The sequence below is a fragment of the Heloderma suspectum genome, chromosome 6, assembly GCF_057233095.1.
Source record: "Heloderma suspectum isolate Gila_16-S chromosome 6, 16-S_ref, whole genome shotgun sequence".
Classification (NCBI taxonomy): domain Eukaryota; kingdom Metazoa; phylum Chordata; class Lepidosauria; order Squamata; family Helodermatidae; genus Heloderma; species Heloderma suspectum.
In genome coordinates this window covers 23,549,353-23,782,720 of record NC_139463.1, presented here as the reverse complement: position 1 = coordinate 23,782,720, position 233,368 = coordinate 23,549,353, and the positions used below count along the sequence as shown (strand labels likewise).

General features: G+C 45.9%; 3 protein-coding genes across 5 annotated transcripts; all 3 read left to right on the top strand.

Moving 5' to 3' along the window:
- Positions 1–42,717: 42,717 nt before the first annotated feature.
- On the top strand, positions 42,718–62,644 carry MSANTD2 (Myb/SANT DNA binding domain containing 2). The gene is made up of 4 exons (XM_084803799.1): positions 42,718–43,270; positions 56,733–56,991; positions 58,597–58,657; positions 59,908–62,644. Exons 1-4 carry the CDS (start codon positions 42,752–42,754, stop codon positions 60,758–60,760), a joined length of 1,692 nt encoding a protein of 563 aa, XP_084659925.1. The 5' UTR covers positions 42,718–42,751; the 3' UTR covers positions 60,761–62,644.
- A 17,240-nt stretch (positions 62,645–79,884) lies between these two features.
- Positions 79,885–199,869, top strand: ESAM (endothelial cell adhesion molecule). Of its 3 annotated transcripts, XM_084803802.1 has the most exons (8): positions 80,093–80,175; positions 154,641–155,618; positions 166,316–166,476; positions 177,890–178,103; positions 180,403–180,558; positions 187,710–187,832; positions 189,005–189,143; positions 192,107–199,869. In XM_084803802.1, the coding sequence occupies exons 4-8, from the start codon at positions 177,902–177,904 to the stop codon at positions 192,570–192,572; spliced, it is 1,086 nt and encodes a 361-aa protein (XP_084659928.1). In that variant the 5' UTR covers positions 80,093–80,175; positions 154,641–155,618; positions 166,316–166,476; positions 177,890–177,901; the 3' UTR covers positions 192,573–199,869. The 3 variants fall into 3 exon arrangements, with proteins under 3 accessions (XP_084659926.1, XP_084659928.1, XP_084659927.1); XM_084803800.1 differs by lacking the exon at positions 154,641–155,618 and having other exon boundaries at positions 79,885–80,175; XM_084803801.1 differs by lacking the exons at positions 80,093–80,175; positions 154,641–155,618 and adding an exon at positions 164,137–164,538.
- Positions 199,870–203,894: 4,025 nt separating this feature from the next.
- On the top strand, positions 203,895–233,155 carry VSIG2 (V-set and immunoglobulin domain containing 2). The gene is made up of 7 exons (XM_084803798.1): positions 203,895–204,010; positions 208,749–208,912; positions 212,204–212,411; positions 213,861–214,019; positions 216,852–216,971; positions 228,556–228,709; positions 231,587–233,155. Exons 1-7 carry the CDS (start codon positions 203,944–203,946, stop codon positions 231,729–231,731), a joined length of 1,017 nt encoding a protein of 338 aa, XP_084659924.1. The 5' UTR covers positions 203,895–203,943; the 3' UTR covers positions 231,732–233,155.
- The last annotated feature ends 213 nt before the right edge of the window (positions 233,156–233,368 follow it).

Below are 233,368 nucleotides of genomic sequence, written 5' to 3'. Positions count from 1 at the left end.
GTCTGAACTGGTGGTTTGTTAACCATGCAGTGTGGCTTGTTAACCACCCTGAACAATCCAAGAACAAACCATGGGTTTTCAAGGTGGCTTGTTCAAGAAAATAAGCCACACTGCATGGTTAACAACCCACCCTGGCTGCGTTCAGACAACACGCTAACCCATGGCTCAACGAACAATCCACACGATTCAAAACAACCCGAGAGAGAGAAAGAGAGAGAGAGAGAGAGAGAGAGAGGAGGAGAAGGAGAAGGAGAAGGAGATATGGCAAATGTGCAGTTTGGGAAAGAGAGAAAGAACTGTGAGTTTGCTGAAGTCTCTTTGAGGTGCAGAGTCTCTCTCTCTCTAGGTAACTAATGTGCATTTGCAGATTTTGAGTTAGTGAGTTTTGCAAGTATATTTGTAAATAAATGACCTATTAAAAAGACAACTTAAAACAGGGGTGCAGAGCCTCCAGCCTATGGGCCTAATCCAGTCTGCAAAAGCTCCATATCCAGCCCACAGAGGCTTTTGACACATCTGTGGAGGAGCAAAGGGGATTTTGCCATCTCGGCTTCACTGCATGTGGGACTTCCTTAACTGGGAATGCCTGTGCACAGCAAAACCAAGTCCCTGGGCCAAGCACAAGGTGGAAGATCCACCCAACACTTCAGCCAGGGAGCAAATGACATCAGGGGGTGTGGCCATGCATGCTCATAAGAACATCAGAAGAGCCCTGCTGGATCAGACCAAGGGTCCACCTAGTCCAGCATTCTGTTCACGCAGTGCCCAAGAAGCTGCCCACAGGGACCCACAAGCAGGAAGCAAGTCCATGTCCACCTCACATCATACAGTCTGTGGAGGGCTGGGTGGGTGTGTCATCCCCCCCCCCAATTTTGGTTCTGCACCACAAATTAAAACCTCCAGTACTCTCCTTAAGCTGCACAGCAAAGTACACACATAAGATTTGGTGATTTCTTGACATTTTAAATGTTTTGATTGATTATACTTGCTAGCAACAAGTGAGATCAATGTCTTAGGCACTTCCAGACATCAGCTTCCCCACCAATCGCAGCCACAAACCTGAAAGTAAAACTATGTCATAAAACAAGTATAAAACTTTGTTTTATAAAACCTGTCATCACAAGTATTTGGCACTGCTGTGTTACTGGTTTTGCATAACTGATGTTGCACTGACTGTTCCTCTAATGCTGGCTGTGCTTGGACTAGCCATGACTGGAACGCGGACTGGCACAGCTGTCTTGTAGCTGTCTGGCATGCCGCCATGCCAGTCACTTACCAAAGTACTACAATCCTGGAGAAAGCAAAATCTGGAAGCACATTTAGAACTTCTTTTTTTGTGAGCCTGCCATTCTATTGAATTCAGTGAGAATTCAGTGAGAACAAGACTGTGCCAGACTATTAGTGTCACCTGGAATCTCAGTAGTTTGGATAGCCAAGCAGTATATACAAGGTAGCTACATATAGCAGATTTAGAAAGCCATTAGCTGATTCTTGCCTTGTAATGGCCATGATGTGGGCATTTTTGGTTTACACATACATGTACGGTTTCAGTTTGTGCAATTAGCCCACAAAACGATACACAGTTTAGAGCCACTTCACGTCTGTGGATCAATGTTGCCAGCTTTGACAAAAATTCACCTCATCCTTACAGTTCTCAGAACCTGAATTTGTTTTCAAAGTCCCTGAGACTTGCAGTTCACACACGATTGTCCTTGCTTGCAGTGAGCTGGGCACAGCTTCACACTTATGTGAGTTATTATTACAGGGAACATCAGAGACTCCTATGATTTAATACATGCCAAAGAATCACAACTGCCTGTCTCTGTGGATTTATTTGGGATAGTGTTTGTCCTGGGCTATGCACAGTCCCTGAGGGGGCAAAGAAGATGGCCTGATTCCTATTTCCTAGTGCCTACTTGTTTAAAGTGGAGAAACCATGAATGATTCAGCAGGAAAAGGGAAAATGAAAGCAGTTCCTTCCTTCCAGATCAGGTCTTAGAGAACTACAGTCCTGCAGGCACCAGAAACCTATGCAGTTTTCCTCTATATCCCTGATAAAGCTTGAAATAGTGGAAAAGGAAACTGGTTGAGAAGAGTGTGGGACAACTGGAAAAATGGGAAAGCTCTGCCTCACCTCCACACATTGGATGTAAAGTAACTACATTTATTTTTTCTTCAACCTAATGATGCACAAGCCTTACTGATCAAAATCAGTGGTACCTATCAGTTACATTATACGTGTGGAGAATACGCAGGCCTGCAGATGGGAAAGGTGCCATCCTGTTGCCCCACTATACTTTGATTATAGCCACTTTGGTGTATCAGTACTATTTACACATCAAGTACTCAGTGATATGAAATTGCCAGAACCTAACACCAGCCAATGTAGCCTAGTCATGGTCAGAGATATTTCAAATTCCTAGAAGACAGCATCAACATTTTAGATGCCAGCCCTACAAAGGGCCTGGGAGTGGCGGGAGTTAACATCCTTAGATGCAGAGATCAAATTTTAAGCATCCAAATCACCTAGCAATTACACTTTTTTTCAACTTCTGACCTTTAGCCTCAGTGGAGATGCATTTTGAGTAGAAATCATAGGTTTTGTACTATTTCCTGTTCATTAACAATAGTTCAGAATTTTGAATCGGGGACTTTCAGCTCCAAAGCACAACCCAGAAGTCTTATCAGTTATACATGCATGTATTTCTAAAGTGAACATTGTCATTGTCTGTGAGCCCTTCTTGCAACTGGATATGCAAGCCAAGTGTAATTTATGTTACCAGGGCAAGATACTAAGGTTCAGGGATGCTGAATTGTGCCTAGTCCTGCTACATCCTAGTACACTGACATGATTCTGAAAGTCACTGTGACACAGATAAGAGGCTATCACTTTAGAGAGTAGCTCATCTCAACTTTAGCTAATTAACTTCATGTGACTACTTTATTTATACAGCTCACAAAAGATATTCATCTTCTGCTAGGTGGGTGTAGGAAGACTTGACTGTTAAATAAAGACTAAAAAATAATGGAAATATTAACCAGTGGAAAACAGGGAGGGGTTATGTTTGTTCTCACAACAATAGATATTAATATTTAATGATTAATATTTAATGCTAACGAAGAGTCGGACACGACTGAATGACTGAACAACAACAACAACATTTAATGCTAACATAGGTATCAGGAACAGACTAGAAGAATCTTGGGGCATCGTAAAGATTAACAAATTTATCATGGCATAAGATTTCATCGACTAGAGTCCACATAACACATTATGCATCTGATGAAGTGGTCTCTATTGTCATGTTCTTTCGTCCTCCCCCTTCACAATCGACACACTCCAAGATCCAGGCTTCAGGCTCACTGCTTTATTACTTAACGACCTGGTTCCTTATGAATGCAAATTCTAGGAAACCCTCAGGCTACAAAGGAAACAGCTACTCCACACTATTACGAATACCAATAGAGGAGCCAAAGTGGAAGTTAGAGAAGTTGCAGGCAGTTTGAACAAGAACTTCCCTGGCAAGACTTGCTTAGGGGATGCCCCTCCCTTACAGTCACTCCCTTCTACGTAGGCTATCACACATAGCCAACCTGGTGGAGAGTCTGAGCTCTGCCTCTAACTTTTCCCACTTTGCTCCCTAGCGTTCCTCAAATCACGCCCCTCACTCTCCTCCTCCCCCAAGACCTGGGTTCTCATGGAGGAGGAAAGAGGGGGCCCTTCAGGCCTAGCCATCTGTGTGCCAAGGTCTTGAGAAGAAGGCCTTGCCATATCTGAGCTCACTAGGGAGGGAGCCTTCCCCTGTTCTGGCTGTTCCCATTCTGAATCTGAGCTGCAAGCTACCGCCACACACTCAGATTCATTTCTGACATCTATTCCCCAAAAGCTTATGCCATAATAAATGTATTAGTCTTTAAAGTGCCACAAGACTCTTGTTTTGCTGCAACAGACTAACACAGATACCATTCTGAAAGGTTATGTTACTGTTGTTAGCCTACAGCAGGGGTTCCTAATGCAGCAACCCTGGGCACCTCCAATGGCACCTATGAATGGGCCCCAAATGTGGTCCCCGCAGGCACACAAAAAGTTTTTGAATTTTTCCCCCATTTTTAAAATATACATACATGGGTTTGTATGAAATGCATACAACTTTCTAGCAATTATACATAAGTTTGAACAAAAGTGGACCAAATATCCAAACAAGTATCCATTTGAAGTTGGTGTCTATATGCCACCCGTTCCAATACTGAAAGCATTGTAAGGTCCTCGATCCATTGCATTGTAGGAGGTGAGTGTTTATCTTTCCAATGTTGTAATATCAGTCTTTTAGCTGTCAAAAAGGTGCAAAGAATCCATTTACGCTGACCATTTGTTAATTTCCATGAAGCAGGTAAATAATGCAAGAGTGTGTACATCACTGCATATTAAAGACTGTTCCAGTACAAACTTTATATGTGTAATCACCTCCTCCCAAAAAGAAGCAACTACTGGACATTGCCAAAACATATGTTTAAAAGAAGCATTAGCTGTATTGCTGTACCAGCAATTAGCCAAATTAGACCATCCCTTATTAAAGAAACGTTGCAGTGTCCAGTAGACATGAAACAAAAAAATTTGCTGAATAAAACGCAGACTAAAATCCAGGTAGATTTAGATGCGACAGGTAGATGCGAAAGCAGCAATCCACTGAATAAGCATTTTGTGGTGGTACCCACAGCATGGTCTCAATTTCCCAAATGTGCCCCCAAAAATGTTAGGGACCCCTGGTCTACGGGTTCGTTTTTTACTCTCTAGCTCAGTAACATTATGGCTATACATACCATCAAAGCATATTCTGTACCACAAAAAGAAAAATCCTGCTATGTGCAAATATTGAGCAAAGTCGCATTTGTTTCATTATTTCTAATTTTATTTTGGGGGTTAAGAGTGGAGAGGGAAGGAACTATATAGGACACTGAAGCTCCATCCTCTATCCTCTTGAAATCCTGTTCAGCCCTTCTCCTGGTTGCTTAGATTTCACCATGCAGTGGTCCCCAGGTTTCAAAGCCTATCTTTGCAGTTCTCCTTTTTCAGCAAACCCTGAGGTTCTTAGTATGCTGAATTCCAAACTTTATACCAAATTCCACCTGGGCACTGGGTGATCGTATTCCTCAGTTCTATGCACAGTCTGAGTCTCAGTCTTCACAAAGAGCAAGGCATCCTTGGCTTGCTTTGCTTTCCAGCAAGCATTTAATCTATTCTAATGCCCGCAGCTCATGCAATTTGTAATGCCACGATCTGTGTAATCCCTGTAATTAGAATTGTATAATTATGAATCTGATTGCTCCCATCCTGGTGTCCTGACAGCTGTGATTGCTTAGACCTCCATATTACTTTTTGGAGGATTTTTTCCCCCTCAGACCCTTCCCCACCCAGCTGAGGAAATGAGTTCTGCTGGAAGAATCTTGCTTTCTCCAAACACTGATTTGTTTAACCAACACTGGTGCAAATGACTCCGTAATTAAAGCATTTTGGTTAATGTGAGGAGTGGAATACCCATAACAAAGGCAACTGGAATTAAGCAGGCAAGAACAAACACAGAGCTTTCCCAACCATGAACCACAATTAACCAGGGGCTAAAAAGCAGTTGGTTTAGACTTAGGTCCATTTAGCATCAGCTTTCCTCTTCAAATATATGAATACCTCCCAAATGATACTCTTCCATTCCATCCTAATTCTCCAATAAAATGGTGCAATCAGCACAGCATTCATGAGCTGATAGTTTTCCTTTTCAGTACATGGCACACTCACACTCTGCAACTTGTTTACTTCTGGACACAGCTGCACACATACTTCAAAACAGAGACATGCACAAATTAAAGGAAGTTGTGTTAAGACCTGGTCATCTTGTTCATCACAAAGAACTACAACAGGAATTGATCGCAAGCTGAATGGATGGAAGTATATTAGAAAAATGCAAAATTAGTAGAATATAATATAAACTGCAGGTGACAAATTTTGCAAGTTTTGTGGAGATACGTGTTATGAAAAACTAATGGGTTAGGTAAGGTCTTAGGATATACTCAGTATGATTGTTAGGTAATCAAGATCTTAGCTTCCTGAACCCGAAGAGGCTCATAACACATGACCTTTTTTTTCTCTCCATATAACAAAGAAAAATACAAAAAGGACCACACTCATTTATGGAGAATGCATGTGCAGTGGGAAATAGCTATTGGTAGCTGCTTCTTACTATGGGGCTGTTCATACAACATACTAACCCACACTCAATGGTTGAGTGCAGCCCTGTTCACATGTAACACTAAGCCATGATGGTTAGGGAATTTACACAAACCATGGTGGCTTAGCATGTCATGTGTGGGGAGAAAAACTTGCTAACCATGGTTCCAAAACCATCCTGGCTTACCACCCCCTTGCACCAGGGTTAAGGGACCCCAGGGTGGCTTACTGTTACATGTGTCATGCTCCTTGGTGGTTAAAAGGGGGTCTGGGTGGTGTACAGGCTTCAACCATAGGGATGGTGGCTTAGAGCGTCCCGCATGTCCAGTGATGCTCTAGCTGGCATGGACTTTCTCTATGTTCGCCATTTTCATGGCACAAGGGCTGCTGGGATCACCGGCGATGGTGATGGGAGGATGGTTAGGATAACGGGGGGTGGGGTGTTATGGGAACCATGCAACACCATGTGGTTCCTGGCTATGTGGTGGGCATACACACTGTGGTTATGCTACCCTCCTCCATAGTTACCCTAACCACCACCCCCGTGCATGTCTGAACAAGCCCTGTGGGTTGATGTTGAATCATGGGTTGTTCATTGAACCATGGGTGAGGTTGTTGTCTGAACTCAGGACATTTTTCACAGGGTGGCTTGTTAATCATATAGTGTGGCTTGTTAACCATCCTGAACAACCTGTCAACAAACCATGGATTCTCAAAGGTAGCTTGTTCAGAAAAATAAACCACACTGCATGGTTAACAAGCCACCCTGCAGAAAACATTCTGGGTTCAGACCACACATTAACACATGGTTCAACAGCAACCCACACTCAACCACTGAATGTAGGTTAGTGTGTTGTGTGAACCCAGTCACTGTGTGCATCTTCCACATACATATAATTCACAAATTATGTACATACTTTGTAAATCCTGCCCTCCAATACAGGATACCTATAAAAGAAAAATGCCATGTATGATGTACCCTTAAAAATGGCATAATATCTTAAATGTTAAAATTGAGAACTAAAACTTCAATTTGCTGAACACATTTCACCCACACAAAAAACTCTTCAGTGGATTAGAGATATTGGATGCTCACCCAGATGCAGATAAATTGGACCAGGCTTTAGTAATTCAGATTTGCAGAGAGCAAACCTGCTTATCGGGATCTGTATGATCTGAACAAATGTGGGCTGCATATAATACAATACAGGTTTTAAAGTTTACCAACTATTTATTTAGTTATTTATTTAAAAGTCTTTTAAGCTGCTTTCCACAGTGCACTGCCATCACAAGGCAGTTTACAATATTAGGAAACGTATTAACATACAATTACAATTAAACATACACCAGTTGGCATGTCACACTTCAATTCCTGGGTTATTCATTCCAGGAATTGCCAAGGACAAGCGAAGCAGTGGAAACGATGAGCACTCAGGAGGCATAGCGTTCATCTCTTCACTCGTCCCCAGCGATACTTGGGTGAAACAAACCAGGAATTGCAGGGTGACCTGCAAACCAGGTCACACACACAGCATCCATTTACTAGGTTTACTGAGTTAGAGTACCTGACAGTCTATCATCAACAAGTCAATAAAACATAGCTGATGGGCTGAGTTAAGACTTGTTTGTTAAATTTGTCTCTTGCCTCTCTACCAAATGGTGCTCAAAGCAGCTAGCAGCAATAAAAGACAAATGCAATAAAATGCAATGAAACAGCAAGAAAATACAGAGAATTTGAAAATACAGAGGGAAGACATAAAAACAAAGTAGTAAAAATACAACAGTAACATCAATAAACTGGATAATAATGAACTAAACTAATCGCACCATATTTACAACAGCCATAGCAAGTCGGCTTATGGGCCAATGCCTGAACAAAACATCTTTATTTGCTTGCAGAAGGTAATCTTTTATTTATTTATTTATTTATTTATTTATTAAATTTATTAATTGCCCATCTGGCTGGTCACCCAGCCACTCTGGGCGATGTACAACAATAAAAACAATTCAAAACAATAAACAAAAAACAGTTCAACATTAAAAACATCACATTTCTAGAATTACCCTAACCCACCCCAAATGCCTGCCTGAACAACCACATTTTTAATGCATGGCGGAAGCTCATTAAAGAGGGGGCATGGCAGAGTTCCCTAGGGAGGGAGTTCCACAGAGTGGGGGCCACCACAGAGAAGGCCCTCTCCCTCATCCTCACCAGCCTAGCTGTCCTGGCTGATGGGACAGAGAGAAGGCCATCCAAGGCTGATCTTGTTAAGCAGCCTGTCTGGTGTTGCTGGACGCACTCCTTGAGACAGATTGGGCCGGAACCATATAGGGTTTTAAAGGTCAAAACCAACACCTTGAATTTGGCCCGGAAAACAACTGGTAACCGGTGCAGCTCCTTCAGCACTGGAGTGGTGTGATCTTGCCGGCAGCTGCCTTTAATCAGGCGAGCCACCACGTCCTGCACCAGCTGCAGCTTCTGAACCATCTTCAAGGGTAACCCCATGTAGAGTGCATTACAGTAGTCTAAACGAGAGGAGACCAGGGCATGTACTACCGATGGGAGCAGATGGTCAGGAAGGTAGGGGCACAGCTGCCGTAGCAGATGGAATTGGTACAACGCTGTCCGGCTCACAGCTGACACCTGAGCCTCCATGGATAGCTGGGAGTCTAAGATGACCCCCAAGCTGCAGACCTGGTCTTTAAAGGGTAGCCGTACTCCATTCAACACCAGGTTAACATCCCCCAACCTCCTCTTGTCTCCCACCAAAAGTACCTCAGTCTTCAGGGTTCAGCTTCAGCTTATTCCTCCCCATCCAGCTACTCACCATCTCCAGACATTTGGACAGGGATTCTACAGCCAACCTTGGTGAAGATTTGAATGAGAGGTAGAGCTGTGTGTCATCTGCATACTGATGACACCGCACCCCAAACCTCCTGATGATAGCCCCCAGCAGCTTCACATAGATGTTAAATAGCATCGGGGAGAGGATGGAACCCTGTGACACCCCACAAGTGAGCGGTCAAAGGTCCAAAACCTCCTCTCCCAGTGCTACCCTCTGGTACCTGCCAGAAAGGAAGGACCAGAACCACCACAATACGGTGTCTCCAATGCCCAACCCCTCCAGGCGGTCCAGGTGGATATCATGGTCAATGGTATCAAAAGCCACTGAGAGGTCAAGGAGAACAAGGAAGGAGCATTCGCCCCTATCCAGAGCCCTCCTTGCCACCAAGGCAACCAAGGCCATTTCTGTCCCATGCCTAGGCCTGAAGCCCAACTGAAATGGATCTAGATAATCGGCTTCTTCCAAATCTGCCTTCAACTGTATCGCCACCACCTGCTCAGTCACCTTGCCCAAAAAATGGCAGATTCGAAACTGGGCAAAAGTTGTTCAGAACTTGAGGATCCAAGGAGGGCTTTTTTAAAAGCAGTCTTATCACTGCCTCCTTGAGGGCTGATGGCATCACTCCCTCCTCAAGGGAGGCATTCACCACCGCCCTGATCCCCTCACCCAATCTCTCTCTGCAGCCCATAATGAGCCAAGATGGGCAAGGATCAAGTAAGCAGGTGGTCGGCCGTACAGATGAAAGCACCTTGTCCACTTCATCAGAAGGAAGAAGCTGGAACTGATCCCACAAAACCAGTTTGCCACAGACCGCCTCTTGCTCACAAACTGTATCCACAGCGCACAGAATAACACTCCTAATCTGATCAATTTTATCTGCAAAGTGCCTTGCCAAGGCCTCACAGGAGGCCTTAGAATGCTCCAGTGGTTCTGGAGCAACTGGACAGACCAGGCTCCGGACCACTTGGAACAGCCTCCTGGGACAGCACTCTGCAGATGTGATAGAGGCAGCATAATATTCCTTTTTCGCTGCCTTCACCACCATGTGATAGGCTGAAGATACAGCTCTAGCCTGTGTCTGATCGTCTTTGGAGTGAGACTTCCGCCACCGGCGCTCTAGCCGTCTCACCTCCTGTTTCAGAGCTCGTAACTGCAGATTGAACCATGGTGCAGTCCGAGCCCTGTTCAGGGGAAGAGGGCATTTCGGAGCCACCCAATCTAATGCCCCAGTGATTGCAGCATTTGGGCCACCCACCAGGGTCTCAACCAAGTGGCCATTGGCATGCCCCAGAGAATCCCCAAGAGTGTTCAGGAATCCATTCGGATCCATAAGATGCCTGGGACGGACCATTTTAATGGGTCCTCCACCCCTGCGGAGGGGTTGTGGAACTGAGAAGTCTAACATCACCAGATAGTGATCTGACCATAACAAGGGGGTGGTGGATATACCCCCAACTTCCAGATCACTCCTGGCTTCTCCAGAAACAAACACAAGGTCTACTGCATGACCAGCTACATGGGTGGGCCCAGTTGGAATATGGTGCAGCTCCCAGGAAGCCATGGTCTCCATGAAGTCCCAAGGTGCTCCTGTGAGGACAGCCTCTGAATGTACACTGAAGTCCCCCAACACCAGTAAGTTAGGGGACTGCACACGCACATCAGAGATCACCTCAGGCACCTTGGCCAGGGAGTCAGCCATGCAGCGGGTTGGATGGTACATGAGCAGAATCCCCAGACTGCCCTTTGGACCCAACCTCCAGAACATGCACTCAGCAACCTTGGTCTCCCAGAGAGGGGGTCTGGTGAAGACCAAGGACTCTCGGTAGGTAACAGCCACTCCCCCTCCCCAATCCCCAGCCCTCGGCTGCTGTGCATACAAAAATCCAAATGGCCGCAAGAGTTGGAGCAGCGGCCTCAGCCAGCCAGGTCTCCATAATACATGCCAGGTCTGCACCCTCATCCAGGATCATGTCATGGATGAGGGATATTTTATGGGTAACAGACCTGGCATTGCAGAGCAGCAAACGAAGGCCAGAAGATGGAGTCATGCCTCTTCCAGCCATCCTTTGGCTCTGGACAGGCCCGGAACAGGGGACAGATATTACACATCTCCCCCTTGTTCCCCATGGCCTGCCCCTAGCGCTCCGCCAGCACCTGCCACCTAGCCTTGGTATGTTCTGGTCCCCAACACTCCCCCCCACTGCCTCCATCAGGTGGACACATGCCCCCTTGCTTCCACCTATCAGGCAGGCTACCCACCCCTAAAAATCTGAACCAAGGACAGACCTCCCTCGGCAAGGAGTGCTAGTGCCTGGGAGAAGGCAATTAGAAGTCCCAGATTCCCACCAAATACGCTTCAGACCCTGGTGGGACAGAAAGAAGCACCTATCCCAAAGATCTTAAAACCTACGTATATGGGAAAATACGATCTTTCAGATAACCTGGCCCCAGGTCATGTGGGGCTTTGCATATCATAACCAGCACAGAAATGGACTGGCAACCAGTGAAACTGTTGTATCATGGGAGTCACATGATCCCATTAAGCTGTCCCGGTCAATAGTCTGGCTGCAGTATTATGAGCCAGCTGAACTTTCCAAGTACTCTACAAATGCAGCCCCACATAGAGGGTGTTACAGAAGTCCAAACAGGGTATAATTAAGGCATGTGTCAGTGTTGTCAGAGCTGACATTTCCCAGAATGGATACAGTTGGTACGCTAGCCTTAGCTTTTCAACATTACTGAAATCTTAGGACATGTATATTTAGACCAAAAGAAAGCAACTCTAATTGAAAGAACTCACTCTCCAATCTAGGCCTGAGTAGCAGAATAGACAAAACCCATAGTATTTCTTTTTAAGTAGAAGCCAGGGTTATTGAGTGGAATATTGGATGTGTTTTGGCATTATTCTTATTTTTATAACAATTACATCCAATAGCTATCAGAATGCATTACGTTTTAACCAATATATTCCAGGATTCTATTTCATGCTGACCTTTGGGATCCAGGTAACATTTCTAGCCTTCTGGAAAAGTCCAGATGGCATTTGAGTCTTGTGAAGTATCAAGTTTAGTTTGTTTGCCCTTTTTTGTTCATCTTAAATCTCTTTTACAAAACCATCCTATTAACAGTCTTGTTTGTAAATCCTGTTGCTTCTGAAGCTACGCTAGACACCATAATTGCTGAGATAAGACATTCCAAACTCCCTGGAACCCCAAAACTATCCCCCGCCCACCCTTCCTGTAAGTTATCCTGAAATTTGTTCTTGGAATGAGTCAAACACCCTAAGGATTTGATTTCACACTCACTGTGAGAGGCTCTATTTCTTAATCTAGCTCCTCAGAGGGATTTTAGCAGCTAAACTCTTTGTGATGATAGGCTATTTGAATTACAGCTTTCCTAAATGCTTAAGCTATGCAGATTTTGCACTTATAAAATTGTTCCTGGTTTTAAACTGTCACTATTATACCGGCCAGAAAATTACCATCTTTCAGCTAATGTGTTGTAACACATATTAAAAACACTGAGTTACAACAACTTTGCAAATGCAGATCCCAACTTTGTAGAACTCCCTTTGTTTACAAACCACCAGGCTTCAAGAACAGCTGCCCTGCAGCTGGAGGGAAAGGGGATGGCTTCTCTTCCTCCACCTTGCTCCCTTTTTTCCATACAATGATGTCCCTCCAAATAGGTTCCTCTCCCTTTGCAATTTACATTCTATTACCTCACAAGTGCTAATGAGGGGAAGCCCACATGCTTATGCCCCAGATAAGAGGTACAAAATAAGTCACACTGCCAGCACCTTCTGCTTGCACAGGAAGTTACCTTATACCAGGGCACACTATTTGTCCATCTAGCCCAGTACTGTTTACTCTGAGCGGCAACAGCTCTCCAGGGTCTCAAAGAGAGGTCTTTCCCATTACCTCCTGCATGATCTTTTTAAAGGTGGAGATGCTAGGGACTGAACATGGGACTTCCTGTATGCAAAGCATGTGCTTTACTTCTGAGCTATGGTCCACCTAGGAGGAAGTGCCAGGTCCTCTCCCAGCTCTGGGTGGCCAGGATGGGACTCAGACCCACAGCCTTGGCATCACTAGCAACATGCTCAGACCAAATGAGCTAGATGACACCCATGTAACTTTTTATGTACTTGAGAAATGTATATCTCACAATCTGCATTTAAGGGAAATAGGGGGACATAGGGAGGGAGTAACAGCTACAATGTATTTAAAAGGTTTCCATCCCCAATCAACAGCAGCTCTTAGGTTTCAAAACATTTCAGCAGAAACTGCTCACATTTTCAGGCATTTGTTTGCAATCATTATGGTCACTCATCTGCTTCTTTTAAGTGAAAACTAGAATTACCAGAATTCTGCAGACATTACTGGATTGTACTTCACACCCAATGACCATGCACATTCTTTGACCCATTGGTTAAACTCACACAGGCATATAGATTAACAGAGAGAGAAAAGAGATAGAAAGTAAGGATATAGAGCTTCATGGAGAGTCTCTCTCTGGCCTGTCTCACACATAACAAGAAGTCAACATGGGTAAATTTCCCCATGGAGTTTATCATCACAGCAGCCACCATTATGAATATTCAAGCCACAGGGGTGGGGGGCACCTTAGTTTGCCATTACATGCAAACCCGGCAACGGTGGGTTGTTGACATGGTTGACAAAATGGCAGCTACCCCAACAAGAAACCCCACAGGGAAATTCACCCATGGTGACTTCTCGTTATGTGCAAACCAGTTCACTCCCTCTCTCTCTCTCTCTCTCTCACACACACACACACACACACACACAACACATGACACACAACAATGGGCAAAATCCATTGGGCTAGTTTTTCCTCCAAATTTCACAATTAGATGCACTAGACATAAATTTTAAGACATGAATCTTTAGATACAAATATTTCTTGAAATTTAACTTAATGTTTACTCTTATGGATACTTGAAAAGAAATACACACATTAAAGATGCATTTTAAGAATATATTTATTGTGTTTTAATGATTCAGGATTCTAACAAAAATCCTTGGTTAGTAAATAATATAGAAAAAAGAAAGAAAAGGAGATTTGATAACTTGCTGAAAGCCAGCCTGAATACTGGGAATTACTAAAAGATTAACAGCAGTATTTTAACTATGGTACCATTCTATTCCATGTCCCTTACTGAAGAATTGCTCTGTAGATCTAGGGCAATGTCCCTTCATTTTCTTTCTCCCCCTCTTTTTAAGGTTTGCTCTTAAGGGTGAGGAAGACCTGCAGTGATAGATCAGGCAAGTTCTCCCTTGGGCAGCTCTTTGAAGGCTGGAGCTAAAAAGGGCTTCTGACATTTTTTTATCTACACAAGGGAAAAGGGCAGTTTTATGTACAGGCAGTGCAGCCCCTAAGGGAACCAAGCACAATGTTAAAACTGCTTCACGCTAGCCTGATGTGGTCAAGGAGCTCCCACTGGCTCTTCCAGCTACAAACCCAGAGAGGTTAGTCAGTTGTGTCCGTGCCCAGAGGAACAGGAGAAATACCATCGGAGATAATTCTCTGTATAAATGATCGAAGCAGATAGGGACAGCACCTGGTCCCCCAAACCCTATCGCTGGATCATTGTTGCTGCCCATAACCCTTAGCAAGTTCCCAAGAGAAAGGAGATGTAACAGCCTGGGCTACTCACTCTTTTAAACCCTCTGTTCATTAACTCCACCCAACCTCATTAATCAAAGCTGGAGTAAAATGAGCCCCAGAGAATGAAGACTTTCCCCCTCTGTTTCCAAGTGCCTTTAATTACATTCTCAGTGGGAGGGTTTCTTACACACACATGCACACACACAGGCTCACCACAGGCCCCTTGCCTTACGGGGATTTGGAGACACTGGCCACAGAGGCTCAGGTCATGACCTGGCCATAGTAAAATAGACATCTTGACCTCTTTTTTGTGTCCACTTGACAAGGACATGTGCCTTTTCATAGCTCTGAAGTACCCAGGCTGACAGAGGGAAGAGAGAGCCAATTAGTTATTTCATATCTGCTGCCATCTTCCCATGCAATGCATTCTGGAGACCAATACAAAGCAGCAGACTGCACCCAACAGCAACCCAACAAAGTCAGATGGAATAAATTCACTTTTGAAAACAGCTGTTGTATTAGCCATGAAGGGTGAAGTCTGTATTAATAGATATGCAATTAATGATACATGATTTCCAGATCGCTTGGGGTAACTAACGTGGCGTATGTATTTGAAATGGGGATATATATAAAAGGCAAAGCAACTCCTCTGATCAACTTAAAGGGTTTGAATTTCAAGATTCACAACAGTCTTCTTCAGATTGAGCTCTGTGACATTCTAAATATAACACAGGAACTGGCAAAATTGACCCATGTTAGAAATTATGAAAAAGATTTTCTCATTTGCTGAAACCAGGACAGTAACATTTTATAACAATTTAGTTAATATGAAGTACATAATTCAGCTAACAATTATAAAGCAATGTCTTTTAGAAAACATGCATAGCTCTTGATATTAGACTGCATAGAAATATACATAAGTTGAATGGTAGGGCCACTGTGAAAATACATTCATTGACCTGGTTTGAAAGACACAACAGTCCACTGTGGGTTAATTAACCCTTGGAGTGTCGCAGAACATGCCACCGCCATTATGAATATGCAAAGCAAAGTGGGCCAGTTCACACAACACGGCAGTTCATCATGGGTTGATTTACCTATGAGGAGCTATGGTGTCTGCTGGCTGCCATTACGAATATGCAAGCCCCAGCTGGGGGTTGCTGGGGGTTGTTGTGTAGTGCGAACCTGGGTGGCAGGGGTTATTTGAGGGTTAAACAACCCTCACATAACCCATGGTCTCTTTTAGGGTTATGCAAGGGTTGTGTCATGTTCCTTCATCCTCTCCCTTCGCAATCAACACATTCCAGGAAACAAGGCTTCAGGCTAACACTACTTTATTAGTTAACGACTAGCTTCTTTACAAATGCAGATTCTAAGAAACTCTCAGACTGCAGTGAAATGGCTAATCCACACATCTATGAATATCAATAGTGGAGATGAAGTGGAAGTTAGAGAAGTTGCCAGCAGTCTGGGCATGAACTTCTCTCAACCAGATTTGTTTTGCAGGGATGCCCCTCCCTTCGGGTGGCTTCCCCCTATGTTGGCTTCCACAAGTGGCCAACCTGATGGAAAGTCTGAGCCCTGCCCCTAACTTTTCCCGCTTCACTCTGCAACAGACCCTAGCATCCCTCAAGTCATGCCCCTCACTCTCCTCCTCCTCCTCCCCCAAGCCCTGGGTTCTCATGATGGAGGAATGGGAGAGCCGTTCAGGCTGGGTGATCTGTGTGTCAAGATCTTGGGAAGGAAGTCTCACCATATCTGGGCTCACTAGGGAGGGTGCCTTCTGGCTGTTCCTGTTCTGATTCTGAGATCTCCACATGCTCAGATTCATTCCTGACAGGTTGCTTAACCTTCAAGTAACTCCCACCAGCCAGATTCTCACAACATGACATGCCATGGCAACTCCTGGCTTTCTGCCCAATTAATTTGCCAGGGATTTCCTTCCACTCAAATAATATTTGTTCATTTAGCAAATTATACAAAAAATGTTTCTGTAAATCTTTTGGATTTCATATTATTCTACAAGAGATGCCAAGCCTCAGCAGGCAGTCAGGTCTCGGTGCCGGAGGCCAAGACACAGGGAAGTGGACATATCTCTGAAATGGTATGCAGGAAACAGGGGTGTGGTCAGGGCTAGTTCAAAGGTCAAGTTCTGGGGAAGGCAGATCAGGATCCAAAGGGCCAAAGGCAAGGGAAGTTAGAACAGGCTGAACATTGAGTCCAGAAAAGACAGGAGATAAGATGCACCAGGTATCTGTACTGCTAATCTGTGACAAATTGCAAAGACTCTATAGCTGATTTGGAGGCCCAAGCATTATAGGGCCTGGTCAAACTAGTTTGCCTGTGGGGGTCAGCTGATAAAATCCAGTCTGGCTGGTACTGCAGCCTGGATAGCATCGTGACCCTCAGAGCTTAGTTTGCTGATCTTGCTGAAGTATTAGAGTGCTGATGGTGCCGGGGCTGTTCACAGAACATGCTAACTAACACTCAGTGGTTGAGTGTGGTTTGTTGTTGAATGGTGGGTTAGTGTGTTGTCTGAACCTAGGACATTTTCCACAGGGTGGCTTGTTAACGATGCAGTGTGGTTTATTTTTCTCAAACAAGCCACCTTGGTTTGTTGTTGGGTTGTTCAGGGTGGTTAATAGGCCACACTGCATAGTTAACAAGCCACCTTGTGGAAAATGTCCTGGGCTCAGACAACATGCTAACCCACAGTTCAACAAACAAGCTTCAAGAACAACCCACACTCAAACACTGAGTGTGGGTTAACATGCTCTGTGAACAGCCCCTAAGGCTCCAAACCTGGTAACTGGAGGCCTTGGTTTGATACATCCTCTCCTCAGTGCCTTACAATTAAATACACTTGTTCCATAGGCTCTACCAAGATGTTGTTCAACACCTAAAGCTGTATGAAGAAAATGGTTTCCTAAGCTTCCGGGATATACTCCAACAAGCAGCTCCCCTGACTCAGAAGGAGATCAGAGGTCAGAGAGAAGGAGCTGATGGGGTTAGTGAATCACTGCAGGCCAAACCACCCATGATGTGGGAAACATGTGACTAACTCTCCCAACATCTTTTTTAAAACTTCAGTACAACCATGAGGGCTGATTGGATGAAGGCAGCAGTGCTGTCAGAGAGAATATTTAACTCATTTCTCCTTTTCTTTTTTCCCTAATTAAAGTCACAGTCTCTTTCTCTCTCTCTCTCTCTCTCACACACACACACACACACCACTGAAAAGAAAAGACAGATACTTGTAATGAGCCTATCTTCCCCCCTTCCCAGCAAGGCCATTAGCAGTTTCAATGGGGTGATTTGGGTCAGGAAAATGGCATTAGGGGTGGGAGAGAGATGAAACCCCCTTCTAGTGTTACTGTGCCAAGCCAATTCACACATACACCAGCTGCTTTCAAAACAATTGTTTAGTTTTATATATATATATATATTTAAAAATCCTGAATTACATGTAATTTCACCCTAACTTATTATAAACAAATTGTTAAAGCCTGATAAATGCACAAAAGGTGTGGGGTCTTGGTTTGGGGGAAGGAAGATGCTTAACTTAGGGGTGCCCTCTAAAGCTTTATTGTAGTCATATATTACACAGTTGAGTGCTTTCACTGGGGTTGTGAGCAGGAAAGGAAAACTAGAGCACAAGAATGGAAGTTAAGAGCTGCCTGCTTCTCTCCCTAATAGACCTAACATTACTTTGAATTTCTCAGCAAATCTTCTTTGCAAGGTTTCCCCTGATAGAGGGCAGGGCAGACACAGGCTGAAGGTTACCAGAAGCAGAAAAATATATGATCAAGTGCAGATAAATTCTCCTCTATTGAGGCATCAGTAGGCAGCCAGCCAGCTATTCTTCAAATGCGAACAAGAAAGAAAAGTGTTGCTAGAGGATACAAAAAATACTGATGCGATCTCAAAATAAGCTGTTCCCGATCCCGCCCCGCCACTTTTCCCCTGCTGGAGGTCTTAACAGGCAGAAATTTACAAGCAGGAGAGTTGCAGCCTCTCCAATGTGCACATTCATTCTACTGCAACAAATTAGCACTGCGGTCAAAGGATGCGCATTCCAGAGTGATTGCTATGCAAGATTGTAGCTGTCAGCAGCAGAGGAGTAAAAAAGAGAAAAGTCTCCTTAATTGTAGTACTTCTCCATTCCCTGGCTGGTTTTTCTTTTTGCTACTGAAACTCTCTCTGCTCATAAAGATATTCTGAGCATCTCATCTTTTCTTTCCCTGTGTTCTTGCATCCTACTGCAAATTGATGTGAAGACAAAAGTCTGAGAAACTTCCTTAGAAAAAACAAGTGGACCTGCAACAAACTGTGTGCGCGCGCGCGCACGCACGCACAAACACTCCTCTTCAGTATTTCAGGCAGCCAGCCAGCCTGCTTCCAAGATACTCCATTTCATCCCCCTTCAGTTTTCCATTCCTCCCGCACAACACACACTCAATATTCTGCAGCTACTGACCATGCTCAGACTTGATTGGGTTTGTTTTTTTGTTTTGTTTTTTTCCCGGGCAGGGGGGAGGAGGTTGCCTCCTTCGTGGGTTTTTCCTAAAGAGAGAGAGAGAGAAGTTCTGCAAACCTTGGAATCCCCACCACCACCAGGCTGGTATCTCCCTCTTGTTTCTCAGTGATCTTGTTTCACTGCAATCCGCTCAGCACTCATCCACTGAGTATGCTATTAGACAGAGTGAACTACAGCAGATAGAAAAGGAAAAAGGTTGGGGAGAGGGTCTGGATATCAAAATCTTGTAGTTTGAGAACTTGCAATAAAGGGCTGGCCCACTTTATGGTTGTATTGAGCTGGGTGCAGTTTCTTCAATCATGATTTGTGGGGTGGGTCTGTAGCTTAGTGGGTAGAGCACATGCTTGGCATGCAGAAGGTACCAGGTTCAATCCCTGGCATCTCCAGGTAGGGCTGGAAAAACTCCTGCCTGAAACCCTGAAAAGCTGCTGCCAGTCAGTGTCAACAATAGTGGGCTAGATGGATAAGGCAGCTTCCTATGTTCCAACAGCTTGAAATGAGCTTCAAACCCCTGGTCAAGGGGGATTCACAGTTAGTCTTTACTGCAGTTAACATTAGTGCCAATATAATGCTGAGCCACAGTTAAGGCCAGTGAGTGAATGGTGGGGAAACTTTATGCCAAAAATAAGAGAGGCCAGAGAGTGTCCAATGCCATGGTCTGCTCCTGATCAGGATGGGATCCCCACCATTATGGGCTTCTCCACATGGGGCTTTTACCCTGCAATCAAGATTGGTTACTCACGGAAGTTTGTGGGTCCTTTATATGATGTCATCTCCCTCCAGGACCTCTCCCATGATTTCCAACCATTTCTGTGGCTTTATTTGAAATGGAAATAATGAGCTAATAAAAAAAACACAGTATGAATTTCTCTGTGTAAAGAAGGAGTTGCGCTATAACAACAGCACCATCTAGTGCCTGTATAATGAAACACAGAGAACTTGCAGATAAAGGCAATCCCTGGGGGGGAAAGAGGAAGCGCATGTGAAGGAGCCAATCTTAATCCTGCAAAGAATTGGGAAGCAGAAGCCTTGGTAAAGTTGCAGGATAAAAAGCCTTATGTGGAGAAGCCCTGTGTCTCAAGTGCTTGGGATTGCAGCAATAGTCGTTGTTTATATCTTGTGTCAAGCTGCATTAGGGTATTTACAAATTAACGACATATAAGATGGCTTTTTAACAAATAAGACAGCATATAAATGTTAATAATAAATAAAACATGAGTTGTTCATTATCTCAAAATATGGATTGTTTGCTTTCCTCTCTCTGTATTCATGTAAGAACAGTGAGAAAGAATTTCTTATACACCAAGCATCCATAACATTATAAAAACAAGGATTCATACATACATACTAGGTAGTTATGTGTGTTTCTTCATGAGATCATATGCAAATCTGGTTAAAAGTCATTTGTTGTTTATTCGGTCAGTCGCTTCCGATTCTTCGTGACTTCATGGACCAGCCCATGCCAGAGCTTCCTGTCAGCTGTCACCACCCCCAGCTCCCCCAAGGTCAAGTCTGTCACCTCCAGAATATCATCCATCCATCTTGCCCTTGGTCGGCCCCTCTTTCTTTTGCCTTCCACTTTCCCTAGCATCAGCATCTTCTCCAGGGTATCCTGTCTTCTCATGATGTGGCCAAAGTACTTCAGTTCTGCCTTTAATATCATTCTCTCTAGTGAGCAGTCTGGCTTTATTTCCTGGAGTATGGACTGGTTTGATCTTCTTGCAGTCCAAGGCACTCTCAGAATTTTCCTCCAGCACCACAGTTCAAAAGCATCATTCTTCCTTCGCTCAGCCTTCCTTATGGTCCAGCTCTCACAGCCATAGGTTACTACGGGGAATACCATTGCTTTAACTATGCGGACCTTTGTTGTCAGTGTGCTGTCTCTGCTCTTCACTATTTTATCCAGATTTGTCATTGCTGTCCTCCCAAGAAGTAAATGTCTTCTGATTTCCTGGCTGCAGTCAGCATCTGCAGAAATCTTTGCGCCTAGAAAGACAAAGTCTGTCACTGCCTCCACGTTTCCTCCCTCTATTTGCCAGTTATCAATCAAGCTGGTTGCCATAATCTTGGTTTTTTTGAGGTTTAACTGCAATCCAGCTTTTGCACTTTCTTCTTTCACCTTCATCATGAGGTTCCTCAGCTCCTCCTTGCTTTCAGCCATCAAAGTGGTATCATCTGCATATCTGAGATTGTTAATGTTTCTTCCAGTGATTTTAACTCCAGCCTTGGCTGCATCAAGCCCAGCACATCGCATGATGTGTTCTGCATACAGGTTGAATAGGTAGGGTGAGAGTATATAGCCCTGCCATACTCCTTTCCCAATCTTAAATTAGTCCGTTGTTCCATGGTCTGTTCTTACCGTTGCTACTTGGTTGTTATACAGATTCCTCAGGAGGCAGACAAGATGACTTGGTATCCCCAGACCACCAAGAACTTGCCACAATTGGTTATGATCCACACAGTCAAAGGCTTTAGAATAGTCAATAAAACAGAAATAGATGTTTTTCTGAAACTCCCTGGCTTTCTCCATTATCCAGCAGTTATTGGCCATTTGGTCTCTAGTTCCTCTGCCTTTTCTAAACCCAGCTTGTACATCTGGCAATTCTCATTCCATGAATTGCTGGAGTCTACCTTGCAAGATCTTGAGCATTACCTTACTGGCATGTGAAATAAGTGCCACTGTTCGATAGTTTGAACATTCTTTGGTGCTTCCCTTTTTTGGTATGGGGATATAAGTTGATTTTTTTCCAATCTGGTTGCCATTCTTGTGTTTTCCAAATTTGCTGGCATATGGCATGCATCACCTTGACAGCATCATCTTGCAAGATTTTAAACAGTTCAGCTGGGATACCGTCATCTCCTGCTGCCTTGTTATTAGCAATGCTTCTTAAGGCCCATTCAACCTCACTCTTCAGGATGTCTGGCTCTAGCTCACTGACCACACCATCAAATCTATCCCCATTATTATTATCCTTCCTATACAGATCTTCCGTATATTCTTGCCACCTTTTCTTGATCTCTTCTGCTTCTGTGAGGTCCTTGCCATCTTTGTTTTTGATCATACCCATTTTTGCCTGGAATTTACCTCCAATGTTTCTAATTTTCTGGAAGAGGTCTCTTGTCCTTCCTATTCTATTATCTTCTTCTGCTTCCGTGCATTGCTTGTTTAAAAATAATTCCTTATCTCTTGTGGCTAACCTCTGGAATTTTGCATTTAATTGGGCATATCTCCCCCTATCACTGTTGCCTTTTGCTTTCCTTCTTTCTTGGGCTGCTTCCAGTGTCTCAGCAGACAGCCATCTTGCCTCCTTGGTTTTCTTTTTCTTTGGGATGTTTTTTCTTGCCGCCTCCTGAACAATGTTGCGAACTTCTGTCCATAGTTCTTCCGGGACCCTATCTACTAAATCTAGTCCCTTAAATCTATTAAAAGTCATACATATTCATAATTTGAAAACTGAGCAATTTGGAGAGCTAAGGTAGTTAGAGGGCATGGAATGGGAGGAAAGAGCACCTAGGTGGCCTCAGCAAATGATGGTTTCAAGCAAGGGCTTGATTGCAATGCCTGTAGTTTGCCCCATTGCTAAGCCCATGACAAAATAAATCTGAAGGAGTATTCCATCTCATGTCTTTCCCCACATAACCAGTCTTCCCCTACCTGATGCCCACCAGATGTTTTGGACTTCAACTCCCATCAGCCTCAGCTAGCATGGCTATTATCAGTTGCACCCTCGGTGATCATAAGCCCCTGAACGCAGAGGCTTACTATCATCCTATGCAGGGCAGGAGTGGCAGAGGCAATTTTCACTTCTCTGTCCTCCTGCCCTGCATTTTATGCTAGATGGGCTTTTTTGCCCATCTAGTGAAGACGTCTCAGAGGGGGAGGGAAGGAGGCTGTAAGATGCTCTGGATAGCTCATATCCTGGCCTCCTCCCCTCCCCACCCACCAAAACACTTCCTTTTCCTCCTCTCTGAGATCAAGTTCTCAACCTTGGAGGCCAGCCAGCACAGTTCTTTCCACGGCAGCTGGGGGGGGGGGGAGATTTCTGACTCCCTCCTCCAAGGGGAGAGTGCTGTCCCTGACCTCCAAGGGGGGACTCTAAACAACCCTATAGCCCCCAAATGCTGTCTAGGGTCCATAGGATTTTTCCTTAGTGTGGTGTGCATTTGGCATTCAATAAGCCTGTCATAAGGTTTTGAAGCTAACTCATCCTCACTTTTCCTATACTATCCTCTCCCACAAGTACAACATAAAGCTTCTGACTACCCTTCATGGAACAATAATAATGGAATTAAAGGAAATTAAAATAGCTCAAAACAGTTGTGGGTGAGCAAATGTGAAAGGCTAAAGCTGCATAATACTACATGGAAATCATCCTGCAGTTCATCAGAGAGTTACTCAGAGTACTTTTGGAGGATTACATTATCTGAGATGGGGGCTAGATGGAAAAGAGATACAGAAAAGGGTAGCACAGATCCAGGCCGGTTGAGCCAAGGAGCACAAAGGAGAAGATATGATCTGGTAATGACAAGGAGAAGGATGGAAATTTTCCTCAGTGCTGTTTTCTTAGGAAATTTTATTTGTATCATAGCATTCATTCATTCATTCATTCATTATTGCATTTATATCCCGCCTTTTTTCCTCTTGCAAGGAACCCAAGGCAGCTTACATTCTCCTCCTCCTCCTCTCCATTTTATCCTCACAACAACAACCCTGTGAGGTAGGTTGGACTGAGAGTCTGTGACTGGCCCAAAGTCACCCAGTGAGCTTCCATGGCTGAGTGGGGACTAGAACCCAGATCTCCCAACTCCCAGTCCAGCACTCTCACCACTACACCACGCTGGCTCTTCATTCAATGTCCTACAGCTACATCACCATATTGCTACAAAATCATGTTTGCTTTTAAGAGGTGGATATATGAATCAAAGGCTCTCAGTTTGTGAGTGGAGTTGCCTAAGGGGAGGCCACAACAATTCCCAGTTCAAAACCCATAGTAATCTTTTGCCAGCTCCTTCTGCCAGCAATTATAAAGATCTGATCTCAAGGTAAAGGAATCAACATTTGTTTCAGGGGATAGATTTATAGTAAGTGCTTACCATGTTGTGTTTCATATAAGTAGCTGTCGGGGTAAACACACAGTGTATTTCAAGTGCATTGCATTTAATAAAAGACTTTTCTGGATCCAGTTCAGATTTGGTATTGATCTAGGAGACAAAAAGAGAAAATCTGGAAGAACCCCTGGGAAGTTTGGAAGGGACACATTTCAGTCCATAAAAAACTGAGAAAACACGGAGTTAGTCTTTGAAACACTTCTGTTATGCAGTGTGTGATTCTGGCTCATGACTGTCCAGCCACCTCCAATATTAACGTTATTAGTGTAGAGATCTTTTGTTGCAGGCACCACAAACCCCTCATTACAATTACCCCAAAGACATCAAGCTAATGAGAGGCTGTGTAATGGGAAAGCTGCGTGTGGCACCCTGCATGCCCATGTGTGTGTTCAGGGATGTGGTAGAGAATTACTCCACTATCTATTGCCCGCTTAGCACCTGCTCTTCTGTCCTTTGGGGCAGGCTGGCCTAAGGTGTTACTGAGGCCTCTGGGAGAAGGCTCAGCTGGGGCTGCAGTTGGTAAAAAGGTCTGCAGAGAAGAGAAGCAAGAACCGGAATCTGTTACACTGAAGCATGACAACAGAGAACGATAAATTTGAAACAGATGCTCTTCAAATGAACTGCCTGCCAGCAAAGTGACTGCTGAGAGACTCAGCTCTGTCTGGCCTCAACCAGGAGGAACTCTTGGAGGATCTATCCAAGTTTAATGAGTTTATCATTACAGTCCATGCTATTCAGGTTGCAATCAGTACAGCTCTCTACCTGGCCTCCTCTGAGTGACCAAAGCCATGACAATTAAAATAAGGAAAAGGCCTGCCAGGCAGATCACACAGCACCTACATATGAAGGGGGAGCTGAAAAACTGCAGCATTGCTGAACTTGATCTATCAGCCAGTCCAATAATCTTTTTTGTTATGAAGTGTTGTTGCCGAAGAATGAAAATGGAAAACAATTATAGTGCCATTTGGTGGTCCTGAATCGGACCATAAAATTCAGTTGATCCTAAGATTTAGAAACATTTCAGAAATGGAAACTGTTTATAACTCTAAACATTGTGTCTTTACCAGCAACTCTCCCAAATCTATATATATCACCACAAAAAAAAAAACAAGAAAACCCTTAGCAGTTCTTGGCAGTACTCTGTCCCTCAGTTTGTTGCACACCCTTTGTCTTCCAGAATCCACAGAAGGCCTACATAACCTCATTCATAGAGAAAAAAGATGTGTGGGCACAGCTGAGAAGCAGAAAGACTGCTGCCAAGAATAACAGGTGACTCCAATGTAGCAGTGGCCATGTTGCAAGCATAGTTATGAAAGTGCATCTGTTGACCATTTGTGTCAATGGGCTTCCAATATCATGAGTAAAGTGCGGGTGAGAGTAATAAGAAAGTGGTAGTAACTGAGAAGGAGGCATAGAAAGGAGAAGATGCATCAGATGAGGAAAGGTAAAAGATAGCAGAGATAATGCTGAGTGAGCTTGGAAGGAGAAAACTGTATTAACAGAAGATTTAAAACATAAAGAAATCAATAAAGGAAAGTTACAGAAAAAGAGGAGAGCCTCTAAAACCTAGTGTATTTACTCATTGCCTTTGGCTAAGGGGTTCAAGGTGCACACCATGTAAGAATATATGAGAGTTGCCAATTCTTGAAAGGAGGTGCAGTCACAGTTGTTATATCACTGCAGTGTGGGAACTAAGACCCTCCACAATAGCTACAAGGTGCCATTTTCTTGTTCACTGACTTTTGCCAGAAGTGTTTTCAACAGAACTTACCACCTGCGTCCTTCATAGAGGATAGAGAATAAACTTCCAACACCAACTTAGCTGACCAACCTACATTTCAAGATCAAGCACCCTGTGGCTGCAACTCTCAATGAACTACAGATTAGGTCACCTTAGGTCTCAAGCTGCAGCCTCTCTCTCCTCAAGGTACACATTTAAAAAAAAAAAAATACTGCTATACTTTGGGCTCTGCTTTGTGTTCAAGGCATTCTCTGGCACAATATGCCTTCCTTGCTCAGTCTTCCTATGGCACACTAATCTGCAATATTTGATTGACTGATATTTCTTTTAAATCTTTCCTCTCATCTAAGTTTCTTGAGATGGCTAACAGCTTAAAAAAGACATGATAAAATCGCAAAAAACAACATAAACCAATAAAAGATTAAACCAGATTCAATCAGCAAACAGTAATAACTCATCATTAAAATAAAATACCATAACAAGTTAGAAAAAGAAAATGTCTTTACTTATTTTTATTTACAATACTTATATACCCCTCCATGTCTAGACAGATTCCAGAGCAGTGAACCATAAAAGATACAAAAAAGAATAAAACACCATGTTAAAATTATTACTACTTATCCTGAGAATCCTGATAAAACCGTGGCGGGTCAGTCAAGGAAGGCTTCCTGAAATAAAGATGTTTTCAGAGGCACCAGAAACAGCACAATGTTGGCATCTGCCTGACCTCCAAAGGCAGGGAGTTCTATAGGAAGGGGGCCACCACACTGAAGGCCTTCTCCAGGTGGACTCCACATGGACCTATGGCCTCATTGGAGTAGCCTAAACACACACAGATGGGGTGCCTGATGGATTGACAGGGGTAGGCAAAGGTAGGATGCTACAACTGAAAAAGCCCTATTACACACTGTATCTCAGAAAGTAAAGGCACTCTGAGCAACTAATCCATGCGTAATTTATGAAGGATCTTGCCACAGCACATGGAATTATAGATGATCTTAAGGTAGTTCCAAATCTATTACAAAGCTATGTGATTTGGTTCTTTGTACAGGTTCCCCCTTTAGGACTCTGAGGTCTTGAAGTCATGTAGTATCAGCAACAAAATGTTTAGGTGACATAGCAAGAGGAAATATAGGGCCAGTTGGCATCCCATGAATGAGACTTGGGCTCATTCACTCCCTCCTCTTTCACAGCAAACCACAGTTTTCTGTTACATTCAAACTGGCAAACTATGATTTTCACTTGCCCTACAAACCAGAATTGCAAAACTTAGTTCCAGCTCTTTCTGAGCCCTGTCTTAGACAGTGACTGGGTTTGCATGACACGCCATGTCTGGTCGTGGCTTATTTAAGCCACAAGCCACAGTGCCCTCAGGCACCATCCTGAATATTCAACCCCCGATCGTGGGTTGTTGTGCCGTGTGAACCCAGCCTGTTCTAGGGCTATGTGAGGGTTGCTTAACCTCACATAACCCCCTCCAGCTGGGTTTGCACAACGCGACAACCCACGATCGGGGGTTAAATATTCAGGCTTAAATAAGCCACGACAAGCCATAGGGTGTCATGCGAACAGCCCCAGTGGCTCGGTTCATGTGTAATGCCAAACTATGGCTTACTGTGAAAGGGAGGAATCTGAGTGCATGGGGGGACAAATGCAAGCATAAGCAAAAAGCTCACTTATGTATTGCCAAAGGATGGCTTAGTTTTGTGAGACATGTGATCCAAGCTGCTGTTCAAGACAGAGCTCTGGAGGAGCTGGAATCTTGTACTGTTGTCATACAGACACATGGCATTTTACTTCAGCCTTTAGAGTTCTTATGTGAAAGAACTCTAAGAAAATTTACAAGGCAGGGCTGGGAGCTCATAATGTAATCTGAAGTTAGGGCACCTTGTAAATGCAGCATACATTAAACATAGATTATGTGCACCAAGCCCTGCAGGTCCTGCGGCAAGGCTGAGCTCCACTATGCTATAACACTGAGCTCCAGGACTATTCAGTAACCTTTAATTTCAACAGAATCATTCGAACCACTGCAGTGCAGAGAGGAACTCCCTAACCTATGCACTCCAGTCCAAGGAAAGAAAGAGTAAATGGGAACTGGCTGCAAGATATTAAATTAAAACTGAAACAGCCAGGACAAGTGAAAATCATCCAATATGTGGCTGCAGTGGTGAAATGCTTCACATATTGAGATGTGTAGTGTTGGCAGGGGTGGGGGGAGTGAACCTCAAAACACATTCTATGTACCAACTTTGGCTATTAGCATAAGGAAAGAGTGTTTTTAGACAAAATTATACCAATAAAAATAAAATGTATACAAAAATATTCTAACATACCCTGCTTAAAAGCAATATTTTTGCTATAAAATATAAAAAAAATGCCGCATAAAAAATTGTGTCAATGGGTGTGGGGTTTTTTTTTCCTTTTTTTAAAATTGTGAGTAAAAGTTTGGTTATGCCAAAACCAGTATTCACATTTTTTTTTCCAGGAACAGATCCATTAACAGGATCAAAACCAACAGAAATGGAGGATTCTGTTCATAGATGTAACCCCAGAAAATGTACATGGGTTGTCAATTCTTCTGAAGCAGCCATTCTACATGTATGTAGGTAGAGGATCAGGATCGCATTATAGTGAATGCCTGTGCACATACGTAAATCAGACCTAATTTCAGATAGGACAGAGACTTAATGGAAAACATTCCTTTAAAATGCTCTGTAATTTCAATGAAGTCAACCCTGAAGGAGTATAATACTGAAAGTCCAGTCCCACTACCTAAGTTATAAAGCTGTCATTTTTATAGGGAGTAAGCGCTCTCTCTAGTGCTCAGATGTGGGATAGCAACCAAGCTATGTGCACCATGATTTGGGAAGTGCTGGGATGCTCCATTTGCACGCGTGCACACACACACTTTAAAGATCAAAAGGGAGAAAGCAAAATAATCTTTAAAAAGTCTGCTCACTTCTACCAAGGGATAAGTTGAATTTGAGCATCTGCAGAAATGCTATTTAGTGCTTAGATAGGATGGAATGCTAGCACTCTGCACAGCCTCAACTGGATTCAGTTTTAGGCCCAGTATTGATGGGGAAGTTGGAGCCCTGAAAGATCAAGAGACAGGAGTAAATTCCATTATAGAAAAGGTTAGAAATCTTCCAGAACATAATAGGCCATACAAGAGGAATTAGAAACCAGTGAGCTCTCACACTTTTCACAGAGATTCTCCCTCCCTCCAATAGTGAACTCAGACAGTTGAGTGCTGATGGAAATAGAATTGAGAAACAAGAGGGAGATATTGGCATGCTCAGGGAAACCTTAAGGTCTGCAGAACTATGAAAAAGAAATACAAAGGAGCAACCCTCCTCACCGAGAGAGAGAGGGAGAGAGAGAGAGAGAGAGAGAGAGAGAGAGAGAGAGAGAGAGAGAGAGAAGCCCTCTGCAGACTGAGCATTATCAGTTAATCACCAGGAGTCACAGAATGCTGGAAGACAACTGGAAAGGAAAAGGAGAAAACCAAGAGGGGAAAGTGAATTGGCTTGATTGAGCCCCTAAATGCTTATAGTATCTGGGAAGAAGGCAAAGCTGGCTGGCACCCTGAACACAAGTACTCCTATTACAGGGTGAGGATATACTGTATTATTTTGTTGCATGTCCCACTTGTTTCAATTAATGGTGACTTAAATAGTGCCTGATTTGACACACAGAATAGCAGGACTGATAAAGGGGAAAATAGTCTGTAAGAGAAGGGGGTCCCTCACTGTGTATAGATTTAGGTTAAAAAAACAGCAGCTTGAATTGGGTCCAGAAAGGCACTGGCGGCCAGTGCAATTGACAAAGCAAAGGCTGGGCACACTCCTATCTCTTGACATTTAACAGGAGACAGACTGCAGGAATTTGCACCAGCCACCAGCTGAGCTTCTGAATCATCTTTGAAGGAGGCCCCAAATAGACAAACTTGGAAATTTCAGAAGTGTGTGTCAATGTGTTGAGGTCCCTCTCCTCCAACCGAGCATGAGGTCTTGCTCTAAATGTAACTGACAGCTGCTCTAGAGATCACAGCAACCTGCTAATCATAAAGCAAAGCAGGGTCAGTATGACACCAAAACTGCAAACCTATGCTGATCAGGTAATAATCACCCCATCAATGATGGACATATTTATCTCCATCAAGGCACAAGGATTTCCTACCAGCATTTCCTTTGTATTGTCTGGATTCAGTTTCAGTCTGTTTGGTCTCATTTATTTGACAACTGCTTCCAAATACTGATTAAGGACAAATACAGCAACTCCTGGATGCTTAGCTGGTGAAATATAGAGCTGAATGTCACCAGTCTACTGATGATGCCACACTCCAAAGCTCCAGATGAACTATCTCAACAGCTTCATATAAATATTAAACAGCATTGGTGAGAATACATAGAACTCCACATGACAACTTCTATGGGGCCAAACTCACATCTCCCATGGTCTACCCTCTGAGTATGATCAGACAAAAAGGAATGAAACTCCTAGAGAAAAAGTCCTGACACCCTGACCTGATATCCCAAATAGTGTAGGACAATGGTGTAGTCCACAGACATCAACAAAAGCCCTTTAGAGGTCCTACATGATGAGCAGCGTAGTCTTCCTCATTTTTTATCTCTGCACACAGTTAAAAACCAGAACAGCTTCTTTGGATTTAGATGGAAAGGAGAGACAGAGTTGGGTGTCATCAGCATACTGGTGACACTGAACCCCCAAACTCCAGACAATATCTCCCAGTGGGCCCACTGAAAGGTCCAGCGGAACTAACAGGGGCACACACCCTGTCCAGTTCGCAGCATAGATCATCCACCAAGGCAACCAAAGCAGTCTCTGTCCCATAACCAGGCCTGAAGCCAGATTGAAATGGATTTAGATAATCCATCTCTTTCAGAAATCCCTGGAGCTGAGAAGCCATCACACACTCCAGCACCCTGCCCAAGAATTTTGGAGACTGGCTGGAAATTATCCAACACACTGGGGTTCAGGGAGGGTTTTTTGTTTTAAACAAGGTCTTACCACCACCTCCTTTAGGCGAGACAGAATCACACCTTGCCATTAAGAGATGTTCACCGCTGCCCTTACCCACTCAGCCAATTCCTCCCTGACTGCTTTTATAAGCCAGGGAGAGCAAAAGTCCAGCACACAAGTGGTAAGCCTCACTTCTTCAAGGATCCTGTCCACATCCTTGGGCTGTACAATTTGAAAAGTATCCATTGTAATTGGACAAGCAGGAGCCAAAGTTACATCCACCAGACCTGTATCAACTATGGCATCCAAGTTGGCACAGATACGATCGATTTTATCTGTGAAGTGTTGTGCAAATTGATCACAGAGGTCTAGAGAGTGGTCCACCTCTTCTTGTGGGTCAAAGTGTAACAGGCCTCTGACCACCCGAAAAAGTTTCACTGGGCAACTCTGAGCAGTCGCAATGGTGGTGAAATACAATTTCTTCACTGCCCACATTGCCATGGAGTAGGCTCTAAGTATTATTTAAGAGTGTCAATAAACACGTAGACAGACGGGAGTGATCCGGCAGACATTATTTACTTGGACTTCAAAGGGCTTTTGACAAAGTCCCTCACCAAAGACTCCTGAGCAAACTTAGCAGTCATGGAATAAGAGGACAGGTTCTCTTATGGATCAGTAACTGGTTAAAGAACACAAAGCAGAGAGTAGGAATAAATGGTAAATTTTCCCAATGGAGGGAAGTAAATAGTGGGGTCCCACAGGGACCTGTATTAGGACCAATGTTTTTCAACCTGCTCATAAATGATCTGGACTTAGGAGTGAGCAGTGAAGTGGCCAAATTTGTGGATGACGCCAAATTGTTTAGGGTGATTAAAACAAAAAGGGATTGTGAGGAGCTCCAAAAGGTTCTCTCCAAACTGGGAAAATGGGCATCTAAATAGTGAATGTGGTTCAACATAAGCAAGTGTAAAGTGATGCACACTGGGGCAAAAAATCCCAACTTCAAGTATAGCCTGATGGGATCTGAGCTAGCAGTGACTAACCAAGAAAGATCTTGGGGTTGTGGTGGACACCTCAATGAAAATGTCAACCCAGTGGGCAGCTGCTGTAAAAAAAGTCAAACTCCATGTTAGGCATAAGTAGAAAAGGAACTGAGAATAAAACTGCCAATATCACACTGCCTTTATACAAGTTTATGTTGCAACCACACTTAGAATACTGTGTACGGTTCTGGTCACCATACCTAAAAAAAAGATATTGTAGAGCTGGAAAAAGTGCAGAAAAGGGCAACAGCTGGGATTGTTTAGCTTGGAAAAAAGGAGGGTAAGTGGAGACATGATAGAGATCTACAAACTTATGCATGGGGTGGAGAATGTGGATAGGGAGACATTTTTCCCCCTGTCTCAAAACACTAGAACCTGGTTGGTGAAGCTGATTGGTGGGAGATTCAGGACAGATAAAAGGAAGTACTTCTTCACACAGCGCATACAGTATTTAAACTATGGAATTCGTTACCACAGGATGTAGTGATGGCCACCAATTTGGATGGCTTTAAAAGGGGGTTAGGCCTTTTTCTCCTGTAGGAGAAGGCTATCAGTGGCTACTGGTCCTGATGGCTGTGTGCTACCTCCAGTACCAGAGGTGGTGGGCCTGCGTACACCAGTTGCTGGGGAACATGCGCAGGACGGTGCTGTTGCATTCGTGTCCTGCTTGTGGGTTTCCCACAGGCAGCTGGTTAGCCACTGTGTGAACAGAATGCTGGACTGGATGGACCCTTGGTCTGATCCAGCAGGGCTCTTCTTGTGTTCTTATTTTCTTAAATGATCTCCAGACTGTGTTCAATCAGATTCATTCAGAGTTTTCCGCCAACGTTGCTCTAGTCAATGTCCCATTCTGCAGCACCCTGGAAAATCAGGGGGCTCATTAGGCTCCATTCCATGGGAGTGGATGCTCAGGAGCAATCATGTCAACCCCCCAGGCCATTTATCTGTTCCATAGATCAACCAGGGCATCAACAGAAGCGCCTGCTGAGGTGACAGGAAAATCCCCAAGAGCCATCAGAAAGCCATCCAGATCCATCAATCTCTTGGGGCAGACCATTTTAATCAGACCCAGCAGAGACTTTGAATCCCAGCAAGTCTAGTGATCTGTCCATGACAATGGAACAATAGAAAGTTCCTCCACCCCCAAATCACCATCATCCCACCTTGCACAGAAAACCAAATCCAAAGTGTGCCATACTGAATGAGTGAGGCCAGATACTAATTGGGACAGACCCATGGTTGCCATGGAGGTCACAAAGTCCTGAACCACACCAGACAAGGTGGCCTCAGCATGTATATTGAAGTCCCCTAGTTCAACAAGCCACAGAGATTCCAGCACCAACCCCAAGACCATCTCAGCTAGCTCAGAAAGGAAGATTGTTGAGTAGCGGGATGGGTGGTACACCAAAAGAATCCCTATTCTGTCCCGAACACCCAATTTCAGATACATACACTCAAAAGTGGAAGACTGAAACAAAATATTTATGTTTTCTCTAAAGAGGGGCTGCTTTTACTTTTCTATTTTTTGTGTTAAGCAGGTATAATTGAGCTTGAGGAACAAAGACTAATAGCAAAAATAAGAGAGAATCTCAGTCTCTCAGATGGAGTGAAAAACAGGGGTCAAGCTGGAGATGGGACAGGTTCAATTATCATTTAAATGCCCCCTTTCTGAACACAATTGACCATATTCATTTTACTCTCTTTTAAATATGAACTCCTGAATATATGTGAGGGGAAAAGAAAAGAAGATACTCCTACCCATAATGTTGCTCATTTATTATCCTACCTTAGTATTACTATGCTCAAGGTGGCTAACAAATGTAGTACATTAAAGCAATAGTTTTTATATTGTCTTCTGGAGAATCCTAGGGTTCCTTAATGAGAATGTCAGTAATGACAATAGACAAACTTCCCTGAATGACAGCTTGTCCACCCCTTCTAATATTGTCTTGCAATGCACAATGGCAGGGGAGGGATGGGTGCGTGTTAAAGGACATCCCCTCAGTGCATATGGGACAAAGATAAGGCTCCACAGGCTTGGCAAAGGTCAAAAATGACCTGTGTGCAGCCAGGAATATCCCCTAGAAACCTCTGCAATGAAGTTCCTTGGCAGACAAGTTGATACGCAAAGATTTCTTTTTAGATTTCGTTTTAGAAATAACATTTGAAAGCCATTGGAATAATTACATTTACTCAAAGTAGAGTTGACACTGAATTCTGTTTAAGTTCAAGATCTGGAGGGTCCTACTTAAGTGTAACTTGCAAAAAACAATGCAGATCAACAGAAGGACTGTTTCTATCGATTAACATCTTTACTGCTCCTTCCACTCCCTTCCTCTGGATAGAAGAGACTAATACTATTACACTAGGTAAGGGATAGACAACCTTTTCGGCCGTGGGCACATCTGGCAATTTAAGAAATTGTCCTGGGCACCACCACAAAATGGCTGCCACAGGAGTCGTGGCAAAGGACAAGTAACTTGCCCAAAAGACTGAGTACAAGGCAGAGGTGGTATCTGAGCCCCAACACACTTAACAATTCCTTTAACCCCCAGTTTTCAGCACCATCAGATACATATGTCACAGCAATCCCAGGTGCTGGTAAGAGAATGTTTTTTGTTTGTTTGTTTGTTTGTGTTTTTTTAAGTGGGTGGAATAGAACACCTTAGCAGGAGCCAAGACAGGTGTCTGGGGGCATATTGGTGCCCACAGGCATCACACTGCCTACCCCTGCACTAGGTCATCAACTGCCAGGAGCCAGAAGAGATAGCAATGTATGCCCATGCATCTATAATATCTTTGTGTTGGATTTTAATTACTAAAAGCCACTTTGGTAGCCAATGCTGGCTGAACAGCAGAGTATAAATCCAGGCCTTCCACACAGACAGCTGTTAACACTACCAATCAAAAGGTATTATGTAGCTAATCCATCTTTCCCTCCTTAACCGATTTTTTTTTTTTTTTTAAATAGATGGAAGAAGCAGTGGGAAAACACGGGATGGTTACAAATCAACAATGACTGTGTCTGGATGCACACACCCTCCCTGCACCCACACACAAAGTTCTGTACTGCACGTAGAAGTCTTGCCAGGAAACACTCATAGTAAAATATATAAATGTGGAAGGGGAACCAACAGAAATTTCAAGGAGAATAAATTTGGAGGGTGGGGGTGGCAGGATAGGGAGAGAAATCAGAGTTGGCCCAAGACATTTAGGGCACAATCCTGTGCATGTTTAGACAGAAAAAATTCCTACAAATCCCAGCATTCCCCAGCCAGATCTGCAAAACAGAAAATCCAAATGATATCTCCCACCACCAACACACATACACGTGGAGTGAAAAACATAATGTTTAATTAAAGAATGGATACTTCATTTACTTTTTTATAACCAGCTTTTCGTCCATCAGGTTCTCAAAGGTGTTTACAACGTTTTAAAAATCGCATGTTTACTTTTTCCTAACCCACTAACTCACCCAATCTGGGGACCATAGCTCTCACTGTGGCACTCGGTTGTTCTAAACCAGGGGTGAGAACTTCTTTCACTCAGAGGGCTGAATTCAGTTTTGGAGAAACTCAGTTTTGGCAAGGCTGAAGTCAAAAGGTGCGGGGCCCAATTTTTAAACAAATGCCATCATATTCTAGCTTAAAGCTGCCAGTAACTAAGCTTTCGGGGAGGCATTTCAACTTTTGAGAATTGGGGGAGGGAGGGAATGTGCAAAAGCTAGGAAACCACCAAACAGCTGGCTGGTGGAGAAAAAAGGGCGGGGCATGGCCATCTGGGGAACTCCAGGCAATGAGATTAGGGTACCAAGAGGGCTGGATTTGGTCCCCAGGCATGAGGTTCTGCACCCGTTATATACCATCCCTCCCAGACATCTTATAAACTACCCCTCTCCCATGTTTTTGCAACCAATTAAAAAAACCCACTCCAATATTCTCTATGTACCAAAACACTATTCCCACATATAGCTGTGCCCCCCGCCCCAAAGAGTCAGTACTCTTAGGCATTGTCCTTTGACAGCATTGCCCTTTGGGCTGCTGTCCTAACCCCCGTAAGGCTTAGAGAGGTCTTTTAAGGGAGCAGCCAGGCATTTCCTTGCTTCAGGTTCCTTAGTGGGTTCAGCATGGCTGACATGCTTGAACAACATGCTTGAACAATGCTGTCTTGCCTCCCAGGACGAGAGATCTTTTAAGGTCCCCTTAGCCAAAACAGAAGGAGTAGTGGGGAGAGATTACATGAATATCCCACTTTTCCTCCAAGGAACTAAAGGCAGAGAACATAGTTCGGTTCTGCCTTATTTTATCCTCTCAACAGCCCTGTGAAGTAGGTTAGACTGAGTGAGTAGTTGGCCCAAGAGCACTCAGTGAGCTTCATCGATTTGAATCTGGGTATCCTCAGTCCTTGACTGGTGCAGTGGTTCACCACATTGGCTCTTATTGCCAATGTGGTGTAGCAGTTAGTGTCAGGAGTGTTTCTGAGCTCAGGGAGTGGGATAGTAGTTCAGATTCTGAAGGCGAACCGCCAGGCATGGGGGAGGTATTTTCCCAGTCTAGTCCAGACATGGCTAGGCAGGCTCCTCAGGTTTCAAAGGTCCAGCTGGAGGAGGGGGGTCCCTCTTCACACACCCACACCCATGAGAGATAGCAAACAGGGAGAGGCGGGGTTTGGGGAGTCTGAATTAATAGATGCCAGGCGCAGACGCAGAGCCAAGAGAGAGAAGGCCGGAGAGGAACTTAGACGGTTACCTGACTGGCCCTGCATGAACAGCTGTGCCTAAAAACCTCACGGGAGAGATAGAGACTCCCCTCCCCTTAAGTTAGGCTAGTGAGACCGCCTTTCTTACAAACCGTGGGCAATTTTCGTAGCTACCTTTTGAACCCCCTGAAGGCATTTCCTTGTAGACTGAGACTGAGAATTTGCATCTGTATGACCCTTTGAAGTAATGGATTAAAAGCTGTAGATTGAAGCCTCTTGTCTGTGTTTGATTTGGCGTTTGAAGTTCAGTGGGGGCAAAAGGAATCCTGACAGTTAGAATGGGGAACCCTCAGGTTCAAATCCCCGCTTAGACATAAAGCTCAATAGGCTAGTCACTCATAGAATCATAGGGTTGGAAGGAACCTCAGAGTCATTGTGACGTATCACCCTTCCCCCAGCTGTGATTATTATAATATCACCACTCCTCATAAATATTTTTACACCACTGCGTACTGATTCTAGCTCCAGAATTTCAGTACCTCTATGATCTCTCAACCCCTTCCTTGAGGTAATACCTTAGAGCGACTGTGTGCAGAAGGAGTACATCAAGTGTAACCTAAACAACCATTTTATTAGGATGCTACCACCACCCTCCCCCTCACAAGCAGAGAACCTTCAATTTCTGGATGTGGGTGATTCATAGACCATGGCTTACTTCTTTCGTAGATTCATCTAATCTTTTTACTGGTAACAAATGAAACTGTGAATGGCGTGGTTTGAAAGAACAAATTAAAAATGAAATTTTATTTACATGGTATAAGATGTTTCAATGCGGTTTGAGTTTTATGTGGTAAAAAATTGTTGTTTCAAGTTTTTATTAATTCCTTACCTACTCTACCCTTTCAAATAATAATACATCAAAATAATAAATATACGTCCCAGGGGAATCTATCCACCCCCAAAGCTAGAGCCCAGTGCCCTAATCCTACCCCTCAGAAAGCCAATCCCTATCTCCATCTCTGAAGAAAACCAAGTGCCTCTTATTCCCTCTCTCATCCAACTGAAAAAGCAACAGCCAATCAGGAGACACCATTTAAATCTGAACATTCGAAGTCCCCCCTACTTTGTTGTTGTTGTTGTTGTTGTTGTTGTTGTTCAATCGTTAAGTCATGTCCGACTCTTCATGACCCCATGGACCACAGCACACCAGGCCCTCCTGTACTCCGCTCTTTCCCGGAGTGTGCTCAAGTTCATATTCATTGCCTCGGTGATGCTATCTAGCCATCTCATCCTCTGCCATCCCCTTCTCCTTTTGCCTTCAGTCTTTCCCAGCATCAGGGTCTTTTCCAGGGAGTTTTCTCTTCGCATTAGGTGGCCAAAATATTTGAGCTTCAGTTTCAGTATCTGTCCTTCCAATAAGCAGTCAGGCTTGATTTCCTTTAGGATAGACTGATTTGACCTCCTTGCAGTCCAGGGGACTCGTAAGAGCCTTCTCCAGCACCACAGTTCGAAAGCATCAATTCTTCGGCGCTCAGCCTTCCTTATAGTCCAGCTCTCACAGCCATACATTACTATTGGGAAAACCATAGCTTTGATTATACAGACCTTTGTCGGCAAGGTGATGTCTCTGCTTCTTACTATGCTGTCTAGGTTTGCCATAGCTTTCCTTCCAAGGAGCAAGCGTCTTTTAATTTCATGGCTACAGTCACCGTCTGCAGTGATCTTGAAGCCCAAGAAAATAAAATCTGTCACTGCTTCCATTTCTTCCCCTTCTATAAGCCAGGAAGTGATGGGGCCAGATGCCATGATCTTCGTTTTTTTAATGTTGAGTTTCAAACAAGCTTTTGCACTCTCCACTTTCACCCTCAACAAGAGGCTCTTTAGATCTTCTTCGCTTTCTGCCATTAGGGTGGTATCGTCTGCATATCTGAGGTTGTTGATAATTCTCCCAGCAATCTTAATTCCGACCCGTGATTCATCCAACCCGGCGTTTCTCATGATGTACTCTGCATATAAGTTAAATAAGCAGGGTGACAATATGCAGCCTTGTCGTACTCCTTTCCCAATTTTGAACCAATCGGTGGTTCCATGTCCGGTTCTTACTGTTGCTTCTTGACCCTCGTACAGGTTTCTCAGGAGACAGGTAAGGTGGTCTGGTACTCCCATCACTTTCAGAATTTGCCAGAGTTTGTTGTGATCCACACAATCAAAGGCTTTAGTGTAGTCAATGAAGCAGAAATAGATGTTTTTCTGGAATTCTCTTGCTTTCTCCATGATCCAGTGAATGTTGGCGATTTGATCTCTAGTTCCTCTGCCTCTTCGAAACCCAGCTTGTACTTCCGGTAGTTCTTGGTTCACATGCTGCTGAAACCTAGCTTGTAGGATTTTGAGCATAACCTTGCTGGCATGTGAAATGAGTGCAATTGTACAGTAGGTTGAACTCTCTTTGGCGTTGCCCTTCTTCGGAATTGCAATGTAAACTGATCTTTTCCAGTCTTGTGGCCACTGTTGAGTGTTCCAGATTTGTTGGCATATTGAGTGCATCATCTTTTAGGATTTTAAATAGTTCAGATGGAATACTGTCATCTCCGCTAGCTTTGTTAGTAATGCTTCCTAAGGCCCACTTGACTTCACTCTCGAGGATGTCCAGCTCAAGTTCAGTGACCACACTATCATGGCTATTGGGGACTTAAGATCTTTCCTGTATAGTTCTTCTGTGTATTCTTTCCACCTCTTCTTAATCTCATCTGCTTCTGTTAGGTCCCTGCCTTTTTTGTCCTTTATCATGCCCATCTTTGCACAAAACGTTCCCTTGAGATCTCTGATTTTCTTGAAGAGATCTCTAGTCTTTCCCATTCTGTTTTCCTCGATTTCTTTGCATTGTTCATTTAAGAAGGCCTTCTTGTCTCTCCTTGCTATTCTCTGGAACTCTGCATTCAGTTGGATATATCTTCCCCTTTCTCCCTTGCTTTTCGCTTCCCTTCTTTCCTCAGCTACTTGTAAAGCCTCATCAGACAGCCACTTTGCTTTTTTGCATTTCTTTTTCTTTGGGATGGATTGAGTTGCTGCCTCCTGAACAATGTTACGGACCTCCGTCCAGAGTTCCTCAGGCACTCTGTCTATCAGGTCTAATCCCTGAAATCTATTCCTCACCTCCACTGTGTATTCATAAGGGATATGATTTAGGTCATACCTGAATGGTTTAGTGGTTTTCCCTACGTTCTTCAATTTAAGCCAAAATTTTGCAACAAGAAGCTCATGATCTGAGCCACAGTCAGCTCCAGGTCTTGTTTTTACTGACTATATGGAGCTTCTCCATCTTTGGCTGCAAAGTACATAATCAATCTGATTTCGATATTGACCATCTGGTGATGTCCATGTGTAGAGTCGCCTCTTGTGCTGTTGGACCCCCCTACTTACCATACCCTTTAGGAGAAATGATATGCTAGAACACATCAATTAAGCAAATACCAAGATATACAATTAAACAACAACAACAAAATACCATTTCATCACAGGCATCTAGTCCAACACCCTCCCGGTGCAGGAAATCCCACTGCCACAGCATCCCTGTTAGGCAGCCATCAAGCTTAGAAACCTCTAACGAAGGAGAGCCCACCAGCTTCCAAAGCAGCCTGTTCCACTATAGGACAGCTCCTAAAATCGAGAAGTTCTTTCTAAGATTTTGTAAGAGTGCAATCCTATGCATGTTTAGACAGAAAAAAAAGTCCTACATTCCCAGAATTCCCCAGCCAGTATGGCTGGCTGGGCAATGCTGGCTGGGGAATGCTGGGAGTTGTAGGACTTTTTCCTGCCTTAAACATGCATAAGATTGCACCCTAAGTCAGCCTTCCCCAATCTGGACCCCTCCACATGTGTTGGACTACACCTTCTATCATTCACAGCCAGCATGATGATGGGAACATTGAGAGTTGAGGTCCAACACATCTGGAGGGCACCAGGTTGAGGAAAACAGGTCTAAATAACACCAGGCAGCTGTGTCTAGTCCAGCCTTCCCCAACCTGGTACCCTCCAGATGTTTTGAGCTACAACCCCCAAGATTATTAACTATTGGCCATGCTGGCTGGGGTTGATGGGATCTGCCGTCCCAAACATCTGGAGGACACCAGGTTGGGGGAAGGGTGGTCTAAATCCTCAGCCTAACCTACCTCACAGGGTTGCTGTAGGGTGAAAGGCAGCAGTGGGGAACTTTATATTGCACACCGCTCTGCGTTCGTTGAAGGAAGAGTAGAATAAAAAAATGTAAGGACCGAATAAAGGCAGTCAGCACAGGAGCACAACACGGCCCTTCTTCAACTGGCACACACCACCACCACCAAAAAACAAAACAACAAAAACCTGCTTCTTTAAAGCAGCCTACATTGGTCCTGGAAAAGACCCTGATGCTGGGAAAGACTGAAGGCAAAAGGAGAAGGGGATGACAGAGGATGAGATGGCTAGGTAGCATCACCGATGCAATGAATATGAACTTGAGCACACTCCGGGAGAGAGCGGCGGACAGGAAGGCCTGGCGTGCTATGGTCCATGGGGTCACGAAGCGTCGGACACAACTGAACGACTGAACAACAACAACAACAAATTGGTCCTCGGTGCCTGTTTCTACTGGCCAAGACAGTTGTTTTTATCGTGCTGCGGCATGGAGGCCTGTATCCTTAAGCCTTGAGCAGTACCTTGACTGTTAAGAGTGGGTTTCAGTTATTCCCTTTTAAATAATATCCCTCTGGCTGTATTCAAGAGGTGGTAATGGGTGCCACAGGCTTATGGGCTTTCTATTAATTAGGCAGGTACTTGCTTCTCCATGGGCCTGGTTACATAGATGGGGGTTGCTTGGATTCAAGGCTGCTCTTCATATAAACATCTGGGAGGCCTGTGTTGGAATTGTCTGTGCCAAGGTTAGAGTACACCACTAAATTCCTCAGTGGCTTTGTTTTATTGCTTGCTTTGTTTTCCCTCTCTCCCTTTTGGTGTCTCTTGTTTTATTTGTAATACATAAATACATCTGCCCAGACCCTAAAATCGTCTTTTAACAGTCCTTCTCTGGGCATCTCCGCTAAAGGAAGTGAGATGGGTGGCTACTAAGGAGAGGGCCTTTTCTGCTGTGGCACCCCAGTTGTGGAATGAGCTTCCCAGACTGGCTTGCCTGGCACTGACGTTGTGGTCTTTTCGGTGCCAGGTTAAGACCTTATTTCCCCAGCCATTTTTGTCTTTGAATTTCTGTTTTAAATCTGGTACTGTATTTTAAACCTTTCCACTGCTGCTAGGTCTTATTTTGGTTTTTATTTTTATGTTAGACTGAAGTTTTAAACTTTAATAATGTATTTTATCCTGTTGCATTTTAGAGTTTTAATTGTTGCTGTAGACTGCCCAGAGAGCTTTGGCTATTGGGCAGTACAGACATGCAATCTACCGGTTAATTAAACTGTAACAAAGTTTTGAGGCGCTTTCCTCGCCAAACTCGGGGGAGGGGGAGTACTAACCCCCCCCCCCCAACAACCGTCACAGGTCCTGACTTTTTTCCCCTGTCAAAGGGTCGTATGCAATGTTACTCCTGCTCAGAGTAAACCCACTGAAATGAATGGGACTTAAGCTAGTCGTGACTACCTTAAATCCCGTTCATTGCAATGGGTCTACTCTAAGTAGGACTAACACTGCCTACGACCGTGACCTCAGCACGGTGCCTGAGCGAGCGCCTCAGGCGGCGACGCGAAGGTGCTCGAGAGAGCCGCTAACGGTCCCCTGGCGGCCGTTGGGATCCCCCTCCCGCGCGTGCGCCCTCGGCTGCGGCACACACGCCAACGCTCCCCCTCCCCTTTTTTCCTTCTGTTCTCCCGCTTTCCATTCAGACCGTCGTCGCCTGGCGGAAGCCCCGCCCGCTGGGCTCCCTCCGTCACTTCCGCCCGCTCGGCTCGCAGCTCCAATATGGCTGCGCCCTGTGGCTCCTCACAGTTCCCCGCCGCCGAGCCGCCGCTGAAGATCCCCAAGATGGAGGTGCTGTCTCCCGGCTCGCCCGGGGCGCTCAGCGACGGCAACCCCAGCCTCTCCGACCCTTCCACGCCCAGCGGCGCCTCCCCGCTAGGCGCCACCGGGCCAGGCTCCGTAGCCGCGGCGACCTCGGCGGGGGCTGGGGCCGGCTCGGGAGGCGGCGGTGGCGGTGCCGGGGGCCGTGGCGGGGCCTCCCCCTCCGTCTCCTTCTCGCCCGGAGGCACCGCCACGGCGGCCGCCTGCCGAGGCATGTCGTGGACGCCGGCGGAGACCAACGCGCTCATCGCCGTGTGGGGCAACGAGCGGCTCGTGGAGGCGCGGTACCAGCAATTGGAGGGCGCCGGCACCGTGTTCGGTAGCAAGGCCCCCGGGCCTGCCATGTATGAGCGCGTCTCCCGGGCCCTGGCCGAGCTGGGCTACGAGCGGACGCCGTCGCAGTGTCGGGAGCGCATCAAGGTACGGAGCGCAGCCGCTGCCCAGCGAGTGATGCTCGAGAGAGGCGGAGGTGGTGGTGATGCCCGGGCGCTCTCTGAAAGGATGGCTAATAAGTCAGTTGGGGGCTTCTCTGGGGGGATGGTTGCGTCCTCGTCAGACTCAGCGCCCTAGTCTTCAGCCCAGGAAAAATTGCGCTTCCCTTCTTTGGGCTCCCTTTGAAAGCCTCCGGATGATTCTCCAGGGATCTTGTGGCAGCCAGCAAACCCATCCTCTTACATTCCTTAGTGTCTCTTTTCTTTTTCTTTTGTATGTATGCCTTTTTTGGTCCTTTGTGACCAATTGAAATAGCTTGATTGTGGGGACATTCAGTTTATTTGCTGCTTGACCTTGTTTTGGGTCAAGAACTTGCCTTGCAATCCGCTCTTTTTAAAAGCAAGAAATAACAACAATAGAGCAGTCCATTCCAGTCGTGTTCACAGTTGAAAATTTTCTGGGCTCTTCCTGATGGCCTTGTAAGTTTAGCAGGCAATAAACTACCATGCTGGTGTCTTGTTTTCTTCGAGGACCAGGATGCTGCCTTTACCAAAGCATTGATGTGCAAAAACATAGTTATGTGACACAAGGGAGCAAGGTTGTAATGAATCATAGTGAACAACTCTAGGGATGAGAAGCAGGGGTTTGAGTTCTGCCAGAGAATAAGGTCCCGCAGCTTGATTAATATTAGGAACTTTTTCAGTTTAGATTCCTGCTTTTTCTTTCTAATCCAGTTGGACAAGATCAAGAGGCTATATGGACAATTCTGAGTCCTAATTGTGAAGAGTCACATTTAGCAATACCAAGTACAGTAAAGTTAGAAAGAGATGTGATGGCCAATGCGGTAATGAATTTTAGCTGTAGGGAAATGAGTGGGCAGACTCATGTGGAGTGAAACTAGTCCTCAAAGCTTTGAAAACATCCCTCAGTATGTGAACTTTCTGATATTTCATGAATGAAAAACTTAATATGAGTTAGTCATCTGCTTTAATTTTCTGCCAGATCACAAGGACATTGAATAGTTCCAAAAAGGCACAGATCACTTTTTAAATTCTGTGTTGGACAGAGTAAACATTTGATGGACTTCTTAGCTGAATGAATACATTCCTCTTTGAGATAGTAGTGTCTTGTGGAGTAAATGTAGTTGTTTTCTCCATGCTGATTTTCTTTCAGGGAATGTCATAACAGATAAAACAATGTTATTCAGCACAAGAGGCACTTAGTTTTCCTCATTTTTCTATGTGGTTCTGAAGAGTGATCAAATTAGTCACTGAAGTGAAACTTGTTTGTTTCAGTTAGTTTTCCAATGTGGATAGGAAAGAATAGAAGTGATTTGTATAATATCAAATGAAGTTTATAAACGTTGCTCATACACTCAAGTTCCCTTACTTTCCCTTTCACTCTTCCTAATATAGAAGTTGATGGCAACTTAACCAACTTACTCTCTAAAGAGTAACATCCGGGCATGCTGTTTTACTTCTGTACTTTGGTTGTTAAAGTCAGTGCTGGTGAAAGCAAACTCGCTTTACTTTTAATAAGTTAATATTAATACTAAGATGGGGCAGAGTATGCTTGGATAAAATGCTTGGTCCCTGCTTCCCTCTAGTTTAGTGTGTAAGCTTTCCCTTAAAGAGTTAACCTGAAGCATGTTTTTCTAAGCTTCTGTCAAGCATCACAAAGTTACCTACCCTCCTGCATGGTATCTAGATGCTCTGATAATTTCATGGTATCCGTTTAAAACCAGTAACCAGTGTGTGTGGTGGTTCAACTGGTTCAAAGCCAGTTGAACCACCACACCATAGCTATCTCCTGTCTTGCAAGGAGGAAGTGCTTTCAAACATAAGTGTTTGTTCAGAGCAGCTATAGCAAGTTGTAACAATTATGAGATAGAACCATGTGCTATTAAAATGGTCTTAGGAATCCATGCTTACAGGTCATTTTAGAAATGACTTTGTTTCCCAAACTGATTGGTAGCATCTTCACAGAAGAATAAAGGTGTCTGTCTTCAATCTATACAAATCTATATTTATTTAAAATATTTATACCTTGCCTCTCATATAGCTCAAGGCAGCATACAAGAATAATAAAATATGATAAAAACAGTAATAGACAAAAAGAATGACAATAAGAGCCAGCAACTGGAACAGCTGAAAAACAACTGCAATAAAAACACCATGAAATATAATCAAACCCATAGTTTAAAAAACAGAAGGGCTGTATGAGTGTAGTAAGCAAATAATAACATCCAGCCTTTTAAAGGCTAAAGGCTTTCCTATGTAGGAAGGAATTCATGCTGTGGCAAAAAGCCAACAAGGAAGGGACAAGATGAACTTCCCTCGGGGAGGGTGTTCCAAAGTCTGGGTGCAGCAAGAAAGAACGACCTCTCTGTTGTCCCAACCAAATCGGTTCGGTTCGGAATTGACAAGAGGGCCTCCATATGTTATCTTAATAAGTGGGCTGACTCATATGGGAGTAAGTGATCTGTTAGATACTGTGGTTCTAAACTTTATAGAGCTATGGGTCTAGAACATTGGGTGTTATTGGCTTTCCTTCTCTTAGGTCTAAGGTTGTGATCAGCTTCTATGGCTTTGTAGACAAGGCAGGAGTTTTAAGACTGTCAGTTTGAAGTGATTGTCTTGCTGTAGCTTCATCACTACATCTGTGTATCCACACTAATGATCACTTTGAGTCCTTGGCTAATATGAAGAGTGTGAGTTGAATGGATTATTCTTTTTTGGCTGGGCATATTCCATACCCTTATTTATTTATTGGATTTATATCCTGCCTTTTTTCCTCTTGCAAGGAACCCAAGGTTACATTGTCCTCTCCATTTTATTCTCACAACAACAACCCTGTGAGGTAGGCTGGGCTGAGAGTCTGTGACTGGTCCAAAATCACCCAGTGAGCTTCCATGGCCAATTGGGAGATCCGGGTTCTAGTCCCCATCTCCCAGTCCAACACTCTCACCACTACACCACACTGGCTCTCCTACTATTGATCCTGTTGGTGGTATTGATAAGCAACACTGCTTTAAGAATAGTTCTTAACTATTGAAATGAAATACAGCCAGTCATAAATGCTGTTAGTTTTATGTTTTAAATATCATTTTAGTCCCACCAAGATTCAATGATTCACCATCTTGGGTATTTCCTAGACAGTTTGCTTTTAGGTTGCATCCCATTCCAGTTCACTTTAGGTTATTAACAGTGCAATCTTATACATGTTAACTCAGAAGAAGCCCCACTGAGTTCAGTGGGACTCCCAGGTAAGTGTGTATAGGATTTTAGCCTCAGAGTGGTATAGCAAGAATGAACCACTTGGAAGACCTAGCTTCATATCCAAGCTCAGGCATGGATTTACTGGATATGTTTGGGCAAGTCCTGAGGACAAGCAAATACTCTGTAAATCCCTTTCTGCTACAGTTGCTTCATTAATGATGTTGCTTCTTTCATTTGTGCCCATTCAGACAGTTTTGGTCCTGTGGGCTTAACGTGAGATGTTATGGTTTCAGTTCAGGGAGAAGTCATAGAATCATAGAACAGTAGGGTTGTAATGGGCCTACAAGACCATCGAGTCCAATCCCCTGCTCAATGCAGGAATCCAGGTCAGAGCATCCCCGACAGATGGCTGTCCGGTCTTGTCTTGAATGCCTCTAGTGTGGGAGAGCCCATCACTTCTCTAGGTAACTGGTTCCATTGTCGTATTGCTCTAACCGTCAGGACGTTTTTCCTGATATTCAGTCAGAATCTGGCTTCCTGTCACTTGAGCCTATTGTTCCGTGTCCTGCACTCTGGGATGATCGAGAAGAGATCATCTTCCTCTCTATGGCAACGCTATCATATCTCCCCTCAGTCTTCTCTTCTGAAGGCTAAACAGGCCCACTTCTTTCAGTATCTCCTCATAGGGCTTTGTTTCCGGTCCCCTGATCATCTTCATTGCCCTCCTCTGAACCCTCTCCAGTTTGACTGCATCCTTCTTAAAGTGTGGTGCCCAGAACTGGACACAGTACTCAAAAAGAGGCCTAACCAGTGCTGAGTAGAGGGGAACTGGTACTTCACAGGATTTGGAAGCTATACTTGTATTAATTTAGCCCAAAAGAGCATTTGCCTTTTTTTGCAGCCACATCACATTGTTGGCTCATATTCAACTTGCAGTCTACAACAATTCCAAGATCCTTCTCTCTTGTAGTGTTGTTGAGCCAAGTATCGCCCATCTTGTAACTGTGCATTTGGTTTCTTTTTCCTAGGTGCAGACCTGGCATTTATCCCTGTTGAATTTCATTCTGTCATTTTCTGCCCAGCGCTCCAGTCTATCAAGATCACTTTGAATTTTGTTTGTCTTCCAAGTATTAGCTATCCCGCCCAATTTTGTGTCATCTGCATATCTGATAAGCGGTCCCTGCACCTCCTCCTCCAAGTCATTAATAAAAATGTTGAGGAGCACTGGACTGAGCTCTGTGGTACCCTGCTCGTTACCTCCCCCCAGTTTGAGAAGATCCCATTGATAAGCCCTTCTTGAGTTGGATTCTGTAGCCAGCTGTGGATCCACTGGATCGTTGTTTCATCTAGCCCACTTTGAGCTAGTTTGCTCATCAGGAGATCATGGGGCACTTTGTCAAAAGCTTTGCTGAAGTTGAGGTATGTTATGTCCACAGCATTCCCACAGTCCACAAGGGAGGTGACCTGATCCAAAAATGAGATCAGATTCGTCTGGCAGGATTTGTTCTTGACAAAACCATGTTGGCTTCGAGTAATCACTGCGTTGTTTTCAAGATGCTTACAGATGGATTGCTTTATCATCTGTTGCAGAATTTTCCCAGGGATTGATTTCAGACTGACTGGTCTGTAGTTCCCAGATTCCTCCTTTTTGCCCATTTTGAAGAGAGGGACAACATTAGCCCTCCTCCAGTCATCTGGCATTTCACCCGTCCTCCCTGATTTCTCAAAGAGAATAGACAGTGGTTCTGAGAGTTCTTCTGCTAGTTCCTTTATTACTCTAGGATGCAGTTCATCTGGCCCTGGAGACTTGAACTCATTCAAAGTAATTAGGTGTTCCTTGGCCTATCGATCTCAAGCTGCAATCCTGCCCCTTCAGCCTGTACTTCGCCTTTGCCAGGAGGGTCGTGGACCCTCTTTTGGGAGAAGACTGAGCCAAAGTAGGAATTGGGCACTTCTGCCTTTTCTTTATCATCTGTTATCATTTTGCCATCCTTATTTAATAGTTGAACCACCATTTCTTTCCTCTCTTTTACTTTTACGTAGCTGAAGAAAACCTTCGTCGAAGTCTACCACCATGTTCCTTTTATTCTTTTCTTAATTTATTTTAACCCAGATGCTCTCGATGGGGCTACCAAGCTCATCCTCCTGTATTTCTGTGCAGAGATATGTATTTTTAACATATAGTGCAACTCCACCTCTCTTTCTGTTCCTTCTGTTCTTTTTGAACAAGTTATATCCTTCAATTGCTGTATTCCAGTCATGGGAGTCATCCCACCAAGTTTCAGTTACACCTATTAAGTCATAATTTCCCCCTCATGTTAAGTCCTGCAAAAGTGTTTGATAGAGCTGCATGCTTTAAAATCTCTGTAATCACATGCATTTTAAAATATTATTTTAAATGTTTTATTTTTTTCCCTTAAGGAGCTTAGAAACTGATTCCCTAATGCATAAATGCTGTATTCTATGTTAAACCACCAGTAGTCCAATATTATGCATTTATAAAGTTCCAGGTTTCAGTGCTTCTGTGTAATCTGTTATTGCCACACAAATATGAGCCCAGTAATGCCAACAGATGATGGCTGAAGACTATGTTCTATACAGAAAGAACTGTAATTTGCTGTATCACTGATACCCATTATAATATATTTGAAGGTTAATTAACTTGGATGACTTGCTGTGTTAGCCAGCTCACAATCTACAGCATGGAAAGTGTTTGTATAAAGTCATTCATCTTCCTTGCCCCAACAGAATTTTATGGGTGTCACATATTTAATCGTTTTTCTCTCGCTGCAGATATCTTGCTCAGTTGTGAATATTTTAAAGCCCTTTATATATTAATTGTTTGTGCTTAATGTCAAGGCATATGCTTCAACAGAAGAGAAATTCAGAAGATTTTACTTAAAATAGGCAATTGAAAGGAAGGATGAATGCTCATACATATATATAATAAGTCTTAGAGCACAATTCTATGCGTGTCTACTCAGAAGTAAGTCCCATTGAATTCAGTGAAGCTTATTTCACAAATAAGTATGCATACTGTTGTAGTCTTAGGCAGCAATCCTAGACACTGCTACCTGAGAGTAGGTACTATTGCACTCTTGTGAGACGTATAGGATTGCACTGAAAATCAGTAGTTCTCTTCAGGCTGTGTTGTGTAGTCCATCAGCTCTTGTGTGAGAATTCAGTCCTAAGGAAGTTTGAAAATGTGGTGGCCAAACTTTTAGTGTCAAGGAAATTCTTATCCTTGATCTAAATAATTTCAACAATAACTTCAAATTGGGTTATCAGATTATTCCTAATTGCATATCTTGAAAAGTTTTGAGATTCTGGGAGTCAGTGCTACATTTATCAACTGAAATACCTAGGAGGCTAATGACTTAGATCAGGGACATGGCTTTGCCTCTTATATTGTAAATTTGTGTCTCTACTCTTTTAATGGAGACGGTGCTAAAAAGTTTTTTAAAAATCCAGTTTGATGCTCCAAAGCAAGAATAAGCAGATCATGAGCAACAGAATGAAGTGAAGCTTTTAGAAAAATGAGTTGATTTGCATCAATATACTGGCAAGGAAGGGCTCTGAATTTTACGTCTCTTTTTCTTGAGTGGAAGATGCCATGACAAAACCAAAGGAAGCTAAAGATGGACAAGCGCAGATGAAGAATAAGGATCAACTTTGTTTTAAAAGCTGTGGACCCTTGATCACTTTCAGTCTTCAAGGCAATAGAACTTACTAGAAATATGTTTTAATCAAGCCACTTGCTGCATAGTAAGTAGTGAAAATGTATTAGCCCAGGCTGCATAGGAAGTCAAAGCAGTGGTCAAGTTTGTTCTTAGTGTATTAATTTTAAGTCTGGGGACATCTTGTTCCTTTTGAATATAGCATTATCTAGTGGAATCATGCCATATATATTGGACAGCTTTTTGTTGTTGTTCAGTCATGTCTGACTCTTCGTGACCCCATGGACCATAGCACTCCAGGCCTTCCTGTCCTCCGCTCTCTCCCGGAATGTGCTCAAGTCCATATTCATTGCATCGGTGATGCTATCTAGCCATCTCATCCTCTGCCGTCCCCTTCTCCTTTTGCCTTCAATCTTTCCCAGCATCAGGGTCTTTTCCAGGGATTTTTCTCTTCACATTAGGTGGCCAAAATATTTGAGCTTCAGCTTCAGTATCTGTCCTTCCAATGAGCACTCAGGGTCGATTTCCTTTAGGATGGACTGATTTGACCTCCTTGCAGTCCAGGGGACTCATAAGAGTCTTCTCCAGCACCACAATTCGAAAGCATCGATTCTTCGGCGCTCAGCCTTCCTTATAGTCCAGCTCTCACAGCCATACGTTGCTACTGGGGAAACCATAGCTTTGATTATACGAACCTTTGTCGGCAAGGTGATGTCTCTACTTCTTACTATGTTGTCTAGGTTTGCCGTAGCTTTCCTCCCAAGGAGCAACCGTCTTTTAATTTCCTGACAAATATTCAGTCATCTGTGAAGACTGGACAGCATTACTCTAGGTCTAAGACAGCTTCCTTGATGAGTCTTTGAAATGTCTGAAATATGAAAATATGCTGCTTGGCTCCTCAGCACAATAATGTGTTAAGCTGATCTCCTTATCTGATACTTGATTTAGTTCAGATAATTTAATTAATGTTTATAATTTGCCTTCCTGGGTGTAACTTCCTTCTGTTGCCTTGGAGAGTTAAAGTGATTAATTTTCAAAGAAGCCAGTAGTTAGGTACACAAATGAGGGCATTCTGCATACATCAGAGTGCTTCAGGGCATGTGATTTCAGTTTGATCTGTCTTGATTCAGAGCATATGCAGATTCACTCTCCAGAACTGCCAAATCCCTACCAAGAATTATTCTTGGGTAAGCAGGAGATCACATGAGAACTGATCAGAACAGGTATCAAACATACTTGAGCCAGTTTTCTACTTTATTCCCTTTTCTTGGGGAGTCGTTATTGAAGGGCTTACAAGACGAAGGGCAATGAAAGGGTGAGTGCAGCCTGCTCCCTCATTATTTGCTATGTGGAACCCAGCAAGGAGGAAGCTGGTGGTTCAGTTTGCTATATGTGTGCAGATGGAAAACATATAGAACCATTTAAACACTTCTAAAGGATTGTGTTGGGTAGTAGGCAGCGTCTTGTTCTGTAGGCTGGATCTTGGGGGTTGGAGTATTGGTTATCAAGACTGGAGCCTAAGGTTCAGTTCTCTAGGGACTTTGTAACGAATACCCTCACCCCCAAAACCAATGGAACTTATTTCCAGGTAATTATTTATTCTTTTGGAAAAGCTGAACACACCGGTAGCAACCAGAGATACTTAGGAGGGAAGAAGAATAGAGAGGGGTGTGGGAGTGTAAAAGCTAACATAAAATTTATTTCCAACAGGACACTAAGAAGAGTGTTGCATTTTTTACAGTTAATAGGAAGGTTCAGACAAAATGGTGGTGATGGTCAGCAATTAACTTCTTTTGAAGACTGCATACATCAACAGATATTAGCTAGATGCATTCATGATAGCCGGTGTTTTTATAAGAACTCTGATCTAATAGAATTGGTGCCTGTTTGCTTTTTTAAAATCTTCCTCCCTTTGCCTTTTGTGCCATATCATCTAGATTGTAAGCCTGTGGGCAGAACTGTCTTGTTTTATTGATTTAACATATACCACAGTGTGTTTATACTGCTCTGTTTGGCTGAAGATCAGTATAAAATGCTTTAAATAAAGGGTGGGCAATCTGTGGCCCTCCAGGTGTGTTTGCCTACAACTCCCTTCATCCCTGATCTTTGGCTATGCTGGCTAGGGCTGATGGGAGTTATAGGCCAAAACATCTGCAAGGCCACAAGTTGCCCACTCCTGCTTTAAATAAATTAAATATATATTTGAAGATACGCTTTTCAATGCTGAGGGTGCCCCTAGAGTATCAGAAGGTGAGCGACAGGAAATAGTGTATCATTAGTACCTAATGTGAGGGATTTCCAGTCTGTGAGATGGGACCCAGTAGGAGAGGCACAGGAAACTTGTAGAGGAGGTTGTAATAGTTGTCCTAGGCCCTTCTTTTTGTGTCTGTCTGTCTGTCTCCCTCTCTCTGTCTTAATTTGGCCAGGTACCTAAGTGTTGTCCCTTTCTCCCACCCCATAAGTATAATGTAGAAGGCTATGTTTGCCACTGTGTGTATTGATCCTTAATGCTTTGGGATGGAGGCACTGGCAGAAAATGCCTATATTTTGCAGCTTTTGTGCTTCTTTAAAATCCTTCCCACACTCATGTTGAGGCAGTGATTCTTAAACTATGACCCCCCCCCCCTTGGGGAGCACAGGGTAACTGAAGGGAATGAAGTTCAGGGAACGATTGTATCCTCATGCAGGTGGAACCTTCTTTCACCCCACCAGCCAAAATATGTGTGGGTTCAAACCCCCCTGACAAGCGTTCCTCATTCACGGGCACTGAATTTGTCTAAGTGATTGTATTGCCACTGTCTCATCATCCTAATGAAGGAGGAGAGACCAGGAAGAGCTGCTCCTTTGTTCTGATTTTTCCCTGTGATTGTATGGAGGAGCAGGATGTTCAGTTCTTTTCCTTTTCTAATGCCAATGTTGGATTAGTAACCCAATCCCCAAAACCTCACATACCATACCAGACAGTACATCTCTGCACACTCACCTGCAGAACACTGCTGGGTTGGATTGAGAGGAGGGAAGCGCACAGTAGAGTAAGCTCAGAAGTTGTGGCGGGGCAGTGGAGAGTTCAGAAAGTCTGAAACACTGCCTTAAGGTTTAATGTTGACTTGTGGCTTTGCACTCTGCTGTCTTTTGTTTTCTCCATCACCTCAGCCAAGGACCAGAATGAGTAGTGGCAGGCAAATGGGTTTTGCTTTGTCTCCATTATAATTACATATGGAACATGTGAAGCTGATTTAACACTGAGTTAAACCATTGGTCCATCTAGCCCAGTATTGTCTACTTTTGACTAGCAGCAGCTCTTTTTCACTTCTGCTACCTGAGATGCTTTTAACTGAATTTGGGATCTTTTGTGTGCAACCTGTGTGATCCATCACTGAGTTTTTACCTCTCCAGGGTCTGACAGCTTTCTTGGACTACACATGCTTATAATGACAAAGTTAGACAACATTTGCCCTGAATGCCTAGCTAATCTAAGTGTCAGATAATTTCCCAGCTTTGCTTAAGAGAAGGGGCTTCCTCCAGATGCAATATTTGGCTGCTTTTTACTTCTGTGCTTTGCAACAGTTGAGAAAAGATGTTGTGTCTCTTGAGCAGGGTGTTGTGTATTGTCCATGACAGGCGGTCTTGTGGGCTGTGGAATGAGAGAGAGCACCACTGTAGCTTCCCCTGTACAGAGAAGTAGCTTCACACAACATAAGCAGAATTTTCTGATGTCTGTCTGTCTGTCTGACATAGCTGTCCATTGGCAATATGTGTGAGGCCTTTCACTGAATGAAGCAGTCACATCACGTGACTGATCTGTGGTGTGCCCACCTGTAGTACTTCTGCTTCCTTTTCCTTCGTTCTTTGCAGGTAGGTTGGAACAATCTTTTTGAAGTCTGTGTTGCTCATTTTAAAATTGTTCTGAATGTTCAGTAGGATTGCTGCTAGTCAGATTGCTTCCTTAGTATTGAAACAGGCTGTCAGAAAAGACTTTGAAATGCTAAATTGAGCCTCAAGTGTTTCAGGCCATGTTTGTGGATGTTGGGACTCCCAAAAGACTTCATCAGAGCATATGAAGACTTCCTGGCTAATTGTGCTAGAGACACTGTTTATTTTAGCTTGGCTGTTAATAAAAGCATTTATTACCTCTAATGAATCCACATTAGTGTCTCCTGTAATACTCTGTTGCTTAGTTAGATAATCAACTCTCTGAAACAACACTAATCAGAAGTATCTGGATTTTAGTGGATTTAGTTCTGTTGACCTCCCAGTGGGACCAAGTCTTGAAACAAAATTCTTGGTTGTAAGTGGATTGTGAAGCTTGCTGGAAAATATCAAAGTGTGTTCAGAGGCTTAAAATCTGTTCTTTACTGATGGCTTTTTGAATGTGTTTAGCTTACCTCCACCCCCCAACACAGGAAAACCATAATACAGCAACATAAGCTGTTTGAGTTTAGAGTACTGAAAGGGTCCAAATAAGAATATCCCAGTTAAATCCAGAACATACTAAAGTATATTAGGTTTTTTGGTCTTTATCCTTGGGGTGGACTTGGATTTATTTTTTCTTCTTACTAAACATATTGTGATGCTTTAAGGAGGTGGGAAATGTGTTCATGTTGTCTCTAGTATTCCATAAGCATGGAAACTGAATGGAGGAACCAGGGCTATGGTCAAGGGTCTTGATAGCAGTTTTACTTTGGAGACTGATAGCAGAGGCCTGGCCTGCCACACTCCACCCCTCCCCTTCAAATTGGCTAAATGCAATTAGTAAAACTAGTTCCTAGCCACCATTCTGGGGAGAACACTCATTCATCTACAAGTTGTTGTCATCATCCTGTCACCCTTCCTCTAAGGAGCTCAGGGCTCACAACAACCCTATCCAAAAGTGACTGACCCAAGTCACCCAGTAAAATGTGTCTGTTAGTGGGATTTCAACCTGGGTCTCCTCATTCTAGGTACAGTACTCTAGCCATGCCATTACACTGATTGTGTTCTCAAGCATTATCCTTGTAGCACTTCTGCCATGCATTCCAAGTTCCCTTGTTGCAACTAAGATGGGTTTAGGGAGAAGCAGCTTATACTGATGAAACTTGCAGGTCTACCAAAGCACAATGTTAGTGTTTAATCAGCAAATGATTCCTTTCCCCCCATTTTTGTTCTGCTGTCTCCACATCTCCAGAGCAGCAGCATGAAATTAACCACTCAATTCCAACTCCTGGGAGTCCAAATATCCAGAAAGGGGACTGGATAATTCTTATGCAACTGCATGGTGAAGAAATGAGCAGCAGCAGAGTCACTGGGGCAGTGAGGAAGCTGGCAAAATTACAGTAGTTCCAAAGTGTAACTCTGGACTTCAGTTCCCTACACATCAGTTCCAAACTGCTAAAGTGGCTTGGAGATAGCAAGGTCTTATACCAGATTTATTTGGCTTCTTCAATCTTTTGTCTGAAAAGAAAGGGGCTTCTTAATTTATTTTCCTTAATACCACTCAACATTTCCAAGTTATCTCCATCCCTTTTCTGTCAGTGAAACATACTTGCTTTTGATAAGAGATCAAACAGGGTGCCCTGTCAATTATCGGTCTATATCCTACTCCTTACATCAAGCTACATTAAGAAATATAGATTAAGGGTTTTTTTCTAAGAACAGGTGTTGTGTGTATTTGGAAACTGGAAAAGAGAGGGCTAGAAGGAAGTATTTGCAAAGCTTTACATTCACTGCTATGCAATGCAGGCTGCTTGCAGCCAAGTGAGGCATCAGAAAAAGAATTAAAGTGGCTAAAACCTGATTGAGGCTTGGTGTATAAGTTACTTCAGAATCTAGGCTGGACTGTTGAGTTTAATGTATTATGATTGGACCTGACCATCTTAGTACTGTGTGTTTGATATTTGAGCATGGGAATTCAGAGCATTATTGATTTCACCTCTTTTAAATTTCAGCAGCTTCCCAAGAGACAGAGTGAGTTAGTAAGGATGCAAAATATGTAAGTAATATATTTTACTAGCTAAAGAGTTTAGGCCAACATTTTTTTAACTTCTGAAATGTTTTCTTTTTGGAGTAAGGGATGATCCAGCTGTCTGCTTTTGGTGACTCCTGTTTTTCTCTTTCCCTCCCTCTTTCTCCTTTCCCTTAATCTTCTTCTCCAAACTATGGGCACAACAGTAGCTGTTCTTTCTCCTCCCTTTGTAAAGGTGTACATCTTATGGGCTTGTTGGTATCTGACTGGGATTTAGTTCTGCATAATAGAGCAAGTTTGGGGACTGAGATGGGCAAGCCCTTGGCAGTAGAGAAGAACAAATAAACATTGATATTCTTAAATGATGCTGATCAACTAGATGCGTTGTCCTCTTGTGGCAAATATACTAATGAAAGTGCTGTTGTATGTTGGGAACTAAGTGGCTGTGAAAGTTCAACCTGGCTTTAAGGCTATTTGATAGTGTCCTGTTTTCATTAAAACAATCAATTATGTGTGGCAGAGCTTTGCTCAGCCAGAGTTAGCAATGAATGAAAATTGTGTAGCATATTTAGAATTAAGCCAGTATAAACTAACGCATCCCGTTTCTGTTTTAGACCCTTCGCAGGTGTTACAGCCGTGTGAAAGAGCATGGTGTTGGGAAAAGGAAAAGCAGTTACACATTTGAACAGTTGGAGCAGGTGTTTGGTCAAGGAGGATGGGACTCTCAACCCTGCCAACCGGTGCTTATCAACAGCAGTGGCTTGTACCAAGAACTGGAGTCGGATGGCAGCACAATGGAGGAATACTCGCAGGATGAATGGGGGAACCATAGTCAGGATCTTCATTGTTACCAATCAGGAGACCAAGAGTTGGGTAAGAAGTGCCGAACCTTGCCCATATTCCGGCATTTTGCTTGCTTTTTTCCCCATTGCTAATACTATAATGTTGCTACTCCTATATCTGCTGCCTGACACAGTACATGGAGTAATCTTACTGAACTCTGCATGCTGCCATTGTGTACTCTGATGTTGAAGTTCAGGTTTTTCATCTCAATTTAAGAAAGGGGGCACTACAGAGAAGAACTGCTGTACTTTGCTAGCCAATTTGGTACTCTCTCTGTTTCCATGTTTGTAATGGCTGTACCATGTTTCCCTACTGCCTGGTGCACCCAAAAGCTCTCAGGATTATTGTGAAGATTTCCAAAGCTACACATAGGCTTACTAATGGCCAGTTTTAACCTTTTATTTTTTGAGGTAGTAAAGTCCTCTCATACTGACTCATATTCTCATTCATTCTCCCCCCCCTCTCTCTCTCTCTCACACACACACACACACACACACAGAGAGAGAGAGAGAGAGGGGGGGGGAGAGAGAGAGAGAGAGAGATTGTTGTGTAAATTACCTCCTACCTGGAAAATGAAAGTTGCAGAATGGGAGAGTTTCAGATATTTCATTTGGATATTGAGAGTTTTGCTCTATATTGGATGTTCTTCCTTATACTCAAAGTTGTTACAATAACAACTGTGACTACAAGGAAGAAGCTGGGTGCATATAGAGATATGCTTTTGTATTTGATATTACTTGAAACAGGAATTGGTACATAGGAAATCTAAATCAGATACAAATACATTTGTTATGTGATCTTCAAATAAGTTGAAGGCAGAGTGGCCTCTATGTAGAAATATAATTTGTTGAAGTGACCCTCTGGCCTAATAGTATTGTTCTTAAGAGGAATCTGACTCTAATCCTCTAAACCATATACCTTCAAAATACTGAAGAAATCTAGCTTTTACTGTATTAGGCGCTACTGTAATGTGTGTGTCTGGGCAATATTCTCTTTGATTTGGGGACATTGTTATAGATAACATATAGTTGCATTTTTAAAGTAGCAAGGTTTAGTCATTTATTTATTTATTACATTTCTATACCGCTGAGTAGGTGAAGTTCTCCGGGCAGTTCACAACAATTAAAACCACAAAATATATAATAAAATACAACATAAAACGTAAAAGTTTAAAACTACAGTATAAAACTACAAAACAAAATAAAACCTAGCAGCAGTGCAGAGGGTTAAAATACAATAACAGATTTAAAACAACAGAGCTAAAAGACTAAAGTACGTGGGATAATAAAAAGGTCTTCACCTGGTGCCGAAAAGAGCACAGCATAATCACCAGGCAAGCCTCTCTGGGAGCACAGCAGAAAAGGCCCTCTTCTTGGTAGCCACGTGCCTCACTTCCTTTGTCAGGGGTTCCTGGAGAAGGACCGCTGAAGATGATCTTAGGGTCCAGGCACATATGTATGGGAGGAGGTGATGCTTCAGATAACCTGGCCCCAAGCCATTTAGGGCTTTGAATATTAATACCAGCGCCTTGAATTGGGCCTAGAGATGGACTGGCAGCTAGCACAGATGGAAAAGTACTGGCCTAATATGATCATGTTGGCCAGTTTAACAATTATTTCTAACCTTGCCTTTTAGATGAAATGCCTGCTACGAAGAAATCATTGAAGATAAAGCAGGAATCTTCTGAAGAATCACAGTAAGTAGTTTATTTGTGTCCTACCCATGAATCAAGATTCTTACAGGTGTTCATTTCAGAAGAAAAGCTTGTGACATTTCCAACAGTAATTATAAAGTTCTTCAAACTGTCCTTAATCAAAAATTTAAAACTTGCTCTAATAAAACACGGCTCTAATCTCTGTAACGCAGGTTGTCCAGCAGCTGTGTGTCTGTTGCGAACCCAAATCTAGACACTGATTTGTTTGTAATCTTTGTTTTTAAAGTTTATCTGTCACTGCATTTCATTCAAGTTCAGGAAGCTGGTGGCGAGCCAGGTTGGTCCCCGCCAGATTATTTGTTCGCAAAGAACATTTATATCCTGTCTTCCTGGTTCAAGACTTGAACCACCCATCGTGGCTAACATAGGGAGTTAAAAATGCAATAACAGCAATTTTTTTTAAAGAGCAAACAGACTGCAGATTTTTTAAAAACCCAAGAATTATAACAGAAGAAGAAAGGCAACAGAATCAATCAACATTCAGGTCAAAGTTCTGGTGAAACAAAAACATTTTCTGATGGTGGTGCAATGCCACGACAGAGGGTAGGCCAAACAGAAGTCCCGAGGCAGGGAATTCCAAAGGCTGGGTGCCTCAACTCAGAGAGGTGTCATGCATTCCCACCAACAGCACCCTGGAAGAGGGTGGATAATGCAAGAGGCCCTGTCCTGATAACCTCAGTGGACGGGCAGGATTGTACAAGAGGAAGCGATCTTTTTGGAATCCTAGTCTCAGACCACTGGTCCATTTAGCTCAGTATTGTCTACACTCTGCACTGACAGTGGCTTTCTATGGTTTTAGGCATGAGCCTTTCACTACCCTACCCGGAGATGCCCAGAATTGAACCTGGGATCTTTTGTATGCAAAGCATGTGTCTGCTACTGAGCTACAGCCTTTCTTTATATTGTGCTAAATAGTGTTATGATCATTTAATGGTGTATTTCATATCAATGTGGTGCTTTAGACACACTACCACTGTTCTGTGTAGCAGGTGAAGTTAACTGGTTGGAACATGGCTGTAGAACTAGTCAGTAGGATTATGTTCTGTCAGATTAAGTTCAGGAAGGTCCGAGAGGCGTTAGTTTCTCCACCTGCTATCTGTCTTCATAGTATCTGGTGCTCCTGCTTGTGCAAGTTGGTGTTTGAGGCTTACGCTGTTTCTTGTGTTCTTCTAAACGCTTAGTTGCTTGCCTTAAACCTTACAGTTTGTTCTTTTGTGTGTGTTTTTTAAAAGGAAACGAGATACGATGCAGAATATTGTACAGATCTTGGAATCCGTCCAGTTAAAATGGGAGTTATTTCAGAGCTGGACAGACTTCTCTAGGCTACATCTTTCCAACAAACTGGCTATATTTGGCATTGGCTATAACACACGGTGGAAGGAGGATATCCGTTATCACTATGCAGAGATCAGTTCCCAGGTTCCCCTCGGCAAGCGGCTCCGGGAATATTTCAATTCTGAGAAGCCGGAGGGCAGGATCATCATGACCAGGGTGCAGAAAATGAACTGGAAGAACGTTTACTACAAATTCCTAGAGATCACTATCAGCGAAGCCCGGTGCCTGGAACTGCACATGGAGATTGACTGGATACCTATTGCTCACTCCAAGCCAACTGGTGGAAACATTGTCCAGTATTTATTACCTGGGGGCATTCCTAAGAGCCCGGGTCTGTATGCCATCGGTTATGAAGATTGCCATGAGAAACCACAGTCCCCTGACCATGAGGGCATCAGCCAGAACCCTGAAAACGAGACTCTGGGGGAAGCAGAAATGCCCTTGTCACAGGCCTCCCTCAAAGTGGAGATGGAGTCCACCCGAATCATATATTGTTACCTTGGCATTGCTGAGGTCAGAACTCTCCAGCAGTGTTTGTTCTTACATTTTCAGGCAAACACCAAAACCTTCAGCAAAGAGTGGGTTGGGATCAATGGATTTTTATCTCAAAACTGTATTGTGGACCCAGGGATTTCTCCCAAGTCCATTTACATAAAATTTGTGGAAGTGGAGAGGGACTTCCTTTCTGCTGGCTCTTTGGTAGAGTGCCTGGAAAAAGCCATTGGATATCCCTTGAAATTTAACAATTGAATCTCATCCTTCATAAGGATCAGGGCTTTGTCTCCTCTGTGGCATTTGGGCATCTTAACAGTACAAGACCAGGCAAAAGAAGCCTTTCTGAATGAACTTGAACAACCACAAAGACACATGCAAGTGATTTTACAAAAAAAAGCATATCCCAAGTCAGTAAAATATACAGCTTACTTGTTTGGGCCAAATAGCTGGTTTTGTAAAGAGAAGACTCTGAAAGGGAGCCCTGTAAATACAATGACTGTTGGTACATTCCACGTTGGACGAGCGTACACTTTACGTTTCATATGAAAAGGCTGTTTTCCACAATGTCTCATTTTTACACATCTGTCTCTCTAAGTGTTATTACAGTTATGTAATAAATAAGCAATAGATAATGGCAAGTTTAAACTTGGAGTCACATGAGACTGTTTTTCAGTGCCACCCTTAGCTCCTCCTGTATATAATTTAGCATTTCACAGTTTTTCACCCATCAAGTGTTTTTACTATTTCCAACCAGTGTTGCCTGCAAAAACTTCTGTTTCTGTGATGTATCCCACTTTACTAGTAGTGTTGCCATATCAGCTTTTTGTTTGTTTTTGTTTTGTTTTTACATTAAAGTAATCCCTGGCCTTTTTTAAAAGTTTAGTTAGCCTCTTTGTGTGGCAGTGAAAGTAACCCACCCACTGGGAAGCATTTCGTCAAACCATGCTTTTATCAAATACAATCAAAGCTGTGAGAAGGGTTGGGGTTGGGTGGGGACGGGGAAGTTATGGACCACAAGAATTAAGCATTTCTAATGCCTCATCAAAATGTTACTACATAAGCCCTATTACGCTGCTGGCAAGTTCCAGCTTTTAAAAAAGTTTTTTTTTAAAACCTCATTGATCGGTGGAAGTTGTGACATACAATGAATGTGTCAGTCCAAATAAAAACAAACAAACATGTGGATTTTCAGAAATGTGTTTCTTACTCAATGGTATCTCCCTGGGTGTAGAAGTGATCTTCACTGGTATTTATTTAAAAAGACGGTTATTTTTAATTATATTTTAATAGTTTTGAAATGTATACATCCCACCCCTGACTTGGTAATATCACAATGTTCTGGATTTTAAAAAAAAATCCATATGCTCACTAAAATCAAAGGATGGTCAGTACTTTCCCAAAGGCCATAACTGAGCAAGCCTATGGTGCTTCATTTGGGAGGGACTTCCGTAAAGCATGTGCCACTACCAAAAAGCCTCTGCCTCTTGTCCCGGTTGATGTAGCCTCAGACAATGACTGTGTTCACACTAAACGACAAATCAGAATTCTGGAGTATCCTGGCTTATCATTCACTATCAAGCATGCTGCTGTACACTGCCCTATCGCTCCTATTTGGCTCCTCCTGCCAGCAGGAGCAGCTAGCTTCAGTAATTGAACTCACCAACAAGAAAAGGGTTAGCATTGGATCCAAACCTAACTCCTGGCTTGTTGCTCCCAAACAAGCCAGGAATTGTAAGCCAATTTCAAATACTGGCTTGTTAGGGAAGCAACAAACCAGGAATCCCACTTTGGATGGAACACTCAGCTTTTTCTCTTTTGTGAGGGTTACTGAAGCTCCTCCTCCTGGTGTAAGCAGCTAAGCTGGAGTGATCAGGCATGTCCACCAGCATGCTTGCTCATGAACGGTACTTCAGAATTCTCCGAAGTTCTGATATAGTGTTTTGTGTGAAAGCGGCCAATATTGGCACATGAACAGGATCCCATGTTGGCACACAAGGAAGCTTGTTTGGGAGGAGATGTCCACCGAGATAATCTGGACCTAAAGCACTCCCTTATTCCTGTAGGGAATCAGCATCCAGCCTTTTATTCCACAAGCAGAGCAGCTTTCCACTTGCGGCGAGGGCTGGTAAAGCAAGAGTTCCTGCGCATTCAAAAGACAGGGATGTGTCTTTGGGTTTGAGGTATAGTTGCTGCATTTCAAATTTCTTAAGGTTACTTAACATTAGACATTGCGTCAGAATTGCCATTCATCCTTAAATAGTGGGTCACTGGGGAGACCTTGCTGTAAAGCTTCAAGTGCTGGTTGATATTGTGAAATTCTGCTTTAACAAAAGTGTATGTGGGCAGTTAACCCATGATGTTTTGTAGTACTCCATGATATTACCACTGAGTGTGAAAACGGACATGTTTCTGATGTTATGGGTAGCTGGAGGGTCCAATCTGAGTATCTGCATATAATCTACCTGCATGTAGCAAAGTGAGAAGTGGTGCTACATCACCTCTCCCTTAATATGAAGATAAGTTGTTTTATGTGTCATTCTCCCTCTGCCCCCCAACTGAGATATGTGATACCTGAGCACTCCAGACCTGGAAAGAGCTCCACTTCTTCCATCACTGGAAGTGAAAACACATCTTGAGTTCCCCACTGCTTTAGGTGTCTACCTAACAGGCTCGAGAAATAAATTTGCAGGGAGGTTCTCCTGTTGTGGATAAATGTAATTGGGAGAAAATCCAATGTTTCTCCCATCTTTCAAAGATACATCTTTAAAATTGTGTTTGAGCAGTTGTCTTTGGGCTGAATTCCCACAAATTGAATCTTTAATTGTAGCTTTAATTCACGGGTCAAACATTATGATGCTGTACTGTTTGTGTGTGGGGGGGAGGTCTCTCCACAGCTTTCCATATGGTTGACCAATCATGGCAATAAGAGGTAAGTGAACAAAACCTGAAAAGGTTGCTTCATCTATATAGATGTTTCCAAGAGCTTTTACTTGCTGCATCACATTATCGGAAGATTTGAACAGCAATATTCCTGTATTCCCAAAGATCAGCATTCCTAGTTAGAAGTACCTTCAAATGTGTATTTGACTGGAAGCACCTCAAATGTACAGTATATTTAACTGGATTTTTAAAAATAACTTTTTATAGAATATAACAGGGATGGGGGATGTGTGGCCTTTGAGATGTTGTTCGGCTCCCATCATCCGTCACCGTTGTCTCTGCTGGCTGTAGTTCATGGGAACTGGAGTCCAACAGCACCTGAAGGATCACATGTTTCTCCATCTTTGTAATATATCCTCCAACAGAGTATCTCTTTGGAATTGCTTTTCTGAAACTGGATTGCAACTGAAACCTTGGTTTGCATGTTCAGCTGATGATGCTATTACAGACTTTTGTTAGAATATCTTTCTCTTTTATAGCAAATTGGCCAGGTTGTATATGGATGTGATGTGAATGCATTTACCATGGTTTGCACAGTCTTAGTTAAGACTTAAGTTAATTAGTCTTAGTTAAGACCTGCATATGACATTGATGTATAATGAAAAAAACAAGATCGTGAGCAGTTGTTAGGGGAAATGCATGGGAAGGACCCCATTTAAAATCTTTTAAAGAACCTTTCCATAGTTTAAGCTGTCCAAAATTTGGTTATAGTAAGTCCATTTATGCAAAAGTACTCTTGCTCTGATTTTTCATAACCGCTTCTCTGTTGATGGACCGCAGTAATGCCCCATCTCTTTGTGTGAAGTGATGAATAGCACAAGCCATTAAGGTGTCTTTAAACAAATTCATAGTTGGCAGGGTAGTTCTGATATGATTCTACCCCAGTTGTTTTCATACTTTTCAGATCTGGGCCCAAGTTTAGCCCAAATGTACATATGGAAACCAACTTCTTTTTAAACCATCTGGGAGTGTAGAGGCAGTGCCACCAGTGCAACCCACATAAGATCAGGCTGGGACCCACCTGTTGGTTCTGATCCCCCAGGTAGAGACCAGTGGTACACCTCACTTGCATGGAGAATGGTAGGTGTGCAAATAAATCATGGTCTTAACGAGATAAAGCCGTTTCTGGCAATTCTTCTCTGAGTCCATATCTTGCAAGGAAATTTGAGGTGCTCCCTATGGTAACCTGACAGTCCCGCTAGCCAGTGTGTGTGTGCGCGTGAGCACGCGCGCTATCCCACCATTCCTTCAGCGAGTTCAAGGTGGCATACATGGTCCTCCCCTAGCTCCCACTTTATCCTCACAACCACCCTGTGAGGTAGGTTAGGCTGAGAGATAGTGACTGCCTAAAGGTCCCCCAGTGAGTTTCAGGGCTGCATGGGGATTTAAACTTAGTTCTAGTTTAACACTCTAACCTGGGGTAGGTAATCCGATGCCCTCCAGATGTTTTGGACTACAGCTCCTATCCTTTACCATTGGCCATGCTTGTGGACCTGATGGGAGTTGTAGTCGAAAACATCTGGAGCATACTAGGTTGCCTACACTTGCTCTAGCTACTATAATTGGATCTTCCAGTGACTTAGCCACCTTGTGCATCAGCTCTGTGAGATCACATTCATTCATTCTCTCTGTCTCACACGTACACACCCCTGCCCATTTATTCAGGTCCCCCATCCAAAATCACCAGTTCTTTGCAATTATATCTATTTGAATGTGACTAGATTTTTGTATTAACCAAATGAAACATGAAGCTGCCTTATGCTGAGTCAAATCACTGGTGTTCCTAGTCCTGTATTGTTTTCTGCTGAATGGCACAGCTCGAAGACCTTAAGGCTTTAAGCCCAGGTCTTCTGGGGATTGAACCTGTGACCTAACGCATGCAAAGCACATTCTCCTGTGCAAACTAATAAAATACAAAGCACCAAAAAATGAAGAGCATCTTCATATGAGAGATAAATGCATTTAGATTTCTCTTACCCTTTTGGGTGTCACTTCCGAATGCCCTTTTCAATGCAAGAGAATAATCAAATGTATAGCACAGCCTTCCCCAACCTGGTGCCCTTCAGGTGTGTTCGACTGCAATTCCCAGCATCCCCCCAGCCAGCATGGGGGTTACAATCCAACACATCCACAGGGCACCAGTTTGGGGAAGGCTGCTATACTGCAAGCAATGCAGGTTTTTACAACATTTCCATTGGGAACTAATTTAAAACAACACAATTTTCATCCTCCATGAAAACACCTGCTGTGTTTGTCCATCCACCCCCAACATGCAGAGGGCAAATCCCATTGAAACACACAAAAACAACACCAGCTGAAAGTCTAATTAAATACAAGCCCTTCCCTTTTGCAAATTTAGCAGAAATTTAGAATTTTGGGATATTCGTGTAGTGAGTTTGAAAAGAAAAAAAAATGCCTAGCTCCTTTCCATTTTGAAAGCTTCACTAATGCAGTTTGCACACTGGTCATTGAAAGTTCGTAGTCCAGTAATGCTCATCGGTTACCAACAATGTGCAAGTACCAATGGAAATTTTTGAAAAAAAACAGTTTAGAACTAAATACTCCTGGAGATCTCTTAAATCTCCAACATCCAGCAATTATCATTCCTGCTTAAGCCAGCAGAGGGAGCCCTGCTGTAAAGAATTGAAGGGTTCTTCCAAGTTTCAGTGGCCTTTAAGAAATCTACAGGAACTCTTTAAGACCATTTTCATCCCCCGCAATAGCAAACCTGGGTAGCTGTCATGCCTATCAATTTGGAAGAATTAAATAGTTAATGATTTCTACATACTTGAGAGACTCCACAACACAGTAAACAGAAATACAGAAGTTTATAAATTAAAGGATTGTTGTTGTTGTTCAGTCCTTCAGTCGTGTCCGACTCTTCGTGACCCCATGGACCATAGCACGCCAGGCATTCCTGTCCTGCGCTCTCTCCCGGAGCGTGCTCAAGTTCATATTCATTGCATCCGTGATGCTATCTAGCCATCTCTTCCTCTGCCGTCCCCTTCTCCTTTTGCCTTCAGTCTTTCCCAGCATCAGGGTCTTTTCCAGGGAGTTTTCTCTTCGCATTAGGTGGCCAAAATATTGGAGCTTCAGCTTCAGTATCTGTCCTTCCAATGGGCACTCAGGGTTGATTTCCTTTAGGATGGACTGATTTGACCTCCTTGCAGTCCAGGGGACTCGTAAGAGTCTTCTCCAGCACCGCAGTTCGAAAGCATCAATTCTTCGGCGCTCAGCCTTCCTTATAGTCCAGCTCTCACAGCCATACATTACTACTGGGAAAACCATAGCTTTGATTAGACGGACCTTTGTCGGCAAGGTGATGTCTCTGCTTCTTACTATGCTGTCTAGGTTGGCCATAGCTTTCCTCAGGCACTCTGTCTATCAGGTCTAATCCCTGAAATCTATTCGTCACCTCCACTGTATATTCATCAGGGATATGATTTAGGTCATACCTGAACGGTTTAGTGGTTTTCCCGACGTTCTTCAATTTAAGCCGAAATTTTGCAAGAAGCAGCTCATGATCTGAGCCACAGTCAGCTCCAGGTCTTGTTTTTACTGACTGTATGGAGCTTCTCCATCTTTGGTTGCAAAGGACATAATCAATCTGATTTCGATATTGACCATCTGGTGACATCCATGTGTAGAGTCACCTCTTGTGCTGTTGGAAAAGAGTGTTTGCTATGATCAGCATGTTCTCTTGGCAAAACTCTATTAGCTTTTGTCCTGCTTCATTTTGTACACCAAGGCCATGCCTGCCTGTTATCCCGGTGATTTCTTGACTTCCTACTTTAGCATTCCAATCCCCTATGATGAAGAGGACATCTTTTTTTGGTGTTAGTTCTAGAAGATGTTGTAGGTCTTCATAGAACCGATCAACCTCAGCTTCTTCGGCCTCAGTGGTTGGGGCATAGACTTGAATTACTGTGATGTTGAATGGTTTGCCTTGGATTCATACTGAGATCATTCTATCATTTTTAAGATTGTACCCCAGTACTGCTTTTCCCACCCTTTTGTTGACTATGAGTGCTACTCCATTTTTTCTAAGGGATTCTTGCCCACAATAGTAGATATAATGGTCACCTGAATTAAATTCGCCCATGCCTGTCCATTTTAGTTCGCTGATTCCCAAGATGTCGATGTTCAATCTTGCCATCTCATGTTTGACCACCTCCAGCTTACCTTGATTCATTGATCTGACATTCCAGGTTCCTAAACAATATTGTTCTTTACAGCATCGGATTTTCTTTTCACCACCAGACACATCCACAGCTGAGTGTCCTTTCGGGTTTGGCCCAGCCGCTTCACTCTTTCTGGCGCTACTTGGAAATACCCTCTGCTCTTCCCCAGTAGCATATTGGACACCTTCCGACCTGAGGGGCTCATCTTCCGGCGTCATCTCTTTTAGCCTTGTGATACGTTCCATGGGGTTTTCTTGGCAAGAATACTGGAGTGGGTTGCCATTTCCTTCTCCAGTGGACCACATTTTGTCAGAACTCTCTGCCATGACCTGTCCGTCTTGGGTGGCCCTGCACGGCATAGCTTATGGCTTCACTGAGTTACGCAAGCCCCTTCGCCACAACAAGGCAGTGATCCATGAAGGGGAAATTAAAGGATACTTTTTATATATATATATAAACTATCCAACTTCCTTTACTAGAACTTTGATTTCACAGAATGCAGATGGCAGTTGAAGGTAATAGTAACTTGGTGCTCTTCAAGTACTTTGGACTATAACTCAGAATCCCTGACCATTGGCCAGTCTGACTAGAGTCGATGGGAGTTGTAGTCCAAAACATCTGGAGGGCATCAGACGAAAACTGCTAGAACTGGTTTGTTGATGTAGAAGTATACAGCTGCCTGCATTTTGGGAATCTCCTTGGGGGCGTAGCTATGCAGACATGATGAGCACCTGCAGTTCAACATTTAATGCTCCATCACTGCTTCCATTTTTTGCTTGCTACAGAAAATTCATTAAGAAGGAAAAAAATGGAATAGCTGCACAGTGTTGTCTAACTGATAGCACTAGGAGCCTTTTCTCTGGAAGTACCCTGAGATACAGCAGTGGGAGATGGTAGTAATACAACAGGAATCTAGATGGGCTTCATGTATTAATGTTTACAAGCCAAGTACTATGCAGCCAACTATCTGATGCGCCTGTCTCTGAGTTGTTGATTTATGTAAGAACATAAGAGCCATATTGGGTCAGACCAAGGGTCCATCTAGTCCAGCATTCTGTTCACACAGAGGCCAACCAGCTGCCCAAGGAAAACCCACAAGCAGGACATGAGTGCAACAGCACCCTCCCATCTATGTTCCTCTGCAACTGGGGTACATAGGCATGCTGCCTCTGATACTGGAGGTAGCATATACAGTCTTCTATTTTGGAGTTCCCTATATAATATTTTTTCCATATTTCAGTGTTCAAACACTGAATGAAGGCACATTGCCCCTGATTATTGCTGTACCAATGCTGCCTGAATGCAGGAAGGGGGAGAACCATGCTCTACAGCAGGGATGGTGGACGCTTGTGGGTCCCCAGGTGTTGTTGGACTGCACCTTCCATCAGCCCTAGCCAACATTGCCCTGGGCTTCACATAGAGATGAAGAACTGTAGCTCAGTGGTAGAGCACATGCTTGGCATGCAAATGGCCCCTCGTTCAACATCTGACATCTCCAGTTAGGATTGGGAAAGACCCCTGTCTGAAAATCAGGAGAGCCACTGCCAGTCACTACAGACCAGCCCTCTCCAACCTGGTACCATCCGGATAAGTTGGACTTAGGAATGTCAGAGAAACCTGCAACGCAATCAAATGATTTTGAATTTTTATGAATCTGGCCTGCAGATTCTGCAGCAGCCAGGTGGATTTCACGGACTTGCAGACTTATTATTCTAACTTTCCTGAATTTTACACAAATTTAGTTATAGGAAAAATATGTAGAATAAAAAAAATCCAAAAATACACATTTTCCCCCATAGGCTAAAGCGTGAAAATGTACATAGGGGGATTTGCACATTTTTGCAAGCACGAATTTGCACACATGCAAAAACTCAAAAACAATCTGATTCTGTCAGTGACTGGACAATGGAACGAAAGGCACCTGACAGTGAAATGCAGACAGAACGGATTTTATGCACTACGTACATCCTTAGTTAGACTACAACTCCCAACCAATACTAAGAGGGATGGACCAATTGCCTGATTGTATAAGGCAGCTTCCTAAGTCTGTATGGTGGGCTGGGCGTAACAAGGTAATGTCAGGCAGCTTATTAGCATCCTCGTTTTCATTGTGTCTCATTTCTTCAGTCTGGGGACTCTTGACACTGATAGTTCAAAATGATGGATTTCTCCTGGAGTAGAAAATAACATGCAGCTGGGCTGTGCAAATCTAAACTGTTCATATTTAGAGATGTGGTTAAATCCTGATTTGATTTAAGAACATGTTAAAGTTGTTACTCTCCCATCTAAATCTGACTAAGTATCAAGCGAACATTGGTCATGTTCATTTCGAGGTTCATTTCTCTAGCTCATAATTATCTCTGTGCAGGAGGAGTCCATGGGTCTATTACTTTTCTCAGTACTTGGGGGCAAATTGCTAAATTAAGTGTTCAGTCTTCCTGGGGCCATGTCACATGAAGAGAAATCTAGGCATCAGAGTGCTTCGGTTGTTTCTTTCCTCCATTTATTTTTTTATGGTGTCCTCCAAAGTTGGTGAATGAATATGATCTACCCAAAGCAATACCTTTTTGTACCTCAAAAGGGATATTGTAGAGCTGGAAAAGGTGCAATCCAACCGATGAAGGGGCTAGGGCAACTCCCCTATGATGAAAGGTTACAACGTTGGAGGCTTTTTAGCTTAGAAAAAAGACAAATGAGGGAGAACAGGACAGAGGTGTTTACATGGTGTGGAGGAAGTGGATAAGGAGAAGTTTTTCTCCCTGTCTTATAATACAAGAGTCTGGGGTCATCCCATGAAGCCAAATCATGGGAGATTCAGGCACGGCCAGCCCAGGACATTTTGCTGCCTGAGGTGAAGAATAAGATGGTGCTCCCTCCCATTCCATGTATGAAAGCCGACTGGCCTGGCAGTTGAATCTTACTTCAATACTGGGGATGGGACAGTGTCCTCCACAGCACCTGAAGGCAGCTTAGGGAGTGCAGGGCAGGCCTCATGGCACACAGCTCTCTCTTCCAGCACCTTGCTGCCCCCTCCCATCATCTGCCACCTGAGGTGATTGCCTCACTCTGACTAATGGTAGGGCCAGCCCTGGATTCAGGACAAATCAAAGCAAGTTAATTCGCAACCACAAGGCGTATCATCTCCATACATACAAAAGGTCTAGAGCAGGGGCACTGAACGTCTTTCAGCCGGAGGGCTGAGTTCAATTTTGGGGAAGTTCTCAGCAGCTGCATTCCAGCGGTGGGTGGGTCCAAAGTTAAAGGATAAAACACCAGCCTGTTTTATCTTAGAAGCTCTTGCTGCCAGTAACTAAGCCTTAACTAAGTCGCGGTAGCTTAGTGGTTAAGACGCTGAACTGCAGACCGGAAGGTCGGCAGGACAGGAGTTCGAGACCCAAGTGCCGCATGACGGAGCGAGCTCCCGTCTTCAGTCCCAGCTCCTGCCAACCTAGCAGTTCGAAAGCAAGAAATTGCAAGTAGATAAATAGGTGCCGCTTCGGCAGGAAAGGTAACAGCGTTCCGTGCACCGCGGTGTTCAGTCAGGCCGCCCACATGGCCACGGAAGCGTCTTCGGACAGCGCTGGCTCTTCGGCTTAGAAATGGAGATGAGCACCGCACCCTGGAGTTGGACACGACTGGCTGGGGACACCTTTACCTTTAAGCCTTATTAGAGGTTTTCAACCTTTTACATTGGGGGGGGGACTGCACAAAAAACAGGAAACCATCAGCTGTCAGGGAAAAGCTGATATAAAACCTCTCCATTGGTAGAGGCGTTCAGAGCACCGTCTGGTCCAGTTTTATTGGATGAGTTTCAGTTACTGAGGCCTGAGGATGCGGACAAGGTGCTTGGCCAAGTCCGATCGACCACTTGTGTGCTTGACCCTTGCCCTTCATGGCTTATTAAATCAAACAAGGAGGGGTTGTCCGGCTGGGTCCAGGAGGTTGTAAATTCCTCCTTGAGAGAGGGAGTGGTGCCTGCTGCTTTAAAAGAGGCAGTAATTAGACCACTCCTGAAAAAGCCTAACCTGGACCCAGAGGATGTTAACAATTATAGGCCAGTGGCCAACATCCCCTTCCTGGGCAAGGTGCTTGAGCGGGTGGTTGTAGGACAGCTCCAGGCACGCTTGAATGAAACGGATTATCTAGATCCATTTCAATCGGGCTTCAGGCCTGGTTTTGGAACGGAAACTGCCTTGGTCGCCCTGTGGGATGACCTCTGCCGGGAGAGGGACAGGGGGAGTGCGACCCTGTTGATTCTCCTGGACCTCTCAGCGGCTTTCGATACCATCGACCATGGTATCCTTCTGGATAGGTTGTCTGGTTGGGAGTTGGAGGCACTGCACTACAGTGGTTCCGCTCCTACTTGGATGGCCGATTCCAGAAGGTGGTGCTGGGGGATTATTGCTCTGTGCCATGGCAATTGTGCCATGGGGTTCCACAGGGCTCTATTTTATCCCCCATGCTGTTTAACATCTACATGAAACCACTGGGGGAGGTTATCCGGAGGTGTGGGCTGAGGTGCCATCAATATGCGGATGACACCCAGCTCTACCTCTCTTTCTCATCAAAACCAGGTGAGGCAGTGGCTGTTCTGAACCAGTGCCTGGGCACGGTAATGGACTGGATGAGGGCCAATAAACTGAAACTCAATCCAGACAAGACGGAGGTACTGTTAGTGGGTGGTTCGTCTGCCCGGCTAGGTGATAATCAACCTGTTCTGGAGGGGGTTGCACTCCCCCTAAAGGATCAGGTTCGTAGTTTGGGGGTGCTCTTGGATCCAGAACTGTCACTTGAGGCACAGGTGAACTCAGTGGCACGGAGCACTTTTTATCAGCTTAGGCTGGTATACCAACTACGCCCTTATCTGGACAGAGATAGCCTAGCTACAGTTATCCATGCTCTGATAACTTCTCGTCTGGATTACTGCAATGCGTTATACGTGGGGCTGCCTTTGAAAACGGTCCGGAAACTTCAGCTGGTCCAAAATAGGGCAGCAAGATTGTTAACAGGGACTGGCCTGCGAGCTCATATTACGCCAGTACTTTTCCAGCTGCACTGGCTGCCAGTCCATTTCCGGGCCCGATTCAAAGTGCTGGTGTTAACATTCAAAGCCCTTAACGGCTTGGGGCCAGGTTACCTGAAGGATCGCCTCCTCCCATATGTGCCTGCCCGGACCTTAAGATCATCATCAGCGGCCCTTCTCCGTGAGCCCCTGCCAAAGGAAGTGAGGCGGGTGGCTACTAGGAGGAGGGCTTTTTCTGTTGTGGCACCCCGGCTCTGGAATGAGCTCCCTAGTGAGGTTCACCTGGCGCCTACATTGTACTCCTTTCGGCGCCAGGTGAAGACCTTTTTATTTTCCCAGGCATTTTAGCTTTCTAAATTTTTATCTTTGCTGTTTTAAATCTGTATTTTAAACTCCTGTACTGCTGCTAGGTTTTATTGTGGTTGTATTGTTATATTGTGGTTTTAATGTTCTATATATTTTAAATTGTTTTATTGTGTGTTGTTTGGTTTTAGTTTTTGTGAACCGCCCAGAGAGCTTCAGCTATTGGGCGGTATAGAAATGAAATAAAATAAATAAATAAATAAATAAATGGGGATGGTGCCAGAGGAAAGGGGCCTGGTCATTTGGGAAGCTCGGGGAGGCCATATTCAGGTCCTGGGCCTGAGTTCTGGATCCCTGGTCTAGACAGTTACTTCTTAACAATGAAAGCTCAGAATTCAGGGAGGGCCAAGATTGTCCCTGAATGGACTGGTCCCTGAAAGCCCCCCTCACTGTGGACATAGCCCTGAAATGGACCAATGGTCAGACTAGGACAGCTCCTTATATCCGTATGGAATTTTTGGAGTGTGCATGCTTCCTCTCCATATCTGCATACCATTCAAGGTGTTGGTGCTTCCTTTCCAAGACCTATACCAGCCTTCCCCAATCTGCCTTCCAGATGTTTTGGAATACAGCTCCCATCATCCCCAACTATAGGCCATGTTGGCTGGGGCAGGTGGGAATTACAGTCCAAAATATCTGCAGGGCCAGGTTGAGAAGTCTGCCATACAAAAATTGGGAGCTGGATGCTTGATGGCACATCTATTTACATGTCCAGCTTGCTGTGCACTGTGTTCACTTTGAGATGCCCTTCTGTAGGTGGCACAACTATCTGAGGTGTGGTGGGCAGCAACCAGGGAAAGGGACTTCTCTGTTGTGGCTAGGAACGGACGAACCTGTCAATTTCTCATTTTCCTCCAATCTTAAATTTGGTTCATCCTGAATTTTGAGGAATTTTTCCCCCATCTTAAGTTCTCACAAAGCTTTGTTTTGCATTTTTGTGTACACTTCTCCTAATATATGCACTTTGGTACGCAATGTTGCCTAATACACCCATTTTGCCTAATATACAAATTTTTGCAAGTAATTTTCCTAATATGCATTTTTGAATGTCAGTTTCACTAATATACACATTTTTGTGTGCACTTTCCCCAAATGTACACATTTTGGTCCACATTTTTTTTGAATGAAGAATTCCATTGCAAAATTCAAGGAAGTGCAAATTTCTAAGGTTAACTTAGGGCACAATCCCACAGCCAGCATGGAAGCCTGGGGCATGCTGGGAATTGTGTGTGTGGGGGGTGTTTCCTGTCTAAATGTGCATAGGATTGTGCCTTTGTTTCAGTTCATGTAGTGGTTCAAAATTGCAAATTAAAGGGTGTTATAAACAATACAAATAATCCCAATTATAAAATAATAATTTGGGCCTGGATCCAGATTAAAATCAATGGGACTTAAATTAGCAATTAGTCATACAACCCTGCATTTAAAACAGGGCTTTCTGCTTCCGTTTTAAGTGCAGGATCACGACGACTCCCTTTTTCACGTGCTTCCCCGCCCCCATCTGAATTTTTCATTATCTTTCATTGATCTCGCTCCTCTTCTTGCCGTTTTGAAACTGAAGCAGAACACAAAGGGGTAATTTGACAGCTCATTATCTGCGACCCATTTAAAAATGAAACAAAGGGCATTTAGTGCAGGAGATGCCTGGGATGATCACTGTGTCATGTAAAGAGCCTGCAAACTTCTGTGAAGGAGCAATCTCAATCGCTGGATAAAAGCCCGGTGTGAAGGAGTCCATTCTCAGCATACAATCCTTTTTGTGCACTGTGCCTCTCCCCTTCCACTTTGTGAAGGGGCTGCTCCACCCAGAGATCTGCTTTACACCGTCTCTTCCTCCCTTGCTTGCTTTATGTATCTGTTTGATTGGTTTTGGGTGGGGGAAAGTCCAACCCTCTGATCTCTGCATGGATGGGCTTCGATGTGAAGTGCCCACCACACAAGTTACCTGGAACCAAGAACTGGACTTGCTCCCCCACCATGGGAAGAGGATTGGCATCTGGGAGGAGTATGTGAATGGGTTCTGCATCTCGTCCAGTTGCAGATGTAAACAATCCTTCCAGTGCCAAGCGTAACATTCCACAATGTTCTACGTTGCACTCTTATGAAGGCATTTCTCTATCCATCCAACCTGGGCAATTTCCCAGGAAGATGTGTGACTCAGGCTCCCAATGACATGACTTATATGCCCCCTCTTGCTGCGTCCACACTCTGCCTGCCCATAAATAATTGCCAGGAGTTTATTTTTATGCTAACTGAGGCTCAAGGCCCTGCCAGAAATAGACAGTTACAATTCTTTTTCCACGGAAGTTTTAGGGACAACACCAGCAGAGCTAGCATTTCTGTGTGCATGCTGGATAACAGCCTGTCTGTTCCAGCACAAGGGGGCTTGGACCTGGACTCTGTTTCTTGCTCAGCTACAAAATCACTTGGGGCAAGTCATGCTTGGACTCAATTCTTCACCTGCAAAATGGGAATAATGATGCAACACGTCTAGGAGCTCCAGTGTCATGCATGTGGACATCTCTCTTGGCACCTGCAAGGCTTCCTGCCCCTACTGATTTTTATTTTATTTCTTAAGATTTTAAAAAAAAAATTAAAATGGGAGGCTGGCAGCTGCAAAGTGAATTGCTGTCTTCTAACACCACCATTATTGGGTTCCAAGGAATAATTTTGTGTTTTGAAGCGCAGACCCCACCTCTGCCTTATCCCTACGTTCTTGGGTGGGTTACTTTTAGTTTCACCAGTTTGCATTCTGGGAAATGGGTGTTTTGTGACTGGCTATATCCACTATGACATCCATGTTATGAATGGGGGCACCCCCTGCCCCACTTGTCAGCCATTTTGTGAGAGTACCTACAGAGCTCTCTCAAAATTCCAAATGTGCCCACTGAGACATTTTGGGGATAGAGTTTAGCACCTTGGACAGCACCTTTACAGTCCTGGCTGTTTCTGGCTAAAACCCAGAATGGAATCACTGCCCCTCCAAAACTGGAGCCACCGGCCTCCACTGCCTGATGCCTATATGCTACTCCAGTATCAGAGGCACTATGCCGATGTACTCCAGTTGCTGTGGAACATGGGCAGGAAGGTGTGTTGCACTCATGCCCTGCTTGTGGGTTCCTCGTTGACTGCTGGTTGGCCACTGTGTGAACAGAATGCTGGACTAGATGGACCCTTGGTCTGATCCAGCAGGGCTCTTCCGATGTTCTTAGGTTCTTAACTGCTACGAAGTGTGGTGTTATTTCAGTGTTTCATGTTCACTCATCTTTCTTTCTTTTTAAAGAACTGGTTTAATTCTTTTGCGGCCCTGTACATTTATGAAGGAAAATGAAGGGCCAATATACTTAATATCAAAATGCTATCAGTTCCTGAATATAAGAACCACAGCCCTATTGCACAGTGTCCATTTGGACTTTGCATCCAAGTATGTGTGAGTGTTTCCATGTCTCTAATACTGGAGTGACACTTCTCGGTGTCCTTATTTTAGCCTGAAACTTGCCAGACTGAGAACACAGCTCCATGAAGCAACTCTTGGGAGTGGGGGAGAGGAGGGAGCTGTGTGTGAGCTGAAGTGGCTTTCACTTTCTGGTCTTATTCTAGAGCACCCTTCCCCACCTTGGTGCCCTTCAGATGTTTTGGACTACAGTTCTCATCAGTCCCAGCAAGCATGGGCAACGGTTGGGGATTATGGGGGTAGTAGTGCAACATATTTAGAGGGCACCAGGTTAGGGAAGATTGCTCAAGAGCAGGGGTGACCTTAGGCCAATGGTGTAGTGGTAGACTTTGACGTGCAGGTGCTCATCATCACATTCCTCATAGCACCCCCAAGGAGAGTCCAAAAAGGCCAGCAGCAGTCTTGATCCATATCAACGAAACGGTTCTAGCAGTTTTTTCTCCCCGCCTGGAGCAGGTCTCCTGTAAAGCGAAGGGGTCTCGACTGTCCCTTCAAGACCAAGCCAGCCAAAATACTTTGCATTACAACAAGGAACAATATATTGTTGTTGGGGAAATTCACCCCCACTCCCAGCTACTGTGTGGACTGGAGATAACTCAGAGGGAACAGGGAGTTCTGAGGAGGGTGGCAGATGACCTCGGAGTCCCTGGTAACAACAACAAAACAACAGCAACAACTACTCCTGGGAATGTATCCCTGTGGGCCCTGGCTCCACTACGCCACTGCCTTAGGCCCAGGGGCCAAATCTTCCCCTCCTGGGGTGCCAGTTTGACTCTCCAGGGTTCCCCAGATGGCCATGCCCCTCTCCTTGGCCCCTCCACCTCCCCTGGCCCTGCCCCTGCCCCCTCTTCCCCAACCACCAAATATTTGGTGGTTCCCCACCTTTTGTGCAGTTTTTTCCCGATTCTTAAAAGGTTGAAATGCCTCTCCTGAGGCTTTGTTCCTGGAAGGAAAAGCTTTGGGGTGCAATCCGATGCATATTTAGACAGAAAGAAAGACCTACAACTCCCAACATTCCCCAGCCAGCATGACTGGCTAAGGAACGCTGGGAGTCGTAGGAGTTCTTTTCTGTCTAAACATGGATCGGATTGCGCTCTTAAGCTACAATATGCTGGGTGGTGGTGGTGGTTTTGTATTTTACTCCCACCCTTTTGCCCTTGGCCCTGCCCCCTCAGCCTTCAGCCCGGCCTACCACTGGAATATGGAATATGCCCCCCCGCCGCACCTGAGCTTCTCCAAAATAGAATTTGGCCCTCAGGCTCTAGCTGGTTACCAATTTCTGGATGGGTAGCTATGCTAGGCTGTCACAGCCAAAACAAACACACCCAAAAATCTTGTAGTGCCTTAAAGGCTAGTAGATGTATTGTGGCATAAGCCTTTAGAGTCCACTTCATCACGTCCATGAATTGTTATCCTCAGCTGGCAGGTATATATATACATGGGTGTAGATACGTGTGTGTTTGTTTTAATGAAAATGGTCAGGACAAATGGCAATGAAAGGCAACATGTACATTCTGTGATAATTTCATTAAAGTTGCAGCTGCACTGAGATCTCATTGTGCCATGCACAGACTAACCTACTTACATCTGCAGAATGTTGCATCCATTCCAGCACAGTGTAGGGTTTGTCAGTTAGGATGATTCAGGTTCAAATTCCCTCTCACATATAAAACACACTGGATCTCTCTGGGGACAGTCACTACCTCTCAGCCAAATCTACCTCGCAGGGTTGTTCTGAGGGTAAAAAAAAATGGGGGGGGGGAGAACTATGTATCCTCCCTTAATCTCCCTTGGAAAAAGGTGGGGTATAAATAAAATAATAAACTAAATAAAATTCCCTCCTAAACTATTACCAACTCAGACTTTTTCAGCAGGTCCAACAGCATCTATTTCTCCCCCCGCCCCATTTTTGTTTGCTTGTTATGTAGCATCCAGTCCAGTGAAGAGTTTTGATGGAATGGAAAGCTTGCTGATTTCTTTGTGGCTTTTTAAGTGTCCCTGTTCTTTCTTTTTTAATCATTTTTTTATTGTGAGTTTCAACAAAATAAAACAAACAAAAACATAACAAAACCAAAAAATTGAAAATATAACAACATATACTAAAGTCCTCAGTTTCAAATATTACAACATTCTAGGAGGTGGGGGGAGAGACTAGATTACACATTGTTGTTGTTCAGTTGTGTCCGACTCTTCGTGACCTCATGGACCATAGCACGCCAGGCCTTCCTGTCCTGTGCTCTCTCCCGGAGTGTGCTCAAGTTAGATTACACATAAACTTCAGTAAAAGCAGACCGGGTATCTAAATAGAAGTCCATTTGCAAGTGACGCCTGTATACCACTCTTTCAGATGTTGCTAGTGTTAAGTCTTCAATCCATTACATTATAGGCGGTGAGCTTTTATCATTCCAGTATTGTAGTATCCATCTTTTAGCAGCGGCGGGGAAGGGGGGAATCCATTTAGACTGACGTTACATTCCAAAAACCACGTAAGATAGTTTAAGAGAACACGTACATCATTAAATATTAAAGAGCTTTCCAATTCAAAGCTTATCCATGTAACTTCCAAAAGGAGGCAACTATTGGGCATTTCCGAAACACGAGTAAAAGAAGCGTTAACTGCATCACACCTCCAACAATTTGTCAAGTGTCTCTGTTGGATTGCTGCTGTTTCTTTTTTCCCTGGCAAGCTGCGGAATTGATGCTTTCGAACTGTGGTGCTAGAGAAGACCCTTACGAGTCCCCTGGACTGCAAGGAGGTCAAATCAGTCAGTCCTAAAGGAAATCAACCCTGAGTGCTCATTGGAAGGACAGATACTGAAGCTGAAGCTGAAATATTTTGGCCACCTCATGCGAAGAGAAAACTCTCTGGGAAAGACCCTGATGCTGGGAAAGACTGAAGGCAAAAGGAGAAGGGGACGGCAGAGGATGAGATGGCTGGATAGCATCACCGATGCAATGACTATGGACTTGAGCACGCTCCGGGAGAGAGCGCAGGACAGGAAGGCCTGGCGTGCTGTGGTCCATGGGGTCACGAAGAGTCGGACACGACTGAACGACTGAACAACAACAACAACTCTATTCCAAGCCAAGCGCGCTCTGCACTTGGCCGTATCTAGCGGCTGCAGCGGCAGACCCGCGAACCTCTTGACGCTTCAGGCTGTGCACACGCAACCGCTGCATGTCCAATCCAGAGAGGCAGAAGAAAAAAAGTGGCCGTTGAAAACTTAAGACAGCCTTCCCCAACCGGGTGCCCTCCAGATGTGTTAGACGACAACTCCCATGCTGGCTGGGGATGATGGAAGTTGTAGTCCAACACACCCGGAGGGCGCCACCTCGGGGAAGGGTAATCCAAGTAGGCTTCCTTTTCAAGTAGAACTTCGTAAAAACAACAATTCTGCTTTGCTCCCCGCCCCTCCGGTCTCCGCCCCCCACCTGCGCGCACCGCCCCCTTTCCACCTGATAGGTCTCTTCCCCTTCCCTGGGGCTCCGCCCCTTGCCCTCCCCCCACCTGCTAGACACGCCCCACCTGGAGCGGCTCCTCCCCGCCCCCTCCCTCCCGCGGGCTTGGGCTCTTCCACCTGCTGCTCTCGCTTTTCTCTCTCCGGAGTAGGGCGAGCGCAGCCGGTCCGGGCGTCTCCGTGGGGAATCGGCGCGATGGAGCCGCTGCCGCTGGCACTGGCACTGGCACTGGCACTGGCGGCGATGCTGGGTGAGTGGGACGATCCTCTGGCGGCGGCGGCGGCGCCCCGACCCTTCACCCCACCGACCCTGAACGAGCAGACGGACGCGAGCGAAGTCTCCCTCTCCTTCTCCGCAACTTGGAGCGTCCCCGAACGCGCTGTCCTCCTGCGCCCCTTCTCGTGCCCTGCGCTGCTCTCTCCCTCCCTCGAGGCTCCTGCGATCCTCCTCTGCGCGCTTTACCCGGGAGTAAGCCCCACTGAACACGGTGGGATTTGTTTCTGAGTGAACATGGCTAGGATTGCTTGCGAGGCTCCAGCCGGGGAGCCGGAGTTGGGGCGCCGGGGCCCGGCCGCAGTGCACGGAGAACTTCTGCTCGGGTTGGATTAGTTGCCCCCGTAAGCAACCGGGTAATCGTCGTGTTAGGGGGGCATGGGGGGGTGCTGAAAGGTGGGGTTTGTGTCTGTTTTGGTTTTCTCGGTGCTGTTGACGGAGGAAGTGGCGATTCTCTCTAATCCTCCTCGTTAGTGATGGTCAGCAGGGAAAGAACCCGACAGCGTGGGTTATTCCGGATTAACGAAGCGGACGAGTCTGTGGTCTTGTGCCTGCGAATTACGGTCGCTGGGATGGGATGGCTTTGGGGGAAGCGCTGGTTTTCCATGAGAATGAATGGCGCGACCCCGAGGCGCTTTTACTCGAAAGGAAGCCCCGTTGTGCTCAGCGGGGCTTACTCCCGGGTAAATGGGCATAAAGATCGCACCCGGAGCCTGTCGTGGCAGAGCTATCGCATAGACACATACCTGGTTCTGATGTTGCACTGGGCTGTGTCTTGCGTTTATTTGCCACGCGGAGGTGGACTGGTTAAACAAAAATTGTCCGGAAGCCCCACTTTTCTGGTGCAGGTCCAAACGTGGCCAGATATAGTGTCGTGTAGCGGTAAGTGTTGGACTTAGATGGCAGGAGAGTGGGGTTCATTTAATTCCCAGTTCAGTAATGAAGCGCTCGTGGATCTCTCTTTCTTTCTCTGCCTAAACTACCCTGGCAGGGTTGTTGTGAGGATAAGGGGGCGGGAGATCCTGAGCTCTTGGAAGAAGAGAGGGATGAAAATCAAATAAATAGGACCATCTTGTTTCATTTCTATCCCTGTGCCCTTCCCATTCCCTCTCAGGATCTATTCTGTTCCTTCTATTTCGTTTTTGTAGCTTGCATTGATTTCAAAGGAGCCCAGTTCAGCTGGCATGGTCAGCACCCACCCATTAATTCCTATGGGCCTTCAGGAGAGCTCCCATTATTCCAGTGGGCATTCATGTCATTTGTTTAAGCACATCCCTTCTCAGCTCCAGTTTCATTCCTAGCCTGCCTCCTCCCCAATAGTTATGAGGGGAGTGGGAAGGTCCTGTTAGGGAGCAATCCTTATGCTTGTTTAGGCAGGGGGGAAAAATGCACGCATAGGATCGCACCCTTAACTGCTCTACAGATTCAAGAAGCTTGAGAAAGAGAGAGAAAAGAGAGAGGACAGAGAGATAGTATGAGGGTCACTAGAATGTGGGGTAAAGTGCTCATTAAAACTCAAATCTAGAGTACAAGGGTTTTGCTTTTCCTTTTTCCACGGTTTTTCTTTTGCTGCCTGGTTACAAGAAACCACCTGCAGGTAAACTCTCCAGTCAAGTTCTACTCCCCATGGTTTTCCCTAAGCCATTCCAAGGGTGGAGAGGCACACTTGTTTATTTTAATCTTCCTAGTACATTTGTCAGCCACTTTTCCTGTATAGCTCAAGGCGGTTTTCAGGCATTGCAAAATGCACCCTGTTAAAATATTAAAATGAGATAAAATATTCTCTCTCTCTCTAATAAAAGTTCTTGGAAATCAAAATCCCCAAAAGATCAAGTAAAAGCCCAGTTCACATGACAACAATCTGTCACCTGGAATAGAGATCTACAGTGAAACTGCCAAGGGTCTGTTCTAGCTTGAGTGTCATCACCCCTGGATTCTAAAGAGTTAACAAATGTGCAAGAAAAACTGCCTCTTGCAGTTGGATATGGAGCAATGGGAGGGACAACTTGTGGTTGTGCATTATAAGGCAGATTGGTAGAAACCGTGTAGATTGGACTTCTCCAACTTGGTTCCCTCCAGATGTGTTGGACTAAAACTCCCATCAGCATGGCCAGGGTGGGGATGATCGGCATTGTAATCCAACACATCTGGAGGACACCAGGTTAGTGAAGGCTGGTGTAGAATCTGTGGTTACAGGCAGCTTATTGACCTATCCCAGTTCCTTAGCCATTCATTATCCATGCTTCAGACTATATATTAAACATGGATGGATCCATCTTGAATGATACATTTGGGATCTCTTAGGGTGTTGGTGCTCAGACAGTGAGCTCTGCCTTCAGTTGGTGGATCCTGTCAGCTTCATTGGCTTGGCTTGATGTAAGAGAAGGAAAAGAGGGAAACAGACACAGAAAAAAGGGAAACAGACACAGAAAAAAGGTGGACATATGCTTAAAATACACACACAGAGAGACACACACAGAGACACATGCACCCCTCCTCTAAATATAAAACCAGCCAGCTTGGGATTAAAAGTGGGTCCTGAGTGGGAAAAGTTGAATGCCGCTGCCTTTGGAAATGTGAGCAAAAATTCCTTGCTCTGTTACTGAATTCTAGGAGGCAAAAATGAGCACTCTTTATTTTAAAGTAGTTCTGTATTTTGTCTTTGTCCCATATATTAAAGACTTTCACGTACAATGGATGTTTTTCTTTTTCCCTACTTCTGCTTGCATGTATATCTTGGCTATATGCTACCACCAGTATCAAAGGCAGTATACCTGTGTACACCAGCTGCTGGGGAACATGGGTGGGATGGTGCTATTGCACTCATGGGTTTCCCGTGGGCTGGTTGGCCACTGTGTGAACAGAATGCTGGACTAGATGGACCCTCGGTCTGATCCAGCATGGCTCTTCTTAGGTTCTTATCTTCCCCACTTGTTGCTCACAGGGTCTGCAAGTTTCCCATATGGTCCTGTTTTGTAACAGAGCGGATGCGACTGCCTCTCCTAGCACGAGTAGTGTACATTTCAGATTCTTGTGATATGTGGTGCAGATTGCACTTGTGCTATGGAGGGAGTATATTGGGACACCTGTTGGATACCACTGGGGAAAGATAATTAGGTAACAGCAGCCTGTTGGATATTGTTGGGGATAGATGAGTGACATAACTCAACTCTCCTCCCTTAGCAAATCTCTGCACCATCATTATATGAGGGGTATGAGATAGAGATTAACTTGAGCATGCTCTGGGAGAGAGCAGAGGACAGGAAGGCCTGTCGTGCTATGGTCCATGGGGTCACCAAGAGTTGGACACAACTGAACAACTGAACAACAACAACAAATGAGAGAGAGAGAGAGAGAGATGGTTGGCTCCTTCCAATTCTGCTTAACTGCAATGCAGCAACAGACAAGTCATTAGATTTTTTGGGAAAGAAGTAAAGAGACCCTCTCCCCACACACAGAGCACAGAGCATATTCTGCTGAGTTTTGTTTGGGGTCCATGTGTTCATTTGTTAAAACATCCTTTGGAAGCTGCATACATCCTCACTATGTTGTTCTGCCAAAGGAACACATATCTAGTGTGAGGGAGAACAGACAGCATTGGCATTACCTCCCCAAATGCCATCTGCTGTGTATAGATGGGATACTGCAATATTGCTACTGATGGGTCACTTGGAGCCTTTCTGCACAAGGCATTTATTGTGTGCTTTTGATTCCTCACTCATGGTAGTTTGCAGGTCCTTTACATGATGTTGTCATCCTCCAGGGCCTCTCCCATGCTTTGTAACCATTTTAGCAGGTACTTTTCTAACGAGAGAAGTCTGATATTATTCATGAATGGCAGAATAAAGCCTAGTGTAAATGTAATTGCACAATTCTGCTATACTAGAGTGCCACCTAGTGCTTGGAATGGAATATAAGGAAATGAAGAGAAAGAAAACCCTCAGGAAAAAACATGTGTAAAGGAGCCAGTCCTAATCCTGCAAAGAATTTGGAAACAGAAACCTCAGTAAAGTGGAAGATTAAGTCTGTAGTATAGTTATGCCCTTGTTCAACCTACCAAACTGTCTTGCACTAAGTCAGACTATTGGTCCATCTAGCTCAATATTGTCTATATATGGACCGGCAGTGGCTCTCCAGTGTTTCAGACAGGAAATGTTCCCAGGCTTTGTACTAAAGCTGGGACTTTTTATTTGCAATTGAATATAGTGTGTGTGTTTCTGAGCAGTGTATCCCCATGCAATGGCTCAAATGTGCTTGTGGCACACTGGTTTTTTTTAAAATTGCCTGAATAGCTTAAGGAAAACCTGTTTAGTGATGGAATTCCCACCATATGGGGAAGCATCTTCCAAATCCTGGAACCTCTATCTAGTGGATGGCCCATATCTGCAAACATGAAATTAGATACCTTGCAACGTTGATAATCCTTTAGAACTGGACTGGGAGAACCTGCAGCACTCCTGAGGTCATTGGGCTGTAATTCCCATCAGCCCCAGCCAGCCTTGCCAATGGTGAGGAATGATGGGAGTTCTTTGCATCTGAACACAGTCCTTCCTGGTCCTACTGTATTGCCCTATCTTCTCTACCACATTGGATATGGTGAAGAGATAGAAGACACTTATGCAAGAAGTCCCAGCTCATGGTCTGAAGGCACATGAGGCCGCCCCCTTGCTGAAGCTAAGCAGGTCTGTGTCTGGTCAGTGCTTGGAGGGGAGACCACCTGGGAACCACATGTAGCCACCTTGAGTTCCATGATGGAAGAAAGGTGGGATATACATGAAATAAATAAATCCATAAATAAAGAAGTGGCTTCCCATGATCAAAGGACAACAACAGTGATGTGTTCAGAATTTCTCCTGAGTAATGTTGCATTCGGCATGACGTCTGTATTGCTTTAAAATAGGGTTGGGCAAGTTCTAGGGGTTTGGATGCATTGTCCCCACCCACCCAGAACCCACCAAGGGCTGCCCCTGCCCCCCCCCATTTGCTGCTGGCGCACATTCAAACAAGATCTCCCATTTTTTGCTGCTGCTGTGGCCAATTTAGCAGCAGGCAGTAGAGGCCACAAGAAGGGCTGGGGGGGGAGGGCCGGGGGAGGGGGTGCTGCGTGTTGCCCACCCCTGCTTTAGGAAAGTTTTCAAGTCCACTCATACATTCACCTGTTGGGATCCGTGCTAAGCAATGTGACAGCGTTCACTGGACCAATTTCTGCTGAGGTATAAATATTATATACTGTGGCATGTTACTGTGACAGTTCTTCAGGGGCTATAGGGAGAATAGGAAGAAGAGGTGGAGTTCAATCAAGAAGAGACCACCTGCTCTGAGAGGGCACTTCAGTTTCTGCTTCGACAGGGCTGCTGGTCTTCCTTTCTCATTCTCTGCATGGTCTTAGCAACGGGATGGTTCCTTACCTCAAACTGGCTTATCAGCAGTAATATATACCAAATTATCGGAGTCGTTGCCGGGATCTTCTAACTAATTCTTCATTGCCGGTGACAAATCCATAAAACAAATGTCTTGGGTTTTTACACAATTCCCTTGGAGTTCTCCAAGTTGATGCCTTTTTAGAGAGTTTGAGATACGAGTGCCACAGCGCTGGAACACAAAAAGTGGATCTACAAACCCCTTCATGGGTTTGTTCTTGATTGTACACTGAAAAGTGTCTAGTGTGCAAATCGGCATTTAGTGACACGATCAGACATGTCTGTCACTTGGGGATGGACTGTGGCTTGGCAGCAGAGCACCTGCTTTGCATGCAGAAGGTCCCAGGTTCAATCTTTGGCATTTCCAGTTTCAAGTGCAGGACACGGAATGATGGGCTCAAGTGACAGGAAGCCAGATTCCGGCTGAACATCAGGAAAAACTTCCTGACTGTTAGAACAATACGACAATGCAACCAATGTCCTAGGGAGGTGGTGGTCTCTCCCACACTGGACTGGAGGCGTTCAAGACGAGGCTGGACAGCCATCTGTCAAGGATGCTCTGACTTGGATTCCTGCATTGAGCAGGGGGTTGGTCTCAATGGCCTTGTAGGCCCCTTCCAACCCTACTCTTCTATGATTCTGTGAGGTAGCAGGCCTCTCTCTCTGCCTGAGAACCCTGGAGAATTTTGAATGCAGAGAAGCAAAATGAGACATTTTAAGCACGTCTGCATCCCTGAGCACAGGTTGCATAGTTTATGGGACAATCCTACAGATGTCTACTTAGAAATAGGGCTTGTTGAACTTAGTGAGGCTTATTTTATTTATTTGACTTGTACCCTGCCTTTCTACCTAAAATGGCACTCAAGGCCATTTTACTCCCAGTTAAGTGTGTATAGCAGGAATGTCAAACATCTTTCAGCCTGAGGGCCAAATTTAATTTCAGAGGAGATCTCGGGGGGGGGGGGGGATGTTGCATTCCAGTGGTGAGCAGGGGTGAAGGCAAAGAGTTGTGGCTTAATGTAGCTGGGGAGAGCGATCCTATGGCCCCTAGACCACATGGAGGAGGGCATAGGATACCTCAGATTCCTGGATCCGAGGTCAGAGACAGTGCTCTGACCTTGGACCTGGGAGTCTGAGCTCCCCTTCCCCTCACAGCCAGTGCAGAGAGAACTGCACCAGCTTCTTCTCCAAGGTTGCAGAGGCAACTTCAGAGAGGACAGATAGGGGGCATGCCAGGGGAAGGGAACTGGGGAAGTGAAGATACAAACTATCCCCAGCCTTCCTCAGCCTCCTTCCCTTCCCTTCCCTTCCTTTCCCTTCCCCGAGGCTTCAGCTAGATGGGCGAAAATGCCTGTCTAGTGAAAATGCAGAGCGGGGGAAGCACGGAGGCAAAGATCGCTTCCGCCCCTGCCCGCTCTGCATAGGATCCCCATCAGTCCCTGAGTTCAGGGTTGCACCCTAAAGCTGTTCCTGCCCATAACTAAGCCTTAGGAGGGGCATTTCAACCTTTTAGAATGGTGGTAGGGGGACTGCACAAAAGCCGTGAAACCACCAAGGGGTGTGTCTCTCCGGGGAGCCCCAGGTGAGCTAGAGTTGGCCCATCGGCCTGAGGTTCAGCACCCCTGGTCTAAAGGATTGGAGCCATAGCTCTTGCTTTGTTTAGCACCTAAAAAGGAGATGCTGTAGCAATGGATTTCCTGATTCAGCAGCGGGGTTGACTAGATGCCCTCGTCCTGAAAGACCAAGTGCACAGTCTGGACTCTGAGCTAACTGGGGAAGCCCAGGTGGCTGCAGTGTCCAGGAGTGTTTTTTACCAGCTTAGGCTAGGACGCCAACTGCAGCCCTATCTGCAGAGGATGGACCTTGCCTCAGTTATCCACACACTAGTCACGTCCGGGCTGGACTACTATAATGCGCTATATGTGGGGCTGCCTTTGAAGACAGTTCAGAAACTCCAGTTTGTGCAGAATGCGGCCACCCAAGTATTGGTGGGGGTGAGGCAATTCGATCACATAATGCCTATACTGTGCCAGCTGCACTGGTTGCTTCCAAGCCCAATTCAAAGTGCAGGTTTTGACCTTTAAAGCCATAAACAGTTTGGGACCAAATTACTTGAAGGACCGCCTTCTCCCATATCAGCCTGCCCTTACCTTAAGATCAGAAAGAGAGGCCCTTCTCATCTGCCCACCCGTGAGAGCAGTCAGGTGCGTGATCACACGCGAGAGGGCCTTCTCTGCAGTGGCCCCTCTGGAACAAGCTGCCATCGGAGGTCCGCCATGCTCTGTCATTGCAGAATTTTAAGAAGGCCTTGAAAACATATTTTACCTTGGTCTTCTCTTGATATGACTGCTATTGTTGCTGTTACTGCTGTTAACCTTGTTGCTGGTTTTATTGTTGTTTTTATTGTTTTTAAGTTTTTATCACTTTTAATAGTTTAACTGTTTTTATGTATTTTATTGCTGTAAGCCGCCTTGGGAGGGCTTCTGCCCTGAAAGGCAGCCAAGAAATATTTTAAATTAATAATAAATAAATAATGACCATTGAGGTCCCTTCAAACTCTATGATTCTAATATAAACAGCTCTTATGAAGGTGCATTTCTTCTGGCTGGTTGCCCCTGGAGCCCTGGTGCTAGTATAGTATAGTAGAGTAGAGCCCCCCTATGGCAGATGTATGCAACGAAGGCGGGATCATGATCACCCGAGCCAGCCCTGAGCAGGACTGATGTCCACACAACAGCCTTCAGTGTTTATTGTGTGTTCTGTACACTGTGTTTTTCCAGTATACGAACTCCATGATTGGATCCTATAGCTATCGAGCATGTCGGGGGAGGGGGAGTAAATTCCCAATTTATTTATTAAATGTATATCCTGCCTTTTTGCCCAGATTGGCCCTCAAGATGGCTAACCATAGTAGAATTCCAATCAAAAGCAATACAATTAAAACATAAAAGGAGAATAAAAACTCAATTAAAACACTCAATTAAAACAACAACAACGCCCAACTGATTAGAACGCTTCCCTCACCACCACCACCACCACCTTCTACAGCAACCCAGCTTCAGTGCCAAAGGGCTGTCTGAATGAAGCTGTCATTACCTGCCAATGTAAGGACAACAGTGAGTTAGCTAGCTTACCTTCCCTTGGCAGGGAGTTCCAGAACCTGGGAGCAGCCGTTGAGAAGGCCCTGTGTGGCATATTCACCAAATGTGCTTCCATTGGTGACCAGAACAAGAAAAGAGTCTCCCCTGAAGATCTTAAAACCCAGGCAGGCTCATACGGGAGAATACAGTCTGTCAGGTAGACTGGTCCCAAGTCATATAGGGCTTTTTAACCAGCACTTTGAAATGCGCCTGGAAACCGACCTACCGTTAGCCAGTGAACCTGTTGTGATGAGGGGGTCACATGCTCGCTGTACCCAGCCTCAGTCAACAGTCTGGCCCCTCTCCCCCTCCACGCACGCATACACAAGCATGCCGCCCCGGGCTTTGATCTTTTGGGCAGAAGTGTCAGGAGAGGGCACTCACTTTATCAGGGTTGGCTTTCCATCCTTGTCACACCGTGCCCTTTTCTGAACTGCTCTCTTGTTTATTTGTCTTGGTATAACTTGGACTGCAAACTCCTCATTGCAGGGCAGCTGATAATCTCTCTGTAAAACACTGTGTAAATGTTCGGGGGCCTTGAGCACGTATTACCACAAATAATTTCTGTAAAATCTGCAAGAGGGCTTCACTGATCCTTGGCAATATATTCCAGGGGCTCGTCCATGGCCGTGATTGCACCAGCCTTGCAAGACCAGGAAAGTGGGGAGGGGTCACAAATGGTTAATGGAGGGCTGAGCTGAGTGTGCTTTGCACATACACTAAAAATTCAGTGCTAGGGGAAAAAGAAGAAGAAAACTGTGAGAATGGTGCATATTTGCAAAGGGCTGCATTTGATCCATAGGGTTGCATCCAGTGTTGCTTTTCTCAGAGTAGACCCATTGGAATGAATGGGACTGAAGTTAGTCACAACTAACTTGTCCGATTTGTTTCAGTTGGTCTACTCTGAGTAGAACTAACACTTGAAGCAACCCATTGTTTCTCGGTGTTATGTTACTGGATTTGCAAAGCTGGAGTACTTTAGTAAGGATAGTAGGTGATACGGGGATTTCAGAACAGGCCCAGGTTGTTGGCAGCTCTTCAGAGCACAGAACTTGTCACTTCTGACCTCCCACCCTGAGGGCACTCACCACCTCCACCTTGCCGCTTTTGCTGCTGACCCATGGGCTTGCCTTTCCTTCGGGGCCTGATCAGCAACACCTTCCAGAGGGAGAGAGAATGTGTGCGGAGGCTACAGCTGTGACTCACTCATTTGGTCACTTGGAGAGGACAGCAGGCCAGGCGATAGCAGCAAGGAAGAGCCTACCAAGGTGGCATCTCAGCAAGTTCCCAAAGATGCCACAATAGTAGCCCTGGGCTGATGTGTTCCTTCTTGGAAAGGGCCATGGCTCAGTGGTAGAGCACCTGCATTACATGCAGAATGCTCCAGGTTTGATCCCTGGCATCTTCAGGTAGGGCTGGGAGAACTCCTGCCTGGAAGGAACCCCAGGGGGTGTTTCCACGACAACGGAAGGAGAAGCGAATGGAGGAGTACCATTTTTTTTTTTTAAAGGAATCAGCTTTGCTGTGCTTCGGTCCATGCAGGGCTCCACGAGTGAGTGCTCTGCACCAGTAAACATCACTTCACAGAACATACTTCTGGGTGGGGGCGGAGGTTGGAGTGAATGTCATCTGACCGGCAGGGGCTGCTCAACCAATAAGAGAGGCTTCCCCCCTCCCCCCCTTTCTCCTGAAGCTCCAGATGCACCTGCATTTCAGGAGCAAGCCTCATTAAGCACAATGGGAGTTGCTTCTGAGTAGACACTAATTGGTTTGTGCTGGATAACACAGGGACAGGAAACACCCCTTGACCAGGATCACTGTGAAAGGCACACCCCTGGGCAGGGCTAGCATACTCAAGGTAAACGCAGGGGTTAGGGCACACAATAACTATACTGCTGAGAACCCGACTTGAGGAAAACAGGAATCTGGTTTTTCCCCAATAAGCTACAGGGTGGCTGCTGGATGGCTACGACGTCATGTATCCCTAACGACCTCAATATGCAACCAGCTCGCAGTAAATCCCTAGTGGAGACACCCTGTGGAGAGCCGCTGCCAGTCAGTGTCGACAGTACTGGGCTAGATGAACCAAGGGTCTGGCGAGTTCCTATGTTCCTCTTCTTTCTCCCTGCACAAGGTTTTTGCAGCCATGTATATGTGTGCAAAAAATGTCTGTGAGCATTAGCTCCTCACCTCTAGTGAGCATATTTATCAGCTCATCATCACACCTAATGGATCCAGACTTCGCCATGCTTCGAGTAGACCCACTGAAATTAATCGGAGTTAAGTTAGCCAAGCCTAACCTACCCTATTGATTTGAATGGGTTTATTTGAAGCATGGCTATTTCTGGATCTGACCCAGTGTGTTTAAGCTAGGTAGCCATGTGTCTTACTTTACCAAGGAGAGTCCTCCCTTTTTGAGGTTGTCCTCTGTTTGAAGGACTTTCCAGTCCAAGTCCGGTTTAAAGTCAAAGAACCATAAAGGGAGAGAAGCAGGACTTTGAAGCTGCCCATCTGCAGTTCGCACCTGGGCAGTGGCGTGAGCAGCAGGCACAGGTCACCTGGTCACTGTCTTCCCTACTAGGGTGAGATGTATCGCTTGTCTGTTTAAAGCATAGTCATTCTTTCTTTATATACATAACAATGAGGATATGCACATTTTATGAAAATTGATGTCATTTTTTGTCCTCATGTTTTTTTGGTGATGCATTTCCTCTTTTTCTTTGATGTGTAAGTGGCCACTCTAGTTTAAACCCAGGCGTGACTTGCAGGAACCACACCCCCACTGCCCCACACACAGGATTACATTTGCCACAATGAACAAGAGATTAGGTCCGTGAAATGTTCCCATTACTAGCCCTGGAACCTCTGAAGTAATAGGCCAGCCTTCCAGATGTGCTGGACTACAATTCCCAGCATTCCACAGCCAGCCATGCTGGCTGAAGAATGCTGGGAGTTGTAATCCAACACATCTGGAAGGACCAGCTTGGGAAAGGCTGTAATATGCAGTGCTTATTTCATTCATTACGTTTCTATACCATCCAATAACTGAAGGTCTCTGGGAGGTTTACGAAGATTAAAAACTTAAAAATACATTATAAAAACCATTTATATACAAACAGACAGCACACACAGAGATGTACATATATCTAAAATGATTTTAAACAACAACAAGAAAAAACCAAGATCTGATTAAAACCTCATCATACACTACCAAATGCCTGAGAGAAGAGGAAGGTCTTAACCTGGTGCCGAAAAGATAACAATGTTGGTGCCAGGCAGGCCTCATTGGGGAGATCATTCCATAACTGGGGGCCACCACCATGAAGGCCCTTTCCCTTGTTGCCACCTTCCGAGCCTTCCTTGGAGAGGGCACCTGGAGGAGGGCCTTAGATGATGAAAGTAGTGTATGGGTAGGTTTATGCTGGGAGAGGTGCTGTGTCAGATATTGCGGTTATGAGCCTAACACCGATTGCCTGGCCTTCATCATTGCATAACAAATTGTCTCTGAAATCTGGTCAGGGATGTCCAGTGCAGAGGTGTGATTTCTATTTCTTTCTTTTTTTGAGATGGGGGACAATTAGAGCACTGGGCACTTCATTGCAGAAATAAAGCCCAGCCTCCACATTATAAAAAATGGGATGTAGAGCTCTCAATGTGGAGAAGCTGACCTCTTCCCTAGTCATCTGAGCTTCGGGCCCTGAGCCTTGCTCATTTCCTTTACATCTTGTTCTTGTCCTCCTTGCCACTTTCCCCAGCCCTACGTGACATGGGGCAATTGAAGTGTGAGTACTGTGAGTCTGCGGAAGTGGCGTTTGCCTGATAGCTTTAAAAGGAGATGGAAACGATGACTCCGAAACATGCTGTTGGGAACATTATTGTGATTATTATTTTTCTGGCATGCCTCTCAAGGGAAGGGGGTTGGGTGGGCCCTTGTTTTTCTTTCTAGCTCTGATCTCTGGGATCCTGTTGTAACCTTCTGAGCTGGGCAGAGAAAAGAGCAATGCAGAAGGAAAATTCCACAGTGGCCAGGCTTAACTGCAAAATGTCTCCAGCTTCTCCCCATCCCACAGAAAGAGCCTTGCATAACAAAGCAGGCATCATACTTACTAAATTTCTCCATACCCCAGGCAGGTAATGTAACTGGAGGGGCATATTTTGCAATCCACCTACTGTCCTAGACCTTCCGTTCTCTGGTGTCTCACATCAAGTTCTGTATTTGAATACCCAGCTAGGTCCAATATGAGTTCTGTTGCTTTCGAGGGCAGTTGCACCCTAGTATTATAAGAATGAAAAGGTCAGAAACTAGTTTTGCACAATGGTTCCTTTGGCAAAAGACTGAAGGAAGTGAACAAAGGATGCAAAGGAATGTGGGTGCGAAGGAATGGGTTTGGGGGATCCCACCCTGTCTCTTCTATGTATTCAGGATGTGAAACAAGATCCTTGTCTTTTAGCCAGTTTTGCCTTTTTAAGAAATGGGTGTTCTGTGACTGGCTGTGCCCATCACAGCAGCCATTTTGCAAATAGGCACCCCCCATAGTAGCCATTTTGTGATGGTGCCCATGACCCTTTCTCAAAGTTACAAATGTGCCCACCATCCCAAAAAGGGATGGAGACCCCTGGGCCCCACTGATCATGGTGGGCATTGGCTGTTTCTATCTGGGCTGTGTAAGGGTCAAAGTACACGTTACATTAATTGCATAGCATGTAGCTGAGGAGATAGTTGTTGTTTTTTTACTCTAGAATAAGTGCATAGTCCTGATTCAGACTGGGACCACCACATCCCAGGAGGGGAGGATTAAACCTTCTTCCACCCACCATTTTACCTGAAATCCCCCCCCAGGGCTTGATGGAGGGAGTGTAAAAAAAAAAAAAAGGGAAACATGACCTATGATTGCGTCTGTGGAGGCTTTCTTTAACATCCCCACTGGGGGAGGGGGGATTTCAGGAAAAAATGGTGGGGAGAGGTTTAATCCTTCCTTCCTGGTGCATGGTGGTCCTGAGCTGAATCTGGGCCATGTGCACTTACTCTAGAGTAAAAAAACCCCTCAGCTACATGCTACACCAGATATAGGGAACATGGTGCCCTCCAGATGTTTTGCACTGCAATATTCAGAATGCCTGACCAATGGCCATGCTGATTGGGGCTGATGGGAGTTGTAGTCCAAAACGTCTGGAGGGCACCTACCCCTGTATTATGCAAGATTTCCACCTGCACAAGCAGCAGCCAGAAGAGGAATATTTTAGCCTGACCTGATGCTAAGTGGCTGTGCTGTCTGAAAGGAGGACCTGTGAATATCAAGGCTGCTGCCAGGTTCCTAGGGCTTGACATCCATTGAGATATTTGCTAAAGAGCTATTTGTGGGATTTTGCAGAAATTCTTACTCAAAGAACATCACTCTGCCAAAAAAAGAGAGGAGACTTTTCAATCCCAGAAAAACTACTGCAGCAAGCTTCCCATACCTTGTGCCCTCCAGATGTGTTGGCCCTTGGCTGAGGATAATGGGGGTTGCAGTCCAAGCACATCTGGAGGGCACCAGGTTGGGGGAGGTTGTTCTTCAGCACCCTTGCCCAACCTGGTGTCTCCAGATGTTGTAGACATCAACTCCCATCAGCCCCAGCTCGCATTGCCAATCGTCAGGAATCCTGGGAGTTGTGGTCCAAAACACCTGGAGGGCACCAGGTTGGGGCAGTCTGCTTTACATGCTCTGGTTTTTCAGCTGCTCAGAACCGGGTCATAGTTCCTCCCAAATCTTCTGTGTTGAATCCTCCGGTGGGACCTTAATTAATACCACTAAACTTTTGTGTATCACGCATTTCTTGAAGAGGCACCCAGGGGATCCCTGACATGTCACCCTCCTTTTCGCCTGTGAGTGTGCACAGCTGCTGTACTTTGTGTGAAGTATCGTACAGTCCTGTGCTGACTTTGCTGTCAGTGGAATTCATTGAAATTAGTGAATTGGGCGAAGCCACAGCTCACTTTGTGTCTTCTGCTCATTTGCTTCACAAGCTGCTGCATCATACAACATGAGGACAGTGGCCTGGTTCTTGGTTGACTTGGCAGAATCTTGGTTCTGGTTTGCTGTATCTATAGACAGAGGTCACTGTGAGTGGAAAGCACCCATCTGGAAGCACCCTAAAAGGACTGGATTCGAAACCATTTGCATGCAATGCTGAATTCCTGAGCAAATGGCCCCCACCCCTCAGGAAGCCTTAGTGATTTGAACACTGGACCTTGAAAACACCTGGGGGAAGATCTTAGCTATCAGCCCAGCAGCGGCAGTGACAGAAAACTCTTGCGAACAGTTTTGTGTTCCATTGTTCTTGACACCTAAATTCCACCCCAAAAGACAACTTATGATTATTATCATTATGATTTTAAAACAAATGAGTTTTTTCCCCCCATTTGGCACAGTGAGAGTTAAAAGCTGGTCAGCCAATTCCTATGTATTACAGAAAAGTTTAAGAAGAAGAAGAAAAAAATGATTTTTATTTTTTTTTTACTCTCTTGAGTCTTAAAGTTCCTTCTGCCCTGGGGTCGTGAGAAATGCAACGAGGGACTTTCTCAACAAGCGTTGCGCTTAAGGCCAACTCATATCTGTTAATTTTATAAATAGTCCCTGCTCATAAACAGACAAACTTCCCCTCCTTGCAGTGTTGAGTCAGGAATGGGAGACTCCTATTCCTTCTAGAAAAGCTAATAACGTATTTATCAGTTCACACACACACACACACACACACACAGAGTACCCTTTGGTCTCACACTTTAGTGGATTTTCTCCCTCCTCCTCCTCCTCCTCCTCCCTCTGTCCAGCCTCCGAGTGAAACTTGCAATCTCCTCATGTTACAGCAAAGATCCATCAAATAGATACAGAAACTGAGGGGAGAGGTCTGATTTAATTTCTCCCTTGGTTTCACATCGCGTAATCATCTTAATCTTATAGAGCGAGGTCATCAAATGAAATCCTCCTTTATCCTTTAAGTCCCAAATGTTTAATAGCTTATAGAGTGGGATGGGGCCCGGCGGGGGAGAGAGAGATCTGATTGGAGAACTATGGACTGGAGTTATGGATGTGCCATGACAAGGTGATAGTCCCATTTCTGTGATTTTGTGGTTCAGGTTTGCAGTTACCTCTCTTTAGAAATAAATTAAAACTCTAGAATGTTCCTAGATTACCCAGCAATCAAAGAGGGCAATTGTTCCATTTAATGTATCTTGCTACTAATTGCATGCAGTGGTGCAGCTAAAGTTGGACCGGGGGCCTAAATTCAGGACCCCCAAATGACCACCCAAAGAGTGGCATGTGATGAGCGCAGTGGAAGCGAATTCCGTTTTCTACCTGTAGTCATAGTGCTATGATTTAAGTGAGTTTAAAATGCAAACTGCACATGCTCAGAGTATTTTTTAAAAATTATATTGAATCAGGTTTGGCAAACAGTTTTGTTGTTTTTGTCCTCTCGTATCAGGAATGTCGATGCAATTGTAAAGCGCAGAACGGCGGTGGCGGGGTGGGGGAGAGAAATGTTGTGGAACACAACTGTAGTAATCCATATGACCATCTAAACAGTACCCCACCCCCAGAAACGCACACACATAAGACCATTAAGGGTGCAGCCCTATGCTTGTTTGTTTTATTTTATTTTAAGATTTTATATGCTTTCCAAAACAAGATTAAACAAACCAACAAAAAGAAAATAAATAAAAAGAAACACATTGGATTTAAATCTACTTATTGACAGAGAGAGTACACTTAACATATATGTATGTTTTTCTCTTTACCTTACAAGCCAAGATATAGGTGGAATCCATAAGCTGCTTGGAGTTTTTCTTTAGAATTCTTCACCATAACAGATTAAATTTAGTCTTTTTTCCATAATCCCAGGGAGTTGTAGCACTTTTTTTCTGTCTAAACATGCATAGGATTGTGCCCTAAGTCCAGCTTCTAAAATTACCTAGCTGTACCACTTATTGAGTGTTTCTGCTCTTCTTTCTTACTTTCCCCCCAATTAACTCCCCCAACCCTCTTATCCTATGTCACTCAGGATAAGGATTGCTGAGGACCAAACTAGAAGAATCATGGCAAACGTTTTCTTCATATCCTTTTATAAAACTGAGTGCGGTGGAGTCTGTCTTTAAGAGCAAGGGTGCTTCCAGATGAAGCTTTTATTGTGCAATCACACTGCTTCATTTGCAGAGTTTTATGGAGAGGGGTGGGGTGTTTTCAGAAATCATCTTCTATTTGTAACCCTCTTGTGTTTTCCCACCACTTCTTTCATCTTTTTTCTTGCCGACAAAACTCTGTAAGGAGAGAAAGATGGAATAGCTGCACAGTGCATTTTGATTGGTAGTACTAGGAGCTGTCCACCTGGATGCACCCTAAAAGGACTGCACGGCAGAGGGGGAGGATGCTGAGTTCTCCCTGTTATCTGCTGCACCAGCCAATTTTTTCCTTTCCCAGCCCACTTCCAGTATTGGAGGCGAGAAGGGAGAAAAGTGGCTGGAGCAACTATGGGAGAGGAATTCAGCACCTCTCTCCCATGTGCTCCTTTTTACTGTTCAAGAAAGACTCTCTCCTCCAGATATACACTTTTATATGTGAATGGGAGCCGATGCATGAGTGAAGACCCTCTTCATATCTGGCTTTGGCCCTCCTATTGATCCTGGTTTTATTAGTTTATTTGAAGCATTTTTATCCCTCTCAGAGGGATAAAATGCCTCCCAGAGAGGCTGACATGCATTTAGTAAAACAAGTCAGTTCCTGCCAGCAGGCATGCAATTTTAAAAAGACACACAAGGAAAAGGGAATGGGGAGGGAAGAGGAAAAATGAAGCATTCTTTTAGCAGGGCTGGTGGAATGTCCCTGCTTCTTGTTTCATCTCCCTCTGTACAGCCTGCTGGCGACAAGAGTCGGGGTTGGTGTGGGTTACATGGGACTATACTTGCCTCTCTGGTACTTGGAAGAAACTTGAGGAAATGAGGTCATGAGCATTGTGACTGATAACAAGGAGTTTCTTTGCCTATGGGAAGCCTGCAAGCAGCTGCCGTAGGGCTCTTGCTACTGAGTGGGCATTTATAGACACTCTTTTTTTGCTGATGGTGTAAAAGTTGACATGACAGTTGACTTCTGTTTTAGAAGTGCCCTTGTGTTCCAAAATGAAAGCAGGGTCAGAAGATTGTATACCTAAGAGAGAGTTTCCCTAAGGTTTATAACTTGGGGTGGGTTGTTCTAAATGTGCACTACTTTCTGCAGCCCTGGAATTCACCAGTAACCTTCTCATTAGCAGGTCAGCACACAGATCTCTCTATCAAGCTTTTGATTAGACTTTTATTCAGTTTCCTAATTACATATTTTTTCCAAGGCATTGAATAGCCAAAACCCTGACTGGCCAAATTGCATCATAAAATATCACAAAATGGGTAAGGATAATAAAAACAGATCCAATAAATAGAATAGTATGGGGAAAAAACAATCATCTAATAACTCAGCTTTTGAAGGCACAATAAAAAGGATGTCCTTTAATATGCCTCTGGAACGATCATAAAAGGACCTGTACTATGGGGATGTCTCTTAACATACGACTGTTTGTGCAAGGAGTTTTGGGTGGATGAATGTTCTTCTTTCTTCCTGTTGCCCCAGATCCCTATTGCTTACCTCCAGACTTGCTCACCCATATGCAACAGGCCTCAATTGCTAAAGCAAATTATGTTGTCCTAATGTAAACTACTCTAGCGCAATGCCAGTAGCCAAGAATAATGGACTTTAGTGATTGTGCCCCATTGGATACTTCCCCTAGTGAACCTCGTACCAGATTGCATTAAAAAGTCTGGCCATTGGTTCTGGTCACAAGAATTTATCTTAAAGCAGAGGAGACATGGGGGGCTCAGAAATGGACTCCGACAATATTTCACAGGGAGAAAGAGGAAGACTTGGGATGTATATCTGTGGCCTTTGCTCGGAGACGGGTGTCCCTCCAACTAGGGCATGGAGAGAGACAAGACCCCCACTTCCCAGTTCAACCATGTAGGACCTAGGAGGAAGTTACATGGACGGTGAGCAAAGGGCCAAGCATCACTCCTGACTGGGTCTGTGTTTGGTCCTAGGGCCCTCTAGTTGCTGACTGTCCCTCTGGGAAGATCTAATCCAAAATGGTACAAAGTTCATGGATTAAGCTTGACATCTTGAACTGCACCAGGAAACAGCCTGTCAGCCAATGCAAGTTGCAGGGAACTTCCTTTCTGGATCGACAGGTTGTTCTGACTTCACTAGCTTGTCATTCTGCAAATCCAAAATCCAGTTGTTTTGCCTCTCTTATCAGTGTGGAGAACAGAGGTGGAGAACTGTTTTATGGGCCAGATTGCCCCCCAGCCAGGCCCTCTGCAGGCTGGATGATATCGGTGGCCATGCCCTCTGAGGTCATCACCCAGCCCCTCTCTATTTCAGCATTTCTCCATGTTGAGAAAGGCATGGAGCTCTGTGCCTGTCTGAGCACAGTGAAAGGGACTCGGCCATAACTGGGAGGAGTAGCTGCCCTTCCAGGCACTGGGTGAGTCCCTGGCTTTGCACAGCACCCAGCCTCCCTGTTAGTGGGCCAGGCAAAGTGACTCAGCCCCCCCCATCCCAGCTGTTTGGAGATAACAGTGGGGTTTCTCTTGCAGGCTGCTCCCCCCCCCCCCAATGGGAGGGAGAGCGCTGCACAGAAGAATCCCCTGCTGTTATCTCCGATCTCAGATCAGAGATAACAGATTCTCCCAGGGTGGGATTTCTACAGGGGGTGGAGAGGAACCACAAGAGGTTCTCCAGGCTGGATTAAGCCTGCAGACTGAGGGTTCTGTGGCCCTCATGTAGAAGAACAGTTGCATTAGCAAAAAGTCACAAAGTGGGAAGTTGCAAAAAAGACCAGTACCCCTGCTTTAAAAAAAATAAAAAGACTTTGGTGCCTTTAAAATTAGAGAGTGAAAGCTGGGGAGTTGTACACTTTGTTCTTTCTGCTTGCTTGCATCCCTTTCAGTTTCCTGGTTAGCGCTAACCAACATTTGCTATACTGTCCAGGTGAGCAAATTATGACTAGTGTTTGGGCACCAAACTAAAATCGGAAGTCTGCTTCAAACAATGGTTTGTGGTTTGGAGGCTAAGCACCAACCACAATTCATCAACTTGGCCACCACAGCAAACTATCACTAGCAAGCCATAAGCAGAAAATGAAGGGAAGTACCAAACACTGCACTGGGGGGGAGGGGTACAAGCTCATGGGCAGTTCACAGTAGTTTGGAGGGTAATTCTAAAGTGCCTTCGTCTCATGTGTCATATCGGTTTCATGGAAATGCCTTTTCCATCCATTTTCAGACTTTGGGGGAGGGACCTCCCCCTCCAAAAGATTCTGGAAGAGAAATGCATTTGGAATGCAGGCATCTATCATACCAGGGGGAGGTCCAAGTTTGTCAAGAATAATATCTAGATTGGAGAGATTCAGATCAACAAGACATTGCTGTAAACAATGTTTGTTTGTTTGTTTGTTTGTTACATTTCTATACTGCCCAATAGCTGAAGCTATCTGGGCAGTTCACAACAATTAAAACCACAACTGCATCATAAAATACAATATCAAATTTAGAGCTTAAAACTACAATGTAACAAGGCATTCAGAGCAAAGTATGAAGATTTTGCACAAGACTCCTTAAATCAGCCTTCCCTGGCTTGGCGCCCTCTGGAAGTTTTGTACTCCAGTTCCCATCAGCCCCAGCCAGCATAGTGAAAGGTTAAACATGGCTGACAGTTTTTCTAAAAACAATTCTTTGGGCATGCCCTCTTTGGGGACTGCCCACATTGTGTGGCAGTGCCATGCATGGAACTCTTTGCATTTCACACTCTCTTGCAGAACTCCTCCATGGAGCAGAGTTTGGCCCTTATCTTAAAACACACACATACAACCAAGTTTGCGAACCTCTGAATTAAGTGAGAGCAGAAGAAAAGGCGAAAGAGCCTTTAAAAACAGTTTGGGGTTTTCTTACCACCGTGTTGGGGCAGAGAAAAGCAAGGGTTAGCAAGCATGATTTATCTTGAGCAGCTTAGGTGGCTCTGATAAGACACAGTAAGTTTGGGGGCTTAGTTGGCTGTTCCAAAAGACTCTTGGTCTATCTGCTTCCTTCTCATGGAGGATAAAGCATCCATCTGGGCGTCACCTAAGTTGCTCGAGACAGACACAGTACAGATCAGGGTGGTGAACTGAGGCTAATGCAAGGCTAATGCATTCTCAGTTACTGTGTCAGGCAAGAAGCAGTGTTTGGGGCAGCAACCTGTTCCTGCTTGCAAGGAGGGATACGTCTGTAACCTGCTACCTACAAAACACAACTAAAAAGGATGGAGACAGGAAATACGTACTGGATGCTACGGGGTCACATTCCTGGCACACAGTTCTTATGGTAGATGTGAAAGCTGGGAAGTGCGTGTATGTGTTTGTTTGTTTGAAATGCACCAATTTTATTTGGAGACTCGGATATCTGTGCTTGCAAGCCTCTGAGATAAAAAGCACACCGTGTGCAGTTTTGGAGATGCACGTCAGCTGCTTGGTTTGGCCCCCAAACCAATTGATGAATCTCGTGTACCTGTTTTTCCCTTTGAGTTCTGTGAGCCCTGTTGGACGTTAAGGGCAGGCAGTTAATTCTGATTCTGAACCCCGAGAAAGGTTTGTCTTGGCTACAAATGAGATAAAGCACAAATGCACACACAAACAGAGGGAAAGTGAAAACTGGCCATGCATACTTTCATCAGTGACAGATGGGGCACAGCAGATCAGATCCTCCTGTCTGAACCAGGTGCTTAAAGTCCACACATCTAGACAAGGCTGTGGTGTTCTCTGGGTTGACGGACATGCTGGCTCCCTGCCTCCGGTTTTCTTGGACTTGTAGGGAGGGAGGAGTTTCTCTCTGGCTGCACTTAGATTTGTACGTTATCGTGGTAGTACAGTCTTCCCCAACCTGGTTCCCTCCAGCTGTTCTGGACATCAACTCAGATCAGACCCAGCCAATGGTCAGGGATGATGGAAGTTGTATTCCAAACAGTCTGGAGGGCATCAGGTTGGGGAACCTCCCACACTTCATCAATAGAGAATAGGGACAGAGTTGTAACGCATTTCTTCTCATACTGTGGATTACTGCTTAAGTCTCTCCCTTACTGTGCTGTTACACATTGCTGAAAGCACTAGTACATCCTTCTCTAACCAGGCGTCTTCAGCATGCTGGACTACAACTCCCATCATCCACACCCAGCCTCAACCACACTGGCTGGGGATGATTGGGACTGTAGTCCAGTACATCTGTAGGTCATGCCATGTTTTGTGAATAAATCCCTGGGAGCATTTGCCTGCACTGCCTCTTTTACACATTCGCACGTTATACTATTTTTCTTGATTTTGGCAGCCATGGGAATCATGTGCACATGCGCGTAAAGGCTCACAAAAATTGCATTGTGGTTTGCAGTGCCATGTGGATTTCAGTGCCTGGCAGACCTGTGACACCGAGAAAAAACTTTCCATGTTGCTTGTTCCTATGTATGAAGATGGCAGGAAGGATGTGTTGTCTTAGTGCATTTCTCAGTGGCAATAGTGCTTTATGGCATAATGGTCCATGCCAAAACTGTTGATTTCATGCAGCTTTGCAGTAGCTTTATAGCTGTTGATTTCTGTTACTTTCAGGCAGGAGTTAGTTGCTTGCTGCATCATTCTCACAAGGACTCAATAGTGAGTTTGTCTTCAGTTTTGCTCAGCATGTGTTTATTTAGGTTTCATCATTTGCCGCTTTTGTCTTGGATCTTCCAGACAGGTTTTTTGTGTGTGTGCATCAGAACTAAATGAAGTGTCTCAAATTGTTTCTGCTGTTTCCACAACACACAAAGTCAGTGTCTCCAAATTGCAGAAACTTGGAAAAACATGCAGCTGTAATCTTTAAAGCCAAATGCAAGAGCCAAGGTGAGAATTTGTTTCTTTCCCCCTTGGCTGTTTCATTGGCTGCTCTGAGTAGACCTTGCAGACCCTGAGCTGAGAACTTGATAAATCTTGTAAGAATGTAAGCAGGTTCTGAATTGCACACAGCATTTAAATGCCTTGTACTCTTCAAACCCTAGAATTGCTGGGGGCCGTCACACAATACACTGTGGCTGACATCTCAGCTACTTAAAGCTACGCTGATTCTTGACCAGTGATGTTGAAATGTGCTCCCACCATACAAATCAAGGCATGTGGAGTGTTTAGATGCTAGGAATGAAAATCATGTCTGGCAGGCCCAACCTCTGGTCAAAGAGTGCCTGGGGCCAGCTAGAAGGATTCCCTATATGTATCCAACATCGGATCAAACCCTTGTGTCTGCTTGACCTTCGTCAGTGAACAGAACTCTGTTCAGAATTGGCCTGAACACAGGTGATGTATTCAGTAGGGAGGAGTGAAACCTCTGGGTAGAATCCAACTAAAGTCTTACTTAGAGTAGACCCATTGAAATGCATGGGACTTAAGTTGGTCATGATAAACTGAAGTCCCATTCATTTCAATGGGTCTACTCTAAGTAGGACTTTAGTTGGATTCTACCCTCTCTGTTCCACTCCATCACTGTGGCTGACCGGCTGAGTTACCTATGCTTGCATTTTTTAGCCACTTTCTGCCATGATTTTTTTAAATCAATGGCCCTAAGAAGTGATGGGGAGCAGAGGTGCAGTGAAGTCAGGGTTCTCAGGGACACTTTTTTTTTTTTATCATCAGGGATGCTGATGTCATCTGCCACCCCCTTCAGAATTCCTTGTTCCCTCTGAGCTGAGCTGCAATTCCCACTGTAGCTGGGGGCAAATGAATTTTCCCAAAAATAATATATTGTTCTCTGTTGTAATGGAAAGTATTTTGTAGTGTGGTGGTTTCATTAGCTTTAGGAAAGACCTGCTCCTGGTGGAGATGCAAAAGGCTAGAACTGGTTTGTGGATCTGGATCGACACAGCAGCCTGCATTTTGGCCTCTCCTTGCAGGCTTGGTTATGGGGACTGCCACGATGAGTGCCTGCGCTTCAAAATTGACCATTAGACCACTGGATAGGAGAAGGGGCTCAGAGCTGTAATTCACGCCTGTGTATCACTTCCTGTTTGCTCATTCAAGATTATGCTAATCTCTGAATACCTCCCCCTCCCCCCTCCCACCCCGCTTCTGAATGCAATGATGAAATCTGTCCCTCTTGCCCTGAAGTCTCTTCTCAGATCCTCTCTCTCTTCCCCCCTCCCCCTGTTCTTCCTTCCACTGAATATCTGTCTCTGCTTATATTTTTCCAAAATATATTAGTTTGAGTTAATCCTTGCAGAGATCGCGCGCGCGTGTGTGTGTGTGTGTGAGAGAGAGAGAGAGAGAGAGACTAAATTCCCTTTGTGGATTAGAGGCCTTGCCTGTGCTAGCATTTAGCTTCACCTTAACTGATGGTTGGTAGAGTTTTTAGGACACTTGGTGTAGCCTTCTAGAGCCTTGGGTCTCACAACCAGCTTTGTGGATGTAACCTTGAGCTGAGTCACCCAACACTCCTTCAGATGAGGGAGAAAAGTGCTGAGAGGCAAACTTGGATGAACCAGAAAGCTTTCATATGGAATACCCAGAGAGTCTTCTCATGGCTTTCTCACTAACTCTACTATGCAGCTAACTTTGCTTGGGAGCATTCTGTGTGGACTGGATTAACCCAGCTCCCGCTCCTCATTTTTCCCACCCCGCTTTACTGAAGGGTGCATGCCTAATAGATGAAATGGGAAGGTTGAGAGCAGGGGTGCAGAGCAGACCCTCTTTCAACCCAAGGGCCAAATTCCATTTGGGAGAGGCTCTCGAGGGCCACATTCCAGTGGTGGGCAGGGCCAGATGCTATAACTAAGCCTTCAAAGAAGCATTTCAAGCTTTTAGAAGGGAAGAAAACTGGTCAGGGGAAAGGGAATGGCTTTGGGGAAAGGGGCAATGGCCCTCTGGGGACCCTGGAGGGTCAGATCTAGACTCTGGGTCTGAGTTCTGCACCCCAGTTAAACTATGGAATTCACTACCATAGGATATAGTGATGGCCACCAACTTGGATGGCTTTAAAAGCATGTTGGACACATTCCTGGAGGAAAAGGCTATCAATGGCTACTAGTCTTGATAGCTATGTGCTACCTCCAGTAACAGAGGCTGTGAGCCTATGTACACCAGTTGCTGGGGAACATGGGTGGGAGGGTTCTGTTGTGCTCATGTCCTGCTTGTGGGTTCCTGGCCAGCAGCTGGTTGGCCAGTGTGTGAACAGAAGGCTGGACTGGATGGACCCTTGCTCTGATCCGCCATGACTCTTCTTGTGTTCTTAACATGATGGATAATGAGGATGCTTTTTAAGTGAAAGCTTGGGGCTTAAGTGCTTCATTGGGGGTGTTGCAAATGAGTCATCCGATGACTGGCACAGGGAAGCATTCTTTCCCCATGTGGCATTCCTGCGCTGACACTGCATGTCCAGTTTTGCCTAGCAGGCACTGCTCTTGTGCTTGTCCTTGTTGTGCTCTCTTGGGATTGTGGCTGGCTGTGTGTGTGTGTGTGTGTGTGTGTGTGTCAGTCACTGCAGTACAAGCTCCTTGGGCTGTGTATTGCATCTTGGATGCGTATTCAATGACTCTTTCCAAGGCTGGCCTTAACCACAAGTCAACATGAAGAATTGCTTCGGGCAGTAGAGCCAGATTGGGGGAGGGTGCAGTCATTCTGCCCCAGTTTCCATCTCTGTGCCAAGTTTTGAAAACAACAAGTGCCAGTCCAGAGCAGTGGGCCATTGCTTTATGTGCAGGGATATGGCTAAGACTAGCATTCACCCTCTTCAGGTCCCTGGCACCTCGACTGGATTGGGTCCCCTGGCCCCTGGCTGCAAACAAATGTGAAAGAACGGAGTGCTTCAGAACTCATTCAACTAGCAAGGAATCATCTTTTTCCAGTGATATGTGGGTCCATTTCCAGATTGACTTGGGATTTCTTCTATCTCGTAATCCTTTGTCTCTTGGCTCCCCCTTGACTTCAGCGTTCTGGAGTTCCTTGAGAAAATACGGATTGCTTTGCTCTGGATCAAACCAAGGCCTATTGTTCAATTGATTCTCCCCCTCCTTCCCCACCCACATGTCATACCTCGCTTTCCAGTGGGATATTCTCAGAGCTGCGAACAATGGCTAAAAATGCAGCTGCCCAAATGTTGACTCGCTGATCATAAAAATGCCAGATGATCATAAAGACGCAAGATGAGCCCTGATTTATCAAACCTCAAGTCCAGTGTCCTACTCAGTGCAATGGCCAACCAGGATCCTCCAGGAAGCCCACAAGCAGAACATGGGGGCAATAGCCCTCTGCTAGCATATTCTGTAGATGTGCCAGCTTTAAGGGATGCCATCTCGTATCAGAGCTCAATTCATAGTGCCGCTTTTGAACTTTGAAAGCCCTAAATGGCCCGGGACCAGAATATCTCAAGAAATTCCTTTTCCATATGCCCCAAAACTTGATTCATTGTCTGGCACCCTGCTCTGAGTGCTGCTGCTGTCAGAAATATGGTGGGTGGGTACCCAGGGTGGGGGTGTTTCCACCTGTGACAACCAAGTTCTGGAGCAGTCTGGCAAGGGAGAATTTAGCCACCTGGCTCCATTGCTGCTCACTTTCAGACGGGTGGTGAAGGCAGTCTTATTCCAGTGAGCTTTTGCAGGGTACTATCTTTAAGCTGTCTTTGAATCGTAGTGCTGGAAGGGACCTCAAAGGCAATCTAACCCAACCCACTGCTTCAGCATCCCCAATAAACGACCATCCAGCCTCTGCTTTAAAACCTCTGATGAAGGGGAGTCCACCACCTTCCCAGACAGCCTTTTTAGTCAAAATCCTTTTTTGCACAACAGAAAACAACATCATCTACGTGACACAGCCCTTCAAATATTTGAAGATGTCAAGACTGAGTAAGCCCTTTTTAAAGAACTGCAGAGGGAAATGGGACCAGACCTCAGATCCAGGTGTTAGCAGAAACAGAAAGAAACATTTTCAGGCCTAGACAGTAAGTAGCAGTTAGCAAAACTCACCCTTACGGTGATGGTGGTCCAGCATTGTTTCCACATGCAACCAGCAAGATGCTGCTGAGTTGTTACAAGTAGGGCAGGAAGATTACCACTTTCTCCTTTGTTTGACCCCAGAAACTGGTTTTCAGTGGTATACTGAAATGGACTGGCAGCTGCACTGGCTGCCAGTCCATTTCTGGGCCTGATTCAAAGTGCTGGTGTTAACATTCAAAGCCCTTAACGGCTTGGGGCCAGGTTACCTGAAGGATCGCCTCCTCCCATATGTGCCTGCCCAGACCTTAAGATCATCAGCAGCAGCCCTTCTCCGTGAGCCCCTGACAAAGGAAGTGAGGCGGGTGGCTACTAGGAGGAGGGCTTTTTCTGCTGTGGCACCCCGGCTCTGGAATGAGCTCCCTAGTGAGGTTCGCCTGGCGCCTACATTGTATTCCTTTCGGCGCCAGGTGAAGACCTTTTTATTTTCCCAGGCATTTTAGCATTTTAGCTTTCTAAATTTTTATCTTTGCTGTTTTAAATCTGTATTTTAAACTCCTGCACTGCTGCTAGGTTTTATTGTGGTTGTATTGTTATATTGTGGTTTTAATGTTCTGTATATTTTAAATTGTTTTATTGTGTGTTGCTTGGATTTAATTTTTGTGGACCGCCCAGAGAGCTTTGGCTATTGGGCGGTATAGAAATGAAATGAAATAAATAAATAAATAAATAAATACTGCTTCTGTACATGGATGCTCCACTGAGCTATTATGTCTAATAGCCTTGGAAAGACTTACCTTCTATGACAGGGGTGCTGAACATCTTTCAGCCTGAGGACTGGATTCAATTTCAGAGACGCTTTCAGGGACTGCATTCCATTGGTGGGCATGGCCAAAGGCAAAAGGATCAGAGCCAAATATTCAAGCATGTTTTCACTAAAGGCTCTTACGTTCTAGTAACTTACGCTTAAAGCTCTAGTAACTAAGCCTTAGGAGTGGCATTTCAACTGTTTAGAATGGGGGGAAAACAGCACAAAAACTGGGAAATTGAAAGATATTTAATTTCATACAGCATTTACTTCCTGTCTTCTGGAATTTGACTTGGGCTGGGGGATATGACTGTCTTGACACAATAAAATGCAGAGTTTCATGTGCAAATAATATACTATTTATACATATAACCAGGTATAGTGAAATAAAGTATTTTTATTAGTAAGATTCATTCACACACACCATTCATACTTCTCCTAAGGCTTTGTTACTGCCAGTAAGAGCTTTAAGCTACAATATTGGTATTATTGTTGTTGTTCAGTCGTTAAGTCGTTAAGTCGTGTCCGACTCTTCGTGACCCCATGGACCATAGCACACCAGGCCTTCCTGTCCTCTGCTGTTTCCTGGAGTGTGCTCAAGTTCATATTCATTGCATCGGTGATGCTATCCAGCCATCTCATCCTCTGTCATTCCTTTCTCCTTTTGCCTTCAATCTTTCCCAGCATCAGGGTCTTTTCCAGGGAGTTTTCTCTTCGCATTAGGTGGCCAAAATATTTGAGCTTCAGCTTCAGTATCTGTCCTTCCAAAGAGCACTCAGGGTTGATTTCCTTTAGGATTGACTGATTTGACCTCCTTGCAGTCTGGGGGACTCATAAGAGTCTTATCCAGCACCACAGTTCAAAAGCATCAATTCTATAAGGCCTTCCTTATAGTCCAGCTCTCAGAGCGAAGTGTTGCTACTGGGAAAACCATAGCTTTGATTATACGAACCATTGTCGGCAAGGTGATGTCTCTGCTTCTTACTATGCCGTCTAGGTTTGCCATAGCTTTCCTTCCAAGGAGCAAACATCTTTTAATGTCATGGCTACAGTCACTGTCTGTGGTGATCTTGGAGCCCAAGAAAATAAAATCTGTCACTGCTTCCATTTCTTCCCCTTCTATATGCCAGGAAGTGATGGGACCAAATGCCATGATCTTAGTTTTTTTAATGTTGCGTTTCAAACCGGCTTTTGCACTCTCCTCTTTCACCCTCAACAAGGGGCTCTTTAGATCCTCTTCGCTTTCTGCCATTAGGGTGGTATTGCCCTTCTTTGGAATTGGAATGTAAACTGACCTTTTCCAGTCTTGTGGCCACTGTTGAGTGTTCCAAATTTGTTGGCATATTGAGTGCAGCACTTTAACAGCATCATCTTTTAGGATTTTAAATAGCTCAGCTGCAATACTGTCATCTCCGCTAGCTTTGTTGTTAGTAATGCTTCCTAAGGCCCACTTGACTTCACTCTCTAGGATGTCCGGCTCAAGTTCAGTGACCGCACTATCATGGCTATCGGGGACCTTAAGATCTTTTCTGTATAGGTCTTCTGTGTATTTTTTCCACCTCTTCTTAATCTCATCTGCTTCTGTTAGGTCCCTGCCTTCTTTGTCCTTTATCATGCCCGTCTTTGCACAAAACGTTCCTTTGAGATCTCCGATTTTCTTGAAAAGATCTCTAGTCTTTCCCATTATATTGTTTTCCTTGATTTCTTTGCATTGTTCATTTAAGAAGGCCTTCTTGTCTCTCCTTGCTGTTCTCTGGAAATCTGCATTCAGTTGGATACATCTTCCCCTTTCTCCCTTGCTTTTTGCTTCCTTTCTTTCCTCAGCTACTTATAAGACCCCATCAGACAGCCACTTTGCTTTCTTGCATTTCTTTTTCTTTGGGATGGATTTCGTTGCTGCCTCCTGAACAATGTTACGGACCTCCGTCCATAGTTCCTCAGGCACTCTGTCTATCAGGTCTAATCCCTGAAATCTATTCCTCACCTCCACTGTATATTCATAAGGGATATGATTTAGGTCATACCTGAATGGTTTAGTGGTTTTCCCTACGTTCTTCAATTTAAGCTGAAATTTTGCTAGAAGCAGCTCATGATCTGAGCCACAGTCAGCTCCAGGTCTTGTTTTGACTGACTGTATAGAGCTTCTCCATCTTTGACTGCAAAGGACATAATCAATCTGATTTCAATATTGACCATCTGGTGATGTCCATGTGTAGCGTCGCCTCTTGTGCTGTTGGAAAAGAGTGTTTGCTATGATCAGCGTGTTCTCTTGGCAAAACTCTATTAGCTTTTGTCCTGCTTCATTTTGTACACCAAGGCCATGCTTGCCTGTTATCCCAGTTATTTCTTGACTTCCTGCTTTAGCATTCCAATCCCCTATGATGAAAAGGACATCTTTTTTTGGTGTTAGTTCTAGAAGGTGTTGTAGGTCCTCATAGAACCCATCAACCTCAGCTTCTTCAGCCTCAGTGGTTGGGGCATAGACTTGAATTACTGTGATTTTGAATAGTTTGCCTTGGATTCATACTGAGATCATTCTATCGTTTTTGAGATTGTACCCCAGTACTGCTTTTCCCACCCTTTTGTTGACTATGAGTGCTACTCCATTTCTTCTAAGGGATTCTTGCCCACAGTAGTAGATATAATGGTCACCTGAATTAAATTCACCCATGCTTGTCCATTTTAGTTCGCTGATTCCCAAGATGTCAATGTTCAGACTTGCCATCTCATGTTTGACCACCTCCAGCTTACGTTAATTCATTGATCTTACATTCCAGGTTCCTAAACAATATTGTTCTTTACAGCATCGGACTTTCTTTTCACCACCAGACACATCCGTGCAAGGCCACCTGTCCATCTTGGGTGGCCTTGCACAGCATAGCTTATGGCTTCACTGAGTTACGCAAGCCCCTTCGCCACAACAAGGCAGTGATCCATGAAGGGGAAACATGCCTACCAATGAGTTATTATAAGGTGGTCTAGCTTCATATAAGCCCCTTACTCTAAACCTAAGTGCCTCCATCTTGTAAACATCATTACTGACGTCTTAGCTAATTCCAGAGAAACTCAAAAAGTCTCCAACTTCTCCTTAAGCATCCTGTCTCTGTACTCTGTAGTTGGCAACATATGTTTAAAATGTGCATCAGGGAGCAATCTTATGGCCACTAGACACTGCCTAGAGGGCCATAGGATTTTTTGGTTTCCATGAACTGAGGTCGGAGCCAGGACCAGCACAGTTCTCTCTGTGCTGGCTACATCTCCACATTCGGAAATGGAGCATGGAGTTGGGGGAAAGGGGGTGGTCCTGGGGGCAGGGAGGGGAGGAGACAATGGAAGCTGCTTTACACAGCCTCCTATGTGCCGCGTGGCCTCCTTCCCTTCCCTTCCCCTCCCCGAAGCCGCAGGTAGACAGCCAAAACCAGCTGTCTAGCCAAAAATGCAGGGCAGCCAGAACACAGAGGTGGGGATCGCCTCCATGCAATGGCTGTCCTGCATTGGATACCCGGAAGCCTCTGATTTCGGAGGCTGCCATCTATCTCTATAGGATAGCGCCCTTAGCCACAAGATTTCCCCCCATAAACATCTCAAATAAAAATAAAAAATATAAAATATAAAAATAAAGAAAAGATAAAAGAATTTTTTCCCAAAATTCACTCTGGCTCAAACTAGGCCCACAGAATCAGTCTTTTACTGGGCCTACTAATCTTTGGTTCTCTTAGCTATCCCATTCTATACCCATCTTATACTGTCGATGCTGCTCTTATATATAAACAAAAACCTTCATGGCAGGTTCATACAGCCGTCCACCCTAAAATAACCTCAGTTTCTACACTTGATAAGCTTCCAATAAAACCACCAAATGATTAGTGGTCAGGGGACAGGGGTTGGGATGAGCGGAAAGGGCCATGTTCACCTGGGGAACCCTGGAGGGCCTGATTTGGCTCCCAGGTGAGCTCGATTTGGCTCCTGGGCATTTGATTCTGCACCTCTGTTCTATGACCTTGTCTACTTGTTTTTAAGCCTTTAAGTTGGTGGCCAATGCTCTTGTCTTGTGGGGAATCCAGTTTTTTTCTTTCTCAAATCTATTAGTCACTCTATAGTTAAAAAATCTCGGGGAAACATACAATAAAACGTACATTTGTTGAGTTTGTTATGCATTGTGTGAAAACTACTTCCTTTGTCAGTGCTAAATCTGCCTGTTTATTGGGTCACCCTGAATTATGTGAGAGAAGGAGATTCTCTTGCCCCCATCCCCCCGCCCCCATTCCCACATGACTTTGCTGGGTATCAAGTTCCTGATGAAAATGAACTTTCTAGAACTGGCACAAGAACAGAGGCAAAACCTGTCGCAGATGTTGGCTCACTGGAGGGAAGGAGGCACGCAGGATGACTCTATTAAAACAATAGGGGTACTAGCTTTCTTGCATCAGTCTGCTAGCTCTGTTGTACTCTTCTTTCATAAATAAGGATATTAGGTACAAAAAAGATATGGTGTACAAAGATATAAACATCAAGCTGATAGAACAGTGATCAAGATCTACATGTATACCAAGATTCACAGATAATTCTTCTATCAAGTTTGATATTTATATCTTTGTACACTATATCTCTATTTTTGTATCTAATATCCTTATTTATGGTTGTTATGTATTAGTTTAGTAATTTTTTTTGTTTCTTTTGAGTGTCCCCATAATTACACACTCATGGTTTCTTGTGATTCAGATCATTTTCCAGGTGTGTGCTTTATCAGCATGGCCGTTTTTAGGTTTGTACAGCTGGTGCCTTATTTTGTTGTCTTCTTTCATGTCATATATAATTAACAGGTGGCCATTGCATCGTCTTGTGTTTATTACTCCATTGGCTCAAACGTTTGCTATATTTTTGCATAAGCACATCTGTAGTAGATTAATTTTTAGAGCCGATTAAAGCATTAGCCACTTAACTGTTTAAAATCCGCTAAATCTTTTGCAAATGCCAAGTCATGAGGGCTGTAACAGGCATGTATGCAGATGGATGTTGGGAAAGAGGGTGATGCAGTCAGAAAGATAGTGTATTCTAACTTTTTTTTGCGGATTCAGTATATCTATGTGAAGGCCACGAGTGCTAAGGAAGTTTCCAGTCTAACCAGAGTATTGCTTTGTGTAATGATGGGGAGTTTAATCTTTCTTGTACTTCTGGTCTTTCCATCCTGCAGTATCCCTCCCTGCTTCTATTCTATAGCATAGGTCTTGTGGTGTTGCAGTTAAACACAGATAGGGTGCAATCCTATGCATGTTTAGACAGAAAAAAGCCCTACCATTCCCAGCATGCCCCAGCCAGCTGGGAGTTGTAGGACTTTTTTCTGTCTAAACTTGTATAGGATTGTGCCCTAAGTTGCAAACGGGGCATGTGGTTTTCAGGTTTTGGAAAGGGGGGTGGGGATTCAAAGATAATTCAGTGGTGGGGAGAACATTCACAGCTGTAAGAGGACAGCTGGATCCCTTTTTTACTAATAACTTTTTGTTTTTGTTTGTAAAGATAAAAATATTGGATATTCTAAAATAAAGAATGCTTCCCAAAAGATAGGAAATGCTACAAAACAAAAATATTGTAAGTAAAACCTGTGATAGTTCTGCTGTGTTGTTGCATAGTGCACTGCCATGGCTCAGAATGTACTTTTTGTCGAGCGTTGGCTTGTGAAACTGTAGCATAGTGGCCAAGAAATCAAGGTTTTGAGCAATGTTGTTCTCCATGGACACCTGCACCAGGCTCCAAAAATGCTCTGGGTGGCCCTGCAAAACTGACTGGGGGGTGGGGACCAAAGGCACTCCTTGCCCAGGGTGCTATTGATCCTAGGGCCAGCCCTGCATCTAGATCAGCCTTCACCTTGTACTTTCCAGATGTGTTGGACTACACCTCTCTCATTCCCAGGCCGCATGGCCATTGGCCCAACACATCTGGAGGGCACCAAGTTGAGGAAGGATGGTCAGGGGCTTTCAAAGTCAAACCCAGTGTATTTATTTATTTGTTTGTTTATTTTCTATACCGCCCAGTAGCCGAAGCTCTCTGGATTGGACCCAGAAGAAGCCAGTTGGGAGCCGATGAAACTTTTGCTAAAACTGGAGATAAGAGCTCCAAGCAGCTTTCCTGTTAAAACTTTACCAGCTACCTTTGTTCAGATCAATTGTAGTTTCTGAACACCCTTCAAAGGCAGCCCCGCATGAAGTGCATTGCAATGTTCTAAACTGGACATTATTGTGGCTGCGATCCTATGTGCACTGACTTAGGAGTAAGTCCCATTGAAATGATTGGGGCTTATGTCTGAGTAGGAATTATAGGATTGCACTGTAAGGCATTGGTGAGAGTGGCTAGATCCTCCAGGTCTGGGAAAATATTTCTATTTAAGCAAAAGGGAGTTGAGCCTTTGCCATGCATACCTAGGCCTGTTCTAATTACTTAGAGATCAACAGTTGGCTTGGTTTGCACAGGATTTGTCTGGCAGACAATCGAACAAACTGTATTTTGTTTTCTCAATTCCTGGTTTGCTTGTTTCCCTCCTCCTTTGCCCGCTCCCTCCCTGTACCCCAAATGCTTTTGCAGTGCTGCAGTGCCAGCATGTCGAGCAGCTGGGGTTTTTTACCGCTCTTGCCTGCTGCCTCTATAGCCTGGCGAAACAACCCATGAACAACCTACAGTTCTTGGTTCATACGTAATGACAACCCATGTTTTAAACAACCTAGAATTCACAACCCAACACCAAACCCTGGGTTCTCTTTCTGGATTGTTGGTGGTTAACAAACCATGCTTTGTTAGCATGGCTGGGTTCACACAGCATGACAACCCAGAATTCAACAACCCATACCATGGGTTAGCATTATGTATGTGCAGAACCAGTAGCTGTGGAGCCAGCATGTGGTTGGATTGCTCCATGAGGAAGGTGGAAGGATTTGGGATTGAACCAAACCATTGTGCTGCCTGAGGCAAAGGACAAGATGGCACCTTCCCCCATTCCATGTACAAAAGCCAACTGGCAGCTGGCTTTTAAATCCTAAAATTGGAAAGTTAAATTTTAATTTTAAAATTTAAAAGTTAAAGCAGTTAAATCCTACTTCAACACTGGTAATGGGACAGTGTCCTGCTTCACATGTGAGGGCAGCAAGCTAGCTTAGAGGGCACAGGGCAGGCTGCATGGCACACACAACTTTGCCTTCCTACACCTTGCTGCAGTTTCCCAGGATCTGACACCTGCGGTTGCTGCCTCACTTTGCCTTTCGGTAAGGCCGGCCCTGGGAGGAGTTAACACATGCTCACATAGCCCCATGTTGCCATGCTAATTTGGTTATGCAAATTAACCCAGAGGTGCCATGGGCTCAGACACTGCCAGCAAGTGATATTGATGTGCATCTCCTCAGACACTGATCTCAGGAGCCATCCTGGCCGTGGGAAAGGTGTGTAGCGAAGGGGCCATAGCACAATGGTAGAGCACCTGCTTTGCATGCAGAAGATTTCAGGTTCAATCCCCAGCATCTGCAGGAAGGGCAGGAAAAACTCCTGACTGAAACCCTGGAGAGACACTGGTGCCTGTTAGTGCTGGCGATACCAAACTTACCAATGGCCTGACTCAGGAGAAGGCAGCTTCCTATGTTCCTATGATTTGTGAGATGCCATGGAAGTGACAATGATTGAATCCCAGAACAGAGTGAATTTAATCCTGCTGAATAGATCAAACCCATCTTGGGGAGGGGGGGCATGAGGAGGGAGGGATGCAAATCCCTGAATTTAGGTCATTGAATCCAGCCTGTAGAGGGACGAAATTACATTTTTTTAAGTCCTTGTCCTGCCCGCTTCTCATCTTTCTCTTTGCATAATCGGAGCAATCAACGATCGCAACGGCTCCACGGAGTCATACCCTGTTTCCGCTTGCCTTGGCAGAGGTTGATTAAAAGCTGTGCAGGCCTGCGAAGCAGGGGCTGTGATGACTGGAGTACTGAAGCTGCCACTGCGTTGCGTGAACTGGCTAAGTGGTGTCCTTGACTCAAGCTCTCGGAGAGGTTTTTGTCCGTGCGTATTGTTACACGCTCCCCACTTTCCATAACGGTGGGAAAATCCAGGGCCAGTGCTACTGGGTTAAGCTTCCTTAGGGATAAGAGGGAGCACTGGAGACTTCGGTGTCTTTCTTTTCAAATATACACGTACAGCTTAAGTGGAAGCAAGCAAGCACTCCTACAAGGCAGTAAATCCCCAGGAGAGCAACTTGGAGAGTCTCCCCCTCAAGCTGTACTCTTATGTTCAACTAACTTTAGCTGCTTCTCTCTCTCTCTCTCTCCCTCTCTCTCTCTCCCTCTCTCTCCCTCTCTCTCTCTCTCTCTCTCTCTCTTTCTCTCTCCCTCCCTCTCTCTCTCTCTCTTTCTCCCTCTCTCTCTTTCTCTTTCTCTCTCCCTCCCCCTCTCTCTCTTTCTCTCTCCCTCCCCCTCTCTCTCTTTCTCTCTCCCTCTCCCTCTCCCTTTCTCTTTCTCTCTCTCCCTCCCTCTCTCTCTCTCTTTCTCCCTCTCCCTCTCTCTTTCTCTTTCTCTTTCTCTCTCTCCCTCCCCCCCCTCTCTCTCTCACACACACACCCCTACCTCCCCTCATCAGGAGGGGTGTGTCTCCTTCTTCGGATGGGTATCTCATTCAAAAACACAGAGAGATCTGCAGCTATCAGGAGATCCATCTCCCAACCATTAGCTTCCATCAGTGCCAGTTCTAAGTTTCTTTTGGGGAGGGGGTTTGTGAAAGACACCTTCAATGCCCCCCCTCACATGGTCAACCTACTCCCTTGCTGCCACTGTGGCCAGCTTCTGCTGTTCCTCTTCCTCGTCATTTCTTCTTGCTTGCCAAGCAGAGAGCCAGTGAGTGAGCAGGCAGTGGTAGCTATCACTGTTTCTTTGCACCCCTGCTGTTTGCTTGCTTGCTCATTTGCTCGCTGCCTTTGGGCCAAAGTGAGGGAGGTGGGCGAACAAGCAGGTTGCAGTGAGGAAGAGCAGGTGTGGAGGGGCTCTTTTCACTAAGCTCTCTGATCAAGTGTGGACCCTTAGCAGGTGCTCGACCATGCCTGCACCTGAATCGCATTGGTGAAACCTCAACCACCCATCCTGGACTATTAACCAGCAATCTGACTAATAAAGGAACATTTGACCAGTAGCCAGAATAGTGCTGTTCAGGGAAGTTCTCTGCACTATGCTTGCCTGTGACTTCACCTTTATGCAAACTTGCAGCATCAACCGATGGCCACCAGTCATGGCTAGGAACTGCAAGCCTGATTTGAGTCAAGGCACCATCTTGACTTCTTCTGCAAGTCTGATTTGAGTCAAGGCACCATCAAGTACTAACTCGGATGTGTGTGGTGGCATTTATGGATGAACGCACCACTGTGAGGACTTCCATATCCCCTCAGGCTAGGAGAGCCTTCTCCAAACAGGTGCCCTCCAGATGTTCTGGTCTTCAACTCCCATCAGCCCCAGCCAACCAATGGCCAGTTGTCAAGAATTGTAGTTGAGGAAGGCTGTGCTAGGAGATTTCAATGCTGTGTCTGTCAAGAATGAATCTGAGCATGTGGAGATGTCTAGCAGCTCAGATTCAGACAGATTCAGAATGGGAACAGCCAGAGCAGAGGGAGACACCCTCCTTAGTGAGCCCAGATGTGGCAAGACTTTCTTTCCAAGACCTTGACACACAGATGGGCCAGCCTGAATGGCTTCCCCTTTCCTCCACCATGAGAACCCAGATTTTGGAGGAGGAGGAGAGCGAGGGGCATGACTTGAGGGATGCTAGGTCCATCACAGAGCGAAGTGGGAAAAGTCAGAGGCAGAGCTCAGATGCTCTGCCAGGTTGGCCACTCATGGAAGCCAACGTAGGCAGGAGCCACCCTAAGCAAGGGGCATCCCTGCGAAGCAAATCTGGCTGAGAAGTTCTTGCCCAGACTGTTGGCAACTTCTCTAACTTCCACTTCGTCTCCTCTATTGATATTCGTAGATGTGTGGATTAGCTGTTTCACTGCAGTCTGAGAGTTTCCTAGAATCTGCATTTGTAAAGAAGCTAGTCATTAACGAATAAAGAAGTGTTAGCCTGAAGCCTTGCTTCCTGGGCTGTGTTGATTGTGAAGGGAGAGGATGAAGGAACATGACAGTGTCCTTGCAGATTATCACATGATGCATCAATGTGCGATGTTCATTTCCACTGTGAACCTCCCAGGGACGGAGACACACCTGGTTTTCTCTACAACAGTAAAGTGTCATGTTTGAAAAAGGCCTCTCTTTACAGTGATGAAACTTGGAAGTGGGCTGTCACCTAATTGGGTGGACAATATGGTGGAGATTGCACTGGCTGTTCCTGCTACTTTCTGTGACATAAATCATAGAATAACCAGCTGGCTGGTGCAGGTGTACACCGAAGGGAACTCCATGTGCTGTTGGCTTGGGACATGTGTGGGAAAAGTAAGACTACATGCCATGTTGTGTGGGCTCTGGGTAGCTTTGCCCCATGTAGATTTCTGCCAGCTGTGGTTCTGGCCCACCACAAATGAAACATAACCTCCAAATTAGCTCTGGGGTGTTTTTTGGAGGGTGCGGAGGGTGGAGTTGCAATCACTAAGCCGCTGGGAAATAGTAAACACATATTCTGGGCCTGGCCTGTGAGAGTGATGGGGCACTCCCAAAGTTCATCTTAAACAGACACGAAGTATCCCTGGAATGCGCCCATGTGGGCGGGGACATAGCTCCATGCAGGTGCCCTCCAGATGTTTTGAATTACAACTCCCATCAGCCCCAGTCACCATGGCCATTGGTCAGGGATGATGGGAGTTGCAGTGGAAAACATCCCAAGGCACCAGATTGCTTGCCCCTGTCTCAATGGAAGGACATGGGTTTTGCATTTGGAAGATCCCAGGTTGAATGCCTAGCATCTCCAGTGAAAAGAGGACCCCGGGGAGCATGGCTGGGAAGGACCACTGTCTGAGACCTTAATGCCAATTGCTCCCTCTCTTGAAATTCCTCCTCAGAACCCAACTTGTCCGTAAAGCCTTTGGCACAACCCCTTCGTTCCTGGGCCCTACTGCATCGAACCCTGTAACCAAGCTAAAGTATGCCTAGCTCAAAGAATGGCATTGTCCTGTCTGCCCCCGTTGTTTCCCTTGTGTCAACTGTTAGAGTGTAAGCTCCACGGTTCAGGGACCCTGTCATCTTGCCCTCTGCAAAGCTCCATGCCTACTGATGGTGCTAATATATAAACCAGTGGTGTCGTGAGGGCAGAACTTTGGGGCAGAGGTCCAGGACCCCACTCAGCAGAAGGAGCAGGCATACCACATTCTGAAGTGAGCGAAGTAATGCACATGCCCATCGAAAGAGCGAGGCCTGAAAATCCATGAAGTCTAGAGTCTAATTACCTAGTTGCACCACTGATACAAACAAATGCACAATAGAAAATGCAGGCAAGACGGATCCGTGGTCTGATTCACTATAGTCACCTTCATGTGTCTGTGTGGAGTATACACCTTCCTGTTGTGCAGATACAGGAGATCCTGATTTAAATGAGGTTAGACACTCTCGATTCCCCCTTACATTCTCCTTCCTGCAGCCTGGGAGATGCATGACAACCATCTCTGCGATTTTAGGGATGTGGATTGCTTCAGGCACATTTTGTTGCAAGTTATCTTCTGGGCCATCTGAGCAAGGAGGGCTGTGCAGGACCAAAACCCAATCCATTTGGACATGAACCAGCATGGAGTTGCAGTTATGGCGTTTGCTTGGGCTATACACAGCACTGGCTTCCCCGTGGCACTTTGGGGGGGGGAGGGGAAACCTGGTCATTAAATGTAAGCAGAGTTTCAAGGGCTTCCCTTCAAGCACATACAGAAAACGCAACACAGCTGTCAGGGTGGAAACTGAGCCGATCGAACCCCAGAGAGTTCTGATTCTGAGGAGAATCAGCAATCCGTGGGAGAGGAGCCAGCTCATCCCTCACAGGCACAGCAGCTGGCAGAGATTCCTCCTGCCGGCATTCCTGAGATAGATAGTGACCGTGGCAGTGAGAAAGTGCGGGAGGGGGGCTGGCTAGATGCTCGACGCAGACGCAGGGAGCGACAAGCGATGGAGGGCGCAGAAAGGAGGCGTAGCGCCCTGTTTGGCACGCAAGCAACGGCTGCCTCCCGTGGACCCAAGGGAAAGAGGAGGATCTCTCCCTAGCCCATAAGTTCAGGGTCTTCAAGTGATTCTCCTTCAAATGGGGATCAGCTGCCTACCCGGAGCATAGGCTACTCTGCTGTTCCTTGCTTAGTCGCTGGTGATTAGCATCTGAAAGAGTCATTAAGTTGTAAAAGGATTAAAGCCTTGAAAAGAATCCTTTCATCTGTGTCTTGAGTTGGCTATTGGAGTGTACTAAAAGAGGCCACTAGGGTGCTCCTGACAACAGCACCCTTCCTTCCACCCCCACCCCTCGAATCCCCTTAGCAAGATGGGGAAATGAATGGACAAACACCAATCCACCTCGGGGTGTAACTGGGATTAGGTGATTAACCCTCAGTCAGTAGTCAAGACTCATCCAAGCTCAGCTGAACTCCAAAAATGGGCTGAGGTGTGTTTCTCTTCCCCATCACGAAATGTTAGCAAGAAAATGGACACTGATGTGCTTGGCTGAACCTACCTATTTGTACAGGAAGAAGCAGTGCATATTTTCCTTTCGTGTGTGTGTAATAAAATATCATTTACAGCGGGGGTGCAAAACTTTTTTGGCCCCCAGGGCCACATGTGATGATGACTCAGGGCTCAGGGCTTTGCACACACAGAGACACATGTGTGCATGCACACAGAAGATGCACACGCACCTGCGACTGTGATACAGATTGCTCTTTCCCAGTGGCATAATGGTAAATGTTGAAAGGCACATGCTTTTCATAAGTCCCCATTGCCATGCCCCCAAGGAGAGTCCAAAATGCAGGCAACTGTGTTGAACTCCCAAAGGACAGCAGTACATAGGCAAAGAGCAGTGTGGTTGTTAGCATATTTGACTTTGGCTGGAGAGATCCGAGACTGGATGAGAAAGGGAAAGAGAGGGCCACAACAGTGTGGTTTTCACATAATGTGACATCATGGCTTAATTAGCCTATGATTTGCCAGGCATGAGTGGGAGTGAGTGAGCACACTGCCTCCAGTGTGCTTCTCACTTCTGCTTTCTGTAAACAACCTACAGTTGCCCCATTCGTAGGTTGTAAGCATGATGTCTGAACCCAGATGGCCTGGGTTGTTTAGGGGTTAAACAACCCAGAGTTAATCTACCATTTGTTTTTGAGTTAACTCTGGCTTGTTTAACCCCTAGGCAACCCAGAGTGTCTAGATTCAGATGTCATGCTCACAACCTATGAATGGGGCGACTGTAGGTTGTTTATAGAAAGTGGAAATGAGGAACATGCTGGAGGCTGCTCGCTTGCTCCTGCCAAATCATGGGTTAATTAACCCATGATGTTGCATTCCATGCAAACCAGGTCAACATGTCCTTAAACAGCATAAGACCACCTCAAGATTTTCCAGGAGTTTCTTTTCCCAGTGCCAAGAAGAAACAGTTGATCTCAAAGCCAACAAACCAGTTCTAGCATTTTCTGGTTTAGACAAAGCAGTTCTGTCTAAACATGCATAGGATTGCACCCTAAATCTCCTTATGGTAGCAAATTCTTCCCTGCCTTTTCTAAACCAAACTAAGGGTGCTTCCAAAAGAGGAACTAGATTGGCAAAGGCTGGTGTACAGCTTAAAAAAAAAAAGAAAAAGTGGAAGAGGTGAGGTTGAACTGGCCTTGCCCTTTGTTTTTCTGGCAACTGATCCTAAAGCAAAGCAAGACAACCCATGCAGGCTGTATTTACACACACACACACACACACACACACACACTAAGAGTCACTGCTATTAAGAGCCATTCTAGAGAGCAGTGAACTTTTATCCTGCCTCTGTTGTTCTCATTTGAATTTTTAATTTTTTTTTAGCGGTTTTGAGCGCAGCAGGATGGCTTCCAAGAGATTTTGCAAAGTGCTTTTTAATATCTAGAGAGCTATGATGACTAACCCTAACATGTTAGCTGGGGAAACTGGGTTAGCTGCAAGACAAAAAAACAACACACAGAGAGAGAGAAGTAAGCCTCAAGCTGCTACTGAATTGGGAAGTTTCTGCTTGTGAATGAATATCCATAAAAAGCCCCACGTTGCATTTCCATTGACATTTTCTCCGGAGGCAACTGTAAAATTTAACAAATTATACTTGAATAAACATTAGAACAAGCAATGATAACCCAAGTCATATTTCACTTGAAATATGCATGCTGAAACACTGTCAGGCTTGCTGGGATTTTTTTTAAAAAATGAACAAACTAACAAAAAGATCTAAAACATAACACAACGATCTGACGCTATTCTAATCGAGTGCCTGATGTGACTGACATGTGTAGAATAAAAAACCAGAAAGGAGAATGCAAGTTATGGATAATGTCAATGGTTATGGTGAACAGGGCTGGCGTCAAGAGTAGGCAGGGCTGGGCACTTGCCGAGGGCCCACACTGCAGCAAGAGCCCACCGAGAAGAGCCCCCTGGACTTGCTCCTCCTCTTCATTATTGCACCCTGCTTGTTCACCTGTCTCTTGCTCTGCCTAGAGAACAGTGGTGGTGAGAGGGAGCAGTAGATGCCACTGCTGACCTGCACACTATTTCCCTCCCTGTCACGCAAGCAAGTGGTAGCCATGCTGAGGAAGAGGATGAGGGGGAATAGGAGCTGTGACAGTGGTGGTGAAGAGGTAGACTTACTGAAGGAGTGGGCCCATTGAGGGTGATTTGTCCTTCAAAACCTGGAGCCAGCACTGATGGTGGACATCAAAGATTTTAAGCAAAGATATGCCATTGAGGTGACAGATGAGCCCCCCAACAGGTGGACCAGAAACTGCAGGATACAATGGGTTTATATTCTTTACCAGTGGAGATGCAATATTCTCCCTAACTCTGCCCAGGTGAGTCAACTTGTCCATTTAATATACAGTTTTCCCTAACCTGGATCCCTCCAGATGTTTTGGACTACAAGTCCAAATGGGAGTTGGGAGTCGTAGTCCAAAAGATCTGGAGAGCAACAGATAGGGGAAAGGTCAATTCTACTCTGATATTTCCCCCCTCTCTCCCTGCAAATATAAGCCAAGTGTCCATAGTATAACTCAATCCTGGCAAGAGGCTTCAGCTTGAATCCCTTTAACCTGCTCTTTTATAAACCACCAGTGACAAGTGGAATGAGAAACCCATGTAACACCAGAACTGCACTTTCAAAACAGTGTGCGTCACAAGCCTCCCCCTGCCCCCCCCCCCGCCATCCTCATCAGCATTAGCTTGACTGCTTTCAGACCTGGTTTAGGAACAGGGAACTCTCTTCCCTCATGTACGAGACCTGAATGACTTTCCACAGAGCACAGTGGACTGCTCGTATCCACCAGTGTGTGTGGTGGGCGGGGGGGGGGGGGACTTGTAGTCAAATCAGGACTAATCATGCAACTTAAATTGCTTGTAGATTTTGTGAATTTCCATAGTTGCTTCCATGATTTCTTCTTCTTTTAATGAATTTGAATCTCTCCTTTTTTTAACCTCATGAGATGAGAGAGAAGTGGGTGACAAAGGGCACTATGACACATAATATGGCTATATGGTTAGGATCTGGTGCAGGCAGCACATTTCATCTATGTGGATAAACAGCTGAGCTCAGCATCCGTGTTCAATCGCTGGCTGTTTTTGTGCACGCATTGAAATGAATCCACATGGAATTTTGCTGTGTCAATTTGAGTGTGTGTCTGTGAGTTGGGCAAAGAGGTGGCAAGCCTAGGTTCCTCTGATCCCCCAGTGTATCACAGCTGGAAACAAATACGCTCTTGTAACACGCCACTCCTCACACCAGGGATCAACTCTTTGAGGTGCCCCTATGTACACACATGTTGTTGTTATGCATTTCTGAAGCTCCTTTCCCCTGCTGTATTTAATCTCAAGTGTTCAGCCTTACACTGGTTTTTTAAAAAGGAGTTGTATGTGTTTTCCCATTAAAGATAAGCTAGAGAAATCAAATTTCTCCAAAACAACCTCCCCAGCCTGATGCTCTCCATTTGTGTCGGACTGTAACCCCCACCATCCTTCAGCAAGCATGGCCACTGGGAATGGTGGCTGAGGTTGATGGGAGTTGTAAAGGCAGTCTCCTGGGATACCCTTCCTACAATGCCTGGCTCTGAGGAAGGACCCTCTCAGAGCCAGGCATTTCAGCCTGGCTAGCTCATCGAAGAGCTGCATCAGCCGCTTCCTCCAGGTGATGTGACTCGGCAGAGAGCCCTGCCCGCCCTCTGGCTCATGCTAAGAGGATTCTCAGTGCATGTCGGAGGACAGGTAGTTGTGAGCATCTCCCATCCTCTGTTTTGCTCTGAGGCTCTCAGAGCAAAACAGACAGCAGGCAGCTGCTCTGGACAGCCCTGTCAGCCACTCTCTCATGGCCACATTTGCCATAGCAGGAGCGTGGGACCGCGGGGCTCTCTGGAGCACACAATAGCGCAGGCAGCTACTCTGGAGAACCCTGTTGGCCCTGCTCTCCTGCTGAAGCGCCACAGGAGGAGAGCAACTGGTGAGACGCCCCAGAGCACCCTCCCGAGGTGATGGTGCCAGGCCCTCCTGGTGGGGTGGGGGGGGGTGGAGGGTGCCATTCGCTGTTTCTCCTGCTCCACTGCTTGAGGTGGTGGATTCACTGTGCCTCACGGGAGGGCTGGCTCTGCCAACGCCTCTGAAGGGCGACAGACTGGGGAAGGCTGTTCTACAATATCTACTGTTCAAAATGAACCTTGTCAGCGGCAGTATGTGAAACGGCAATCTGGGCAGTGTGTATACAGTGTGTATACATGCAGACTTTGCGTATATGTGCATGCATTTATATGCATGTGTTCCAGACAAGATATATCTGCCTCCCTCAGAGGTTTAACATCTAGAGACTTAGAGGGATCCGAAATTGGGAGAATTGTGCTCCTTCTCCCCCAACCATCTAGATCATTTCCACACAAAAAAAGTAGGGATGTCAGAGAATTTCTCCACGAATCTCAGGGAGGCCGAATGCCAGCGCATTCGGCCCCCCAAAATTGGTGGAGAAACGGTCTGCCCCCCCGCCCCCCCCCCCCCCCGGGGACGGGACTTACCATGTTCAAATGTCCCTGGTGGTTCAGCAGCGGCAGCTGCGGCGGCCGGTCTTCCAACCCTGCTGCCGCCGCCGCCATTTCTAAGTAAAACAAACAAACAAACAAACGTGATAGGCTACGTAAAGATTTATGTAGCCTATCACAGCTAGATTTTTAAAAAACACCGTGATAGGCTACGTAAATGTTTATGTAGCCTATCACGGCTGACTTTGGGGGGAGGGGAAAGGGCGTACGCAAATGGCGGCGCCCATGGGTGCCGCCATTTGCGTACGCTCTTTTTTTTTTTAAAGTCAGCCGTGATAGGCTACATAAATATTTATGTAGCCTATCACGGCTGACTGCAGGGACGCAAACGGCGGCAGCTACGGCCACCGCCATTTGCGTCCCGGCAGGAGAGGAGGTTTCGCGGCCGGAGGGACGGGACGCCTCCTCCCCGGCCAGAATTTTGGCCGGAGGGATGGGGCGCCTCCCCCCCGGCCAGAATTTCGGGGGAGGGATGGAGCGCCTCCCCCCCATTGCGAAGCAAGCTTCGGGATCAGGTAAGGGACTTTCGTCCACCCCTACAAAAGGGCCCTTTAGCATTGCTGAGGCATGGCTTTTCTGCAGTTATCTGGAAGTGAAATTAAAACGGTGGTTCCACACAGTACTTAATAATATTGCACTATATTATCGAGAAGTGCCCTTGCCCATGGCTAAGATGCTTCTATAATGTCATTTCACAAGTTAGTCTTGTTCAACAAAGGTCCCCATCAAAGTTAATTTAAAGCTTCCTGTCTGCAGGTTCTGCCCCCTTTTTAATTACTTCCTGTTCAGCATGGATGGGTGAGGGAGGAATAGTGATTAATATTGCCCTTTAATTAGCTGGTTTTCATTTCCGGTAGAGTGATTTAATTACTAGTTTCCTTTTTATGTACTGAAATAGTGCTATTTTGCTACAAAAAGCAATAATGAAGCTAAGTGCCAATCCATCACTAAATTCCAGTCGCACTGAACCAGAAGCAATAGCAGACCCTGCAAACAGGAAGTTCTGAATAAAACGGACACTGGCCCTTAAAAACATTTCATTGTATCCACCACCACAAATCAGGTGTGAAGAAGAAAAAACAAAGGAAGGCCATTCTAGGGGGAGGGGGGGAATGGAGAAAAACGAATTGGTGTTCTGCCAGTGTTTGACATGCTTTATCATCATATATGCTAATAGTGAACTGGTACTGAGTTATGATGGCTATGTGGCCCCAATGGGGCTACTGAGAAACAAAACGCAGATATCTGCATTAGGAACAGGACACAACATTTATTTAGTTCTCATTTTAATCCTAACTTAACTAATTTGGAAAAAGGAGAAACCGAAATTAGCAGATTTGTCAATCCCTAATCTGCATGCCTGGTGGGACCCTGAGGTTTGCAGAAGCAGAAAAAAAAATGGATTTAGGGGAAAACAGCTGGGGGAGGGGAACCAAAACAGTCCACAAATGCTGAGTGTTGGGGAGAGGGGGTTGGGGTTGGAAAACCTGGATGGGGAGGGGAATGCAACATCGTTTCTAGCATGGCTGGTTAGCTGGCTGGAACACTGAACAGGAGCACTACACGCTACAACATTTTTTTGTAGATTTCCACAAGTTGTTCATTATTTACTTTTGAACACCATATCAGCACAAAGAACGGTTGGCAGGTGGAAATTCGTTTTCTGATTTGCTGTTTGTTCTACTGCAAAAGGAACGCGAGATGCTGTTATAGTTGGATCGGGAAAACACCTGGCCCCACCCCTCTCCTCCACCCCACCGCCACTTTTAGCTAAGGAAAGAGGAGGGGGAGGCTTTTACTGTTGCTAAGTGAATAGTTCTTCTGAATTAGCCTTGCAAGTGACATCACTTAAATGAGTGTCATTCCGGATGCTTTTTTTATTCACAGCACGCACCAGCCTGGGCTGCAGTGAATCACGTTGAATCAAATTGCACATTTAAACTTTTAGATAATGTTAAACTTCATCTTTTCCTCTGGAGCGAAGCATTAACTGTCAGTGGTGTGCTGGCATCCTCATAACTGGATGGTAGCATCAAGCAAATGCCAGGACTGAAGATGGAGGTTGCCTCAGTTATTCAGGCTGCCTTACCCAAAGATGAAAGCTGTTGCATGGAGAGAAAGTTGATCGGGCCATGTAGAATACCTCCTGAGCAACAGCCTTTTTCTTTATCACACGTATGTTGAATGTCTTTAACCTGAGGGCAGAATTCAGTTTCAGAGAAGCTTTGGGGGACTGTATTCCAGTGGTGGGCAGTGCTGAAGGCAAAAGGGCTGGGGCCAAACATACCAGTATAGTTTAGCTTAGAGCTCTTCCTGCCAGTAACTAAGCCTTAGGAGAGGCATTTCAACCCTTTGAAATGGGAGGGAACTGCACAAAAGTCAGGAAACCACCAAACGATAGGTGGTTGGGGGAAAGGGCTGGGGCCAGGGGAAAGGCAAGGGCCATGGCCATCTGAGAAACCTAAGTGGGCCAAATGTGGCCCCCGGGTCTAAGGTTCCACACTCCTGCTTTAGCAGGTGCATGGGTTTATTTTTCCTGCCCCATATAATATTCCTTCTAATTGCAAACTCGATGGCCCCACTCTGACCAGGAGAACAATGAAAAAGGGCACCATGCAGATAAGGTAAGAGTTGCTGCATACTCGGGGGAGTCCCCTGGTCTGCAGAAAAATATTAATCTGCAAGGCATTTTTCTGCCAAAGGCAAAGGATAAGATGCCGCCGCCCCCACCCCTGCCCCCAGGCCATGTACAGAAGTGGACTGGACTGGCATTGAATCTCACTTTAACACTGGCAATAGAATAGAAGTAAGGTGGCCACTCATGCATTGCCAAAACAGAGGAGAAAAGAGGACACCAATTTGCATAGTATTTGCATATGTTAATATATAGATAAATGCAAATGTATAAATAATCACTCTCATTTAAATAGAAGTACAATTCATCTCACCCTAGTGAAGAAGACTGACCAGGTGCCCTGCGTGCCTGCTCAGCCTGCTGCCCAGGTGCTGACTCTTGATGGGCAACTCCAAGGCCCCTGCTGATCGCTCTTCTTAGGGCTCTTCTACTTTAAACCAGATTTGGGCAGTCCATCCAATAGAGGATACCTTCAAATATAGGACAGTCCTCTGACAGCTCTTCAAATAGAGGAGTGTCCTCTGTAAATAGGACACCTGGCCACCCTACACCTGAGGGCAACAGACTAGTTTAAGGGGTGCAGGTCAGGCTATGTGGCACACATTAGGGCTGTGCACTGCTTTGGTCCGAACCCCGAATAATGAGTTGAAGCAGCCTGTTTCAGAGGCGCCTCCATGTGGTATGTGGCAGAGCAGAATAGCAACAAATCACCCTGGAGCAAAGCAGCTTGTATACGAAGGGCCTCATCCGACTTGGTGATTTGTTCTGAGCAACCCAGACAGCCTAGCATCAAAGGTATCAATTTCAGAAAGTTCAGCGAAGGGTTGAGGAAGAGGAGGGGGGGAGGGAGCTTTGGTGAATGGAAACTCTAGTTGTCAAATCAGGGCTGAACATAACCCAGCAATCTCCAATCAGAGACAGTGGTGGAGGAGGGGGGAAGATTGAATAACTGGAGAAAAACAGCTGCATTTCAGAGACAGCAATCATTCTGGTGGTGTTACTTAGGGATATGAGAGGTGAGAAAGCCCCCCCCCCCCCGCTCCACTCGCCGGTTCCTCTGCCTCCGCCACAATCGCCATGTTCATTAAAAAAAACTGGCGATTGGAAGTCTATGTGCACATAGACTTATACACAAAAACCGCTATGAATTGCTAGGCAGGAGGGGGAGGTGAGGCGCACTTCCCTGCCGCTTGCTAGCTGTCTCCTCATGAGCAGGAGATGGCTAGCAGTCCATGGGGGTGTTTCCACCAGCAATTTACCACCTCAGTTGACAAGGCACAGCGCTCCTTCATGCACTCTATGTGAGGCTGCCTTTGAAGACAGTTCAGAAGCTGTAGCTGTAGCTCGTGCAAATGCAGTGGCCAGATTGCTAACAGGGACCAGAAGGTCTGAACATATAAGACCGACTCTGGCCCACCTGCACTGGCTGCCTATATGCTTCCAAGCTCAATTCATGGTGCTGGTTTTAACCTATAAAGCCCTGCACAGCTTGGGACCGCAGTACCTGATGGCACGCCTCTCCCAAAACAAACCTACTCGTTCACTACATTCAGCATCTAAGGTCCTCCTCCAAGTGCCTCCTCCAAGGGAAGCTCGGAAGGCAGCAATGAGGGAGAGGCCTTCTCAGTGGTGGCCCCCCATCTGTGGAACGACCTCCCCAATGAAGTCTTCCTGGCACCAACATTGTTATATTTTCGGTGCCAGTGAAGACCTATCTCTTTTCCCAGGCATTTTCCAGCACATGATGAATTTTAATCAGTCCTGGATGTGTCTTTGACTGACTGTTCAAAGTTGTTTTTAGTTATATTGTATAGTTTGTGTATATTGACTGTGTGTGTTTTATGTGCTTTTTTGTAAATGGCTTTTAAACTTTTTATATTGTATTTCATGTTTTAAACTTCTGTAACCCGCCCAGAGAGCTTCAGCTATGGGGCGGTATAGAAATGCAATAAAATGAATGAATGAATGAATGAATGAATGAATGAATGGAGATCCTGAGGGTTAAAATGGGGGCTGGTTTCTGTCTTTGTGTTGGAAGAAAGTAAAACAAGGATCCATGAAATCAAAAAGGGATCCTCATGATTTCATACGGTTTTTAAAAGGGAGACTCCCAAAACCACCATCCAATCCTAGAGCATATCTGCCTCCATGGACTGAAGCAGAAAAATCACAGATCCGCCACTCGTAGGCGCAGCCATGGTGCAAAAACAGGGAGCTGAGGTAGAGATCCTCTTGATTTCATATGATTTTTCACACCATTTGAGGTGAAGTAGCAGATCTGGGATCTGCTGGAAAGCAGCAGATCTGGGATTTTTAGTGTGCATACTTGGACAAAGATGAGTTCTGTGCTTTGATGGGCAGGGGGGATTGGGCAGGGGGGACCCAATGTAAAAATTCAGAGGATCGATATTGAATTGGGCGTCTTATCCATGTCTTTATAACATGTCGGTGCTATGAAGCCCCAATATCTATGGTTTTTGTCAGTCTGTGGACATAGATGTGCTCTGTGATATGACGGTGTTTGGGGGTATCTTTCTTGTAAAAATCATGAGCATCCCTAAGGATCCCTGCCTCAAATCCAATTTTCTCCACTGTGGCTGCATGCACGAGTGGTAGATCCATGATTTTTCTGCCTCAGAGCATGGAGGCAGATGTGCTCTGTGATTGGATGGTGGTTTTGTGGGCCTCCCCTTAAAAAATCATATGAGATCAGGAGGGTCCCTTTTTTGATTTTTTGGATCCTCGTTTTACCCAGTCCCCTTTGTGTTTACTGCTCTTTTTCCCAGCACAAGCATATGTGTGTCTACTCGGAAGTAACTCCCATTGTGCTCAATGAGGCTTGCTCCTGAAATGCAGGTACATTTGGACCTTCAGGGGAAAGGAGAAAGGGTGGAAGCGTCTCTGATTGGTTGAGCAGCCCCTGCCAATCAGATGACGTTGACTCCAACCCCCACCCCCACCAGGAAGTATGTTCTGTGAAGCGATTTTTACTGGTGCAGAGAACCTGCTTGTGGAGCCCTGCATGGACCACATTGCAGCAAAGCTGATTCCTTTTAAATTAAAATCCAGTACTCCTCTATTTGCTTCTCCTTCCATTGTCATGGAAACATGGCCATAGACAGCTGAGCGAGCCAGGCGCAGCGGTGGCACGGCCCTGAGAGGTGTAGCTTTTTGCTTTGAGCATTTTTGTGGAAAAATCTAAAAGTTCTGCTGCATCTAGCACAAAGAGTACTGGGCCAAACTGTCTGAAATTTGGCAGGTGGGATCCCTTCCATGTCAGCAGAGAGGACCCAAAGTTTCATGTATTTATCATGAAAACTGAAAATGTTACAGCCATTTGTGTTTTCCCATGCAAGTCAATGGGAAAACGCCCAAACCGAGTGGTCCAGATAGCCGAATCTCACTTCGGATCTGGAACTGAGTTGAAGCGGAGGGGGGCCGAATCAGTTCAAGTCGAAGCAGGGCTGATTAGGAGGGTCCAAGGCGGTATCCGAAGCAGATCGGGGGGTCCGTGCACAGCCCTAGCTCTGCCCTCCAACAGAGGGAAATGACCGTGTGTGTGTGTGTGTGTGTGTGCCATTGCTGCCCCCAGAATCTGCCACCTGAAGAGGTTACTCACTTTGCCTAATGGTAGGGCTGGCCTTATTAGTCTTTTAAAAAACAAACAAAAGACAGAGCAGGAGGCAGGGTGACAAGGCTCGACATTTGCCAGGTCCCAAAGACCAGCAGAGGCCTAAAGACCAAACAGTGCTATTATGCTACTTTTTCCACTTTGCATAGATGATCCAGAGACATCAGATGCAGCCAAAGAGGGCTCTCGCTTTGGACGTCCCACCTCTTCCATGTTAGGGGTCCCCCAAATCTTGGTGCCACTACTACCAAGAAGGTGGGAAAGTACCCCACAAGGGACCAATGCTCCCCAACCTTTTTAACAAGGGAGAAAAGAAGAAATTCTCCCAGACAGTACAGGGAGGAGGGGGCTACCGCTGTACCATTCAGGTTAAGAACTGCCCACCATCATATTTGCTTCTCCCCACTTTCCTTCCACAGCGATAGCTTCAGTGGGGAAAGGAAGCTAAGATCTCCCCACACACACTGCCACCACCTGAGTCCTGCAGGACCAGATTTTCCTACCTAATGACAAACCAGTGGTAAATAATTTGGAAGGAGACCAATAATCAGTGATACGTGACTGCGTTCGGGTTAGATTACTGTAATGCACCCTATATGGGGCTGCCCTTGAAAACTATTCAGAAACTGCAGCTGGTACAGAATGTGGCAATGTTTGTCAGAGCTATGTGTTCACATCATATTACTCCTATTCTGTATCATTTACATTGGCTGCTGATTAGTTGCCAGGTCCAAATCAAGATGCTAGTTTGGAGCTTTAAAGTCATAACTAGTTTGGTACCACATCATCTGAAGGGCCGCCTACATGTATTTGAGCCTGCCCAAACATTAAGATCAGGCCCTACTCTCAGGGAGGGATAGCTAATAGCCTGGAAGACACAAACAAAATTCAAAGTGATCTTGATAGGCTGGAGCACTGGGCTGAAAACACAGAATGAAATTTAATAGGGATAAATGCCAAGTTCTGCACCTAGGAAAAAGAAACCAATTGCACAGTTACAAGATGGGGAATACTTGGCTCAACAACAAGCAAGAAGGATCTTGGAATAGTTGTAGATCGCAAGCTGAATATGAGCCAACAATGTGATGTGGCTTCAAAAAAAGGCAAATGCTCTTTTGAGCTGCATTAATAGAAGTATAGCTTCCAAATCCTGTGAAGTACTCTACTCAGCACTGGTTAGGCCTCCTCTTGAGTACTGTGTCCAGTTCTGGGCATCACACTTTAAGAAGGATGCAGACAAGTTGGAGAGGGTTCAGAGGAGGGCAACAAAGATGATCAGGGGACTGGAAACAAAGCCCTATGAGGAGAGACTGAAAGAACTGGGCATGTTTAGCCGTGAGAAGAGAAGACTGAGGGGAGATATGATAGCGCTCTTCAAGTACTTGAAAGGTTGTCACAGAGAGGAAGGCCAGGATCTCTTCTTGATCATCCCAGAGGGCAGGACACGGAACAATAGGCTCAAGTGACAGGAAGCCAGATTCCAGCTGAACATCAGGAAAAACTTCCTGATGTTAGAGCAATACGACAATGGAACCAGTTACCTAGGGAAGTGATGGGCTCTCCCACACTAGAGGCATTCAAGACGAGGCTGGACAGCTATCTGTCAGGGATGCTCTGACTTGGATTCCTGCACTGAGCAGGGGGTTGGCCTCGATGGTCTTATAGGCCCCTTCCAACCCTAATATTCTATGATTCTGTGATTCTCTGGCCCACCAGCAAGAGTCATTAGGTTGGTGGGTACTAGCTTTAGGGCTTTCTCAGTGATGGACACACACCTCTGGAACTCGCTCCCCAAGGAGATATGTATGGCCTCATCATTGCTGGCTCTAAAAAGAAGTGAAGACACATTTATTCCAGTCTACATTTGGTGCTTAAAAATCATTAGCTGCTGCTACTGTTGTGTGTGTGTTTATTTTTGCATGTTATAATTTGCAACTTCTTGTAATATTGCAAGCTGCCTTGTGAGGGCAGTGTGCCCTGAAAGGCAGGTTACCAATCTTTTAAATAAAGACCCAAACTAGCCCGACCCCCTGGTTTGAGATAGAACCATCCTGAGAGGTTGATCAGCATACAAGCTCTATGCATGCAGCCTCTCCCCGCACAATGTTTTTCCTCCTCTCTCCTTGACCACCCCCAGAGTATTACTGATACTTTGTTTTTGTTTATATAATGCCATCAGTGTGCATTATGCTTTGCACTAGTACAAGAGGCCAGATCCCTGCCTCGAGGTGCTTACAATCTAAAATTTGACACAGGGAAACAGAGGAAGGGGAAGGGAAATAGAGGGCAAGATTAATGGGGGGAAATACGCAATTATTTCAGTGACTTATACTTTGGCTTGGTTACAGGCTGAGTTACAGTGGGGCAGGAGAAACGGGACTGGGGCAAAGGCTCCACTTGAAATGCTGCCGTTTGTATCACAGTTATGGGAAGTAATAACACTGGTCAGTTTTGGAATACTGTGCCCAGTTTGTGGTCCCGTGCGTTACAGATGAAGTCATGTTCAGGGGAGAACAAACACAGCGACAAAGACAATACTGAGGGCTGGGCCCAAGTTTCAAGGTAGCTGATTTTTTTTCTCCTTAATCACCTGCGCCTGATGCTGTGATGGGGATTACTGCATGATTTTCTGTGGTTCGCTAGGTCCATTATTACTCTGCATAGAGCTTGTCAGTTTCCCATGTCTAAATTTGGCACAATGGGGATTCGGAGGTGTCATCCGTTCATGGCTTGTTTTGACTCATGGGGCGGCAACTTGAAACTCGTTGCATTCAGATCTCGGCTTTCCAAAAAGATGCGCTCTGCAAGCGCGTTGATTTCAACAGCAAAGGACCTCTGCTCTGTCCGTGTGGCTATTCTGGGGGTGGGGATTAAAGCGCTGCAGATGGCCAACCTTTGCCGAATCTGGGCCCCTCGTTTGACCCATTTGTGCCACCGACCTGGCCTGAAGGAAGCCCTTACACCTTTAGCACTTTCGCCACTGAGGTTCAACAGATACAACATCTCACGTGATAGAGCTGTATTCTGTCTTTCCATACCTTGCAGCTATTAAAAATACAGGAGCCTTTTGTGGTTCAGAAGGACTGTCTTGAGAACTGCTTAAAACATATGGCCTGGGGGAGGGGAGGGTTGCCATGACATAAATGTCTGCTTTTAGTATTAACTTTTGCATTTGAATTCATATGCATCCTCTGATCACGTTGTCCATATGTGGATGCCAGTCTAAATACGCTCTTTCAAGAGCAGCACCAGGGCACAAGAGACCTGGAAGGGGCCACCAATGCTGACACTCGGCCCTCCCACCTGCCTGGTCCCCCAATTTGATGCTTGTCTGGTGGCAGGAGATGGGAAGACACTGCCAGCTTGAATTTCCCATATTGCTTGGCTAAAGTGGCCATAGGTCCTCTTTTACAGAGGGCAGGACTGTATTTGGAAGGCTGACAAGAGGACTGCCCTCTGTTTTGAAGGCAATCCTGTATTTTAAGGGATGTCAAGTCCAAGTTCAATGTAAAGTTAAAGAGCCCTAAGAAGAGAGGGCAGGGACCTTGTAGTTGCCCATCAACAGCACCTGGACAGTAGACTGAACAAGGCACACAAGTCACCAGGTCAGTCTTCCACACTATGGTGAGCTGTACTGTATTTCTATTTAAATTATACTAATTATTTCTAAATTTACATCTACCCATAAAAATTAGTATTAGATTACTGCAAGGTGCTAGTTTGGCCTATAAAGCCTTACACCGCTCAGGACCAAAATACCCGATGGAGTGCATCTCCTGGTATGAACCTACCTCTATACTACAATCATCTGAGGCCCTCCTCCAGGTGCCTCCTCCAAGGACAGGGCCTCTCGGTGGTGGCCTCCCAACCGTGGAATGCTCTCCTCTCTGAGGTTCACCTGCTGCCAACACTGTCATCCTTTCAGCACCAGGTTAAAACTTTCCTCTACTCCCAGGCATTTGACAGCAGGGTCTTATAATTTTTATTGTTGAGTGTTTAAAATTGCTTTGTATTTTATATTATTTTTAATATTGTATTTTAAAGCTTTTACTATTTTGTAAATTGCCCAGAGAGCTTTTGTATAGAAATGATGATGATGATAGTCAGTTTTAGCCAAATCATTGTCCTCTTTTTTGGCAGTGAATAAGTGGCCATTCTAACTGCTCCAGATTAACCAGTGTAGCCAATCTGGAGGGCATCTTGGGAAGTGAAAGTGGCTAGTTGTTTCCCAGTTCCAGCTGCTGCCACCAGGTAGGCCTCAGGTGAGCAAGCAGGTGGGAAGCGAACCACAGAGCACTCTGTCAGTGTGCCAGTGTGCATGACACAACAGTCCATCATGGGTTAATTTACCTGCAAGGAGCTGCGGTGCGTGTCGTGTCTGCTGCTGTTACGAATATGCAAGCCCTGGCTGGGGGTGACTTGTCATGTTGTGCGAACCCAGACAGCAGGGGTTATTTGAAAGTTAAGCAACCCTCTCATAATCCTAAAAAAGATGATGGGATCACACCTATTCATTATGTAATGGACTGAAAGAGTTGGTGCCTGAATGCGTTTATTTCCCTTTTCCCTCCCTGGCCCTTTCCCCTTTTGTATTGTCTCTGTTCAGTTGCAAGCTGCCATTTTAAACTGTGAACCACCTTTGAGTACATTGGCAGAAAGGACAATACATAAATGCAGTACGTAAATAAATATATATTTCCCCCACATGTTGTTTTGCACCATCTAACCAGTTCTCTGGCTGCAGGCTTTTAGTATTTGTAGTTTTGCTTTTAAAAAAATATTGCCACTTCTGCCAACTTCTGCCTAAAACCTATGTGTTTTGTTGCTGTTCTTTTGGAGGGTTTTGTGTTTGTTTGTTTGTTTGTTTGCTTGTTTTAAAAATCCCAGTAAGGCCCAAGCATCTCCCATCCCCACCCCCCACCCCTCCTGTTCAAATGTTAAAACTTTGATTTCTTGGCTCTGCATTCTTTAGGAAGGTGTAGTTTCAGGAAGCGACTGATTAATGAAACACTAAGAGATTTGGAAAGACGCCTCTGATTCAAGTTGTGTCCTTCAGTGCACAGTCACATTTTAAAAAGCACTCATGCCTCTAATACTATGTTCACTGTTGCCAAGAATATGGGAGTGTTCCTGAAATGGGCATTTCCTGTTTATGAGAATTTTTTTCCTGATAATGATTATGAAGGGAACCTCAGTTATATAAAAAAAACAGATCTCAAAACGCACTGCTAGCACTGGTTCCCAGTTCAAATGGACATGGAACCTGCCAGCACACAATGCAATAAAAAAATCTGGGAGATTTTAATAAATAAAGAAGAACTGAGTACTAAAGAAGAAGAAGAACTCAGTACTAAAAAGTACTGAGTACAAAAAAATACTAAGTTTCTTTATTGGCATACTTTTCCAGTATGGAAAGGGGAGTTGGAGGAGGCTCAGAATGTTCACTGGAAGACCCACTCAAAAATAACCTGAACCTTTTTGCACTATTTAGCTACATTTTGCTTCCTCTCTTGGTAGCTTCTATGGCGTCCCCAAGCAAAGTGGATGGTTGTTCTTGCTGGCTTTGTGACAGAGTCAGCTGGGGATCATGAAGCCATTGTGATGACATTGCAAAGCCAAATTCAAGTGAAGGAATTGCTTCTTGCTCTCACTCTGAATGGGAGGACATTTTTCACCTCCTTTCAGACCCATCTCTAAAATAGAGTGTATTTTGATTACCATTGTTTATTGTAGGTGTGGGCAATTTGTGGCCTTCTAGATGGTTTGTCCTACAACGCCCATCAGCCTTAGACAGAATAGCCAATGGCGAGGGATCATGGGAGTTGTAGGCCAAAAATATGGAGAGCCATAAGTTGCCCAGCCCAGGTTTTTGACAAATGGCCAATGTAAACCCCCAATCCTCAAAATACACAGGTTATTTAGACTTAGGTTAGGTTAGACTTTAGGTTATTTAGCCTTTAGATTTAGGTTAATCCAGTCTAAATAACCTGAGTACTATCAGTGCACACACAAAGACTGAGCTGAACTGTCTTAGGAGAAATGATTTCCAAGACGAGAAGAGGTGGAATTTTGTCTTACAAATCTCTGCCTCTTTTTGATGTATGACACATTCCACAGGAAGTCCAGTTTCTTGTCATGAGGCCAGTGTATATTCCATTATTTGGTACAAGCGCAGAGAGTATAGAATTTAGTGTCGGTATTTCCAAGAATCTTTGGTTGCATTAAAACAGAGCAAATTCCTACTTCTTACGGCTGCAAAGATCAGCTTGAAAGTGCGTGTGTGTTTGTGCGTGAGCGTGTGCGTGAATGACATTTGGGGAGAAACCTCTGAAACCAAATGGAAAATGCAGAAATTCCAGGATTAAGAGGACAGGACTTCATTGCCTTACTTACCTGCTTCACCCTGACCAGCGGAAGCAAAATTATTTTTTTGAAAGATAAGCAAATATATTCAAAGATGCATAATTTATAGTGGTCACAGAAATCAGCTTTTCTCAGTAGTTTTGTGTTACCTTGGTGCAGTTTTTTTAAAAAAATAAAAATAAAAACATGGAGTAAACACAGGCCTAGATTAACTGCAACAGCCTCTTGTACTGTGCAAATGTTCTGACCTTTTCCAAATAGTACATTCTTTGGGTGGGGTAAGCATGAGGTGGGAGAGAGAGAGAATGGCAACCTCTTTTCATCACCTGGGATTTGCCCATCCCTTTGCATTACCTTCTGTCAAGAGGTAACCAAGTTGGGCATTTTTAATAACTCTAGCTGATGGCCTATCATGCCATGATGAGTTGCAAATCAATAAATCATATGCGAAGTGCTGCTATCTAGGCCAGCTCATATCTGTCTCTTTGCCTGACAAAAATTTCCAGGCTGTGGGCCGGAGCCTGCCATATGCTCGGTGCCAGTTTTGAAAGGAGTTGTTTTTGGCCGATGTTTGTGAGAAAAATCAGATTCTGTCTCCTTACACCAATAGAAGGAAATGGAATGAAGAGTCTGGCTTGAATCTTTCCCTCCCACCCCTCTGGCTCGTACATCACGTTTGCTGCCATCTATGGCTTTAGGGAGAGAAGCCAGGCTCACGCAGTTTTCAAAACAAGCTGCCCACCGTCTAAGAAAAAATGCACTCCCCAAAGAGGGGGTTCCCCGAGTGTTGAAATTCACCATTCTCCCCACTTTTCTACAACCAATCCTTAAAGTTTTTGTGCAAATCCACACTCTGCGGTTGAGTGTGGGTTTTGTTGAACTGAGAGTTGTTTGTTGAACCACCGGTTAGTGTGTTGTCTGAACTGAGGACATTTCATCTGTAAGGCCAACCACCTGCTTACTTGATCCTTGCCCATCTTGGCTCATTATGGGCTGCAGAGAGAGACTGGGTGAAGGGATCAGGGTGGTGGTGAACGCCTCCCTTGAGGAGGGAGAGATGCCATCAGCCCTCAAGGAAGCAGTGATAAGACCGCTCTTAAAGAAGCCCTCCTTGGATCCTCAAGTTCTGAACAACTTTCGCCCAGTCTCAAATCTGCCATTTTGGGGCAAGGTGACTGAGCGGGTGGTGGCGGTGCAGTTGAAGGCACACTTGGAAGAAACTGATTATCTAGATCCATTTCAGTCAGGCTTCAGGCTTGGGCATGGGACAGAAACGGCCTTGGTCGCCTTGGTAGATGATATGAGGAGGGCTCTGGATAGGGGTGAATGCTCCTTCCTTGTTCTCCTCGACCTCTCAGCAGCTTTTGATACCGTTGACCACGGTATCCTCCTGGACCGCCTGGAGGGGTTGGGCATTGGAGACACCATATTGTGGTGGTTCCAGTCCTTCCTCTCCAGCAGGTACCAGAGGGTAGCACTGGGAGAGGAGGTTTCGGACCCGTGGCCGCTCACTTGTGGGGTGACACAGGGTTCCATCCTCTCCCCGATGCTATTTAACATCTATGTGAAGCCGCTGGGGGCTACCATCAGGAGGTTTGGGGTGCAGTGTCATCAATATGTGGATGACACGCAGCTCTACCTCTCATTCAAATCTTCACCAAGGTTGGCCATAGAATCCCTGTCCAAATGTCTGGAGACGGTGAGTGGCTGGATGGGGAGGAATAAGCTGAAGCTGAACCCTGACAAGACCGAGGTACTTTTGGTGGGAGACAAGAGGAGGCTAGGGGATGTTGACCTGGTGTTGAATGGGGTACAGCTACCCTTGAAAGACCAGGTCCGCAGCCTGGGTGTCATTTTGGACTCCCAGCTGTCCATGGAGGCTCAGGTGTCAGCTGTGAGCCAGACAGCACTGTATCAACTCCATCTGATACGGCAGCTGCGCCCCTTCCTTCCCAACCATCTGCTCCCATCGGTAGTACATGCCCTGGTCTCCTCTCGTTTAGACTACTGTAATGCACTCTACGTGGGGTTACGCTTGAAGACGGTTCGGAAACTGCAGCTGGTACAGAACGCGGCGGCTCGCCTGATTAAAGGCAGCCGCCGGCGAGATCACATCACTCCAGTGCTGAAGGAGTTGCACTGGTTACCAGTTGTTTTCCGGGCCAAATTCAAGGTGTTGGTTTTGACCTTTAAAACCCTATATGGTTCTGGCCCAGCCTATCTTAAGGAGCACCTCCAGCAGCACCAGACAGGCCGCTTAACAAGATCAGCCTCGGATGGCCTTCTCTCTGTCCCATCAGCCAGGACAGCTAGACTGGTGGGGACGAGGGAGAGGGCCTTTTCTGTGGTGGCCCCCACTCTGTGGAACTCCCTCCCTAGGGAACTCCATCATGCCCCCTCTTTAATGAGCTTCCATCGTGCATTAAAAACGTGGTTGTTCAGGCAGGCATTTGGGGTGGGTTAGGGTATTTTAGAAAATGTTTTTATTGTAGAATTTTATTGTTTTAAACTGTTTTATTGTATGTTGTACATCGCCCAGAGTGGCTGGGTGACCAGCCAGATGGGCGATTAATAAATTTAATAATAAATAAATAAATAATAAATTTTCTGCAGGGTGACTTTTTAACTACCCTGAACAACCTAACAACAACATGGGTTCTCAAGATGGCCTTTTCAAGAAAAATAAGCCACACTTGGTTAACAAGCCACCCTGCGAAGAATGTCTTGGGTTCAGACAGCAGGCTAATCCACGGTTCAACAAACAACCCACAGTTCAACAACAACCCACACTCAACCCGAGTGTGGGTTAGCATGTTGTGCAAAGCCAGTAATTGTATCACAGTCTGGTGGGGGAAAGGGGATGGTGCTGGGGGAAGGTGGCATGTCCATCTGGGGGACCCCATTGGTCCGGATTTGGCTCCCCGGGTGGTCCGTACTACTTCTATTTGCAGAAAAACATTTAAATGAACTAGTCCTTGTGAGCTCACATGAGAAAAGATATCTTTGTAGTATATGCCGTCATCCGTCTGAAATCAGGATAGCCGGTTTGCCTACAAATGAAGACCCAGATGAGGGGGGGGGGGTTTGGACTGCATGGGAATATTCTCCCAAGAATGACCTTGCATATTTCAAATCTTCAACTAAGCCTCCTTCTTTCTTCACCCTTCTTCCCCACCCCCGACAAGAAGGAAAATAAAATGCAAGTCATCATTTGACAGCTGTTAGGGGGAAATGTTTTGCCACATCACCTACCTGTTCACCTGATGCTTGCTCTTGCCAGAACTCACAAGAGGCTGTATCAACACCGTGATTAAATAAAACAGACCAGATCTGACAAGGACAGCAGCAGCTATGGAACAAAGAGTGTGTGAGGGAGTGAAAGACAGCCTCGGTGGGCCCCCTTCCCTCAGCGACTGGGTTTGGATGATCACGGCGGGTAAAGGAAGCCATGGTGGCTTCTCCGCCCACCAGGCCCTGCCCAAGGCAGGTTGCCGCCTGAAGTAGGCACCTGCCGCCACTGCCCCGCTTGTTTCCCTCCTGGCGGTTCCGCCACCGCCCACCCTCCCACCTGATCCGCTTGGTGGCCAGCTCAAACAGCTGGTCACGCCTGCCCACCTACCCTCTCACTCGCTTACTTTTTTTGCCATGTGTGTAAGCATGCCTGCCTCACCGCCGCTCCCACCCGTCGGCTGCTTCCACCTTGTGCAGAAGCTGAGGGGTGCCTGTGAGAGGTAGGCTGATGCACTGCGAAAGTTCCAGGCCGCATTGGTGCGATTGAACCGCTTGGAGATATTTTAATATATGTTCCGGGGTATATCAATAATAATAATAATAATAATAATAATAATAATAATAATAATAATAGAACATTAGTTTACAGCATTTAAAGGCCTCTTCACATACACACACACACACACACACACACATATCCCCAAGGGACAGAAGCCAAAAGGGCACTTAGGCCCCAGCCGATTCCTTTCCACCCTGCTGATTCCTTTCCTCAAGGGGTGGGTCCTGCCAGTTCTACTGCACAAGCAGGACCCACTGCTTTCGCAAGGGAAATTTAGCACTTCCTTGGGGAAGCCCCGAAACAAGCAGAAAGCTCGTTTCTGGAAGGAGGCAGGCTGGCCGAGATCCCTTCTGTGAGCTCCTCCGACCTGCCTCCTTCCAGAAACCCTCGTGTTGGGTTGCCCCAGAAGTGCAAAATCGCCATTGTGCAAGTGGTGGGGGCCGCTCACGCAATGGAATTGGTGGGGTGGAAGCACCCCATTGGAGTCTGTCCAAGACCTTTTACATGGGAGGCCCAAACTACACATTGCCACTGTGTCCCTGGTAGCGTACAGTTGTGGGGAGAGGGGAAGTGGCATGATGTGATGTAATCACATTAGCAGTCCCCCATGCACATGCAGTCATGCACACACACAGAAATGGGGCTGTAGCACAGTGGGGGAGTACCTCTTTTGCATTCAGAAGGTCCCAGTTTGAATCCCCGGCATCTCCAGCTAGGGCTAGGAGAAACGAATCCCACCTGAAATTCTGGAGAGCCGCTGCCAGTCAGAGTCGACAATACTGGGCTAGATGGCACAATGGTCTGACTCGCTATAAGGCAGCTTCCCAAGTTCCAGTGGTAGCCAATGCAGTGAAGAGCATGGTGGAGAAATGCAAATGCGACGACATCACATTTTTTCCCCAGGTGTGCGTTGCCATAGAGATGTAGGGTGGCAGTGCCCACACATCTCTTCCCCCACCCCCATGTGTAATTTGGGCCCCAATGGCACAAAGGTGCATCATCCTACAGGTACTCTTCAGGGCACCAGGATTGGCTGCAACTCCCTGTGAGTGGACACCCAGTAGCAAACTTGGACCGGCCATGCATCATGTGCAAAGTGGTCCTCCCATGGAGACTTTTGCCACCCCGCCGTCCACACTGTGCACATCTGGGTGGCTTCTTACAAGGTCCCGGTGAGACTGCAAAGAGTAGGCAGAGGTCTCCCTCTGGGCTTCATCGCACATGGCCGGTGATGGTTCCCCAAAGGAGTTGCTTCAGAAGCTGATGGCTTTTGCTGTCACTCTGTCTCTGCGTATACAGAGCGATCTGTCACCACAGCCTCAAGTGGCTTGAGAGTTTCAATATTTAACTTGAAACCCGGCCAGTAAACTGGAAGCTGCTTTCCTTCAGTTCCTGAGGGAACAAATAAATAAAAAGGAGCTGGGAAACAAAAATGGGAAAAGGTTCTCTTCCCAGGCTGCTTGCTTGCTGTAGCGTGGTGGAGCCCAACTGCAGCTTTATTTACCAAAACTTTCTTAAGATGGTCTTTCTCCTTCAGAGTTCGCATTCTCTCTCTCTCTTTCTCTCCCCCCCCCCCCCGCAGCTGTGAACACACATGATGTGTAGCATTAGTTCAACATCCGTGGGATTCTTTTGGGAACAATATGCGAGAACAATTCCCTGCATGAGAAAATGTTTCACTGGAATTAGGGATGGACGAGTTCTCATTTTCCTGATCTTTAGTTCGGTGTGTCTTGTACTTCGAGAGTTTCTCCATTCTTAAGTTCGGTAGAGCCCAAGCACAGGTATACCCAGTGGTGCAGCTAGGGTTAGACCTCAGGGCTGATGCCAAGGGCCTCACTGCCTAGAGGGGGCCCAAAAGACTCACTGGGGAATGGCAGGTGATGGGACTCACTTCCTTTTTTCTTTTCTTTTTTTAAAAAAAATTCATAGTCGGGACAGCTGGGCAGGCATGTACCTGTTTACAGGTGTTCTTTTTATTATTTTGAATTTAAAAATGTATTATCCTGTTGTTTATCCTTTTGTACAACAAAATGGGGCTTATTCCCAATTAAATGTGTCTAGCATTGGGCAGCAGAAGCAAATTCCATTTTATTCCTGTAGATAGATATAGATAGATAGACACACACACACACACACTACAGGAATATTGTTGTTGTTACTGTTACTACATTTCTATCCCACCTTTTTTCCTCTTGCAAGGAGCCTAAGGTGGCTTACATAGTCCTCCTGGACTCCATTTCATCCTCACAACAGCCCTGTGAGGTAGGTTAGGCTGAGAATCAGTGACTGGCCCAAAGTCTCCCAGTGAGCTTCATGGCTAAGTGGGGACTAGAACCTGGACCTCCTGAGTCCTGGTTCAACCTTCTAACCATGCTGGCTGTCATGATGGTTTTATGATTTAAGTGTGTTTAAAATGTGCAACTGCACATGCCCAAACTCTTTGAGTTTTTGTACAAGAGGCATTCTGCACTCATGATTCTTTACTCAGGGTTGTTTATGTGTTCTTTAGACAACATTGTGATACTCCAGTTTCAATTCTGTTTTTTTAAGAGCACTTCCCCGGTTTGTTTAGAGTGGGGAAAATGGAGTATTATTTCTGAAAGCGAAATAACTACTTGTATATTTGTGAAGTTCTGCTGTAGCACAGTGCTGCCTAGAGGTTATGTAGCAGAAAAACAAGAAAGGAACAGCTCTTTGTGTAAACCTCAGAATGCAATTTTGCGACAAAACTGAAAGCAGATACAGCGATTAATAGCCTCGTGTAGGAAAGCTCTCTTGTCTTTTTATTTATTTATTTATTTATTTATTATTTCATTTCTATACCGCCCAATAGCCGAAGCTCTCTGGACGGTTCACAAAAACTAAAACCAAACAACACACAATAAAACAATTTAAAATATATAGAACATTAAAACCACAATATAACAATACAACCACAATAAAACCTAGCAGCAGTACAGGAGTTTAAAATACAGATTTAAAACAGCAAAGATAAAAATTTAGAAAGCTAAAATGCCTGGGAAAATAAAAAGGTCTTCACCTGGCGCCGAAAGGAGTACAATGTAGGCACCAGGTGAACCTCACTAGGGAGCTCATTCCAGAGCCGGGGTGCCACAGCAGAAAAAGCCCTCCTCCTAGTAGCCACCCGCCTCACTTCCTTTGGCAGGGGCTCACGGAGAAGGGCTGCTGATGATGATCTTAAGGTCCGGGCAGGCACATATGGGAGGAGGCGATCCTTCAGGTAACCTGGCCCCAAGTCGTTAAGGGCTTTGAATGTTAACACCAGCACTTTGAATCGGGCCCGGAAATGGACTGGCAGCCAGTGCAGCTGGAAAAGTACTGGCGTAATATGAGCTCGCAGGCCAGTCCCTGTTAACAATCTTGCTGCCCTATTTTGGACCAGCTGAAGTTTCCGGACCGTTTTCAAAGGCAGCCCCACGTATAACGCATTGCAGTAATCCAGACGAGAAGTTATCAGAGCATGGATAACTGTAGCTAGGCTATCTCTGTCCAGATAAGGGCATAGTTGGTATACCAGCCTAAGCTGATAAAAAGTGCTCCGTGCCACTGAGTTCACCTGTGCCTCAAGTGACAGTTCTGGATCCAAGAGCACCCCCAAACTATGAACCTGATCCTTTAGGGGGAGTGCAACTCCCTCCAGAACAGGTTGAATATCACCTAGCCGGGCAGACGAACCACCCACTAACAGTACCTCCGTCTTGTCTGGATTGAGTTTCAGTTTATTAGCCCTCATCCAGTCCATTACCGTGCCCAGGCACTGGTTCAGAACAGCCACTGCCTCACCTGGTTTTGATGAGAAAGAGAGGTAGAGCTGGGTGTCATCCGCATATTGATGGCACCTCAGCCCACACCTCCGGATAACCTCCCCCAGCGGTTTCATGTAGATGTTAAACAGCATGGGGGATAAAATAGAGCCCTGTGGAACCCCATGGCACAATTGCCATGGCACAGAGCAATAATCCCCCAGCACCACCTTCTGGAATCGGCCATCCAAGTAGGAGCGGAACCACTGTAGTGCAGTGCCTCCAACTCCCAACCCAGACAACCTATCCAGAAGGATACCATGGTCGATGGTATCGAAAGCCGCTGAGAGGTCCAGGAGAATCAACAGGGTCGCACTCCCCCTGTCCCTCTCCCGGCAGAGGTCATCCCACAGGGCGACCAAGGCAGTTTCTGTTCCAAAACCAGGCCTGAAGCCCGATTGAAATGGATCTAGATAATCCGTTTCATTCAAGAGTGCCTGGAGCTGTCCTACAACCACCCGCTCAAGCAGCTTGCCCAGGAAGGGGATGTTGGCCACTGGCCTATAATTGTTAACATCCTCTGGGTCCAGGTTAGGCTTTTTCAGGAGTGGTCTAATTACTGCCTCTTTTAAAGCAGCAGGCACCACTCCCTCTCTCAAGGAAGAATTTACAACCTCCTGGACCCAGCCGGACAACCCTCCTTGTTTGATTTAATAAGCCATGAAGGGCAAGGGTCAAGCACACAAGTGGTCGATCGGACTTGGCCAAGCACCTTGTCCGCATCCTCAGGCCTCAGTAACTGAAACTCATCCAATAAAACTGGACCAGATGGTGCTCTGAACGCCTCTACCAATGGAACTGCATTAATGGTGGTGTCCAATTCATGACGAATCTGAGTGACTTTATCCTCAAAGTGCCGCGCAAACTCGTCACAGCGTGCTACCGAGGGTTCCACCGTCTCTCTCCCTGGCCCAGAATGTAACAGGCCGCGAACCACTCGGAAAAGCTCCGCCGGGCGACACTGAGAAGATGCAATGCTGGTGGAAAAGAACTGCCTCTTTGCCACCCTCACCGCCACAGAGTAGGCTCGATAGTGGGCTCTTACCTGTGTTCGGTCAGACTCAGCACAAGTTTTCCTCCACCTGCGTTCTAGCCGTCTCCCCTCTTGCTTCATTGCCCTCAGCTCAGGTGTATACCAAGGAGCTGGCCGGGCTCTGCTCAGAGGGAGAGGGCGCTTGGGTGCAATCGTGTCAACCGCCCGAGTCATCTCTGCATTCCACAGAGCGACCTGGGCTTCGACAGGAGCACCAGCCATACCAGCAGGAAAATCCCCCAGAGGCCTCTGGAATCCATCGGAATCCATTAATCTCCGGGGGTGGACCATTTTAATAGGTCCCCCACCCTTGCAGAGGGGAAAGGCCGCCAGAAGTCTAAACCTCAGCAGGAAGTGATCTGACCATGACAAAGGGACAGATGTTAATTCCTCCACTTTCAGATCACCATCCTCCTGCCCAGTCGAGAAAACCAGATCAAGCATGTGTCCTTTTATATGCGTTGGGCCGATGACATGTTGGGACAGCCCCATGGTTGTCATGGCGGCCATGAAGTCCTGAGCCGCCCCGGATACAGCGGCCTCGGCATGGAAGTTGAGATCCCCCAGGACCATCATCCTGGGGGTCCTCAACACCAAGTCCGAGACCACCTCCGTCAGCTCAGGCAGGGAGTCCGATGGGCAGCGGGGTGGGCGGTACACCAACAGAATCCCTAATCTGTCCCGGGTACCCAACACAAGGTACAGACACTCAAGATCTGCACTCGAATGAGCAGGAAGCTTGGAGAGGGAGATTGAATTCCTATAGACCACGGCAACCCCCCCTCCCCGACCCTCAAGTCAGTGTTGGTGCTGCACCGAGTACCCAGGAGGGCACAACTGGGAGAGAGTGACCCCTCCCAGTTCCCCCACCCAGGTCTCAGTAATACATGCCAGGTCAGCCCCCTCATCCACAATCAAATCATGGATGAGGGAGGTCTTATTTTGGGCTGACCAGGCATTCAGCAGCAGCACCACCAGACCCGAGGGCAGACTGGTAAGGCTGCCAGGAACCATCAGGTTGGGGGAAGAACCAGAAGAGGGGACAGCTGTAAGGTGTCTAGCCCCTCTTCTCCTCAGCTGGCCTGTTAATCCCCCAACGCCATACCTCCCCCTGCCCGTGACCACAGTTATGGTGGCACCTCCCCCACCCCCTGAGTTGCCCAATAGTCCTCCCAGGCACATATTAAAATATTAAGATATAAAATATACATTTTTATGTAAAAAGTAAAAAAATATACTTTTTTTATAAGGTTGTCAAACCATTGTTTGTTCTTTGCGCTAACATGTCAGGAGCATAACACAGTTGTAAAGCATGGCATGGCAGTGCAGGCAGAGGGAGAGAAATCTTAGTTGTGTGCTTCACAACTGAAATAATACACATGGCCATCTAACACCCCCCACCCCCAGTTAGACCAATAAGTCCAAGGTCTGAAATTACATAGCTGCGCTCACGGGGTACATCACTTCCATGAGATCCAGAACTTGTGCATTGTGCAGAGTGAACAGCTGGCCAGAGGGAAGACTGCAGCCAGACTCCCCAATCTCTCTCTAGCCCCCAATACCCTGAATTAATTCCCCTTCCTCATGCTACAGGCTTTGCAAAAGGAAGGAAAAGGCTGTGGCGGCAGCAGGAACCGACAGTGATTCTTGCCAATGAGATAAAGTCCATTTTCAGATATGAGGTCTCCCACCTACCAAAATACAGGTTCTATGAATTCTCACCCACCCAGCCACATTTCCTGCCTTCTCAGTCTCTGGGCTGTTAGCCTACTGGCTTTCTCCTCTTGCCAGGGTTTCTTAAGTTCTTATGTTCTTATAATGGAGTTAGCTATTATTAGGCAATGAATCGCCTGGCCCTCGCAAATGTCCAGTGAGGTTAGGCTGATCTAATTTCTTGCGGCCACAAGCAGAAAGAGGGTGAATCGTGCTGCTGCTTCCCATTGGGGAGAGCCCAAATGCTTAACTGGCACTTCGGGAAACTGGAATTGTTTGTGGGTTGGTTTGTTTGTTTTTTAAATCTTAATTCCATATGCCAGTTAGGCGGGAACAATTCCCCGCCATTGTTCAAATTGCCTTATAGGGCGCTCGGCACCTGGTCCCTTCCTGAGAGCCCAACTTATCGCCTCACAGCAGAGTTTCCTGCCTAGAAGTTGCAAGACATTGTCAGGAAATGTTGCTGAACATCTGGCGCTAGAAGAGAACAGATATCCATGCAACATGTAAGACGTTTAAAAATATCCAAGTCTCTGTGAAAAGTCAATGCCCGCCTTCTTGAAATGTAACAAATCTTGCATCATTATACAAATGTTGTTGCGGGATGTAAAGTTAGACAATGGTATATAAAGTTTGGGAAGGGTTGCCTCTTTGTTGTCTGTTGCATTGATCCCCTGTTTGGCTGGTTTTTAAATGGTGTTTCAGGGAAGGCAGTTAATCAGGGAGGGGCCATAGCTTTGTGGTAGGTGGGAAATTATGCACAGTGCAGAGAAAGTGGATAAGGAGTCTTCTTTTTTTCTCCCCCTCTCATAACTCAAGAACTTGGGGTCACCCATGAAGCTAAATGGTCGGGGTTCAGGACAATAGTTCTTTGCACAGAGCATGGTTAAACAATGGGATTCGCTACCACAAGATGTAGCAAGGGTCACCAATTTGGATGGTTATAAAATGGGGTTACGTAAATTCCTTGAGGAGAAGGCTGTCAATGGCTACTAGTCATGATGGCTATATATTAGCTCCAGTATCAGAGGCAGTATGCCTCTCAATACCAGGTGCAGGAGAACATGAACAGGAGGGTGCTCTTGTGGTCATGTCCCACTTGTGGGCTTCCCAGGTGCTTTCTCATTGTGTGAACAGAATGATGGTAATGGAGGAGAAGGCTATCAATGGCTATTAGTCCTCATCTAGATGAATGGCAGTATGCCTCTGTACACCAGTTGCTGGGGAACATGGGCAGGAGGATGCTGTTGCAGTCATGTCCTGCTTGTGGGTTTCCCATTGGGGCATCTGATTGGCCACTACGTGAACAGAATGCTGGACTAGATGGACCCTTGGTCTGATCCAATATGGCTCTTCCAATGTTCTTATGTTGACTAGAGTGGTCTGATCCATTTGGGCTCTTCTGCTTTGCCTGTAGAAGGCCCTAGTTTTAATCCTTGGCACATCTAGTTGAAAGGATCAGGTAGTGGGTGATAAGAAAGAATTTTGCCTCAGTTCCTGTGGAGACCTCTTCTCTTCAGATGGAACGATAGTATGAGCTGGTATAAGGAAGCTTCTCATGCTCCCCAGAAAGCTTTATTGGAGTTCCTCACCGAGGAGAGCAGTAATAATGGATATTCTTCTCCAGAAGCCAGCTTGCCCACTGCTACTGCTCTTCCAATTCATCACTGCCAGAGAGTGCTGGGTGTGTCGTCAAGGTCATTCTCTCAGTTCATGTAGGCCCAATGAGAGAAGGTACGGGGAAGGGGAAGCTTGGTCCCCAGGTGAAATGTCAGGTACATTTGGTCCCCGGTGTGTGGGCCGGGGACCAAATGATATCATTCCACCCATGGAGAGCTGGGTGGGTGGGAGTCATCTGCCCCCCAACTCCAAACTAGATCTCCACCCCTAGCATAGGATGATTATAAAGCTCAATAGGCCTAGATAGTGTCCTGTGTGCATGCCTTGGAATTGATTGATTGATTGATTGATTGATTGATTGATTTACAACATTTGTTTACTGCTCCCCATCCAAATAGATTCTGGAGTGGTGAACAAAAGAAGTACGATAGTAAAAAAGATAGCAGATTAAACAGGTTATTAAAAAAATATTAAAAACAGAAAATCACGGCCATGCTTCCTGGAACAGAACTGTTTTCAGGAGGTGCTGGAAGCAACACAGTGTTGGCACCTGCCTGACCTCCAGAAGCAGGGACTGCCAAAGAAAGGGGGCCACCACACTGAAGGCTCTTCTCCAGGTGGACTCCAGTCAGGCCATAGGTCCATGTGGAACCACCAGGAGCATGTCTTCTGATGAGCAGGCAGGTTGGTCAGGGAGAAGGTGCTCTTCTCAGGTATCCTGATCCCAAGTTGTTTAGGGCTTTGTACACTAGTACCAGAACCTTAAACCTGGCCCGGTAGTGAATGGGCAGCCAGTGCAGTTCCCTCAGCAAAGAAGTTGCATGCTGAAAAGGGGCAGCTCCCAGCAACAGCTGAGCTGCTACATTCTGCATTCTACCAACTCCCAGAGTTTCTATGCCAGGCACATCAGTAGATACGGTGATGTGGAATTTAAAGTATCTTCATGATAGTAAAGTTAGAAAGCTACTGGTCTGTTGGACTGAAGTTGTCATATGCTCCTTCTTGCACACTTCGGCCTGTTCCAAAGTATTTCCTTTTTTCTTGGAAGGATTTTTACCCCCTTTCAATTCATGGCTAACTCAGTACAACACTTCCACAGCTCCTGCCCCTCCAGGATGGACGTCTGTGAACGTGATGCTTCTGGATGTGCCTGAGGACATGGTGCTTCCACAGCCATTTGTGGTCTGCACCTTAAGGCTGCACCTGCATCTATCTTTTCGAGCAGGTGTAGTTTACTCCCTCATTAACTGCTGTAGGGCTCTTCACTTTTCCCACTGTCTGTGCTGCCTCTCCCAAGGGGGTCGGAAGCTGCTGGGGCTAGAATGGGGAGCCCCCAGCTCTGTGCACAAGCAGTGGCGTTGTGGAGCCGGCTCGCAAGTGCCCTCGCACCTTTTGATTAGCACCGGCATACTGACAATTTCTGACACCCCACTCAGACTTCCCTGTTCTCTCTGAGCGTAGTTGCAATCCTCACAGTAGCCAGGGGGAGGGGGGATGAACTTTCCCAGCAACAATATATTTTTCCTTGCTGTAAAGTATTTTGGGTGGCTTGGTCCTGAATCAGCAATTAAAACCCATTAGCTTTACAAAAGACCAGCTCCTGGTGGAGATAAAATGGCTAGAACTGGCTTGTTGAAATGAACCAACACAGCTGCCTGCCATTTTGGATTCTCCCTGGGGGCATGGCTATGGGGACTTCATGATGAGCGCCTGTACTCCAAAACTTGGACATTTACCACTACACCGCTGTGCACAAGCTGTACTGTATGGTGAGCTACCAGGGCTACAGGTTAGAGCAGCCTTCCCCAACCTGGTGCCTTCCCCACATGTGTTGGACCATAACACCCATCATCCGCAGCTAGTGTGGCCAGTGTCTAACCCAAACTTCCCCAACCTGGTGCCCTTCCCAGATGTGTTTGGACTATAACCCCCATCATCCCCAGCCAGTACAGCCATTGCCTAGCCCAAAGTTCTCCAACCTGGTGTCTTCCAGACTTCCACTCCAACTCCCATTAGCCATGTTGGCTGGAGATGATGGAAACTATAACCCAACACATCTGGAAGACACCAGGTGGGGAAATTAGGGTTAGATTTAGAGCCTCTCCCTAGACAGTAAAGGGCTCCCAGATATTGAACAGACCTCACCCCCCATAAATAGGAAGGGCTGTAAAGATTTTCTGTTCGGGGTGGGACATTCACTGGACAGCAATATTCTTTCCCGGTTCTCGGCTTGTTCTTTGGTGCCTACTTCCCAGCTGTGGCGCCTGGCTCCCACCGGAGAGCTGCCTTTGGCTCAGCCCTGATAGCACAGAAGCTGGGTTAACCTGCCATAGCACAACACCAAAGAGTTCTTTGGCATCGTAAAGATTAACAAAAATATGCAAGAATTCACAATAGGCCCTTCGCGTTTCTGTGCCAGGCTTACATGAATGCAAGATCTCATCGGAATGGGTGTGACTCACTCCCAGCTAGACATCAACAGTGGTAAATTCACAGAGCAGGATAGATGGTATTATGCCCTCTATTCCCAATGGTCAGGCTTTGAGTGCCATTGCTTATGTAGCCAAAACAGCACCACCCACATACAGGCGGGAAGGTAGCAGCAGGCTTGGAGGAACCCTGAGGTTTGCAAATCACCTTGGGGAGAAAAAAAAAACTCCAAAGAGGGCAGGGAAGCTCCAAAAACAGCCCTGTGGGGACTGAGTGTTCCCAGGGAGGAGGGGGAAATGGAAAACCAAGGCAGGGATGGAATGGGGTGGCAGAAATTCCGAACAGCAGAACAAATTGCGACTTTTGTGGCAGGTCCCACTTGTGTACAACTAAAGGTGGGAGAATTACTTTCCGTAGATAGGGAGCTGTTGCCGGTGGTGGCTGGATCCAGGTTCTGCCGTTTCACTTGCTAATGTATCCCGATTCCCAACTCGATAGTTTCTCACTAGGCCCCCCACACACACACACACAGTACATTCTGCAACAGAATATTCTGGGCATCTGGAATGCTCCCTCTCTGGTTTCTGAGAAACCTTTAAAAAAATAAATACATGTACGGCATAGTGTGTCTATTCCCTGGCATAGAGACCATTTGGCCTACGCAACTAGCAGAAGGGCACTGTTGACAGCTGATGGCATCGATCAAAACCAGGGATGAGTGAATTCCTGATGCAATGACTCTGAGTCAGTCCTGCAATTTTGTAGCCTGACCTGACTAAGTATGGGCACAAAGCTGGAAGCAAGGTTTGTTGCAGGGTGAAGTCTTTGGACTGCCTGTGAGACTAAACTATTGTCTATGATAAGCTGCAAGTCATAGGGTGGCCACATGCATGGCCCCAAAAGAGGAAATGAATCACCAATACAGAGGATGAAAGATGACATGGATTTGCATAACAGTTGCATATGCTAATTTATATGTGTAGATGCAGATTTAATCATTGCTGTCATTTGAATAGAAATACAATGCATCTTTTCATAGTAGAGAAGACCGTGACTAGGTGACCACTGATTTGCCCGCTTGGTCTTCTGCGCAAGTGCTGATGCTTGATGTGCAACTTCAAGGCCCCTGCTGCTCTTCTTTCTTATGGTTCTGTATCTTTAAACTGGACTTGGACTGGGCAGCCCTTCAAACAGAGGACTGTCTTCTGACAGCTGTCCAATAGAGCAGGGGTGGGCAACCTCTTTCAGCCCGAAGGTCGAATTCAGGTTCAGAGAAGTTCTTGGGGGCCACATTCCAGTGGTGGGCAGAGCCAAAGCAAAAGCGTTGGGAGCAAAAATCCTAGCCTATTTTAGCTTAACGCTGTTGCTGCCAGTAACCACACCTTAGGAGAGGCATTTCAACCTTTGAGAATGGGGGTGACCATGCAAAATCTGGAAAACCACCAATTGCTTGGTGTCCAGGGAGGAGGGAGTGAGGCCAGGAAAAGTGAGCATGGCCATTTGGGAAACCTCAGATTGCCAGACTGGAACCCCAGGAGGGTCATATTTGGCCCATTGGCCTAAGGTTCCCCACCCCTGAAATAGAGGACTTCCCTCTGTAGGACCTGTGGCCGCCTAGTGCAAGAACATTGGAGGCTGCCTTCTGATAGCTCAGACTGTTTATCCATCTAACCCAGTACAGTTTTACTCTGCGTGATCCTGGGCTCTCCCATAACTTTCTCCTTGATCCTTTGGACTGGAGAAGCCTGCTGCTGAACCTGCAACCTTCTGCATGCCAAGCTCTTCAAGTGAGCCCTGCCCCTTGCATTAGAGAGGTGACAAGTCGTGGTCTTTTGTCACTTGGTCTGCTGCCCTCCTCCCCAAATATCTTGATTGGCTCCATGCTGCTCATGTACTTGACTCCCATCATGTCAGTTTCCACCCTCCCTCCTGTGGCCAATGGTCTGTAGTCTGAAAGAAAGAAATTCTGCAGAAGGGACCCTGGGGGAGGTATTTGGAGTTGATGTGTGCCTAAGAGTTCGGTTGTCCATCTCAGGAGAGGCTAATGCATGTACAGAGGACCAGGCTGGCTGGCTCCTGGGGGCACAGAGATGGTATGAGCAGACAATAGGTGTGGAGGTGGGAAACGTATGCTAATGCAGAGATGTTGCTCATCCAGTGGAAGAGCTGATGCTGTGTGCTCCAATCTATGCAATCAATGGAGCTGTCATGTTATTCTTCTGTGACTGTCCTGCTAGCTGGAGTCATTAGAAATGTTATCTTGGCCAGTGACAGGTAATCAATGCTGGCATTAGGAAACTGTTATGGGACTAGAGTTGGGCCTTTTCAGCAATGTAGATGTTGTCATCTACTAAGTCAGTCCATTGATCCATCTAGACCAGGACTGTCTACTCTCTGCTGACAACAGTTCTTCGCAGTCTGAGATCGATGCACTGATGTCTGAGAAGCTTTTTAATCAGCGATGCGAGTGATTGAACATGGGAGCACCTTTGTGCAGCAGAAAGCATATGCTCTTGCCACTGAGCCATGGCCCTGGAGCATGCATTGGGAAGAACCCTGGCTTGCTCATGTGAAACTGAGTGGTCAGAAACTTGTGTGTACAAAGGCCAGCTCTGAAGTGTCTGCCACACTTCTATGTGACCAAAAACCAGAATCTGGGATTGGACTATGAAGATATGAGCAGGCATGATTCTCAATAGTTGGTGTTACTAGGGTGGGCAGGGAGCCGGGATTGTCCCCATCCCAATGGTGTCCCTAAGCACACCCTGCTCTTTCTTTCATACAGATGAATGGCGGCCATTCACGACTTTGGGGAGAAGCCAAGCGACGCACTACACTTGGGACCGCTGTGATGAAGGCCCAGGCATCCTCCACCTCCTCCAGATGTGTTGGACTACAACCCCCATTATTCCCCTTCCCATGCCATTGGCCATGCTAGCTGGGAATGATGGGAATTGCAATCCAACACATCTGGAGGGCACCAGGTTGGGAAGGGCTGCCCTAGGGAGAAAGTGAAGATGGCTGCCTCCGAAGCAGGCATTCTTTTCCTCTCCCCTTCCAGCCGTGCCCTGTTGACCTCTCGTCAGGAGATAATTCCCCCAGCTGATCCTTCTCGTACACTGCCACAAAATAATCTCTGCAGCTCTACTTCAGCAATTAAAGTAGTGTGACCTGCTATCTTCAGAAGTGCATCGTCCTCTCACCCTCTCTAAGACTGCGCCAAAAGCCCACGAGGCTGCAGTGCCGGCATTCCACGTTCTGACCTGTTAATGTTCCCTGATGGCTGATGCTTTGCTTATGGCTTGTGTCATCAGATTTGCCTGGAGAAAGCGGTGGCAGTGTCCACATGTTGTTGTTTGCCATGAACATCACAGTGACAGGTGGCCCTTTTGCTTTGGGCTATCTCCAAGGAAACGCGTGTGGATCTAACTCTTCACCAGAGTTAAAATACCACTTAAAGACGAGGACACTGTGTGTAAAAAGGGTCCATCTTGCAGGTCGCCTGACAGAGATCAACAGCAGCAAACTGCATGAGTTCCAATGAGAACCAGAAGAGAGACATGGATTCTTTTGTGTGTTTGCTCATAGCCAAGACTGAAATCCTTTCCAGCTCTTTTGTAGACTCCCTGTGTCACCATGGGCACATGTCTTAGGAGCCTTTTCCAGATATTTTGGAAGAATATAGCCTGAGCACGTGTATGGAAGTTTGGGAGCATGGTGGCAGCCTCCAACCCCAGCCTCCATGCATAGATTTCAATTATAGGTGGGATGCGTGTTTACTCAGGAGTAATCTGTTGGGGGCAGCATGTTCACAGTGGGTGAGGCCAGAGTCCCTAAGTGGGTGGAGCCACGCTCTCCACTTTCCTTCTTTCAGCCACCCATTCTCTCTCTCTTTCTCTTTCTGCCACCCCTTGTCTCTCTTTCTCTCTTTCTATCGGCAACCCCACCCCCATCTCTTTCTTTCTGAAGTCCCTTCTCTCTTCCCTCCCTTTCCTGTTCCTCCCAGCCTGGAGAACTGCCCAAAGAGGGGTTGTTGTTGTTGTTGTTGTATTTATTTATATCCCACCTTTTTCCCATTACTGGGACTCAAAGCAGCTTTACAACATTAAAAACTTATACAGTTAAAACCTATAAATAGAAATATACAAAAGTTAAAAATATAATTAAATCATCAATAATATTAAAATTATATAAAATACCAAAATTTTAAAAGACAAGAAATATAAATCATAGTATCTATCCATCATATTCTCACAGGTCCAGACTAGGGGTGTATGGATTGTACTCACCCTCATCCGCCAGTGGGTCCGCGAGGGGTGGGAAGGCAATGCGGTCCTCCCCCCAGAATCCTCCTTGGCTGGCTCCACTCTGCAGCAAGTCTGCGGAGCTGCTGGCCAGCTTCAGCCGCTGCCGGACTTCTGGCCACGGCCGGTCTGCAGATGCAAATGGCGTCTGGCGTAGCAGATGCCATTTGCGTCCCTGCCTTTTGCTGTGATAGGCTACATAAATCTTTACGTAGCCTATCACGGCAATGAGCAGGGACGCAAACGGCATAGTGGACGCTATTTGCATCCCTGCTCTTTGCCGTGATAGGCTACATAAATCTTTACATAGCCTACCACGGGAAAAGGGAGGGATGCAAATGGCATAGCGGATGCTATTTGCATCCCTGCTCTTTGCCGTGATAGGCTATGTAAATCTTTACGTAGCCTATCACAACAAAAGGCAGGGACGCAAATGGTGTCTGCTACACCGGATGCCATTTGCGTCCGAAGACAGGCAGCAGCGGACGGCAGCAGATGGATGGCGGCAGGTAGGATCCGGCTGGCGCAGATTCCCCCAGGTGGCAGAAGTGAATCCAGATTCTTAGAATCCGGCCTCACTGGAGTCCATGGCAGAATTCTCAGCCATCCCTAGTCCAGACTAGCTATACCCAAAGGCCTGCCAGAACAAAAAAGTTTTTACCTGCCTGTGAAAGCATACCAAGGAGGGTGCCACTCTTGCCTCCCTGGGAAGGTTGTTCCAGAGCCTTGGGGCAGCCACTGAGAAGGCCCTCTCTCATATTCCCACCAGACAAGCCTGTGATGGTGGCAGGACTGCGAGAAAGGCCTCCCCTGAAGATCTCAGGGCACAAATAGGCTCATAGGGGAGAATCTGGTCTTTCAGATAACCTGGAGAATCACTCCTGGAAGATGTCTAACTGATCTCTTGCAGAGGGCTTTTGAAAATATACCCCTAGTACAGAGCATGCGTGCAAGTGGTAGGCAACTAGGCTCTCTCCATGTGATCGATGTGATACCCTCCAAAATGCAGGGGGCTGGATTGTATGCACAGCTTGTAAACATGTAGGCTTTGAGTACACAGATCTAATCAATGTGTGGAGGTCAGCAGTAGGGATGGCAGGCATGATTCCAATACCCACTCCATAGGGCCAGCCTGCACCCTTTCCAAATGTCTGAACGGGGCTGTCGTGTCTTCTGACCATGTCTGTGAAATGGAGTTCAGTAACCTTCTCCCCGAGTTCTTCCTATAGACTCATTTCAGGGTAACCCATTTAAGGTTACCTTGAGGGATAGTTCCATATTTGTTTTTGTATATGCAGTTTGGTGGCAGATGATATCCATAGGCTGTCCAAAGACTTCCCTCACCCTAAATAACTCTCCGTAAAAATGTACTGGTGGGCCCATAGCTCAATGGGTAGAGCACTTGCTTTTCATGCAGAAGGTCCGAGGTTCAATTCTCAGTGTCCCCAGTTCAAAGGACAAGATAGCAGGCCGTGGGAAAGGCTTTCTGTCCAGGACCTTGGAAAGCTGCTTCCATTCAATGTAGACAATACTTAGTTAGATGGACAAAATAGTCTGACCTGGTATAAGGCATCTTCCTGTGATCCAGTATCAGTCATTCTAGCCCTCCCACCTTGAGCACAGCAGAGAACCCAAGAAGGGCCAGATCAGTTGTCTGTTTACACCTTGACCGTAAGACATTATTTGGACCATTGACACTAGTGTGTTTAGGGCAGGAGTGGACAACACATGGCCTGCAGGCAACATGTGCCCCCCCCCCCGGCCTTTTTGCAGCCTCCCACTGCCATCATATTTGCCAAGAAATTCAGGAGTTCAGCAGCTCCAAAAGGCTAATTTTCCATTTTGTTAAAGGAAAACAAGCTGCAGTTTGCTGCCAATATTCGGTGGCGTGGCAGCAAAACCAGGAAAAAAAATCACCTTTTTTTTTCTGCCAGCAGCAAATTCACCAGTGGTGGGGGCCCTCAGTGGATTCCAAAAGGTGGGGGGGAAATTGGCCCTCAGACATTACCCACACTGGTTGCGGGGCTCTTGGCTCAGGGGTCTCATGATGGACGGTGAGAAAGAGCTAACACTGGGAAGTTGTGATACCCTCTGCATGTCTGCAGTTGTGATACCCTCTGAATCTGTGAGGAGCTGATAGGAAGGAGCGAGACATTGCAGATAAATCTAGACGCCTTATCAAACAAGACGCTAAGCGCAGCTTCCTGTTGTTGTCCCAGGCATTTCCAGGGTTTTGTTTCACCAAAGTGTTCTGTGGAAATGACCGGGCCTGACGTCAGAGTGCAGTTCCTGTGAGGCGGGAGGGGGTCCATCTTATTGCCATTGTCTTGCATCCTCCTTCTAAACGCTTGACCTTGCAAGGCAGGAAATCTCTTCAGTCTGAAGGCAGATGGTGCATCCTTGAAGGAGTCCAAGGGGACCAAAGAAATACATCTTGGCTGTTCCTGGATGTTCAGGAGCCATCTTAGTCACAGACTTTGGCTGGGCCAGATGCATGTTCCATCTGAGAGCCACTGTGAAGAGTGTCTGATTAAGATTTGGGAGACCCACATTCAAATCTCCACTCAGGAAAAGAAACACCATAAAGCACCACACTCAGGAAAGAAGAAGAAAAGAAGCATCCAGGTGTGTAGCAATCTGTTGGTTGGGCCCAGCGTTTTGATTATGAACCCTTCTTCAGATGCTCTGTTGCAACAGAGCTGGAGCCCAAAGACTCAACCTCGTTGAGCCATAGACCCAAACTACAGCCCTACTTAGAGTACACCCATTGAAATGAATGGGCTTAGATTAGTCATGGGGCTAACCTAAGTCCCATTCATTTCAATGGGTTTACTCTAAGTAGGGCTAATATTGGATACTACCCGTTACCTTTAGGTGCTTTTTTTCTTACTCAAAAGTAAGCACAGGGGACTTAAGATGGATTGGGACCCTAGCACAGGGTCTCGAGGGGCTTTTACCTCTGTGATCCCAATCCAGCTTTGGTCCCTTGCACTTAACGTTTGAGTAAGACAATGGTACCAACAGAGCTGCAAGTTACATATTTATTTATTTATTAAATTTATTAATCGCCCATCTGGCTGGTCACCCAGCCACTCTGGGTGATGTACAACAATAAAAACAGTTTATACAATAAAATTCAACATTAAAAACATCACATTTCTAAAATTACCCTAGCCCACCCCAAATGCCTGCCTGAACAACCATGTTTTTAATGCATGGTGGAAGCTCATTAAAGAGGGGGCATGGTGGAGTTCCCTAGGGAGGGAGTTCCACAGAGTGGGGGCCACCACAGAGAAGGCCCTCTCTCTCGTCCTCACCAGCCTAGCTGTCCTGGCTGACAGGACAGAGAGAAGGCCATCTGAGGCTGATCTTCACATATCAAAGGCAATGTGAAGTTTGGCACCTAGTGTGTTCCTGATTTATGTTTTGAAATTTGGTGGGCTCAGAAAATATTTTGAAGTACCTAGAGGCTTCTTCTTTTCTTTTCAAATCCTCGCTCAGTCATGAAGTTCACAGGGTGACCTTGAGACAGTCACACACACTCTCTCTCATTCTAACCTACCTCACAGGGTTCTTGTGAGGATAAATCCCTGAGCTCCTTGAAATGTGACAAATGGCTTAGATCCAGACTTAGGTATACCTAACAGGAGACCACTGAAATGAATGGGACCTACATCAATCATGACTAGCTTAGAGGAGACTCATTGACAATGATGCGATTGAAGTTAGTCATGATTAACATAAATTCCATTAATTTCAATGGGTCTACTCTAAGTATAACTTAGTATGGATCAGGCCTAGTAAACAGTACTGTGAGCTGAGCTGGACATGCAGGGAGCCAGAAGCCGTACCTACGATCTTGGCCGCCATTTTCCCAGCAGTCATGGTTGTGGAGATGGCTTAGAATGTCCCATGGGGACAGCCTATTTCATGCTAATCTCACTTTATGTGGTTGGGTGCCTGCTGCAACCACAATGGCATGCAGCAATTTGATGGTGGGCTGCTGCTAGCACATCTCGTTTGCCGGTCCGGAGACCATCCCATCTAACACTTGCAGCAAAAGCTGGAGAGCAGGGGGGAGATTTAGCTTTGCAAACACTAAACCCACAGCTCTTTGGCTGGCAAAAGCCATGTCGGCTTTCTTCTGAACCCCAACTGCCTACCTGTGGGTCTCTTGGTATTTGTAAATTTTGAAGTGCAGGTGGTCATCATGATAGTTCCTATACCCACGCACTCAAGAAGAGTCTAAAAATGTAGGCAGCTGTTCTGATCTATGTCAACAAACTAGTATTGCTAGAACTGGTTTTCATCTCCATCAAGAGCAGGTCTTCTGTCAAGCTAATCCGTCTTAATTCCCCATTCAAGACAAGGCCACTCCAAAATACTTTGCACTACAACAGGGATAAAAAGGTAAATGTGTCCCCAACCACTCGTGTCCGACTCTAGGGTGCGGTGCTCATCCCCGTTTCTAAGCCAAAGAGCCAGCGCTGTCCGAAGACGCTTCCGTGGTCATGTGGCCGGCATGACTGAACACCGAGGTGCACGGAACGCTGTTACCTTTCCCGCCAAAGCGGTACCTATTTATCTACTTGCAATTTCTTGCTTTCGAACTGCTAGGTTGGCAGGAGCTGGGACTGAAGACGGGAGCCAACCTTCCAGTCTGCAGTTCAGCATCTTAACCACTAAGCCACCGTGGCCCACAACAGGGATAGGCAAGTCCCATCCCGGGGGGGGGGGGGTGTCGGAGAATTTCCCCACCAATTTCAGGGGGCCAAATGCGTTGGTGTTCGGCCTCCCGGAGATTCGTGGAGAAATTCTCCAACATCCCTAGTTGGGAGTGGATTTCCCCAGCAACCATATATTGTTGTAAACAACAGGGATAGTTTACAACAATATATGGTTGCTGGGGAAATCCACTCCCAACTAGTGATGTTGGAGAATTTCTCCACGAATCTCCAGGAGGCCGAACGCCAACGCATTCGGCCCCCGAAATTGGTGGGGAAATTCTCCGCCCCCCCGCCCCCCGGGATGGGACTTACCTCGCGCGAATGTCCCTCACGGCGGCGGGTCCCAGCAGCAGTTCGGCGGCATGGCAGTGGCGGTGGCAGCGGCCAGTCTTCCAACCGGCTGCCGCCACCACCATTTCCAAGTAAAGTGTAAAAAAAAAAGTGATAGGCTATGTAAAGATTTACGTAGCCTATCACGGCTAGATTTTCAAAGTCAGCCGTGATAGGCTACGTAAATCTTTACGTAGCCTATCATGGCTGACTTTGAAAAAAAAAAAGTGCGTACAGAAATGGCGGCACCCATGGGCGCCGCCATTTGCGTTCCTTATTTGGGCACAGGTAGTCTACGTAAAGATTTACGTAGACTACGGCGAAGATAAGGGCAACGCAAATAGCATTTGGGGGTTTTTTTACACTTTTTTCTTTCGCGGCCAGGGAGATGGGGCGCTCCCCCCCCGGCCAGAATTTCGGTGGGGAGGGATAGGGTGCCTCCCCCCCGACCAGAATTTCGGCCGGGTGGGGCGGGGCGCCTCCCCACCTGCCAAGAATTTCGGGGGGAGAACCGGAGCGCCTCCCCCCCCCGAAAAAAAGCTGCGGGACCAGGTAAGGGACTTTCGTCCATCCCTACTCCCAACCCACACCAGTCCTGTGAGGATTGCAGTTAACCTCCAAGGGAACAGGTAGGAATGGCTGTCACAGGGAAATCTGACCCTTTTTAAGCTTGCTGGATTTCCCTGGAGCCCTGACTTGGCTTGCATTTCTGAGCCAAGCCACGGGCTTTTTCCCAGAATCTGGGAACTTTTCTCAGATGTTTTTCTCCTTAAAGAGACATTTATGCAAATTGCAGTCACAGTTTGCATAACGTTCACACATTTCAGCCATAATTTGCGCAAACCGTGGCTGTAATGTGCTAATTTGTGCAAAATGCACCCACAATTTGGGCAAAATTGTGAGTGCAATGTGTGCAAATTAAACCATGTTGCAACTGCAATTTGTGTAGATGTTGCTTAAAGAGAAAAAAAAAACAACTTGAAAATCTGCGGGCTGGCCTGACTCAATCGGCACCAAGTCAGGACAGTTCGCGGGTAAACGAGTCAAAGTCCAGGTTGCTGAGCTTCTAAAATCTCAGCAAACTTTACCCCCGGATGGGTTCCTTCGACAGCCCTAGGAACAGGAAAGCCTGGGAGAGGTGGCAGATGATGTCATCATTCCTGCTAATCAAAAAGCCTTGGGGCTTCGGCCCTGCAAGCCTAGATTCCAGAAGTACACCACTACACCAAATGTGTCCACATCCAGCCGGCAAATCTAATATATTGTGGGAATGTAGCTGAAGCCACTTCCCTCCCACCCCCACCATGATAGATTGGAAAGCCCCTCCCTAACATCTGCAAAAACCCACCTATCCTACTTCAATAGCACTGATGCAAAGAGAAAACACAAATGACTGTTCTTCTGTAAAGGAATTCCAAGATTGCTGGTGCATTAAAATTCATTAAACAACTGGTTTCTGGTCACTAGCTCTTGTACACAAGGTTAGCATTGCTGATGCTAACCAACGTTGCTGTCGTATTAGTTCTGGGACCTAGACAAGGAGCAGGCAATGGGCAAAGTCTGAAGGATGTATGATAATTCTCCCAACCTCATGGGCAATTCTCTCTTCTAGTTGACGTCTTCCATGGTATCGCAGTGTCAGGAAGATTCAAAGCTTTTGCAGAGTGCACCCAATTTCAGCTGATGTTTTGCCCCGCAGCTTCTGTGTACTGAATGAAACAGTCAGAATCGAGCCCATCACTTTCAAGAGCCATCAGCTACCCTCTGAAAAGCTGGGTTGGGGATGCTGCAATTAAATCATTAAAAGCTCCCCCCAGAAGAGAAGCTTTGATCATATTCTACCTGGCAAGAATGTAATGCTAACTGCACGGACGTCTTGAACACTTTCAGCTCTCCTTCATATTCATTGCCCAGTGATCACTGTTCCTAAGCCTGCTTTCCCTAGCCAGGCACACTCCAAATGTGTTGAACTACAATTCCCAGCATCCCCCAGCTGGCTTGTGTTGTCCGAACCCAGGCAGCAGGGCTTGTTTGAGGGGGAAACAATCCTCAAATAACCCAACAACAGGCCCTGGGTTATTTAAAGGTTGTTTCCCCCTCAAACAAGCCAGGCTGCCTGGATTGTACGACATGACAAGCCACATCCGGGCAGGTAATTAGGCAAATAGCGCCCAGCACGCGCCACCATACGCTGAGGCTTAAACAAGCTGCAGTGATCATGTGACCATATCTCACCATCATGGGAAAGAGTGTGACCTGGTGACCTGTGTCCTTTCCTGCTCAATCGGCTGTTTAGTTGCTAACTCTTGTTGGCCAACTTCAGGGCCCCTGCTCTCCTGGCTTTTTATGGTTCTTTATCTTTATACCAGACTTGGACTGCATTGGCCTTCGAGTGGAGTAAGGATGGGGAACATGTGGCCCTCCCATTATGCCTCACCATTGGCTATGCTGGTTAGGGCTGATGGGTGTTGCAGTCCAGCCAGTGGAGGCAAATGGCTCCAATGTCAGTGTGGTGGTGAATGTGCTCCAGGTTTCAGTTAGAACCAGCCAGAACCGGTTCTGACTGAAACCCGGACTGGATTCACCACCCCGCTGACATTGGAGCCACCAGCCTGCACTGAGTCCAACACATCTGCAGGCTTACCCACCCCTGCAATACAGGATGCCTCATTTATTTATTTACAATATTTATATACCACCCCATATCTAGAACAGATTTCTAGAACAGATGCCTTGAAATAGAGTGTCCTCTGGCAGCCCTTCAAATAGAGGACTGTCCTCTGTAAATTGGGACACATGAAGGAAGGGTGGGGCCACTTTATGGAGCATTTTGTGGCCATGTGAGCAGAACCACTGTTCAGTATCTTGGTCCCCAAGCCTCATGTTTTCTCTCTCTCTCTCTCTCTTTCTGTGTGGTTTTCTGGCATTGAGTGGGCTGGATATCTTTGCTTTCAGAATTGGTGATGTAAAATGCTTTGGCATCGAGAATGTTCTACGTTCAGAGTTCAAAGAACAGTTGCCCTCTTCTGGCATGTGTTTTTTAATTAATCAGCTTTCACGGTACCAAAATAGAAATACTAATGAGAGAGGGTAGCGGCTTTCTTGAGTTTGTTGGTTTTTTAGAAAGTGAGTCTCTCGCAATGCTGGGTGACTGAAGGCAACAACAGTGCACAAATTAATTGCACGGATCGAATTCTCTCTACCTGTCATTTTCACAGATTGGCATGCACAAAACCAGCACAGCAATCCAGAAGCGTGCAAAATGTTCTAGCTATGGCATTTCCACCCTAAATGGGAGAAACTCCATGGAAAGAATTTGCTGGTAACCTTCCAGAAATGGAGAATGTCTGTGTGTGTGCGTGTGTGCGTGCGTGCGCACGCATGTGTGTTTTCATCTTAAAAGAACTGCTGTAGTTTGGATTATAGGGGGGGGTTGCATGGGAGATCTGGCATGAAGTTAAAAGGTCCACTGAAATGGAGAAAAAAAGATAAGAGCTGGCATTGGAACCCATAGCAACAAGATGATTAGATGAAACGTGCCCTCAATGTGTGTTTCTTGTGGCAGACGGATCGTTAATGGTCCAAAGTGTCATTCCCCAACCTGATGGCCTTTAGATGCATTGAACTACAACTCCCATAATTATTATGGGAGTAGTAGTCCAACACATCATGAGGACACTAGGTTGGGGAACGATGCTTTGGATCATTAAGCACCCTGAGTAAGGATCTTTACATTCGTCCATCTCCCCTCTACAGACCCCTTTACCTTTAGCCCTGATGCCAACTTAACAGGAAATCATGATTCCCCATGATGTGAACAAGCTTGCGTGACCCCCAAGTTCTTGAAGTTTACCTATGCCACCAAATTAGCTGCTAGGATCTGGGGGATGTTAGAGTGGGGTGTACCACTTCAGGCTGAAGGTTGGGGATGCAATTCTTGAATGCTCCCCCCATGGAAAAACAAAAACAAAAACACAAGAATGAAAAGAAAAACACCCTAGTGCAACTTAAGTGGCCACTTATGCATTGCCAAAAAAAAGTACAATAATTTCCATAACATTTGCATATGCTAAAGTACATATACAGATGCCAAGTTAGAAATAACTACTATAATTTAAATAGAAATACAATACATCTCACCACAGTAGGGAAGGCTGTGACTAGGTGAGCTCTGTGCCTGCTCAGTCTGCTGTCCAGGTGCTAACTGCTGATGGACAACTTCAAGGCCCATCGTGTTGCTCTTCTTCTTATGGTCATCTTTAAACTGCCCATGGACTGGACACCACCTTCAAATAGAGAACTGTCCTCAGACAGCCCCCCAAATAAAGGGCTGTCCTCTATAAAGTAGAACACATGGCCGCTTCCTCTTTTTCGACAATTCATAAGTGGCCACCCTACATTCCATTACAGTCTATGCAGGCCAGGAAGCAGCTGTTGGGAGGGGGCAAAAGCCCACTGGCCCACCCATCCTGCAGACGCCCCTTTTGCCTTGCCAGCCCAGCCTCCTATTGAAAGTAACACAAACTCATGAAATACTAGTGGATGAGTAAGGAACCGACTATAAATTGAAATGAATAAGCTTTTTAATCATGAAAACAAATGGAGTAACGAAACCATTTTGTTTCTTGCACGCTATTCAAATCAGCAAGTACAACTTCTCAATCATCTACAAAATGACACAGGTTGGGGAATTGGGGGTGGTGCCTGGCGAATTCTGCTCTGCATCCATGATGGCATGGATTCTCGCCAGTAGGTACCCGTAAAAATTTTGCAACCACATTCCAAAGTGCAGTAGAATGCTCTGGCAATAGGAAGCAATGGGAAGTTGCAATGCCAAGCTTAGGATGAGGAAAGCAATGCATTTTCCCTGTAGCGATATATTCTTCTTGTGTCTTGAGAGAGACCCGAAAGAGAAGAATTTACTTGAGTGAAAGGCATCTGGCTCTCCTGAAGTAAATGAGCAACACTTCTGCCTGTGTTACCCGAACAGTTTTGTCTGAGGACGTTCTGTAGCGTACTGAACTGGATGCCTAATCCAGCCCTGTTCCTGGTGATGACAAAGTTGACCCTTCTCTTCTTTTCTCTGTTTCTTTCTTCAGGTCTTTCTTCTGCTGTGTTGGAAGTTGAGGTTGCGCGTACCTCCGTGGTGGTGATCCAAGGGCAGCAGGCCATACTGCCTGTCTGGTACACCACCCTCAGCACCAGCGGGCCCTATGTCACGTGGCACTTTGCAAGACTGGGAACTAGTCATCATGTTCAGGTAAAGTCACAGCCAGAGTTTTGCAATAAGACCTGTAACCCCATCCCCCAATGCACTCTGAATAGCCACCCCAGCAGGGTGTGCTGGTTAGAACATGAGAGTAGGACTCCAGCGACCCACGTTCAAATTCAGCCACAGAGCTCACTGGATGAGCTTAGGCCAGTCACTTTCAACTTAACCGACCTCCAGGGCTGGCGCCAGGGGTTGTCAACTTTGGGCAGTGACTGTGGTCTATACTAGTGGAGGCTGGTGGCTCCAATTTTAGTGGAGCTGTGATTCCATTCTGGGTCATGGTCAGAACCAGCCAGAACTCCAAAGGAGCTATCCAAGGCTCTGAACCCCATCCCCACCAGCCTCCACTAATCCATACTCCATCAAAGGGCCCACTGCTGATCCCCACAGCCTTCTTAGCCCTCCTCCTCCTTTTCCTCCTTGCTGTTGCTGCCTGTTCACCTGCCCTCTCCAAGCCTACAAGCAGTGACAAAAACAAGGAGAAGGATCAGCAGCCTGCACTTGCCCTCTCCTTCTGGGAAGTGCTGCAGACTGGACCCAGAAAGAAAAAGATGTGGAAACCTTAATTATGTACTAACATGGTTGAATACACAGGGATTCGAAATTAGACTTTCAAGAGCAAAGCATTCAAAGCCCTGGGCCTGGATGGACAAATTTGTCATTTTCATTTTCTCCCACATTCAGTCATTTTTTAAAAAAATCTCAAGTTCTTTTTGTCCTGAATATGGAGAACCTGGCAAATTTTGGTATATTCTTATCAAAACTGAACAGAAATTGAATTCTCACCTGTCCCTAATCTAGTTCAGTATCCTCTACAGCAGTCTCACCCAACCTGTGTCCCCCAGATGTTCCAGACTACAACTTCTTTCTGGGATAGTAGAGTTTTAGTAGTTCAGAATAAATGTTTCATGGACGCTTGATAAATATTGATAAACATTTCATTGTGAGGATATTTTTTACTTTTAAAAAATGGTTTGTGCGTGTGATTCTAAACCTCTTTGAGTCAAAGTAGGGATGGCATGGGTTCATGATTCCGTCCGGGAATCTGGCAGAACCACCCCTGTCTGCACCCCCCAAGCCCCGCTCACCAAGCCCATGCCCGTGCTCGCCCCCTGCCTGCACTTGGCGAACGGCCTGCACTCACCCCAGCAGCCTTGGCAAGCTGTGTGGTCGCCATTTTTGAGAAATAGAATGGCGATCACAAGAATGCACATATGTGCATATGCACGAAAATGCACATTTTTGTGAACGTGCATATTCACGTGTGCAAAAATGCGCATTTTGCACATGTGCATATTTTCGCACATACACAGGCATGCGCATTCGCAAAACGCGCATTTTCACGCATGTGCAAATATGTGCATTTTGTGACCACCAGTTTATTTTTCAAAAAATGGCAACCATGGAGATTGACAAGGCCGCCGGGGTGAGTGCAGGCTGCTTGCTAAGCTCGGGAGGGGCTCAAGCACGGTCCAGGGACCAGCAAGCAGGGGAGGAGCTGGGTGGAGAACCCAGACAGGGGTGGGTTCACCCATCTCTAAGTTGAAGGAGTAGTTAGGCTGCAATCCTACACCCACTTTCCTAGGAGCAAGCCCCATTGAATTCAGTGGGACTTACTTCTGAGTAGACATGTGTAGTATTGCAGTATTAGTTTCCTGCCTCTCCATCTTTACTTAATTCATTGACCAGCTGACGGGCTGCTAAAAATGGTGTAAAATCGACTCATATTTAGAGAATTTTTAGCTGACAGGCTCTGAAAAATTGTTCAGATGCTGAGTGGATCTTAGCTGCCTGTCAGCTGGTCAATGCCAAACCACTCCATGCAAAGATAATTCCAATGGTTTGAAAGATCAGTCTTACAAAAGAAGCATTCATATATTTTCCAAAACTAAACTGCAGAAGGAAAAGGGTTTCCACATCACATCAAATGCCGAGCATTTATACAACACTTCAGAGCATCCAAAGAACTTTGCAGCCTCCTAAGAACTGCTGTTCAGATGCACACACCCTCACACGCATTGAAAGAAAGTATTGGGGGGGGGGTCCACAGGGCTATATGCTCACCTCCACTGCTGATGCCATGCCCCCACCATCCATACATTTGGCTGTAGGTGTGAGCTCTGCAATCCCCCCCAACACACACACACACACACACACACACACATTCTTTCAGTGCATGGTGGGGGGGACGGACTGAGCCTCTCCTAAGCTTAAACCCAATTGAAATAAAATGTTTAGTAAAGGGCAGCCAGATTGTAACCTTGTTGCTTTTAGCTACTTTTACAAAAGGAACTACTGGATGAGCGATTGTACCTCATTGCACAGCAGAGGAGAGTGCAGCTAAGAAGACTTAAAACACTTCTAACGGCACAATCCAGCATTCCCCAGCCAGCCGGCAACAGCCTTTTTCTGTATCTTTCAATACTGCAGCTAAGAGTTAGGCCTAGAATAGCTCTGTAATTATACCATAATTTGCAAACTCAAGCACTGTCTGCAAGTGGTAATTTATCATACTGTATCTGTGTCACTTAGAGTGCAATCCTATGCATGTTTAGACAGGAAAAAAGTCCCACCACTCCCCCATTCCCCAGCCAGCCCTGGTAGGGCTTCCCCCCATCTAAATAGGCATAGGATTACTCCCTTAATGACTTAAAAAGGTGCCAGTTAATCAGGCAGTTAAATACAAAATTCATACAACCAAGGCCAGGCCAAGAACAGAGGTTGTTGCCTGAGGTGAATTTCAAGATGTTGCCCCTGCCTGGTCCACATACAGAAGCTGACTGGATTGGCAGAATTGTGCACCGGCGATGCGATAGCATCCACCACCATACCTGAGCATGGGGGGAAGCTCTATGCTACATGCATGTGTCAGTATATACACAGGACCCCTTCTCGCACTTGCCGAATTAGTGGCCAGCCCGCATGGCCCTGCTGTGCCAGGGCCGGCCCAAGACATTTGGCTGCCTGAGGTGAAGGACAAGATGGTGCTCCTTCCCATTCCATGTACACAAGCTGTCTGGACAAGCAGATGAGTCTGTCTTCCACACTAATGATGGGACAACGTTCTCCACTGAACTTGAAGGCAGCAGGCTAACTTAGGGGGCGCAGAGTAGGCTACAAGGCACAAAACTCTCTCCTTGAACACCTTGCTGCTGCCTCCCAGCATCTGCCACCTAAGGGGACTGCCTCACCCTGCCTAATGGTAGGGCCGGCCCTGCGCTGTGCCCTCATACATGCTTTTAAAGATGTGAGGGGGGGGTCATCTGAATCCACCCACCTAAGTTGGTCTCTTACTCATCACCAAAAAGGAGGATAAAAGACGGGATAGGTTTGCATAAAACTGGCATATGCTAATTTTATGCATAGATGCAACATTTGAAATAACGACTCTCTTTTAAATAGAAACACAAGAAATCTCACCATTGTGAGGAAAACTGACCAGATGACACATGTGCCTGCTAGGGACAGGCGAACACGTGAGGTTTGAGATTGCCAGGATTCACCGAACATCCTCTCATCGCTCGTCTCATACCCGATTCCTGTCCACGTTCACGATCAATACTTGCTTTGGATGAACGGGAAACTTGAGCAAACTGAGCAGCAGTTGACCGGGAGAGTTGCTCAATTTCCCCCAAATTTGCACAGTTTTCCTAAGTTGTGCACCATTCCTCCATAGACTAAAGCGTGGCTGATTCAGTCCATGGAGGAAATTCTCACAAATTGTGAAATTTGTGCAAATTGAACTAGAATTGTGAAATTTGTGCAAATTGAACTGGGAATCTGGAACGAGACGAACGCAAGCATGCGTTTGACAATTTGTGAATATTTTCGGCGGACATGTGCTCAGGCTCACGTTCGGAGCCTCGAACGGGCATGCGCTCATGTTTTGAGAGTAGAAACAAAATTCTCATAAATCCCTAGTGCCTGCTCAGTCTACTGTCCAGATGCTCACTGTTGGTGGGCCACTTCAGGGCCCCTGCTTTCCCTTCCATGGTCCTCTATATTTTAACCTGTCTCTGCCTGGACAGCTCTTCGAATAGAGGACACCTTCAAGTCCTCTGACAGCCCTTCAAACAAAGGTCCGTCATCTTTAAAGTGGTACACGTGACCACCCTAAGTCCCAGTCCCCAGGGTCTAACCCAAGTGTGGATTTGGACATATGGCTGCGAAGTATTTACTGACTTTTATACATCTATCCCTGGCTTTTTTGAAAACCTTCCCACAAACGGTTTTTGTAAGAAAAATAGGGAGAAACCATTTTGGGGTACTATGAACTTCAGTCGTGACAGTGCAAAGATGGAAGTTCTTTGCCACCCAATCTGCTTGTCTTTGCTTGTCTTTGCCATCTGCTTCTTTTGACTCCATATGGAAATTTCTCCCACACATACAAAGGGCGCTTCTGTGAGGAGTGCAAGTCAGCGACGAGGCATGTAAAGTGAGCCTAGAAGCGGACAATAGCTTCTCCCATTACCAGAAGGGGCCAGGGTGGAAGCCAAGACTGAGTCCTCGAGATGGAGAAACAGGACTTCTGAGCTGCAGCCTGAAGGAGGCAGCTGTGCGCGAGCATCTGTCGCACCTGCAATTCACGGCCTCATTCTCACCGTGAGGCCGCCAGCCTGTGCCTTGGTTGTATCCCTTCACACTTAGGGATGTCACAGAAAACCTGGGGGGGGGGAATCTGGCAGACATCCACCCACTAAGCCCCCTGGATGCCAGTCCATGGACACTCAAGCTTGCCTGACTCGGCAGGTGCCGAATCGGGCAAGCTCATGGCATCCTGCAGCCTCTGATTTTGGAGGCTACTGACTCTCTCAATAGGATAAACACCCAGCAGGATAATCACCCACCATCTATTATTCAATGGTCTGAAGAACTTACTGCTCCTGCTGCATTTGAACATGTATCTTACAGTCTTCAGTTTTGTCAGGATGCTTATTTAGATATATGGCCTGCTTATAGTTACATATATATTTGAAACAGAAGTGACAAACCCCATGTTTTCCTCTCATTTTTTTTTTAATCCAGTGGTTTTGTGAATAGTTATTGTGAATGGATATGGTTGTCGTCATTAATGTTGTTGCTACATTCTTTGGTGGTGGTGTTTGTAGTCCCCCCCCCCTTTTCAGTTTTCTTTTGTTGTAATTGCAAATAAAATTTAAACAAACAAACAAAAGATACAAGGTCCAAAAAAAAAAGTTAGCAATCCCTAATCCCACTTTACCCAACCCCCTAGAGATGGACAAATCAGTTTCACTTTCTTCTACATGCAATTTTTTTTAATCTCAAGTTCTTTCCATTCTAAATATGAAGAAATTTGCAAATGTTGGTAAACTCTGATCAAAACTGCATTGAAACAAAATTGTCACCTACCTGAACAGGACACAAATTCAGTCGGTAGAACTACTCCCAGCATGACAAGGACCATGTTGTACCTGCCTAGGGATGGCAGAGAATTCCGCCACAGACCCCAATGAGGCTGGATTCCAAAGAATCCAGCCTCCAGAGTCCGTGGTGGAATGGAGCACTTACCTCCGCCTCCCTCCGGAATCCTCAGGAGCCGGCTCCTCTGTGCGGCCATCCCACGGAGCTGGCCGCTGGCTCGGCATCGTTGGTGATACAGCCGGCCACCATTGCCATGCTGTATCACTGGCTGACTGAGGGCTAACTCCGGATGCAAATGGTGTCCAGTACGCGGCGGCTGGCTCTGCAGGATCGTCATGGAGCAGAGCTGGCTCCTGAGGATTCTGGGGGGTGGGATGGATCGCCTCCCCCCGTGGGCAGATTCCCACTTGGACCAGCCGGTAGAGAATCCGCCCATCCCTATATCTGCCTGCCATGCAGCTGTTAAAGGTGCAAGCCTTGATGTGCTTGATCTCGGAAGCTAAGCAGGGTCAGCCCTGGTTAGTCCTTGGATGGGAGACCTCCTGGGAATCAGGCTTCCTGCACTGAGCAGGGGGTTGGACTCGATGGTCTTTTGGCCCCTTCCAGCCCTATGATTCTATGACCCTATCAGAAAAAAGAGGTGGCAACCCTAATTCAGCCCCACAAGCTTGGTTGAATACCCAGGGATTCCAACCTAGACTTTTACGAGCTATGCACTCAAAGTCCTGAGCCTGGATGGCCAAATCTGTCAGTTTCGGTTTCTCCCACATTCAGGGTTGTTGTTGTTTTCATTAAACCTCAAGTTCTTTCCATCCTAAATACGAAGAAATGTATGCATTTTCGAAAATTCTGGTCAAAATGAACTGAAACCAATGTCTCCCCCGTCCCTAGCCCCCACTCCTTGCAGTAGAGGCAAAATGCCAACTGGCTCATTGCCACAACCTCCGAGAAGTCCCATTTTTCCATGGGATTCACAGGTGACTTTAGCTGACAGCTGCTCCTGCTTTCTCAAGGCACACCTTTTCATTTTGTTTCAATTTTTGCCTCCAAATGAGTTTGCCCACCGCCTCCCCACCTGTGAAGATCCTGGAACGTTTGTTGCCGTTGCTGTGGCAACCGAGCATCATCCGTATGATGATGTGCTAGACTTGTCACTGCATCGTGTGGGGAAATGGGCTGTAGAAGGTTGAAACTGCTGACAGCGGCACCAACTCTTTCGTGTCTCCTCAAAAAAAGAAAAGGAGATGGAAAAGAAAGGATCCAAGCCAAGGGAACTAGGTCTGTGCCTGCAGCATCTTTCTGGCCCCATCATCAGCCCTAGGTGGCATACCCAATGCTAAGGGTTGCTGGGAGTTCCAGTCCATCAACATCTCAAGGGCCATTCGTTCTCCATCCTGATCTAGAGGTTCCTTGGCTTTCCACTGTAGTCAGTGGGAGAAAGTCATAGGTGAACTTTGCAACTTCAGGCTACAGATGTGTGGTGCGGGGGAGGGGATATCATTTTATTAATGATCTCCCATGTTAAAACCACACTGCAAGGAAAAGAATTAAAAACCTAGCACTTCAGGGAGAGAAGTACTATACCAGCCCATTCCCTGTCATGTTAGTTTTCTACTTGCGAGGTATTCATTATGTAGAGGAGCATTCATACATGGCATTCCTCATCTGCAATCTGAAGTGCTTCTGTCCATTCTATGACCTCATATGTTGATCAGGGCTCTGCCTTGTCTTTGACCACAAAGACACAACCAACTAGCTCTTTGGGGAAGGGAACTGTGCCAATGTTGCTGTTTTTGTCTTCACTGGTCAAGTAAGACGGCAGCTTTCTTCCTCTGGAGAATGTATACAGCTTACTACTGTGCAGCAGTAAGATTTACCACCAGTGGGTGTATTACTAGGAGAAATCCACAATGGAATCAAACGAGTTCAGTTTTCTGTGAATCCGACCTACAGATTCCGTAGCAGACCAGCTTTTCCTAAGTCACATGGATTCTGATGATGTGCAGACTGGTTTGGTTTTGTTTTGTTTACTTTCCAGAATTTTACATAAATTTAGTCATAGAAAAATATGCTTTTAAAAAAACCCACCGGCCAAAAATGTGCATTTCCCCCATAAGCTAAAGCATGAAAATGTACATGGGGGGGCTGCATAGTTTGGGCAGGGTTTGTGCATTTTCACAAGTGTGAATTTGCACAAATTCAGGACATTGGAAAAATCCGATTCTGCCAGTGAGCAGATGAAAAAACAGAAGGCGCCTGCCAATCTGCAGAACACAGATGGACTGGGTTTTACAAAATCCATACATCCCTCCCAGACTTTACTGGAGGAATTTAATATCCCAGCTAGTACCAAGGGTCAGTCAAGTATCCAGCAGCTTCCAGAGCCCAGATGTGTTAAGGTCCCCTACACAACGAATTCCTGCACCACCATATTAGTTCTCTCTTGTGCTCCCCCAGACAATGCCAGCTCCAGCTTTTGAGGGGGCCTTGGGCAAGATACCCTGAGTGGGTTCCCTCTCAGATTGGGTCACTTCCTCTTTGCTAAAGCCATCACTGCCCTATCACTGGCCCCCTTCCTCTTTGCTAAAGCCATCAGTGCCCTATCACTGGCCCCCTTCCTCTTTGCTAAAGCCATCACTGCCCTATCACTGGCCCCCTTCCCCTTTGCTAAAGCCATCAGTGCCCTATCACTGGCCCCCTTCCTGTTTGCTAAAGCCATCACTGCCCTATCACTGACCCCCTTCCTCTTTGCTGAAGCCATCACTGCCCTATCACTGGCCCCCTTCCTGTTTGCTAAAGCCATCACTGCCCTATCACTGGCCCCCTTCCTCTTTGCTGAAGCCATCACTGCCCTATCACTGGCCCCCTTCCTCTTTGCTGAAGCCATCACTGCCCTATCACTGGCCCCCTTCCTCTTTGCTAAAGCCATCACTGCCCTATCACTGCCCCCCTTCCTCTTTGCTAAAGCCATCACTGCCCTATCACTGGCCCCCTTCCTCTGGGCGCAGTCTGTACACCTGCCAAGAGTAAGAGGGCAAGGCAAGAGGAGGCTGCTGCTGCTTTTCTGTCACTTCGCTCAAGTCCAGGGGTAGGCAACCTGGTGAGATGTTTTTGGACTATAACTTCCGTCAGCCCCCATCAGCATGGCCAATGGTCAGGAAGTATGGGAGTTGTAGTCCAAAACTTTTGGAGGCCATCATGTTGCCTACCCCTGCTCTGGTCACTGGCTGCACGGGAGAGCGGTCAGTGAACCAGTAAGGATAACAAGGCATAGTCAGCGAAGGTAGGTGATGGTGGGGGGGGGGGTCAGAAAGCAGCGAACAGTGCCAGTCCTGCAGCCAGCCTACCTCCAGACCCATTGCCAAGTGGCCTTGCATCACATAAAGCCTTCTGAACAGCCTGGTTTGCACCTGCAGCAGAATGAAGTGGGTAAGTGGACTCTACCAGTTTACAGAGGGCAGTTCTCTACTTCTGGACTCTCCAGTATGGTGTCCATGGGCACCAGGGTACCTGTGGACATGTCTCTTGGTGCCTGCCTGGTTCTCTGCCCCCTCCTGATTTAAATTTTATTTCTTAAGATTGCTTTAGTTATTGCTGTTTTTTAAACTGGGAGGCTGCCCTCCAGCACCATCTTTATTTAGGCTCAAAAGAGAGATGCTGTGTTCTGGAGCTCAGACCTGATCTCTGCCGTGTACTTAGGCGCCTGGGCAAATGACTTTCCTTTTATTCTGACCAGTTTGCCTTCTGGGAAATTAGTGTTTTGTGACAGGCCATGCCCACCATGGCAGCCATTTTGTGAATGGGCAAGCACCACTCCCAAAAAAGCAGCCATTTTGTGATAGTGCCCTTGACATTCCCAAAATTCCAAATGTGCCCACCAATCCAAAAAGGTTGGGGACCCCTGTCCATTTGAAGGCATCCTTGCTTTGAGGGGCCAAGTTCGGCTTAAAGAGAGCAGGGGCAAAGTTCCCCATTAGCAGTTAGCACCTGGGCAGCATATTGAACAGGCATGCAGTTCACCTAGTTAACAGTCTTCCCCACTAGGGAGAGACGTATTGTATGTCTATAGTAATTATTTCCCATATAGGCATATAAATTAGCATATCCAAATGTTATGCAAATCTGTGTCTCTTTGGGTGATGCATTTCCTCTTTTGGCAATGATGTATTAGACCTGAGGGTTTTCCAGAGTATCTCTTGAATTTTGTGCCGCCTGTTTGAGTCAGGTTACTCCTTACCCAGACAAATATGATGCCCTTCTAGAAAAAGTTTCTTTAAGGCCCTCCTAAGCTGCCACTGTATCAATTGGTTATGGACAGCATCCCATAGAGGGGTGAATAGCAGAGGCAGAGAAAGAGAGAGAAAGAGAGAACACCAGTAGTCCTGAGCATACAGAGTTCCCAACCAGAGTTGTGTATGCATGCATGCATGCTTGCTTTTATTTTTATTTTTTTAATGCACCAAATTGCACCAGTAAAATCCATTATCTGTATAAATCATGCAAATTGAACGTCTGTGAGTATATTTGCATAGTCTGCATAATATTTGGCTTCAGTAAACGACAGGGTTCATAAGTTAACTCCAGTAGTTTTCTCTCTTTTGTGACATGCCATTATCTGATTGAGGCTGGAGGGGGTTTTTTTAGCCTGCTTTTGTTTATAACCTGTGCTGTGCCTGGTGATGTTCTGACCATCACCAGGCACAGGGTAGGACTAGAACAAATGGGTGGGAATTGCAGGGGAGCAGATTTTGGCTAAACATCAGGGGAAACTAGTGGAGGCTGGTGGCTCCGATGTCAGTGGGTGGTGGATCCATGCTGGGTTTCAGTCAGAACCAGTCAGAACTTAAAAGGAGCTATCCAAGGTGTGAAGCCCAGAGCGGATTCACCACCTCACTGACATAAGAGCCACCAGCCTCCACTGGAAGAAACATCTTGATAGGAAGAGCTGTTCAACAGTGAAACAGACTCCCTCAGAAGGTGTTGGGCTCTCCCTCACTGGAAGTATTGAAGCGGAGGTTGGGCGGCTCTCTGTCAGAGATGCTGTAGGGTGGACATGGGGGACTCCCGAATAGGGCTTGTGTGTGAGTTAGTTTGTAGGGAAGCAAGAACATTTCATTCCAGTTCATCAGCATTGCAACTACATTTTCTCCCTGAGATGCATGCTCAGTTGCAAACATATTGGAAATCCAGAATTCGTCATTGCTTTGCAGTGTGGCAAGGCAATCTTAGCAGAGCTGACCCAAACCAGAGGTGGTGACAGGGATGGAGGCCACATTCAAAAATATGTTTGCATCCCTCAAGGTGCTCTCTATTTCTGGTGATTTTCAGATCCATTATAAAGTGTAGGAAAGTCTTTGTGGGAAGGGAGAGGAAGTGTGTGCTGTTACCTTCGTAACTGGGCAGAAGCCATGCTGTAGCAATGACGCCATGTTCCCTTCGGTCTAAAGCCCCAATGCAGCTCTAGTTCCACCAGGATCCACATCAGGGTGCACATTCTGAAGTACATCCATTTGCGCTTTCTGGAGTGAGCAGAGCTGCATTGGGGCTTCTGATTGAAGGCAAATGTGGCTTTGAGGTCCCTGTGCAGCCAAATCTGTACAGTTCCGTGACAACTTCGCATTCACTCTGCGATCCCTGATTGTACAGGACTGTATAGTGCAGGAGAAAGGAACATCCCTGTTAGCATTTTTAAAATGGTGCATCAAAGCAGCAACAGAATGGGAGAATCAATGGGAGTGAAGAGAAGCAAATATCAGCATGAAAAGTAAAACGTAGGGTGGGGGGTGCTTTCTGGACCCCTTGAAAGTATTGCCTTTGCTGCAAAAATGTTTGAGACTGAAAAAAATTCAGCACAGCTCAATTGTTTTGATTTTATGTGAATATATGCATCACTTCTGTTTGTATGTTTGTTTCAGTAAGGTAAGTTTTTGCAACTTGTTTTGGTCACTCTGAATTCTTTTCATAACAGCTTGATGCTCTTTCAACAGGTGGAAGTTAAATCCTTTTATCTGTCTTTCAGATCTTGGCATATATGACCGGAACAACACAAGTGTCAGATCTGGATCTCAAGCAACGTCTTGGCTTCTTGTACTCCATGCCTTATTACAATGTCTCACTTGCAATTAATAGCACCAAAGAAACAGATTCTGGCCAGTACATGTGTACAGTCAACATTGCGGATGACAGTCTGAAGACGGGGAAAAATATTGGACTTGTCAACCTTACAGTTCATGGTACATTGAGCTTTGGTTTACTCCTGGTTTGGAGAACCATGGGCTTGGAGGTGATTCTCAATCACCCAAGGCGATTAGGCGAGTAACCTGCTTTCAGCGCATCAGGATGAGTTCCAAACGTTTCCACACCACAATGTCACACCGTAAATAGGCACGCGAGTTGGGCTTGGGGTGTGAAGCCTAGGTCTTCTCCTCTACTCAGTCACGAAAATTGTAGTGCTATGTGGTCACTTTCTCTGAACTTGAGTTAAAACCAAAAAACCCCCCAACTTGGCCAAGTTTGTCCCATGTAGTGTCCAGTGTTACCATACCATGCAGAAACAATCACATGGGATGGCACCCAAGGTTTTGTAATTCTCAGGCTCAGAATCTGAACTTTGGAAGTCATACTGCTTGCCTTTGCTCCAAGGGGAGCATGGCAGCTGTCGGAAATGGACCGTCCTTTCCCTTCGCAATCAACACCACAATAGACAAAGCTTCAGGCTAATACAACTTTATTTTGCTAGAGCCTAGTCTCTCTACAAATGCAGATTCAAGGGAAACTCTCAGGCTGCCCCCAGGCTCTAAACAACTAATCAAAAATCTCTAAGCACAGGAGACAAACCAGAGGAAGAGAAAGTTGCTGGTGGTTTGGGGTATGAACCTCACAGCCAAGCTAGCTTCACAGGGATGCCCCTCCCTTAGGGTAGCTCCCTCCTACATTGGCTTCCACGAGTGGCTATCTGGGCAGAGCATCTGAGCCCTGCTCCTAACATTTCCCTCTTTGCTTTGCATTGTGCCCTAGCATCTCTCAAGTCATGCCCCTCTTCCTCCTCCTCCTCAGAAACTTGTGTTCTTATGGTGGAGGGATGGGGCAGGTACTCAGTCTGGGCCATCTGTTGGTCAAGGTCTTGGCAGGACTCTCTTCCAGTGTTTTGGATCACTTTGGAGGGTCCCTCCCCCAGCCTCTGACCTAGTTCAGCTGCTGCTCCATCTCTGATTCAGAACTGGAGCAGTCAGACACCTCAAGGCACTTAGACTCATCCCTGACATAAGCCCTTAAAGTCCTTCTCCTCCTTTGATTGTAACCCAAGACAGAGAATAACTCCTTCATCCCCATGCACCCACTTTTCCTTCTCCCAAATTTACTTGGTAGCAGGGCAAGGGTAGGAATGGTGGCAGCAACGTGCCTCCCTGAAGGCTTCTGCCTCCCTCTGTACTACTCAACTCTCCCCACAAGCCTTTGAGCAGCACCTAGAAATCTGCAACTGCAGGAACCTAGGTGCCAGGAGAAAATGTAGTTTTCCAATCTAGGGAGTCAGGCACCCCAGAGAACTACATTTCCCAGGTCATCTGGTGTTGTGGCATGATAGGTGCTGCAGGGAGTGAGTGGAAGAGCAAGGAGGAAGGCAGATTCCTGGAGAGAGAGACTTTGCTGCTCCCACTGCTGCCATGTACATCTGGGGGAAGGGAAAGGGGCAGCTAAGCAGGGTCTAGGGCAGGGGTGTTGAACCTCTTTCAGCCTGAGAGCCAAATTCCATTTTGGAGAAGCTCTGGGGGACCACATTCCAGTGGTGGGTGGGGCTGAAGGCAAAGAGGGCAGGGCCGAAGTACCAAAAATACTGGCATATTTCAGCATAAAGCTGTTACTGCCACTAACTAATCCTTAGGAGAGGCACCTCAACCTTTTAGAATAGAGGAAAAACCAAACACAAAAGTTGGGAAACCACCAGATATTCAGTGATGAGGAGAAAGATGCGTGGCCATCTGGGGAACCACAGTGGGCCAGAATTGGACCTCAGGAGGGCCAGATTTGGCCCCTGGGCCTTTGCTTCTGCACCCCTGGTCTAGGGTCTAATGCAATGTGGCATTAAAAATCAAAACATTTGGGATTTCAAGGCTTGACTACCATTGTGGACTAGGGATTGAGATCTGGGGTACCTTGAGCTCACTGAAATTCTCTGAGTTTCACTGAAGCATAAAAATGTGAATTTTTAAAAGTGTGCATTTCTGAAAGCATGCATTTTTAAAGTGTGCATTTTTAATTTGCAAACTTTTTCAAAGAACTTGTGTTTGGGGTTGCAAACGACATTTTCACGTGAACATTTCAAGCAAACTGAAATGAAATTCTCGTACGTCCCTGATGTAGCCACAGCTGTACGTTGATCACTGATGCATTTTGTTGGCTTTCAGAACAAGTCACAGTTTTGTTGGTGGCTGGTAGATGGCACTACTAATTTTTTTTATGTGCTCACACTGGAATTACGGATCATTCAAAATAGTTCCCCCCCCTTTTTTTTTTTTACTCTTTGCTTTGCAGTCCCGCCATCCCCACCGAAGTGTCAGATTCAGGGAAGTCCCCGCGTTGGAGGAAATATCACCATGACCTGCCATTCTGCTTTGGGCAAACCCAGCCCCATGTACCACTGGCAACGCACCGGACCCAGCTCTCAGATTTTCTTCTCACCTGTGCAAGGTAGGCAAGGCAGATGATGCCCAATGTGACTGCGAGGGCCCTGGTCATGTATAAGATCTGAGCTAGGAGTCCTCACTTTAAGAAGCCACCCTTTAAGAAGGATGTAGACAAACTGGAACAGGTTCAGAGGAGAGCAACAAAAATGGCGCTGGGAGTGTAGAAAATGAGCCATATGAGGAAAGGATGAAGGAATTGAGCATGTGAAGCCTGGAGAAGAAAATATTTGGGAGGGGACATCAGAGCCCTCTTCTAACACCTGAAGGGATATTACACAGAAGAAGGCTGTGAAGGTTTGAGGCCGACAGAGGCAAATGGAAAAAAGGTCAGGCTTAGAGGGGAGTAGTTTCATTTCCCTAGTTATGTTTCAGTTTCATTTCTCCACTTAAGTTTCATTTCTTCAGGTTTGAAACAGTACTTTTGGTTTTGAGGGAGCAGGGTATATAAAGAGAATGAGAGAGACAGTAAGAGCAGAGTTGGGGAGACCAGAGCCTGAAGAGGGAACAGGAAGAAGCAGCCTAGAGAAGTCTAAGTACAGCCAGGGTAGAGGAACTTGCATTTTGCAGCTTTTATTTTCTCTTAATGCCTTTTGTATCACTCAGCTCTATTGTGTAAATACCTTTCGTTGTGATTTGCTTGCTTTAATTCACCAGTAAATTGTTATGGTTAAACCCTGTTTCTAGAGTGTCAATCACCCCACGCCTACAGCCTAAACCCCAAGTTCATAGAATCATAGAATAGTAGGGTTGGGCCTATAAGACCATCGAGTCCAACCCCCTGCTCAGTGCAGGAGTCCAAGTCAAAGCATCCCCGACAGACGGCTGTCCAGCCTCGTCTTGAATGCCTCCAGTGTGGGCGAGCCCACCACCTCCCTAGGCAACTGGTTCCATGGTCGTTTTGCTCTAACAGTCAGGACATTTCTCCTGATGTTCAGCCGGAATCTGACTTCCTGTAACTTGAGCCCATTATTCCGTGTTCTGCCCTCTGGGATGATGGAGAAGAGATCCTGGCCTTCCTCTCCATGACAACCTTCAAGTACTTGAAGAGCGCTCTCCTATCTCCCCTCGGTCTTCTCTTCTCAAGGCTAAGCATGCCCAGTTCTTTCAGTCTCTCCTTATCGGAAAGGGGAAGGTAAAAGAAGGAAGGTGGGACTCTTAAGGAGGCAAGAGATCCTTAAGGAGTTGCTCAGGGGGTCCAGGTCAATGGTGGCACCCCGACAAGGGCAAAGACTAGTTATCTGCTTCTCCAGAAATAACCATCTAGAGGCAGGAGTGTCGTGGTAAACTCTGAGGTGCACGGCAGTCATGGTAACAGTCTCCACAGCCATGCCCCCAAGGAGGAGGGTCCAAAAATCCAAGCAGCCCTGTTGACCCATATCAACAAGTCAATTCTAGCCATCTTCATCTCCATCAGGGATCGGTCTTTTTTTTAAAGCTAATGGGTCTTCATTGCCCATTCAAGAACAAGCCACTGTAAAATATTTTGCATTGCAACAGGAAATAATACCTTTTTGTTGGGAAAATTAATCCCCCCCACCCACCCAGGACTGTGAGAATTGCAGCTAAGCTCAGAGGAAACAGGGAAGTTTCCAGTAGTTAGAAGAGCGATAGAAAGGGAACAAAAAATACTCCGGGTGAATGACTGGCTACGAAGGTGGTGCCGACGAGAGAGATTTGGATTCTGGGACCACGGCCTATACTTCCTGGAAGATGGGCTGTTGGCTAGGGATGGGTTGTACCTCACAAAGGCTGGGAAGAATGTGTTTGGCCACAGCATGAAGAACTTCATCAGGAGGGCTTTAAACTGAATCCTATGGGGAAGGGAGATGTAATGTTGGGGGTAACGATGGACATAGGCGCATGCACTGCAATGGAGAGAACAGCTCTGATAGCGTCCAATAATAGTCTTCAGACATATGTAGGAAGAAAGCCAGACTATGAAGCACATGGTCTTCGATGTCTATATACTAATGCCCAGAGTATGGGAAACAAACAGAACGAACTTGAACTCTTAATACAGGAGGGAAATTATGACTTGATAGGTATAACTGAGACTTGGTGGGATGACTCTCATGACTGGAATACAGCAATTGAAGGATATAACTTGTTCAAAAAGAACAGGAGGAACAGAAAGGGAGGTGGGGTTGCACTGTATGTGAAAAATACATATCTCTGCACAGAAATACAGGAGGAGGAGCTTGGTAGCCCCATCGAGAGCATCTGGGTTGAAATAAATGGAGCAAAGAATAAAAGGAACCTGGTGGTCGGAGTCTACTACCGGCCACCCAATCAAGGAGAAGACAAGGATGAAACTTTTGAAAAGCAAATAGCCAATGTTTTAAGGAAGCATGATGTAGTAGTAATGGGGGACTTCAATTTCCCCGATATTTGTTGGGAGACAAATTCTGCAAAACATGGCCCCTCCAGGAAATTCCTGACTTGTGTGGCGGCTAACTTCCTCCTACAGAAAGTAGAGGAAGGAACTAGAGGATCGGCTATCCTTGACTTGATCCTAACCAACAGAGATGACTTAGTGGATAAAGTAGCAGTTACAGGAACTCTGGGGGAAAGCGACCATGTTGTACTTGAGTTCTTGGTTCTAAGGGAAGCAAAAGCTGAGTGTAGTCAAACGCGTACCCTGGATTTTAGGAAAGCTGATTTTAATAAACTCAGAACAATGATCAGGAAGGTCCCATGGCAAGCGACGCTAACGAGAAAAGGAGTCCAAGATGGGTGGGAACTTTTAAAAAAGGAAATTCTCAAAGCACAATCACAAACAATTCCAACAAGAAGAAAAGGTGGAAGACAACAGAAGAAGCCAATGTGGCTTCACAAAAAGCTTAGGGATGACCTGAAAACAAAAAAGGACACATATAGGAAGTGGAAAGAAGGCCAAGTAACAAAGGAAGAGTACAGGCAGGTAGCACAGAATTGCAGGGATGGCGTCAGGAAGGCTAAAGCGGAGAACGAGGTGAGGTTAGCGAGGGATGCTAAAAACAACAAAAAGGCTTTCTTCAGCTACGTGCATAGTAAAAGGCAGAGGAAAGAAATGGTTGTTCAGCTATTAAATAAGGATGGCAAAACGATAACAGATGACAAAGAAAAGGCAGAGGTGTTCAATTCCTACTTTGGCTCAGTCTTCTCCCAAAAGAGGGTCTATGACCCCCCTGGCAAAGGCGAAGTACAGGCTGAAGGGGCAGGATTGCAGCTTGAGATCGACAGGCATATGGTCAAGGAACACCTCATTACTTTGAATGAGTTCAAATCTCCAGGGCCAGATGAACTGCATCCTAGAGTCATAAAGGAACTGGCAGAAGAACTCTCAGAACCGCTGTCTATTCTCTTTGAGAAATCATGGAGGACGGGGGAAGTGCCAGATGACTGGAGGAGGGCTAACGTTGTCCCTATCTTCAAAAAGGGTAAAAAGGAGGAACCTGGGAACTACAGACCAGTCAGTCTGACATCAATCCCTGGGAAAATTCTGGAGCAGATCATAAAGCAATCCATCTGGAAGCACCTTGACAACAATGCCGTGATTACTCGAAGCCAACATGGATTTGTCAAAAACAAGTCCTGCCAGACAAATCTGATCTCATTTTTTGATCAAGTCACCTCCCTTGTAGACCGTGGGAATGCTGTAGACGTCATATACCTCGACTTCAGCAAAGCTTTCGACAAAGTGCCCCATGATATCCTGATGAGCAAACTAGCTCGAAGTGGGCTAGATGAAACAACGATCCGGTGGATCCACAGTTGGCTACAGAATCGGACTCAAAGAGTGCTTATCAATGGGACCTTCTCAAGATGGGGAGAGGTAACGAGTGGGGTACCGCAGGGCTCAGTCCTGGGCCCAGTGCTCTTCAACATTTTTATTAATGACTTGGAGGAGGAGGTGCAGGGAATGCTGATCAAATTTGCAGATGACACAAAATTGGGAGGGATAGCTAATACTTTGGAAGACAGAAACAAAATTCAAAGTGATCTGGATAGACTGGAGTGCTGGGCAGAAAACAACAGAATGGCATTTAATAGGGACAAATGCCAAGTTCTGCACCTAGGAAAAAGAAACCAAATGCACAGTTACAAGATGGGGGATACGTGGCTCAACCACACTATGAGCAAGAAGGATCTTGGAATTGTTGTCGATCACAAGCTGAATATGAGCCAACAATGTGATGTGGCTGCAAAAAAGGCAAATGCTATTTTGGGCTGCATTCATAGAAGCATCGCTTCCAAATCCCGGGAAGTACTAGTTCCCCTCTACTCAGCACTGGTTAGGCCTCATCTGGAGTACTGTGTCCAGTTCTGGGCACCACACTTTAAGAAGGATGCAGACAAACTGGAGAGGGTTCAAAGAAGGGCAACAAAGATGATCAGGGGACTGGAAACAAAGCCCTGTGAAGAGAGACTGAAAGAACTGGGCATGTTTAGCCTTGAGAAGAGAAGACTGAGGGGAGATATGATAGCACTCTTCAAGTACTTGAAAGGTTGTCACAGAGAAGAAGGCCAGGATCTCTTCTTGATCATCCCAGAGTGCAGGACACGGAATAATGGGCTCAAGTGACAGGAAGCCAGATTCCGGCTGAACATCAGGAAAAACTTCCTGAGTGTCAGAGCAATACGACAATGGAACCAATTACCTGGGGAGGTGGTGGGCTCCTCCACATTGGAGGCCTTCAAGGCGAGGTTGGACAGCCATCTGTCAGGGATGCTCTGACTTGGATTCCTGCATTGAGCAGGGGGTTGGACTCGATGGCCTTGTAGGCCCCTTCCAACCCTACTATTCTATGATTCTATGATTCTATGAAGTCTGAAGGGGGTGGCAGACGACATCAGCATCCCTGCTACTAGAAAAGTGCTGGCACTGTGTCCCTGTGGGTCCTGGCTCCGCTACACCGTGGTCCAGAGGGCAGGGTTTCCCACTAAGTCCCAGCAGGGTAGGTTTCAGGTGAACTTTAGGAAAAACATCTTGATGGTAAGAATAGTCCAGCTTCACCGGTTAGTGGTGTGTTTCCGAGGCCAATGTAAAGTGCTGGTTTTGACCTTTAAAGCCTCAAGGGAGCAATCCTATGGCCTTCAGACCCTGTTTAGGGGGGGAATAGGATAGGTCCAGATTCCTGCCTCTGAGGTCGGAGATAGCGCCCCAACCTTGGACCCAGAAGTCCAAGCTCCCCACCCCTTTCCCCTCACAGATGGCGTGGGGAGAACTGTGCCAACTGCCTCTCCGAGTTTGGAAAAGCAAGCTTGGAGAGGGTGGAAAAGGGGCAGTTCTGTGGGTGGAGAGGGGACTGGGGATGCAAGCTATCGCCAGCCTCCCCCAGCCTCTGTCCCTCCCCAACACCTCAGCTAGACAGGCAAAAACACCTGTCTAGCTAAAATGGAGAGCAGGGAGGCAAAGATCGCCTCAGCTGTGCCTCCCACTCTGCATCGGATGACCATCAGCCTCCAAGTCCAGAGGCTGACAGGCATCCCAATAGGGCTGAGCCCTAAATGCCATGGTTTGGGACCAAATCACTTGCAAGACTGCCTTCATCTGTATCAGCCTTCCCACACTTTAAGATCAGCAATGCTTCTCATTTGCCCACCTGTGGGAGCACTTAGGTGGACGACTACATGAGAGAGGGCCTTTTCCACAGTGGCCCCACACCTCTGGAATAAGTTGCCATTGATGACCAACAGGCCCCATTTTCACAGGCTTATAGGAAAGCCCTCATACCTTACTTTACTCTGGTCTTCCCAACACGTCTGCTGCTGTTGCTGTTTTTATTGATGCATTTATTGTGTTCTTGCTGTTTTAATTGTGTTTTTAATACAATTGGTTTTGTTTACATGTTTCATTGTTGCCTTGGGATGGCTTTTCCCCTGAGAGATGGCCATGGAATAGTATAAATAAATAAATAAATAAATCCAGCAATGGAACCAATTCCCTAAAGGGGCAGTGCGTTCTCCCGCACTTGAGAGCTTCAAGCAAAAGCTGAAGAACCTCATGTTGGGGATGCTCTAGCTCTTGATTTCCTGCAGGGGGTGAGACTAGATGACCTATGAGACCCCTCCAGTTGTATGATTCGAAATATATTAATAAAGGCGCCTCAATCTGGGGATTAAGTTTTTCTTGCAAACTGGATTGATAGAGAACCCATGATGGATCAAGGCTTTCAGGGGGCTCTGGGCAAGATGCCCTCAGGACATCTGCCCCCCTGAGTGGGCTCACGCCCTCCTTAATTGCTCTCCCTTCTGCCCATTCACTTGCCTTCTCTGTTTGGGCCCAATCCACTCTATTGGGTGTAGAATAGGGATATCCATCACCAGAAAATTCCAAACCTTTTTGGGCATGATGGATTTCCACAGCAACCTCGGCTTGCATTGCCAAGCCAAGCCGAGCCACAGGTTTCTTCTTGAAATCCGGGAGCTGGGGGGGGGGGTGAAAAAAATTGCGTAAATAGGAATTTACACAAATGACTGCTGCAATTTGCATAATTTGCACAAATTACGCCAGCAATTTGCACAATTTACATCCACAATTTGCACAAATTATGTCCGCAATTTGCGCAAATTGCTATTTACACAATTATTTTTTAAAAAAAATGAAAATCCACAAACTGGCCTGACTCAGTGCAGATAAAGTCAGGCCAGCTTACAGGAAAATGAGCTAAAGTCCTGCTTCTGGTGATTCCGCATGGACGTATGGCCCAATTGGCGTCCACCCGGAGGAGAGCCTTCAGTGTGGTAGCCCCCTTTCTGTGGAACTTGCTGCCTCTGGGGATCAGGGAAGCACTAACACTGTGTTGTTTCCAGTGCCTCCTGAAAACAACCTTATTTCAGGAACACTTCCTTGATTGACAAGCAACTTTTTTTTATCACTATTCTGTTTTTTTAAAAAAAAAAAAATTCTTAAAATGGAATTTTATTATTTTATCTTCTTATCCTTTATTGTTTAGTGCTCTGGAATCTGTCTAGATGTAGAGCAGCATATAAATGCTGTAAATAAATAAAATAAATAGTCATTCTGCCTCTGATACCGGAAATAGCATATAGTCATCAGCACTATTAGCCATTGATAGCCTCATCCTCTACCCTTTGATGAAATGGCTGGAACCCAGTTGAAATAAGGAGCTTGTTTGTTGATGGTTTGTTCACATATTTGTTTGTTTATAGACCACCTGAAGGGGACCCTGAGGCTGACAAATCTCACCACAGATATGTCCGGAACCTACATCTGTAATGCTACCAGCAAAGCCGGCTATTCCAATTGCACCATCACCCTGGAGGTGAATTCACGTGAGTGCCCTCTTGGGACCACAAGGCTTCACCCTAAGTCCCATTGATTTCAAGGGGTCTACTCTAAGCATGGCTAAGTCTTGATCTAACCAACTGTAATATTAAGCAATGACTTTTGTGGATTAATGAGCCATTTTAGGTTGATTATCACAGACAGAACCTTTGTATCACCTATTGTCAACTTACACATGGTGCTTTTCAGTGGAGCCAGTTAGCGTATGCCAACATAACAGGAGACTGGAATACTCCTGGGTTCAGTGCTGCTTTTTGAGAAGCAGTTCAGAAATGTAAGCAGGCTGTGGAGCACATTTCTTCATATATTTGACAAATTAGGAAGCATCTTTTTCTGGACAGGTCAGACTTTGCTACACTAATCCATGCTTCAGTAATTTCTAGGCTTGATTACTGCCATGCGCTCTACCTGGGGCTGCCCTTGAAGACAAGTTGGAAGCTTCAGCTGGGACTGAACACTGCTGTGTGCCTTCTAATAAGTGTTGGGTGGTGTGGCCATATTCAACCTGTCCTGCGCTTGTAGCACCAGCTACCAATTTGCTTCCAGGCCCAATTCAAAATGCTGTTTTTAACCTTTAAAGTCTTGCATAACCTAGGCCCCTCATACCGTAAGAGCCATCTGTGCCGAGGTCCAGTTAGCAGGCGACACTGTCTGTGCCATTTTTGCATCCAGTAAGAAGAACAGTGACAGCCCTGAGTTGAGCTTTTATCAATGGCCCCTCTGACATTGTGGAACCTCCTGTAGTAGATGGTTAGGACAGCTGCTGCTTTTAGTTTTCATAAGGCCAGGAGTACTCTTTCCTTTTCTTTTTGAACTTTGGGTTAAGTCTTTCTCTGGCTGTAGTTTGATGATCAGATTTTGCTGATGTTGTTTTATCTGAACGCTTAAAAACGTTATTGGCTTGTTAACTGCTTGGACAGCCAGAAAAAAACCCCGTATATGCATATTTTAATGAATAAATAAATACATAAAGCATATTCAGCTCTAGATCATCTGCATTTAGGTGTATGTATGAACCTGGCCCCAAATTATAGTGGGCTTGCCCAGCCCTGTGGAGTCAGATCTGACTGACCTGCTGGCTCTGGTCATGTGGCATCCCCCCTCCCTGCCGCCCCAAAGAAAACTTCTTGTCTTCTCCCTGCTTTCGCTCCCTTTGCAGCATTCATCGCAGCGGTGGTGGCTGGTGCAGTGGTGGGAACCCTCATCGGAACTGGCCTGATCATCTTGTTAACGCTTCAGATTTTGGCCTACAGAAAGAAGAAGAAAGATGCCCAAGAGGAAATGGCCAATGAGATCAAGTGAGAATCCCTATTCACCCTGAACATCTGGCCCATTTTAATATAGAGGGTGGGGAACCTGTGGCCCTCCAGATGTTGTTGGACTCCCAACTCCCATCAGCCCCAGTCAGCATGGCCAATGGGCAAGGATGATGGGAGGGTGGGGAACCTGTCAACATCTGGACAGGTTCCCCACCTTTGATCTAAGGCAGGGGTAGGCAACCTGACATCCTCCAGATGTTTTGAATTACAACTTCCAGGATCCCTGATCATAGACCTTGCAGGATGGGGCTGATAGTAGATGGAGTCCAACAACATCTGGATGGCACTTGCCCCTAATCTAAGGGAAGCTACTAGGTAGGGGCACCCAAACAATTGGACCACTGAATCACCCTCAACATTATTTTGGCCATTTCTTTAAAAACAAAAAAGCCTAAAGTTAGCAATGGCGGTCCAACTCCAAGGCTCAGTTTGGGCCAATGCTCAGCCCTGAAGTGTGTAAAGAAATAACAAGTGCCCTGGAGCATGTGTGAAGTGTCTTTCCATCACCATACAAAGTAGCTACAAACAATCTCAATATCTTTGATGTTGGAGGACGATCTTCCAAATTGGGCCAAAATTGGGTGACATGATGGCATTGTGTATTTTCATACCATGCCTCACATCATTGCCTACTCCTCCTGGCAAGGGGGGAGAGAAAATTCACAATGCCATGCTGTCAAGACTAGGGTTGTTGGAGAAATCCGCAATGGATTCAAATGAGTTTGGATTTCTATGAATCCAACCCATGGATTCCGCAGCAGAGCAGCTTTTTCCAAGTCTCAAAGATTCCATGGACTTGTGGAACATTTGTTTACTTTCTGGAAGCAACTGAAAATGCACATTTTCCCCCATAGGCTAAAGCATGAAATTGCAGGTTAGGGTAGGGGGGAAGATTTACACAAATGTGCATTTTCAGAAGGGCACATTTTTGGAAGTGCGCACTGTGAACACAAGTTCAGGAAATTTATAAAAAATCCGATTCCGTCAATGAGCAGATGATGGAATGAAAGATGCCTGACGATCCGTGAAACGCAGACAGAATGGATTTAACAAAATCCGTACATCCCTAGTCAAGACATGGGTGAGTTTGGGCCTAAACATTACAGTGGTGGGGGATCAAATGTAAAGTTGTAAGCCTGAGGCAGCTACCTTCTCTTGCAATCATGCCATAGAAAGCTGCTTCCTTACAACAGCTTTACAGGACAAGAGCCTGAAAATAGTGGCTTTGGGTGTGTGATTTAGATTTGGGGAAATGATGCATGTGCACAGGGAAGAGTTAAATGCTCTCACCCCTGTGCCACTACCCCAGTCAAATTATCAGGCTTCTCTGCCTGCCCCCCTGCCCTGAGGCTGCATTTAATTAAAAAAAAATCAGGAGAACAAACTTGGAATGGGATCTCCCAGCTTAATGTGTAATCTGGCCCAGAGGTTGAGAGACGATGCTACTAAAAGGGTGAGGAGAGGTGTCTTGATGTATGGGGGTGAGTCACTATGCACCAGTCAATATTTTGTATCTGTTTGGGTACCTAAACTTTGTTCCGGTGAAGGTTTACAGCTGGGGAGAAAGGCTTTTTGTTTTTCCTGGGGAGAGAAATTCTTGCACACGGGTGGGGAAATTCGATGAACATCATCTACAAACCTGACTTTCCCTCCGTGGATGCTTGAGGCATTCGGTCTTTGTGCAGTCCTATATGGAATGACCTGGTCCTCACCTCTCAAACTAATGTGTGGGTCAGAACTCTGAGAGTACTGTGTACAGTTCTGGGCACCCCACCCAGATCTTCTCCAAGATCTCCAAAGGATCTTGGAGAAAGTGCACTAGAGGCCAGCCAAAATGATCAAGGGGCTGGAGCAACTCCCTTATGAGAAAAGGTTACATTTGGGGCTTTTTAGATTAGAAATAGGCAAGTAAGGGGGGGACATGATAGAGGTATATGAAATTATATATGGTGTGAAGAAGGTGGATAGGAATATATTCTCTCTGTCTCTCTCTCTCTCTTTCTCCCTCTCCCTCTCTCTTTCTCGTAATACAAGAACCTGGTGGGTCATCCAGTGAAGCTGAATAGTGTGAGATTCAAGACAGACAAAAAGAAGTACTTCTCCACAAGTGCATAAATAAACTGTGGAACTCACTACCACAAGATGTAGTTATGGCTGCCAATTTGGATAGCTTTAAAGGGGATTAAGGAAAGAGCGAGAGGGGAAGGCACTTACGGGTCCCAAAACAAAAGAGAAAATATTCTCAGATGCCTGGAAAAAACTTCTATTATCCCCAAAGCATGGAGCATTTTAAGACCGAAGAAGCATTGGAAAGACTCCTGGTGACACATTTGGAGAAAGACAAGTGGCCCCTGAGGATTTAGAGGGGATTAGACAAATCCATGAATGAAAAGGCTATTATGGCTACCAGTCATGATGGCTATATACTACTTCCAGTATCACAGGCAGTATACCTCTCAGTGCCAGCTGCTGGAGAATATGAGCAGGAGGGCGCTGTTGTGCTGATGTCCTGCTTGTGGGTTTCCCATGGCCATTTGGTTGGCCACTGTGGGGACAGAATGCTGGACTACACAGGCCTTTGGTCTGATCCAGCAGGGCTGTTCTTATGTTAAACCAGCCATCCACCTGATTTCACACCTCTCTGACTGTTCTGATGGAGTTCTCAGCAATTTAAACATATCCAAAGATGCATTTAGAGGCCTATTCTGTGAGAGAACGAACATTTTAAATTCAGATTTCGAGAGAAAATAAAAATGTAAATACATGTTGAAATATGCATTTTGAAAGCGGATATATATAGATATAGATATGTAGAGATACAGATGTAGATATAGATATATAGATATCACAGAATAATGGAACAACACGTGAGAGTCACACAGGCTGAAAATCATTCCTCCCAACTTTCCCCTCACTAACCCTCTCACTTCCGCCTCTTGCAGGGAAGACGCGGTCGCTCCCAAGACGCTTTCCTGGGCAAAAGGTCCCGGTTCTGACGCAGTCTCCAAAAACGGCACATTGTCCTCGCTGAACAGCACCCGGGACCAGAAACTGTACCTGGCCAAGCCCGCCTCGGACGCGGCCTCCATCACCACTGCCACCGGCAGCACGGTGGGCTACAAGCCCCCCTTCAACCCACCCCGGAGCGGGACACTCACCCCCACCCCCAGCCTCTCCAGCCAGTCCCTGCCCCTCTACTTCCCACCCACGGTCAATGGGGTCCACGGCCAACGTGCCAACGTGCTGGCCCATAGGAACACCCTCCACAGGACAAACGGGGCTCAGCCACAGGCCCCCCGGCCACAGGAGCCCACCGGCCCACAGGGGCTCACCTCCTCCACCCTGACCCGGATGGGGGCAGTGCCCGTCATGGTGCCCGCCCAGAGCCAAGCTGGGTCCTTGGTGTGAAGACTCGGCGGCTCTTGGGACTCTCTGCGTGGCAAGCGGCTCTCCTAATCCCGAGCAAAACAGAGGGGCTGGGAACACTCGCGCAGCGCTGCCTGCCTGCCTGCCTTTGGCGCGCCCGCGTGCGTTTTTGTGGGTTTGCCCTACGAAGGAACCATTTTCAATGCACTGCTGGAACTGGGGCTTCACAGGGGCTTCAGAGGCTTTTTGCATCCTGAGAAGTTTCTGTCACCTTTTGGAACTTGCTCTTCTTGCTGCACAAGTCTAGACCATGGACTCCCGGAGCCGCCTGGACAGCAGAGGCTGCATTCTGCTGAACCAATACCAGCGGATCTTCTCTTTTTTTAGGGGCATCGTTTGTTCCCTTCTGTGACATTTTTATCTCATTGTAGAAAAAGCCGGGCTGGGACTGGCTATCGAGGCTTGGAAGAAAGTGCCAGGGGGAAGATGTGGAGTCTGCAGGCAGAGTAAGGTGCTTCCCTGCCACCGCTTTTCCTGGGAGCAGCCCAGAGAATGGGGTGACCCCAGGTGCTCAGGAGGAGAGGGTAAAATTAAGGTGCAGCCCCGGCCAAGGTCAGAGCTGTGTGCATTCCGTGAACTTGTGCAACTGCAGAAAAGCTGCAGAATCTCAGCTCTCATTTTTTAAAAAAGCAAGTTTCTAGACCACAGGAGGGGAGCCTTTGTCTTGTTGGGGGTTGCATGCCAGCAGTGGGTGAGTTCATCCCTTTTTCTCTCTTTCCTTCTCACTTCCTGCCACCCTCTTTTTCAATCTTGCTCTCTTTCCGCCACCCTTTTCCCACTTTCTGGCACCCTCTTTTCTCTCTCTCTGCCACCCTCTTTTGGGCCACAGGTTGCCCACCCCTGTTCTAGGCCACTAAAGAATTTGAGCAATGCCTGGTAGAATTTGCAAAAGTCAGAGGAAGGCTCAGTAGAATTCCCAGTGATCAGTAGATGGAGCTTCAATGCCCTTCTTAACTCACTGGCCCAGGACTGCCAGAAGCAGAATAAATGATGCAAGCAAAGGAAATCTGTGCATATCAACTTAACCGGTATAATGGATTCCTGCACTGAGCAAGGTGTTGGACGCAATGGCCTTGTAGGCCCCTTCCAACCCTACTATTCTATGATTCTATGTATGCAGCTTTTTCCACACTGCAGAATTTGGATCACCCTTGGCCTAGAATGAACACAGGCCTGGGCAGAAGCTTCTGCAGTCCATCTTCTGTTCTGACATTGGTTTTGGGGAACAAAACTGTGCCTGTGTCCTGGAACAGTATCCCAGGTGGGATGTACGTGTTGCCTGCCTAGTTGGTGGAGTAGGTACAGCTCAGTACCTACTCCACCAACTTGCTTTGTAGGGGCAAGTGGAAAGAAGCCAGCTAGGTGGTGGACAGGAACACCACAAAACAAAAACAACACATGACATATAAAAATAACACACTACATATAGATACACACTACATATGTCTAAGAACACAGACGGCAGCCCCACATGGGGAAAGATGTTGGCTTTCACCATGAGATGTTGGGAAATGGTTTCTGATGGGGACAGCTCAAATTCAACGTAGGAAACAGATGATAATTCAGAGACTCCCAAAATTTTAATTTTGAACCCCAGATCTGCTTTCCATATGCACAGGTTTAGCTTACATAAAGCCAAGTGGTGGGGAAACAGCCCCTTGCCATGAAAATCCACCTTCGCGGGGGGCAAAAAAATGCTTCTCCTTGTCAGGATTTTACGCAGGTCCATATCTGAAAAGCTTCTTATCTTCTTATCTTGGCACATTCCTACATAGCAGGCTTCCCCAACTTGACAGCCGCCAGATGTGTTGGACTGCCAGTCCCATCATCTGGCTGGGGATGATGGGAGTGGCAGTCCGACACATCTGGAGGCCTCCGGGTTGGGGGTGTCTGGTGGGGGAGAGTCCCCATTCCAGTGCTACCCGTTCCGCCGTTACCATGCTTAAAACTCGGGGGCACATGTCATGCTTTCCACGGGTGAAACACCTGTTCCCATTCCGTTGGTGCAAGTCACACACCACTGAGAGGCAGCTGCAGGGTGTTCACTTTGAGGCACATGGAGGTGCTCACCGCCAGATGGGGGATCAAGGCAAAGGCTCAGCTTCACAGTAGCACCCTGGACAGCTCCAAGTAGAGCTCAGGCAAGCCCCTCGCACAAGCAGACTTGAAAGATGCCTTTACAGCAGATGACCCTAGCCTGAGACTTGCTGCCGCTCAGCCTGGCTATGCCTATTCTGAGAGAAGCCTCTTGCAGTTAAAGGGCCTTGGCCATTTTTGCAGCTGATGGCATTGGGGACAGTGTGACTCTCCTGTGGCTTCCAGGCTGGAGGCCGGGATCAGCACTGCACCTTCCCCTGGCCGAGGACGTCGTGGCGATATGGGCTCCTCACGCACCAGTGATTCTGGGGAAGTGGGGTTGTCCAGGCTCAGTGCTGAGGGAATTCCCTGCTCGACTCCGCCACCTCCGCAGGGTCCATGGTCTCATCCCCCGAACATGGGGATCCTGACCCTGGGGCCATGACACAGTGTTGCTAGGCAGTGGGTAAGAGTTGCTAGGATCGTGTCCGCTCTGTGTTACTGAAGCCTTTGTCAAAAGTCACTGGTTGCTGGGGAAGATGAGCAGGACGCTGCTACTGCACTCATGTCCCACTTCTGGGTTTCCCGTGGGCAACTGGTTGGCCTCTATGTGAACAGAATGCTGGACTAGATGGATCCTTGGTGTGATCCAGCAAGGCTGTTCTTAAATTCTGATCCAGGGCCACTCAGTAATAACAACTCCGACTTGCTACTAGCAAGATTTCCCATTTCACTCTCTTCTCAAGTTCAGTTCACTGCATTAGAAAGCAGAAGGAGCACTGATCACTGTTGCTGTTGGGCTGTTGTCATCGTTTCTGTTCTTCAACTTTGATTTGGCGGCAGTCTCATTCGCCACCTGAAAATATTTGTCTCTTTCCACTGCCTCGAAAATCTCCGCTGTGCCCCCTGGAATGGGTCCCACCTACATAGGGGTTGCCAGCTCCAGACCATGGTGAGTGGTAACAAGCCCAAAACAATGCGAACTTCAAAGGGAAGTGAGAATTTGGATTTGAAGTTTGATACATACTGTTTTGAATCATGACTGTTCAGCAACTGAAGTCCGATTGGGTAAGGGAGCATAGCTCAGTAGTGGAGCACATGCTTTCTTTGCAGAAACTCCCAGGTTCTATCTTCGGTGGCGTCTCCAGGTATGGTTGGCCGATGCTCCTGGCCAACTGGCAGCAGCTCTCCAGGTTTTTAGAATCGACAGTATTGTGCTATATGGACCACTAGTCTTTTCTAGTATAAAGCAGTTTCCTATGTTTCAGTGAAAGGCTTCGATCTATCTCTGCGTTTGGCAATTCATTCACACATCAGGCATATTGCAGAAATTAAGTTCTGGACTATGTGCAAGAGAAGAATCCAACTAAAGTTACATTTGCACAAGCACAGTTGCTCAAGCAGTTGTGCGTTACGCTTGTGCAACCCATTGTGCATAACTTGTGCAACCTGCTGTGCAACAGGTTGCACGAGAGGTTGCACAAGAATTATGCACAACAGATTGCACAATGAGTTGCACAAACATAATGTACAACTGCTTGCACAAATGTAACTTTAGTTGTTGCACAAGCAGTTGTGCAAGTGTAATGGAGACCCAGAATGGAAAGACTCAGCACAGCTCTGCTAGTGCTATTTGAGTTTGTGGAATGACACTGCTGGATACTGCCCCTTGGTGGGCTAAGGCTTCAGTCCTCTTTCCACTTACCTAGGAGTAAGTCCCATTGAAGTCAATGGGACTTGCTTCTGAGTAGACATGTAGAAGATTGCACTGTAAGTAGACTTCACTGAGACACCACCAGGTTCACTGTCCAAGCCACTGACAGCAACTGGGTTGGGGCGGGAGGATTGCATGTTACAGATGTATCTTGCCCATCCCCCAGCAAACGTCAATCTGGGGTTGATCTTCAAAACAATCCTGTGAGGTAGGCTAGGCTGAGAGTCTCTGGTCTGGCCACCTGTGAGCTTCACCATCAAGAAGGAATTTGAACCTGATTTTTGCACTTCTGAGCTCAACACTGTATTAGTTTCAGCACTAAAGGGTTTACCCTGAGCTGGCAGTTGCCATTAAGACTTCCAGCTCTTACAGTTACCATTTTTGAAAACTGTATAATTGCAAAGGTGTTTTTAAAGTGATTTCTAATTACATTTGCAAATGCACTGGGCCTGCATTGCACCCTTTCTTGGTTTGTTACGAGTGACCTCTGAAGTCACTGCCTGAGTCCCCTTGTGCCACTGAACTTTTCCATCTCCTCCCACATAAATAAATAATAAATAAATCCCACAATCACTTGAACCCCTTATGCTCGGGTTTTAGTTGAATCTGTACACCTGCATTTTTGGTTCTGAGGGGAGGTGCTTTGTCTGGTTTGTGTCTTCTGCCCCCTTGTGACCTGCACAGGAATTGCACCCAACCAACTCTCCCAAGATCCAGGTGTTAAGGCCAGATGCTGCCTTGGGGCTTAACCACATCTTCTGTAATGAGATAGCCCCAGCTTGTGCATCTAACCTGTATGTAACATTATAGAGTAACCTTCTATCAGAATATCCTAACAATGGACTCTTTAATGGCGCCTTCAGCATTTTAATACATATTGTGCAATTATTGTGTTTATTCAATGGACAATTTTAAATATTTTGTTCATTGTTTGTTTTTTATATAGATATAGTACATAATTTATACTTATAGGTATTAACAAATCTGTGAATCTGGACTAGAGTCGTCTAACCATTTCCATGCTGGCTAATTTGTTTGTTTTTTTATGGCAATCAAAGCCTTCTGTTGTGTAAGAAGGTAGGAAGACACTGAAATATTTTTATGTACAGTTTTGAAATGTATTATTTTTCATAAATGATCACCAAAAGTATTTGTTTTTATATTAAAAAAATTGGGAAAGTGTGTGCTTGCTTCTAGGACCATGTGCATGTGAAAAATGTCCATTGAATTAGATTTTTTTAAATTTAAAATTAGGTATGTCCATTGCTGGGAAATATGGGTCTTCTTTGACTCAGTGGAGTTCTAGAGCATGTACAATTCGCTTTGAGCTTGCAAGCTGACCTGCGGGCTTTCCCCCAAACTCCAGGAACATTTTTTGCACATTTTCCCCTGCAGGTTCCACAACTTGTGCAAATTATCGAGCAAGCCACACAAATGTGGCTGTAATTTGTGCAAAATGCTCAGAAATCTGTGCAAATTGCAAAACCTGCAAAAATGCGCAAAATCCCCAGAGAATCCACAAACTGGCCCAGCTTGCTGCAGCCTGAGTCAGGCACTGCAGTGGGAACTGGAAAGAAGTCCAAGGGGCCACCTCCAGGAAAACTCATCAAATTCAACTCCCAAATGATTTCTCTGACATCCCTATTTAAAATAACAGCTTTTTCTTGCTTTTCCACTGAATTGAAGTTCAAAGTGGCTTACAAAACTTTAAAACCACTTCAAAATGAAGAGCAAAACTATTAAAATACAGTAGTTTTTTTAAAAAAAATCAGAAGCACTAAACAGACAAAAATCAATTAAAACGACAAAGGAACATTAGCTGCATACAAGAAAGAAAATATTCATTTCATCAGATGGATTCCAAGCCATTGCTGTTTGACATGCTCTATTTCTGTAGCCCTCTTTTTTAACCTCAGGTATTAAAGACATTCAGGAAGTCTGGGAGCAAATAAAACCTGCCCAATGATTTACCTAAAGAAGCAGGTTTCACCTGGTCCCTAAGAGTAACTAAAGCAGCGGAGGCGGGTGCATCCTGTGTCAGTGGAGCAGTGAATCTGCTCTGGGTTTCAGTCAGAACCAGTCAGAACTCTAAAGGAGCTAACCAAGGTGCTGTTCCCTATCCCCAAAATGAGTTCCTCACCTTGGATAGCTCCTTTAGAGTTCTGACTGGTTCTGACTGAAATCCAGAGTGGATTCACTGCCCGACTGATACAGGAGCCACCAGCCTCCACTAAACTAAAGACAGTGCCAAGCAAATTTGTCAGAGGAGGACATTCTACAGACAGGGTGTCACTACAAAAAAGGCCCTTGTAGCCACCCACCTTGTGGCCACCCACCCTAATGTCAGAAGTTGAAGCACGCAGAGAGGGGCTACCGTAGATTATCCCAATGTATGGGCGAGTTGATATAGGAGAAGGTGGTCCTTCAGATATCAATCCTGTGTTTACTTCTGAATGTAGGGCTGGCACCTGGGGTCAGCACCATTGGGCATCTACCAAGACCCACATTTCAGCAAGGGGCTTACAGCAAACCCTGACACACACACACACCGCAAGTCTGATACTCCCTTGCTATCTCATTCTAAGTGAGTGAGCAGTGAGGGCAGCATGAGCAAGGAGCAGAAGTCTACTCTTGTCTTGCCCTCCCCTCCTGGGCAGTGGTGCAAGAGGGTGAGCTGCTAGCTAGAGGAGAAACAGAACACTGTGTTTTACAGTCCAGAAAGGCCTGGACTCTCCCTGGTCAAGCTCCTGGGTTGAGGTCAGCCTTCCCCAACTTGGGGTCCTCCAGATGTGTTGGGACTGCAACTCCCATAATTCCTAGCCAGCATGGCCAGTGGCCAATAATGGGAGTTGCAGTCCCAAAACATCTGGAGGGCACTAAGTTGGGGAATGCCAAATGGGATCATTGCCGGGAGCCCTCTGTGCCCCTTCCAGCTTGGCTGGGTGAATCCAAACTCTCTGGGTGACAACCTAGGCCATCCTTACTTGAGGGTTGAGAGAGAGGCCACCGTTTTGCTGAATCTCACTCCAATTCTTGGCATTTGAGGTGTGGCAGGATAAGAACGAATGTCCGAAGCAGGTCGTAGCTCAGGGGTAGGCAACAAAAAATGGCGGGCGGGGGGTGGATGACCCTTCACCCAGCCATCCACAGGCTGCATGATGTCAGGGGAGTGGGGCAGTGTCCCACCCTGATGATCCCTGACCAACATGGACAATGGTCAAGGATAATGGGACTTGTAGCCCAAAACACCTGGAGGGTACCAGGTTGGGGAAAGCTGATCTAGGCTGAGCAACACTTCTGAGAAATCCAAAGTTGGTGGAAGGGGTTGGTCAATACATCCAAAGAAACAAGAAAAACGTTCCCAACATACATATGTACTAATTTTACTACGAAAATGAAGGATGAATGACCTTTTCTTTTCCGAGAAGGAGTCCTGTTGCACCATGAAGACCACTTTTCCATGGCCTGACTGCTATCCTAAGCATAGTTACCTGGGAGTAAGCGCCGTTGAACTCAGTGGTTGCTTATTTTGTATTGCATTGATTCCACTTGCATCAATTCAACTATTCAACTTCTAAATCACAGTGAGACTGAGCAAAAGATCTTCGGCCAGCTGAAATGGAACCTTTCACTTTTAATTAGAAATGCAAACAAGGGTTCCCATTCCAACTGCCAGTATAAAGTAACATTCAGCCTATGCTGGATTACTTCACTGGTTCCTCTCTGCCAATTTGTCACAAACAATAGCAAAACATCAACACCCTGTTGTTACATTCGTCAGACCAAGGAAGGCCAAATTAATTACCCTGGCACTCTGGCAGATGCTCCTGCTTTAAAGGAAGTCCTGGAGCTGTGCCCCCTTGCTTTAAAGGAAGTCCTGGAGCTGTGCCACCCCACTACCCCACTGGCTTTGACATGAAGGGAGCAATCCTGTGTGGATTGATGGTTGCCTCCGACCCCAGGGGTGACCGCCTATCCAGTGCAGGGAGGGAGGAGTGGAGAGCAGATCTCCTCCTCGCTCCTCCACCATGCTTTCATGGCTAGACAGCCAATTTCAGCTGTCTAGCTGCCGGACCTTGGAGCGCGGGGCGTGGTGGCCAGACGACCCATAGGATGTGTCGTACTGGCATTTCCGATCTCCCCGCCCCAGCCCACCCCCGGGAACACCCTATTTTGGCTGCTCCTCACTGCTCTTATGAGCGCGGAGTGCAAGGCCGATCCGAGCTGCCTACGAGGCGGCGTGGGCGGGGGTAGGTTCTCCAGGAAGTGACCTATCCTATGACCATCTAGCCGCTGACTAGCTGCCACAGGATTGTGCCCTAAATGGCCCAGGTAGTTTCTTGTGGTCTGTGTCAAAAATCCTGGGTTCAAACCAGACAAAGTTAGTTGTACGTAGGTCCCATTGAAATCAGTGGGAGACTTCATCACGACACTGATTTCAATTAGAACTATGTGCAACTAATTTAGCCTGGCTCCAGCCCATTATAAGGTACGCTAGAGCTATTTAACAAAGGTGTCCTAAGTCTTGTGGTCAGCTTATCAATGTTTGCTCTGGTGGGGATCGGGCAGATCGCTACTAGTTTCTTTTGGCAGCTCTGTAATCATTAATTTCCCAGTGTGCTTTGTATTTCCTTTGCATAGGGAATAAATGTAACCTTTTCCTTAAAGTCCTAGATGTATCACTACACAACCACTCTAAAAATGGGCGAATCCGTCAGTTTCTCTTCTGTATCCAAACTTTTCAGATCTCAAGTTCTTTCCATCCCAGATATAAAGAACCTTGCGAATTTTGGTAAATTCTTATCAAAGATGATCTGAAAAGAAGTCCTCACCCATCTGCACCAGCCAAATTCAATAGGTACAGCTATTCCCAGCATGGAGAAGATGATAATGTACCTGCCTGCCATATACCTGTTCAAGATGAGGTGCCTGTCTGAAAAAAAGAGGAGGCAACTGTAATTCAGCGCCACAAATATAGTTGGATACCGAGAGATTAAAATCCAGACCCTTAAGAGCAAAGCACTCAAAGTCCTGGGTCTGTATAAATGAATCTCCATTTCAGTTTTTCCCACATTCAGTTTAAAAAAAAAATAAATCTCAAGTCCTTTTTGTCCCCAATATTGAGAACTTCGCAAATTTTGGTGAATTCTTATCAAAACCAAACTAAAACGAAATTCCCAGTCATCCCTAATCCACCAAGGGCAAAATCTTATGCGTGTTTATACAGAAAAAGTCCTACAGCTCCCAACATTCCCGAGCCAGCCATGTTGGCTGGGGAATGCTGGGAGTTGTAGGACTTTTTCCTGTATAAACATGCATAGGATTGTCCCCTAAGCCTAAATATATACAAAGGAGTTCAACCTTCATCTATTTAAGGTGAGTTTGTACAAATGAATGATTCAGTTTAATAAATGCACTGTAAATATATTTGCATGTGTGGGTCTTAAAGCATTTTGTGTATTTATTTTGGTTTGGTTCACTCAAATCTGTAATGTGAATGCAAAACCTAATTTCACTTATTTCATTTCTTTGGTGATATTTCAATACTGCCCCATAGCTGAGGTTCTCTGGGTGGCTCACAAAAGTTGAAAACCATTGAAAATACATTACACCAGGTGGAAAACGATTTACATAAAAACATGTAAAGAGGTAGCACACACACCGCAACATATATCTAAAAAGATTTTTTAAACAATCAGTCAAAGACAATCTAGGACCTCACTTAGCATGCTCATCTGCGTTACAAGTGCCCCTCTCCCATTTCTCGCCTGTATTCAGCCAAGCCCAGAGTCCATCTCAGGGCTTGGCTGAAGTGTCATCAATATGCCAGCGACACTCTACCTCTCATTTCCATCTGATGTTCCTTTGGAGGCTGCTTAAACCAGTGCCCAGAGGCAGTTTTAAGATGCATGAGAGCAAACACGTTGGATTTAATCCAGACAAGATGGAGGTGCTGTGGGCTGGGAAATCGACCAATCTGGATGTAGCAATACATCAGCTCTTAGATTTCATTGCATTGCATTTATTACATTTCTATACCATCCAACAGCCAAAGCTCTCTGGGCAGTTCACAATGATAGATGGGGCTGTTCCTGAACTTTGCACTCACTGGGGAAGCTCAAGTGGTTGCAGTGCCCATGAGTACTTTTTACCAGCTTAGGCTGGCATGCCAGCTGGAGAGGAAGGATGTTGCATTGGTTATTCATTCTCTGGTGACATCCAGGCTGAACTCCTGTGATGTGCTGTATGTGGGACTGCCTTTAAAGATGGTTCAGTAACTTCATCTGGCGCAGAATATGGCTGCCTGGATATTGGTGGGGGCTGGATGGTCGGCTCATGTCATGTGACACTGATCCTGTGGCAGCTGAACTGGTTGTCAGTGTGTTTCTGAGCCCAATTTAAAGTGCTGGTTTTAAAATTTTAACCCTTAAATGGTTTAGGCCCAAGTTACTTGAAGGACTGCCTTCACCTGTGTCAGCCTGCCCACACTTTGAGGTCATGAGCAGAGGCCACTGGCTGGTGAGTACAAGGGAGAGAGCCTTTACAGTTGTTGCCCCCCACTAGTGGAATGAGTTTTCATTGGGGGTTTGTGTCAGCCCCCTTCTTTGCAGGCCTTCAGGAAAGCTCAAAACACTGGTGTGTTTTCACTGGCTTGTTCTTAATTTGCGGGGCCATTCATTTTCTTTTCCACACATCTCTGAGGCACTACTTGGACTGTAGGTAGCAGCAATGACTACAGATGACTAAATTAAATCCCTCTATCCCTTCCTTCCTTCCTTTCCTCCCTCCCTCTGGCTCTGTCTCTCTCTCTCATAGGCACATCCACACATCTCAGCCTTTTATTTTTATCTCAGTTTCAAAGGTCCCTTGCCAAAACATAGAGCAAAGGCAAAACAAAGGCAAAGGCAAAACAAGGCAAAGGTCCCTTGCCTTATCTTCGCAACAAGAGTTGTGCAGGTATGGCTTGAGAGTACTTGAGTAATGTCAATATTTCTCTGACTTATTAAAAAAAAAAACTGGAGGGGACAAACATTTCATGCCCTGCCTTTCCACTTCCATGTTAGCAAAATGGCTTCCTATCTAAAAACAAAATAATTAAAGGAACAACATAAAAACACAACCTAACAATTAACCTAAACACACACAAACAATGTAAATTAAATAGCGAAGATACACAGCAGTGGTGGCAGTCAAATACAATTGGCTGGTTATTGAGAAAGGCTCAGGAAAACAACATAGTTTGCACTAGCTCTCTAAAAGATCTAAAAGATCATCAGGTGCCAAATGATATTTCTGGTTGTGCAAACCAGCCTGCAAATGAGTATTTCTGGTGGTGCGAACCAGACTGCAAGTACAGTCTGCAAGTACAAGGGATAACCAGCCTCCAGTTACAGCAAATACCATGGTTGCCTTTTCATACCAGAAGAGGCTTCCGCTGCAACATGATTCAGCACTGCACCTCAACTGTTTGCTCTAGCTCACGTACAAGATAAAGAACAGTCTTCCTCCGTTTCAGTTGAGTTTCAGCTCTCACAGTGGGAGCAACACCCTCCTGCTCCAACCATGGCCCTGACCGTGGCCCACTTGATCCTTCCATTCTTCGGTTTGCTGCTCTTCATCTCATTCTTTGGTGAGTATTTGAGATTTGCAAATATATGATTTACAAGTGTTAAGTAATTATCATGATCATAAAATGCCGAAACTTTTCTAAGCGCTGTACATATATTGAAAAATAAGACAGCCCCTGCCCAGGGTAGGCCTGGTTGGGTACCTGCCAAGGGCCCAAACCCCAGCAGGGGACAACTGACAAAAGCCCCTTGGAGTTGCTCCTTCTCTTCACTGTTACCGACTTGTTTACTGGCCTCTTGCTCTGGCCCAGACAATGGTGGTGGTAAGGGGGAGCAGCAGGGCCAGCCCTACCATTAGGCAGAGTGAGGCAGTCGCTTCAGGCAGCAGATGCTAGGAGGTGCCAGCAAGGTCTTGGAGGAGAGAGCTGTGGGCCACATGGGCTGCCCTGCTGCCTTCAGGTGGGGCGGAGGATGCCACCCCATTGCCAGTGTTGAAGAAGGGGCCCCATCTTGTCCTTTGCCTCTGGCAGCAAAATGTCTTGGGCTGGACCTGAGGCGCAGTGCATGTCGTTGCCTGCTTGCTCACTGGCTCTCCCCACCTGGCAAGCAAGTAAGTGGTAGCAATGATGGGAAAGAATATAAGAAACAAAAACAGCTGGTGACAATGGTGGTGAGGAAGATTTGCTGAGGAAGGGGGCCCATGGAGGGTGTCTTGCCCAAGGGCCCTCCCAAACCTGGAGCTGGCACTGCCCCTCCCCGCAGGCTCACCATCTCATAGGCACGACGAAAAGGGGAAAAGAAACGGGGGGGGGAGGAAAGCAAGCATGGGAGAAGCACCCCTTTCTCTGGCTGATGGATGGTGTCCCCCTTAGCATGCTGTTGTTCCTGGGAGGCAGGGGGGCAGCCTCCAAGTAGCTCCTGTTCTCGCCTGGCTGTTGGCAGAGGCCAGGCTATGTTTCTCTTCAGCTCTGCAGTCCCAGGGCAAGTATAAAATACAGCGTTGAAATGACTGTGAAATTAATATAACCATTTTACACAGTGAAACACAGAAATGGAAACTGAAACTGCAATGTGTTTGGTGGTATGCTAAGCAGTGTTTGATATATGAATCAATATTAGACGTGCTCATGTGAACAACTGGTCGATTCGAATGCATTTGGGAAGGAGCCCAAGGTTTACACTGGGGGGGGGGAACGGTGGGCCTCCAGGTGTTACTAGACTATAACTCCCAAAAGGCCCAGCCAAGATGCCAATGGCTAGGCATTATCGGACTTGTAGTCCAGAAACATCTGGATGGCCAGACACCGCCCCCCTCAGTTTATGTGTAGAAGGAGGCCCGAATTCTTCAATCGACAGGATTTTTCAGTTGTGATGAGATCACAGGTTCTACTCATTTCTCTGTATTTTCTAGTAGCTGTAAAAACAATGCCTGCTTTTCATCCTGGTCTGGGGCAGATTTTGCTAGGCTCTGTATGTTTCAAAGTTGGTGAACTGCACCCCACAGACTCAGACAGACTCTGCCTTCCAAACGAAGTAAAGTTTTATTCAAACAAAGTCTTTCCACTGAGCTCTCTCAGGCAGTGGCCTCACTCTCCTCAGGCCAGAAGCAGTGGGTGTTGCCTTCAACCACTTCCTGGTTCCTCCCAGGAAGCACAAGCTACTCAAGGCAAATCCAGCACATCTTTCATATCGTTACAATGACGTTTCAGCCCCCTCTCTCCCCAGGTCTCCAGAGATTCAGGATGAAGTCTTATGCCCACTTATCCGAGAGTAAACCCCGTTGAACTCAAGGAGGCTTCCTTCTGAGTGGACATGTATAGGATTGCACTGGAAAGCTGCAGATATAGGCACACGTACCTGGGAGTATTCCATATTGAACGCAGTGGGATTTGCCTCCAAGTAAACATGCACAGGATAGGATTTTAAATCTCCTACGATGTGGGAGGAGGATACCCATCCCAGTTACTGCTGCTGAAAGTTTTCAAGCTGAAGTTAAGCTATATTAACTACAACCAGATCCATTAAACTGTCTAAAGTGGTTTATAGTTAGCTTAAGAAGTACAGGAGGGGCGTTGAACCTCACGACTGCAGGCCAAATCTGGCCCACCTAGGGTTCCCCAGTGTTGGGTAATAGGAACAACTCTGCATGTCTACAGACACTAGGGGGCGATAAAGGATGCCCTGCAGCCTGATCAGTTCCTATTTCCTGCTCCCTCCCTTCCTCTTCCTTCTTCCTCTTGCCTCTGCAACGAGTGCCATGCGGTCTCTCCATAAAGGAAGCAAGTAACCATATTTCATGCCTTCATTCGCTTACACTCACACACCCAGCTTTAGGGGGTGCTTGCAGTTAAACAGTGTTGGACAGCCATCTCTGACCATGTGTACAAAAGCACCAATACAGTAAGGCCCTGTTCACATAGCTAAGCTATGATGGTTAGGCATTTTTTGCTAATCACAGTGGTTTAGTGTGTCATGGGGGTGGGGGGAGAAAACCACGTTCCTCATGGTTAGTAAGCCAGCATGGCTAACCACCCCTCCCCACCCCCCGCAACAGGGTTAACAGACACTGGGGTAGCTTACTATGTTGTCTGGCAGGCTCCCCAGTGGTTAAAAGGGCTCTGGAGGACTTCCAGGCTGTGACCATAGACTGCTGGCTAGAGCGTCTGCCGCTGATGCTCTAGCCGCCACAGTCTTTCTCTAAAGCCATTTGTAAAGCCATTTCAGAAACTGGAGCTGCTACCGGGAGCCTGTTTGCACCATGGAGGACGACAGGATGTGCGCTAACCACACCGGTGTTAGATAAAAAGTTCTTGCTTTCGGTTTAGAAGAAAAGGATGCCAGGCAGGCAGCAGTGGATCCAACACTATTTTATTGAACGTTTTGCAAAACGGGCGCAGAGCAGTCTGGACCCCGAGACACGTGTGCAAAAGCCTTTTATACCTTATCACTTTTATTGTCCTTGCCAGTAACCAATGAAACAGTCAGTACATCAGCTTACCAAGCCAATAGCCAATAAACAGTCAGTACATCAGCTTACCAAGCCAATAGCCAATGAACAGTCAGTACATCAGCTTACCAAGCCAATAGCCAATGAACAGTCAGTACATCAGCTTACCAAGCCAATAGCCAATGAACAGTCAGTACATCAGCTTACCAAGCCAATAGTCAATAAACAGTCAGTACATCAGCTTACCAAGCCATTAGTTATGAGCGCGTCAGTATGGTTCCCTTTTTGCTCTGCCTACATTTTTCCCGCCACTCGGGCTCTTACGTGACTGAGGCGCCAGCCAGTTATGGAGTCTCTTTTTCCAACACCGGGACGATCGCCAGGAAACTATGGAGTGAGGTGGTTAGTGGAACCTCACAGGACCACGTAGTTCTGTGATTGACTGGCAGGCCTGCACGTCATGGTTTCACTACCCCCCGCCCCAGTTACCCTAACCACTCTCTCCCCCTGCATGTGTGAACACACCCTAAGTTGATTCGAACTTATTTTAAACTGGCTGTAGCCCACATTTATTGCTTCCAATATGAAATGCTGTGTTGTCACACTCTCTCTATATAAAGCAACTCTGCTGTAAGTCACACCAGACTTTCCAACACCCGGATGGCCGTGCCCCTTCCCCTTGCTCCACCCCCTTCCCCTTGGCCACCAATTGCTTGGTGGTTTCCCGGCTTTTGCACGGGTATTCCTTCCTTCCTTCCTTCCTTCCTTCCATCCTTCTTTTCTTTCTTTTTGCCATTCTAAAAGGTCAAAATGCCTCTCGTAAGGCTTAGTTACTGGGAGTGGGAGCCTTAAACTAAAGTATGCTGCTCCCTTTGCTTTTGGCCCCACCCAGCACTGGAATGCGACCCCTGAGAGCTTCTCCAAAATGGAATTTGGCCTTCAGGCTGAAGAAGGTTCATCTTCCCTGAGGTACAGCACAACCCAGTGGAAAAGTGTGTCTAGACGGGGAGGTGGCATTCAGGCCATGAACCCTGGTCTGAGAATAGGAAGGCCTCACTTCCCTGTGTGAAATATTGGATGGTATGTAAGATGCCAGTACAATTAGGGTGGTGAGTAATCCTCCAAAGTTATGGAGCTTGTGTGTTTAGAAATGGTGGAAAAATCCAGAAGGGAGCGTGCAGGGGCCAGACGATTGCAACAGCCAGCCAGAAGGTGTGTCGTCAGTAGGGTGATCACTTCTGCATTGCCAACGGTGAAGCAATATGTGGCTGAAAAAGAGGAATGAAGGGGGTACTGACTTGCATAACATTTTCATATGCTGATGTATTTGTATCGATGCAAACTTTGAATTAATTCCTATTATTTAAATAGAAATAAAATACCTCTCACCATAGTGGAGAAGGCTGTGACCAGGTGACCTGTGTGCCTCTTCAGTCTCCTGTCCAGGTGTTGACACTTGATGGGTAACTCCAAAACCCCTGGGCCCTTCCTTCTTATGGTTCTGTAACTTTGAACTAGACTTAGGGCACAATCCTAGGCATGTTTAGACAGAAAAAAGTCCTACGGTTCCCAGCATTCCCTAGCCAGCCATGCTGGACTGCGGAATGCTGGGAAATGTAGGACTTTTTCCTGTCTAAATATGCACAGGATTGTGCCCATAGACTGGATAGTCCTTCCAATACAGGGCATCTTCAAATAGAGGCCTGCCCTCCGAAAAGTAGGACACATGCCCACCCTATCAACTCAGCCGTTTTTTTGATTCCAGAAGTGCCAATGCCGGAGACAGGAAGGTGGTAGTAATCCAAGACACAGGGCGGGCAAAATGGCGAGTCCATTTTTTCTTTCCTTCACAGGCAGTGGGGGATGTGTGGAGGTGACTGTACCTCACGATCCGGTGATGCAGCAGAGAGGTTTAAGCGTGGAGCTGCCATGTCATTACAAAACATCTGTCGACAAAAACTTCATGGTGGAATGGAAGTTTGCCCCTGGCACAACATCTCCCGACAGTGCGAACCAGGTGAATGGGCTACAGGGAAGCGGTATGAGGGGGGGAGAATGCGTCGGTTGCTCATCTCCGACTTTTAGACCTGGGATATATGAGGAAAAAGTGACAATGCTCCACTTGAACTTTGTCTGAAATTATTTAAGGCTGTAATCCTAAACACACTTACTAGGGAGTAAGCACAGTCCAACACAATAGGGCTTACTTCCATGTAAACACACATAGGAGTGTACTGGAAAACAGATACAAGGAAGATCTGGATCTACTGGTAGAACTCTGGGTGTTCTGCAGCCCATTAGTAAGGATTTCTTACTCCCCACTGTTAATACTAGCAATAAAATGGCTGCCCTGAAGTGTACTGCTGAAATGAAGATGGATTGGTATAGCTAGCCAGGAATGGATTTTTGTATGGAAGAACTGTGAACTCCATTTAGTTCTGGTACTCAAAACAAAGACCTGGGCTCAGAATTCTTTGGTCCTAAGGGTATGTCCTTTTGCACCAGATGCCAGCTGATGGATCTCAGAATTCTAGTAAAAACACAAAGTAGAACTTGCAAGCTTGAAGTCTGTCCACCCCTGCTGTAAAAGACTACATATTTTATTTATTTATTTTTTATCTTTTTATTTTTATATCCCGCCAATTTTCCTCCTAAGGAGCCCAAGGCAGCATACATAATCCCCTTCTTCTCCATTTTATCCTTACAACAACCACCCTGTGAGGTAGTTTAGGCTGAGAGTCTGTGATGGGCCCAAAGTCACCCAGTCAGCCTCCACAGCCGAGTGGGGACTAGAACCCGGATCTCCTGACTCCCAGTCCAACACTCTAGCCACTGGAAAGTACCAAAAATTATCAATTGCTGACCCCCAACCACCAAAATGATTGCCTGGATAAGATACAGGAGATTTCCCAGAGTGCCAAATTCACAAGCATATTCTTCAACCAACCAACGGCGAGACAACAAGTTCTACGTAATGTATGATACATGGAGGTCTGGCTGTGGAGCAGCCTTCCCCATCTTGGTGCCCTCCAGATGTGTTGAGCCCCAACTTCCATCAGTCCCAACCACTGGCCATGCTAACTGGAGATGATGGGATCTGTTGTCCAGCCCATCTGGTGTAAGATTCCAGGTCAGGGAAGGCTGCTCTGGAATCTTGTCTCCAGGCAGCTCCTGCAAAACATTCTTGATGGAAAATGGCTGTTCTGGCTTGTGAGGAGAGCCTCAACGGATACAGGTGTCAGGATTGATTCTGAACACAGGGAGATAGTTAGCAGCTCAGATTCAGAAGAGGAGCAGCCAGAACTGGGGGAGGCCTTTTCACAAGCCAGTTCAGATATGGGTAGGCGTGCTTCTCAGGTTACCAACTCCCAGATGGCCGGGCCTGAAGCTTCCTCCTTACCCCCCTCTGTGAGAAGCAGCAAGCAGGAGGAGGAGGGGATTGAGGACTGTGACCTAAGAGACGCGAGGCAGTGGCGCGGAGCTAAGAGGGAAACGTCAGGGACGGAGCTCAGATGCTTGGCCCGGTTAGCGATGCGTGAGAGGCTACGCAGGGAAGCTTCACGCAAGGGGCAGGATCTCCCTCCCTAAGTTAGCCTAGCCAGATAGCCTCCCTTTCAAACTGCGGGCAACTTTCGGTGATCCCATTTGAATTCCCTGGAGGCATTCCTTTGCAGCCAGAGAGTCTTCGAGGATTTGCATTTGTAATGAACTTGTGAATAATGAATTAGAGGTGTGAGACTGAATCCTCTCATTTTGTGTGTGGGGGGGTGCTCAAGGAAGGAGGGGCCCAAGGGATTTGTGACAACAGGAAGCTCTCCTTTTCAGACAGTCTCCCTCCATGAGTAGAGGGTGACAAATGTGGCAACGGCGGGAGGCAGGGCTAGTGCGCTCCCTCTCCGCTCATGCTTGGTTTCCCTAGATATAGAATGCCTGAATAAAGCTATCACGGATTGCTATTTTGCAATATAAATTGCAGGCACACGGAGCCCATTCCAAATCAGGTCTGCAGTGGGTGGGAAAGAGCTAAAGTCCTACTACCCCCGTGCTAGAGATTTATCCAGATCACCTGCTGCCCCCCGCTCATATTACAGGAAAAAAGAACAAAGATGTGGTTGCTAGGTACATCTTTTAAGTCATGTCTGCTTTGGGTCAGCTGCTGGGAGGCCAGACCAACAATACTAAGTGCCTTCAGGCAAAGCTAGTACTTCGATTATACCCAATGCTATAAGAACTGAAGGAAGGAAGTCATCCTGGCTCTGCTAGGGAGGGGATATGGATGCCCAACCCATCAGTTACTATTGAAGGAGAAAGACTGACCCACATGTATGTGCTAGGTATGTCCGGCCTTTCAAAATCCATCCCTTTTGGGGCCCGATGGATCCCCGCTGCCCACCCAGCTCAGCTTGCATTCATGAGCCAAGCCACGGGCTTTCCCAAGAATCCGGGAACTTTTTGCGGGGGGGGGGGGTTCTCATCAAGAGAAAGTTGCGCAAATCACACTTGCGATTTATGTAAGTTGCGCACATTCTTGCCATAACTTCCAGCTGAAATTTGTGCAAATTATGCAAATTGCAGCCTCAATTTGTGCAACTTTCTCTTGACAGGCAGACCCCCCCCCCCCCGCGTGGGAAAATCTGTGAGCTGGCCCAACTCCACACATATGGAGTTAGGCCAGCTCGCAGGGAAGCAAGCAAAAGTCCATGGGGCTGGGCTGGTGAAAGCTCGGCAAACTCCACCCCCAGACGGATTCCTATGACATCCCTAGTGTACGCCTTGTAGTTTTCCTCATCATTGTTAAACATGTATTGCCCGAGAATCCACGATCCTCAAGTACACAACAGGCCTTTCCCCCTACCTAGTTCCCTTCTCCAAACTTAGCCTCAGTGCTGGGTAACAATGCTCCTTTCCTGTTCCTGAGGTCTTATCAGCTGGCTGTCCTCCTCTGACGCCTGCTTGGATGTCTGAGAGCAAGTCACTGATGAAATAATTCTCTTGTATTTGTAACAAGGCTGCTGTGTGGTCCAATATGGCCTCGCTATCACTGTGTGCCATAATCTTCTATGTACCCACCTAGTAAGTATAAGAAGAAAGTCCTGTTGATTTTTATGGAATTAACCTTCCAGTAAGCACGCTTGGAATTGCAGCCTTGTTTGAATTTCCTGCTTATGATTCGGCGATCAATTGTAGGTTACAAACAGGCCTTTCGTTCAAGTAACCACAGGGATTCTTCACTCTTGCTGCTTATGCCCAGATATCCTAGCAGAGGTGTCTTTCTCTCATTGAACCTTCCCCCCTTCCCACTCTGCAGATCCTCTACTTCACAAATGGCATGCTGTATAAACCAGGCACCCAGGCGAAACGGCTAAGCCTGCTTCACAACCCTCCCACACTGGGTGATGCGTCCATCCGACTGGGTGATGTGCGTGCATCGGATGCTGGCATCTATATCTGTGAGGTGAACAATCCTCCAGATTTCTATGGATCTGGCTTCGGGCTTGTCCAATTCACCGTTTTAAGTAAGTCCCATTTTCATTGCATTTTTAACATTGGATAGGAGGGATGCTCTCTTGTAGCCATGTGTGACCATTTATGTATGTATGTATGTATGTATGTATGTATTACATTTATATCCTGCCTTTTTTCCTCCATAAGGAACCCAAGGTGGCTTACACAATCTCCCTCCTCTATTTTATCCTTACAACAACAACCCTGTGAGGTGGGTTGGGCAGAGAGTCTGTGACTGGCCCAACGTCACCCAGTGAGCTTCCATGGCTGAGCGGGGACTAGAACCCAGATCTCCCGACTCCTAATCCAACGCTCTGGCCACTACACCACACTGGGCCAGGCTATATGCAGTGTTTATATGTGCTTGTCCTTTAAAAACATTCAGAATAAATCTTCCACCTGGTTATATTTTGGGGAAACCTTTTTAGTCAATCCAAATGTTTTAGAGTGGGGACCTGCGGCCCTCCAAGTGTTGTTGGACTCCAACTCCCATAAGCCCCTGTCAGCATGGACAATGCTGAGGGATGATTGGAGTTGCAGTACAGCAGTATCTGGAAGTCCATATTTTCCCCATCCCCGCTCTATTTAATTAATTATTTAGGGTGCAAGCCTATGCATGTTTAGACAGAAAAAAAGTCATACCACTCCCAGCATTCCCTGGGAGTTATAGGACTTTTTTCTGTCTAAACATGCATAGGATTGTGCCTTGAAAGTGGCTGACATGCTCTTTCCACTTACTCCATTTCGCTTTATTTATTGATACTTATTTATGTTAATAAATTGTCTGTGTCTTCATTAAACAAAGACAGAACTGCCATTAGTCGCTACATTTTTCCTGCTTTGGGGAGGCCTCAAGTCACAAAATGGCTGGCTGTGTGTGTGTGTGTGTGTGTGTGTCTCTCAGGGCCAAATTAGACATGATGTTATTCATGTCTTTATTTATTTGCCTTTCCACAGAAAATAGTGCTCAAGGTGGCTGCCAGCAAAATACAGATAACTTAACGAAGTTATAATTAAAACGTGAAACACTCTTCAAATAAAAACGCATCCCATACAGACAGAAATAAAAACTGGTTGTGTGGCTGTTTGTTTTGTTTGAATAGCCTCGGAGCCAGATCAGGACCTTGCCGTAGGGGGAGAAGGGTTCCAATCCTTTGTCCTCACCATGTTCCTGATCCACTTGAGGCCTGCTTGGGCCTGCTAAAGATGTCAATGTCACATCCAGCTCCTGCCCCCCTCCTTTCTTTCTCTCTTAACACACACAGAGCAACCTTATGCATATTGACTCAGAAGTAAGTCCGACTGTGTTCAGTGAGATTTACTCCCAGGTAATTATGCATAGGGTTGCGGGTGCATGTATGTGGGTCACAGAAGTGGTGGCAATGTGGGAGCAAAGAAAAGCTATGACCGGAAAACGGAACAAGAAATAGTAACAAGTGCAATTCTTCTTTTCCCATCAGTGCCTCCCTCCGCTCCAGTGTGCAAAGGGACCACCACCGCTCCAGTGGGATCAGACGCCAGGTTGACCTGCAACTCTTCAGAAGGCATGCCTGCCCCAATTTACACCTGGACATGGCTGGATTCAAAGACCCCACTACCTCTGTCCAACATGGTGCAAAGTAGGTGGATCACAGACTTCCCCAGAGTCGTCATCAATATCAAAAACATATAAGTTATGCTAAAGTCATTGAGGGAGCAATCCTATGGCAACTAGACACTGTCTAGAGGGCAATAGGATATACTTTATTTGGGAACCGACCTCGGAGCACATGCTCCGAGGTCGGCTGCCGGAAATCTGACCTCCCCCCTCGTTCGTGCTGCCTTGGGGGCAGCATGGAGAAGTCCCATCCTCCACACTCGGAAGACGAGCGTGGAGCAACTGAAAATAGGCATTCTGGGGGGCGTTCCGGGGCAGGGAGAGCAAAGCTCCACGTATGACACATCCTATGTGTCGTATGGCAGCTTCCTCTCCCGGTTGGCCCCCCCGCTGAAAACAGCTGTGTAGCGAAAAAGAGCAAGGCAGGAGAGGTGCGGAGGGCACAATCCCCCCGTGCCTCTCCTGCCTTGCTTTGGATAGGTGGTCACCTCCAAGGCGGCCGCCTATCTACTTAGGATTGTGCCCTTAGAAAACAATCCACTGCAGTGGTGCAATTTCTCTTCTTATCAGCAGGGTGTGTGGCTGCCTGTAGATTGGTTCTGAGCTGGTCTGGACAAAGGCTGAGTTGATACCAGCACTTTACATTCTTGCTGTGCCACGCAAATCAGGAAGGAGACATTCTCTTCATTCGAGAATTCATCACAGGCCTTTGCCGAGAAACTCCTCTCGTTTCCACAGGAAGCATTTGAAACATGATCAGAAACCCAGCCCGCTCCCCAAATAACACAGAAGCCAGCCCTCAAAACCACCTCCCACTTTTAATCAAAGGCTTCCCTATCCTTGGAAATACCGTGGGCATCGCTTGGTTTCCCGGCCAATGCACCAATGTAAATTCGGTCTTGTCTAACCTCAGAACCTGCACCAAGTGGGTCCAAAGCACCCCAGTGGGTGACAGAGCTAATCCAACAGGCAAACATCACTACAGACAAAATTGTAAATTGAAATCTATTCAAGGCTTTATTTCAGAAAAATACAAAATAAAGACAGTGGCACTGGTGGTTATATGAGCATTAGAAACATTCTCTACAATTACAGGGAAAGAGAATGGAACAAAAACAGAAGATTAATTAAATTTACACCCCTGTCTCAGTGGCAAGACATAGGCTTTGCATTTGGAAGATCCCAGGTTGAGGACCCCAGGGAGCATGGCTGGGAAGGCCCTCTCTTCTGACCTCAAGGCTCAGAATATCTGTTTACTATTTCTGGACAGTTTATTGATTACCCCCCCCCCGCCCCCCAAAAAAGCAAAGAAGGACCTCTGTCTGAGACCTTGCTGCCAATTGCTCCCTCTCTCACTTCCTTCAGATCCCTCCTGAGAACCCACCTTTTCCACAGAAGTTTTGGCACAACCCCCTCATTCCTGGGCCCTACGGCATCTAACCCTGTAACCAAGCCAAAGTATGAAAGAATGGCATATTCTCATCCTCTCGGCCCCTGTTGTTTCCCTTGTGTCAAGTGTCAGGCCAGGGGTAGGAAATGTGGCACCCACAGGCACCATCAGACACCTTTTTTGGTGTGTGCCAAGGTGCCCTACCTCTCCCACTTTAAATAAGTATTATCATTATCATTATTATAATTATGATTATTATAACAACAGCAGCATTTCTTACCTGTAGCTGGGATTGTTTCAAAGCAAAGCGAGGCCCTGTAGCTGCTCCCATCTCTTCCCAAGAATGCCTCCAGGCCACCTGTGAGGCTCAGAGACATTCTGAGGAAAAGAAGACAGCAGCTGGCTGCAGGCCCATGTTTTCATCTGCAGCTGGCCCATTTTGTGGCAGCCCAGGACAGTGTCTCAACTTGCCATATGTTCCCACAGGCTCAAAAATGTTGCCTACCCCGTGTTAATCTGTATGCCCCCTGGGGCAGGGACCTATCCTCTTGTGCTCTGCCAACCACCATGTTTACTGATGGCACTAATATATAAACCATTGGTGCCATGAGGGCAGGACTTTGGGGCAGAAGTCCAGTGCCCCGTTCAGCAGGATGTGGCCCAAAACACAGCAGGGTGGGCTTACCACATGTTGAAGTACGTGAAACAGTACACATTGCCATCTAAAGCAGGGGTGGCCAACTTGTAGGCCCACACATGTGGGGGGCCACAACTCCCATTAGCCTAAGCCAGCATAACCAATGGTGAAGTATGATGGGAGTTGTAGGCCAAAGCAGCCAGAGGACCACAAGTTGCCCACCCTGATCTAAGGAGTAAGGCCATTTCAAGTAAGTGTAGTACACATTACCTTCTAAACCTGATTAGTAACAGTGGCTATTGTGTTTCAAATGAGCATAAGTACATGTAACTAAATAACTGCATATTTTCCCTCTCTGCTTAGACATGTATAAATGTCTGGTCTTTGCGGCCACTGGTTGACTGTCCTAGAGAGAGTAAGGGTGGACAAATTCACTCTATTTCCAGTCTGTGGCAGTTTTATATGTATTCAGTGCTAAGTCCGTTCCCGCCCATTTCCACATCAGTCTCTGTTCTTTAAAAAAATGTGTGAGAATTCGCATTTATTTCCATACACAAATTCCCCTAACGTACACATTTTGTATGCAATTTCCCCGAATGCATGCAGTTTTGCATGTGCGTTTCCTGAATATACCCATTTTGCGGACACAACTTTTGAGCCAAGAACTGTATCACAAAAAGATGTGCAGTCGGAAGACTAACAGGGTTCCGACCTGTAAATTTGTCAGAGAAGCGTGGATTAGGTTCGTTTGCTTAAAAATCTGGACCAAACTTAATTCTCCCCCATCTGGCATCTGTTTTCATTCTGTTCTTCTCTCCTCCCCACAGATGAACAAACAGGGAATCTGCTGCTGATAAACGTTTCACTTGCGTTCTCTGGGACTTACCGATGTGTCTCCTCCAATGAGTTTGGACAGGAGAGCTGCCAAATATCCCTCCATGTGACAGGTGGGGAATTTGAGGGAGGGGCTTAGAGCCAGCCAAAAGGAGTAGCGGGCACTGGTTGTTATGAGGTACAAAAAAAGTAATAGCAACAAATATCTTTAAAATGCACTGGTTTTGTGCAGTTTGAGCTTGCGTCGATCCAGGAGTTGACATTTGAAGTTTAAATTGAAATGGCGTATTCAGTCAGCGATGCTCAACGAACTTAAGTCCACACAGCAATCTACAAAGTGGCATAGAGCAGTGGCTAAGAGCCTGGGCTACAGATCAGGAAGCCCATATCAGGAATATCTCTCACCTGTCATGCCATGAACTCACTGGGCAGCCTTAGGCAAGCCCTGTCTGCCCCTCAGCACCCTGTCCATAATATGGGGATCATTATACTGACCTACCTGACAAGGTTGTTGTATGGATTACAATAAGACAATCTTTTGTGAAGCACTCATTATAATCAAGTTTCGAGAGACCACCGAATGTGCTATGGGGAAGCATTGCGTTGTCTCATGTGCATTTGGAGTGCTCAGTAAACATGCAATCCCTGCACGAGGGACGACACGAGGGCTGTATGCCACCAGTGAGAAAGAAATCCTCCATTTTTGGCAAATCTTCATGAGCCTATGGCACCATCTAGTGGCCAATGTGCATCTACATTTTCTTGCCCAGGATTGTTGTCGTTTTCCGCGCACACGTATGTGTGTGTATTAATAGATCAGCAGTGTCCAAGGACGGGGCCTAGTTAATATCTGGACCTGAACCCTAGCAGAAGAGGATTCTTGCCTCCATCCACACCCAACCCCTACCATATTTCAGGCTGGGGGGGGGGGGGGGCTTCTGACAACCCTGCAATGTAGCCCAGTGTTATTGTCCCAACACTGCAGATGGGTGGCAGTTCAGAGAGAATTAATTGATGATAACCTTGCTGTGTAATCTACTGTTTCAAGATTGTAACTTGGACGTGTGAATGAGGCTGTGAGTGGCTTACAACAACCCTGCAATGTAGTCCAACATTGTTTTTCTATTAGGGAAGAAGGGGCTGTGGCTGATAGAAAGTGGTTCTCAGCAGCCCTGCAGTGTAGGATATATTGTAAAAAAAAGGGGGGGTTGGGGGAGGTGCCAGTTGCTGCTCCACTTCAGGCAACAAAACATCTTGGGCCAGCATTGCAAAACAGATCTGTGCTACCTCCTGCACCAAACTTGTTCTTGGCTTAAGAAACAGTACATAAAATCATACACAGCTTGTACAAAATCACAGCCTTATTGTTGTGTTGATGAAGCTGGGCCTCTCACTCTCTGATTCCATAATCTCAGGCAGGGCTGACGGCTGAGCACCTGCCGATGGCCCACATTTCATCAGGGGCCCATTGGCAAGCGCCCCTAGGGCGTGCACCTCCTCCCCGCCGTTGCAACCTGCTGGTTCACCTGCTTCTTTCACTCTGTCCCAGATGGGGATGTCAGAGAATTCCGCCACAGATCTCAGTGAGGCCGAATGCCAGTGCAATCGGCCCCCGGAACTCCGTGGCGGAACGGCCTGCCCCCCGCGGATCCCTCCCGGGACGAGACTTACCTGGGGCAGACGTTCCAGATGGCAGTGGCTCCAGTGGAAGCTGCGGCGGCACCAGCGGCTGGTCTTCCAACCAGCTGCAACCGCCGCCACCATTTGCAGCCTGGTTCCCCCCCCCATTCGTGATAGGCTACGTAAAGACTTATGTAGCCTATCACATCTGGGTTAAAACAAAAACAAAAACGCGTACGCAAATGGCGGTGGCTATGGCCACCGCCATTTGCGTTCCTTATCTTTGGCCGTCTTAGTCTACGTAAATATTTACATAGACTAAGACAGCGAAAATAAGGGGGAACGCAAATAGCGTAGCGGACGCTATTTGCGTTCCCCCTTATTTTCACCGTCTTAGTCTACGTAAATATTTACGTAGAGTAAGACGGTGAAAATAAAGGGGAACGCAAATAGCATCCGCTACGCTATTTGCGTTCCCTTTTCTTGTCTTCGTCTTAGTCTACGTAAATATTTACGTAGACTAAGATGGCCAAAAATAAGGAACGCAAATGGCAGCAGCCATAGCCACCACCATTTGTGTATGCGTTTGTGTGTGTGTGTTTTTAACCCAGATGTGATAGGCTACGTAAGTCTTTACGTAGCCTATCACGGCTGAATTCAGGGACGCAAACGGCGGCAGCTACAGCCTCTGCCATTTGCGTCCCTGCTAGGCAGCGGCCAGATGTCCGGCTGCTGGCGGAGCCGGCCAGCAGCTCCACGGAATCCCCGCAGAGCGGAGCTGGCCAGCCAGGATTCCGGGGGGAGGCGCAGATGCCTCCCCCTCAGTGAGGATTCTGGGGGGAGGGACGGAGTGCCTCTCCCCCCAGCGGAACCCGGCGGAGCAAGGTAAGCGGCGTTTCGTACATCCCTAGTCCCAGACAATGATGGTGGTGAACAGGAGGAGCAGTAGATGCTATTTCCTACTTGCTCCCTGGCTCTCTGCCTGGCAAGCAAACAAGTGGTAGCAATGATGAGAAAGAGGAGAAGGAGAAATCACAGCTGGTGACAATGGTGGGGAGACGGCAGACTCCCTGAGGGAGGGGGCCCATGGAGGGTGTCTTGCCCAAGGGGCCTCAAAAACCTGGAGCCTGCACTAGAGATGTCAGACAACTCTGCAATGGAACCAAATGAGTTCTGACCTGCAGAGTCCACAGTGAACCAGCTTTTCCCCTGTCAGATGGATTCCATGGACTTTGCGGACCAGTTTTCTAACTTTCCTGGATTTTGAGCAACTTTTGCCATAGAAAAACACAATATTTTAAAAGAAAAACCTGGCCCAAAATACACATTTCCCCCATAGGCTAAAGTGTGAAAATGAGCATTTGGGGGGAATTTGCACAAAAGCGCATTTGCGCAAATTTTTAAAAATCTGATTCTGTCTATGGGCGGACAACAGAATAAAAGGCACCAGACAATCTCCGAAACACAGACAGAATGGATTGTGCACGATCCGTACATCCCTACCCAGCTCTGACTTTGGGGATGGTTTATACAATTCGCAGAATTGACTGGTAGAATGTTGCATGGATTGTAGAGATTGTAGCTGCGGCTGGGTGTGGAAAGGTTGTGTTTTCGAAGGCTCCCTGATAGGGCAGGAGATAGAGGGAATGCCTTGGAAATAGAAAAAAACAGCATTATGGGGAGAAGGCTCTGCTGACATACTGGCCTTCCATTGGGAGGGAATTGTTGACATGGGACAACATTAAAACACATATTGTCCCACTCAGGCACTCATATCGAGATGTGAAAGGCGGGGGTGGGGCTCGAAAAAATGGGTGGAAACCCAGAGATGTTTTTTTAAAAAAGCATTTTTTCCCTTTTTTCTCGCAAGGATTTTTGGAAAATTGGGGCGGGGGGTGTTTTTCTGATTTCTTCTGGGGGTTTTTCTGGATTTCCCCCCAGCCTTCACATCTCTAGTTTCACCCCGTTACAGGAAAGAGCTTACCATGTGATTCTGTTGACTGCATAAACTGGCCCTAGCAAACTTTTTAAGAAGTTAGTGTCCTCATCTCAGGATTAAGCATTTTAACAGGTTAGTTTTAATAACGTTAATAAACGTTTTAAGAGGTTAGCATCCTCATCTCAGGAATAAGCATGCAGTGAAACAGAGAACTCCACCCAGAACCACACTCCAGCATCCTAACAGGGTGACTAAAGAAATAACTGAGCTGCGTTAAGGAATCCTGAGCAGGCAGCAGCCTTAGGATCTGGATGTAGTCAAGGTCACCTTTAAAATGAAGCGTTATTCCAGTAATATTCTTCTGCCCTTTAAAAAAACATGGTTTGCGTCCATCACTTTCAGCTTTTGACAGTTCCTGCTGAATATATCCTTTGTTCCTGGTTTATCAGATGAATCCCTGAGCTAAATCTCCTTCACCGTGTCTCAGTTTTGACACCCCAATGACATTCCTGTTAATTCTACAGGAGAATTCTGGGCCCAAAGCCAGTTCTCATCAATGCCCTGGACATAAAAGGTTTGATCATATTTTGAGTGGCGTGAATTGTTGCAGCTTCACTGAAGGACTTCATGAAAGTTAATTTGGAAGAATTAAGATACATCCTTAGCAGATACATTGCAAGACCTTTCTGCATGAAAAGGTGTTTTAAATATGCAATAGCTATGGAGTTGTGACCTATTTGTTGCATACATTCCAGTTGCTTTTCCTTGAAGTTGTGCTTCTCATGTGGAGTATATTGCATTTCCTCATCACTGGGTGGGTGTTTTATATCTTGTCTATGGGAAAACGTAATTTTGCACATGGGAAAATGTACTATTTCCTCTTGAGCGTACATCCAGTCTACCAATAGGAATGTGGCTAATGTGAGTGCCACAGGTAGGTACCTACTGGTCATTGTCTGGGTCATTGTTAACATTGTGTAACTCTCCCCACCATCTTTACACAATTTTGTAAAATTGCATGTTTAAGGTGCTCTGTGTGTGTGTGTGTGTGTGTGCATGTGTGTGTATAGATAGGTATTTTCTCTTCAGCAATTGTACAGTACACTCTGGTGCAACTCCAGTGATTAGAACTTATCTAGCTAAAAACAAAATATATGTTTTTCACCTTTTGGTATGTTTTCAAGAGAAATTGTTAAGTAACTGGTTTTGAATATGACTGTGTGCTTCCTGGCAGTAATATCTGAATAAGTCTATATCTGAATAAGGGTGAGAGTGTGGGTGGGAGGTCAGCATTTTTGTCATAAATCCTGGACTTCCTGAGCATCTTTGAGGAGGAGAGGGAAGAAATCTAGACTGTTTCTGGGCTCCCAAGCAAAGGCCTCAAGAAATCAATTTGGGTGATGGGCTACTGTCTGTGAGCCACCAGTGGCCATCACTGTCATAAAGAATATACGTTTGGAATGGATTTGATGTTAAGATTACGAATGCATTGGTTGAGTGGGTGGTTGGGGGGTTGAAAATATTTATGTCCCACTATGAGCGCTGTTAAGATTCTTTCAGCTTCTTCTACTCAGCCTCTATTCTAGGACTTCCAGTAAAATAACCATGTTAGTCTGTTGCAATAAAAGCAACGAAGACTCTAGTCTATGCAAGTTTATGATATAATAAATGTGCTAGTCTTTTAAGGTGCTAAGAAATAAAAAAGCTTCTTTGTTACAGTGGTGAGGCTGGGTAATTGTAGACTCTGGATTAATACGTTTTATGGGGGTTGGGGCTCTTTAGATGGTAATTCATATTACTTTGCTTATTGCAAAATATGATATGATAGCCCTACTGCAGTTGGGGACCTCCCTGCTCATTCAGCTGAAAGGGAATACCTCTGCCCTGAAGTACTGCCCTATTGGCACCACTGCATTATTGTTTAGACTAGGGGGGTGTTTCCATGACAATGACAATGGAAGGAGAAGCGAATGGAGGAGTACCGGATTTTTAAAAAGGAATCAGCTTTGCTGCTCTTTGGTCCATGCAGGGCAAATGCTCTTCACCAGTAAATATCGCTTCACAGAACATACTTCCAGGTGGGGGTGGGGGTTGGAGTGAATGGCATCTGACTGGCAGGGGCTACTCAGCCAGTAAGAGAGGCTTCCCTCCCCCCTTTCTCCTTTCCCCTTTCCCCTTTCCCCTGAAGGTCCAGATACACCTGTATTTCAGGAGCAAGCCTCATTGAGCGCAATGGGAGTTACTTCTGAGTAGACACACATATGCTTGTGCTGGGAAAGGGCGGGGGAGAACACAGGGATGGGAAATGAGCCCCCTTTCTAACTGATGCTGTGCAGGATCTCTATAACGAAGCTGTGAAGTAGTTACTTCCTAAGGCAATAAACCAAACAACAGAGAATCGGAGCCTCGAGATCGCACTTTGGAGCATTTAGGAGATGTGCTTTAACCTGTGCCATTTCAGTTGAGGCGGATCTCTGTAAATTCTGATGTGGGCATTCAGGGGACAAGCCTCACTGACCACAATGGGAGTTACTTCTGAGTAGACACTAATTGGTTTGTGCAGGGACGGGAAACACACAGGAAATACCCCTTGACTGGGGACAGGGTGAAAGCCACACCCCTGGGCAGGGCTAGCATACCCAAGGTCAATGCGGGGCTTGGGGCGCACAGAAACTATACCGAGGAGAACCCAACTTGAGGAAAATAATTGGACTTTAAGCAATCTCAGGAAATCCGGGTTTTCCCTGGTAAGCTCCAGAGTGGCTGCTGGATGGCCATGATGTCATGTATTCCTAACGATCTCAACGCACAGCCAGCTCAGAGTAAATCGCTGGTGGAGACACCCCCTAGGACTAGCATGCAGAGCTTAAATTAAACCTTTCTTGGTGGCAGCCTTCGTCCCTGGATCACCTGGAATCAAATGCCTTTGAGCATTTCTGGAGCGTGCCATTTGCCTCATCATGAAGTGATCACAACTAGGGATGTTGCAGAAATCAGCAATGGTATCAAATGAGTTCAGATTTCTATGAATCTTACCCATGAATTCCACAGCAGACTGGCTTTTCCCAAATCGCACAGATTCCATGGATTTGCAGTCTGGGCTCTGGGGTGTTTTTTTTTTTTTACTTTCCAGAATTTTATGCAAATTTAGTTGTGGGAAAATATGTAAAATAAAATAAAAAACTGGCTGAATATGCACATTTCCTGCATAGGCTAAAGCATTAAAATGTGCATTTAGGGCAATTTTTGCATTGGGGGCAGGGTTGTGAGTGTGGGAGATTCGCACATTTTTGGAAGTGTGGATTTGTGCCATTTGGGGGAATTGGAAAAAATCCAATTCCTTCAATGAGTGGAGGACAGAACGAAAGGCACCTGGCAATCTGCGAAATGCAGACAGAACAGATTTTATAAAATCCAGACATCCCTCATCACTACCTGTTCCCACCAATATCGGAATTGGAGGAATCACAGCTCTAGATCACAGAATGTGACTCCCAGCCAGATGTGAAGTCTGGGACCTCCTATTTTAAAAAATTAAGTGCTGCTGAATGCTGACTGGAATTTTTGAGTGCCAGGGAAATGTCTGGCATCACACTACTGCCCATTCCTGCTCCGTCACCTGATCGCTGTTAAGTAACTTGCGGAATGTTCTGAGCTTTGATTCCTGCCTTGACAACTCATATCTCCTTTTTCTAACTTGCCTCCCACTCAGGTCAGCTCCTCTCGTTTAATTAGCTCTCATTTCCATGGACAGCTCCCCCACTCACTGGCTCTGCTTCTTGGCTGAACAGCAACTAGAGGGAGAAATTGGATGGCATCTGTAAATGTTTGAAAGATAACATCCTGAGGGTGCAGGGGAGGGAAAGGCATGTGAAGAAGAGAGTGGTGTGGAAATTAACTATCAATTTAAGGCAAAGGATCAGTTGAGTTTCTAAAAAATGCTTGAGGCCTGTTCAGACTTAGAAGAATCTTAAGGGATACAATCAGAGAAGTAATAGAATAAAATTACATGGGAGTGAATCAATCTCGGTCCTAACCAGGAGGGAACAATTTTACCTGGATCCCTAACAAGAGTTCTGGGTTGCCTGTCTGTTCCCCCACCCCAAATAAGGCAGCAGATGAGGCCTTGTACCCTGCTTCAGTTGCAGCCCACATTCTTTCTCCTGACCCCTGGATCCCACCTGACCATCTAAGAACATGAGAAGAGCCCTGCTGGATCAGACCAAGGGTCCAACTAGTCCAGCATTCTGTTCACACAGTGGCCAACCAGCTGTCGACCAGGGCATGAGCGCAACAGCACTCTCCTGCCCATGTTCCCCAGCAACTGGCTTACACAGGCTCACTGCCTCTGGCACTGGAGGTGGCACATAGCCATCAAGACTAGTAGCCACTGATAGCCTCTTCCTCCAGGAATTTGTCCAACTCCCTTTTAAAGCCAGCCAAATTGGTGGCCATCACCACATCCCGTGGTAGCGAATTCCATAGTTGAACTATGCAGTGTGGGAAGAAGTCCTTCCTTTTATCTGGCCTTGAATCTCCCCTCAGTCAGCTTCATAGGATGACCCTGGGTTCTAGTATTTTGAGAGAGGGAGAAAAATGTCTCCCTATCCACATTCTCCACACCGTGCATAATTCTGTAGACCTCTATCATGTCTCCCCTTACCCTCCTTTTTTCCAAGCTAAACAATCCCAGCAATTGCAACCTTCCCTCATAGGGGTGATGCTCCAGCACCTTGATCATTTTAATTGCCCTTCTCTGCACTTTTCCCAGCTCTACAATATCTTTTTTTAGGTGTGGTGACCAGAACCATACACAGTGGTCACAGCATAAAATTGTATAGAGGCAGTATGATATTGGCAGTTTTATTCTCAGTTCCTTTTCTACTTATGCCTGACATGGAATTTGCCTTCTTTTACAGCAGCTGCCCACTGGGTTGACATCTTCATTGAGCTGTCCACCTCAACCCCAAGATCTGTTTCTTGGTTGGTCACTGCTAGCTCACATCCCATCAGGCTATACTTGAAGTTGGGATTTTTTGCCCCAACGTGCATCACTTTACACTTGCTTACATTAAACCACATTTGCCATTTAGATGCCCCTTCTCCCCATTTGGAGAGATCCTTTTGGAGCTCTTCACAATCCCTTTTTGTTTTGACTGCCCTAAATTATTTGGTGTCATCCAGAAACTTGGCCACTTCATTCCTCACTCCTAATTCCAGATCATTCATGAACAGATTGAAAAGCACTGGTCCTAATACAGATCCCTGTGGGACCCACTATTTATTTCCCCCCATTGGGAGAATTGATCATTTATTCCTACTCTCTGCTTTCTTACAAGCAGCCAGATTCAGCTTCATAACTCTCTGTTGTGTTCTGCCGCCCCAGCTTTCCCTCTTCTTTCTGATCTTCCTTGCTTCCTTCTTAAAAGCCCAAGTAATTCTGCTCACGCCCACCTACAGCAGCTATAGCAAGGTTGGGGAGCTGGGAATAAGGGGAAATACATACATGTGTGTGGAAAAGATTTGTGGATGGGATATGCAGAGCAAACCTCTGCAGATCTACTCAGAAGTAAGTCCCACTGACTCCCATTAAGCATGCATAGGATTGCAGCTTTGAGAAGGAGGAGGGAATAGATGAAAGCAGCAAGGCCGGCCCTACCATTAGGCAGAGTGAGGCAATTTCCTGGGGCACATGGCCTGCTGGCCCTGGAAAGCAGGAAGTAGTGTGTGTGCGTGTGTGTGTGTTTGTGAGAGAGAGAGAGAGAGAGAGAGAGAGAGAGAAATGGGTTTCTGTTGGAGCAGAAAATGGTGATTTCACAGGAGTGGCTTTGTCTTGTAGGGATCAGTCCCACTTCTGCATTGCACTCAGGACCTTGTTCAACTTACGTGCATCTTTGCCTCAGTTTACCTTTTATGTGAAATGGGTATCTATTGGAGCAACAAACGGTAGGTTCAAAGGAGTGGTTTTGTTTCTGATGGTCAGATCCCCCCCCCCACCGCCTACTGTTAGTGCTACCTATTGTTACCCCTACCTCCACCTACCCCTACCTCCACTTCCCCTGGCTACTGTTAGCTGCCCTGCACTCCACTCCACCCCACCAGCCCCAGTCAGCACCAGGGGAGCTGGGCTGCAGGTCCCTGGAATTTGGCTCTGAGTTCAGCCCAAACTGCCCCACTGCAAATGAGCCACACTCCTGCTTCCATTTACGCCAGAGTTGGTCAAATAAAGAAAAAATATCCAACATTCTGAAATAAATTAATGGCTTGATGTCGGCATCTCACAAGTCCATTTTTATTTCTCTCCGATTTTGTAGGGAAAAATGTGATGAGAAGTGGAGAAAGTAGGATCCTTCCCTCATGTTTGAAATACATTTTTGAAAACAAATGGCCTAGAAAAGCCAAGCAGTTTGGAAGAACTGGTGTGAAGTGGTATCTTGAGCATCTGTATTGGCTTCATGTGGTACAGTGTGTATGAGAAAAAGGCTCTGGTAGAAGTGGAAAAACTAGCAAACAGCAACAAAAATAGGAGCATGCAACACTTTTTTACGTGAGAGGAGGTTTTAAACATTCAGATTTCTTTATATGATTGAGGTGTAAGAATATGTTGGAGAGCCTCCAGTGAAATTCACATAGGCAGGTATAGAAGAAGGAGAAGGAGAAGAGAATTTTGGCATGTGTAATTCTCTGCCACCAGACATAAACAGGGCCAGCCCTACCATTAGCCGGAGTGAGGCAACTGCCCCAGGTGGCAGATGTTGGGGAAGCCGCAGTGACAGCCCTCTGGCCATTACTCCTAAGCCCCTGTGTGTGCCCCACAGCCTTTCTGCATTCACTAAACTACCCTGCTGCCCTCAGGTGGAGTACAGGACATTGTCCCATCTCCAGGGTTGAAATAAAATTCAGTTGCCAGTGCAGTTTGCTTCTGTATGTGGAGGGGGCGGGGGGGTGCCATCTTGTACTTTGCTTCAGGCAGCTAAATATCTTGTGCCGGCTCTGGATATAAGGAAGAATAATATACCTGTAAAGGCTAGAATTCATAAGGAAAGACCAGATTATCAATCCTGTTGTACAGAATACCCTGGCCTTCCATCTGAATATTTAGGATGATTCCTAGCACTAGAGAGTGAGAACTGGGTCTATACTGAAGCATTGCATGCTTAAAGTTATGTGGTTATATCAAACATTAATAAAATAAGGCGGTAGGGCAATTTCAAATAAGACCGCTGCGCTTGTTGGTTAACCTGGTGCTTCAGCTTTCATTGGCAAGAACTATATTGAAAGGAGGGAGCAGGCTTAGGTTTTACTGAGCAGTTGGGCAGAATACTGCCTGCACACTTTTCCCTTATGACTCTACAATTCAAAGGGCAAGAGTCTTACTTTTTTAAAAAAAAAAAATTAAAGCTGAAATTTCAAGAAGGAATCTGGAATATCCCTGAGGGGGCTCCCCACCCCACAGCCTCCCACCTGTGGCTATGGGACTAACCTAAGTGCTTCCATCTCTCAGAACTACTTGCTCACTGTTTTATGGTTGTTGTGTCTTCTTTAAAGAATCAATGCTGAATATGTACAACAGTGCCAATGTCTCTTGTGCATGTACACTTTCTTCTCTTTCTTCTTTCTTTTTCTTGCTTTGCTTTGCTTCCTTCCTTCCTTTTACTTTTCTCCCCCCCACCCCAGTGTACTAAAAAGAACGGTGATTGAGGAGAACCTTCTCCAGAACTGTGATGTTAGTCAAGTCCTGGGATCCAAAGTTTTGCTTCAGCTTAACCTACGAAAGTGGTGCCGTGCCTAGAGCCAGATGTGCCATGGTACAAAATCAGCGACACCCCCCACAAAAAAAGAGTCAAGAAAAGGTTGTAATAAGGGACAACATGGCTTAATAGCGCCAAATTTTAGTATTGCTTTAGTGAGAGGTGCATGCGGGGCAGGGGGGTGCGCAAGGAAAACAGGAAGTACAGAAGCTACAACAAGGGTTCATGGAATATAGCATAGACTATATTACACTTATGTGAATACAGCAGCAAAGGGGTGGGAACTGCTGATATTGCTGGCAGATTTTGTGGGTCCATGACATCTTCACAGCACGGTTGGAGCTGGAAATGAGCTTCAGGTCCTGTGTTTTGTGTTTCAATAAACAGGCGTGGCGCAAGCTGGAGCGATTGCGGGAGCTGTTATAGGGGTCCTCTTAGCTCTCCTACTGCTTGCTGCAATAGCACTCTATGTCTTACACTATAGAAAGAAGAAGACGAATAAGAAGAAGACCCAGTCCATATACAGTGGGAATGACATAAGGTTAGACCAATTGTCTCACGTTTCCCTCGATTCTAATGCTTTCCAGCTATGCAAAGGTTGCGAAGTATTGTTTTCCAACCACGTCATAAAAGATGTGTGTTCATTCCAAATGGCAGAGCAATCGGAGTTACTTCCCTCTAACCACTGTCATGGCACAAGCCCTGATGCAACAGGTAGCCTGATAACTTTACAAATGCAATAGAAGATTTGAGGGTCAAATGAAAGGGGAAAACCTCTTTCCTAATTTCTAGGTGCAGCCCCTTGGGTTGGTAATGGAACTGTGAAATTGACTAGCCAACTTCTGGTCTAGCCAATTTCATCTTAAAGGACCCTCTTTTATTTATTTATTATTTTTAAAGCCATTTCATCAGTTGTTACCTCGCTTGACCTTTCAAGTCATTCGATATAAAATCAAACAAATAATAAAGATCTAATGCTATGTGCTCCACATCTACCACACAGATATGTATTACAAGACAGCTCCTTGTACTGTGCAGGACAGAGGAAAAAACTAATATATTGTTTTAATTCAGTCATTCATAATTAAATAATCAGATTTACTATCCGAAGCTGTGGTGATGGATGCCAACTTAGATTATTTTAATGAAGAACTATACAAAGTCATTGATAGTCATGATAGTTAAATAAAGCCTCCAATTTAAAAGCAATATACCTGTGTGAATATACCGTAACAAAGTAGTAGAACACATGCTTTGTATGCAAAAAGGAAAGGAAAGAAGAAAAAAGTCCAAGGTTCAATCCCATGCATCTCCAGTTAGAGCTGGAAAAGACTTGTGCCGGAAATCTCAGACAGATGCTGAGTCAGCATAGACCAGGGCTTTCTTCTCACGGAGCTTTTATCCTGCAATTGAGATTGCTCCCTCATGGAAGTTTACAGACTCTTTACATGATGCCATTAACCTCCAAGGCATCTCCTGCACTAAATGCCCTTTGTTCCATTTTTAAATAGATGGCAGATAATGAGCTATCAAATTATCCCGCTGTGTTCCACTTGAGTTCCTTCCATGAAAGAGGAAAAGGGGCAAGAAGAGGAGAGAGATCCATGAAAGATAATGGAAGACTCAGATGGGAGAGAAGGAGGTGGGAAAGGGAGTCGTTGTGATCCTGCATTTAAAACGGAAGCAGAAAGCCCCATTTTAAATGCAGGATTTTAGGCTGATGTAGCAATGCCCCAAGGATGGGCAGAAGGCAGAGTGGGATCTACTCTTAGCTCTCCAGGTGATTTGCAGTAGAACTGTAAGGGTTTCTGACTCTCCATGATTTAACAAGAGTGACAACCAAAAGCCTTCTTTTCCTTCTGAATTAGGTTTCTGAAATCTAAAAAGCCTGGAGGAAAACAAGAGTAGATTTGTGCATGGAAGAATGTCTGCGGGTGTGTGCATGCACGTCGCGGACATGCTTCAGTTCTGCCACTGAGAAGAAATTTCTGGACTGAGCATGTGCTCAGAGACACAATGTTCTGCAATTTACATCTGCCTTCTCAAGCCGCTATTTTGCACCTGACTGCAGTTGGTGGCTCTCGGGGCTCTAGTGAAAAACAAAGTAGATCCCACCAGCCAAAATCTGCCCAGTACTGAACTAGGTGGATCAAGGGTCTGATCTGAGAATAAGGATGGTTCCTTTGTTCCTAACACCAGATGCTGGGGGAAAAGGAGAGCCATTACATTTTTGCCCTACTTCTAAGCTTTCCAGAGGCATCTGGGTAGTCGCTGTTAGAGACAAACAGTAGACTAGCACGGCCAAGATAAATCTGCATTGAAGAGAGGCTCAAAGTGCTGTGAAGACACTTGGAGATCCCTTCGTAATGCATGTGTGAGTGTAGTATATAACGGATTGAAATATGCTATGCTATAGCCACTTGCCTGGCTATTCCATCACTGCCGCATCTTCTCACCCTCCTGCTTTGGGGAACCAAGCACCTTCCAGGCCAGCCCTCCCATTAAGCCAGTGAGGCAGCTGTCTCAGGCAGCTGGTTTGGGGTGTCATGGAAGGGCAGCAAATTGCTGATTATTGGATGTTGTTGTTCTTTCTGCTGCCAAGAAAGGGAGAGACCTTTGTGGGACTGTCTGCCTCAGGTGCCAGAATAACTTAGGAACATAGGAAGCTGCCTTATACTGAGTCAGACCTCTGGTCCATCTAGAACAGTATTGTCAACACTGACTGGCAGCGGCTGTGCAGGGTTTCAGGCAAGAGTTTTCCAACCCTACCTGGAGATGTCAGGGATCAAACCTGGGACCTTCTGCATGCAAAACATGTGTTCTACCACTGAGCCATGTCCCCAACCCTGTCCCCTCTTCTGGTACGATGTACTTTGATTGGGGTGAGGACATCATTTTCTGTTCTCCCTTAGGCAGCAAAATGTCTTGGACTGCATCTCACAGTCACTTTCTTGAGGATGGAGGTGATGGTTGCAGTACCTGTGTGGGGAAGTCTCTTTCCCATCATCAGCAACAGCAGGAGACAGGGTGGTGGCAGTTTAGGGGGATAACTGGGGGGGGTAACAAAATTTTAAATTTTGTATGTTTTAACTTTGTTGTAAGATGCCTTGAGTCTTTTTTCTTTTCTTTTTTGAGAAAGGCATCAAATAAATCAATAAATAACAAGGAGCAGTGACTGCTATTTTTGCTTTGTTAGCTGCTTTGATAATCGTTGGATAAAAGAATGGAGTAGAAAAGTTTGGCAATCAATCCATCAATATTTAAAAGGCTAATTCCCTGCCTTTAAAAAAAACTGTTGTAATTTGGAGCAACTGCTTGGAAGTCTATGAAGCTAAAGTAGTGTATGTCATCTGATGCTTACTGTTTCAACCTCTCTCTCTCTCTCTCTCTCTCTCTCTTCTCCCGCCCCCATCCAAAGGGAGGATGCCACAGCTCCAGGAATCTCAGAGGCCTCCTTGCAGAGAAAAGACAACAAGTCAGAAAGCCATCTCCTAGAAAACATATCCTCCAGGCCTGGATCTGCGAGCACCACCAAATCCCAACTCAACAATCTTCTTGTCTGAGCATTACTTTGTGACTGGATTTTCTTTATTTTATTTTTTACATTTTTCTGTTTTACTCCACAGAAAATGTGCTTCATATGAAGATATCACAGCATCCATTTTAGGACTTGTTATTCCCAATCTGCCTGCTACGTTGTCATCCTTTACATTACCTTTCTGATGCTTTCTTTTTCCTCCAGAACTGGGCAACCTACAGCCCTTGGCCTAATTACAACAGCCGTCTGGCAAGAGCAATCTGTCCTTTCCTCAGCATCCTACTGGGAGGGGAGGAAGAGTGGGAGGCTGTCAGAAACACAGTGGGTGGGGGGAGAGAGGGAGAGGGAAAGAGAGAGAGAGAGAGAGAGAGAGAGAGAAGGGGTTGTCAGAAAGATAGAGGGGGAGGGAGAAGACATGGCAGAAATAGAGAGAGAAAATGGTGTGTGTGTGTGTGAGAGAGAGAGAGAGAGAGAGAGAGAGAGAGAGAGAGAGAGAGACCAAGTCCAAGACCACAGAGGTAGCCCGGTTTAGGATCTTGGCCCATCTGATGTTGGCTTTGGCTCCTCCTATGTCCAGCATGTGGTTCCCAACCGGTTACCCCTGAGGGAGTGCAGCCCTTAACAGAAAAAAGTTTGCCAGTCCAGTTTTATGTGGTATTTCTTGGGCAGCCAATCCAGTCCCTTTTCATTGGATGTTCCTTTTGTTCAACAAATCATGTAGAATCTTCCTCCATTCTCTCTGGTAGGCAATAACCATTGCTAGAATGGGAAGATGTTCCCTTTCCCCCAGTTCTGAGCAATCATTTTAAAAGAGAGATTCCTGAACTCAACTTAGCTGGACTACCGTAGGGGGCTACCATGGGGCTGCCCTTGAAGATTGTGTGGAAATAGGAATGAGTTCAGAACGTGGCAGCCAGATCAGTTTCTAGTCTGAACTGCAGGGAGCATAAACACTGATTCTATATGAGTTCCATTGCTTGCCTGTTTGTTTCTGGGATAAATTCATGGTGCTGGAGGTTACCTCTAAAACCCATTGCATTCTTGGTCCACATTACTTGAGTGCATGTCTTCTTCCAAATGTACCTTCTCCTCTGTATGATCACTTACTGAAAATCTTCTGGTGATCCCAAAGTGTATCAGCATGATGATCACTGCTGAATGGGCTTTTTTAGTGGTGTCTCCTAAGGTCTGGAAACAATTCCCTGACACAATGTCCCAGGTGATCTGATGAGTTAGCCCCTTTTAAGCAGGCTGTTAAAGCATTTCTGTTCACACAAGCTATGCTTGGTTAGGGTCTTGTTCTAGTACATTTTATTGATCCTTCTTTTTTTCATTGTTCTGATTTTATATTGTGAGTTATTTTATGTTTGTAAATCTTTTTCCTTGCTGTGAGGGTTTTTGCATTGCAAAGTGAGTGACTGAATCTCTGAAATAAATACATAACCACTGCCTCACTGTTATTAAGTCTTCTACGACTAAGCAGTCCTAGGCTTTATCCTAGACTTCAAGAGCTGGACACGGCTGCCCAAATTGTAAGCCTGTTTAGGAGTCCTTTTCTTGTGACCTCTTGCAATCTCTGCTATTCAATGTGTGCAAAAAAATACATTCTGTGTCCAGTTAACCCAAACACTTCATTGAAACAAACAAAACAGCACAGATCTT

Coding starts and splice junctions, on each gene's coding strand:
- VSIG2 (XM_084803798.1), top strand. CDS start 203,944: ATGGCCCTGACCGTGGCCCACTTGATCCTTCCATTCTTCGGTTTGCTG. Junction 204,011..208,748: donor GCTCTTCATCTCATTCTTTG/GTGAGTATTTGA, acceptor TTTCCTTCACAG/GCAGTGGGGGATGTGTGGAG. Junction 228,710..231,586: donor TACAGTGGGAATGACATAAG/GTTAGACCAATT, acceptor CCCCATCCAAAG/GGAGGATGCCACAGCTCCAG.
- MSANTD2 (XM_084803799.1), top strand. CDS start 42,752: ATGGCTGCGCCCTGTGGCTCCTCACAGTTCCCCGCCGCCGAGCCGCCG. Junction 43,271..56,732: donor AGTGTCGGGAGCGCATCAAG/GTACGGAGCGCA, acceptor TTTCTGTTTTAG/ACCCTTCGCAGGTGTTACAG. Junction 58,658..59,907: donor GAATCTTCTGAAGAATCACA/GTAAGTAGTTTA, acceptor GTTTTTTAAAAG/GAAACGAGATACGATGCAGA.
- ESAM (XM_084803800.1), top strand. CDS start 80,121: ATGGAGCCGCTGCCGCTGGCACTGGCACTGGCACTGGCACTGGCGGCG. Junction 80,176..166,315: donor GGCACTGGCGGCGATGCTGG/GTGAGTGGGACG, acceptor TTCTTTCTTCAG/GTCTTTCTTCTGCTGTGTTG. Junction 189,144..192,106: donor GAAATGGCCAATGAGATCAA/GTGAGAATCCCT, acceptor CGCCTCTTGCAG/GGAAGACGCGGTCGCTCCCA.